We start from the raw sequence: 204348 nt of genomic DNA, 5'->3' as shown, positions 1-204348 counted from the left end.
ATTCAAACAATATTTCTGCCATTGAAACTTATTATTAATGTCCCCATTTTGACCTTGCGATATAATTATTTTGCATAGTATAAAATTCAAATATTATGTAGATTTTCCTGTAGATTTTAAAATATTGTAGAACATATAATAGGGCAATAGAATGCTATTGTTTATAACGTACAAATCTTCTTCAATTAGACTAGGTGATAAATTGTATGGATGTGTTTATTTCTAAAGCTGTGCATCTATACTGCCGGTCTTGGCTTGCTGGATTTCAGTCAGTTACACCGCTCCGTATGCCTGAAGCATTGTTACAATTTAGAGTAACATTGTTCCAATGTCCATTGGCGAATGTCAGTTATCAACACAGTAACGAACTGTCGACTTTGTCAATATTTTAACAATAGATTATCACAGATTTCTTGAATGTATATCAAATGAATATTATGTTACGGTCAAAATACAGCTGCCATAGGAACTATTCTTTAAAATTAATTTTCTGTACCTGAATACAATCAGTTCCTGGACATTATCTGTAAACCGTGAATAAATAATACAATTATTGTGTACACAAAAAAAATGTAATGTAAAAACTAATTCATTACCAAGGTTTGTGATTTCAATTAGTCGTTATGTGTAGTTATTTGTTTCCATTGACCAATATCTGAATTTCATAATATTGTATAGTTAATATATAAACTTTGATAATATTCATAGCATGATATAGAGATATTATGTAATTAGTGAATTAGAAAGACGAGTGGATACTATTTCGAAATTGCTAAGCCAAAAGGTTAGGGGTATTTCCACAAAAAATAGTAATGTATGAGGTTAAATTGCTTAGAATCTAATTTTTAGCATCCCAAAGTCAAATACAGTTATTTTGTGACGAATTTATAACTTTATTTGGTAATGTGTTATTAAAAGATATAACGCCGAAACTTGTTGATTAGAATCCATGTCGGAGAATTCCATATATGAGGCGTCTAATTCCAAAAAGCGATAAGTCCACATTTGGTCAAAATCGAGAAAAAAAATACTCTTTCTTTGTATAATTTTACACATGTATTGATCTATAAATTCCAAAACGCGACATAACCCTATGAAAAAAAATATTTTAAGTCTTGATTTATTACAAAAAGCGCCAAGTCCGTGTTTCCTATTATTTAAAGCTTGGTTTATTTCGCGCGTGTTTAGGTCAACCAATAAGGGAACGTTCAATATTGAAAAGGGCGTCTCCCATGCTGTAGCCTCTGGTAAACTCATGACAGTGCCACGGAAATATGTGCCTTATGCGGAATAAATTAAAAAGTGAGGAACAAGAAGCGCTACGTCCAATTTTATTTTGCCTATATTTATTACATTTAAGAGTTTGTCGGCTGAAACAAATTGCCATTTGGTTCTAATTTCAACATAGAATACAACGGAAAAAATAATCTCACGTTAAAACAAATAATTGAAGCTTGAAACATAAAAACGTTGTTTCCTGAAAATATTGAATTGTGGACTTGTCGCTTTTTGTAATTAGATGCCTCATATATTGTTGAATGAAAGTTGTCAGCCGATTGTGGTATAAAAGCAGGATTGATATTAAAACGGCGGTTTACATTAACTAAATTTACGGTTGGTTTGAGGTACAGTTTGCGCATTTATTTACGTATAATATTAATCTGGAGTACGTACAACTCGGGAATGATACTGTATTAGAATTGAATTACGTGATACTAGATTGACTTTGGAATTTGAAGTGATGTGAAATCTGATAGTGTTTCACTTGTTCTTTTGTCAATACTGTTTGTGCTGGCACCTAACGGTTCGAATTCGTAGCTATGTAAGTGTCAGTGACAACTTCTGTTTCATGTCTACCGATAGATGTCGCCACAAAAGTTGCAAAATTTGTCCCTTACTGTCCCTCTGGCTTAACAATAAATAATTAATAAATAAAAAATACATTATGCAATTTACAGACTATTCCTTCTATGCATTGTTTATACTATAATCATTTGTATATATTATGCCGGGTCCACACTGGCAACATGTCGCCGGCAACCTCGTTAAATTTTACGATAATTATCATACTTATCGTAAAATTTAACGAGGTTGCTGGCGACATGTTGCCAGTGTGGACCCGGCATTATGCCAACTTGTGTGATAACCTCAAAATATTATATTTTTGTCATTCATAGCGCTTTCTTTCGTAAATATTAATAATAGTCTTCACTACTAATTTCTAGTTTCCAAAATGTATCCTACTTGCAATAATATAAAACTCTCACTCTTAAATTGCATTCTCATCTATAATAAAGTACTATGTACGTATGCGTCTACAATTTCTCACAAATAAACTAATGTAATAACCATGTATTTATAAAAATACAGATGTTTTTTTTTTGTTTTTCAGTACAAATTTGTCTTTATTGGAATTCTCAATAAATTACAATCACCTGATTACCTACCTACTATATTGTGTAGCTTATTAATAAATCGCAGGAATGTTTTTTGTTTAAATTGACAAAATGTAGTCATATTAAAAATAATGTGATTGAAATAATATATTGTTTATTTGTGTGGGCAATATTATTTATAAACGAATATATAATTATATTTATAAAAAATCAAATGGAAATATTTCTGTGGATAAGAACCTAATTCACATTAAGATGGAGTGTAATAGTTAATATATGTACCAAATAGTAAATAAGGTCCGGTGGTTTGTTTGGGAGACAATAAAGAGAGCGAAGGTGTTCAAGCACGACAAGCAGATACAACAGAAGCTAACAATGTCGAAGAAGTTAACAATGTCGGCGTTACGAACCACATGTGACTACTTGTGTATGGGAAGAAATGCCATCCTCTTCACTGTCATATTATTTTGAATTGCAAGACTTGCAATTAAATAGAATTATTTATGACACAACATAATTTGAGGAAATGAGGTTTATAAATCCAATTTTTATGGCGTTTTGAGCTTTTTTTCAAGCCCTTTGAGCCAAGCGTAAGGAGATGGAGCATTATTAATTATTTCAGATAATTAAAATTCAAGGCACTATGAATTCGAAACTCAATTAATATTATTAGCTATTCAAAAAAATAATGTTGCTACAATAGTGAAGCTTGATTAGATATAAATATAAAGGGTTTCAAATTAAAAACATTTTTATTACCTAGAGAAGTCAATGTTTTTAAAATTAAATAATACGTTAAAATTAACTGGTGGGAAAGAACACGCTCACTGACTCATAGCAAATTTGTTTCTAGTCAACAAGTGATCCCACGTGTCATCTGTCAATGTCATTTTGATATATTCATATGGATACCTCCTCAAACAATGATTGAACTAGATCTGAAATCGCTCATTTTCTTTTCCAAATCTTTAAAAAGCACATGAAATTCGAAGAAATATATTTCTTTATTGATTTATTTCATGGATCCAATACCTTTTCTTTCTTCGTTCTTTTTATCGTTTTTGGTACAAAATAAAAACAAAACATTTTCATCAAATCTGGTAAATCGTCACCTGGTGACGTTTCATAGCGTCGCGTGTGTATGATGTGCACGATTCGTATCGGGTGTGGACACATCGTGTGGCGTGTTAACAGTGCGTCCCCTCCTTAACGGTGACAACTTATTAAATTGCATGTCATTGATGAAAATAGATAATTATTCAGTTAATACCTATTGTAAAATCATTTTCTGTCTCCTCCATCACTAGATGTGACTATAATCGTTTGGTGATTTAGAACTTAGCTCATCACAGTTAAAAAGTAGGTATTGAATGATATGTCAAATGTTAGCATATTGTGGCACCCTCACTCAGCTGACAACTTTTATTGGTGGATCTAATAGTAACTATTACACTCTACCATAATTTAATAAAATGACATAGTAAGTTTCTTCAAATTAAGATCGGAATGAAATATTTTCTATAAAACAACTCACTACAGTCACTCTCTTGATTTTTGTATGAAAATCAATATTTTAACTCATATTTTGTTGATCTAAGTAATACCCACACTGTATCCTATTTTGTTAAACCAATTATTTTGATAGTCATACTGATTACATGTTCTAAAATATAAATTTGTAGAACCGATTAGTAATTGATTTAAACATTATAGTAGTAAAGATAATCAGTTTATCTTTGAATAATCGGTTTGTTGCATGTTGAAGAACATTATACATGGTCAACTGATACAGAGGTAATTTTTATCACTACAGAAAATATTAATTTGAAGGATCTTATCAAGTGTGTTATTCTATAATTTTTTTCAAAATAGGACATCTTGATAAATGCCTATAAAAAACTATGCGTTTTGCCAACATGTATTGTTAATTTTTGCTGTTATTTTATATGTATTATTATTAAATTTGACAAGTGATGACATTCTGATAATAAAAAAAATGTTAAATAAACTGTTTTTCTTATTTATTTAGTTAGAGCCTCCACACACACAACTACCGAACGCGGCCACAGCTTGGCCACTAGTGGACGCGTTCAGCTGCGGTCTAATATTTCTATGGGTTTCAAAGAACACTAGGCGCTTGAGTGGACGCGTTCGGTCCACTAGCTGTGGCAGACGCCTACATTAGTGGTTGAGCACCTGCGCACACTAGGCAGAATCGCCAGTGATTCTCAGTCTACCTCCGAGAGTTGAAAGGCAAGTGCGTGTGTTGTAGTGTATATGCATTGTGTACTCTACTTAATGTAAAATTTCTTTTCGTCTTCGTAAAATTAGTACAAACGCTAGTGCTAGCAACAGAAAATCCATTTTCACACACGTCCGCCTTTGTCAATCGTTTACGAATGCACTCAGATAGTTGCCGTCACCGGATCCAGGTGTTTCTGGCCGCCACTAGTGGCTCGACCCGACCCTGTGTTCAGTGGCTGTGTGTGCGGAGGCTCTTAAGTACCTATTAGGTTGGGTCATTTTTATCTTTCTATAATAGATAGAACATTAAAAGAAAAAATAGAAATCGAAACTTTTTGGGGTTCAGTGTTGCCATCTTTTTGTCACGTGGTCTAAGAAATTACCTCTAGTAGTTCCGCCAAAAATATAGTAAAACGTATAGGATTTTTGTTTTTCACGTAAGAAAATAACAGAATTTGAGAAATTCCAGGGCCTTACTCTCAAGGTACCTCTTCTGACCAAAAATGCTTATCGGCGAATTCAATAAATTTAGTTTTAAACCAAAGTCAAAAGCTTTTTTTACCTCTTTTTTTTGGTTCGCCAAATTTGCTAATAATCTTGCAAAATTATAGTACCTACTTTGCACGAATTTACAATACAGACATATTGAAATTTTAATAAGTACCTACTTTTTGCGTATTTTTCCTGATATTCAAAATTATAGTATTTTGAGAATACTACACATTTTTAATATCGTACATAGTATGCGGATCAAAATTATAGTACAAATACTATATAATTATGGTATGGTTGGCAAATTGCAATACATTGATCATGATGGATAGTGAGCAGTGTTGTCAACATACCGTTTTTCTTGCCAGATCTAGCATTTTCGGTACTGTTCGGTTATACCGGAGGCAGCGGAAAACGCATTTTGAAAATAGCCGATAAACTGGATTATTTGTTAGGTTAACCTAACCAAACCTAACCTAACCTAACCTAACCTAACCCAACCTAACCGAACCTAAACTAACCCAAACTAACAAATAATCCAGTTTATCGACTATTTACAAAATGCGTTTTCCGCTGCCTCCGGTATAACCGAACAGTACCGCATTTTCAAATAGGCTTATGAAAAAATCGCACTAGGCGTATTAACTTCTCATTTTATAACTAGAATATTATACCAAATTTTATTATAATATTGTCTTATAAATAAAATAAATACTATACAAAATGTTAACAATGCTTCTTACCTGCATTAACTTTATGACTTATTTTATTATTTGTAAAACATGACATTCGTCTTCGAACTTTATTCTTACAAAATCAAAGTTCAGACAGTTTTTGAATTTTGAGAAAATCTAGCATACTTTTGAGAATGACAATTAATAATTGGCCGCACTGAAGTGAGAATGAGGAAAGTCCCCTCACTCTCTTTCCGAAGTGGTGGACAGTTGACCAGAGACAAAGAAAGGTAAAATAATATATTAATTAGTTATTTAAATTGCTTGACAAATAATGCTATTGTAGGTAGCAATTACCTATTTTTAATGTTTACATTATAACGTTTTCTAGAAATGAGTCATTTGATTCAACAGTGAAATGAATAATACCTTATAACCCACTTTAATGCTAAAAGAAGTCTTTTGGCGCTGATTCTATCCACCCAAGTGTATTACCAGTTATTATTAATCTACCATATTAAAAATCTCCATAGTTCAAGCTATGACTGAGCTGCAAATTATACGTAAAATGTCACGCTGACAAGTTGGATGTCAGCGAATTTTTTCGTGGGTCTGTCGTCTGGAGGGTTCGAAATGGACCGGAGCGCAGTTCCGGTTCATAAAATCTCCAAAATTATCGCTCCGTCTCGTGAAAAAATAAGTTGACCATTTGAGTTAGACAGGCCATGTAATAAAAAATCTAACACACTTTTTTTGGAAAATATACATAAAATTAGATAATGATACACCCCTGTTACAGGCGGGCTTCTCCCGGTGTAAAATAATCATTTAGTAGCTTAAGTCGAAACGTAACCCTGACCTCTAGAAACGGCTTCATAAAACATCTAATCTGATTCCTTGCTCAACCACGTAAGTAATTTTTTTAATTTAAAATGTATAAATGATGATGTATGAAAGAGATAATTTTAAGACTAAATATAAGTATTTAAATATATTAAATTTTGCCGCGCATTGTGCATGAAATCCTCGCGCGCCGGCGCCAGGGTCAGGCTCGTGATTCGCCGAATCAAAGATCACGCGATAAAATTTGGCCAATCACGAGTCCTTTTTTTTGCTGGATGGCGTCGGTACGAGGAATTTGAAAGAAAGAAAAAAGTAATTAGTAAGCGTCCCCTTTCCGATAGGTACGGACCTGACGACTACAACTGTAAAAATCCCAAATATAATTTGTAAAACTAAAAATTAAGAAAATATAAGAAGACCACGTTACGAGCACGAAAGACCGAGTTTTATTTATACTCCAACCGAATTAATTTTTTTTTTTGTGAATCCGGGGTTCGATGGACTCCTGAGCTAGCCGCTGGAACCCCGGGGATCTCAATGGCGCCCAACGTGGGGCGTGAAGAATCGCATTAATTCTTCCGAACCCGCGAAATAAAATTTACGCCCGCGAACGCTAAATAAAAGTTGACGATCCAGGAGCCGGAACAACCAAGAAATGGTTAACTAAAAAGCGGACTCCGACGTAACCCTTATCGAAGAAGAAGTGCTGTCTCCAACATCAAACCGGGAGGGCCCTCTGGTGTTCGAAGACAGTCCACATACGGAGCTGACCGCGCCTAGCGTCGTGCTGGAGACCGTAGCACCAGCGCGTCTCCAGTACGACGAATGGCTGCACAAATCCCACCTATGGAGACCAGACACATCATCGACGGTATCCAGCGAGGAGGGCTCGTAGAGGCCACGGCCCACTCACGACGAAAAACGGCGAGCAAAATGCCGATTTTCCTAGGGTATCACTAACATGTGTACCCTAGTCGACCACGGGATGTTCGGTGAGGAGAGAAAAAGGAAACGCGAGGCTAGGGAGCCTCACAAGAGGGCTGAGAAGGCGCGCAAGCTGAGATGAATCGAAGAAGCTGTACGGGCGCAGGCTCGACCACGAGGAGATGAAGCAGGACCAGTCGCCAACCCTCTAGTCAAGGGTGAACGCCGAGTTGCTGTTGGAAGTTTCAGTGTAAACAGTGTAGTTAAAAGTGAAGATAATAATCGTAAATATCCGGAAATTCTTCTAATTACGGATAAAAAGTTAATTAAGGACCCACTTTCTGAGCCCTATAATCTTAAGTTCGTTAGTAAGAAAAATGTACATTCTAGTTTTAAAAATAACGCTTCGCAAAGTGACGCCAATTCTTTCCGTTCAAATAAAGTAAATATGAATGAATTCGAAAACATTAACATTGAAAATCGCAAACAATTTTATAAACGGGAAAGAGGATATTCTACAGTAGCGCGAAACCTGTTTCAAAGTTACGCCGTGTTAATAATTTGAATCCAAAGAGAAACGAAGAAAATAGTATACGACCGTCACTATTATTTCTTTACAAATTACCAATCGTAAATTTAACACAGCGAAAACGGAACGGGAATAATAAGGCATCACTCGACGAAAGTTGTTATGTTAAATTTTAATAATAAGTTAAAATTAGGTATAAAAGGATGAAAGTAGAGATTGTATGCTTGTGATAAAAAAAAAAAAAAAAAATGAGTCAATAAGCCGTAAATTTCTCAACGGGGTTTCAATAATAAAAAAAAAAATAATAATAATAATAAAACGTGAGAGGCACCGTAAATCGGCGCGGCGCGCCTTTGGAATAGGATGTCGGGCGCGTAAAACGAAACAACAATTTTTTTTTAAATAAAATGGGTTTCACTAAAAATAAAGTTAACTACACAGTTTTAAGTGTACTGATTCAGAAATAAATATAATGAGAGGGTGGAATATTTCAATTTTTAATATCAATGTGATTTATACAGTCAATACAATGTTGCAAAATAATTATGGGTATTAGGGTAAAATATTAAATGTGATAGTAAGTACCATAAGTACAATGGGAAGATTTTATATAAAATTAGTAGCTATTTAATGTATGGGGTAGGAGTAATTAATAAAGTAAACTCGAATAAATTTAAAGTACAGGAAGTCTAATGAACGAATAAATTACTAAAGAAAGAGAAAGAATAAATACAGATGAAGACAATTTGGAAGCACAAAGGGAGCCACCTCTCGAAGTAAGCGCATCCAAAGGCAGCGTAGCCGAAAATTCATGATACCAAAGCTTGATGGTGTGGAGAGTGCGCACTCTCCTTTCTCGCGCAGGTTCATGGAGAGACTAGGGACGTGACGCCTGAAAGATCGTGAAACAACAAGAGGTACTTCCGAAGTGTAACCATCTATAAAAAAAAAAAGAAAGGGAAAAGGATACTTATTGTAAACATCCATCCTATTACCTGTGGGAAAGCCGTGCCGCCGTCAACGAGCCTGGCCGTTGTACCGCTATACGATGCCTTGCCCGCAGTCATAGGAACAGATGGAGACACAGTACCTGTCCATCTATGAGGTGATACTCCAGAGACCAGCAGATCAGTGGAAAACTTTCCACAGAAAGATATCCGCTGCTCGGAACGAGCCTGGCTCAATAGTAACGCCACTACCACGCCCTGGTTGCAAAGGCAGACGACGCCAAACGAGGTACGCTCCTATTGCACCAGAAGAAGAAAAACGTAACACGAAATAATAATTCCGAACGAGGGCCAAACGTCTACGAATGTAGCCCCTAGGAATACAAAAGAAAGATTGGAAAGCGCGAGAGTCAAAGACTGCAGCTTCGCGACCCCTCCGCTGACTAATAAAAACGAATAAAATAACAAGAAAACCTAATTAAAACAAAGTAACACAAAATAAATGTACTACACTGAAATTAAATCAAACTCTGACCTATTCAAAAGTATCGCGAAAGCATTGCTTTGAGCTGAAAATAATAATCCCAAAATAAATATAGAAAATAATAAAAATAGAGCTAAAGTATAGAGTTTTATGTTAGAATAGTTAGATTGTAGTTGAATTCTTTTATAAACTGTTTATCATGCCATGTACTTAACGGATGAACAAGGAATTGGATGGGTGGCCGATGAGATCAGGGCGTACCTTTCGACTTTAATCCAGATGGGGCGAATGATACACCCCTGTTACAGGCGGGCTTCTCCCGGTGTAAAATAATCATTTAGTAGCTTAAGTCGAAACGTAACCCTGACCTCTAGAAACGGCTTCATAAAACATCTAATCTGATTCCTTGCTCAACCACGTAAGTAATTTTTTTAATTTAAAATGTATAAATGATGATGTATGAAAGAGATAATTTTAAGACTAAATATAAGTATTTAAATATATTAAATTTTGCCGCGCATTGTGCATGAAATCCTCGCGCGCCGGCGCCAGGGTCAGGCTCGTGATTCGCCGAATCAAAGATCACGCGATAAAATTTGGCCAATCACGAGTCCTTTTTTTTGCTGGATGGCGTCGGTACGAGGAATTTGAAAGAAAGAAAAAAGTAATTAGTAAGCGTCCCCTTTCCGATAGGTACGGACCTGATGACTACAACTGTAAAAATCCCAAATATAATTTGTAAAACTAAAAATTAAGAAAATATAAGAAGACCACGTTACGAGCACGAAAGACCGAGTTTTATTTATACTCCAACCGAATTAATTTTTTTTTTGTGAATCCGGGGTTCGATGGACTCCTGAGCTAGCCGCTGGAACCCCGGGGATCTCAATAACTACCTTTGTTCATATTTTCGTAAAATTATAGAGCGCTCCGGTTCGTAAAATTTTCCATTTCGAGCGCTGGTCGTCTGTTACTGTCGTAAAGATTTAATTTTGGCCTCTGTGATTCTTCCTCTGCCTTTTTTCAGTTTAGGTAGTTTTTTTGCTTTTTTGCGGCAGTAGTCTCGGCATCCCGAACCTGTAAGACAAAATTTTTTATAATGTTGGTTTCAAAATTCGTTAGAATATATTGGGTGATTCACGAAATATTAAAATTTTTGAGTGATTTTTCGATAATTCTTTTTCACCCTGTAAACATATTCATTAGGTACCTTTCAAACGATCTATCGCTCACTTCTATAGTCTCTAGTTCCCAAGGCAGTTGAGCACTGTGAATAAACATAGTTTCACTCACGAGCCCTTATCAACTAAATTTAAAACTTTTTTATATATTACAAAATATCTGTAATTTTACTATTATTTTTAATGTACTGTTTAGTTTGTTTTATTCTGTCTAAGACAGAAAAATCAAAACCAATCAAGACAAAATGCAGGTAGTGTAGGTACCTAAGTATATATATTTATAAAAATTTTAATATTATTTTATTAGTAGAAAAAAAATCGAAACATTCGCAATTTTAAAAAGTGAAAGATTGATTAAACAAATTAGATGCATGTAGGTACAGGGCTCGGAATGAACCGGAGCGCTCCGGAGCGAAAATTATCGCTCCGTCTCGTGGAAAAAATAATTTGACCCTCTGAGCTAGATAGGCCATTTATACCTAATAGAAAATCTAACACACTTATTTTTATGAAATACACATAAAATTTGATAACTGTCTTCTAGCTATGATAAGATGCCTGATGACCTATGTATTGTTCTTCAGAAAACCGTGGAGCGCTCCGGTTCTTTTAAACTAATTAAAGACATTATGTAAACAAGTTTAAAATAATACAATAAAAACAGATGGATATCGATCTTAAAATAAGGGATGGATTCATTGGCGTATCTACTACTCTCCAACAAGAAGATTTAGGCAAAAGGATGGCGCTGTTGTCGACTAAATGGGAGGAGCTTGTTAGCTTATAATGGAATTGCGGTTAAAAATGGGAGGAGCTAATGTCAATATGATTTTTTCATTACAATGCCTATAAAGAATATTTCATAAAAATTTACAAAAAAATGTAAATATTTACCTATCATAAATACGCTGTTAATATCTATCGACTTCTATATAATATAGGTAGGTACAAAAAAATATATCACAGTTTTAACACGTAGCCAAGAAGATATTGTTCGACTATAGTTATAAAATAATATATTAGGCCCTTATGGAAACAACCCTTCCTCCTCGATGTTTTGAAATATGAGGGATCATAATTCGATGAAATCAAAATGGTTTTTTCCTTCACAATAAATAGGTGACTTTGAAACAAAATTATTTCATTCATGGAATTATCAATGCATGAACGAATATATTATTATTAACTAAATCAACGAACTTGAATTTCAAGATTAGTTATGTCTGTACCACTAATAATTATTGCGTTCGGCAGGATATATCATTATGTACAATACGAATTTCATTTCATACCTTAAAAACAAACATCGAAGTGAGATTTAAGTCACTTTGCACACTATTTTAGCCACAAGATAGATAGATACCTACGCTGCTGAATGGATAACATCGCTTTCATAGCCAGTGACGTCCGTAGACAAAATGCCGCCCTAGACAGTGCCAAAATGCCGCCACATTTTTTTATACAGTACTTTATAATCATCCTTTCATGACTCCATTATCTAAGAAATGTGTTGTATGGATACATTACTAACAATACTTATATATACCACTAAATCTAATTTAAATGCCATCTCTGCTTCAATAGACAATATTGCGAGTCTACGGTTTCAGATAGGTAGATACATTTAAAAATACACTAGACTACTTCAACTCGCGAGTGACTGGCAAACATATTTGGATAAATTTTAAATTAGGTATGCACATGTCATTGCTGTTCACCAAGAACGTGACTTTCAAGGACAACGGAAGTAAACTAGATATCGCGAACCCGACAAAAAATCCTGTTAAAACTTTTATAGTACATAATTAATACATTTTGTTCCAACCAGTTGTTGATTTTTTTTAATGGAAAGATACTTCCGTTATTACTAAGTTTAGGTAGCTATTTCTATATATATACCTAGTGATTCTCCTCAATTTGCCGCCCTTTGGGTAACTGCCGCCCCCAAGCGACGCTCAATCTGCCTACCCCCACGGGACGTCACTGTTCATAGCCATCTGCACTTTATTATAATGATAACTATGAGTCTTGAAGTTAAAGTCCCTCCACCAAACCCGCCCCGTACCACCCTCGGTCTTAATCGAGAGCAGTGACGTCCCGTGGGGGTAGGCAGATTGAGCGTCGCTTGGGGGCGGCAGATACTCGAAGGGCGGCAAATCGAGGAGAATCATTTGGTATTATATAGAAATAGCTACCTAAACTTAGTTATATTATAACCAGAGCTTTGGAGATGTTTTGTTCCGGATGCTTTTCTTTATTATTATCCAGTCGGTACTCGCAGCGATTTTAGTATGATGTCACCACGCTCCGCTAGAGATTTTTTTATTTTATTTTTGACTGCTCGGTTTCGTATACAAATGCTAATAAACTTGGCGCCTATACACATTATGAATATTTTTATAAATGTAAAACATCACAAACGAATAATAAATCAGTCATAATAATATAATGTCATTTACTCAGATTAAAGAGTTCCTTTCATAACAGTGGTAGGTATACTGCGCAAAAACCAATAATTATGTCGCGCCATAGTTATTAAAAGAAAATAATATTATATATTATATCAACGTTGGTAACGAAACAAGGAGAATTTATGGTAGAGATTTATAGGTAGGTAGGTACATACCGTATTTTTTAATTTATCCAAATATTTTTGCCAGTCATTCGCGAGATTTAAAAGTTGCCGGATGTACCTATTGCAAATAGATACCTATTCATAATGATTATTAATCCTTATTGACATTTGACATAATCAATTAGTATTCGTGCATATAATAGGTATTTACGTTAAGTACCAGCTAATTGTAATAAAAATGTACACTAGTAGGTATCTACCTAGATTATATCATATTTATCGTGCTGTGAATACAATACTGTGCAATACCTTCTTTTAAGTCGTTTTTTTTGTAAACATATTTTTTGCTGATAATAGTGTGGATTTGTAGTTTATTTCAATCATCAACGGTTGAATGTTGAGACCATTAATTAATAGTGTATTTATGATTAAATTTAGGTTTATATTAAAAAATAATGAGGAAAATTATTTTGTTTACATGTTGTAGGGTACAATAACAGCATAGAAAAAATGGTACAAATACTAAATATAATACAATATACATATATAATACAAATATAATATAATACTAAATGATACAAACCAAATGTGTCAGACATATTAACCAAATGGCATCTCAGACTCTGGTGATTTGGGTAAGTGTCTAACTAATATTATATTTATTCGCTTATTTATTTATTGATATCTAAATTTAATTTTGTATGTTTCAGCTTAGTGGTAGGTGTATATTTTATTAGTAATGTATCCAAACCATGGCCCCCACAAGGGGGGGGCTGTCAGAGCTCTAACCTAGGGCTCGGGCTCGATAAGTGAGATAAACACGCAAAAAATTCGCCTGCGGCGCTATTTTCCTATTATTTAAAATTATGTGGTTACACAATACAATTTATAATTGTGTAGCGATACTCAAAAACTCCACGATTCAAGTGTATGTATTAAAATATACAAAAAAACACTAAATATACACATCAATTTTAACGCGTACACCATTTGGAAAACATTACTGTAGAGCGTCACACTGCTTTTATCCTTAGCGATAGGTAGGTGGGGCAAAGATCCTAACATGGGGCCCGCTTCAGGATGAGGGGGCCATGCTTCATACAACACATTTCATAGATATTGGAGTAATGAAAGGATGATAAAAAAAATGGGGCGGCATTTTGACGCTGCCTAGGGGCGGCATTTTGTCTAGGGACGTCACTGATCGAGAGTATCACGGGACCCGTCAATTGGTGATGTGAAGCATCTAAGAATTGGCCTGGGAGTGTCCTGGGAGAAGATGCCCAAGACTTAGATTGCTACGCTCAAAGTGAGCTCTGACTGAGTTTACTGAGTTTACTCTAATGCAAAGTGCCAGGGAGAGAAAAAGCACATGGAAATTACTAAAAAGAAAATGAAGCTACTTGTTTATTAAATTAAAGAACGAAGCTAATCATACAGGCAGCAAAATTATTAGTCTATTAAACTATGAGTCTATGATATTCCTAAGAGCACGATGGAGAACGATCCTAAGATACGCGTCTATCTTCGAGAGGACAATATCGGCAACTAGATTACGTCGCCTACAATATCCATCCATAACACGCCATGTGGTAAATAAAAGATAGTAAGTAGCCCACAACGAAACCATTTAAATTGCGGCTAAGACACGCCTGACTACGTCGAGCTAAATTGGCAACTCTGGATGGTGTTTATTGCTAAGTTAATCCAGATGGTTCTACATCGCGTTGCGTGTGCAAAGGTTACTAAACTTTTTCGGTCCACGGAGGGTAAAACCAGCCAAGGGTTCTAGTGCCAAAAATGATGATTATTATTATCAAGAAGTACCGAATAAGGTTGTTGATTAAATTTATCAATTCGCTCATAAGCTTCTTAGATAGGCCACCTTCAATCGTTTAGGTATGATCCGTGCTTACTTTGTTCACGCGATTAATAATAAAAGATTGTCTTTGAAAATATTTGGCGTTAAGTCGGGTTTCAAATTCCTATCCAAGTCCGTAGAGGAATATTTTTTTCCACTGAAAATATTTGAACAGTGACATCCCGTGGGGGTAGGCAGATTTAGCGTCGCTTGGGGGCGGTAATTGCTTGAAGGGCGGCAAATCGAAGAGAATCATTTGATATTTAGAAATAACTAAAATTATTTTGTTTACATGTTGTACAATAAATAGCATAGGAAAAGTGGTGTGAGAATAATAAATCTGTGTATTGCTAAATGACACAAATCAAATTTGTCTGAAATATCCACCAAATAGAATCTCACACTTCTGGTGATTTTGTAAGTGTCTAACATAGGTAATTACCTATGTTATATGTATTCGCTTTTTATATCCAAAGTTAATTTTGTATATTTCAGTAGTATATATTTTTTTAGTAAGTAATGCATCCGTACAACACATTTCTTAAATATTGGAGTCATGAAAGGACGATAAAATAATTACAAGATAAAAAGAACTTTTTATATCTTACCACGTTTTTAAATTTTCCATTGAATCATAATATAAACTCGACAATTCTTTCTATGTACCTATCAATAATTTAGGACAAATAAGGCAGTAATTGTCAACAAATCAGTTTTTTGCTATTTTGCAACGAACAAACAAATATAGAATACCTACTGAAATGTCATTTTGATTTCCATAGTAACGCACGTATATATTAGATAATAATTTAGTTGCTAGGACCACTAACTTAGCAACCAATAATAGTGGATTGGATTACGGATTTCTTCCGAAATAACTTTTCATACAAAACAGAATTAACTGAAAATGAATTCAATTCTACTTAAAGATGGCTAAAGGTATTAAAATAATGCTTTGGCATCGTGTTCTGATATATTCTAAAAGTTTCAAATGTCTAGCTAGTCGGGAAGTAAGTTAAAAATCGATTGCAAAATTTGTACTGGATATACAACCACCGGACAAACAAGAATACGAGCTAAGAAAAACGTGATAAAAAATGGGGCGGAAATTTGGCGCTGCCTAGGAGCGGTATTTTGTCTAGGGACGTCACTGAATTTGAATATTTCCCGGCGCCCCTGTTGAACACCCCTTCGACACTTTGGGGCGCCGCGGCACACGGTTTCGTAATCCTTGAAGTAGGTATATGACTAAAGAAAATTAATCACCACACAATAATATACTTACTTTAATATCGATATTTAAAACAATGATAATACGTGTCTCCCGTTTCCCGTATAAGTAATAAATAACATTGCATTATTGCGGTTTGAACAACCCTACTTTTAAACCGCAAAATTTTAACTCTCCACACCTGTCCTTGTCCGCGGTTAGAATCACAATTTATTTATAAATATATTTAATTGCTAATATGAAAATGACACGTGATTTTCCTACGGCGTGCTGCCAACAAAATTCAGAAACAGTCAGATTTCGGTTTCGACGTCGGCAGCACGGCCGCTGCGCTCGAGGAAATCGTACTCGTGCCGCGCGGCGTTCGGCGCGTGTGATTTTAATTGATAAACAAAACATGACATGTGGCTTTGCACGAATTATTTTGACGTAACGAAAATAATTAATTCACTTGCAACACTGTGATATTTTAAAAATATAATTCAAATTTAGAACAATATGATGATAATTATTATTTAAATCTCGCGCTACTTTCACAGTTTGTTATGTGCGTTTAAATTTAAAATAAAGTTGTAAAGTATAATACATTGTAATGTACAATAATAAAATTATTATTTAGAAGTCAGTTAAAGTTTCAACACTTCATATTATTGTGATTATAACGGACCATTACAGATTATTCTAGGTATATAATATTTTACTGTTATTGTACCTAAGACAATGTGAGTGTTTTGAATACATACTGTGTTTAGGTATGTTCTTATAGTGCTATTTTGAAATTTTGGCAAAGTGATAATTAGTACCTACATATGTATATAATAACAAATAACCTTCTACTGTGAAAACGAATGACAGCAATAAAGATAACCAAAAGCAGGGGTTCACAAACTTTTTCGTAAAAGGGACAATTTTGAAATCAAAAATATTTAGCGGGCCGCCGCCCTTTCTTTTGTAGGCAAAACAATATTATTTCATTGTGTAAACTTATATTTTTAACTAAATATACATTATTATTACTCTTATTATTATACTAAAAAATAATATTTACATTTTTCACCATGTGATTTATGCAATTATTGTTTGTTTGAAACTCAATCCTGCAATCTAGGCTCAAATTTTCTGGACCATTCATTCTTGCCAGATGATATTTAATTTGAAATGTAACGACGAATATTGAGTATTTCTTTGTGACGGTAAAAGACAATTTATTAGTGTTCACAGCTTATCTGAAGTTGGTCATGCCTGTTGTATATTATTCTTATTTAAATCGATCGGTATAAAACTCTTCCATTGAAGCTAACAGTGGCAAAACTAACGTTCGCATGACGTCAAAATGTGTGAAGAGAAGTAGAATATAAAACTTTTACCTGAAAGTCATTTTGTCGTTTCCAAAACACTTTCGGAAAAATGTAATTTAAGATTTTTCAGCCGTTCGATATTAATGAATTTTCGACATTTTTATTTTATGAATCGTGGGCCCCAGGTTCGTATGGCAAATATACAATATAACGTTTTTCAATGTATGGACCTAATAGGTTGAGTAAATAAATGGTTAACATATTAAATTTATCCTAAAAACACAAATTTGTTCATACAAACCTCCACTCTATGGAAGCCCATCTTACAATCGAATATGGTTAAAATAATAATAAAAACAACATTATGACACTAATTCAGGGATGGCGAACCAATGGCACATTTGGTTTCATTTTGAAGAGAAAAGAAATATTACTATTTTATATATAGGATTTGAAAAATATTTTTTTTATAAAAAAAGGTTTTACAAATAAAATATAATATCCTTACAACAAACAATGGCGACATAGCCATGCGTATTTTCTTCGGTTTTTCATAATTTATGTTTAGGTACCAATCGATGCGCAAACGGAAACGATGAAATTCAAGCATAAATAATGACAAATTGCATTGTATAAAAAATTGCAGGCAAATCATTACGTTTAATGTAATCATACGATTGCATAGGTCGGTCCTTAGGATTGGATAATTAAACATAAACATATACAATAAACAAACCTTATGAAATTAATTATCGGCAGTCATTCAAATATAATAACTGCTTGTTATTTAACCTCAAACATGAATCTCTAAAAACGGAAAACCGCTCAATGATGGAGAATATAATAATATGAAAGAATAGTGGTTTAAATGCTTCCACGATCACTTTGAGTAATTTGAAAACAAGGAAAAAAATATTCAATGAATAAAAAATATGCCTTCGGCTAGAAATACTATTAGATTAGAAGAAATAATAATTAACTATTTTTTTATAAAACTAAAAACAAAAATCGCCTTAAAAAACTGTTTGGCACGTCGGACAGTTGAAAAATATTATTTGGGAAATTTTGGCACGCGTACGTAAAAAGGTTCGCCATTCCTGCACTAAGCCATCGTTACATGCTGGCTCTGAGGTACAGATTTATTTTTCGCACCAAATTCGCAAGATAGTTAATGAAATTATCTAATTTATAATTTCAAAGTGAATAAAATTAGTCCGAATACGGTTTGGTGAGCCACACGCAGAGTTTAATTGAAATGATGAGAAACTATGTATTAATTCATTAAAGCTGTTGGACCAGGTCCTGTAATTATATGCAGAATTAGAGCTCGGATCCCTCCAATCGCTAGGCAGTGACGTTCCAAGACAAAAAGCCGCCCCTAAGCAGTGCCAAAATGCCGCCTCATTTTTTTTATACCTACCATATTTTTTATCATCTCATGACACCAATATCTAAGAAATGTGTTGTATGGATACATTACTAACAATACCTATACCACTAAATCTAATTTAAATACCATCTCTACTTCAATAGACAAAAAGTCCACGGTTTCAGATACATTAATACACGTAATAACTTCCAAAGCTCGCGAATGACTGGCAAAAATATTTGGATTTTTTTAAAATTAGGGTATGTGAGTATGTAGGTACCTACCTATAATTCAAATGCAATTCGCTAATCTGCGCATGTGCGCAAGGACGTGACGTCCAATGACAACGGAAGTAAACTAGACATCGCGAACCCGGCAAAAAATTACAGTCCTATTAAACCTTTTTAGTAATAATTATGAATACACTTTGTTTCCAACCAGTGAGCTTATTTTTTTAAGGAAAGATATTTCCGTTATAACTAAGTTTAGGTGGCTATTTCTATATATACCTAATGATTCTCCTCGATTTTCCGCCCTTCGGGTAACTGCCGCCCCCAAGCGACGCTCAATCTGCCTACCCCCACGGGACGTTACTGTCGCTAGGCTGTTGCTTTATCCGCTTTATCGACATGACCAATGGTTTAACAATATATTACCCACATGGGCCTCCATTTAGCTGAAACTAATATAACCGACGTAAATACTTCGAGGAACTCAGCTTCCTACATTAAAAAAGTATGTAATAAACAGCATTACTTGCTAAAAGTACCTACAGATTCTCAAGGTATTTGTCGACTTTACCCGTGTATAATCTATAGTTATCTAATACTACTTGTATTGGCAGTTGCCGCCAGACAGCGTCGCTGACGACAAAACAAGTTTTTTCACATCATAACATGCTCAAATTTTTTATACAACTAACAGTCAATGGATTAGATCAGTGTTTCACAAACTGTGGTAGATAGCAGCGCTCGAAATAGAAAAGTTTATGAATCGATAACGTGTGCGGGTATTTTTATTATATACCTTATGTACCTACGTACTTACCAGGGAATACAGAATTAAAGGGAACTGAAATACCTAACGGGTGCAGTGGCGAAGGCTGACTTTTGGAACGAGGTAGGTTGTGGAGATTAGAGAAAAATAGCACACTTTTCAGGTATACTTACGGAAAATACTACTGATGAATAGGTAGGCATTCAATCACATAAATAAATATAGATTGTTTTTAAACATAAAAATAAATTTAATGTAATAATTTTTGATGTGTATAAATGTTTAAGAAAATACATACTTTATACTCTTTGCTCAATTATATATCGACAGTCAGTTATTGAAATTTCATCGATTTAATGTGTCGTTACCTACTCACACATCAGTAATAATATCGTATTACTGACAAGTGTGCTCTTTTTCTCTAATCTTTACAGTCAACCTCTTTCCAAATGTTAGCCTTCGCTACTGCTGTACCATAATAATTATAGTATATGTACTATAATTTTGGTCCGCGTACTATGTACGCCAGTGAGTACACTAAGAAACTAGATTTTCCGTAGTCACCTACTATAAATTTGTCGGAAATACTATAAGTAACTGTAAAAATCGGAAAAGTGTTTAGACTTTGAAGGGAAATGTTTAATTGGCGTGTCAGAAAATCTAAAACAACAGTTGATATTTCATTGTCAAAAATGGGGGTTAATTAATTTAAATCCCTAAAAGGGTAGGTACTAGCTCGATCTATATTCGGGAAACACTGTATTGGAGAAAGTACCAATACGATCTCAGCAGAAATTTGCTAAACACATGGAAACAGGTGAGGATGTCAGATTAGATTCTAAATGGAGTAAACATTTAAATTTTGTCACAAAAAATAAACAGTCTTTTTTATACTTTGGTTGGAAAATTTGCGCTATCTCCTTGATATTGAATGGCGGCATTGTAAAAAAGAAAGCGCTCACGATAGTCCAGTGGTATCGCATTCGCTTGGTCGAATCCTGAGTCTCAAAAAAAAATCATTATTTTTCAATATGACGTGTTTGGACCCAGTAGGTTGAGCAAGTGGCTAACATCCATCTTTCCTAACTGTTATGAAGCCTCGACCTAGGCTAGGTGGCCTAGGGCAGGGATCGCGAACCTTTTTACGTATGCGTGCCAAAATTTCCCAAATAATATTTTTCGACTGTCTGACGTGCCAAGCAGTTTTTTATGGCGACAAAATAAGTTTTCTAAAAAATAGTTTTTAAGAATCCCATTAAAAAAGTTTAAAAATTACAATTGAGTTCTTGATATTCTATCTTTCACCGTATTTCTAGCCGAATGCATATCTTGGTACTGTTCGGTTAAAGCGGATACAGCAGAAAACGCATTTTGAAAATAGCCGATAAACTAGATTATTTGTTAGTTTGGGTTAGTTTAGGTTAGGTTAGATTAGGTTAGGCTTGGTTAGGTTAACCTAACACAATATCTAGTTTATCGGCTATTTTCAAAATGCGTTTTCCGCTGTATCCGCTTTAACCGAACAGTACCCATATCTTTTGTTCTTTGAATTTGTTTCCCTTGTTTATCGTAATGATTATTCTTGAAAAGCAGGGCTCGAAATAGACCGGAACGCACCGGAGCGCCGTTCCTGCTCGTGAAATTCTAAAAGATACCGTTCCGGCTCCAGGCTTCTATGAAAATTGCGTTCCGTTTCATGTTATTGAGGTAATATTGCATGTTGTTTTTAAAGTTGTAAGAACTGATTTGTGGGAAAAAAAATCGCCTGCGGTGCTGACATGGTGCGTATATTATTTATTAATGATTAGTCCTACAAGGTCTATAATATAATATAGGCTGTTTGGTCTTCAGATGTGTTTGCAAAAAGGGCTAAAGGGGCTACAGGTCCAGGACCTTAAATTAGTAGGTCTCCGGAACCTGAAAAATAATTTGAAATCACAAAAGAACCTTGCAGCGAAGTAATACACAAATACACGAGCTTCTAGAATTTTGAAGATAAGAGCCCAATTCAAGAAAATTCACGAAAAATAAGTGATTTTGCAAAAATAAGTAGGTAGGGGAGAGGGGGTCTTTTCACAAGACTATTTTTCACAGCCTGGGAATATAATATTTCTATATGCAAATAAGTTTATCTAGTAGTTTATACATTTACCTAACGAAGGAAATAGTTTAATTTTTTAAGATAAGTTCAACATAAAAATATATGCCCTGGAAAAAAAAGAGAAACTGAAAGTGCCCCGGCTGTAGTGCACTTTCAGCCATTTCATGTTTCAGGGGGGGGGGGGAGGGGGTAGATTCAGCCACTGTAAAATTGTTTGGTTAGTTGAAAAGATAGATAAAATTAATGTCAATTTTTATTTGACAAAACATATAAAACAGGACCTAATATGTATGATATTATTTTATATTAAAATTAGAAAATCATACATAAATGTGCATGATTGCATTGTTCGTGTTGTTCCATTTGTCTGTACAGGTTGCAGCAATTTTGCGACAGCGTCATTGCGATTTATAGATGCGATATCTTCTATTAATGTATATAAGAATTTGTACGTAGTTGGTCCCTTACAGCGTACAAATTTGATCACATAATCAGGATCCATTTTCTCAATCACTTTTTCCACATAGTAAATATTCGTAGACTTCGTCAAAAATTTGATTATCAAAAAATCCTCTTTTTCGATCACTTCATCATCCAATATTCCCCTATCACATAAGAGTACATTGTCCTTTTCAGCACTCGCTAGACACAATGAATCATCTGACTCAAGCATCATGTCAGCTTCAAAATCACTAGATGAGGATGAATATTTAGGTTTTTTATTATTTGAAGAAGTATTTGAAAAGATGTTTTTCATAATGCATTTCTTTTTCTTCCCATTCTAACCATATAAAACAGCATTAAAGTAATGTTAACTGGGAGCGGAATGCACAATCTAAGATTTCGTTCCTAAGGATAAGTCGCCGATAAGCATGACTTAACTATAGACAATCCTGAGTATAGAGTTAAGGAATCCTTAACCATAGACTACTTTTGTTATGAACACGCCCCCTTCTGTATTACTATTTACCACTGACAGCTGCTGTCAAAATAAATTCGCATGTCTATAACACAGTCCATACACTAGAATTATTTTAACAATGTATCTCAATATGGATATTGATAGTGTTAATTCGTTTGGCATGTACTTGCAGAACATTATTTTATTTTTATACGCCAGCCCGCAGAAATACAAAATACCAGATGAAGAATGACACTTGATGCTAGTGTTACCATGTTAAAAAAAAATCTTGTGGTGCCTGTGGAATCACGTATAATGACTTATAACGGAAACATAAGAGTATTATAATTAAATATTAATATGTATTTATAGTTATTGCATTTATAAAATGCAGTTGTCATATTTTTGTCATCGTTTAATAATTATAAAATAATTTACCTAATTTACCTAACGAGAATTTTTAAATATGGTATTATTTTCAATAAAAATGATCTTAACTTAAGGACAGTGTCTCTGCATAGTGTTTTCTGCTAAGGAAATTTTAGTTATGACAAATTTTTCTGCATTCCGCTCTGGGTACTGTATTTTTAAAAAAAGTTGTCTTTATACCAACAGCGAAAGAGTGACGTTAAATTTATGATATAAAAGTATCCGTTTTTAACACACTGTTTAATCTAATAAGTAAAACAAAATATGAAACTTAGGTGCAAAACATTAATCACAATATTAGCTGCAGTGAAAATCTTCTCTTTGAGTATGAAAACACACACTTTATTTTATTATATTTTTTCCAATGTAGAAAAAACTCCAGCGACAATCTCTGATGACAAACGGAAGTATTGTTAGTAATAATATATTTTTTTCCCAATTAATATTCTACAGGGATAGGAAATAACATGCATGGCTGAATGGAAACATATGCTGAAACCGCCTCCCTCTCCCCTACCCATTTAAAAAAAAAACTACATTTTAATGTTGTATTGAGGGGGGGGGGGGTAATGTGTATTAGCGCAGAGCCCCTTCAAGTATAAATGAAACCCGGATTATTAGGCATATCGCCCTTATGATGTCCGAAAAATATTTAACATAATTTCATATTTTTGAATGATTATTCAGCGCTCCGGTTCGTAAGATTTTCTATTTCGAGCTTTTTTTTAATAAATACAGAAATCTCAGATTAATTTTGGTGTAGATTTATGGTAGTTTTCACTTTTTAGTTTGAATGTGGTCAAAATCAGAAATACTCATTTTACCACTAAAACACATTCCTCACGATGACTAACACATTACATTATTACATAACTGAACAACTTGAGTTTTGTATGCTAAGATAAATAATGCTAAGTGTGCAAATATTATTATATTGACAAAAGTAAAAAAATCGTATGGGCTCGTATACTTTATCATAAGTAGTTTTTATGAAATAGGTACTCGAGATAATAGGAACGGATCAATGCGCCCCTATTTACATTGTGTGTGTGTGTGTTAAAAAAAACACCAAATCACATAACACCGAAATCAACAAAAAAGCGATAAATATGATATGTCGTATTCAGACAGTTAGAATAATTATTCCGGTAACCGGTGGAGTAACACAGTTAACACGTCTTACTTGATTCGAAATGCATCCCATTGGAATAAAGTAACACGTGTAAACTGTGCTAACAATTATTGTAGATAGCCGCCTTGTCCGTGAAATTTGCGCTATCCGTGCCGATTTTGGAGCAATATAATTTAAGGAAACGTGTTAGGTACCGTATTAACTATTTCGATAAACCTTGCAATAAGTAGCAGAGCTGTTAGAATCACCATTTTAAAGTTTAGTTCCGAGGTCGATTCCATCAAATAAAAATTAAAATTCCCGGTTTTTCAGAAAACTAATATACTCATCCACATAATTACATACTAGAGTTATGTGTATCTTATGGTTGTTTTATTTTATTTTTAAAACTCAAAAGTACCTAGGTATTTACTTATCTATACTATTTTTTCAAGATATCCTTCCCAGTGGGTCTATTCTATACACAAGGCGGCTATCGGCGCTATCGACGGTAATTGTTAAGGCTATACCTCAGTTGAGGCATGGTCTAAAAAGATCGTGGCTAGGCGATGCGCGGATTGCGGGTCGCGGGTGCAAATGACGCATGCCGAACGAAATATAATTTGTCATATAAATCCAACATGCGTCCATTTAATGTTCTGTTTATTGTTCTATTAGTAACTTTGCGGCCGAACTGCAGGGGTTTGGTTTGGCAGGACATGGGTAGGGTTGCTCATGTGGACACGACCAGCAGGACGCAGAGCACGTCCTGTGGGACTGTCCACTTATGGGCCCCGAACGAGCGGAGTTGTTTGCCCGGGTCCGACCCCATTCGGGCCCAATAGGACACACGGACATGGTGACAACCGAGGCCAATTTTGCGGCCTTTACTAAATTCGCCAGAGCGTACGGGGGGCGGGACACTCTCGACTCCCCTTGCGACTCTTCAAATTAAAGTCACTCTGATAGTTGCCATATAAATTAACATCATGCATTCGCACTTCAGTGCAAGGTTGCATCACCAGTCCCGTGCGGTTCTGCTCGGGACAAAATGAGGGCTTAAATTCTTTGATCTGGCACACGTAAGGGTTATGTTAGCCGGCCGCGTATGACGTGGCTGCATATACATAACGGGAGCGGAGGTGGGAAGTTTACACACCATGTTGTTCTATTAGTAACAATAATAATATATTCATTGACATGTTTTCTTTTTCAAGCAAATGGGTAACGTTTTTAGTCATCTTTACACGATTTAAGAATTAATACCCCCGTCGCCATCACGAAACAAATTGACGTGTTCCCAGTTCGACGTTCTCTCTCCGAATGCCAGCGAGTCCAAAATTTCGTCGCGCCTACAGTTGAAAATTATTTGCCGTTTCACTGAAGTATCGCCTTAATAAGTTAGCCTTCTAAACTCCGAACCCGTCATTTTTTAATGGTTCCGGTTACGATCCAGTGTTTTCGAGTTTCGATTTCAAATTAATTAAGTTGTTTTCAGAATCCAGTTTAGGTTAAATTTTCAGCTGTGATAAGTACCTACAGTAAAAACAAAACAATGATTCGGTTGGTCGCTTGACCGGAAATTTGTACGTATGCAGTTCGCCGTAGCACGCTTCACCGTGAAATGTTGTATCGGAAATATATGGCCGTATATTAAAGATCGTCCAACCTCTTTGAGTCATATAATGGTCATATAGTACTGATATACAATTCATGTCTAAATGAAACACGGTTCTTGTCGTTTTACACTTTACACGAAGCTAGCAGCAAACAAATTTTGAAAATAGCCGATATACTGGATTATTTGTTAGGTTAGGTTAGGTTGGGTTTTTATTCTTGAATTTTGCCAAATTCAGCTATGAAAATTGAATTAATGTTTATATTGAATCTAATAAAATTGGAGACCGTATAGTATACGGATACGGCCATCTCTTTCCGATAAGAACGCTCATGGCGAACTGTGCCACGGTGAAATGTTTTACGTACAATTTACATGTAACCGGTTGGTCGATGGTGTGCGTGAGGATGGGGAGCCGTACGAAATACCTGGCAACAGATGATTGCGTATTAGTAGGTATTCTTACGTATTCGTACGCATACAATCCACGAACCGAATCATTGTTTTGTTTTTACTGTACCCCATATTAAACTCTAGCCATATTCTACTTTTACTTGACCTGAGAAATTTTGATGGAAATCGAAATAAAAAAATAATTTGATACGTATGAAGATAAATCTATTCATAATAAAATAATGTGCTTCTTATATAAAAGTTTTACACGCGATATTAAAATATTAATGTGAAGTGATTTAAACAAACCCGTGCCAAATCTAAATTAAACTAAATTTAATAATAATATTATTATGGTCATGGAGAAAATGACAGACTCGGCTGAGAGTTTGTCCGAGAACAAGGGCAAGATGTCCATGGCGTCCGGAAGCTCTCACTCGAGCAGCTCCTCGTCAAGTCTGGAGACCAAGTTCCTCAGACTTAACATGAAACTGAGAAGCACCATTCGAAAATCGTGGAGCTTCAGGAAGATGGAAGAGTACTCCAAGAGGGGGAGGTCGCAGTCGGATCTAGGATTCTACGAGACGCCTTCGAACCCCGACGATCGTAAGACCATATTTATGTTTTTAATTTTATTTATGATTACATTTTTATTATATTATTTTATTATGACTTTTGTAATTTTACCGATTTATTCAGTACTATCCAACCAAGAAAGAATTGTTAATAATATCTAATAATTCCAAACGTCAGCCGGAACCGGCATTTGGGGGCCAAATAAGCTGTAAGATCTCCAATATTAAGTTATATTTTTGTATGCTTAGATTAGTTTTAAGAATTGTAACAAACAATACCTGCCTATCAGTGACGTCCCTAGACAAAATGCCGCCCCATTTTTATACAGTATTTATTATCATTTTTTCGTGACTCCAATATCTAAGAAATGTGTTGTATGGATACAATACCTACTAACAAAATATATACTTACCACTGAAAACAAAATTAAATCGTGGATGAAGAGCGGTATGTGGGACGCTCCGTAAGAGGGGGTTGTATCTTCAGTTTCGACGGCCAACGCAATTTCCGTGCGTACTGGTTAATAAAACAGATCGTTTCTGGATACCAATGACGTCGAAGGGCAACGGAAGTAAACTAGACATCGCGAACACGACAAAAAAAAATACAATCCTCTTAAAACTTTTTTGTTTCCAACCAGTGATTTTTTAATGGAACGATATTTTCGATATTACTAAATTTAAGCAGCTATGTCTATATATTCCAAATGATTCTCTCGATTTGCCTCCCTTCGAGTAACTGACGCCCCCAAGCGACGCTCAATCTGCCTACTCCCACGGGACGTCATGGGCCCTAGAGCGGAATGCCTAATTCCGATTTCATTTCAACTGTAGTATCTGTAAACATCTTTTTCTTGAATACACAAGGTTCCCCGGATCAACTTCTTGAATATTAATTAAATGTAATAATATCCGCATCAAATTTACATATATCCGGGTAAAAAACCTGGATAACCGTAATTGAGATGATTGGATTTCACCACATGACGTTTTAAGAATGCATTCTCAACACATTATAAACAATTACAAGATAAAAAGAACTTTTTATATACAACGTTTTTAAATTTGCTGTTGAATTATTACACTCAATATGCTCAAACTTGTACTTGATATGAAGTAAATAAAAAACAAACAAATATAGAATACTGAAATGTCATTTTGATTTCCATAGCTGCATTGCTAGGGCCACCCACTTAGCAACCAATAATAGTGGATTGGATTACGGATTTCTTCCGAAATAACTTTTCATACAAAACAGAATTGACTGAAAATGAATTCAATTCTACTAAATATATATTTTTTTTCCGACCATGTCCGATCCTAATAGGATCAAATGGGCCGCCACAGAGTAGAGGTTTGTATTAACAGATTTTGTTTTTTTTTTACGAGAAATGGATGTCAGCCACTTGCTCAACCTATTAGGTCCATACCCTGACTCACACACAAATTGAAAAACAATATGTCTACTTGCCAGACCCAGGATTCGAATCTGTGACCCACGGCGTGATAGTCCAACGCTCAAGCCGCGCGGCCACCTTGGGCCTATATTTTAGTAGCAATATTATATTTATTTAGTAATTAGGCAATTGCCGAATTTCGAACAGGTAAGAATTATCATCAGAATCACTGCCATAAACACAAAGCAAATACATAAGTACCGGATGTCAATAATTTTATCTGTTTTCCTTTACAATTCTAGAAGTAATGTTTAGTTTCGTAACCAATTATTGTCGGTGAGTTAACAATATAATGTATGCAGTAAGCAGGGCCGGTCTTAGCAATCGCGACGCCCGATCGGAGCATGTTCGCGAGGCCCCTAGGTATGGGTCACGATTCTTATGTTCCACTCCAAAAATGGTTAACGCCTAACCCATCCCATCATGACTGTAGGGATTGCAATACCGATATTTCAAAACCGGTATTCAATTCTTTAACGATACCGAAATACCGGTTTAAAAAATCCAATATACCGGTATTAAAGAAGCATATACGTTTATAATTAACTATTTCTTTTATTCAATGAATAATTCACAAGATTTAAGAATATATCATTCTGATTATTGAACATATATAATTTAGAAAAACACTTTCTGAGAGCATACATTATAACCAATAGAAAAAATCTTTTTTGAAAAAAGTAAGCCAACCCGACGGGGATTCGAACTCCGTATCTCCCAGGTATACGCCCTGATCCGCTGCATTACCATTATGCTACGAGGTGACATACTAATAGCGACAAATTTTAACTATTGGTCAATATTAATACCTACTCATCAATGTTATTCCAAATCAAGCTACTTTGGCAAAAGGCTTTTTCAAAAAAGATTTTTTCTATTGGTTATAATGTATGCTCTCAGAAAGTGTTTTTCTAAATTATATATGTTCAATAATCAGAATGATATATTCTTAAATCTTGTGAATTATTCATTGAATAAAAGAAATAGTTAATTATAAATTATTAGCAAGTGCAAGTAGTTACATCTAAAAAATATTGGAGAAATTCCACGACGTCGGTTAGTAATCAAAGTAATAAGTAAATAGTTACCTACTTTGATTTAAGAAACAAAAATCGATTGCCAAAGTAGCTTGATTTGGAATAACATTGATGAGTAGGTATTAATATTGACCAATAGTTAAAATTTGTCGCTATTAGTATGTCACCTCGTAGCATAATGGTAATGCAGCGGATCAGGGCGTATATCTGGGAGATACGGAGTTCGAATCCCCGTCGGGTTGGCTTACTTTTTTCAAAAAAGATTTTTTCTATTGGTTATAATGTATGCTCTCAGAAAGTGTTTTTCTAAATTATATATGTTCAATATACGTTTATGTTTTTCGAAAACGATTTTAATGTCATTTTTTCATTATTTACTACTATATTGATTTAATATATAAGTTTAATGTATAAGAAATTAAATGTATAAGTTTTATGCTGCCAAATAACCAACAAAAGTTAAATAATATTGAAACAAAATCGCTCAAATATACTTATAGAATATTGTCGCGATGAATTAACATATTTTAACATTCGTGGCAAATATTTCGAATTATTCTATAACTATTGATCCAACGTTGATAGTACATCCAACAAACATTGAATTTGAGAGAGATTTTCCTGTACCCAGACTTATAAATAGTAGGTATGTGTAAAAATTATAAGTTTTAAAATATTATGATCTATACATATATGTATATAAAGTTCAACATAGTAAATGTACGTAAGTAGGTTGCTATACAATAGTGTTTGAAATAGATTTTAATAGTTATACTAATTGATAGGTACTTATTCTTTTCTATAATATTAAGTTTTGACAAGGTTCAATTTTCAATAAGGAATACCGAAATATCGGTATTTGTTAATTCATTCGGTATTGCAATCCCAAATCACGAGTTATTGTGATTTGTTTACTTACAAAAACCTATTTTTTAAATCTTCACTAACAACTACATTATAACACATTATCTGGCGGCGCTCGTGGTGTAGTGCGCAAGGCGCTGGCCTTCCACCCGAGAGTTATGGGTTCGATTCCCGGTGAGGACACAATATTTATGTGTTTTTCTCAAAGCCTGAGTGTTTGTGATTGTTCAAAATTACTAACAACCACATTGTACGAAAAAGCAAGGACATGGGTATTACTTATTAATAATTAAAAAAAAAAACAATACATAATTTATGTATGTGAAAATTACTTACCTAAACATTATATTATTTTTCTTGGCTTTTTGTCGGCAAATTAGGCATAATTATTCAAAATTTAGACTTATTAATCAGAAAATTGACAAATAAAATTGCAAACACAGTAAAATACTTGCAGCTTTTATTCGTTAATAACAGTATTATTTTGTACTGTATCTTCATGATGCAGATTGATAATCTTTGACATATTTTGGAAACCTTTTTCTAATTATAATTTATACCCCGGTTATACGTGCATGGATTTAATGTTGACAGTAGGGATTATCACGGATATAACAGAAAATGCCCGCGTAAACACGTATTATCGTGAACGTTGCAAGTTTGCATGCATGGATCAAAAAAGTTCGAAAGCTTCTAAATTTTCACGCGGTTAGAAAGATAGTGGCGAACCTGCTGGAAAAAATACGAACTACACCGCACAGAGCATTTATTACGTTCACCAATTTTCACAACCTATCAAAAATAGTGTGACAATGACAACAACGCGTCTCGCTTATGCATGAAGAATGAGATTGGCTTGACAGTCAGCACTATTACGTATGAACAGTTATTATCGCGTTAGGTTAATTTACACACTATTGGTGCCAGTAAATCCATGAAAGTATACAGGCGCTATTAGTTCCTGAATAATTTTATTAGAAACACGCCGTAGTTACTCGATTTTTCCGGAGAATTCTATGATTCTACTGCACAAATATTTGATAGCAATTTAAAACCAACTTTAGTCTATTGTTTTTTTTATTATTATTTTTTTTATTGCAACGGGAAACCCGATTAGGTCCAATCGTTCGAATCTCTCCAAGACCATGTCTGGTAGTAAGTATATTATATATACTGTAAAGGTTAAGAAAGACACACATAATATATATCATTGTCATCAACCTATTTTAATCGACTGCTGTATGGAGACCTTTCAAGTGCACCCTACTGATCTCGGTTACTAGTTTTTCGCTGCCACGTAATTCCGCTAAACCCTAGGCCCGTTTCAGACGTGACACCGGTGTCGCGCTCGTATATAATATAGGAGGCCTTTGTATTCGAATAAAGGGGCCTTTGTATTATGTTTGTGAACGCCCCAGAGCTAATGAGTCAACGCGTGCCCGGTACACTTTTCCGTCGGCCGCTAGATTCTCAAGCCGATACACTTGTATCTGATAGTCAGAAACTTGATGCGCATGAAATTAAATAAACTAAAAATCTAGGGTTTTTTCAATACATTTAAAGCTGTTGGAGGCATCAGAAACGCTAGTAAAAACGCCACAAGCCAGATGCGTTTTTTGCAGTCTAGATGCCTATCGAAAAATGCTAGATCTGGCAAGAAAAACGCTAAATTGGCGACGCTCGTCATGTGTGCCGCTTTAGAAGAAGGTTGCAAAACACTGTATTATAGAATAGCGCCATTCAAATACACACACGAAAATGTTATCAATGTTATCATCGAAAAAAAACACTGCACCAATATTTCCAAATCAAAAGATACGACACGTGCCCCGTTGTTGATTTAAAAAAATAATACTTAATAACGTGATACTTGAAATATGATGATAAAATGATATTTAGAGTTTATTATTTGTCAATAAATTTTTGTTTAGAAACATTTTTGAGTATAAATTATTAATAGCATGGATAATATAAAAAAAACATTATTTTAATGTTTACAAACCTCAATAATCTCCAAATAAATGTGTATCAAAAGAGGATGGCGGGCAGTGTTTCCATCTTTTCAAAGTGTAATTATAGTACAGAGCCTCCAAAATTATATTATTTGGGGGAAAATATAGTACCTACAGCTGTCATCTGTTGAAAATATATAGGTTTTTTGTTTCTCAAAAAAAAAATACGGAGAATTTGAGAAACTCCGAGACCCCTTTTTATTTAGGTACCTCTTCCGACTTCATAAAAGCTTACCGAAGAATTCAAGAAATTTCATTTTAACCAAAGTCAAGGGATTTTTTTACGTTTTTCGAGCATTTTTTTCCAAGTCCTCCAAATCTTCTTATATTGCGAAATTATGGTACTTTTCACCAATTTATCGAACGAAAATATATAAATTTTAGTACTTTTTAGTTTTTACATATTCAAAATTATAGTATTTTGGGCCTACTATACCTGTTTTATATCGTACATAGAACGCGGAACAAAGGTATAGTACAAATACTATAATTATAGTACGGTTGGCAACACTGATGGAGGGTGACGTTCCAGTTTCCTAGAAGCTTCAAGTGCTTAACCAATGTGTTTGGTGGTGGGGATAATGACGACAAGGTCAGAAGCACTGGTTGATATTGAGGCCCCCTACGATAACAAATAAAAATAAAAACCATTCACCAACTAGTGATGTACCTACTTAGGCAAAGTGCCATCCTTTTTTATTTCTGTTTCAAATTGTATCCAAATTTGTTGGCTAGTTTACCTACCAACGACTATTGCATTTCCACGAAACATCTGTATTTTAGGAACGTGTTGGCAATGTCAGGTTTGGAGGCCCCCTCGTGATTTTTTCCAATGCAACAAACCACCATCGGGTATTACGATGCAAAATAGGAATATGGATGGGTTACCAGGATTTTTAATGCTTCCATTTTTCTAAGATGTCGGCACTTTATAACAAATCGACATCGTCTGCTTCATGAACAACAACCTCTGCTACCATAAGTTGTAATATTCGTGTTCGTTCCTTCATTTACCGCTCCCCTAAGCAACGCATGCCTTGCTGTCCCGGGACTTCAGTGACTGTTTGATTAGTTATCCCCGGGTATAAGTGCTTTTGAGGTTAGTTTGCAGGGATTCTGTTATGCTTTGTATAATATTGTACACATTTTTTTGAGAAATACGCATATTTTTTATATTTCGGTATATAATATAATAATTTTATGATTAGTTAGAACTTTTTCAACGCCCCCTTTTAAATCTATTGCGTCACCTGCGTGAAATAAAATCGCCACTAAATGTGTTGTTCCAGTCCCAATATCAGGTAAGAATTAAACCGCGTGTGTCCTATCTAATTATTACGAAATCAACTAGATTGCGTTGTTTTTGGCAGTCGACTTTTGGAAAAGCACATTGGCGCGACTCCAGTGGATGCGGGTTTGGGTTCCGCCGTGCGTCGTATTTTTTTGAAGATTTTTTGTAGTAGGTATAATAATAATATATCTGTGGGTATATTCTATACACAGGGCGGCTATCGGTAGCTATCGACGGTAGTTTTTCAAATGTATGTATTGATGCGGTCAATTGTAACAAGTTAACCGTCTAAACTGCCAAAAAGTGCTAGGTATGTTGTAACAGCCCCTCTATTGGCTGTTAACTTTTAGAGCGAGATAGACAGTTTTGACAGTTTACACATTTTATACGGCTAACTGTAACAATTATAAGCCTCAATCATAAATATGATAAACTACTGTCGATAGGCGCCTTTTGTATAGAATAGACCCACTGAGGTGTTTTCAATTTACATTGTGTACACTTGGTTTGCTCCTTTACAAATTAGGTAGGTAGGTACCTATGTATTTTACTTTTTTACGTTTTTCTTAGCTCGTATTCTTATTGGTCCGGTGGTTCTTTGTCGGGTACAAATCTTGCAATCGATTTTTAACTAACTTCCCGACTAGCTAGGCACTTGAAACATTTAGAATATATCAGAACACGATGCCAATGCATTTTTTAAATACTTTTAGCCATCTTTCAGTAGAATTGAATTCATTTTCAGTTAATCCTGTTTTGTATGAAAAGTTATTTCGACACCACTATTGGTTGCTAAGCGGATGGTCCTAGCAACTAAATTATTAATATATACGTGCGTTACTATGGAAATCAATATGAATGTCAAAATAACATTTCAGTATTATTTTTATCAAGTACATTTTTTTTCAAGTCAAGTTTATATGATTCAACAGAAAATTTAAAAACGTTGTATACAAAAGTTCTTTTTATCTTGTAATTATTTCAATTTAGTCTTAAATCTTTGGAATTAATTGTTGATCAATAAAAACATTGTTTAAGTATTTATAATTTACAATTACGACCAACTAGAATTGGGTTAGGTCCATATTTCGTAAAAAATATAAAATGAATATTTATTTTCCACCCACTAGGAAGAATGTTATTTTTACCATCACATGTAATTTGAATATGGAACATCTGTTTAAATAATTCACTAAAACAGATTATATTAATTTATGTAAACTCATATTGTATCTAACGTGTTTTTTTTATGATCTTTTGGACCCCGACCTACTAGTTGGAGATAACAGATGACATTTTTATTGTATAGTTAATAATATATTTAATATTTTTTTATCAAGTGAGGGGATAGTGTGTATCAGTGGCGAGCGGTGGAGGTAGGCTATTAAGATTCGACAAAATAGTGAACACAAACTTTGCTAGTTATACATATTTGTTTTCATTCAACTAAGAATACAAATTGCAGAAGGTGCCGTTTTGGGTTTTAAGATTTAATGAATCCCTGCCTAAATCAAACCATAATAGTTTAGGTATGCTATGGGCGATCTGACAAAATATTGCACACTTTTTTCAGTCATACTTATTTGTTTTCGTTGAATAATATTACAGGCGGTTTTGATTAGTTTTTTTTTAATTCATTAAGCCCTGCCTACCCAAACCGTAATCGATAGAAAATATTCTTCTATTTATAAAATATTTATTGATTATTATCCACTATGGCTTGGATTAGGTAAGATTTAATTGAATTTTAAAAACTAACAAATACTAGTATCACTACGCAATGTAGTATTAGTTCAACGAAAACAAATCCGTTTGACTGAAAAAGTTTAGCATCCACTATTTATGTCGGATTTTATGAGCTTACCTCCACCCTTCGCCACTGTATATTATGCGTTACTGGCAGTGACGTCCCATGGGGGTAGGCAGATTGAGCGTCGCTTGGGGGCGGCAGTTACTCGAAGGGCGGCAAATCGAGGAGAATCATTAGATATTATAAGAATAGGTACATACGGAAATATCTTTCCATTAAAATAATCAGCTCGCTGGGTGGAAACAAAATGTATTAATTAACATAAAAGGTTTAACAGGACTGCAATTTTTTGTCGGGTTCGCGATGCCTCGTTTACTTCCGTTGTCTTTGGACGTCACGTCCTTGATGATCGGCAATGACACGTGCAGATTTGCGAATTATATTTGAATAATAGGTAGGTACATACCTACTTACTTAATTAATTTATCCAAATATTTTCTCAAGTGATTCGCGAATTTTGAAAGTTGTCAGGTGTATTTTTAAATGTATCTGAAACCGTGGACTCTCAATATTGTCTATTGAAGTAGAGATGACATTTAAATTAGTATATTTTGTATATTTTGTTAGTAATGAATCTATACAACACATTTCTTAGATATTGGAGTCTTGGTCTGAATCAATCATACATACAAAAATCAACTTGTGATTTATGCTCGTAGACTCGGGGATCACATTTACGATGCCTGTTTCAGAGATGGGTGATCTGTAAATATTCTACCGTAGGGTGTGATTTATAAAAATATAATCCAAAGATAGGCATTGGGCTCATAGGTAATAGTATTCAGAGGGTATACAAGTATGGGTTTTAGAGTAAAAATCAAACTTAGCTTGCTGATATAATGTTTGAGGCTTTCACGGTTGTTTTTTATCGTAGTAGATTTTTGGGTTTCCACCGTGTGTCCTTCTTCCTCCTTTACTCGACGTTTCGGGCTCGTTGCAGAGGCCATTATCAAGACGCATGGCTTCCAGGACTATCAGCAAAATCCAATATTCGAGCCGGTATCTCTGGTCGTAACGATTGACACATTACTCTGAGCAACGTTTGCTCTTAGTTAATCGGATTCCTTTTGACATTCTAATGCCGGGTCCACACTGGCAACATGTCGCGCGACAACCTCGTTAAATTTTACGATAAGTATGATAATTATCGTAAAATTTCTTAAGCAATTATGATAATTATCGTAAAATTTAACGAGGTTGTCGCGCGACATGTTGCCAGTGTGGACCCGGCATTAGAGCAACGTTTACATTCATATACCTTCACTACATTTTCATCATAAAACATATCATTTCTTGATAATGGCCTCTGCAACGAGCCCGAAACGTCGAGTAAAGGAGGAAGACGGTCACACGGTGGAAACCCAAAAATCTACTACGTTAGCTTGCTGAATTTACGAGTGTCATAATTATTAACGGTTATTCGAAAGCAAAGAGAAGACAAACGCAATTAACGAGAACTAAAAAGATTAAAGACAAAGCATTCGTCAGTCATATTTTCGGAAAATTATCGAGCAACGTACCGGTTCGTAAAATTTTCTATTTCGAGCGCTGTATATGTGTGTAATAAATTCTTTGTCGGCATTGAATGTAATAAATATGTCGGTATTCATCAAGATAAAAAGATATTATAAGGCTTACGTATTATTACAGTTTTACGGAAATATATAAGTATTGTAAATATACCAAAAATATAAACAATACATAGAATGTATCGTTTGTCTAAATTGTATTCAGGTCGCAGTACAGTCATCGTCAACATTCTCTGTAAAAGGGTGCGGTCTCACAAAAGTTACGAACTTGTAAAATCGTGAGTTTGTTTGCCTCACACGCGATTGTCTTATTTGGGTCAATTAATAAACTTATTTTGAGATTATGTACCTATGTACTTTTCCGCTGAACTGGGCATGCAATTAAACTATGTTTCGACGCTCTTGTTTCGACTGCAAACAATGACAAACACGACCAACTCTTAGTGTAAATAAAAGAACACGATATAAAAAACACATAGTTGTAACTAGGGATTGCAATACCGAATGAATATATCAATACCGGTATTTCGGTATTTCTTATTGAATACCGGTATTAATACCGGTACTTGTCAAAACTTATAAAATAAAATAATTAAGTTCAAGATAAAAATAACTTTTTATATACAACGTTTTTAAATTTTCTGTTGAATTATTATGCTCAAACTTGTACTTGATAATAAAAAACAAACAAATATAAAATACTGAAATGTCATTTTGACATTTCATTTTGATTTCCATAGTAACGCACGTATATATTAATAATTTAGTTGCTAGGACCACCCATTTAACAACCAATAATAGTGGATTTCCCACGGTGGCCGCGCGGCATAAGCGTTGGACTATAAAGCCGTGGGTCCCAGGTTCGAATCCTGGGTCTGGCAAGTACACATATTGTTTTTCAATTTGTGTGTGTCAGGGTATGGACCTAATAGGTAGAGCAAGTGGCTGACACCCATTTCTCGTAATGATCCTATCAGGATTGGGCATGGTCGAAAAAAAAAAAACGAAAAAAAATAGTGGATTGGATTACGGATTACTTCCGAAATAACTTTTGATACAAAAGAGAATTAACTGAAAATGAATTCATTTCTGCTTAAAGATGGCTAAAAGTATTAAAAGAATGCATTGGCATAGTGTTCTGATATATTATAAAAGTTTCAAATGTCTAGCTAGTCGGGAAGTTAGTTAAAAATAATCGATTGCAAGATTTGTACTGGACAAACAACCACCGGACAAACAAGAATACGAGCTAATAAAAACGTTGTAAAAACGAAGTACCTATCAATAAATATAACTATTCAAATACTATTTTTTTGCAATCTACCTACATTTATTATGTTGATCTTTATACATATATATAGATGATAATATTTTAAAACTGCTAATTTTTACAGAATACTATTCTGGGTACAGGAAAATCTTTCTAAAATACAACGTTTGTTGGATGTACTATCAACGTTGGATCAATAGTAATAATTATAGAATAGTTGGAGATATTTGCCACGAATTTCTTCTTTTTCGAAATATCATAGCGACAATTCTATAAGTAAATTTGAGGGATTTTGTTTTAATATTAAGTAACTTTTGTTGGTTTCAGTCAATATATTTGCGTTTTGGCAGCATACAATTTATACACTATATATTTAAACAATATAGTAGTAAATAATAAAAAAATAACATTAATTTATTTTCGAAAACATAACATTTCTTAATACCGAAAATACCGGTATTTCGCTATCGATAAATAATTGAATACCGGTATTACAATCCCTAGTTGTAACTACAATCACATATGGATTACTTACTAGTTGGTGAAATAATTTAGAAAACATCATCATTTAAATATTTCAAAATTTGAAATTAAATTTAAATTTGCTAAATAAAATTGTGCTGGGTATTTAAGCCTCGCTGTTCTATAAGATAGGTCCTCATATGTGCAGTTTCCCCTTTTCATTCCCTTCCATTCAAACTGCATATTTACGGGAACAGCACTTCGCACATCCGCATACACAAATATCAAAGTTTCTGACCATTCATTCTTACCAGAGGATATTTAATTTTAAATATAATTTTTAATATTCGATACGAAGAATAAAAAATAATACAGATTTAACATAAATCTCGCGGGACACACTTTGTGAACTCCTGCTTTATACATTATAGGGATAGTAGGACAAAATGTGAAACAACGGAATATGTAGCGTATAAAAGGGGCGTTTGGCCATTCTATAAAGCAATGGTTTCCAAACTTTATGTTACTACGCCTCCCTTTTAAAAAAATCTAATCTTGGCGCTTCCCCGCCTTTACTTCATTAAATAATACAGACACCTTATCAAATAGTCAACAATGTACTAATACAAAAATGAAAAAGGTATCACATCAAATTTCAATGCACAACCACATATTTAATAGTCCTGAAACAAAGCAGCGTCGCGGGCGACTTTTTTTTACAATTAAAATAATTTAATAAGTGCATTAGCAAACTGACCAAGGACAAGCACTTAAATAGATTTTTGTTTACTTCAATATATCTGGCGCAGAAATTTAAAAGTGGAACATGGCGAACTTATTTTTTTTTGTAATTTTGATTTCCAAAGCTCTAATTTTTTATGAATGCCTTCACTTAGTCTTTTTAAATCACGAATGAAATTTCAACCAAATAGACAAGTTTAACAACAAAATTATCGTTCCTAAACAAATTTCCCTCAAATTTCAACATTATGATTTGATCCTTTTATTTCATTTGTTACGAGATAGCCAGCGTAAGGTATTATAAAATTAGTCTCCATATTTTCTGACAGGTTTGTAAACAACCTTTTATAGGACTGTTTTTTATGTAGTTTATAACTAGCGGCCGTTTAATAAACTATGCGTTTGCAAACTGCAAACATGTGCTATACCTCAGCTGAGGCATGGTCTAAAAAGATCGTGACTAGGCGATGCGCGGATTACGAGTCGCGGGTGTAAATGACGCAAGCCGAACGAAATATAATTTGTCATAAAAGTTCAACATGCGTCCTTTTTATGTTATGTTTATTATTATATTCGTAATAATAATAGTATATTCATTCACATGTTTTCTTTTTTAAGTACATGCGTAAAGTTTTTTAGTCATCTTTATACAATTCAAGAATTAATACCCCCGTCGACATCACGAAACAAAATGACGTATTGACACCTCGGCGTTCGCTCTCAGACTGCCAGCGAGTCCAAAATTTCGTCGCGCCTATTAGTTGAAAATTATTTGCCGTTTCACTGAAGTATCGCCTTAATAATAATTGTGTTAAACTTTTCGCGCCTCCCTTTGCAACACTCCGCGCCTCCCAGTTTGTAAATCGCTGCTATACAGATACAATATAAGCACACGTTTTCAATGTTATCATGTTATCAATGTTACCATATTCGCCCTTGAAAATCAAATTTCACAGTGGAATAGATAAGCCGGAATGATAATTCGTATCGTTGGATCGCCCATTACCGTCCCGCGCAATAATCCTTCCATGATGATTAGCATTGTCTCCGAAACCGGACATGCTCAATTGAAATGGCTGATTCCGACAGGCGATTTTGTCACCGGCGGTCAGTAGTTATTTACCTCCAAGTGGCGAGCAGTGAAACGATCCACTTTGCGTGGTCTTCGAATAGGTAAAGTACCGTCCAAATTCAATTAGTTATTTCATAAATTAATGCAAATTGATAGCTGCCTCAGAATGTCCGGAGTAACCGCGTTAGCATTTTTATAAAGGTCTGAACAAAAACGAATCATAATTACGTGCGAGTGAGAAATAGAGATGGGAAAACTGGTCGATTTTGAAGACTAAGCTTAGTATACTTACTACCAGTATAAAAAAATACTTAGTATAAACATAGTATGTCCATCAAGATTTACGCGAAACTAAACTTTGTACCATATCAGTCGTAGCGGTTCTAATTATGCACAAAACTCTTTTATTCGGCGCTCTTGTTTAAATTATATGTATTTTTCCACCGTTGATCCTTTTAATAATTCACCTGTTTCATTTAAACGCGCCATCTCCAAAATTTTGTATAAATATATATATATATTTATATATATTTTTTATGTTACTTTTTTTTGTATGTAATTTAATTATCTATTATTCTTCCTCATTTTTCTCATGTAATTTTATGATGTAATTTCTTTATTTGTTATTCTTACTGTCTATCTTGTTAGGCTTAACTATATTATAATGTATAGATGGAAACTTTGCTGGTTGCAATAACTTTTCAATATTATGTTTTAAATTTTTGTAATCAAAATGTAACTGTTTTTTTCCTTAATAAATAAGATAAAGATAAATAGATAAATAAATAAACTTGTTCCAAAATACTTACTAGTATTTGGAATACTATATAGATCGTATGGCGTGCGTATGCGACAAAAGTTTCATACTCAACTGCAATGACATTAATATGGACGAATCATCTGGAAAAAATAATGACACTCACTTTTTTGTCGGGTCTGCCGAATGGCATAATCTGTTCTAACGCCATTACAATAAAGGTGATATTGATATAAATTCCCAATACTTTTTGTCGGGTCTGCCGAATGGTTCGGTTCGAACGGGTTCGCTCAAATGAACATTGACACTGTAAACACTGTTCTAACGCCATTACAATAAAGGTGATATTGCTATAAATTCCCGATGCGTGATATCGCATAATGGAAATTGCGAGACGTGTACTTATACACGTGCGAATATCGCTGTATTGAGTGCGTTGTCCATTAATAATGTCATTGCTCAACTGAAACTAAAACCAACTCCATATTATTAGTATTTTAAAATACGTATCGGCTCAGGGAACTCAGACTGTGTATCGGCTTCAATATAATCGCTAAAAATACCCTGTGCTCCGCTTGTCGAAAAGTCCCATTTATTATAAAATTTTAAATTTATGAGTGGTTTTTCTGTTAGGTTACAATATTACCTATTGTTAACAAAAATGAATAACAGTGATTTTTTTTAAATTTTAAACATGTTTTGAGCGGTATATAACAAGCCTAGCCTGTGCGTCATCTCACCACTGTGCTGGGACACAAAATTAATGTCTTATTATTATTCATACAGTCGAACGCAATAGACTAATGAATTAAAATATACCTATATTCAAGTGCTATTTCGTTCGTGCGCATTTAATGTCAATAGTGTTGAAAGTCTACCAACTGGCGAGTGCACAGAACAGCGACTCGCGATATCATCACAAGTTTTTTAGAATAAGTTTATTGGGTCACAAATACTAAGTATGGGTAGTTTCATCCGAAACTTGAGTACACAAACTGGTGACAGTATTTCCAACTCACCTCTACTGAGAAAGCATTTGGCACGCTTATATATCCACAATATGCGTTAGCGGTTAGAGTAAGATAGAATTTCTACGCCTAAATAAAATATTGTTTGTAAACGTCGCCGGTAAATATTGATTTGTATGACTACATTCATTTAAGAGCGTACATAAGTGAAACGGCAAATAATTTTCAACTGTATGTGTAACGAAATTTCGGCCGCGTTGCCATTCGGAGAGCGATAGTGGACCTGTTTGCACGTCAATTTGTTTTGTGATGGCGTCGGAGGAATATATTCTTAAATCGTGTAAAGATGACTAAAAAACGTTCCGCATGTACTTGAAAAAGAAAATATATCAATGAATATACTATTATTATTACTTATTACGAATATAATAATAAACATAACATACAAAGGACGCATGTTGAACTTTTATGACAAATTATATTGCGTTCGGCTCGCGTCATTTGCACAATCCGCCCATCGCCTCGTTACGATCTTTTTAGACCATGCCTCAGCTGTAGTATAGCCTTACACAACATCGTCTTTCGTTATTTGCCTGTTTTGTCAAAAAAGTGAGATTATATTTATCACTCGACAGTGTTGCCGTATTTCAAATTATTCCAATGTTGCAAATTGTCAATTATAATATTATTTTCATTGGATTTTAAGATGAACGTTTAATAATAAAAAAAAACACCGGAGCATTGGAGCACTAGAAATTTAGGTGCTCCGGGTAAAACCCCATAGCTCCACTGCTCCGGGCTCTTGCTTCGAGCTCCGCTCCATCGCTCTGAGTAATACCAACAACTGTTTTTTTTAACGCATACCGAAATACAATATTATGTATACCGTGGAATGGGATGAGATTAGACCAATTGAATGCTATTTACAACAGTTTTGTATTTAGTGAATAATTAACTTTTTCAGCCTCAAAACTTGTTCAACAGCCATCGCGTAAGACTATTTATATTTAGTAGATACCTCTATTACATTATTATGATTAAGGGTCGTCCACATATGACGCCACACGATTTTAGCGAAAATCTTTTACCCCCCTGCCTATATTACGTCACATTTTTGACACCCACACAGAAATTGTATTTTTTATTATTACAACGTTTTTATTAGCTCGTATTCTTATTTGTGTGGTGGTTGTTTATCCGGTACAAATCTTGCAATCGATTTTTAACTAACTTTCCGACTAGCTAGACATTTGAAACTTTTAGAATATATCGGAACACGATGCCAATGCTTTCTTTTAATACTTTTAGCCATCTTTCAGTAGAATTGAATTCATTTTCAGTTTATTCTGTTTTGTATGAAAAGTTATTTCGGAAGAAATCCGTAATCCAATCCACTATTATTGGTTGCTAAGGGGGTGGTCCTAGCAACTAAATTATTAATATATACGTGCGTTACTATGGAAATCAAAATGACATTTCAGTATTCTATATATTTTTTTGTTTGTTTCTTGTAAAATAGCAAAAAAATGATTTGTTGACAATTGCCTTATTTATCCTAAATTATTAATAAATACAATTGTCAAGTTTATATGATTCAAACGAAAATTTAAAAACGTGGTATATAACAAGTTCTTTTTATCTTGTATTTATTTTGTTTATAGAGCGTGATGTTATATGGATGGCCCCTTATTGCTTTTCACAAAAATATTGCGTTTTTTTTTGTAATATTTTAAATGTTTCAATACTTTCATAATACGAAACCAATACTAAGTATTGATAGGTACATTTTCTTTTGATATTACGACAACCTTTCCCACTCAAATCTACAAATTCTCTGTTATTCTAAGAACTATGTCGAAATTGATGTTGAATGTGTAGAAGAATAGTGATAAGTCTGGTGAAACGAGAGCACCCGTGTTTAGGGAAATGTGTCATCCGAGATTTTGAAGAAAAACCTGACTCGAATAAAAGGGAAAACTGCAGACTGGCTTGGAATTAGGCCACCAACAAAAATAAAATTCTTACAAAACAAAACCGGAGTCACAACTACTGAACTGCCCACACTGTTAATTTGTCAAATACAATTTTTAAACGAAAAACTGTGTCTAATATAACCAATGATGTTATGTTATATTATATTATATCAATGAATATAACACTGTGAAAAAGATCGGGGCGCAATTTAATGGTATGTGAAAATATCCCATAGAAAAAGTATGTAATAACAATCAGTCATATATTTTATTGTTTAGCTCTTCAAAAAAAAAAACTTCCAGCATCAAGATAATTAAATTCAAAGTTACGATTTTAAAAATAAATGACTAAACTGGGTTTTTGGGGTTGGAGCTGCATTACTAGCTAATGTGGTGAAGGGCGGAGGTAGCATATTGTTAAGATCCGCGATAAATAGTACACACTAAACTTTGTCAGTCATTTGTTTTCATTGAAACAAGACTACAATAATTAAATTTATAGATGGTGTTGGTTAGTTTATTAAAATTTAATTAAACCCTTTGATAACCAACCCATAATACATAATAGTCAAAAAATACTAAATTATGCAATTAAAAATCATACATAACTTTCGAAGAATAATATTTTTTATCTATTATAGTTTGGCTTAGGCAGGGCTTAATGAATTAAAAAAATGAATCAAATGTGTAATATGTGTAATATGTATTCTTAATCAAACGTAAACAAATAAGTATGAATGAAAAAGTGTGCACAATTTTGTCGTATCGCCCAAAATATACCAAAACTATTATGGTTTGGTTTAGGCAGGGTTTAAATGCTAGATCTGGCAAGGAAAATGTTAAGTTGGCAACGCTGCGTGGGACCCAAACGGGCCTAATGCCAGCGCTCCATTGGCGAGCCAAAAGTCCGTGGACAATTCATCGTCCGATTTGTCTATGCTCTGCTACTGATCAACGAACGAATAAAAAAACCCAGCTGTCAAAAGTCAAAAGTTGCGATTACCGTAATGTCTTCCGCCTAATTTGGTCTTATTTATATGTAGATTTGCATACAATAATATAGCAGTGAAAACAACACAAGATTTAGGTTTTCTTTTATGAATTTCATTAATGCAAATAAAAAAATAATTTATAAATCTCTCATTTTCTAATGTGTAAATTAACAAAATAATCAATGAATATGTTTAAAAGAATAACAAATTTTTGTCGGTCCGAATAATCGCGTATTAATGTTAAATCGAGTACGCATAGTGATCGACGGACAAAGTCTGGCAACTCAGAGAGGAACATATCAAACATGTTTGAAATCCAACGAGCCTGGTCTGCGGATTAAAAAGTCAGCAGATCTGGGGTGCTCCACGCGAAAAAAAAGTCCGAAGACTGTAAATCGTCTGACTTGCGTGCCAATGGAGCGCCGGCAGAAGAGGCACGTGGAGATTTTCAACAATATTTAATCAACTTAACACCAACGTTGAAATAAAATTTATGTTGGCAAAAAATAATGTATTCGGGATATGAAAGATTTCTCTAATGCAGTTAGCCAAATAATAAGCACAAGTATATTGGCATTGATCTACAAAATGATACGATTCAATATATAAATAAATTGAAATTTTAAATGTATTCGGATGTGTTAATAAATGTTTTTATTAGCGGCCACATAACCCAAGAACTTTTAATAAAATATTCTATAATATATAGATAGCCGAGCCTAAGTATAATATTATGTAAGATAATATTTCATATAATTTGAAAAACTGTTCAAATGATACTGCCCATAGTTTCTGTTCGAAGTAACTGGAAGTCTTAGTAGATATACTTAGCACGGTTCCATGACAAAACAGAACAACGATAAATATAATTATGACCTTTCAGGAAAAATATAAATTTAATATTGAAATATTTGTCCCATCTCTATTATGTTGATAGATTTTTAGCACAGATTTTCTATACGTCATAATAAAACAAATTATATACCTAATTTCTACATTCCTAACGCTAGAAAGCCTCAAATAAACGGGACTTAGCTCGGTGTTGCCGGCAAGCTTAGGATATCTCATTAATATGTGCAAAATGATTAGGTGACTAGGTACAACGAAATAATGACCTAACATAGATTCCACATGACCTGTTTTGTCCGGTTACCACTAAGCACGATACAATTTCAAAAATTACATAATGCATTTTTCTTGATAATAATATGTCTGTCTGTAACGCAGTGCACCGCAGCACACACACACACACTCCACGCATCAGAGCAGTCGCATTGCACTGTATAGTACGTAATGATGGCGCGATCGAGCCCGCGTGGTAGCTCTCTCATGTCTGTCCAAGGCTCGAAATGGACCGGAGCGTACCGGAGCGCCATACCTGTTAATACAATCCTCAAGATTATCGCGTCGTCTCGTGGATATATTCAATTCACCGTCTGAGCTAGATATGCCATATAATAAAAATTCGAACACACTCATGTTTATAAAATCTTGACCATGTCCGATCCTAATCGGATCATATGGGCCTCCACAGAGTAGAGGTTTGTATCAACAGATTTTGTTTTTTTTACGATGGATGTCAGCCACTTGCTCAACCTATTAGGTCCATACCCTGACTCACATACAAATTGAAAAACAATATGCGTACTTGCCAGACCCAGGATTCGAACCTGGGACCCACAACACTGAGACCCACGGCGTGATAGTCCAACGCTTAAGCAGCGCGGCCACCGTGGCCATACAATAATTAGATAAGTAACTATGTTAATATTTTCGTAAAATTATCGAGCGCTCCGGTTTGTGAATTTTTAAATTTCGAGCCCTGACTGTCAAATCAACGCGTTTTTAGCTGTGAGATGAAAGACGTCTTGAAACTGAAATTTACTGATCATACAATTATTAAATTATACTTACTAATTTCTTAAAAGGTTGATATTTCTCACAAATTTTGGTGTTATTTTATGTGTCACCAGTCATCACCGTCATGTTGAAAAATAATTATGTTTAGTTACTGGTTGTGATTCTTGGAAAGAGATATTATATAGGTCCATTGACATTGTTTACTACTTAAATATGGTGGAATTATTTTTATTTTATTTTATTTTTCTATTGTGGGAGGCTTCAAAATCAGTCAGTGCTTCGGGCCATGCCCCCCACGTCCTGAATCGGGCCCCCAGGCCAGGATGTTTGGTTGACCCCTACATACCGCTAAGGGTAAGGGCAATGTGGTGTTCTACAGTAGTGTTACCAAAATGGTATTCCTCGGTAAAATTAAGGACATTCCGTGTATTTTTAACGATTTTTGTATCTTTAAATAAATTTCCTTGGACTATTGAGTTGTCGGCACTAAGCATCATATTATGTAGTAGGTACTGACAGCGACAATTTTGTGGTAACCAAGTAACATACGACCCTTCGCCATATTGGATAAATAGCCACTTTTATTGGTCAAGAAACAACACAATAAAATAGAAGTCTACGCGTGAATTCTCATTCAATTATATCACATCAAATTGCGTCACACACAGTGACGTCCCGTGGGGGTAGGCAGATTGAGTATCGCTGGGAGTGGCAGTTGCTCGAAGGGCGGCAATCCGAGGATAATCATTAGGTATATATACAAATAGGTACCTAAACTTAGTAATAAGAAGTAATAGAATCTCTTTTCATTAAAAAATTGAGCTCACTGGTTGGAAACAAAATGTATTAATTAACATGCAAGGTTTAACAGGAATGTAATTTTGTTGTCGAGTTCGCGATGTCTAGTTTACTTCCGTTGTTCTTGGACGTCACGTCCTTGATGACCAGTAATGACACGTGCAGATTTGCGAATTATATTTTAATTATAGGTAGGGAATCCAATCCCGAGCCAAAATTCTGATCCCGGGATTTCGGGATTACAATTTGACAATCCCGGGATCCCGGGACTGGTCCCGGGATTGGCATTTTTTCCATTGTTAATATAAAATTTTTATATTTACAAATAACATTGATAAAATCGGTCAAAAATAAATCTAGTACCTATAATTTATACAATTTAAGACATTTATTGTTAAAATTTTATACGTTGAATCTTGGAAATACACAAGTTTAACGGAGTAAATAATATTGTAATTTAAATAATAATGTGAATTTAGAGATTGCTGTTTCTGATAGTAAAGACTTGATGAATGGATTAGCGAGATTTAAAATATTAAAGCAAATAATCATGGCGTACTTATGACCTTTCCGCTTCATAAATCTAATTAGTCAGACAAATTTGAAACTGCCGTAAAACGTATGATACATAATATATCATGGTGGAAATACTTTGTTAAAAGTGCGAAGCATTGTTTTTTCCAATCTTTCCATTTTTAATAATTTACGTGAAAAAATAAAATGAATCGGCAACCAAACTAAATCAAACTTCATTCAAACTCAGTTTATTTCTAATGTAGTTATTTTTTATTAAAAGTATTTTTTCTGTTATATTTTCGCTTTTATTTTATTTTCCATAAAAATTGATAAAAAAATCAATCCCGAAATCCCGGGATTATGTTTATCAATCCCGGGATTCATAGGTATCGAAAATAGCTCGGGATCCCGGGATTGGAATCCCTAATTATAGGTGGGTACATACTAAACTAATAAATTTATCCATATATTTTTGCCAGTCACTCGCTGGTGAAAGTTGTGTCCATACAAAAGGTGAAGTATCCATACAGCACATTTCTTAGATATTGGAGTCATGAAAGAATGATAAAAATACTGTGTAAAAATGGGGCAGCATATTGGCGCTGCTTAGGGGCGGCATTTTCTCTAGGGACTTCACTGGTCAGCTACATGTTTACTATTAGAGTAAATTTGAGGTCTGTGTTTATCTCACTTAATAGGTTGACCCACCACGCCGGGCCCCCAGGCGAGAGCCCTGTCAGCCCCCCCTCCATATGAGGGCCATGCCTCGGGCCGAAACCCGCCATTGAATCCAAGCCCTTACTATTACTTTGATATAAGCCTTTTGTTTTCCTGGCTATTGAATTCACATCATATTGTTTTGGTTTCCCTGGTCGTGAAAGTTGTGTCGAGATTTTAAATTGAAATTTATAAATTTAATAACACACAAGCTAGCTACCTACTTGTTTTGATAATGTTCCATAAATATATTTTTTACAGTAATTCCGTTACGCCCACAACATTTACTAAGTTTAGTGTAAGCACGCTTATATTTTCATTCGTCGACGGAATGTTTTTATTGAGGTAGGTCGTCAGGTTATGTTTTTAAATTATATTTTTTTGTGAATTTTATCGATTCATATGACTAGATCTAGACCAGTGACCACCAAACGGTCGCTCGCGAGATACCGGTAGCTCGCGTAGGATATTTTATCATATTTATAAATTTGCCTTTCAAATTTTATTGCTCAAAATGAAGGCATTGTTTTATTCTACCTACTTATGTGAATCAATGTTTCCACTATGAAGGTGGTTAAATGTAAATATAGAAACAGACTCACAGATGCACGTCTTGATAATTGCATTAAGATGGAAGTGACAAGGTACTCACCGAGAATTGAAGAAAATGTGGAGGAAAGTGAATGCCATTCTTTTCACTAATTATTTTTACTTTTACTCACACTAATTTAAAGATATTTTTTATTTATTATTTTGTTTATAAATAAATAAATAATGTACGCATTTTATGTACGAGTATTATTGGAAGTCCGATGTCCTATTCATTTTAAGTAATATAATAATTTTATGTATGGTACAATAAAGAACGATGGTAAAAAATTATAAAGAAGGAATATGTATAAGTAGCTCAACAATTTCAATTTCTGAAAGTAGCTCACATCCTTATTCGAGTTTGGGGACCACTGATCTAGATCATCGGAAAAGATTATGTTTCTTTGACAGTAATTAATGGGTGGATTACAAAAACAACATATACATACCAATACCTATGTCAGTTTTTTTTCATATTTGAGATTTATAATATGTCATTTGGTTTTTTTTTTCATTAAATGTTGTAACTATTCTCTCATTATCGTTCTTTCAAAAGCAGTACACAACACGAGTTAAAAGGTGTTTAAGTTTTTTTAATCTTGGAAAAATAATCATTTGACAAAAGAGTTTCTACAAATACCTACATCACACTAGAGTCAGCGATACTCAACCTGCGGCCCTTTAAGCTTTTATGTGCGGCCCGAAACACATTTATTATCAGGAATTTCGTATATGTTGAGATTCGTTTCGACTTTGACGCACAGATAGTGACACCCGAAGAGGATTGTCATTATGGTCTACATCAGATCTGGTATCAGAGTGTTGCTATTGCACACAATTAATTTAAAAAAACACGCATAATTTTTTAAATCTCATCTAAAAAGGGATTTTTTTCGTCACACCAGTAGTGATGCGGCCCGCGTTACTTTACAAATATATGTATTTGGCCCCAAGAAAAAAAAGGTTGAGTATCATTGTACTAGACTCTAGAGCAGTGTTTCCAAACATTATTTGTGCCATGCCCCACTTCAACGCTTCAAAAATCTCCATGCCCCCTCCCCTTTCAAATTTTCATAGTTAACTAATAAATTCTGAAAAAAATGATTTGCTTCAAATAAAAAATGCACATAGGCAATATTGTTTTTAATTTAACTTTCGTAAGTAAGTACCTATGTGTATTAAGTATGTTAGATGTACAACTCAGAAGAAAATTAGTGCGATTTTTGTGCTTGATGTGAGCTGCAAAGAGTTTTTATGCGAGGTACTAATTATTCGGTCAATTTTAATCGTAAGTCTCCACAGTTTGTGATATCAAAACGATTTCTTTTGAAGCTTTCTTCCTCTGCTGAAACGGAGGGGGAAGGGAAGCCGCAAGCCAGCTTATAATGGGTGTTTTTTAGAGGTATAGAACTTTAAATTGGAATAAAACAAAGATGACTTTTTATATTGACATGAAATTTACTTTATTCGAAAGATGCTCTTCTGACATTATAATTTAAATATGACTTCTGGCATATGACCACCACGGCTGGCTCGGACGTAGTCTAATCGGAGGTCCAATTTTCGATGATTTTTTCCAACATTTGTGGCCGTATATCGGCAATAACGCGGCGAATGTTGTCCTCCAAGTGGTCAAGCGTTTCGGGTTTATCGGCGTAGACTAGCGACTTCACATATCCCCACAGAAAATAGTCAAGCGGCGTTAAATCGCACGATCTTGGAGGCCAATTCACGGGTCCGAAACGTGAAACTATGCGGTTACCAAACGTTTCCTTCAATAAATCAATTGTGGCACGAGCTGTGTGACATGTTGCGCCGTCTTGTTGAAATCACAGCTCCTGCACATCATGGTTGTTCAATTGATGAACGAAAAAGTCAGTAATCATGGCTCTATAGCGGTCACCATTGACTGTAACGTTCTGGTCAGCATCGTTTTTAAAGAAGTACGGACCAATTATTCCACCAGCCCATAAAGCACACCAAACAGTCAATTTTTCTGGATGTAACGGTGTCTCAACATACACTTGAGGATTATCATCACTCCAAATACGGCAGTTTTGTTTATTGACGTATCCATTCAACCAAAAGTGAGCTTCATCGCTAAACAAAATTCGCTTATGAAAATCGGGATCAACGGCAATCTTGTTTTAAAATAAATTTTCACAATTTGGAAGCGTTGTTCAGGCGTCAGTCTATTCATGTTAAAATGCCAAACCAAACTAAACATAAATCACTTAACAGCTGACAAAATGGCCGCCAATTAAAAAAGTGCTGCCAGCTTAAAGTTCTATACCTCTAAAAAACACACCCTTTAGAAGACATATTATTCTAGTTACCGTATCTGCAACGGTCACAGTTACGGCTCGCTAATGACTAATTAGTACCCGCCTTAGGCTTACTTTTGAAGGTATACCGTATAATCGGGTCAGTGTATTTATTTGTTTATTTATTATCCAATTTATTTTCAGCAGCATCAGATCACAAGCTTCAAATACCTTCAGAAAACATCGCCAGGATTTTAGCAGCCCACGCCCTTCGACTAGCGCGCCCCGCAGCCCATATCAGAGAAGACTTATTGTGAGTTTTCTACAATTTCATAGTATATTACAATAACATGGCGTGGATAATTTTACAATCTATCACAATTTATAGTGGATACCCATTATCTTCATATTACAAACACGTTATACACAGGATAGCTCAATTATTCGTCAAATGAGTAGGCAAAACAAAAGTAAATTGCCAATTTCGTAGACGCTCGATAATTTTCCGATTAATACATATTATATTTATGTTATTTTATATAAAAATAGATTAGTGAGGTCTTTGCTAGGTATATACCAATATACCTCAATCGCGAAGGGTGGTAGGCTGTCTATAGGGTCTAAGTGCCAAAAGAAAATCTATAACAATTTTTTACTTGAATACAATCTATATGCCAAGCCTAATGATATTCTGAAGGGTCTTTTAGGGAAGTTCCTAACTCTACCATTTTTGTCACACAAATACTGTTGAAAATGTCCCTCTGAGGCGGTCGAAACCGGTCCTAATTTATTGATTAAAAGTGGAATAAGTGCAAGAAATAATAATTGCGTTTTATTAAATTAAAACAACAATATCACACAAATACACTGAAATATGAGCGGAGTCTATGTGCCCCTACATACCTCTCTACATAGAGCGTTTCAATATTGTCCATGTTTAAATATTTTATTCTTCCTTTGTTTATTTATCTTTAGAATTACGTAAACTTGTCATAATATTATTATACTGATGGTCTTCTGTAACGTTGTATAAATAAAAATGTAAGTTTTCATATAATACTATCTATGGTTTTATTATTTTTTTGTTATATTTATCTCAGTTTCAAATTTTTGGCACTTAGACCCCATAGTCTTTCAACCCTTAAATTGTGAACATCACGCGTATTTGTTTCATTGCAGTAATGCTACAATGTGTAGACAGTGTTTATTAGTTTTAAATTCTATTAAACCCTGCCTAATCCAAGCCATAGTAGATATAACTCAATAAATATTCATTTATCTATAAAATATCTATGCCATTAAACCAAACATAATTTTAGGTATTTTACATATTTTAATATTTTTTTTATCGATTATGGTTTGATTTAGGAAAGGCTCAATGAATATTAAATAAACTAATCAAAGCCATCTGTAATATGTATTTTTAATTGAACAGAAAGCAAATAAGTGTAAGTAAAAAAGTGTGAACTATTTTTGTTGAATCGCCCATAGCATACTTAAACTATTATGGTTAGGTTTAATGGCCCACATGCTCAGCGTAGGTCAAAATTGAGCTTTTATGGTATTTTCAGAGCATAACCCTGCACATTCCTTAAACGTTGTAGATAATCTATTTCTATAATTTTGAAGCCTTATTATCCTTTATATTTATTTTAAACATTTGATGACTGCATAAAGTATTTTTATTACATAACATAGTATTATTTTAAACCTCTCGCTCTAATGTTTTAAAATATAGTCATATTTCAGTACTTCCATGTGAAGTGGTGTTAAGATTTTTTAGATTTATTGATTTTTAAACGCATTTACAAAACCACTAGTAAAATTAATGTTAACATTATATAGTGAAATATTTACGATATAAAATTATATTTTATAATCTTTTTGATCCCAAATTTGACAAGAATTAGGTATTTTATTATTCAAAAATGGGCACGATTAATACATTTGAAGATAATTCTAAAGATACTGATTATAAGCTATATCTGTGACCATTCACATGTGATAAACATCCTACGAATAATATTTGCTTTATAAAAATTATTGACCTAAGAATAATGTAGTATTTTTTTGAAATACGCCATTTCTATTGGCATTTTCCAGTGACTAAGCTACAACACACGGCCGTAGCCATAAATTGACAAACGATAAATGAAGTAAGGAGTAAGATCATGTTATTGCGCGTGTTTGAACATGTACCTAACCGAAAGAAAAAATATTTTTTTAAAAAAGGTACATGTTCAAACACGCGCGTTAGCATGATCTTACTTCCTACTTCATTCATACGAAAATTAACCACGCATTATAGACGTGCAATAGTGTGTGTTGCAATCTTCAATACACCAATATTAAATTCTAATTGATTTAAGTTTAGTAAATTCCAGGTAGGTGATAACGTTTCTACCTACTTTATTATATTAATTTATTATGTATATAAGTTAGAATTAAGTGTATTCGTTGTCTGTGTGTATTTTTTTACCTTTTGGTGAGTGTATTTACTGCCTGAAGATGCCGAAAGGCGAAACCCGGGTCGCAAAAAACGACTCAAATGGACAAAACTTAAATCCATTAGAATTTGAATTCAAATTCTATCAAGTAACTTAGGTCGATTGTAATAATATTAAATGACCATCAGTGCATAAACCGAGAGCAGTTGTCAGAATTCGACGTATGACGTTTTCTTGACACGTGTTCAACTTTATCCCGTATTCTTCCACACTCGTGATCGGTTACCTGCTTCTCCAGTCTCCACACCCGTTATGCCGGGTCCACACTGGCAACATCTCACGCGACAACCTCGTTAAATTTTACGATAATTATCATACTTATCGTAAATATTAACGAGGTTGTCGCGCGACATGTTGCCAGTGTGGACCCGGCATTAGGCATTTCAGTTCCCATTTCTTCTGAGTTGCCTGTATGAAGCATTCTTTGCCAACACCTCATTTTACATATCAGTAGGTACCTAATGCTGGGTCCACACTGGTAACATGTCGCCGCCAACCTCGTTAAATAATATCATAATTAAATAAATAATAAAAAAGTATGATAATTATCGTAAAATTTAACGAGGTTGCCGGCGACATGTTGCCAGTGTGGACCTGGCATTACATATCAACCTACACTAGTAAAAATGCTCAACGCTGCTAAGTGTCTTGAAAGTTGAAGTACGTACCAGAATTGTACCTACATTATTTTGAATAAGTATGTATTAATAATCTGTTCAAACACGCGTGATAGATGAATATTTTTTTTCCTGATTTGTTGGACTAAACTTGTTTTTCGTCAACGTGTGTTTCCAACAATTATTTTTATCACTGGCATTTAATTTATTTCATTTAGCAAAGTAATTTATATTCTTTTCCGCCGAACTTTTGTTTACCTTTAGCCAATAATATGAGGCCGACAGACGTAATCTTTCCAGACCAATGGTGAGTCTTTAAAAACTCGTATGATGTTTTTGACGCGGTAAAAAAAACTACACCGGCATCATTGAAATCGTACAATCGAATTTAATTATTATCAAATTTTAAAATTGAAAAAAAAACTGTTTTGTTATTGAATTGACATTTTCACGACTGTTGCGATTGTAATGTAAAAAATAAACCTTTTTTCCAAACTAAAGTTTACAAAAACCGTGAAATAAGCCATGCAAAATAAAATGTGAATATAAATTATCATATTACGATGAACAAAAAGTAAAACATCTTATGCATTGTTGAGACCAGCGTTGCCAATTTAGTGGTTTTTCTTGCCAGATCTAGCATTTTTTGATAGGCATATAGCTTGAAAAAAAATGCATCTGGCTTGTGGCATTTTTACTAGCGTTTTTTGATACCTTCAACAGCTATAAATGTGTTGAAAAAACACTAGATAATATTTAGTTTATTTATTTTCATACGCATCAAATTTCTGACTAATGCGGGTAGGTCGGTGCCTATTTTAGTGAGAAATGAAACATGATGAAACCATTTCATGTATTATTTCATGTTTTTGTATATTATTCCGAATCTCCGCGTATATAAAATAATAATTTAACATTTGAATACCGTTGAGAAAAAAGGTGATAAGTACCAAAAATACAAAAAAACTATATTTTACGTGGAATGGGTGCCAAGTACTATCATGCGTTAAATTGCAAAAGGGCTATGGCTCCAGAAGTATAGAAAATAGTTTATGATCGATCAACAAATGGCAGTGCCCCGTGTTGTATACCATTTTTAATTTCATTTTTCATTATTTTTTTTCCTATCTATTATTATTATATTGCTTTTTTAAGTATTGTAACCTATGAAGCGTAATATCGGAGCTGCATTGTAGGTTTTTAGGCCACAATTTTTATTTTTGGCACATAGCACCTTTCTACTCAACGGTATTCATTTATTAATCTAAAAGGTATGTTCTTAAATTATCTATGTCTGTCCTACAAAAAAGAAGCTCTCGTCTTCAATGAAACGAAACTTGAACGCCGTAGACATTTGTTGTCAATTTTAAAAAACCTATATTTTTGTTAAAATATGTGGCTTTTATACGTATCGACATTTTTTCGATTTTTGCAATTTTTTCGATAGGTACAAGAAAGCAAAGCGACTTCATTCTTGTGGTAGAGTAAGTAAATTTTCTTGCAATTGTATTTTCACAAAATCTAGCGTTTTTTCCTGCCAAAAAATAGCTTGTTTTCATACCCTGTCTGGCATATTTTTGTCAACGACGGTTGGCAACACTGGTTGAGACAGTTCAGTCGCCTGAAATTATAAACTGGCGGCGGAAGCGTCTATTTATGGCAACTATCTGATGGTAACAATCTCTACTCCAGGTTAAACTGGATATTTCACACAATGCGTTACTTCTTGACGTGACATCCAGAGTTAATATTTGAACAGGAAACGATAGTCAGTTGCATTTTGTACCTACTACTATATATTCATTAAAATCAAAGAGTAAAAACAAAAATAGTAGGTAGCTTCTTTATATTATTATCATCCACATTGTTTTTGATATCTAACGAAAGACACAGTAGAAATTTGCTAACCTGTCAGAAATTGTTATAAAAAAGTTATTTTGAAGCAGGGAGTAGTTATTTACCAATCAAACATACAAGCGCATGCCCATATTTGCAGAATAGATTGGAGGTTCATGTAGAAAAAATAAATGTATTATTTAAAAATTACTCGAAAATCGACATTAAGAATATAAGTACTTATAGTACTTACCTATGTTTTTTTTTATTATAAAATAGAAACTCTTCCGGTTTAGTATTTATTCAGAGTTCACAGAGGTATAATCGATAATAACAGAGAATATTTTAAACAGTTTAAACGGTACACGAAAACAAATGCACAAGATAAATAAGATCGACGAATCGTTCGATCGAAGATTCGACCAAATAACCAGATGAACTTGCCAAAGCATTTGTTCAGTTCAGGTAGGTATCACATTTGACAACTAGAAACGAATCTCGATAGTGTAAGTCATGGCCACCACATCCTGAAGCGGGCCCCATAACTATGATGCTTGGCAGGCCCCCCTACCTATCGCTAAGGGTAAGGGACGCGCCGCAGTCTCGTTTTCCAAATAGTGTACGCGGTAAAATTAAGGTGTATTTGTATTTTTAATATGTAGGTACATCCAGTTGAATTACCTATGGAGTTGTCGATTATCGGCACACAGTTAAAAATGGTATCGTGCCTAGAACCTTACTTTTTACCGCTAGAACTAGAACTTTAACTAGAACTAGAGCTAGAACTAGAACTTTACCATTTGAGCAAATTTGTGATCTGTGTTTATCTCACATATCTGGTCAATTCACCACGCCGGGCCCTTTTTGAGCCCGGGCCCCAAGGCTAGAGCCCTATCAGCCCTCCCCCCCCTTGTGGGGGCCATGGTGTAAGGTACTTGGTTTCAAAATAGAGGACCTGTATGATCAAAAGGGTCAGAGCTAATCAGAATAAACTGACTGGCAGTAAGACTGTGAGAGATAAAAATTACGGAGTTAACATAGAGTTAAATCCTAATCCGTTTACATAGCGCTTGCGGCGTCCAGTCAATGGGCAGCGCCATCTATGGGTCTCTTTTCGAAGTCACGACGCTACAACATTTATTTTCTTGTAAATGTATGTACATTTCTTAAATCGACATAAGTAATCCATATTCTCTGAACAAGTACTAATTAATTTATAATTAGGTACTTATTTAATTTTTCTTAGTCTTATTACATTTAAAATGACATGAAATAATTCCAATATCTATCTATTTAATTGATTATTTTTTCTTTTACAAATATACAATTAGTGTGCCACAAATGGAGTTAAATACCATGTTTTTTTCCGATACAGATAATTTTTGGGTAAGATAAAATACAATTCGTATTGAAAATTTTGAGTTTTTCAGCGTTCCTCCAAAAAAATCTATTCAGAATCCAAGTCTAGATAAAATTAAATTGCTTTTTTAATCTCGTTTTCACAAAACCCCCTAATCAAGTTTTTTAAAATATCCCCCCCCCCAAACCCACATCGGAAAGTATTTCTTTCAGTACCTACGTACGGTTTTCCTACCCGAAATGCAATTTCCTTCGTCGTCTGATTTAGCCAGGGAACTCAGAAATAATGGGAATTGAAATACCTAACGGTTAAGGAATAGCAGGTAACCGATCTTGAGTAGGGAAGAATCCGGGATAAACTTAAACACGTGTCAAGAAAACGTCATACGTCGAATACTGACAACTACTCTCGATTTATGCATTGACGCTTATTTAATATTGGTGTATTACACACACGATTGCACGTGCATAATACGTGTTTCATTTTCGTAGGATACTCACACAATTCAAAACACTGCATCAAATTATAGCGTATTGAATATCGTATCTGTTCTGGCAGAGAACACACTAACTGGAGAATACTAGTTTTGAGTAATTTGACTTTGAAGTTGTTAAAATGTTTGAAATGGTCTATCATGTGAGTTTACTAAGTAATCGTAAAAAGGATGACTCTAAAATAAAGACTGTTTATTTATTAAGAAGGTTTCCAGACGGTAAAGTTTGAAATAAGGAACATTATGGTATAACTAACTCAATATGTCATTTTTTCGAATTAGTGTCTTCTGCCAGAACAGTGCCAATATAGCCTATCGGAGTTCTATTTATTATCTGTTCTGTGGTTTTAGTTTTCTTTTATAATTTTGCCTGGTGTAACGTTTCGTTCTAAACTGTCCAAAAAAAAATATTGTCGCTGGTTTCTAAAAGTTTGTACTGTTTTCGTCCTGGTTGAGTTTCACCCGGAATCCGGGACGATCTTGGTCAAACCGAGACGGTTGGCAACCCTAGTCACAGACGAAGGTCCTCTACAGAGGACATTGTAACTGAATGTGCCAATTGTTTCCACAAATACGTTAAAAATATTTTTTTCCGCATAAGCTCTTTTTGTGAACGCAATAAAAATATTTAAAAAATCAGAACGTCACAAATTGAACAGAATGAAACTAGTAACTAATAATATTATTATATGTCATTCTGGTGAATATATTTTTACATTATCACAAAAGTCTGTAGAGATATTGTGTGTTTTTTCACCCATCGTTCAGGTATAACTTAGGTACGTGATTACTGATTAGTAGGGCCCGGATTTATATGCTAGTGCATGTTTTGTTAGGGTGTATGCACACAGTGACGTCCCTAGATAAAATGCCGCCCCTAGGCAGCGCCAAAATGCCGCCCCATTTTTTATACAGTATTTTTATTATCCTTTCATTAGTCCAATATCTAAGAAATGTGTTGTACTTGTTTGGATACATTACTAACAAAATATCAGGCTGTAATTATTCGCAAATCTGTACGTGTCGTTTCTAGTCACCAAGGACGTCGAAGGGGCAACGGAAGTATACTAGATATCGCGAACCCGACAAAACCAGTGAGCTAATTTTTTTAATGGAAAGGTGTTTTCGTTATTACTAAGTTTAAGTACTTAGCTATTTCTATATTATATTCCAAATGATTCTCCTCGAATTGCCGCCCTTCGAGTAACTGCCGCCCCCAGGCGACACTCAATCCGCCTACCCACACGGGACGTCACTGTATGCACAGCTTTGACGGTTGCACAGAAATCCGTTTTGAAAGACGCAGAATCCAAAAATCAAATTTTAATGTGCATACAAATGCATATTTGAGACATTAGTGCATATTTCGTAAATAAATCCATATTTTAGGGCTTTTGCATTCATAATTTTAGTTTTTTTAAATTATTTTATCGAAATATTACTAAATCAGGTAGGTAGATAGTTTAGATGCACTTGCATTTTTAATGGCATCCCCTAGCTGTGGATTTATCAGAAAAAATGAAGTCAACTCGGGCACTTTTATTTAATTTTTTCACAATCACCTATGTGGACGTTGAGAGGTCGTTTTCCGCATATAAACAAAATACTGACAGATATGCGGAAGATTTTAATACCAGAGCACATTATTGTAACTTTTTTTCGGAGAAAAATAACAGCAAATATGTAATATTTAGGAATAATACCTACCTGGTTAAGTATGTCGTTTTCGTTTTTTTAAGTTGTGTATAGTTTACATTGCATTTCTTATTCAATTATTTGTACTTGTAAACAAACTATTTTAAAAATTTTAATTGATTAACTTTATATTGATTATTTGTATTTTTTGTTATTGTATTATATTAATTGAGATTATTATCATTGTTATCAGTAATATTGAGTGAAGTGGGTTTTTACAATTTTTTTCCATAAAAATGTAAATTTTTAACTGCATATTTCTTTAGTTTTAGTGCATATTTTAATGATTTTAAGTGCATATGTGCATGCATATAATCATGTTTTTGTTGCATATAAATCCGCTACCTACTAATTAGGTTTCTTTGTAATATAACATACAAACATCTATTGCTATATACAACTGTGTTAGATATAGCTCAGAGATTTTAAAGTCCTAAATAACAATAATTATTAATTATTATGCAGAAAATAATTGTACACTAATTCGCTACGATTATCCGATTTGCCGCCCTTCGGCAGTGATCAACATACGTTGGTACTTTATACATTTCACTGTAAAATTCAGTTTATGTGATTGAATATATTAAGTATATTTTTTAATAAAATGATTAAAAAATGCGGACTTTCGCCGCCCCCTGAACACTGCCGCTCCTAACACCACCGCTTGGTGCGCCCCTGTACATAAAATGAAATTTCATGAATTAGGTAGGTAAGTATGTAGTTTTAGTAGGCCAATTTTGTTGCATTTAGAAAATTCGCGACGACATTATTAACATCGTGAAGATCTTTACTTACTTATAAATATTGTTCTGCAGTTTTGTATTAATTAGCTTTTTTGTTACTCACTACCCACAATTTTTGATTTTGCCTCAACATGCTTGTCCCTCATTTGGGCACTCTTAACATAAAGTCATATAAATTCGGTCAAAGCACTTCTGAGTGCACGGCGACCTCAGTCTTGGGTAACTGTTCCCAGTGATGTCCCGTGGGGGTAGGAAGATTGAGCGTCGTTTGGGGTCGGCAGTTACTCGAAGGGCGGCAAATCGAGGAGAATGATTTTATATAATATATAGACATAGCTAAAATTATTTTGTTTACATACTCACAATAATAGCATAGTAAAAATGGTGTGGAAATAATAAATCTGTGTATTGCTAAATTTAATGGGACAACCAAATGTGTGTAAAATATCAAACACATAACCTCAGACTCTGATGATTTGGGTATATTTATTCGCTTTTTATATCTAAATTTAATTTTGTATGTATTAGTGGTACCTATATATTTTGTTAGTAATGTATCCATACATGAGATTTATTAGATATTTGAGTCATGAAATGATGATAAAAAATACTGTATAAAAAATGGGGCGGCATTTTGGCGCTGCCTAGGGGCGACATTTTGTCTAGGGACGTCACTGACTGTTCCAGTGGGTTCATCAATCGACGGTAGCTTATCATATTTAATTTATGTATTGAGGCGGCTAATTATTGTTACAATAAGTTAACCGTCTTAACTCTAAATTGTCAAAAAGTACTATGTTTTAACAGCCCCTCTCTTGGCTGTGTTAACTTTTAGAGCGAAATAGACAGTTTTGACAGTTTAGGCGGCTAACTTATTATAACAATAACAATAATAATAGGAACATCTCGATACATAAATATGATAAACTGCCGTCGATGGCCGCATTGTGTATAGAATAGACCCACTGAGACATTCTCAATCATAAAAAATAGTGATTATTTACATCCCGTGATACACCCGATTAAGACTGGCTGTGGTGCGAGGCGGGTCTATTTTGGTGTGGCCATTAACTTTTAGTTTTACACACTAAAACACACACACATAGAAATTTTTGTTTCCTTTTTTTGTAAAAGATTCCAAGTGTTCGATGTCATTGAATATATTTTGAATATGGTTTGTTCCACGCTTGTCTTTGGAATAATAATATGTAGTACTTATTCGAGATTGTCTATAACTCTGTAAAATATTAATTTTGAGTAGGTAGGTATGTTTTAGTTTATGGGATCAAAACTTCCACCCGCCCAATTACTTACCTACTATCACCCTTTATTATCATTCGTATGCAAGTAATTGGATCGTGAGTGAATATAATGTTATTTTAGTGTTTATGTATTTGCTTCGAGATTAGAATAAATCTTTCTACCTATAACGTTATTACTTTGTCCCGATCACAATCTAATGATCTTTATTTTCAGTGACTCGGTTTACTTTGGACTAGAGACGTGGGCAGACTAGGCAAGACGTTTCAAAGATTAATAAGGATGGGTACATCGAACGGGTATCGTAATATCCGATACTCAATACTGATTCGAATATTGATCGTATTGTGACAAACATAATAATTATATTATTGTAATAATAATTGTATAATATAATAATGATTATTATATTGTGAATTAGTGATACATTCGAATGGATATGAATTAATTTGACAAGTCATTACGATTTGATTTTTACAATTATTCATGTCTCGCGCGATTTGGTGTTGCATAAAGGTTTAATAAAACCCCTAATACGTGTCCGTACACAGGTACGATACATTTTTTAGACACGAAAAACAGGGACGCTAATCGACCTTGCGTGTTCAGTCCAGTGACGTCCTCTTTTATTTGTAATCAATAAGTGCATCTAGAATTTGTCTTCTATAAGCTGGCGTGCCGGTTTCTCCCCCGCTTCAGCATCCATCTCGTTCCCTCCCGTTGAAAACTTGCAACAGTTGAAAGGGATGGCACAATGCTTTCCTTGTGACGTGTACGCCAGTTTATAGAATACAGACTCTACCTATTTTACTATTTTAAACCGACGAATGCCACAATAATTTTGAAAAAAATTACGTACATGTCATCTACTGAGGATTAGAGAATTTCTAGGAAACCTACTCCCAAACAGCAATGCTTTTCGATACGCGAAGGTCTGGGCACTGGGAGCCCCCCTTGTGATTTCTCTAAACCAAGATGTATGTACTCTCTAACGAAGCGGTCGCATCTTCCACTTAATTGAACACTGGCACTACTTTCAAAAGTTGCAATAATAGTACGCATTCCTTAATTTTCCGCCATTAAGCAACGCATTGTCTGCCTATCCCTACGAGACGTCTACTGAGTTAGTCATTTGTGTTAGAAGTATATTATGTAAAGTCATTCCGCTATTGTTTTTGGGGACAGAAGACGCGGATCGTACATACTCCATAACCGCTGTATACATTTAAAATAATATATGTACCTACCCATAACTATTCAAATCGTATGTATTTATATTTTAATAGTCAAATGTAAAACAAATGTTTTTTGTTATTTAAACACACCTATCTCAAATTGAAATCACGTTTGGTTGCTTTATACCACGTGAAAGGTAAAGGGTAGGAGCTAACAATATCCATCGTCATTGGTAAAAGCTCAATTTAGTCGATTTACCCATCTGAAGCTTTTAAATTTATACGGAATAACATAATTTTTAGTGCTAAATTATTTAGAATGGCTATTATGGCATTTAAAAATTGCTAAAAGATGTTTGATAAATTTTTTCTATATCAGTTTTATGTCAATATTTTTGTTATTGTTTGTTTGTTCGGGTAGGAGGATAAATATGAAATTACACAATTATGAAATACATCAGAAAATATATACTTATATAATTTTTAAAAATCGTGAAAAAAAGTGTTGCTAAATATCACATCTTTTTAATGTCCGGTTGGCTGAGTCCCTGAGCTGTTGGTCTGTCTGGGCAGGTTAATATTTATAATTTCTGAGGTAATAATATATCAAAATTATGTATTTCCTATATTAAGGCTATACCTCAGTTGAGACATGGTCTAAAAAGTTCGTGGCTAGGCGATGCGCGGATTGCGGGTGCAAATGACGCATGCCGACCGAAATATAATTTGTCATATAAATCCAACATGCGTCCATTTAATGTTCTGTTTATGATGTTGAACACATCCTCTGGGATTGCCCGCTTATGGAATTCGAACGAGCGGAGCTGTTTGCCAGGGTCCGTCCTCACACGGGCCCAATTGGTCATGGAAATCTGGTAGCAACCGAGGCCAACTTTGCGGCATTTGAGAAATTTGCAGCGTCGTATGGGGAGCGGGATAGTCCCGACTCTTCTGTAGACTCATCCATTTCAATTCGTGACACTCAGTATGCGGGTACACAAAGCGCTTAGCGTCAGCAAACAGCAGAGCCAGTCCAAAAAACAAACATTTTCTTTCTTAACTTTCTTCTTTAAGCACTACGGTGCATGGTTGCAGCATCAGTCCCGTGCGGCTCCGTCTCGGGACGGAATGAGCACGTAAAATCACTTCTTCCAGACACGTTTAAAGCGTCATAGAAAGCGGCCGTGCATATCCACGGTTGTGCATATATGACGGGTGGTGGTGGGCACTTTTTTTTGTTCTATTAGTAACAATAATAATAAATTCATTGACATGTTTTCTTTTTAAAATAAATGTGAAACGTTTTTTAGTCATCTTAACACGATTTAAGAATTAATACCCCCGTCGCCATCACGAAACAAATTTACGTATTCACACCTCAACGTTCGCTCTCAGACTGCCAGCGAGTCCAAAATTTCGTCGCGCCTATAGTTGAAAATTATTTGCCGTTTCACTGAAGTATCGCCTTAAGAATGTAATGTGTACTCAATATTGATTATAAAATAATTTGAAATATTAAAACATATAGGTAGGTACATTTGGCCATCCTTATGCAATGCACATTTCACACGTACAGAAGAAACGGTCTGCGGTTTAGTAACGATTACTCATATTGAATAAATTGGATACCCATCTCGGTATTGATTCAAATATTATCGATAGTTTTTTATGTAACGCCTTCTCTATGCATACGACATCATTTTGTGTAAATGACGCAATTCATGACGTTTGCGTCACAGAAATAATCAGATGGGATCGCGCGATGCGAGGAAAACCGAATAGATCCGAATGCCACCGCGTGGGCGATGTGACGATCTATTTGACAGGCCGCAGGCCAGGGCATTCAACTTATTGTTGATATAAATATTTTGGTAATCCCGACCCGTCTGTAAAAGATATGATTGTTATTCAGGCATCTTTTAAAAACTATGTCCGCTCCTGATTAAATATATTTACTTATACCTATATTATTTCCTATAAATGTGTAAGCCTTATTCGGTGACTGATTTCGTGCCCCCCAACGATGGAAATTAAAGCACTTATTGAAAATACATAATTTGAAAACACTTCTGAGAAATATAATAACCACTAGAAAAAATCCTTTTGACAAAATACGACGCCCAGCAGAATTCAAAAAGATTTAAACAATTATGGAACGGCGTGATCAACTTCATAGGTATAAACACCTTTATATTTAAGTATTTATTTATTTAAGAAAACAAAACATTGTGGACATAACGTATCTAAATTCAAAATGTACACAACATGAGATTTAACAAAAATATTACCCTCCCAAGACAGAAGAAGAAAATATAGAAAATTGTGATAATAATAACAAAAACAATAAATCAAAACATACGTAGTTACTTAAATACAATTCTATACAGAAAAATGATATTTTGAAAACAATAAACATACAATTTTATACAGAAAAATAATATTTCGAATACAAAATACATAGCACATCACCGAAAATATCTACGTCTTTGGAGAGAGAATTGATTAGTCTTGCACCCCTCGCTAATGGTGCCTGATAGGCTTGACACGAGGAAACGTTCCGTTCCAGAATAAATCATGGCTGCGACCACGTAAGTTATTGACAGGCGCATGTAAATTCAAATTCATTAGGACACCAGGATTGGAAATCATCCCTCGCGATAATTTAAACTAGCTTTGTTAGAAGGTAATCACTGTTCTGGCAGAAGACACTAATTCGAAAAGATGACATATTGAGTTAGTTATACCAAAATGTTCCTTATTTCAAATTTTACCGTCTGGAAACCTTCTTAATAAATAAACAGTCTTTATAATAAAGTCATCCTTTTTATGATTACTTAATAAACTCACATAATAGACCATTTCAAACATTTTAACAACTTCAAAGTCAAATTACTCAAAACTAGTATTCTCCAGTTAGTGTGTTCTGCTAGAACAGAGACGATATAATTATAATAGATTATGTTAACAGTCTGATTTGATAAAGTGGTTGAATGAGGTCGATGCGTCCTTCTCCAAGGTTGCTCGTTGAGTTAAAACTGAATTGAAAAGCTATTTCGATTTTGTATAAAAGGAAACATTAAAGAAAATGTGCCAAAGTATGTGGATAGATTTTCACCATAGGGCATCATTAGAAAAGGGGTAATGGAGTAAGTCTATTCTACCATCACCACGAGAGGTGCCATGGTTTGTAGAGTCTTCTTTGACGAGGAATGAGCTTAAGTTAATACTAAGGCTAAGAACAGGGCACACCATGGGCAAAAGATTTGATGTCCTCATGGGAAGAAGCGAATCGCAGCTCTGCGATGAATGTCATGTTTTAGAGGACATTGTACATATAGCACTACAATGCCCTAAATATGAACTTCACAGAGTACAGCTGCGAATTTCGGATATCTATGAGAATGTCGACGAATGGCGGTGGGTAAGACGGAAGAGCTATGCAAAATTGTAAAGCTATTTAACAGAATAGGAGTGAGGACCTGATCGACGGATCCCCTTCTAGAAGAGAAGAGGCGATATGACAGCGAGTCGCAGTCAAAGCCTCGGTAAAATCACAAAAAAAATTAATATTACGTATGGTATTCTCAGTCGACATTATCCGTTAGAAAAAAGTTTGAAACAATGAGCGATAATGATGCATTGCATTACTGATGTTTATAAGATTGGTAAGAACAATGGTGCGATAAAGCAAATCTTTATCAAATACATGTCATACCATTCATTATGCATGCTTATTAATACTTTATAAGAATACAAAGATAGGCTCAAAACTGCGGGGCTATAACAAAACCTGCGCCCCTGTATCTTCGTCCGAATCTTTCTATTAAAAAAATAATCCGACAGTAATAGTCTTTCATTATCTGCCTCTTCTGTAAAAAAGGTGATGCCGTATTTAAAATAATTCCGGTCTGTAAAGTGTCAAATATAATGTTTAATCAATTTTACAAATAAAAAAAAACATCCGGAGCAGTGGTGCACTTAAAATTCTCGGTGGTCCGGATAAAACCCCATTGTTTCACTGCTCCGTGGACCTACTCCGAGCTCCGCTCCAACGCTCTGGTTCTACCCCTCTAGGCGCCTTGCGGCGCCGAATCGTCCTGTACCTAAACTGGAACTGGTGGAAGACGCGCCTATAATATGATTGTCCTACAAGGACTGAGGATGAAAAAAAATTGTGAGAAATATTAAGTTTTCAGTCCGGCGATTATCTTGAAAAGTTTATTATCTCTGGTGAGTAAATAATATATGTTTCAATAGCAATGGTAGGTATTATTACTTTCCATATATAATATTAATAATTAATAATATTGGAAAACTTTTTTCGCATCGGAGGCTCTGAAAGTTTTTTTTTTGATTTATGATACGACAGCTGTATTTATTTATATGTCCTACAGTGCCATTTTCATCGAAGATTGATGACCTAATTTCATTGCGAACGTTGGACCTCTTATTAGTCTAGGTGCTGAGATCTTTACGTATACATAATATGAGAGACACAGTTTATTTTATGATTCATCAACCTGAGACGATATTATACAAGGTACCACTTCCGTAACTTGGTAGTTGACAAGAACCGCGCACGTGCCTCGGGTGTGTACGATGCAATGTTTTTGTAATTCATGTATATTCTATCTAATACGATAGTACACAGCAACGGCATGGTGCCAGCCACATATGGATCCCCCACTATTCGCCTCTTAACGAAGAGGTTCGCCTCTTTTAATGACACCACGTGCTCGCCTCAATTTTGAATACATACATAATAATATGATATACCTACACACGTTGCGAACTCATTACATAACAAACCCGAGATGTAATAGAGTTCGCCAAAATCCTTAAGTAGAAATGGGTTTGACACATAGCTCGAAGAAGGGACAATCGCTGGACAAATCTAGTCATCCAGTGTTGCCCAAGATGTACAAAACGTCCGCAAGAGGCCACTGGATCAATGAAATGGTTTAGTTCAGCCGGAAGTACGTGGCAACGCAACGCACAGGACCGAGAGAAGTGGAATCAGCTTGGATATGCCTTCATCCAGCAGTGGATATGTTCAGGCTAATGGTGATACGCACGTTGACTTCTGATATGTATTAAGTACCTATGCACTTATTAATTCTAAGCGTATTTTTCGTCGGGACGTCATGATTGGGGACCATGGCTCAAGTGATCTGACCGTCGAGCAGAAACCTTCTTCACTAAAGCACAAACTCTAGTCCTGTCGACATCCAGAGGCACTCAGAGAAATATACCATATCGAGAATATAACTTTATTAAATTTTATATTATAGGTAGATACTTTGTATTAGGTTTAACGTACCTATATGAAGTTATTCACTCATTTCATTCATATAATATATCGGTGCCCAGATGTCCGTTACGTATTTGTCCTGTCGTTCAGTTGTCTGGCGTCCAGCCGACGTCGTCGATTCGTCTCATTTAGCGCGGAACCGCTGCATATTTTGGCAATCACATTTAAACGTCACCCATGCTGTGTGTAATGCCATACCCTACTTCATCATCAGCCTGAATCTATCCACTGCTGGATGAAGGCCTCTTCAAGCTGCTTCCACTTCTCTCTGTCCTGTGAATTGCGTTGCCACGTACTTCCACAGAACTTTATCATTTCATCGATCCAGCGGCCTCTAAGTCTACCTTGCGGACGTTTTGTACTTCTTGGATACCACTGGATGACTTGATTTGTCCAACGATTGTCTCTTCTTCGAGCTATGTGTCCAGCCCGTCTCCATTTAAGGCTTTTAATAAACTCTATTACAACACAAACCCTTGTTTGCTTCCTTATCCACTCATTCCTCTTTTTGTCCTTTCGCGTTATGCCCAGCATGCACCTCTCCGTACCACGTTGTGCTACTCTAAGTTTCTGGATCTCTCTTTTACTTAGGGTCCATGTTTCCATACCCTACTTATCCGCCGGAAATACAAGCCGGGCTAATTATTAAACATTGTTGCAGGCTCACCCAGAAGCAAACCGATTTCTCATTATTTTTGTGTTCCTTGTGAATAACGTAGATACGTACACGTTTCTTTTGCTTTTTGTATAGGGTACAAAGAGTATTTAGATTTTTTCATATTTTTTAATATTGTTTATAAATTTTAATTAAGTATTGATAATTAGGAAAACAAAACACATGAAATTAGCATTCATTATTCTAAACTATTAACGGAAATGACGTTCACTTCTAGGATATAATGAATAATACGCAAAATTACTTATTTAAATGTGTACATAGCATTGAATTTAACGTACCTAATTAGGCGTATTTTATTTAAAATAAAACACCAGGATATTATTGGTTTTCATTATATATTATATTATCACTATCATCATTATATAATTTATAGTCCAATGATGGTGAACCTATGGCACGCGTTTGAAGAGAAAAAAATACCTATAATAATAATAAATGACAGATCGCATTGTATAAGAAACAGCAGGCAAATACTTTTCAAGAATAAGCATTAAGTTTAATTTAAATATAAAAATGTATAGGTCGGTCCATAGTAGAGATGGGAAAACTGTTCGATTTTGAAGACTTAGTATACTTACTACCAGTATAAAAAAATACTTAGTATAGAAACTTGTTCCAAAATACTTACTAGTATTTGGAATACTATATAGATAGAGCGTTTGGCGTGCGTATGCGACAAAAGTTTCATACTCAACTGAAACTAAAACCAACTCCATATTAGTTTTTGAAATACGTATCGGCTCAGGGCACTCAGACTGTGTATCGGTTTCAATAGAATCGCTAAAAATATACTGAGCTCCGCTTGTCGAAAAGTCCAATTTATTATAAAATTTTAAACACATTTTAAATTTATGAGCTGTTTTTCTGTTATGTTACAATATTCTTGTTTGTGTTGTGTGTTGAAAGTCTACCAACTGGCGAGTGCACAAAACAGCGACTCGCGATGATACCATCACAAGTTTTTTGGAATAAGTTTATTGGGCCACACATACTGAGTATGGGTAGTTTCATCCTAAACTTGAGTACACAAACTGGTGACAGTATTTCCAACTCACCTCTAGTCCATAGACTTGCTTTAATTAGCTTTCATTTTTATTTGAAACATTTTTTTCTACATGCACCGTTTCCAAAATATAAGCGAAAAACCAAAAAATGCGACCTTTCGACCCCCCTCCTGTCTTTATCTCACCTCCCAGGGGCGGGACTTTTAGTATGTTTACCTACTAACTACTCATAACAAAGTCCTGAAGTCAAAAATTATGACATATTCCATGCACTCTACAATATATTCATTAACTGGACTATATCTTCTCCTGAGACATTATCAGACTTAAAAAAAATGCTGATGCTTCACATCCAAACGTAAAGCCTCGTGATACGCTCGATTAAGACCGAGTATGGTTCGGGGCGTGTCGGCTTGGAGCTTCTTTATTATTTGTGTTCTGTATTTGGATATGACTGTGACCGCGTAGGCGTGGGTATTTATTTTACACGTAGCAATATCCTCATAATAGTCGACCATGTCCGATCCTAATAAGATCATATGGACCTCCACGGAGTGTGAGCACTGCCGTTTAATTAAATTTCGTTTGGATAGTTCACATCATACAAATTTACGTGCTTGAATAGAAACAATATTCCACGAAACCACTGGGAAAAAAACCTCCCTTATAGGTAAATTGTTCATTTCTTTACTGGCAAAATATGTCAGTCAGGACTAGACTTGAGGCATGACCCTAGGGTAACACTAACTTGCTATAATATGTGTTGTTATTTAGATATACCATACATTTATGTAACTACCTATCTACCTTGGAAACTGTCTGCAATTCGTTAAAACTTTTTGCATGGTTATTTTTTTATTTGGTAGTTGGTTTAGTGGCGTGCACATAATTAACAACACATATAAGTACTTAAATATATAAAAAAAAACATATTAAATATTGTTCCCACATGAAATGGTATTATCACTAGTGATGTTCCCAGTCTATATCTGCAATATTAACCGTTTGCTCGTCGCCCATTTTTTTTTTGACACATCATAAAAAAGTTCGCCATCGCTGATGTAAATTGTGCATTGTATCCACAAAACAGATAATAAATAGAATTCCGATATGCTGTATTCAATACGCTACATTTTGATGCAGGGTTTTGAATGTGTGAGTGTCCTACGTAAATGAAACACGCATTATGCACGTGTAATAGTGTGTGTAATATACCAATATTAAATGAGCGTTCATGCATAAACCTAGAGCAGTAGCACCTAGTCAGTATTCGACGTATGACGTTTTCTTGACACGTGTTTAAGTTTATCCCGGTTTCTTCCTTGCTGGAGATCGGTTACCTGCTACTCCTTACCCGTTAGGTATTTCAGTTCCCATTATTTCTGAGTTCCCTGGCTAAATCAGACGACGAAGGAAATTGCATTTCGGGTAGGAAAACAGTACATAGGTACTGAAAGAAAAACTTCCCGATGTGAGTTTTGGGGGGGGGATATTTTAAAAAACTTGATTGTACTGAGGGGTTTGATTTTACCGGTTCCATGAATAAACAGAACATGAAGAAACAGAACGATAAAGAAAATTATGACATTTCAGGAAAATTCGATATTTAAATTATCGTATCTATGTTGGTATAGATCTTTAATAACACAGGTTTTCAATACGCCGTAAAAATCAAATTATATAATTTGTGTATTTCTAATTAATTGCTGGAGAGCCTCAATTAAATGGGACTCAACTCGGTGTTGCCGGCAAGCTAGGTATATCTCGTGTTAATCAATCTAATATGTTCAAATGCTTCGGTAATTAGGCATTTACAACGAAATAGTGAATTTAATAATTCTGTGGAGATAAAAGCAGGAAGATCACATTTCTTTCCAATTAGAACATGGAATCATTTTGCGGCTACTGCTGAGAGATGTCCTAAGACACAAATTGTTGTGAAGGTTTTCACAAAGCCTTAAACATCGACGGTTCTCGTGGTGCATTGTGTAAGGCGCTGGCCTTCCATCCGGGAGGTCTGGGTTCGATTCCCGATGAGGAGACAATATATTTGTGATTGTTCAAAATTACTAACAACCACATTGTATGAAAAGGTAAGGGCATGGTTATTAATAATTAAAATAGTAAAAAAAAAACACTTTAATATCATTGTTTCATCGTAGTCACCCAATAATATGGAACCTATTAGATGAATTAAGACGAGATATAGCTTGCCAGCGATTATTATTAACCAATGCCCATACAGGTCACCTTAAAGTTAAAAAAGATATACGATCCTTAGTAATCGAGTGGCAATAGTCACGCATGATTATAAAAATCAATCAGATAAACTGAGGTTTTTACGCCGAATGGCCAAACATGCAGTGATTATAATTGTATTATATTCAATATTTATATATATTTCTTTTATAAACTTAATTTTTATAAGTATTTTATTAATTCATAGATAAGACAAAAATGAATGTTTTATTTTTCCACTGACTGTTCTGTTTTGTCACGGTTCTGTTTCTTCATGTTCTGTTTTGTCCGGTTAACCATTTTAGTTTTTACCGTATGCGGCATTTTAGTCTTTGTTTTGTTACCTATGCTGTTGATAACATTTTTTTTAATATTAATATTTAAATACGCTTAAGAGAGTTGTAAAAACAAACTAGACATTACCAACATAATCCATAACACGTCATACTCGTGATGTTTAAACTTTGACGATAACCATGTGAGTACTATTCGGAATCACATTTTTTTGTACGCCACTGCATCTAAAGCCATCGGTGGATTGGCTAGCGTCCAAGAATGGCAACCGTCTTGAGAAAGTGCATAATGTGCAATTCTGTCGCGATAAAGTTCAGGGCCGGAAGGGAAAAGTCTGACGATAGGACTTTATGCGTCACATATAATATTATCGCACTAACTTCATTAGGCGGCGAGGGAGGTCGTTCCACTAGCCTCTGATTTTGATCGATTGAGACCACTGTAGCGAGAGAATGCCTGATCTGGTATCTGATCAAACTAAGCATTTTTTTTTTCTACCATGTCCGATCCTGATAGGATCACATGGGCCTCCACAGAGTGGAGGTTTGTATTGACAAATTTTTCTTTTTTACGAGAAATGGATGTCAGCCACTTGCTCAACCTATTAGGTCCATACTCTGACACACACAAATTGAAAAACAATATGTGTACTTGCCAGACCCAGGATTCGAACCTGGGACCCACGGCTTTATAGTCCAGCGCTTAAGCCGCGCGGCCACCGTGTTTGTAAACTAAGCAATACAATAACAAAAAAATCATTTCTAGCCACAAAAATGGCTTTACCAAATAAGAAACAAAAAGGTGATGGAGCTTTTAGTAGTAATTGTGCCCAGTTTCAGGAACAGTTTCAAAATTGGTGTACCGAAACGTGTAGCGTAATTATTGAAAAAAGTGATAAAGCTATAAGTATGCTATATTTTATTAGTAATAGTATCTAGCATATCATATTTTTAATAGAATTCTTAAAAATCATTTTATCTCCATGAAAAACTGCTCGGGACGTCAGACAGTCGAAAAATAATATTTGAGAAATTTTGGCACGCGTACGTAAAAAGGTTCGCCAACCCTGTTATATATTATATAATAGAGGTGTGCTGCAAAGGTTTGTATCAGATTGTGATTTTTTTAAACATATTGACGAATTACGCTTTAAGGGGAACCGCCACTGGGAACATTTAGTTTTAGAGTTTTTAGCCAATGGTCGGCAACCTGCATACAGAAACAAATTTATAAAACATTTCGAAAACAGTGCCGGTGAACTGTGATACGGTGAAATGTAATACGTACAATTTACAAGTATATACTTTCGTCGTAATTAGGTATGGTGTATGCGGCTAAATAATCGATGAAGCATATTGGCTTGACATCCCGCTCGGCCCCTATGTACCTATATTTTCTTTTCTTTCTAATACGTGTTTATGATGTGCTTCCGAATTATGTATGATTATTATTATATATTATTATTATGTTATAAAAATAATGTCGTGTAAATGTAAGTGTTAAAAACTTGAATGTAGGTATAACATGCGTGATTTGAATTTTCTGTTTAATTGAACATGATAACAATATATGATGTTGTTATGTAAAATTGCATTTCCTATTGAGTAAAAACGTGCTAACTCAATTAACACCGTTTTGTATCCACTTTTCCATGCAGTGAATCAAGCTATATCTACTGCGGTATAAATATATTAGTCCATATACTGTGGAAAACGATATTACCTACGTAGCTGAGCGTAGTTGCTAATTTTATAGTGTTGACTGTGTGTCTATGATTAGATGCGTACACAAAGAGGGGATTCTTCGGGTCCGACCCGCCCCCAGATACGACAAAAAATAACAAATTAATTAGGTGAACGGAATATTGCTTATCGCGATAAAATCAAACGAAATGTTTGCTTTTGATATTGCGTAAAAGACAGTAAAGACACAGATCTTTTTGTCACCGAATTATAGTACGCGGTCCAAGAAATTATAGTATTTCGGCAAAAAATATAGTACACGTTGTCATATTTTTGAATTTACATGCGCCTGCCAATTACCTACTTGGTCGCAGCCATGATTTATTCTGAATCGGAACCGTTTCCTCGTGTCAAGCCTATCCGGCACCATTAACTAGGGGTGCAAGATTAGTAAATGCGCTCCCTAAAGACATAGACATTTTCAGTGATGTACTTTGCATTTTGTTTTTGAAATTTTATTTTTCTGTACTTAAATATGTTTTGATTTAATTTGTTACTATATATTACTATTACTATATTCTATATTTGTTATAGCGTAAATCTCATGTTGTGTACGTCTAGAATTTAGATTTGTTACGTTCACAATGTTTTGTATTCTTAAATAAATAAATAAATATTATTTTTCAAAAAATAACGGAGTATAGACAAAATCTGAGATCCTTTTTATTTAGGTACGTACCTCTTCAGCCCAAAAACACTTTATTTTATTTTAAACAATGTCAAGGTTTTTTTTTGCATTTTCGAGTAATTTTTCCCATGTTCTCCAAATTTTCTTATATTGCGAAATTATAGTACTTTGCACCAATTTATAGTACGGAATAATACAAAATACTATAATTATAGTACGGTTGGCAACACTGAAAAAACAACAACATAAACGAAAACTAACCATTCTAATGATTATACGCACGGTAACTACTTGCAGGTGTGACAGATCGCAGCAAATCGTATGTGAGTATCCCACCCTTAGACTATAGATATATCTAGACGCCATCCATTGCATTCTTAGACTATAGATACATCTAGACGCCACCCGTTGCATTGTTAAATGAAGCCGCTTGCCTTGCGTTTGGTTTGTGAGCGAGCAAACGCATTCGTCTACAAATGTTCGAGACCATAGACCATTTCGCTAGTGCTCGCCCAAAGTGCTCGCACTAGACGCTCAGAATTAAAGTATAATTTTCTATTTTTTTACGTTATATAGTATTTTTAAGCGGTCAAAATGCAACCATTAGATAAAGATATCTATAATTTAAGTTATTTCAAAAAAACACTAGGTCACTGATATTAAAATATATAATAAAATACAAATAAATTATCACGAACATGTATCAACTTACCTATGAAACGTTATACCATCTTCTTGCTTATCAGTACGGCTACCACATTTTAAGACAACACACAGAACCATCTTTTCTACTTAATTAACTAAAAATATTTACCACTGACTTTATGTTTAACACAAAAATATCAATTTTAGCAACACGAGCTCGCAAGTTATCGACGCTGTGTGAAGCGTTTTGCCCCGATTTGATGGCGATATTTTTGGAAACTAGCTTACACAAATGTAGACCTTTTATCTTACTCTAGCGCGTGTCAAAGAGATCGTAAGGGTGCCGAATACTTTCTCACTCGCACTCATGCATCGTTTTTGTTCAGGCCTTGATTGCATTGCTAAATGAAGCTGCGTGCCGTGCGTTTGGTTTCTGGGCGAGCGAACGCATTCGTATTCAAATGTTCGAGACCGTATACCATTTCGCTAGTGCTCGCCTAAAGTGCTCGCACTATACGCACATAATTAAAATATATTTTTCTATTTTTTTACGTTATATAGTATTTTTAAGCGGTCAAAATGCAACCATTAGGTAAAAATATCCATAATTTAAGTTATTTTAAAGAAACACGGTCACTTGATATTAAAATATATAATAATAAACAAATAAATTATCACGAACATATATCAACTTACCTATGAAACGTAATACCATCTTCTTGCTTATCAGTACGGCTACCACATTTTAATACAATACACAGAACCATCTTTTCTACTTAATTATCTAAAAATATTTAAGTACCACTGACTTTATGTTTAACACAAAAATAGCAATTTTAGCAACACGGTTATCGACGCTTAGTTAAGCAATAAAGTAAGATTTGGCGGCTACACCGTAGCAAACCATCTCCCACATCTGTAAACCTTTTATCTTACTCTAGCGCGTGTCGCAGAGATTATAAGGGTGCCGAATACTTTCTCACTCGCACTTATGCATCGTTTTTGTTCAAGCTTTGATCCCACCAGTGGTTTAGCTACAGGTTAGGTATTCGCCATTAAAATGAATGGATTATCTTGGCACGAATAATGTATATAGGTACTTAAAGTAGCGGGCGAAGTTGGAGTTTAGATTTCCCGAGAATTCTAGAATTTAAGAATAATTATTCTTTTCTTAAAATTTGAAGAGTCTATTCTCCAGTACCACGTAGGGTGAACGCATCGTGATATCTCATCAGGCGGAAGTCGAAGAGGACACAGAACAGTCAGATGGATGGATAAAATTAAGAATGACACGGGTGTTATAGTGCGAATTTTATATTAAGTCGTCTACGTCACACTTACGTCACGTGCTCTTTGCGTGTTGACTTGTCATAGCAGATACTCTATCTATGGTACTATTGCAATGAATTAAAATCTTTCTTTTTTGGTTTCCTCTTCACAATACTTATACATTCCAAATAACGTTCTTCATCTGCTTCCGTAAATGTACATGCATTTTAATGTTAATACAACTTCACGCGCGATATCAAACACACATTGAATTTGGGCGCGGGGAATGTAGAAGACTTGTATAAAAGACGTACTGTATACTGAAACTGGCTCTGAGTGCCGCTGGATTCCGAGAGGTGTAGAACGGAATCGCGAGTAGGTATTTTGCTCGACGGCTAAATCATTCGGGTCATGACCATGAAGTCTCGACGAAGAAGAAGAATTATGCTAACCAAGAACCTAAGTAAAAGTGCCGAATGATGATGATTATGTATGCGAGTCCCAGTAGCGAAGGGTGTAGGTAGGCTATTAATATCCGCCATAAAAAGTGCACATTATACTTTGTTAGTCAAACGAATTTGTTTTTATTGATCACAGACTTTAATTTACAGATGGTATTAGTTAGTTTTTAATAATAAATTAAACCCTGCCGACTCCAAACCATAATAGTTTTGGTATATTTTGTGGATACGACAAAACTATGCACACTTTTTCATTCATACTTATTGGATTTCATTTGATTAAGGGGGATGCTTATACTATCAGAGGCGAAAAGAGGCACCTAACGGAAAAATACGAAGCTTGCAATTTGAGATTTTTTTTTGATAATTTACAATTTCAACTGTAGTAATTAATAAACATGTATCTGAAAACACTAAAAAGATTTTTTATTTTTTTTTAAATTAAAAGATAAATTGGAAATTGTAAAAAAATGTAATAAAATGTGAATTCGTTGCAGGGTCAAATCTTATTATTACATTATATTTTATGGCCATATTTATAATTAAAATTTAGTTTATTAAGTTCTAGATTTTTTGTCGTTTAGATTTTTGATTAATTCATCGTTTTAATATTTTTTATATATATTTTAAAAAACATCGATTTTTATAAAAATATAAATGTGTATAACTTGAAATCCTTATTATTTATATCAAATTTTATTTTAGGCATGGTCACAATATTGAAGCTCGAGTTGATATACATAAAAAGGATTTCAAGTTATACACATTTATATTTTTATAAAAATCGATGTTTTTAAAAATAAATATAAAAAATATTAAAACGATGAATTAGTCAAAAATCTAAACGACAGAAAATCTAAAACTTAATAAACTAAATTTTAATGATAATTATGACCATAAAATATAATGCAGTAATAAGATTTGACCTTGCGACGAATTCACATTTTATTACATTTTTTTACGATTGTAAGTTTATCTTTAAGTTTAAAAAAAATAAAAAAATCTTTTTAATGTTTTCGGATACATATTTATTAATTAATACAGTTGAAATTGTAAATTATCAAAAAAAAATCTCAAATTGCAAGTTTCGTATATTTCCGCTAGGTTCTCTGCTGGCATGCGTCTCCCCCTTAAGAATACATATTACACATATTGTTGGTTCATTTTTTTTTTAATTTATTAAGCCCTATAATAGATAAAAATAATATTATTCTATCTATAAAATATTCAAAGTTATGTATGATTTAATTGCATAATTTTAGATATTTTTTAGATAGACGAGTATTTTTTTACTATTATCTATTATGGCTTCGTTTTCGCAGGGTTTAATTGAATTTAAAAAAATAACCAACACTATCTGCAATTTGTAGGCTTATTCAATGAAAACAAATAACGTATGTGCACTATTTCAGGTGGATCTTAACAGCCTACCTCCACCCTACGCCACTGGTGAGTATAACAAAGTGTGATTGGATTTGTGTTTGTTATTAAATTTATGTTACGATTGTTATGAATGTTATGTTAAGTTATGCATCTACTTATCACGTTTTTTTAAAACAAATTGAATTCGTCTCGACTCGACTCTATTGACCCCGTGACCCTGAATTATTTAGGCAGCTGTATTGGGGACATGCTTTTGACTTCTCGATTTATCACATTATAAGCGATAAGTTAACTAGAATGAATAATGGCTGGTGCTGAAGTGGTGTTTCCACCTGATTGCTTCCTGCAGTGATGTTAACCAACATAATGATATTAGTCGCTGGTATGTGTTATCATTGCTGTCAAGTATCAAAAACAAGCAAATGCCAGGCACAAGGCAACTTCGTACCCCCTTTTGTAAAGTCCACATATAACACGTTCGCGCTACGCGGGTAGACTGGGTATTAACAGGGAACATACAAATAATGAGAAGTAGTTGTCTTCTGGTTAGATAAGGTTTAATTATCGAGTGTGGAGAAATATGTCGTGATAAACTTAAACAAAATAATATGAATGGTACACGGCAAAAACAGACTTATCGACGAAATGATAATTGTGCAGGAGAGCAAAATGAAGAATGAAATCGTTTTTGGTTGGAAAATGGGTTTAATATTAAGAATTTATATATTTATTTCAAAATATAATAAAAGTGAAAAAAAATGAATAAAAACATATCCCACGTTTTTGTGCAGTTTCATATACAATGAGTTGATTTTCGCCTTGACTACACTTCCTTCTTCCTTCATTTATGAAGCAGTGAAATCGATTTTGGTAGTTTTAATGATACCATTCTTGAACACTTCATCTGTTGAACGAATTAAAAATGAAGCTTGTTTTTGCCGTGTACACTCCATATGTTATTTGAATGGGCATGTCTGTAGTATGGAACGTGCATTCAATATCATTAAAACGGTAAATTCTTGGTTTTATGTAATGACCGTCATTAAGTCATCAACCAAATCTTGATTCACATTATTTTTCTTATTAATCTGTTTTATGGGTGGGTAGTAATGTTCTATTCACTGCTGACGAGTTAATTACCACAACTCAGTCAGTGCTAAAGATAGCATGATAATTAAACGTGGTAAATAACTGGTCAGCAGTGAAAGTATATGTATCTAAAGGCCACACGCCAACACGCGTGTTTTGAGCACTGACTGTGTTAATATAATATAATATTTTTAATTTCTTATTTAAATTTAACTATTAAACATATAGTGAACTTACAAAATACAAATTCAAGACGTTCATAACATGCCACAGGATAAATCAAAGTAAGTAATACGTAGGTAACAATTTGAACAGTACATGGAGCAGTGTACACGGGCTTAGTACTATTCATTAGTACTCGCTAGTCGTTCTACCGCTAATACTCCTCTGCTCGTATTCTTATTTGTCACTAAGCACTAGTTGGGCGCGAGTTGGGCGGTTTACTCGTTGCGACAAGTTGCGAGTGCGAGTGGAGTTATGGTGGGGGTACGCATTTAATTATAATAATACGTATTTAATTATAAATAGATTCCACAAAAATGAATGTTTTATTTTTTCCCTAGCTGTTTTGTTTTGTCATGGTCTGATTTGTCACCGTTCTGTTTTGTCATGTTCTGTTTTGTCACTGTTATGTTTTGTTCTATTTTGTCCGGTTACGAATATATTTATTTACGGCGTGATGTAAGAAAATAATTAATTTAAATAAGTCAATCTTCTTTTCTACTTTTCCCCGAATTTTCTTCGTGTGTTCAAGTTGGTACAGTTGAATGCCCAGACGCCTGTAACGTATTTTACTTTTGATCACAGTAAGAACCCTCTTAGTAAGGAGAATCGATATGCGTGCGCAGACGCTAGACGCGACGCCTCACTCAACGTGGAAACCACGCAATAAAAACGCTTATTTCACTGTCAAATAAAATCCATATTCGCTTGGAAAATATTCCCTCCCCTGGAAAATTACCGCCAACGATTTCAATTCAAATGCAACATGGTAATAGTGACTATTTTCGCGTGGGCGTCCGATGCTCCGAGAGCAAACTAGTACGAATTCGGTCGACAACTTGGAAATTGGAAATCATCTCATACGAATTTTACCAAGGGACCGGAACGGGCTGTCGCTCGGAAAATTCGCTCAGTAATACACAAGAAATTTGTCGATTCTATCAACTGATAATACAGTGGTGTATTGTTTTAAATTTAAATTAATTTCTAATTAGTGAACCGGAGTGCCAAAGTCTATTTCAGTGTTCAAACGACATCAGTAAAAGTGATTTTGTTAGTGTCATATGTGTGAAATACTGAGTGATTAATAATTAAACAGTAAACAAAGTTGGAAAATATAGATTTCATTTTGATAACAACATCAATCCGGACTACTGTAAATTGAAAACTTCAGGTACATACAATTTAATTTTTATATTATTACAAAACATTAGCTATTAATATAGAATAAATAATATGTCTTTTATTATCTTTTTAATAGGTATTTATTTATTAATAACAGACCATTTTTTTTTAAATAAAATAAAAATATCTTTTTAATTTCGTTAAAAGAATAGTTTTATTATATTATTTAATTGTCGTTAATTAAAAATATATTATTTATTGTTAATCAATTGTTTTTGCTTCAGTATATTATAAAAGAAGACTTATTAGCTAATATTCAATGGCGATGTATCACATCGCACAGTTTTACAAAGATGTCTGCAGTCAAACGAAAGAAAAATGTGATTTCTGAATGAAATTTAAATGACAATCTATGAATTATCCTGTAAATATGTTATAGGTATTATAAACTTTGATCAAATTGATCGTAGACATAGAATCGCCCGAAAATATTCAGTCAGGATCAATCCAAAGGCGCAGTAAATAGTCCTTCCAGATATTTTCATGTGCTCGCCCCAAAATTCCCGATAGTATGTATACACGTTTCTTATATTATTATTACAGAGCTATACTGATTTATATTACGGAAATTTTCAAATGTGTATTTGAAACAATCATAATACGTGTGCAATTGTGACTAACAAAGCCATTATTTAGTGTTTTCCTGCCTTAATAATTTAAATGGCCTCCTAATTGACCATTTTTTTTTCTCTACACGACGTACTAACTGTGTAAACGAATTCTCTAATAACAACGATGTTAAGATTACTTTAATAATTAAAAGATAAAAAGAACTTTTTATATACAACATTTATAAATTTTCTGTTGAATCATATGAACTTGACTTGACTAGCTTAAACGGTCCAAAAAATTGTACTTGATAGAAATACTGAATAATGAAATGTCATTCCATATATATTTTTCCATAGTAACGCACGTATATATTATTTATAATAATTTAGTTCCTAGGACCCCGTATCAATCAATAATGGTATCGAAACAACTTTTCATACAAAACAGAATTAACTAAAAATGAATTCAATTCAACGTAAAGATGGCTAAAAGTATTAAAAAATGCATTGGCATCGTGTTCTGATATATTCTAAAAGTTTCAAATGTCTAGCTAGTCGGGAAGTTAGTTAAAAATTGATTGCAAGATTTGTACCGGACAAACAACCACCGGACAAATAAGAATATGACCTAAGAAAAACGTTGTAAAAATGTAAAAATCTCAGAAATTCACATATGTACATGTGTTCTCTAATTTCTATTATTTTTTTATAAAGGTATATATGTAAATATTAAAAATTACTAACGCAATTTTGTTCAATTCAATTGAATACCTACTGCATATACAAACAGTTTAAGAATGTTAAATTCTGCATTTTTTTTCGACCATGTCCGATCCTAATAAGATCATATGGGCCTCCATAGTGTGGAGGTTTGTATTAACATATTTAGTTTTACGAGAAATGGATGTCAGCCACTTGCTCAACCTATTAGGTCCATACTCTGACTCATACACAAATTGAAACACACGATTTGTGTACTTGCCAGACCCAGGATTCAAACCTGTGACCCCACGACGTTCATTCGACGCCGACGCTCAAAATTCTATATTAGATAGGTACTTATAGAAAAAATATAAAATTTAGAAAAATCTCACAAACATGGTATTGCACGTTTTTGATTTTATGTGTCATAATGTTTAGACAGTTAGTAAGGTGGCTTTTGATATAATATAAACTTGTGTATGGTAAAAATCTCTTCCAGTGGCATACTTTTTCGTTGTAATTCAGTTGATAAATTGTATATTTAATCACAATCTACTTGCTTTTGGACCATGAAAATTTATTCGCGCAGAGTCAGCTACTTCGTCTGGGTAAATGTTTTAAAATTTTTGATCTTAGGACGATTGGACCCACAGAACAGATAATAAATAGAATTCCGATAGGCTATATTCAATATACTACATTTTGATGCAGGGTGTTGAATGTGTGAGTGTCCTACGAAAATGAAACACGCATTATGCACGTGCAATACTAATAATAGTAATAATACACCAATATTAAATGAGCGTCAATGCATAAACCGAGAGCAGTTGTCAGTATTCGATGTATGGCGTATTCTTGACACGTGTTTAAACATCAATCAATCCGGTTTAAACTTAAGTTTAAGCCGGATTCTTCCTTACCTGCTACTCCTTCCCCGTTAATTATTTCAGTTCCCATTATTTTTGAGTTCCCTAATTGGATCGTCTGGGGTCAATTATTGAGCCTCGCGCTCCAACTCAAGACATTCGTTATCAAAGATTTGAATAAACATTTTAAACGCAAGGCCCTTGTGCAGTAAAATCATAGAATTCTCGCTTAAAAATAAGTAGCATGACGTGTTTCTAATAAAGCCTTTTGGAAGGAAATTTAAGTATTTTTTTTTTATATAAAAACACATTCAAAATAATCATATCAGCATGATAGAAGACACAGTATAAAAAAATACTATTAAACGATTGAAATCTGTAAATTTTCTTAATTTCTCTGTTACTGAAAAAGCTGGGACTTTTGAATACCTAATTTGCCGATAAATGGTAAGTATAGGCACATCCACGATGGCCACGCGGCTGAAGCGTTGGACTATAACGCCGTGGGTCCCGGGCTCGAATCCTGGGTCTGGTAATTACACATATTGTTGTGGCTGACATCCATTTCTTGTAAAAAACAAAATCTTTTAATACAAACCTCTACTCTGTGGAGGCCCAAATGATCCTATTAGGATCGGACATGGTCGAAAGAAAAAAGAAGAAATAGATATCATTAAAATGGCCTGTAAATTGTTATGTAATCAGCGATTTGTTGTCAGTGGCGAAGGGTGGAGGCAGGCTGTTAAGATCCGACATAAATAGTGTATAATAAATTTTGTCAGTCATATACGTATTTGTTTTCATTGAACTAAGCCTACAATTTACAGATGGTGTTAGTTAGTTGTTTTTTTTAATTCAATTAAATATTGCGAAAAAGAAGCCTTAACAGACATTAGTCAAAAAATAATCATCTATCTATAAAATGACATTAAATCATACATAATTTTGAATATTTTATAGATAAACTAACAGTGGCGAAGGCTCCATAGTAGGCGATTATTTAAAGCCTACCTACTAAGAAAAATAGATCTTCAAGCAAATAATTTAAATAAAAAAAAAAATCACTGAAAAATCCAAGATAATTGATAGTCATCTATCGTCAAAATTCAGAAGTACATAGCTTTATTTTATAAATTAGTATGGTTTAGAGCCATAACTACTGCCGCGTGGATTCAACTATGTTATGAAATATTCGATGGGAATTTAAGATGTGGTTTGTATGCGTTTTTAGTCACGTGACGCCACTGACGCCAGTCTTTGTCTGGCTTTTTATTCCGAAATCATAGGCTGTTTAGTTAGCGCTTACATCCGCACATTTATTCAAAATAATTAATAAGAAGATAATTTAAAAAATAATTTCTATGGGATTCAATCACATATAAATATTGATTGTTGTTAAAAATATAAAATAATTTATCTCGCGATTTTTATTTATCAGTTATTTATACCTAAGTGTGTCTTTTAAATATATACGTATTTTAAAATGTCTAGTTTTACGGGTTAAATTATAAATTGTTATGGAACATATTATGCACAAGAACGGATATTTTCAAAGATGATAGATAATATATTTTGAGCGTATGTTACGTTTATTGGAAAATACATAATTCAATCTAATTGCTTATTTATCAACTTATTATATCAAACTAATTGAGATTTTGAAATTTCATCGATTTAGTGTACCTATTCATCAGTAGTAATATATGGTTATCTTCTTATTTCCCGTAAATATATCTGACAAGCTTGGTTATTCCACAGCCTACCTCTTTCCAAAAGTCACCCTTCGCCACTGTAGACTAATATTTTTTATCTACTATGATTTGGTTTAAGCAGGGTTTAATGGATTTAAAATAACTAACCAAGAAATTGTGTAATATGTATTCTTAATTCATCGAAAACTAATAACTATGAATGAAAAGTGTGTACTACTCGTATTTTGTCGAATCGTCCATAACATACCGACACTATTATGATTTGGTTTAAGCAAGGTTTGATTGATTTTTATTGTAAATTGGGGTCTTAGTTCAATACAAACAATTACGAATGACTGACAATGTTTAATGTGCACTATTTATGTTGGATCTTAACAGCTTACCTCCACTCTTCGCCACTGTTTGTTGATGAAGACTTAAAAAATAGGATTTTCTAGTAAACGAAAAATAATACTACGCGGCCTCGTGCACATGGTCCAATCGGGTCTTGCACTTACTAAGACCTACCCTGCCCGGAGCTCCTGTAAATTGGTGGGCCTTATGCCGGGTCCACATTGGCACCATGTCGCGCGACATCCTCGTTAAATTTTACGATAATTATCATACTTATCGTAAAATTTAACGAGGTTGTCGCGCGACATGTTGCCAGTGTGGACCCGGCATTAGGTTATAGCTCCTTTAGCCTTGCAGTAAAATCTGGCCCTGTATGTAGAGTTGGGTTTCGGGAATTTCCCGACGGGAATTCTCGAGAAATTTTCGGGATTTTCCATCCCGAATCTCGAGAATGGAAATTTTTAACATTTCGGGAAATCCCGGATCTCGAGAATCTTTTCTCGGGATTTCTTTATTATCAAATATTAATTGAAAAAACGATTTTCTATATGGAAAAAGTGGATGGAAACACAAAATTCAAGGACTGATCGGGGCATTTAATACAATTAAGCCAACGTCGAATCAAAATGAGCGCAATTTTTTTCAACATCAGGGAATTTTGTGTCTCAAAAGCGTACGCGATTGTCAGACGCAGCGATTGACAGTATGTGTTTTTTGAAATTCTATTTTATTAAGTAATGTTTTAAATTATTTTTGTTTTCCCACTTCTATTTTGTTTGTCTTCTCACATGAATTAAAAAAATCATATTTTTTTGGAATTTGTCTGTTTTTACACAGATTTTAGGGTTTTTACAAGTTTTTTTGAAATTTCCCCATTTCTCGAGAATTCTTTTCTGGAAATCCCGAATCTCGAGAATTCAAAATTTCATCATTTCGGGAAATACCCAACTCTACCTGTATGTACCTTCACTAATTCTATAGAATAGTAAACTAGATACCAACTGAAAACCCTGACAGCGTATTTCTTTTTTATCGTTAAATGTATTATTCTGTTTATATTTTCGACGCGAAAAACGTTTTATTTGTTTTTTCTCCAATTAATACCTTTTTTATGGGTGCGTTTTTTTAGACCGGCGTGCGATGTTCGCAACATGTTTCTTTTCAAACTTTGACCATCGTTGTAACATAAACTAACATAATATTAGGTATTGTGTCTTATTTTATATTGCGCATTGTATAAAAACTGTCTTGTGATTATCATGACGTATTTCTTGACAATAATGCAACTACGATTATATTAACAAAATGAGTTTATTGCCTGATATTCACCGCGCAATAATTGTTTTACGACATAATAAATGACAATATGGGCTTTTGTCAATTAGCATGCGATCACTGTGATCGGGTATATATCGGAAAAACCCAGCGGGCATCCAATTTTATTTTTTAATGAACTTATTAGATGTTAGACATTTTTTTTTAATAAATCTGCAAAACCTCATAATCGAACTTAACTTTGTTAAAGATAATATGAAAATCTTTCATCACGCGAATAAGATTAACTGCTTTTAATTAATTGCTTGAATTCCTCGTGTCCGGAAAATTTTACGTAAGTATGTAGTTGGCCGTATCACAGTTTGCCGTGAAATGCACTGCAATCAAATGTATTTCTAAATAAAACACTTAAACAAATGAGGTGCGACAAAATTTCGAACTCGCTGGCAATCGGAGAGCGAAAGTTGAGCTGTGAACACGTCAATTTGTTTTTGTGATGGCGACAGGGGAATTAATTCTTAAATCGTGTAAAGATGACTAGAAAACGTTACCCATTTACTTGAAAAAGAAAACATGTCAATGAATATATTATTATTATTACTAATAGAACAATAAACATAACATTAAATGGCGCATGTTGGATTTTTATGACAAATTATGTTTTGTTCTGCACGCGTCGTTTGCACAATCTTCGCGTCGCGTAGTCACGATCGTTTTAGACCGTACCCCAGCTGAAGTATAGCCTTAAGGCTATACCTCAGTTGAGGCATGGTCTAAAAAGATCGTGGCTAGGCGATGCGCGGATTGAAATGACGCATGCCGATTGAAATATAATTTGTCATATAAATCCACCATGCGTCCATTTAATGTTCTGTTTATTGTTCTATTAGTAACAATAATAATATATTATTTGACATGTTTTCTTTTTCAAGTAAATGGGTAACGTTTTTAGTCATCTTTACACGATTTAATTTAATTAATTAATACCCCCGTCGCCATCACGTAACAAATTGACATGTTCCCAGCTCGACGTTCTCTCCGAATGCCAGCGAGTCCAAAATTTCGTCGCGCCTATAGTTGAAAATTATTTGCCGTTTCACTGATGTATCGTCTTAATGGTGCTCTATGGAAGACCAAAGTCTTTCCATTCACACCGATTTGTAGCGATTCACGAAACGAAGGCCTCAATAGGATAAACATTGACATTTACGAGTCATAGTTCTGTAAATGATACACATCACTTTATTGGTTGCTTTCAAATGAACGTACATATTATATTATGTCAGAGGTCGACAGAACTTATTTAAGGGCACAATAAATTAGTCAAAAGTGCAATCGTGCAATATCGTCATATTTTTGTAGATACTCGTACCACATCGAAGATTTGGCACCGGACATCTGGGCGCCACGGAATTCGAAAATAAATAGACGTTAGGTACTTATAGGTACTTTAAAAAAATATTCTATATTATTATTATTTCTATTTCAATGATTATAATATTATGATTCAATAGTTGGTGAGAATGTAAATATGCAGACGTAAACAATGATTTAATCGTGCATATGTTTAAGTTCCAACGAAAAAAGAGTTTTTAATGTTATATAAAGCCTTAAGCGTGGTAATTCTCAATCCGCGATAAAGAATACATTATGTTAAGAGTAAAATGAATTCAAACTACTAAGTAGTAGATAGAAACTGATTAAAATACCTCGTCTACACGTGTCTACGACAGTGCGGCGTCCAATTGTCCGGAGGCCAGTCGTCCCATTCCCACACCTGGACGTCAGCGATAATTTTGGGAATCTTTATCAGTAGCGGGTTTAGGGACTGGTAAATCTGGTGCTATGCCCCCAGCCCACCCCGTTTAGTTAAGGTGATACATAAGCGAAACGGCAAATACTATTCAACTATAGGCACGACGAAATTTTGGACTCGCTCGCATTCTGAGAGAGAACGTCGAGCTGGAAACACGTCACTTTGTTTCGTGATGGCGACGGGCGTATTAATTCTTAAATCGTGTAAAGATGACTAAAAAACGTAACCCATTTACTTGAAAAAGAAAACATGTCAATGAATATATTATTATTGTTACTAATAGAACAATAAACAGAACATAAAATGGACGTATGTTGGATTTATATGACAAATTATATTTCGTTTGGCATGCGTCATTTGCATGCGCAATCCGCGCATCGCCTAGCCACGATCTTTTTAGACCGTGCCTCAACTGAGGTACAACCTTTTAAGGCAACGGGATGTTCTATAGCAGTCAGTGGCGAGGGGTGGAGGCTGTTAAGATTCGACATAAATAGTGCACAATAAACTTTGTCATTCATATTTATTTGTTTTCATTGAAATAAGAATACAATTTGCAGATGGTGCTGGTTAGTTTTTAAAATTCAATTGAACCTTGCCTAAACCAAACCATAATAGGTATGTTATGGGTGATCCGACAAAAATAGTCCACACTTTTTCAGTCATACTTGTTTGTTGTCATTGCATTAAGGTGACGCATCAGTGAAACGCCAAATAATTTCCAACTGTAGGCGCGACGAAATTTTGGACTCGCTGCCATTCACTGAGAGAATCTCGATCCAGAGGCACGTCACTTTGCTGCGTGATGGCGACGGGTCAATTAATTCTAAAATCGTGTAAAGATGACTAAAAACGTTACCTATTTACTTTAAAAAGAAAACATGTCAATGAATATATTATTATTGTTACTAATAGAACAATAAACAGAACATAAAATGAACGTATGTTGGATTTATATGAAAAATAATATTTCGTTTGACAGGTGTCATTTGCACCCGCGACCCGCAGTCCGCGCATCGCCTAGCAACGATCTTTTTAGACCGTGCCTCAACTAATGCATGGCCTTAACAATACATAGATGATGTGTTGATGGTGTTGGTTAGTTTTTTAAAACTCATTAAAACCTGCCGAACCAAACCATAATCGATAAAAAATGTTTTTCTATCTATAAAATATCAAAAAATATATATAGTTTAATGGCATAATTTTAGATATTGTATAGCTATAGATAAACGAATATTTTTGACTATTATCTATTATGGCTTGGATTAGGCAGGGTTTAATTGAATTTTAAAAACTAACAAACACTATCTCCACATTGTAGTCTGAGACTTAGATCAATGAAAACCAGTGACGTCCCGTGGGGATAGGCAGATTGAGCGTCGCTTGGGGGCGGCGGTTACTCGAAGGGCGGCAAATCGAGAAGAATCATTTGTTATATATGGAAATAGCTACCTAAACTGAGTACTTAATAACGAAAATATCTTTTCTTTAAAAATTCCGCTCACTGGTTGGAAACAAAATGTATTAATTTACATATAAGGTTTAACAGGACTGACTTTTTGTCGGGTTCGCGATGTTTAGTTTACTTCCATTGATTTTTGATGTCATTCGTGACCAGAAACGACACGAGCACAGATGATAAAAAATATTGTATAAACAATGGGGCGGCATTTTGTCTAGGGGCGTCACTGATGAAAACATATACGTTTGACTGACAAAGTTTAGTGTGCACTACTTATGTCGAATCTTAATAGCCTACCTCCACCCTTCGCAACTGATAGCAGTGTTCCCTAAATGGTATTCCGAGTAACCCCAGGTTTCCGCGCGTTAAAATTAGGGGTAATTCATGTATTTTTAGCGTTTTTTTTGTATTTTTAAATAAATCCACTTGAATTATTGAGTTATCTGCATTTTTCATCATATTATAATATAACACTGATCGCAACCTTTTGTGACCAAATAACTTGTGACACTTCGCCATATTGGATAAATACCTATTATTATTTGCCAAGATACACACTAAAAATAATTATAGAATATAATTCTGTATGTGAATTATCATTTAATTATATCAACAACCGATAACATTCAATAGTAAAAACAGACAACCCACAAAAACATTGTTTCAATCAATCACCCATCATTTGAACCTCTCTTTAAACTACTAAATCAAAGATACGTGAGGTCATGTGACCCGAAAATGTGTAAATTTTCAAGGAAAGAAAAGTTTTATCACACGTGGGGTGAGCTTAGTGTATTTTTTTCTCATTTTGGTAGATTTTGCTAACTGACACTATTCGTTTACGCCTCAAAATGTGTTGCGTAAAGGGAGCATCTGTCTTATTTATAACATTTTAAATATCAAGTAAAATGACAATGCACACTTTTACTCGTGGCATGAGCTTACGTGACGTGATATTAATGTGTTTCTAGCATTACCCACAAAAATGTTTCCTATGTATCTATTCTCAGTCGACACTTTTAGTAGGTACTTGATCTTGTCAATGCTAACCCTCAGTATTGGCCATTGGGAACAGCGTTGCCAACTTAGCGTTTTTAGATAGGTAGGCATCTAGCTTGTAAAAAAATGTATCTAGCTTATGGCGTTTTTATTAGCATTTTGTGATGCCTTCAACAGCCTTAAATGTGCTGAAAATAAGCTAGATATTTAGTTTATTTATTTTCTCGCACACTAAATCAGATATTTAATGAAGGTGGCTCGTTACTTGAGAAATAAAACAACTCAATGAAACAATATGAGCATTATTGGCGTTATAGTGATATATTCTTTTTCTTCGGCCGTATCCGCCCCTTAATTGGATTATATAGACACCACGCAGCGCCTCCAAGAATCCCTGTCTCTCGCCAGTCTTCTTGCTTCGTTCCAGGCCAAACCAGCATCCCGTAACTCCGCCGTATACACTCTATAGATAGTATTTAGCTGCCTTCCAGGACGCCGGAATCCGGTCGGTTTGAAGAACAGGCAAGCCAGGTTGAGGTTCACTTCTGGCATCCGCAGCACGTGATAGTCATAGTAATATAAATACTGGTATCAAATATTATAATTTAATGTGTGCTTAGGTATGTGGCATCAGATTGACAATTAACGGATATTCCACTCTATAATACGGTATTACGTAATTATTACTTATCGTAGGTTGTAAGATAAATAAATTATTTTTTGTCAATTTTGAAATGAGTTTCTGGGAAAATGTGTTTTTACCCCATATTGGGAATTTTTTCGATAGGCATAAAAGCTAGTGAAATTTTATTTTCACAAAATCTAACGTGTTTTCCTGCCAAATAGCTTGTTTTCGTATCCCGTCTTTTTTGTCAACGAAAGTTGGCAATACTGAGTGGCAATGTTATTTTATTTTATTACCACGTTTTTCTTAGCTCGTATTCTTGTTTGTCGGGTGGTTGTTTATCCAGTACAAATCTTGCAATCGATTTTTAACTAACTTCCCGACTAGCTAGACATTTGAAACTTTTAGAATATATCAGAACACGATGCCAATGCATTATTTTAATAGTTTTAGCCATCTTTAAGTAGAATTGAATTCATTTTCAGTTAAGTAATTCTGTTTTGTATGAAAAGTTATTTCGGAAGAAATCCGTAATCCAATCCACTATTATTGGTTGCTAAGAGGGTGGTCCTAGCAACTAAAATATTAATATATACGTGCGTTACTATGGAAATCAAAATGACATTTCAGTATTCTATAATATTTTGTTTGTTTGCTGCAAAATAGCAAAAAAAATGATTTGTTGACAATTGCCTTATTTGTCCTAAATTATTAATACATAGAATTGTCAAGTTTATATGATTCGACAGAATATTTAAAGACTTGGTATATAAAAAGTACTTTTTATCTTGTAATTATTTTTTATTACAGACCTGTATTCATTTTACAATGGTTGGCAATAAATACGTTGCTCGCTAAATAGGAAACGGCTCGATTTTTCTTCGCATGAGCTCCAATTAGGTATGCTGGAGGTCCCCGCTGAAATGCACTACCATTATTCATTATCTCCCTCTATCAATTTATTATATCTAGCCATTGCCGACTCAAGAAGAAAGCCGATACATTCACAACGACTGGTCCTACTTTTTCCGCCCCTTCCATTGTTATCTAAAGATGATCTGTCATTACCTGTCATTTTTATATAGAGTGGCGAGTGCTCATACTGACGCGTCTGTCGTGTTCACACAGGGAATGGTTTGATTTGAATAGATAAGTTACATGATAAATAATAATACACTAGCATTAACACACCTTCCACAAATGTAATGCATAGATCAATGCTACATATTTTTTGGAAATCGATATTACCAACGGTTTTTGTGTGAAGGACTAGTCTGACTTTGACAGCTGATGAATAACATTAATGTATATTATTTTTAAATAACACTGAAAGTTAAGTAATATATTTGATTTGAGAATTTTTTATAATTCTATTTGAAACGAGAAAGGGCGAATCAATATGTCAAGCAATCTGGGATCTGATTGACAGCTGAACAGTGGACCACTCGTTGCTTGTGCAAAAATATGTGCTCAGGTTTTATTAATCTAAAGATGGCGCTGATCTAGCTCATAAACTAATACTAGTCATGCATAATGCCAATGACTAATGGTAGTTTTTTTCCACGCGGGTGATGCAGTTGATTCAAACATCAAAACAGTTCATTTATAATTGTCATTAATTTATGTATAGGTACTAAGAAATAATTGTATTTCTCACGACTTGAGTATAAAATGTTAACCTCTAAATAATAACAAAATTCCTGTCCTACATCAATTACTGTAATAATATGTAACAAAAATTGTTTGAATTGACAGAACAAATAAATAAACCACTAGGCACTTATATATTATTATAATGTCAACCTCAATATTAATTAATAATAGTTGGTTGGGCTTTTTAAGTGGACTGTACTTATTTTGTGGGAAGATGAGGAGGTCGGATCTAGGGGTGGGGGCGATGGAACAGAATGCCGGACACTGACCTTTGTGATGATGTATGATGGCTCCGTGGTCTAGTTTTGGGTCACCCGGTTCGGAATGATGATGATAGATTCTGAATGAGTCTGTATTTATTGAGTCAATCACTTAAGCGACGGAAAGCTATTAGAGGCCCGCTATCGAGATGCAACTCAATGTTCCTTGTAATACCGTCTCTCATGATCGGCAATTGCTTATTGATTGTCTGGTAACAATAACACTGGGGATTAGGAGGTGGGTGAGGAGATAAGGAGTGGAATGGGAACATAAATGGCCCAACCAGGTTGGTTTAAGGTTTTTATTTTATTTTTTATCGTGGGATGTCAAAATAAGTTATTGAGTCGGGCCTCCACGTTCCTAAACCTGCCACTGCTCTGGACGATGTATCATATTTTATAAGGTTACATGTAAATTGTACGTAAAACATTTCACCGTGGCACAGTTTGCCGTGAGCTTTCTTATCGGAAAGAGATGACCGTATACTATACGGTCTCCAATTATATTGTATTCAATTAGAAAATTAATTCAATTTTCATAGCTGATTTTGGAAAAATTCACGAATTCAAGGATGAAAACTTAATCAACCTAACAAATAATCCTGTATATCGGCTTTTTTCAAAATTTATTTGCTGCTGGCTTCCTGTAGAGTGTAAACCGACAATAACCGTGTTTTTTTAGACATGAATTTTATGTCGGTACTATACGACCCAAAAGAGGTTGGACGGTCTTTAATATACGGCCATATATTTCCGATATAACATTTCACGGTGAAGTGTGATACGGCGAACTGCATACGTACAAGTTTCCGGGCACGATTTTATAATATAAGAGTATTTCCAAATCCCGAATGACGAGCTTCATAGCCAGAGCTAGAAATGGAAAATTTTACAAACCGGAACGCTTGATAATTTTCCGAAGATTATAATATATGTAATATATTTTTTTTTCCGACCATGTCCGATCCTGATAGGATCATATGGGCCTCCACAGAGTGGAAGTTTGTATTGACAGATTTTGTTTTTTTTTTTTATGAGAAATGGATGTCAGCCACTTGCTCAACCTATTAGGTCCATACTCTGACACACACACAAATTGAAAAAAACAATATGTGTACTTGCCAGACCCAGGATTCGAACCTGGGACCCACGGCTTTATAGTCCAACGCTTATGCCGCGCGGCCACCGTGGGCGTTAGGTTAGGTTAGGTTAGGTTAGGTTAGGAAATGTAATATATACCTATGCATTATATAAAAGTAAATATGCGTGCTAGATTTTTTGTTATATGGCCTACCTTGCTCAGATGCTCAAATTATTTTTTCAACAAGACATAGAGAGAATATTTCACGAACTTAGAGCTGTGGGTACTTTTAACTTTACCTTCTTCTTAGTCGTAACCAGTTAATCCAATTCCGAGCCAAAATCTTGATCCCGGGATTGGCATTTTTTCAATAATTAATATAAAATTTCTATATAACGTTGATAAAATCGGTCAAAAATAAATTTGTTAATATTGTGTACGTTCAATCTCGGAAATACATAGGTTTAATGGAGTAAATAATATTGTAATATAATAATAATGTGTACAATAACAGTTTTATTTATTTATGAAAAGATAACAAATACAAGTTCAATTAAAATAAAAAAAGACAAATGCATGTTTTTAACATGGTGGAATTACTTTGTTAAAAGTGCGAAGCATTGTTTTTTCCAATCTTTCTCATTTTTATTAATCTATGTGAAAAAATAAAATGAATTGGCAACACATAGGTAATGAATCAAACTTCATTCAAACTCAGTTTATTTCTAATGTATTTGTATGTTATTAAAAGTATTTTTTCTGTTATATTTTAGTTTTTATTTTATTTTCCATAAAAATTGATAAAAAAACTCAATCCCGAAAGTTTCGGGATTATGTTTATCAATCCCGGGATTCATAGGTATCGAAAATAGTTCGGGATCCCGGGATTGGAATCCCTAGTCGTGACTCGTGACCACCGTAAAATTTTTTAATTTTTTGAGCGACCAAGATTTTCCACCCCTCTCGAGCCTCTGATTTTGTCATGGTAGAGTGAAGACTGCCCCATGTCAGCTTTTTCACTTGGTTACTCCAGCGCGCCGACGCTCTTCCTTCGCGAGCCTTCCCGGGATGTTACCCAAAACCAACAGTCCATCCCTGTCCGCGCCGAACAATATGTCAAAAAATCTGCAGAATGCGTCTCAAACACATTGCCGACAGCCATTTTTTTATCTGTAGTCTCTGGTAGTCTTAAATTAATAGCGTACTTCAGTGAAACGGCAAATAATTTTCAACAGCAGGTGCGACGAAATTTCTCACTAGTCGCCAATCGGAGACAGACAGTCGAGGTGTCCGCACATCGATTTATTTTGTCTTTCTTAAATCGTGTAAAGATGACTAGAAAACTTTACGTATGTACCTACTTAAAAAGAAAACAAGTCAATAAATATACTATTATTATTAGTCTTAATATAATAATAAACATAACATTAAATGGACGCATGTTGGATTGTTATGACAAATTATATTTCGTTCGGCACGCGTCATTTGTACAATTCGCGCATCGCCTAGCCACGATCTTTTTAGACCATGCCTCAACTGAAGTATAGCCTTAAAGTCATGTGAATTAAGCCAAAGCCCACTTGAGTGCCTGGCGACCTTGGTCTTGGGAAACTCCTTCTGAGTCCCAGTTAAAATGATGCTTTACAGGGGTAGTCAACCTTTTTATACCTACCGCCCACTTTTGTATCTCTGTTAGCAGTAAAATTTTCTGACCGCCCATTCCACAGTAATGGTGATTTATAAAGTAGGGAAGTAACTTAACTTTATATAATTTACTACTTAAACTTTACTATTTACTATTTAAACTTTAGAGTTGCAGCAAGTTAAAGCATATCATAATAATTACTTACCAAATACTTTATGTCAGACGTTCACTAAGTTTGGCAGAATAAACCTTCATAAAACAACTTACTGTAGTTAAATCTATCTATGTATTCATCTTCCACCCTGTCACGACCCAACATTGGGGCATAGGGTAAGCACAAGTTCGCGCCACTTCCCAAGATCCATCGCCAACTCTTGCGCCTCCCTTTTATGTATGCTTTGCATTTAATATGTAAGCATGAAGTCTGATGAAATTACATTCAATTAATTAAATTATTAATGAGATCACTGAGGCTGATGCTGAGAAACTAAATACTGGATATCTATCTGGCTCAATTTTTGTGAGGAACAAACGAAAGTCTCCTCTTTCGGAAATATTCAGGCGGTTTCTTTGTTTGGTCATAATATGATTAACAGCACTAAAGCCTGATTCAACAAGATGAAAATACAATGAAAATGTTTTTAAACTCCTACCGCCCACCATGAAGGCTGGAACGCCCTCTAGTGGGCGGTAAGTAACAGGTTGACTACCTCTGCTTTACATCAAGCGTAGGGTCCCGTGATCCGCCCGAAAAGATTGAACGTGATGCGATTTTACAATAAAACATTAATTTTTATTATATTAATCAAAGTCTTTTTAATTCTTGCACGTTCAACATAACTTCAATTTTGCGCCCCTACTCGAGCTGCCTCGCGTTTGCACACCCCTTTTTACGTCACTTGGTATAACATACCTACTGCTTTTACCATTATAGCATTCCCTGCATTCTCAATTCAATTGACTATTTTCCCAATTGAGATTAACAAAAATTTTAAAAGCTCTAAATAGAAAATACTTCGCACACTTTGGTTAATTAAGTTGGTCGATGAAAGCTCAGCTGCTTTGTAAGGTAGGTACTCGTTGCAAAACTTTTAAATTGCTGAACTCTGCCGATCTAGCTATAGAATATTTTCACAAAGGCTTACAGGTCATTTCACTTTGTGACCTAGATTCAATAAAATGCAGGCTGGGTGTAGAATATTTTTTTTATTAACCTTCACTAACTTATAATAGAGAAACACTTTCACTACCTATATTATTACTATGGCGAAGATACCATACTAGGCGATTATTTAAATTGTACCTTCTAGTGCTAAAATCGTGGCAACGGAATGTGGAATTCCACTTTTTCAAAAATCCTGGGACACACTTTAAACGTGATTTTTTTCAATATTGGTCCAAATTTACCGAAAAACTGTATATTTTCCAAAAATATATAATGTAAGCCAGTGGTTCCCAAAGTTGACTGGGCTCCGACCCATCTAACAAAAATTTCCAATCTTGGGACCCACCTCTTAGCTGTCTTAGAGAAAAGAGGGCATACATATTGGCAATGCTCATATTCCCTAGTGGCGAGTCGTGGAACTACTTAATGCTGTCTTATTTGGTCTAATTGAAATAATTTTTTTTTCTTTATAAGTGTTACCAATATGAATGAAATACTGTTGAAATAAGAAACAACTTAAATAAAAAAAAAAATATTACTTAAATACCTACACCTGCAAGGTTTTTTTACAAAGTTATTTCAATGGGAAGGATGTATTTGTTTCTTATTTTTCTTCATTCCAGTTTTAGCATCAACTTCAACTTTAGTTACTTTTAATCGCAGTGAGTTTGATATATCCAATTTATTTCGGTATTTAGTAGCCGAAAATCCGACCTCACATAGATATTAGGTAGTAAAGATGAGGAGGACTTTCATAGCTTCATCGAACATTCATTATTTTATCACGATATTTTCCGTAACTTAAGTTTAATTCAATTTTTAGGAATTATAAATAGCTGAATGAAATATCAAATTTATCACTTCCTATTTTTTAAAATTTATGTATACAGTGGCGAGGGCCCACTCAATATTCGCTCGCGACCCACTGATGGGTCGGGACCCATAGTTTGGGAAACAATGATGTAAGCTATTGAAGACACTAAAAATTGAATTTTACACACTCAAAATTAATGACGAAATCAGACTTTGTTTATTTGAATTTAGGGGTGGGACATGGTAAAAACACACTACCTTTCGATCTAAATAATCAATTAAAAATATATACAGGTCAGACAGTTGTATTTAACTGACCAAATAGTGTAAATTAATAAATTTTCATGTTAAAAATACATAACTTTCCAATATTCAATAATATAATAACTATGAAAAAATCAATCGAAGTCATGGGACATGCCAAAAACGCAATGTACAAACTTTGGCTAAAATGCCCATCTTCATTATTTTATATTCTACAAAAAAAATACATCTGTCTGTAGGTATGTATTTTAAATTAATTATCGACTTGGTCAAGCAGACGGTACGTAGCAATTTCATTAATACGTAAAGAGCTATAACACAAACACAGTATGATAAAGACTTTGGCACATTTAATGCATACTACACGTATTCTTCTTCTTATTGTGCCATCCCCTAGCGAAGGTCGGCCACCATCAAGGCGATCTTAGCTTTGTCGTCTGCTACCCGGAACAGTTCAGTTGAGCTGCACTCGTACCAATTACGGAGGTTCTTAAATCACGAAATGCGGCGCCGTCCTCTGCTACGCTTACCATTGATCTTTCTTTGAATGACAAGTTGGGGAATATTGTACTTTTGTCTTCTCATAATGTGGTCGAGGTACTGTAGTTTCATGGTTTTGATACTACGTAGAACTTCTCGGTCCTTCCTCATTCGATTGAGAACTTCAACATTTGTCACCCGGTCAGTCCAAAGAATTTAGAGGATGCGTCTATACGGCCACACCTCGAAAGCTTCCTACACATACCTACCTAAAATACATACCTTATGAAAAAAATACTAAAAGATATATATTATAATATATATAAAAGCTTGACATGTTTACAGTGGTGTATTTTTGTATATTTCATTATTTTTTTGCGCTGGAGCCAGGTCCAACGTCGCCTCTTCACTCTCTGCTTTATTCGTTCTCTTATCTTCTCGTTATTCCTATAGTCATACCACCCGCATCTGTTCTCGAAGCTCAGTACACGGTTGCTCTAAGTCTTCGTAAGGTGCCATGGTACGCTACCGTAAAACAGCACCGTCAGTATACTAACGTCGAGTAGGCTCTGGTTTTGACTGAGTACAGTCGTAAGTCCCGCATCGAGTTGAATGTTGCACCAATATCAATATTTTTTATTCAATCTTACTGTCTGCGGTGTTCCACGAACAACGAGTCATTTTCTGATCTCAATGGTATACGGTGGACTGTGATACGGCGAAATATAATACGTACAATTTACATGCAACCTAGTTTTTTTACTGGATTATAAATACAGTAACGTCCCGTGGGGGTAGGCAGATTGAACGTCGCTTGGGGGCGGCAGTTACTCGAAGGGCGGCAAATTGAGGAGAATCATTTGGTATATATAGAAATAGCATCCCAGACTGAGTACCTACCTAATAATGAAGATAATATCTTTCCTCAAAAAACTCATCTCACTGGTTGGAACCATAATATGTATTAATTAACATAAAGGGTTTAACATGACTGTATTTTTTATCGGGTTCGCGATGTCTAGTTTACTTCCGTTGCCCTTCGACGTCCTTAGTGACCAGAAACGACACGAGCACGAATGATAAAAAATATTGTATAAAAAAATGGGGCGGCTTTATGGCCCTGCCCAGGGGCGGAGTTTTGTCTAGGGACGTCACTGAATAAATAGATCGCAGCCTACTTAAAGTTGAGCATGCCTGATATAGGTAAATCACCCAACAGTGACACCTAAGTACGGCAAAAACGATTCGCAGTTGTATTGGTAATGATTGCTAGCATTGGAATAAGCATTATAGAATACACATTTATTATAAACATAATTTACGAATCGCCCTTATACCCACTATATTATATGCAACGATTTACCTTTCCTTTATATTGCTTGGAATAGTGAGAGATATTAAATTATTTTTCATTCTTCAATAAGATTCAATAAGTCGATTTATTTAATTTGGTTATCGGTGCATTTCAATTGTCAGCATTTCAATTACATATTATAGTATATCGCGGGATTATCGTAAAAAGTCACCAACTAACATTTTTTATAAAATCCGGGATATACATACCCGGCTCAATCCACTGATGAAGACTTCTCCAAGCTTATTCCATTCCTTTCGATAGTGTGCATTTTTAAATCACTATAAAGACTATTCGACTAATAAACTGAAGTGAAATCAGCAAAATATTTTAGTCGAACTTATGGCTTCGAGAAACATTGCCTCAATAAAATAATTACTTTTGCTAGAAACACATAATTGCCCAAACATATTGCCATCACGTCACGCGATATTGAATCACTATCTTTATCACAAAGTTTCTATTTCTATCTCAGCGTGTCAATACGTGAGATCACAGTAAGTTGCGCCACGGGCAAAAAGTGTGCAGTGTCGTTTTACTTAGTATTCTGCACAGTGTCGCAAATTTGCGACATTTCAATCTTTTTCGATATAGCCAATGCCATCTGTGTAAATTATCAAATAATATCCTTTTTCGATGCCTAGAAAACTGTTTTACCATAAACATCCTACTTTACCGATTTTGTTTGGACATTTCAAGAAATAAAGCATTTCTGCATTATAGTCTCTGCATTTCTGCTTTGACAGTTGACGAATTCGTATGTACGCGAAAATCCGCATTTGTAAATAAATAAAAAAAATGTACTTACAGAAGATTGAAATTGGTCGAATAAAAATATCTACACATCAAATAAGGTGTGTACATTAGTTTTTTATGATTGTTATCATTTGGTTTTGTATGTTGTCATACTGAAATGTAAGATTTCCTAATGTCGTAAATCTGCGACACCACGCAGTAACATACAAAATTTAATGTAATTTTCGAAAAAAAAAAATATTTTTCCTCCATTCACAAGGCATTTTGACAACAAGAAAAATTAAAAATTTTCAAAACAAAAAAATCATGCAGTGAAGGGTTCAGGTTGATGCTTCCATCCCGTAGCACATTTAAACCAAAATCGAATAGTGTCAGTTAGAAAAATCTGCCAAAATATATCAGAACCGGATTAAGGTCACCTAACGTGTATCACTCCACATCACCAATCTGATGCACGATTGAAATTTATTCTATATTACTCGTATGTAAGTTTATACATCGTTGAGTCACGTGCTCTCACATATTTTTTTACATTAGTGGTTTGGGAGGGAGCTATAAATGAGAGGTAATCCACACAATATTTTTTCTAGGTTGCCAGTTTTTATTATTGAATGTTCTAATTGTTATAGTAGGTACGTGCGCACACGTGACACGATGGTAATGTATTTCTAGCATAATGTACTATCCCGCATGGTACCGATAATAATAATATGTCATCTGACCAATCTGTATTGATGTAATCAACAAAAATATAAATATATGACAGCCAAAATTTTCAGCTGATTAAAAGATGTTTTACACTATTAATCAGTGTGGCCATGTAATGTAAACAAAACAAAATTTTAGATAAACAAATTATCAACCTTTGTACCTCTGATTGATGTTTTAATTTAATAATTTGGAATATTGTTCTTTGTTATTTACATTATTTGATAGATCACGTCTGTAAACCTTCTTAATAAATAAACAGTCTTTATTTTAAAGTCATCCTTTTTACGGTTACTTAATAAACTCACATGATAGACCATTTCAAACATTTTAACAACTTCAAAGTCAAATTACTCAAAACTAGTATTCTCCAGTTAGTGTGTTCTGCCATAACAGAGACGACATTATGCCCTTACGTTAGGTTAGGTTACGTCTAGAATTCAATTCTGGGAGTGGTGTAGTAATTTATATACTTATAATACAGTACACTCTCAGAAATCTGCCGCTCGATTATCCGACAACTACTATAATCCGCCGTTATTTTTACTAGTTGAAAGCACAAAATCAAGCTCTATAATTCGCCTTTATTCGATTGTCAAATTCAGTAGTCCGCCGCGTACAAGTATGCAACGCAGATGAGACGGGTTTATTTTGGAAACTTCTCCTTCGTAAAACGTACGTTCATCGCGAAGAAAGTAATGTACCAGGGAGGAAACTTCCCAAGGACCGCGCCGTGCTCCAATGCAACCGTACACACAAAATGAAGCTTTTGGTCAAAGGGAAAGCCAGGAATCCTTCTTCAGAAAGCCATTCAAGAATATCTGCCTCACTGAACAACTGGTTGTGTCAAGTTTAGTGATTTACTATATTTAGTTAATAAACTTAGTTTATAAAAATATGTATAATTTAGTAAATATTTGATTTTAATTATAAATAAAATCGTAATTTGCTAGTACGAATTTCTCAAAAAAACTATTTTTACGAAATACCTGTTTTAATTACAACGTTTTCCTTAGGTCGTATTCTTATTAGTCCGGTACAAATCTTGCAATCGATTTTTAACTAACTTCCCGACTAAAGTTATTTCGATATCATTATTGGTTGTTAGGAGGTCCTAGCAACTAAATTATTAAATAATATATACGTGCGTTACTATGGAAATCAATATGAAATGACATTTCATTATTCAGTATTTCTATCAAGTACAAATTTTTTTGATCGTTTTATCAGTTGCTTTACAAACAAACACAGATATATTTTGATACAAATTTACAAAGCACATTTAGTTCGTATTTTTACACGGTTATGGAATTGTTTTTTTAAAACGTTCTGGAAGGGGCTGTAGAGTACAACTCCACTGCTCAAGTGTTCCACTTGTCCCGAAAAAGAAGAAATCTATAGCATATAGTTGAAATTCTTATGTTTTTATAAACGGTTCTATATAATTATAATGCTTGTCGGGTGACTGTTGACTCTTAATTACCACCTTTAAAATGCACGTTAATGACATCGATCGGCCGCCTGGTCATTACGCGCCAGGTGCGTCTTCAGCGTCCAAAGTATTAATTACTAACCGACGCCCGGCTCTCGCCAAATAGCCTATAATAACGCAATTTGATAAGAGCGTACTTCAGTGAAACGGCAAATAATTTTCAACAGTAGGTGCGACGAAATTTCTCACTCGTCGCCAATCGGAGATAGATAAGAGGTGTGCGCACGTCGATTTGTTTTGTCATGGCGTCGGATGAAAATATTCTTAAATCGTGTAAAGATGACTAAAAAACGTTACCCATTTACTTGAAAAAGAAAACATGTCAATGAAAATACTATTATTATTAGTAATATAACAATAAGCAAAACATTAAATGGACGCATGTTGGATTTTTATGACAAATTATATTTCGTTCGGCACGCGTCATTTGCACAATCCGTGCATCGCCTAGCCACGACTTTTTTAGACCATGCCTCAACCGAAGTATAGCCTTAATTACTAACCGACGCCCGGCTCTCGCCAAATAGCCTATAACAGCGCAATTTGATAAGCATTTCATGTATGACCTACTAGTTTAAATTGTCGTTTGATGTGAATTGGATAGGAGGCTCGTAGCATAATGTATTTATGCACAGTTGGCGCGATACCAGTGGTTATACGGGCTCAAATCCCGTCGAGGATCGTATTTTTTAAAAATGTTTTTTTCTAGTGGGTATATTATATCTGAGGTGCTTTCAAGTTATGTATGTTCAATAATGCATTGGTTCACAAGACGTATTACCTACGCATTATCATGATATTAATGGTATGCAGGACAGGTACACATTATTATGAGGGCTACCCAGTGACGTCCCGTGGGGGTAGGCAAATTGAGCGTCGCTTGAAGCGGCAGTTACTCGAAGGGCGGCAAATTGAGGAGGATCATTAGGTGTAAGTATATAGAAATCGGTATCTAAACTTAGTAATAACGGAAATATCTTACTATTGAAAGATTGACCTCACTGGTTAGAAACAAAATGTACCTGTTAATTAACATAAAAGGCTTAACAGGCCTGATTTTTTTGTCGGGTTCGCGATGTCTAGCTTACTTCCGTTGTCCTTGGACGTCACATCCTCGATGACTAGCAATGACAGGTGCATATTTGTGAATTTTATTTGAATTATAGGCAGTGACCTATATAATTTATCCAAATATTTTTGCCAGTCATTCGCGAGTTTTGAAAGATTCAAGTGTATATTTAAATGTATCTGAAACCGTGAACACGCACTCTTGGAAACTGAAGTATGGCATTTAAATTAGATTTAGTGGTATATATATATTTTTTTTATTGATGCACCTATGCAACACATTTCTTAGATATCGGAGTCATGAAAGGATGATAAAAAAAATTGGTGTATACTTCTTTGGCGTAACAAAACAAAATAAGCCGTTGCCTGAGTCTACGCGATTCATCTGTGTCTCATATAGCACATGATAGTTGTAATTTAATTATTGTATTGGATCAAAACTCATCTTTACCATACAGCGGTTATAATCGATTCAGAAGTGCCCATGATAAATTAATAAAAAATAAATTTTAATATATTTTTTGAATTATTTACCAACTCAACATTCACAAAATGTATTTATTTATATATAACTTTACTCATATACTCATCATACTTACATCTAATCATAATATTTACATAAATGTATCCTCAAATCTTGATACACAATCTTTATAATGAAAAATAAATATACACTCCAATATAAATAAAGTTTTATGAATATAAATTAACAGTGTAGAATGTTATGGTACGTTTACATCTGACACTTATATTGTCATATTTATGTATGACACCATATTCACCAAGTGTAAACAGTAATTATATTTGTACCAGCCACTTATTTTGCGTGTGTCGACACTCACCTGTCACTTATTCAATCTACTTATATACGCAAATGTAAACACCGCGTATTCGACAATTCCGAACTTGCCGCGATATATCACCGAAGTTGGACCACCGTCTACTTTTATATCAAATACCTGACACATTATTCGTAGTTTGACAGGTACCTAGTGAATTGCATAGGTATATTTCTAAAACAATGGACAATCAATTATCATAGGTACACCATGAATGTATGCCCAACGTTTACGTTAAGAAATGTACTGTAGCGATCTGTCAAAAATCATAGACAGTGAGAAATAAATCGGATGTGCCGTGTTCTATGGATTTTCTTCGAAAATAAAATATCGCTTGTTCTCGGCACATACGATTAATTCTGATGCACTCTGTGAAGAAAAAATGCGCTTCAAATGGTTTTACCTAATTCATTTTGGCCCACACCTGCACTAGTAATATGATAATATTATATTGAATATGCAATGACGATCAAGTGCTAGATATCGCAATGTTACTGTTAATCGTTCTTCTACACTTATGGCATTTCTAAATTGTGTGTCTTATTTTTTGGCAAAAGGTCCAATCTTGCAAACTAAAGTTCACAAATTGAGTTAGATCTTCGATTTAAACTCTGACATTAAACGGAAGGCACCTAGTTCTACTCGTCGCTGAATCCATTGCCGCACCCATCTAGACCATTTTTTCTTCCTTTTTGTTGCCAAAAGACTTAAAATAATAACACTCGCTCCTTTCTTTTTTAACATTCCCATATTGACAACTGACATAACGTTTTTGAGAAGTATACAAAATAAGTGTCCGAATAAATTACAATATCATATGTAAACACCGCATATATTTATTCCAATGTTGCCATTGAATAAAGTGTCGAGACTTTATTTCAACGAGAAGTATACCAGAATTTTATGTCAGATCCATGCAGGTGTAAACAGTAAGTGAAATTTTATGTCAGACACATAAAATAAGTATAACGGTATAAGTGTCAGATGTAAACGTACCATAAGTCTCTTGAAATTTGTTTCTTATGACACAATATTGGTTATGTTTACAACACGTGCTGTTTACTTGGTTGTATTGAACGACCAACTAAATGACGCTATGCGCATGCGCATGAGCATGTACCCCTGAGACCGAAATGAATATAATCATAATAATAAATTGTGTTGCATCGGCGCGCGCAACTTCCGTCACACGCCAAACGTGTTATATCGGCGCGCGCAACTTCGTCACACGCCAAAAATACACTCTGATCTGTATTCCCAAACGCGCCAAAAGAAGTATAACTTATAAAATACTATATAAAAAATGGGGCAGCATTTTGGCGCTGTTTAGGGGCGGCATTTTGTCTCGGGACGTCACTGGGGGGGGCTATCTGTTAACAAGGCGCGTATGTATGGTGATTCGCCGATTTGCGCGGGTCGACTGCATATTGCACAATACTCGGAATTTAATTCAAGTTCAACCAGGGTCATGGTCATTGATGCAGTGACATATAAATGCAGGTTTGTAGGGCTTATTCACTTCAATTGGACGCATAAATGTCGTTAGTAATTAGAGTAAATACAACTTTCGGGTAGCAAAAATTTTATTTGAAAAATGATTCTCTCGAATTTGAGCGATATTGACACGTCACGTGACTTCGGCCTGACTTCAAACGTTGGCGTGTATGCTACATTTCAATGGGATCGGCTTTGGTTATATGTAAATTGTACGTAAAACATTTCACCGTGGCACAGTGTGAGCTTTCTTATCGGAAAGAGATGACCGTATATTATACGGTCTCCAATTTTATTATATTCAATATGAACATTAATTTAATTTTTATAGCTAATTTTGGGAAAATTCATGAATTCAAGAATGAAAATATAACCTTACAAAATTTGTTATGGATTATTTAATAATCCAGTATATCGGATATTTTCAAAATTTGTTCGCTGCTCGATTCCTGTAAAGTGTCAACCGATAAGAACCATGTTTTATTTAGACATGAATTTGGATGGACATGATTGGATTTGATGGAAGATGTGTAGCAGTGACGTCCCTAGATAAAATGCCGCCCCATTTTTTACACAGTGTTTTTATCACCCTTGCATGAGTCCAATATCTAAGAAATGTGTTGTATGGATACATTACTAACAAAATATCAGACTGTAATTATTCGCAATTCTGCACGTGTCGTTTTTAGTCAACAAGAGCAACGGAAGTAAACTAGATATCGCGAACCCGATAAAACCAGTGAGCTGAATTTTTTAATGGATAAGTGTTTAAGTTATTACTAAGTTTATGTAGCTATTTCCATATATTCCAAATGATTCTCCTCGATTTGCCGCCCTTCGAATAATTGCCGCCCCCAAGCGACGCTCAATCTGCCTATACCCACGGGACGTCACTGATGTGTAGGGTAGAAGCATGTCCAGGTGGGATAGAAATGGCACGTGCTACAGATTTTCAACTGAAAGGGTATTGGTATAATATACGGAGAAGTGGAAAACAGCTAATCAATTAGTATAATCCTATTGTGTACCCTACCTGCAGCCCCACCTGTGCACCGGGGGGATTAATTAGTTCGTTATCATTTTGTTTAGATTATCGGAAAATTGCGCAAACGAAAAATGTACTTATACAATTTCAGTTATTCATAAATCAGTTTTACTTTTATGTATATCTTCTTCTGAGTCGTTCCCTCGTGGCTGAGGAACGTGACCACCTTGAAATTCTGTCATCTTTTGAGCGACCAAGACTTTCCAGCCTTTTGTAAAAAATTGCCTCTGCGATAATTTGATAGGTTGTCATGATTTTTTATGTTTCTACTATTTTTTAAGCCATGATATCAGCACTTTCTAACGAAGCGACCGCATCGTATGGCTTCATGGAAAACAGCCACTGCTTTCAAAAGTTGTAATGTCTGTATTCGTTCCTTCATTTGACTCCCTTTATAATGTGTAACGTAGGGGTAGTCAACCTTTTTATACCTACAGTCCATTTTGTATCTTAGTAGTAGTAAAATTTTCTAACCACCCACCGGTTTCACAGTAATGATGATTTATGAAGTAGGGAAGTAACTTTATAAAATTTATAAAGCAGAGTTACAGCAGGTTAAAGCATATACTTAATAAAAAAATTTTCCGACCATGTCCGATCCTAATAGGATCATACGGGCCTCCACAGAGTAGAGGTTTGTATTAACAGATTTTGTTTTTACGAGAAATGGATGTCAGCCACTTGCTCAACCTATTAGGTCCATAGGTACTCTGACTCACACACAAATTGAAAAACAATATGTGTACTTGCCAGACCCAGGATTCGAACTTGGGACCCACGGCGTTATAGTCTAACGCTTAAGCCGCGCGGCCACCGTGGGTGTTATATTTACTTACCGAATACTTTATGTCAGACTTTCGCTTTTTTTCTAAGTTTGGCAGAATAAATCTTTATAAAATAACTTACAGCAGTTAAATATATCCTTTTATTTATACTTTGCATACATAGAAGCATGAAGTCTGATGAAATTACATTTAATTAATTAAATTATTAATGAGATCCCTGAGGCTGCGAAACTAAATACCTACTGGATATCTGGTACAATTTTTGTGAGGAAGAAACGAAGGTCTCCTCTTCCGGAAATATTCAGGCGGTTTCTTTCTTTGGTCATAATATTATTCACAGCACTAAAGCCTGATTCCACAAGATATGAGGTAGAGAAGGGTATCAATAAACTGAATATTATTTTCCACATATTTGGATGAGGGCAATAAAAATAGTTTATTTTCTGAAATTTAAATTGTCACGGGGAATTTTATGAAAACATAATGAGTTTTAAAAACCCCTACCACCCACCATGAAAGCTGGAACACCCACTAGTGGGCGGTAAGGACCAGGTTGGCTATCCCTGGTGTAACGCATGATCAACGTATACCCGCGAGAGTCACTGTTCACATGCAACGGTAGGAAGAAAAGTTCAACGATGGATGCATAATAGATCCTGCTCTCATTTCCTCAAAAACAGTCCTAATCGAACACATACCTTCGATCTACTTCACAATCTTGACTAATGAGATTTTGTGTATTTATCTGTTTCTTTCTGCAACGACCCCCTACTGCTGTAATGCTCAAATTACATTGGCAGATGGCGAAGGGTGACTTTTGGAAAGAGGTAGGCTGTGGAGATCTGATAAAAAGAGCACACTTGTCAGGTATACTTACGAGAATAGTACGATATTTACTACTAATGAATAGGTACACACGAATAAATGACAACGACACACTAATTCAATGAAACTTCAAAAACTCATTGACGACATAAAAATGAGCGATGTGTTTAAATTACGTATTTTTCAAAACATGTATACCCATCAAAAATCATTAGATAAAATTTATTTTTATTTATAAAAACAATGCTTACTTATTTATGAATATTCGATTAAACGCCGTTAAAATTATTTTTTTAATTATCCAATTATTAATGATTTTGGACAAAGTGCGCAGTCGTGACAACATTATTATGCGCGAATGTTTTAGGCTCTGCGATAGGAGCTTACATTATTTCGTACAAATCAGCAGACTTGCTGAGGTTACGAGACGTAAAGTACATACGAAAAAAATTCAGAATTATTTCACACATAATCGGCGATTTATTTACGTCGAGACGTCGCGGCGTTTGTTATTTATTTACGGTGCGCTGTGGTATATTTTTTATTACCTTTGCAGTTGTTTTGTAAACTGTGTAATACTGTAATACATTCCTACATATACGACATCTCTCGTTGGTAAATTAAATTATTTTTATTTAACATAAAATAATGAAGTGATTAAGTATATAAATATGTCAATATGCAATTAAAAAATAATTTTCTTAAGAAGGTAGGCTTTAAATAATCGCCTAGTATGGAGTCTTCGCCACTGGCAGATTGCGTCTGGCCCGATCGTCTGCCACGATTGTCAAAATCTATTATCTATGGTTTTTCGGGATCGTGAACGATCGTGAGTAAATTGGAACCAATCATATTTCTGTCTGCCACGATTCACGAAGACTCAAGCGAAGATTGCCGAGAACGTACGAAAATATCCGAAGCTACCGCCCTCTTGCGAGGTTAGGTTTGACAGCTGAGTTTTGACGTAAAATTACAAGGGAAAACTGTTCAGTGTAGCCACCAATGTAACGAAGAAATAGTTTTCGGTCAACCTATATGTTTAATAATTGTAACACTATGTTTATTAAACCAATCAAATGCAAGGACCAACGAGATCGAATCGTTGTGTGCATTGCCGACTCAAGTAGAAAGACGATACATTCACAACGACTGGTCCTATTTTTTCCGCCCATCCCGTTGTTGTATATGGAGGACCTGTCGTTGCCTGTCATTGTTCTATAGATAGAGTGCTCATACTTACGCGTCTGTCGTGTTCACACAGGTAATGGTTTGATTTGGATAAGTATACGAGTTACATGATAAATAATTCACTAGCACTAACACACCTTCTACAAATGTAATGCATAGATCAATGCTACATATTTTTTGGAAATCGATATTACCACCGGTTTTTGTATAAAGGACTGGTCTGACTGACAGCTAATGACTAACAGGAATGTATATTATTTATAAGTAACACTGATAGTTAATATATATTTGATTTGAGATTTTTTTTATAATTCAATTTGAAACGAGAAAGGGCGAATCAATATGTCAAGTAATCTGGGATCTGCTTTTGACAGCTAAACAGTGGACCACTCGTTGCTTGTGCAAAAAGATATGCTCAGGCTTTATTAATCTAAAGATGGCGCTGGTTGCGTGTAATTGCTTAATAGTGTAAAGACATTGATCACGACGGTCGGCGTGGATCGTTGGATCTGGTTGGATCTGCGCGTCTGCCAATGTGATTAAGCCTTGAGAATAAGTAACATGTATTTTTCTATGAATTAATTTAATTTGTTTTGTTCTTAGGTTAAAGGTGACGAGAAGAAAGCCAGTTGGAGATATTTTCTTGCATGCCCTTCCTCTACACCAAAGACATATTCAATTTCTCGTTTACCAATTTCAATATCCACCGGATAAGCGATGCGGAGGTACAATATTGTTTAATCTTGCTTTTATCCGTCCATTTTGTAAATATATCTGCCATAGGCTATTGACATCGATGCAGTGCACAATTAATGTCATTCGAACCACATTATATGTACACACCCCAATAATAAAATTGATGCTATTACTCAAGCTAGATAGAAGAGTTTTTGTCATGTATGTAGTTAATCATTTCATATATAATATATATCAGTAGCGAAGGGTAGAGGTAGGCTGTTAAGATCTGCCATAAATAGTGCACATTAACCTATATTAGTCATACGTATTTGTTTTTATTGAACTAAGACTACAATTTACATATGTTGGTTACTTTTTAAAAAACAATTAAACCCTGCCCAAACCAAACCATAATAGTTTTGACATATATTGAGCGATACGACAAAATTGCGCACATTTTTTCATTCGTAGGTACTTATCCGTTTTCGTTAGATTAAAAATACGTACCTACATATTACACATATTGTTGGTTCAGTTTTTCAGTGATTTAATTGGATAATTTTAGATATTTTATAGATATACGTGTATTTTTTTACTATTATCTATTATGGCTTGGTTTTCGCAGGGGTTAATTTAATTTCGAAAACTAACCAACACTATCTGTAAATTATAGTCTTGTTTCAATGATAACATATACGTATGACTGACAAAATTTAATGTGCACTATTTAGGGCGGATCTTAGCAGCCTACCTCCACCCTTCGCCACTGATATATATATATATATATATATTATATATTAAGACTATTCGGCAATGTAATCATCACCTTTCACTTCGGTAGTGTTTTTCAACTTTATTACTAAAGCGGCACATCCTCTTGACCCCCTTGCCAGAATCCTAGGCGTGTGACACCCATGTAGGACTGATTAAAACTTTATGAGTTCGTTAATCAATCGTACACTACAGTGTTGCCATATTTTAAAAGTGGAATTATAGTACAGTGGCTCCAAAATTATAGTATTTCGGCAAAAAATATAGTACGCGTTGAGTGACCAATAATTTTCTGCATTTTCAAAAAAATAAACGTGGGGTAATTAACGTCTCCTTTTTTTCTAGACAAAATTATGTTAAGTAATTAACGTCACCTTTTTTTAGACATGGGGATTATTTTTTTGCTTCTCACGGATTATTTTGGCGTTGTTTTTCTTCTATTGGCAACTTTTTTTCCGATTTCTCAAAATTATAGTATTTTGGGCGTACAATACCTATTTTATATCGTACATAGTACGCAGACGAAAATTATAGTACAAATACTATAATTATAGTACGATTGGCAACACTGGTACACTATTGTCTACGCGCATGCGTCATGACTGACTCATAACGTCATGGCTAAAAAGCTACAGACCTACAGACTTATCTAAAGAATGGATGGGAGGCACTGTAGAAAACTACCAAATCAACTCTCAACTGGACAGAATCTGAAATTCGAATGACCTTTTCAAAATGGCGTCCATAGGGTACTTCGTAGTTCAATTTTTAACCGTTCTCTAGATAAGTTCGTAGGACTGTACGTTTCCATTCAGAGCACGTCATCGTGAATGCTTTTAAAACAGGAACGAGTCGGAGCGTCCTCCGTGAACGTGCTTTTGTCCGTTCAGTCGATTTGTCAGTTTTGGTCCGTTCAATTTTGAAATAGCGCTATATTTTGAGATTAGACGTCAGTTTATTTGTCGTACATACCTACAGCCTCCAAACTTACCTGTAGAATGGCCAAAAATGGAACTACGAACTACCATAGGATGCCATTTTGAAAAGGTCATTCGAATTTCAGATTCTGTCCAGTTGAGAGTTGATTTGGTAGTTTTCTACAGTGCCTCCCATCCATTCTTTAGATAAGTCTGTAGGTCTGTAGCTTTTTAGCCATGACGTTATGAGTCAGTCATGACGCATTCGCGTAGACAATAGTGTACCAGTGTTGCCAACCGTACTATAATTATAGTAATTGTACTATAATTTTCGTCGGAGCGTCCTCCGTGAACGTGCTTTTGTCCGTTCAGTCGATTTGTCAGTTTTGGTCCGTTCAATTTTGAAATAGCGCTATATTTTGAGATTAGACGTCAGTTTATTTGTCGTACATACCTACAGCCTCCAAACTTACCTGTAGAATGGCCAAAAATGGAACTACGAACTACCATAGGATGCCATTTTGAAAATTTCATTCGACTGTCAAATTTTGTCCAGTTACGAGTCTTGATTGGGTAGTTTTCGACAGTGGCTCCCCATCCCATTTTTCAGATAAGTTTGTAGGTCCGTACTTTCTGAGTTACTAAAAAAGATACTTCCATATTTTAGAATTTGATTTTTTTTTCGTATTCGTATATCGTAGGAAGCTTCTCTTTTATTGACAATGTGGTGATCACTCTTTTATCCACAAGCATAAATCTTAATAAACTCTGTCATTTACACGTCAATTGAATTGGCAATTCTAAAAACGGATATGGTAACTGAAGAAAACCCATCCTGTCTCGTCTCCGTTTCAATTTCAGTCATTTACAGTTTTACTGACAGCTCGACGGAAACGGAGACGGACACAACTGATCGTTTAAAAGCACCTTTATAACTTTATAATGTTCAATAATTATATTATTAATGCATTATAGAGTTAGAAAACATAGAAAAAGAACATGTCATTTCGAACACATTTCAATTACACACCTTGATCATTCAAAAAATCAACACAATATTAATATAGTAACAGCATTGATCCAAAAATTGGAATTTGATTCCAAGACAATAATTCGCATGTTTATTTTTAGACTGAAAACCTACTATATTAGTAGTTATGGGAGACAAGTTAGTTAAATCGATACGTTTAGTTAGATTATACCAATATAAGTTTAATTTTATTCATATATACAAACACTCATACTCTGAACACGCTTACAACATTTCCGCATTTTACATAATGTCTCATACTATTGTCATGACTACCAATAACTTTACATATAATACGGTGTCTAGTAAGTTTCAAATTTCATGTAAATACGTGCACATACTCAGGGGCGAATTAAACCATTCGGGGGCCCTACCTGAAGTACCAATAATTGGGATACAACATATAAACCAGTGGCGATTCTCCCTTGAGAGCGCTGGAGCGGTGCACACCCACCCACTCAATTTATGCGAAAAGACTTTTTTAAATGAGTATTTAATTTATATTTGATTAATTAAAAGTGTTCTGATCTATTACCGTAGTCATTAATTCATATACAAAAACAAATTCTAATATGTGTTTTTAACCGGCTATTTTAAATAATAATATTATATGTTGATGGGAGCGATATTCGCCATCGCACGACCAAAGCGCCCAGTAATCTAATTTCGATTTCTTTGCAATGAGAAAGAGCGTCGTCTGTCGCGTGGAATAGCAATACGTAAATATTTTTTCTACGTGCTCGGGAGCGACAGTTTCAGTCGCTCTCGGCCCGAACGCAGATTCATCGGTTTTAAAACAATACAGCCCGTATCACACATACAATTATTGTTTGACAATTTTTATTTAATATTATTATAAAAATAAATTCTTTTCACAGTACGCATTTAAATTTCCGCACATGTTGACAACATTTCTCAAATTTAGGCGAAGTACAATTTAAAAATAAACTTCAAGTTTTTTTTCAGTTTGATAACTAAATTCACAATGTTTATCAATTATGATATCTCTCCAAACTAGCTCTGTAATACGTCTGACTTTTTAGATAAAAATAAACTCAAAAATGAATTGTCTGTTATTTACAGCTTGGATAATTTTTATAATGCTGACACATTTACGGAAACGGTTTTACTATTAAATTTAATTTTTACTATTCCGATGACATCGGTGGAAAGCGAAAGATGTTTTTTCACACTCAAACGGATCAAGTGTTTTAGTAGAAACACCATCGCGCAATCAAGATTGAACGCATTATGTATACTCAGTATCGAAAAAAGAATGATACAAGAGATTCCTGACTTCAACAAACGCGTAATTGAAAAATTTGTGTCGATGAAAAACAGAAGAATGGATTTCTCATACAAATGAACAATAAATCCCGGTCACTGTCAGATACGAGATATTTCGGTAGTACTAATAATTCGGTCAAAACAAAATAGTTCGTGTCAACCAGTTTGTGTTAAAGTTTAAAATCCATTTTTTCAAGAAAAACTGTTTTAAGAAGTACAACAAATAATAAATAGTGAGTTATTTATGATTTCTTTTAAATGTACTAAATTGAAAAAACCAATAGTTTTTTTTTTTATTTTTTGGTGAAGTTTTGATGAAGGCAAATGCCTTTTTACGGCAGTCAAAAGGTGAAAAAAGTGAACTCCCAGTAAAATAACTCACCGGTCGCCACTGATATAAACAAATATTTTAATTACCTACGACTACTACTAATGTGACGAAAACTTGCATTTTATAATTGTTTAATTTCTTAAATAGACAAAAGCAATAACTTTCAAATAGGTACTCAAAAATTTATATCTGTATTTAGGAACGTCCCTAGACAAAATGCCGCCCCATTTTTTATCATCCTTCCATGACTCCAATATCTAAAAAATATGTTGTATGGATATATTACTAATAAAATAAATACCACTGAAATATATAAAATTAAATTTCGATATAAAAAGCGAATAAATATAATATAATAATAGGTAAATCACCAGAAATCTGAGGTTTTATTTGGTGGATATTTCTGATACATTTGATTTGTACCATTTGGCAATACACAGATAATTATATTTATCATTTTCACTATGCTATTATTGTACCTACAATATGTAAACAAAATAATTTGAGCTATTTCTATATACTCCAAATGATTCTCCTCGATTTGCCGCCCTTCGAGTAACTGCCGCCCCCAAACGACGCTCAATCCGCCTACGCCCACGGGACGTCACTGTCTGTATTAGGTAAAATGTGATTCTACAATTAATTAGTCTTAATTGGTTCCACAGTACCTACATTTATCTTTTTACGTTTTGTGCCATTTTGTCTTTAAAATTGTAATCAAGATTTTCTATAAACTCTGTAAAATATTCGTGCCTACAGTTATTTTGTTATTCATTAATAAATGTTTCGTAGACAGAAGATAATAACTCTACAGCTGTTAATGGGAAACCAGTGGGTTTATTCTATACACAAGGCGGCTACAGGGTCTATCGACTGCAGTTTATATCATATTTATATATTGAGGTATTCTAATTGCAATAAGTTAGCCGTCTAAACTATCAAAACTGTCTTTCTCGATTTAAAAGTTAACACAGTCAAGAGATGGGCTGTTAAAACATAGCACTTTTTGACAGTTTAGACGGTTAATTTATTTGTAACAATTAACCGCCTTAATACAAATATATGATAAACTACAGTCGATAATCGCCTTGTGTAAAATAAACCCACAGAAATACATTTGACAACAATGGTTTCATAAAATTGTAATAAAATTATTTGCCATGTATTTGGCTGTTTTTGGGTTAACGGCCCACATGCTCGTCGTAGGTCAAAATTGAGTTTTTATTGTATTTTAAAACCATGATCCTGGACACTCCTTAAACGTTGTAGATGATCTATTTATATAATTTTGAAGCCTTATTATCCTTTATATTTATTTTAAACATTTGATGACTGCATAAAGTATTTTTGTTACATAAAATAGTATTCTTTTAAACCTCTCGCTCTAATGTTTTAGAATAAAGTCATATTTCGGTACATGAATGTGCAGTGGTGTTAAGATTTTTTACATTTATTAATTTTTAATCGCATTTATAAAACCATTAGTATAATTTATGACGAGATAATTTTAGTAAAATATTTACGATTAAAAATTATATTGATAATCTCTGTGATCCCAAATTTGACAAGAATTAGGCATTTTATTATTCAAAAAATCGGCAAAATATTTTTGACATTTTTAAACTTGGGGCCCCTTCCTGATGCAGGGTCCTACTCCTGCTCATCAGAGTACAGGCAAATCAACCCCCCCCCCCCCACGTACTCAGGGCTAACCAGCGACTCTTTGTGCGCCTTGGGAAAGTTACATTTTGGCGCCCCTGCTTGCTATGCATAATAATACATGGATGTGACAGTTAGACATGTAAATTACTAGCGGTTTGAAAATTGATTGTTTTACTATATTTAATATAATATATGGAAAACATTGTAGAAGTCATTCAATTAGATGTTAGAATATTTGGGTATACGTGCAGGGCAATAAGCATTATCAAATACATTTAATTTTTATAGTCGGTATGCAAAAACGACTGTTAGTATAATAACCCGAGCTATCTTCCTTATAGATTTTATGATTGTATTATTTCGTGCAATATACTTAATATGTAGAAAACTTAATACAGAAATACACAAAAACTCATAATACCATAATTGTCAGAAGCGATACTTCTCCCGTAGTACAAATTTCAATTACTTAAGAGTTATTTGATCGTTAGTCAAATCGATAACTGTGGAATAATGTAATAAAAAAATGTGTGCACGCTATTCTTTGTATTGCACATTATTCAGTGGTATGTAAATAAATGAATAATAAATAAATATTTTCTAAATTTGTATGTATTTTAACATTTTGCTGCTCCGAGGTTAACCCCCTTTAATGTACTAGTATGTACATATTAATTTTCTAATCAACCGCATTCAATGTTTAATATTATTATAATATAGCAGTGGCATCTATGAATAAGAATACTTATAACTATTTTGTCAGTACACTTTGTCCACTACAGAAAACTGCAAGTTTTAAAATAAAATTTCATTCGCACAAATAAATATAAAGAATAATACAGTTTCTAAAAGGAAACACCGTGAAATTAAGGGTAATTTTGATGTACCGTTCGGCCTTCCGACTCGCCTACACACCGGCCGGCTCTGCTTTTTGCATTGGCATTCAAAGATCACTGGTTAATAAAGAAACCCCTATAATATATTATAATGTCTCAATATGCGTGTGTGCCGGGCAATAATTTTGTGTTACCTATCTGGATTTTTAATACAACAACATAATATTATAATATACTTTCATCGTGTCTACTCGTGAAGGATCATAGCTTCCTCTTTGAAGGGTGCCTGAGTGGATGACGTATCAGTAGGTAGTAATATAGATGTGATTTAAAAAAAATCAAATAGGTATAGTAAGCAGGTGCACATATAAGGGAAGAGGGTAGGTTCGAGTCAGGATCCCCCCAGGAATGAACAAAATACAAATCATATATGAGAATGGATTAATAATTCATTGATTGGACCTCATGACTGAGGATCCTGATATGGATGGTTTGGCCGTCGAACTGTCATTTCAAAGAGTTCACCCCACTCCTCTCGGCATTTTATGGTACGCCTGTGCCCCTGGTGTTCATGATTCGGATCAACCATCTGGGGCATCCAATGCTTGCTTTAAAAGCGTACATAAGTGAAACGGCAAATAATTTTCAACAGTATGTGGGATGTAATTACGGCCGCGTTGCCAGTCGGAGAGCGATAGTCGACCTGTGAGCACGTCAATTTGTTTTGTGATGGCGTCGGAGGAATGTATTCTTAAATCGTGTAAAGATGACTAAAAAACGTTCCGCATGTACTTGAAAAAGAAAACATGTCAATGAATATACTATTATTATTACGAATATAATAATAAACATAACATGAAAAGGACGCATGCTAAATTTTTATGACAAATTATATTTCGTTCGGCTCGCGTCATTTGCACAATCTGCGCATCGCCTAGTCACGATCTTTTTAGACCATGCCTCAGCTGAGGTATAGCCTTAAAGTAAAAATCCGAATAATTCATCGCACCCCCAGTAAGATACTGTAGTAAGTCAAAAATTGGCATTTTGCAGGAGAGCCATTTGAAGTTTCAAATATTCTTTGCAAATACAGGAAAAGTCTGCATGTAAAAATTATTACTCATTTTTATGGAAAAACATGATCTATTTTCAGCTGTATTCATCATTTTTCTCTAAAACATATACAAATGGAGATATTTTAATATTTATGAGTTACGACTGTATTTTATTAGGACATTTGAAAATTTCATGGTAAAATTTGAATCAACTCAATACTTTCTATGTAAAATTCCCAACCACCACTATAATAATTTTAACTAATTTCTTGGGCACTGTAAAGGAAGGTTTTCAAAATATTAAGTTATGGTACAATCTTTAAAGATTTATTGAAAAAAACAATAAAAATACAATTATTAGTTCAAAACAACAAAAAATTACTTAATTATTTTATTTAATGGGCAAATAAAATTGTTAGGTACAATTTTTAATTTGTAATCATCACTTGGAAGAGAAGCAAAAAAACATAATAAAATTCATGATGTTTAGCAGTGCAGAAAGAAAGCAAATCCTTATTTTTAATTGTCGTTATTTTTGGTCGTTCTTGATATGCTTTGGATAAATTGAGACCATCCATTGGTAACGGTTTACCTATTTGCCGTTGACGAACATTCAATTTCCTACATTCTTCATGATAACTGGTTTTAAAAAAAATAATGTATGGATAGTCTCAGTCTACTCTTATAACTTTAATCTTCTACCACAAATATTTTTTCTCCATTTTCATCCGTGTTGTAATTTCTACCGATTTCATCTGCTAGTTTTTTCATGTTGTGAAAATTATTGTCGTCATAGGTTTAACTATGTATGGTTGTCCTGTTTTTTTACTTGCTTGTACAATGGTAATCATTTGGCTGGGCACAAATATCAGTCCACTTTTTAAAGCCCTAGTCTTCTGCTGCTCAATTGTAGAATGGACACTATTGCCTTCATTTTGGGTATGCCCGGTGATCAAAAACTTAAGGGAGATCGTTTTGATCTTCTGTGAATTCTTGATGGCATATAAATACATTGCAGCAATGTATTTATTTTTATTCTGCCCGGCACAAAATGTCGCTGTAAAATATAAAACGCTCAATGTGGTGATATTTTTGACATGCAATGTAATCGAGTACACAGCTACCAATTTCATTGGATCCTCGTGCAGCTTGACTCTTGTCCCACATGTAGCAGTTTGCAATATTTTCAGTGATATTATAGACTGTAAGATTGTACATTGCCGACTTTCGTTTATAATAGAAAGTTGACAGATTTCCGCAAGGAAGCGGTAAAACAGCCTGCAAATCATATACATCTATATTAATGACACTATTTTGGCCATTAGTTCGGGACTCTGCTATGTCTTTGGTCTTTTCATCCCTTACCTCTTTTTTCCATGTTGATGTGCCTCATACTTTTCTTGAAATTTTTCTTCTGGTGAAGAATTATTGTATAGGTTGCATTCAACGCACAAATCTTTTTTAGGCTTAAAGAAGCCAATAATAAATTCGTTGTTAAATATGAATGCGTATAAGAGTTCTTTTCCAAATGGCATATTGTTGTCAGCTTGTTGTTTTTTGTGTAACAGATAAATTTCAGCAATTGTTAATTTACCATCTAAATACAATCTAGACGTCTGTGCACGCAAATAATGTGACTCGATCAATGGGGAAAATTAATAATGTGAGCTCTTATATATTTTTTTAAAACATTATCAATTTTTTTTGTGATTGCCATAGTGACCTCTTTGTTCGGGAATTGGCGTTCCGGAAAGGAGATCTCTTGTTTTCTACGCAGTGGAGCAGTACCTTTCACTCACCCCAAATGTGTTGATAAAGTATTTTTTGCATACTTACTTGTATTTTACTTCCATTCAATTGAAGTTAATAACAAAAATTGTTGCCTCTGCTGTTTCCAGTTTTTTTGTTTGAATATTTTGGAACAATAATATCCATGCAACTAGTGAATAGTAACAGAGTTACAACAGTATTTTTTTGAGAAATATTGTTTTAGTTTTTTAGAAAGCTTCTTGTAAAATACTGTCGTAACTTAGTTACAACACTATTTTATTATCGATTTAATAGTTTTCGGAGTGTAATGTACTGTATTAAGTGCTTTCTCTCTGACACTATTTGAGTTTGAGATACGACAGTATTTTATTAAAAAAAGCAAAAAAAAACGAATCCAACCACATCCATAACTCGAAAACGCCCATTTCAGACTTACAACAGTATCTTACTGGGGGTGCGTTATGACTATTCCACCATGCGCATTCGATAATGATTTGTGTATGCGACATGTAAGCAGGCGTTGTTATAGCTGTATTATAGGTGTACATCGCTGTACTCAAAGTTTGGAGCGTCTGGGTATGGAGAATGTACACGGAAAAGTTTGGAGGTTCGCAGTTAAAGCGAAGAAGCAATCGGAGGGGTAAATACGAAAGTCAGTGGCATCTGTTAGATTTCGTTAACCCTGCCCTCTCCCGCTAATTGGAAAAATCGACATTTTTATAAAATGATATTATAAAACACGTTGATTGGACCACGTGTGCAAATTATTATTATATAAGTCCCACGATGGAAACATATTGGTCCAATCAAGGAGCATGTGGTCCAACAAATAAAAATTTGATTTTCCTGTTAAATCTCGAAAATGGTTAATTTTATTGGACTGATAAAACTATATATAAATAATATATTGAAAAGAACTATTTGTTTGATTTTATTTTTAATACTTGATGGGTTATATCATCGCAAAGTTAAGTGGTCCAATCATAGCAACCTTCCCCTAAATTATAATGCATATTTTTTCCCCCAAACCATTTTTCTGTGTGCGATAGTATTAAGTACGTCGGTTGTCCAATAATTAAAGACCTTTATTCATTTTTGGCAACGCGGATGTTATTTCTCAAAAGATGGCAGGATTGGCGTGTAGCGCAGACTTCCCTCTCCAGAATGAGTGGTGAGCCGGCTCGGTAGCTGCTTCGGTATGACCTTTGCGTCCGTTTGAGATAGACGCTCCGCTGTAGAATCCCGCCGCCTGCGAGATGCGTTCAATCATTCGGTTTCTCAACCATTAGGGAGTCCATCTTGTTGAAATCCCACACCCAATTATGGTAATGTGATGAACTAGCGAAATGTCAGGAAGTGGTGTACTGAGTTTTCGAGTGGTAGAACGAGTATTCATGATGAGGAGGGGAGAGGAAGGAGGTCCTCAATTGGTGACGTTTTGCTGAAGAAAATCAATGATAAAGTACGTGCAGATCACCGTCTGACAGTCTGTGAGCTCGCAATTTTGATCCCAGACGTCAGTAAGTCTACCATCTAAACAATTTTGAGGAGAAAATTGGGGAATGCAAAGATGTGCTCGTTGGGTGCCCAAAATGTTGACGGAAGCTCACAAACAAAATCGTGTGAAAAGCGCTTAGGTCTTTTTAGGACTCATTCAAATGGGATGTCCTCCGTCATCCTGCTCCCCGACCTTAATTTGGCGCCAAGTTATTTCTTTCTTTTTCTTCACCTGAAGCAACATTTGGCCGGAAAATGACCGACGAGGACGTGGAGGAAGAGATGAGAACATTTTTGAGATCAGCGGGTTCGGTGTTGTACTAGGGAGTCGAGAACCTAGTACCACGGCTCACCAAGTGCATCGATCGTAACGGGGACTACGTCAAAAAATAGTGGAGATATGTACCTAAAATTTTCCTGATTTTTTAAATAATAAAGGTCTTTTTGAATTTTTGAACAACCCTCGTAGTATGATTAGTAGGTACTGTACTAAGTAAAACCAATACAAGACTAACATTGTATCAGCCAGTAAGCTAGTTTATAATGCATAATAATCGATGTAGTAAAAGACGTATAGATACTGTTGCATTCACGACAAAGTCCATTTATTTATTCACAAGCAAGATAATAATAAAATCGGTAATGTCACATTGTATTCCGACGAGAAACCATTGCCGACTCAAGTAGAAAGCCGATACATTCACAACGACTGGTCCTACTTTTCCGCCCCTCCCGTTGTTGTCTATGTATGAACTGTCATTGCCTGTCATTGTTCTATAGAGTGCTCATGCTGACGCGTCTGTCGTGATCACACAGGGAATGGTTTGATTTGAATAGATAAGTTACATGATAAATACACTAGCATTAACACACCTTCTACAATAATGTAATGCATAGATCAATGCTACATATTTTTTGAAAATCGATATTACCACCGGTTTATGTGTAAAGGACTAGTCTCACTTTGACAGCTGATGAATATCAGGAATGTATATTATTTATTAATAACACTGATAGTTAACATATTTGATTTGAGAGTTTTTTATAATTCAATTTGAAACGAGAAAGGGCGACTCAATATGTCAAGCAATCTGGGATCTGATTTTGACAGCTGAAAAGTGGACCACTCGTTGCTTGTGCAAAAAGTTATGCTCGGGCTTTATTAATCTAAAGATGGCGGTGCGTGAAACCCATCAATTTTCCAACCACTTGCAACGCCCTTTCATATCGACATAATAATATTTCTTTCAATATGTTTCCATTACAGTCCTTAGTAGTGTTTACAATATACATGTACATTAGGCGTTATCTATGCTTACATGTAAATTGTACGTATTACATATCACCGAAGTACATGCAGTTCGCCGTGAGTTTTCTTGTCAGAAAGAGATGACGTATACTATACGATCATCTCTATAGCACCGAGATGAAAAATTACGCGTTGTTCTGTATTTCTAATTTAATTACATACCTATTTTCTACTGTCTTCCCTTGTATTTCGGTAGTTTTTATTACGTATTTTGTAAGTGTTTTAGGTACAAGTCGGTTTATGGGAAGCCAGGCGGGAACCGTGCCAATTTTCATAGCCGATTTTGACAAAATTCACGAATTCAAGAATGAAAGCCTAACCTACGAGTAACTTAACAAATAATCCAGTATATCGGGCAAGAAGGCCTATAAACAGACAAGAACCGTGTTTTATTTAGACATGAATTTCATCTCAGTAGGTACTAGACGACCCAAAGAGGTTGGACGGTCTTTGATATACGTCCATATATGTTCGATACAACATTTCACGGTGAAGTGTGATACGGCGAACTACATACGTACAAATTTCCGGATACGGTTATCTTTGACACACTAGATGATACAATCATAGCAATCGTCAGAAAATTTAAAAGGGACCTCGAAACAATTCAAACAGTTTTGCTTCATTATAGAGGATGGTGATCACTGAAATTATAGGATTTGCCAATAATCTCCTTTCATCTTAAGCGATACTGCACTGATCTTGTAGCTTCGATTGTTGTTAATTAATAAGAGTAACCATCTAGAAAGCGTACGCCTTCGCAACCTCCGCCTTTCGAATCCACCAGCGATCACTCGCCTCTCCAGGCTGCTCGTATCTCTTCCAAAGAACGCGTTTCTTGCTGTTTCTATAATGCCAAGTTCTTCCAGAATATTGATTGAATTTTTCGATTCTTTTTATCCAAATCGCTAAAATTAGATCGCTGGAATCAACGTTCCAGGGTCGTAAAAAACCACCCCTTCCCACAGGGATGAAATCTTTTGTCAATTTTCCGATTCGCAAGTAATTTCTATCAAATTCGTACAAGTCGGTTAAGCACAAATTGTTCTCTGATTCTATGCGAAATTTACCAAGTTTAGTCGTTACACTGTAGGTAAATACAGTGGTTTACGCAATTAAGCGCACTTGTAGAAACCGCGGTTTCTTGTTCCTGGCGCCCCCTCGAGTATCGCACATACTTTCTAAAATATACACTCTACTTATATTTAGAGACTATGTTTAAACAATCCAATAATTTTACATAATATAAAAGAAAAGGTTGTTTAAAACTTGGATTCTCATTTCATTACTACAAAAAACACTGTCATTTTACTTGGCAGGGCAGAATATCAGTTCGTGGCTACAATCCTTATTGATTTTTTACCACGTTTTTCTTAGCTCGTATTCTTGTTTGTCCGGTGGTTATATATCCAGTACAAATCTTGCAATCGATTTTTAACTAACTTCCCGACTAGCTAGACATTTTAAACTTTTAGAATATATCAGAACACGATGCCAATGCATTCTTTTAATACTTTTAGCCATCTTTAAGTAGAATTGAATTCATTTTCAGTTAATTCTGTTTTGTATGAAGAGTTATTTTGACACCATTATTGGTAGCTAGGGGTCTGGGGTCCTAGCAACTAAAATATTAATATATACGTGCGTTACTATGGAAATCAAAATGACATTTCAGTATTCTATATTTGTTTGTTTGTTGCAAAATAACAAAAAAATGATTTGTTGACAATTGCCTTATTTGTCCTAAATTATTAATACATAGCATTGTCAAGTTTATATGATTCAACAGAAAAATTAAAAACGTGTTAAATAAAAAGTTCTTTTGTCGGTAATTAAAATGAAATCAGCCCCTACAATATTTAAACCTTTTTTCGATTCGTTGACAAGAATCTGACATCCGGTCTGGTAGTATAAATATATATACCTACTTAATATATTATTCGAATCTTCCACTTTTAAACAGTTTAAACTGATTGTATATTTACCTGTAAAAATCGATATGATTCATTTAACTAATAAAATTATAATAAAAATAAGTTGACATTTTTCTTCACTGTTGAGGATTGTGACTCAATTCAAAAGTTTCTTAACGAGGAAAACTTGTCCACTTAAACTCATAGGTATAAGTGGAATTTATCAATATTCATAATATTATAAGATCACCGTTTTCATTTACCTACTTATTTCAAAGTTTATTTCTAATGGTTTGGCTTTTTTGAAAAGCATTTGAATTTGAGGAACCCTTGTCAGAGCGCGCCCGTGGTTCTGTGCGGAAACAGAGTACATACTGGTAAATCCGCCCCTAAAGGGCCATTCTAACATATCACGTAACGCCAAAAGTGATAGATATGATAAGTTAGTCGTATTCAGGCAGTTCTCAGAATTTTAGGTAAATTCAGGCAAAAAATCTCCGCCGTATATATGGACCGATCAAGAACGGCACGAATTGGAGGAGAAGATATAATGCTGAGCTCTACGGGCTCTACGAAGATTGCAGCGCAGTTCAATCAATTAAGATTGGGAGACTGCTTGGGAATTTTGCACCGTATGAATGATAATGAACCGGCAAAGAGAGTGATGTCCAGAAATCCAATAGAGCGTAGAAGACGAGGCAGGCCAAAGATTCGCTGGTTGGATGGAGCTGCCAGTGACTGCCGTATTCTGGGGGTACCGAATTGGAAAGTGGCCACACTGGATAGGGACAGGTAGAGGGAGCTGTTGGAGGAGGCCAGGACCTACACCGGGCTGTCGCGCCCCTGATGATGATGATTCAGGCAGTTAATTATCCCGGGAAGTTAACTGTCAGGCGTGATGTTTTTTTTAACACGACCGCTCATAACCGCGAGCTGTCACATGTCGTTGAATAGTAGTTACTGTAACATATTATATATTTTAACTCGTCATACTTGATTCCAAATCTATCCGATTAGAATCCCAATTGTGTCCACGTGTCCGGAAACTTGTACGTATGCAGTTCGCCGTATCACACTTCACCGTGAAATGACCGTCCAACCTCTTTGGGTCGTATAGTACTGACATAAAAATCAAGTCTAAATAAAACACGGTTCTTTTCGGTTAACGCTTTACAGGAAGCCAGCAGTAAACAAATTTTGAAAAAAGCCGATATACTGGATTATTTGTTGGGTTAGGTTTTCATTTTTGAATTCATAAATTTTGCCAAAATCAGCTATGAATATTGAATTAACATTTTACAAGAAATTAAAATATAATTAATATTAAATTCTACAGGTTTTAAAAAGGTTTGTCGATAGCTATTTCGGTTGTAACACCATTATCAAGACTATTCAGATAGGCCGTTTGCCTTTGCTTAAATACTATACGTGTATAGATAGAGACAGAATACATTTTCTTATTCTTAGATATCCATTAATATAAAAAAACATTAATTAATTAATAATAAGTTAAATAATTAAACAATTAATAATAAGTGTACAAATTCACAATATTGCTGGAACGAATAAGAAAATGTATTCTGTCTCTATCTATACACGTATAGTATTTAAGCAAAGGCAAACGGCCTATCTGAATATTCTTGATAATGGTGTTACAACCGAAATAGCTATCGACAAACCTTTTAAAAACCTGTAGAATTTAATATTAATTATATTTTCATTTCCTGTAAAATGGAATTCTACCAAGTAAATGCTAACTCAATTAATGAATTAACATTCTTATTGAATCCAATAAAATTGGTGACGGTCATCTCTTTTCTAAGAAAGCTCACGGCGAACTGTGCCGCGGTGAAATGTTTTACGTACAATTTACATGTAACCGTGTTACCAAGTATTGTGGATGACCGCCTTGTATATTATGGAATTGCCCTGAGTAATATCCGTGTTATTTTGGATTAAGACAAATAATGGAAAAATGTATTACCACGTTAACTAGTTAGAATAGAATAGTCCTGGTGGACTATTCTATTGGGTTCGATTGCGGTTTGGTTTTTATGAAATGCATCGCTGTGGCATTTTTATTATATTCCAAAGTAATATAACGAGAAACAAAAAATGCATGATCAATAAGTATTGTTTATCCTGTAATTAAAAACATATTTCGAAATCAACTTTAATGAGTAATTACTATACACGCAACATATTATTATTTCAGTTCCATACAGAAATTTTTTTGAATGCATGTCACCATTTTTGTTTCCTTATGGCTTGTCCACAGCGAGACACATTGATATAAATTTAAGGTTATATTTCATCGTTTTTAACCTTTCTGAGCCGTGACCGAAATTATAGACAACATTTTATATCAAATCTCTACGTCACGGCGCTGCATGCGCTGAAGCTAGGGTTTCATAAGAAAGCGGTGCCGTTATGTAGCGGCCGTAAAGTATCGGTGGTTGACGTTACAAAAACGTTGTCTATGCAAACAAGGTGGCGTTGGTTTCCTAGAGAGCGTTGGTTGTGAGCGTAACGTCAAATAGCTGTGCCGTCATAGCGAAACAAACAGTCGTGGAACGTTATTTTCCCGTGTGCGGTTACCGTTGTAAAATAAAAAAGGAGTGTAAATACTGCAAACGTAATTTTGACCATCGAAAATGTCGACATATTGATTGATTTTGTAAGAAATAATGAAGCTTTATATAATGTGAATTGCAAAGACTATAGAAAAGCCCAATTAAAACAAAATACATAACCTATACCAAAAAAGTATACATAACTTTTCTTCTGGGAATATTGACTTTTTGGGTCTTTTATAATTATCATGGTTTTAAAGTTAATTCATTTCTTATGTGATTCAGTACATAATCAAATAAAAAGGCCCCCGGCGACGCAGCAACTGAAATCCGCCGGAACTGAAACTCCAATATCTAGCTAATGTATTTCAATGGCGGCTCGTTGATGGTAAGACTGGAGTCTCTCAGTTTCAAAGTATCCGCAACTGAAATTGAGGAAACGCGACATGCTAGGCTCCCAGTCTCTCAGTTGCCAGTCATCCATTAAACAGTGGTACCAATAGCAGTAGATTCGATGAAAAAATCATATTTTATTACCAGAATCGGTAGCACTTCTAACAACGTCATGCCATAAACCATAACAAGATTACAAAGCCAAGACGTCAAACGCGAGCAAAGATGAACACATTTTTAATTTAAATTGTGTGGCAGAAGTCGAAAAACATCCCTGCCTATATAATTACAGACTACCAGATTATTCCCGTAGAGATATTACGGAAAAGGCTTGGAATGAAGTAGGATGTTTGGAATCCGTTTCTCGTAGTTCATGCGCAGCAATGAATAGTCTGCAGTTTATATTTTTGTCTTTATAAGGATGTATCCAAAATTTTCTTTTATTTTGTGTCCTGTATCTGTAATATTGGTATAGAATCAAAGCCTCGTCATCACGTGACCCGCTCGAAGACATTATTAATTAATATTCGATGGACAGGATAATAAACTAAAGAGAGTGATGCATTCTAGTAATTGCGTCAGCGTGCGTGTTGTAATATTTTTGGCACGATTTGCAACACCGGCATCGTGTATAAAACAGCTGATTTTGCCTAGTTTGACAGTTCGAGGTAATGAGATTAGAGTTCCAGTAGCGCTGTGTGCGAAGCACCAGTCACAGGCCAGTTTATGAGTTCCATCACCAGCCAATTTGCGGGATTTCAGTTGCTGCGTCGGCGGAGGGCCTAATTGCCTGGATTTCTCCTCGTTGCAGTGCAGATGGCGAGTGATGGCGACGCACTAAATTTGAAATGCACCCTCTGTAGTACGATTTCTAAATATTTATCTCTCCTCCAAACGACAGTTTTCGTCTTCCGATGACTCCTCGTCTTCCAAAATAATATAGTAATAATGCTATGTTTAGATTCAAGACCGTCCATTCTCCATTTTCCACGCAATACTTTCACTGACCGATGTCTGGCTTTTTTAAGTTTACGGTTACCGTTCTTACGGCCGTTTTCTTGCGTCCGCCGCATCACGTACGTCATGTTACGGCCGCTACATAACGGCACCGCTTTCATAGGAAACCCTAGCTTAACACTTTATGTCACGTGGTTTTTGCGTGTTAACTTGTCATAGCAGATACTCTATCTCTGGCACCGTTGACAGGAATTAAAAGTTTTATTTTCTGTTTGTCCTCGTCACAGTACATCTATATTCAAAATCATACTCTTTGTCAGCTTCCGCAAAGATTTAGACATTTTAATATTACCTAATAAAACTCCACGCTATATCGAACACACACTGAATTATGGGTATGGGGAATGTAGTAGCGGTGATAGTAAATGCGGGGGGACGGTTTTACTTCCAGAAACGACCGTGGTGACGTAGCTTACTCGATATGAAAGTCGCACTGTAAGGTGTTTTGGCACGGAAGTCAGAAATAATGGGAACTGAAATATCTAACGGGTAAGGAGTAGCAGGTAACCGATCTCGAGTAAGGAAGAATCCGGGATTAACTTAAACACGTGTCAAGAATACGTTATACGTAGAATACTGACAACTGCTCTCGGTTTATGAATTGACGCTAATTTAATATTGTTGTATTACACACACGTGCATAATGCGTGTTTCAATTTCGTAGGATACTGACACATTCAAAATCCTGCATCAAACTGTAGCGTATTGAATATTGCCTATTGGAATTCTATTTATTATAATCTGTTCTGTGAGTTTTGGTTTTGACACCCAATACAATATGAATAAAATAACACATACAAATAAAAAATAAATTTATTTTAATAGGTAATACAAAATTTGTGCACTATCGGCAACAACATTAGGCATATTATTATTAATGTGAACCTCGGCTTTGGATAAATTTGGAGATCTTAGACCCCTGCTTTTATTTTGAATATATCTATTATTAAAATGTAACTGACAACAATTTTGAATAATTTGCAATTAGTTATTGATCGTCAATATTTTTAAACCTGAATATATTCAATAACACACACGTAGGCCGCGTGGCTTAAACGCCCTCCTATTGAGTCGAGGATCCCAGGTTCGAATCCTGGGTCTGGCAAGTACACATACTGTTTTTCAATTTGTGTATGAGTCAGAGTATGGACCTAATAGGTTGAGCAAGTGGCTGACATCCATTTCTCGTAAAAATAAAATCTGTTGATAAAAACCTTCACTCTGTGGAAGCCCATATTATGATCCTATTACGATCGGACATGGTCGAAGAAGAAGAAGAAAAATATTTAATAATATTTCAATACATACTAGATTTTTTGCATTGAGAGTATAGAGTAAAATAACAGTTATATTAGATTGGCTGCAACTTAGGTCGTCTTCAGGTCGACAGCGGTCGAATTGGAAAAGTTTACGAACCGGAGCGCTCGACAAGTTTCTGATGATATTAACATAGTTATCAAATTTTATGTGTATTTTATAGAAATAAGTGTGTTGGATATTCTATTATATTATGGTCTATCTAGCTCAGACTGTCAAAATCTGTTTTCTGCGAGACGGATCGATAATTATACCGATGTCATGAACCGGAACGGCGCTCCGGTGCACTCCGGTCCATTTCGAGCCCTGGGCTGCAGTAAGTTCTGAAATTGGTTTTGAAAACCGGATCTGTGGGTCTATTCCATACTTATCGACCGCTAAAGTGATACAGTGATAAATATTATCAAACTTAAGGTAGGTTTGTAACTTAGTATTAGCACGTATTGTAACAATTACAATAAGTTGTTTGTAATTGTTGCAATAAGTGATATATTTTAACAGCACCTCTCTTGCTGCTAATACTGCTAATACTTTGATAAAAACCTACCCTAAGTTTAATAATATCTATCACTTTATCACTTTAGCGGTCGATAAGTATAGAATAGACACACGAACCGATATATTTTTATTTTAACCGGAATTACAACCGAAATGAAAAAAAATAACGATTTAAAGTCCTGCTTTTAAGTCTGCCTAAGGGCGGCACTTTGTCCAGGAACGTCACTGGAAATTTAACTTGGACTCGCAAAATATTGGTCAATAAGACTATCACAAATATTGCAATGTGTCGCCGTGTGAACAATGCTTTATCGTAATGATATGATGTAAACTTAATAGTGAAATAATTACTACATGGGCTTTATCGGCTCACGCTATATTTTGCAGGTAGAATATTTCACTCTTTGATAATAATTTTATAGTTCATGTAACACTATTTAATTAGTTACCTAAATTATAATAAAATTTAATATAATTGTGTTATCACAAGATTTTTATTCGGTAAATAAACTGTGAATTATAAAATTATATTGGAGATAAATATTTAGGTACTATTAATCATTTTTTTAGCGATCGACCATGGGCTTCCAATCATGAGTCGCCACCACCAGATGTTTCTTGCGAGTAGGGATTGCAATACCGAATTAAAATACTAATACCGTTATTTCGATACTTGTTTCCTATTGAATACCGGTATTTATACCGTTATTCGTGAAACATATGGAAAAAAAAAACAAAAGTATCTATCAATAAATATATAGATAAAGTTCTTTAAAATATTAATATTTTATAGCACGTGCCATTGGTGATCTCTAAGGGCATTGAAGGGCAACGAAAGTAATTTTGTAAGTATAAGTACCATCACTTGAATATCGAACCATGCAAATGGTTAATAATTGTTTTATTGAGAGGTTTGATGGAAAGGTTGTTTTTTTGTTGTGAATTAGAACAATGCGGCGAGTGCTTTCGAAAACTTGTGCAAATTGTCTGTACTGATGCATCCTTACGATACAATATAAAAAACATATGCTTAAAACGTGCTAGACTTAAAATATACAGTACATAACATAATAAGCTTAACGTCTGTCAACTTCGGAAAGTTACATGTCGCGCCGTATTGAATAAGTCGAGGATTTATTCTTTCAAAGAAGCCATTTTGTAACAGCTGAATGACACTTACATAGGTACTCTTTAAATATCTTGCAACGCAATTAACGGTGTCATTCGTCTGGTTATGCCAATCCGCTATGCGCCGATTTGTGATACAGATGTTAGCATCGAAAATTAATAACACATTAATGCTTTCCCTCGACCACAGGGCTAACAACTCTAAAAACTAACGAGATATCAATGGCGAAGGGTGACTTTTGGACTTGGGAAGGGAGAAGTAGGCTGTGGAGATCAAAGACTTGTCAGGTATACTCACGGGAAATAAGTCGATAATACGATTTTACTACTGATGATTAGGTTCACACTAATGAAATTTCAATAGCTCACTGACGATATAGAATTGAGCAATCAATATAAATTATGTATTTTCCTATACCTACACGTAACATATGCATAAAAATAATATATCATTGGTAAATATAAGCGGTATCAACAGCTCTATATGACAAACAACTAAACAAAAAAATAATATATATTATATAATATGTTAGGCTATGACATGACTGAATTAACTACTGATAAATAATAATCATGAGATAAAATTATTAAATATTTTTAAAAATATTCTATCTCTATATGACGTAATTGAACCCATAGATTTTTTTTAATTATCGCATTATTATTTATTACGAGTACCTGTTTGAATAAAGCGGCTGTCCTCGACACTAAATATATCCGGAGATAAACTTTGCCTTATAAGCTTATGGATTTGTATGATCAAAACCAGACTACCTCGATGCCCTTGTCACGCAGTTCATACAATAAGCTTGCCAAAATCATCTCATCGATATTCCAATACTAGAGGCGCTGCTTTGTCACTTATTTTTTATTTATTCTAAATTATTCTGACGATAGATAGCTCTCATTTATTTATATTTTTTTAAATATTGATTAATTATTCTGACGATACCTATATTAAACTGGTTCCCGCACATTTTTTTATTTATTTAAATTTAAATACTTTCTATCTATTTTTCGTAGAAGGTAGGCTTCAAATAATCGCCTACTATGGAGCCTTCACCACGGGTCTAGGACGATTTGGCACTGGGACAACTGGACGCCACGGAATTCGAAAATAAATAGACGTTAGGTACTTATAGGTACTTAAAAATATTTAATATTATTATTTATATTTAAATGATTATATTATGATTTAATAGTTGGTGAGAATGTAAATATGCAGACGTAAATAATGATTTAATCGTGCATATGTTTAAGTTCCAACGAAAAAAGAGTTTTTTTATTTTATATAAAGCCTTAGGCATGGTAATTCTCAATCCGCAATAAAGAATACATTATGTTAAGAGTAAAATCAATTGAAACTACTAAGTAGTAGATAGAAACTGATTAAAATACCCCGTCTACGTTCTGTATACGTGTCTACGACAGTGCGGCGTCCGATTGTCCGGAGTCCAGTCGTCCCATTCCCTTCGCCACTGCGAAATATATATTATAATCACAAGGGTTCGCGCCAAAGGCTACTGCGATGTACTGATTTCCGTTAAGTTGTGTAATATATGGGCGACGTTGAAATGAGATCGATGCGATGAAAAGCTACATTGGTGTAGGCGTAGGATTTGTTAAATCGCATCCTGAGAAGGCATTCATGTTGCAGGGCTACATAATTTTTGTGCTCAGTGGCTTAAATCTCACCACAATCGCAAATGGGAGCTTCTTTCAAGACCCTTTTATGTTACGTAATTTAGACATGCTGATAGATTTTGTGACGAAGTGTTACGACGGTGATAGAGGGTGTAAAACATACCGAAAATTACAATATTTTTATAACGACCCCTAAACGTAACCATCGTCGTCGTATTGACATTATTTGTCTTAATAGCGCCTGTACACGTGCATGGAATTACTGTCGGCAATCGTGCTTATTTTAAAATATCGTGACAATAACTGTTTACACGTAAAAGTGTTGACTGCCTCTCCAATTTCATTCTTCAAGAGTAAGCGAGACGCGGTGTTGTCATTTTATAGTACTATTTTGACAGGACGTATTGAAAATCGGTGCACCTCAAAATGAGTAGTTCGTTTTTTTACCGGCAGGTTCGCCATTATCGTTTTACTGCGCAGGCGCAGATCTTACTTGCACATAAAAAAATCAGAACAATTCAGAAGCTTCCAAACGTGTTTGATTCATGCATGCAATCCTGCGAACTGCAGGATAATACATGTTTTCTCTATACATTTTCTTACTGTTGACAGTACGTATATCGCGACCATAACAAGAAAATGTACGTGTAAACACTCATATTATCGTGCAAGTTGCAAGATTACATGCATGGATCAAAAAAAATCAGAAGTTTCTGAATTTTTACGCGATAGTTGGAACTTGCATGACACATGACGCGCAGTAGTGAGTAAAATGATAGTGGCGAACCTGCCGGAAAAAATACGAACTAGGAAATAGAGACGTTTACCAATTTTCACAACCTATCAAATAGCTTTCATAGGCTCTACCCGAATTCAAATTAGCAATACCCGATGCGGGTAGAAGAATAGTTTTCAATAAGGCATATTCTCTCAGCCGGCACAATTTTCATTTGACTAGCATCAAGTAGAGTAGTTTGCGTGCCAAAGTCCTGAAAGAAACCTAGATAGTAAAGGCGAAGTATACATAAAGGCATCTAGAAAAGAAAAAAAAAACCTATCAAATAGCACCATTCAATGACAACGGCCCGTTTCGGATACGTTTGAAGATGAGATTGGCGAGACAGGCAGCACTTTTACGTGTAAACAGTTATTATCGCGATAGTTTAATTTAAACAATATGGATGCCAGTAAATCCATGCACGTGTACAGGCGTTATAACATCATGTAACTTGCAACCTTATATTTACACATAGCTGTTAACAGCAGTATCGACTATCCTGACAAATCGACCACACAAAAAACACTGTGGAAGTGTTGCTATAAAAAAAACTTTATTTAAATCGCCACACAATTGAAAAGGGCAATTAAATCCATTGTACACATCACTGGATCGTAATGAATCTGTCAATATGACAAGTTCGACGAGCAACACGTGTTTTAATTCAATCCTTTGGTCTACAATAATTCATAGCATACGTTGATTTTGCGTTGAAACATTATTACATTAGCGAGATTTACATCAATTAACAATATTAATACTATCGATTGATCATATTCTTCTTCTTCGGCCATATCCGACCCTTAGTTAGAGCATATGGACACCACGCGGCGCTTCCAAGAATGTCTGTCGGTCGCCAGCCTTCTTGCATCGTTCCAGGTCAAACCAGCATCCCGTAGCTCCGCCGCATACACTATATAGATATTATTTAGCGACCTTCAAGGACGCCGGAATCCGGTTGGCTTGAAGAACCGGCATCCGAAGCACGTGGCCGAGCCAGGTCCAACGTCGCTTCTTCACTCTCAACGTGATGAGAGGTTGCTAGGCTGCGTTCTCTTATCTCCTCGTTACTCCTAAAGACATACCACCCCACCGCACACCCAGTATCCGTCGCAAACATCTTTTTTCGAAGCTCAGTATACGGTTGCTCTGAGCCTTCGTAGGGTGCCATGATTCGCTACCGTAAATCAGCACCATCAGAATACAAGCATAGGCTGCATTTGGATTTGACCGAGTACCCAGATACTCCATTCCCATTCGGATAGCGAGCTCTCCTTGCAAAATTTACGTTAAACGCTTTTTGTTGAGCGAGCATAAGAATCTCGCTGGAGTGGGGGAAGAACAAACGTTCGCTCGCTTGGTCTAAATGCGGCTTTAAATGTTGTGAATTATTCGTTGAATAAAAAAAAATAGTTTAATAAAAGTAATTACTTAGTAATACCGGAATTCGGAATCCCGGCATTGCAAACCCTAATAGAGTGTATTTATGTACATGGCTACTAATAAGCCGTTTCCCGTCAAAATTTGACGTGAAAATTTCGGTAATTTATCAAGTTTAATAGTGATAATGTGGTCCAATTTTTTCCGTAAGGGAGGTTATTAGGTTGATGGTATATTTTGCACGGCATTGCCGTCCGGAAAAACCTTGTTTTAGGGGTGAAGGTTACGCGCTTGCTATTTCGGTATACTCTGATTCGTATCACGATGGCTTGCCACGCCACTCCTTACGTGTGCTAACGTAATACAATAATAAAAATACAGTGGCTTACTTTAATTGCGTCTTTTCAACTTGTGTCGTTGTCGAATTGCATCGCTAAAATATTTTGTACTCGAATTGCGTCGTTTTTGGAACTAAAAAAATGGTGTACCTATCTTAAATTATATTAGATTCCATTTATGTAAATATGTATATGTGAGGCGCCCAGTATCAAAGTGGCTCAAATGCACTTTTCAGCGTTATTTAAATGTTAATGCCAAAAAAATCTTTATACCAATATCTACCATTCTTACATATTTTGGGCATCAAAAACAGCCAGAACCTATTCTAAATAATCGACTTTTAAGATGTAAATGAATATCAAAAACAGCCAAAGTCAATATGGCCGCCATAACACATCTTTCGTCTGCAAGACCTGAAAGATCATCACTTATTACGGCCAAACTAGTATAGAGCTAAAATAGTAAGTATCAAAAGTGGCCAAGAGTATATTTTAGATGTCAAATTGAGCTTTGTTGATAAAGTTATACTTAAATTTACTATTTAAAAGTATTCAGGAAAGGTTAGAGTTTATTAAGAAAAATATACTTAATACTTAAATATACGTTGTTAAAAGTATAACGATAGCCTTCCTGTAAAAAACATCAAGGTCCCTTTGGCCCACTTTGACACTGAGAGCGTCATGTACTACTGATATATTTAAAAAAAAAATGGTATTTTTACTAATGTTCTCTAAAGAAAAAGACAAAGTATTTGTTTGTTTTTTAAGAAATACATATGAATTACATATTTATGCAAATAAATTACTAATCTTTTTGAACCACTGGATTCGCGCCAATGTGATTTATCAATTAAGGTGCAGGCATCATATCTAATTACGACGAGATTAACAAGGTAGTAATTTGTATATGAAATGCTTATTAAATTATTTTTTAAATCGAGGTATCGGTTAATTATTACAAATTTGATGCTGGAATATACAATTTACAAACATGCCTCATGTAAAATAACAAAAAGAGATTGCCTAAATCCCCCCAATATAAAGTTGATACCTAATTCTAAAATTATTTTTTCCTACTCTACTAAGAAGGTTGCGTTTATGGAAGTATTGTTTTTCCACAAGTATTACCACAAAATGTTCCCTATTATTATAAGGAACCACCATACAATATAATATTCACATATAATTTAATTAATACTTAACTGTTTTTTCAGCGCGTAATGCGAATGACAGCGACGCTATTTTGATTTGTTTTGTTCATCTGTCACTTGAAAATAATATATATTCAAGACATCTTCAAGTCTTGAAAATTGTGACAGGGAGTTAACATCCTGCTTTTGAGATTGGTAAAGCATGGCTGACGCCTTCTATTCATACGAGGGAATACTTTTAATTTAAATAGTAATTAATTTTAAGTGGACCAATATATATGTATTTATATGAAGTTTTCTTTTTTTTTTGAGAACGTAAAATATAAGTTGGTACTTCTCTTTCATTCAAATTAGGTGTAATGTTTTGTAGATACGTTTGTGTTGATAACAGACATGGTAAAGTAAAATACGGGCTGCCACTGGTAGTAATAAAAAAGTTCTAATAAATTATGAAATCTGCACACAGGTGGTGAATATAGCAAAAGTTGAAGGCAACATCGAATGAAAGGTCAATCTTTATAAATTGCGGTTAAAGGAATCTTAAAAAATAATCTATTCCTTTGGTTCAATTACTTACTAGGTGAATACTTATTTAACCATAAATGCATTGTTTTCATTACTATGTTTATTATACTAATTAGGTTTTATTATGTTTATTTATGTCGTTAGTTGGGTGGAAAAAACCTAATTTCATATTTTGTGATAATGATCAAAAATGATTTCCGGATTTTGATATTATGCTCTGGAACTGGTACTTATTTCAATTTATATGTTTACATATTGTAATGCGTTACCGTACGTTTCGATAGTTTGTGCAACGAACGGGAAAGAGTGAGACAAGCCGATACAACAGGCGCGACTTTGATACAATCAGCAATCCAGTCTGCCCCCCTTGTAAAGTACTAACTACACTACTGGTTCACTACGCTGCTGTCCACGAGATTCTCAGCACCCGCCTTCAGCACCATATTTCAATCATAACTTCTGCCTTTCTCCACCCAATTTTCAGTCTTCAGAGGAATACAATAATAAACAGATCAGGAAGACACGAGTTATACGTAGAGGTTGTGATAGAAAATATCTTCTTGAGAATTGTCGAGAAATAGTCAGAAACAACCAATCTCAAATCTCGAGAAATTAATTTTCAGAAATTTCGTGTATTCCGTTTCTCGATAAATCATCAATAAGATTCTCGAAAAATCGAGAAATTGTCACTGGGATAAAATAAAGAACATTTTTGTGAACGGAATTTTTGAAATTCCCCATTAAAAAAAATATTTATCGGAAGAACGAAAAAAAATTCTCTTCTTTCATTGTGAACGGAATTTGTTAAATTTCTCTCAAAATGTAAAAATTCTCTCTCTCTCTCTCTCTCTCAAAAATTCTTGGCCGGAAGAGTTAAAAAAAGGTCTCAAATTTCATTGTGAATGGAATTTGTTCAATTTCTCGAGAAAATAAAATATATTCTTGATTTCGTGAATTCTTGAATCTCTAGCTAGGAGCTAGGAGAATGGAGAAATTACAAGCTCTAGTCACATGAGATCTACTTTAGTCGCTTTGAAAACTATTGTGTTCTCCCAAATCGGTTGCAGTTTCGACCTAGCAAGCAGCATTAAAGCACAATGCAACTCGACGCATGTGGCAGCAATATATTTTTTTCAAGCGTCGCAGTTGCATCGACCAATCTGCGAATCTCCCTTTAATAACGTTTGTTTCTTGGTTTACGATTACGTCACATCGACGAATTCGACATGCGACGCATGGGGCGAGTTCTGATGTGCGAGCCCACTAATGTTTAAATTATATGCGTCAGTACTTCCCCTCTGCAACGTATATTTGACTTAGGTTAATCTTAAACAAAAATAAAAATAATAATTATTGTTTGAATTTACAATAGTAGTGAAAAAAAATAATCCCACAATTGAAATAATAAAACGTAAAAATACAGAGCTTATTTTATTGTATTAGAAAGACACCGTATATTTCAGTGGCGAAGGATGGAGGTAGGCCGTTAAGGTCCACCATAAATAGTGCACATTAAACTTTGTCAGTCATACGTATTTGTTTTCATTGAAATAATACTACAATAATTTTCAGATGGTGTTGGTTATTTTTCCATGCAAAAACCATGCCATAATAGATAATAGTCAAAAAATACTCGCCTATCTATAAAATATCGGAAATTGTGCAATTAAATCATCCACAACTTTGCCTATTTTATAGATAGAATAATATTTTTTATCTATTATAGTTTGGTTTAAACATGGCTTAATGAATTAAAAAAAAATGAACCATCAATATGTGTAATATGTATTTTTAATCCAACGAAAACAAATAAGTATTAATGAAAAAGTGTGCACAATTTTGTCGTATCGCCCAAAATATACCAAAACTATAATGGTTTGGTTTAGGCAGGGTTTAATTGATTTTTAAAAATTTACCAACACCATCTATGTATGACTTGACTAACAAAGTTTAATGCGCACCATTTATCTTCCCACCCTTCGCTACTGGACTATGGTCACTACACACTTGTGTATTGCGGACACTTGCTAGATGAGTTGCGTAAGACCTCTTTTCCTATCCCCTCCACTATTATTTTTTTGGTTTATTATTTTTGTACCTAATGAAAACCAAATCAATTATTGTAACCGATTAGTAAATTATTTTTATGTTTTTTTTTTCATTCGCAGGCCACGAGGCAGTCCACTACTAGTTGAAGATCCGCCCACTGACAGCGATGACAGCAGTGACGATGCAGACATCCACGATCACAACTTATTAATAGGGTGAGTAATTTTAAATATACCAAAACCTAAGGTCTTCTCGCAATCGACTGCAATCTATGGTGGTTTTGGCCAGGGTCTGATAGATTAATACATAATATTATTAGGGGCCCCAGAAAAACAAAAAATGCATTTCACAATAATTTTGTTATATTGTTGTTAGGATGGAAAGTCTTGGTCGCTCAAAGGAAGGCAATATTAAAAAGTAATCACGATCCTTGGCAATGAGTGTATGACCAAGAAGAAGAAGTAGTTGTAGAATACATAAGTAGTTCCTTCACGAATATTTGACATACTACAATATCTTTGGTTTGTCTTGTAAAGCTCATAAATTCATAATAACCTTTTTAACAAGTCTAGAAACATAATAGATTCTTTCCTCGACGTTTCGGGCTCGTTGCAGAGGCCATTATCTCCACCATACCATATCTCTTAATAATGGCCTCTGCAACGAGCCCGAAACGTAGAGGTAAGAAGGAAGAAGTACACGCGGTGGAAATCCAAGAATCTATTACTATAAAAAAACAACCGTGAAAGTCATGTAATCTAGAAACAGGTTTAGTTATTTTCGTTATGGTTTCGGATGTTCGAAATTTAAAAAAATCAAATCAAAAAGGTAACAAAAAACAAAAATAAGGACACGATTTTGGAGCTTTTAGTGAATTGATTAGACGTCTTATGAATGCAATAATCTAAAGGCGTGTACTCATTACCATTCCACATACTATAACTCTAGATGCAAAATAATTATTTTTTAGGCTCGTGAACTAATTATTTGGCGTCCACACTGGTTACTCTATCTCTAACTGTCACAGTTACGGCTCGCTAATGAGTACCCGGCATTACAGCGAGGTGGGTAGATATTCGATAATACTAGCGTTTTCAATACAAATTGGAGTTGATAAGTTTTACATGACGGACTGACGATATTCGATAAAAGTGACTTATTTCCCGAAGAGTACCTATACGAAAAAATTAAAAACTACACATTTAAAATTAAAATACGATTTACTCTTATTTTGTGCTATAATAAACGGTTTACCTACAATATAAACACTTATTTATGAATGTGAGATGATTTACTACGAGAATGCCGAGTTAAAATTTCGGAGATTTTGGAAAAAATAAGTTATTTACGTGGTTAGATTAATAACTTCTAATGTCAGCTTAGGAGTTTCAAAAGTGAGTTATTCCGTGAAGAAGTAACAGCTATTTTTGGGTAGGGTAGTTAGTAAAAATTAATAAAAAAAATCTATTTTAAAATCATATTGTAAAGTTGAATGTTGACACGTACGAAGAAACTCGAATTAATGAATTAAGTAGTATTTTTTAACATAGTGAAAATACAAAATTAAAATTATTTTATTTTAGACTTAGAGAATTAGTTCATTGCGGCTTAATCTGCTATAAAATTCTGGAGAGGTCTTCATTTAGTAGCCTCAGTATTGTAGATACAGTTATATGCGGATCATAGTCGTAAAATCACAGGAGACCTGGAATAAAAAATAAGCTTTTATTAGTCACACGTGTTGAATACATTCGCAAAATAAAAAATTAACATTTTTGTCATTGACTCTATGGCATAAAGCCCATTGACGCAGCGAGTGCGGCGCTCGCGCAAAATTTCTACAAGTGGCGCGTAAATCATCGAAAATACAACGTAATCAAATACGCCAGCGCACATTGGACTTGACGATGCCTTGTGCCCCGCCTGCCGCATGAGTCACCGTTTTTCGCTTCTCGGCGATACGATTTAATGAAAATACAAAGAAGTCCATTCATTGAACACGGCTACCAAAATCACGCTGCTCGAGGCGTCGTCGATCGACGGGCGAGAAGCAATTATTTAATAACAGAGAACTCTTTGTTTAATTTTATTCCGTGTCCTATATTTCGCTGGTTGAATAATGTCGTCGTAAATATTAATTACAAGCCCCGAAATAATATAATATTTTTATTGCTTTTTATTGCTTTGTTATGCTGCTTGGGCCGCTTATTACATAGGTGAAGGGTAATGCGCGGCAAGAGACGTGTGATTATGGTTATGAATAAACACTTCATACGCCGACTTCGCCCGCTCGACGCGTTCTATGGGCACTATCGCTATAACCTGTGGGTCTATTCTATATACTTATCGGCGGCTAAAGTGATAAAGTGATAAATATTATCAAACTAAGGGTAGTTTTGTATGAAAGTATTAGCACTTATTGTAACAATTACAATAAGATGTTTGTAATTGTTGCAATAAATGCTATATTTTAACAGCAGCAAGAGAGGTGCAGATGTTTAGATTTTGGACATTTGGACATCTCGCGGAGAAATTTTTTTTTCATTCAAGAATAATGCTGAATGCAATTTAAAACATCAATTTATATTATAAAAATGGATTTGAAAATGGAACGAGGTTTTACGTGTTTTCAATTGCTGACAGATAACCTATATTATGTGCTATTATAAAGTCATATTTTTATCTCTACTTATTTTACCATATTCTTCACTCTTGAATGAATTAAACTATTTTTATGGCAATTGTGCCGCAGAGGTGGACACGAGCTTTTATATATATATTTTTTTTACGAAAACAGTTTATTCCATGTAGACAATTATAATAAATACCTTTTTCTGTCGGACCATCGGCTTTCCGATAATTTTCATACATTTTTTCAAGATTATATGAGGTAATATTAAGTTGGGGTAGGTTAGGTTTGGTTTGGTCTAAAAAGAAAGTTGTAAAATCTCATGTCCACCTCTGCGGCACATTTACCATTTTATATATAATATATATATATTTATGGTGGTAATTCAGTTGCGGTAGGCTGTTACGATCTGCCATAATTTTATTTTCACAAAATCTAGCATTTTGTCATGTCAAATAGCTTGTTTTCATACCCCGCCTTGTTTGTTTTTGTCAGCCACAGTTATCAAGTTAAGTTCTCTTTCGGTTGACAGTCCGCGCAGTCTATTCCCTAAAACAAAACAAAAAAAACAAAGTTTTAACTAATTGAACAGAGGGGTGGGAAATTTTTAATGGTAAAATCGTTAATAGTGGGGTTTGAATTGTTGTCAATTAGTCTGTTGTTGATCTTAATAATATTAGGTATCTTAAAACAATCTTTATATTATATTGAATACAATGAAACCCCGATTCTACGATTTTCAAGGGACCCTAGAAAAAAAACGATCAATGCGGGATATTATACAAAAAAATAATTCAAGAAAACTCGTTTTTCTCCTGGATATTTCGACGTCTTGAATTATTTTCAGTTTCTCAGCTAGTATTCTTGTTTTCTTCATGGGGGGGGATGTTAGTTGCAACTTCGTGATACGAAATGCGAGGCAAGCCTGAACGTCGACCGACCTGTGCAAACAAAGCGACGCAACTGGAGTTGGGTTTCGGGAATTCTCGAGAAATTTTCGAGATTTTCCATCCCGAATCTCGAGTATTGAAATTTTTAACATTTAGGGAAATCCCGGATCTCGAGAATCTTTTCTCGGATTCGGGATTTCTTTATTATCAAATATTAATTGAAAAAACGATTTTCTATATGAAAAAAGAGGACAGAAACACAAAACGTTCAGACTGATCGGGGCTTTTAACACAGTTAACCAACGTCGACTCAAAATGAGCGCAATTTTTGCAACATCAGGGAATTTTGTGTCTCAAAAGTATACGCGATTATCAGACGCAGTGACAGTCTGTGTTTTTTTAAATTCTGTTTTAATAAGCAATGTTTTGAATTATTTTTGTTTTCCTACTTCTATTTTGTTTGTCTTCTTACATAATTAAAAAAAAAACATATTTTTTTTGGATTTTTTTTTAAATTTCCCGATATCTCGAGAATTCTTTTCTGGAAATCCCGAATCTCGAGATTGTGATTTTCTCGGGAAATACCTAACTCTAGACGCAACTGAAAGGTCTGTAATAGTATGTATCATAAATAATTCTACGAAAACGAAATGAAAAATATTCAACAAAAACGGACAATCAATAATATCTGTGACGGGACCATAATATTTAGACGATAGATCGAGGAAAACGATTATTGAACATTGTGCTTATGGGTGGTTTGGCGGGACTTTAAAAAATGAACGATCCTTGCAGGAAAACGATTTATGCGAGAACGGGAGATCGGGGTTCCACTGTACCAGTTTTATAATCAATTAGCAGGTATACCCGGTGTCGTCCAAGTAAAAAATAAGTGAATATATAATAATATTTTGTTGTGTTGGTTGGAATAGTTATATATACCTTCATGCTATTATATATTAATTAATAATAATATATACATAATTATTAGTTCCGTATACCTATGTGATTTTTATCAAATATAATAGATACGATAGAAGTTATCTTGAATAAATATTTAAGTGGGATACCAGAAAGTTTATCCGTGATAAATCCTATGAATTTTGACATACTATTTTTTATTTGTACACAAATAAATAGTGTGATATTAGAACGCTCTTATTATCATGACTCGATGACCCAGTATTAAACAGTAACAACTCAAAAAAATGTAGTTTTGAGATAATCGTGTTTTAATATTTTGAATATTTTACAATACACAAGATTTGACAAGTTTCAAAAGGATACTTGTCAGAATTTATGTATTCTAAATTGAAACGTATGGTCAATCGCCAGTTTTAAATGGAAACAATTCGAAATGGATCTGTACAAAACCGGTTTTGTTTGAAAGTTTGTAAAATTTCTTATGGGTTTTTTGGCTCTCAAGGTATCTAAATATTTTTTTTCAGTTGTTTCTGTACAAAATCAACAAGAGCTCATTTTTACGAGTATTTTGATACCAATATCGCGAAATGTCGAATTTTTGACTTGTTAGCGTTCAATACTGGGTCATCGAATGTATGAGCAGACTTCAGTGTAATTGGAAAGTTAATGTTTCATAACAAATACCCAATATTTAATAACATACATTCGATCCTGGTAATCCTTGGACACCTGGAATTCCAGGGGGTCCTTGTAATCCTGGGATACCCCTGTCACCTTTGACTGATGGACCAGGGGGGCCTCCTAGACCCATCGGTCCTTTCTCACCCTGCATATAAAATCATATACAAAAAAATAGTTTATGGACATATAACAAGATAATACTTAATGCTTTTTATTAAATTTGTTTTATTCAATAAAAAAAAGAATGGTTTACAAATTAAAATATAATTAGTTACAAAATGGCTGCCATAACGCAGTTATCGAGGCCGATTACCACCTAAAACATGTTTTTGACATTATTAGCTTCGTCGTAGACTTTGTTGCTTTGGGTCTTACAGACTGCTTAAAATTGACAACAGTCTTAACCTCGACAAGCTTCAGTAGAGTACTGATCGAACTTCTGTTCACAATATATATCTAATAATTATTAAAGTGTAATATATGTATTGTTTAAAAATACAATCATCTCACAATTAAAGTGATCTACATGATGGTGATGATGCTTCTATTTTTTCTAAACCCTTTTTAAATTAAATGATACATAGCACAAACAATCGACGTACTCTCAAGCCTGTTTTGAACTAATTAAATATCATCATCAGCCGGGGTCAATCCACTGCTGGATGAAGGCCTCCCCAAGCTTTCTCCAACTCTCTCGGTCCTGTGTCGTTCGCTGCCACGTATTTCCGCCGAACTTTACCAGTTCGTCAATCCAGCGGCTTTTAGGGCGACCCTGTGGCCGTTTCGTACCCCTTGGGTACCATTGGATGACGGCATTTGTCCAGCGGCCGTCCTTTCGGCGAGCAATGTGCCCCGCCCATCTCCATTTCAGCTGTTTGGCAACGTCTATTACATCGCGTACTCTTGTCTGCTTCCTAACCCATTCGTTTCTCTTACGGTCCTTTTGCGTGATGCCCAACATGCACCTCTCCATTCCTCGCTGTGTGACTCTTAGCTTTTGGACATCTCTCGTGTTGAGGGTCCACGTCTCGCAGCCATACGTGAGCACGGGTAGCACACATTGGTTGAACACCCTACGCTTAAGAAATAATGGTAGGTCACTCTTGAAGATACTATTCAGACGTCCGAAAGCATTCCATCCCAGCTTTGTTCTTTGAGCAATTTCATCGTGCATGCTTCCGTCTATGGACACCTGCTGTCCGAGATAGATGTAGCTGCTGACTTGCTCGAGTTGGGTGCCAAAAATACAGATAATCGCAGGGTCCGAAAAACAGTTCCTCATCACTTTTGTCTTTGAGACATTTATCTTTAGACCGACCGTTTGACTGACATCCGCGAGTTCTTGCATTCTACCTTGGAGGTCTTTCGGGTCTTGTGAGAGTATAACAATATCATCTGCAAAGCGCAGGTGACTGAGGTGCTCTCCGTTAATTGGAACACCCTTTTCCTCCCAATCAAGTTTCCTAAATAAGTCCTCAAGAGTAGCGGTGAATAGTTTAGGTGAAATGGTATCACCTTGCCGGACACCTTTGTTAATGGGGAATTTACACGACCGTTTGTGGAGTTTCACGCATGCTGTGGCATCACTGTATATACTGTTCAATATGTTTATGTTGTAATGGGACTAAGACCGGACGCACAAGCGGTGTCGGATTTTTAATCCACAGACTCTGGAAAGATTGCATAGTTCAATTTGATATCTCCTCAGATAGAGTAGCAAGTTTAACACTTCAGCTCAGCAAAAGATACCATATTCTGCTTTTGCAAGTTTATGCGCCCACTCAAAACTCACCTGATGAAGAAGTGGAGGAGGTATATGAAGAAATCAGTACGTTGAAAAATAAACGGAAATGTCACTTCACTATCATCATGGGGGACTTTAATACACGAATCGGATCTCAACACCAGGATGATGTAGCGGTCGGGCACTTCGGACATGGCACCATGGATGGCCGAGGAGACATGTTAGTGGAGTTTGCGGAAAACCACAATCTCTACATCATGAACTCATTCTTCAAAAAGAAGCCTTCCCGAAAATGGACATGGCGAAGCCCAGCAAAACGAACCAGCGAAATCGACTACATCCTCACCGACAAGAAGGATATTTTTCTAGACTGCACAGTCATTAACAGATTTAATACTGGCAGCGACCACCGAATGGTTAGGTGTAAAGTACGATTTAACATCAAACGTGAGAGATCCAAACTGATGCAGAAGCTCAGAGTCCGCAGAGGTTTGATAAGCAGAGTCGAATTCCAACAAGAGCTGGAGAACAGGCTAGCGGCTTTCCAGGCTGAAAATGACCCCATCTCCCTACAAAACACCGAAGCAATAACAAAAATTATTATAGAATCTTCGGAAGAGACAGTTGCTGCTGTGGTTGAACGAGTAAGCAAACTTTCAAAGGAAACGTTGGATCTTATGAAGCTGCGTAGGAATGCGAAAAGCGAGCAACAAGTTGCAAATGATCTCGAGTACTCCACGCTGTGCAAAACTCTACGTAAAAAAGTACGAGAAGATCTTTGTAAGTTCAATATGAACCTTGTAAAATCAATTGTTGCGTCAGGAAGGAGCTTACATAAGAACAAGCAGGGTATAGGGAGACGGCAGATCACGACACTAAAAGCGCAAGATGGAAGTATCGTGCGTAACTGGGATCATCTACTGGACACTGTTGTAGAGTTTTACAGCGCTCTATACAAAGATGACACTGTCATCAATTCAGATCTTCCGGTGAACGGAGAATATGGAGATCCTCTTCCCAAGGTTACAACCACAGAGGTGGAATATGCTATTATGTGCATGAAGAGTGGGAAAGCCCCGGGAGAAGATGGGCTGACTATCGATGTTCTCAAACGGGCCGGGAGGACGGTGAGCGAAGTGCTCGCACGTCTGTTCACGTCTTGTCTGCACGAAGAGAACATCCCAGAGTCATGGAAAAATGCCTCCATTATTATTCTCCATAAGAAAGAAGACACTGAAGATCTGAAAAACTATCGACCAATTAGTCTACTGCCAATTCTGTATAAGGTTTTCACGAAAATACTCTCAAACCGTCTCGAAACAATTCTAGACGAGAACCAATCAAGAGGGCAAGCCGGATTCAGAAGAGGTTACAGTACTATTGATCATATACAGGTCGTCAGGGAAATCATAGAGCGCTACCAGCAATACAAACTGCCATTATATCTTGGTTTTATAGACTATGAAAAGGCGTTTGATTCCATCAAAAAATTCTCAATTATAGACGCCCTTAGCAACCAAGGAAAATTAAATATAAAGAAGTTTTATTACCAGTATCAAACGTCTGAAAGACCAGTAGCGTAGTGCAAAATGAAATAGTGCCGGGGGTAACTGTTTTCAAAAATCTTACACCACCCCTTCGCTTAAAACGATTATGTACGTACCTTAATCATTATAAGAGTTTGCGCTGATATGTTGAGACCAGCCGCTGCCAAGCCCTGAAATCGATATCAATTTTATTACGTAGCTATAACATGGAAAAACTTTAAGAACATACATATTAGAAAAACAATTTAAAAGAAGTTGGGCTATCAATGAAAGTTTGTCATTTTTTATAGCGTTTCTTTTAACCAGTTATATGCCTTCAGCTCTACAGCCTTCAGTTAGGTATCTCTTCCGACTTTAAACGTAAATTACTAGCCACTGTCGATTGATTTGCAGAATCTAAAAAATAAACACACAGCGACATCTGTCTGAATAATTATGAAGACAAAAATTATCGGTATTACAGTTTTAGTACGAGCATCGCTCTACATTCAACGTGTGTCGTTAAAAATCTGCGACCTGTCAGATACTGCCATAGTAATATCGTGATTAGTGAGCCATAGAAGAGGTTAACCTTTTCATTCGTAGCATTCGAGCGTTCGTATATTATATATTTTTTAAATAAGAGGGTATATTATTATAATTATTATTACACTGCATACAATACTGCATACAAGTTAATTAAAAAAAAAACTAAGAAACAACGAATCTATTGTGTCTTGTAAATACGTTTGTGTTTTTAGTATTTTATTTAAGTATATGTTTGTAATTGCGTGGGCGATTATAATAATATTTCATATTTTCGTGATCAATTTTATTATTTTGTTGTTTAAATCTTGCCGTCTTCCATTTTGAATTTTGTATTGAGCTGTCAAAACAAAGTTGCCATGTTTAATAATAACACCAACTCGATACCCTAGTTCAATAGGGAAACAACTCAAGAAACCTGGTTCTATGTTGGTGTTTGAAATTTTTGCACAAATTCTCATTTCAATTTTAAAACCTTGATTTTTTAGGTAAAATTCCTTGTTTTTAAACACAAAAACTGAGTCAATAATAACGCAATGTGATAAGCATTCTATATAGGACCTACTAGTTTAAATTATCGCAATTAGGTAGGAGGCTCGTAGCCTGGGAACTAAATCTGTTCTGTGCTCGTATAGCTGTAATGTACTATTTTTATATACTGTTTCTAAAATTTAGGTTATGTTGGGTTAGGTTAGGTTTTGCTTTGCATGTGCGCTTCTGTTATTTTACATGAGAGACATTTCTAAATTATAGAGACAACTTAAGATTCCTAATTATATTTTATTAACAAGTGAACGCACCTTTACTATTTACTGCAAAATCAAACTGATTTATGAGGTATTGCTATTTAACAGGGCTCGAAATGGACGGAGCGCCGTTCCGGTTCATAAAATCCCCAAAATTATCGCTCCGTCTCGTGGAAAAAATAACTTGGCCATCTGAGCAAGATAGGCCATATAATGAAAAAATCAAACATTTACTTTTATAAAATTGATAACTATGTTAATATTTTCGTAAAATTATTGACCGCTCGGGTTCGTAACATATTCCATTTTGAGCGTTGCTATGAAAGTTATTTTTCCAACAAACTTAATTTTAGACCAACCTAGTTGTATTAATGCTATGATAAATTTTTTATTATTTACTATAATATGTATCATTGAAATACCTTTATTATTTTATGGACATCCTTAGCGACGTTTGAAGAGGCACCGGGAGGTCCTTTATCTCCTTTTATCCCCTAAAACAATAATTGATATGGTGTTTTAATAAATATTAGTAAACTCATCTTCTTCTCGGTCGTTCCCTCGTGGCCGAGGATTGTGACCATCGTGAATTGCAGTCAACCTCTGAACGAAACCCCTATGCCGTGTTCCAACGTGGCGGATTTTGTCGTTCAACTGTATGTTGAATATTAAACAAGGAATCGAAAAGAATGTTTGTACGTATTGATTTAATTTTAACCGATAGTCGTAATCAAGATGGCATCATGTCAAACAAAAAAGTTTGACGTACCGTGTTATTACCTTGGTTACTAAGGACAACTTGCTAGGCAACCAATTAACTTGTATGAGTAGCTAATCACTATTGAATAGACAAAGTAACAAGTAACTCAACTTCGTTCAATTTATCTTGCAAGTTGATAAGCATTGTTGAAATATGGTTCGCACTTATCAATTGACTTTCAACTGTCATTCAACATACAGTTGGACGACTAAAATCGCCACGTGAGAACGCGGCAATAGGTTCTTTTAAATTACGCGATTAAGAGGGATTTTAAAAGATCTCTAAAGCCTAGTTCAGATTATGTTACTATTATAGTTGAGTGGCGAGTAATTTATTAAAATCATTTAGTCGACTCAATTATTAGCTCGTATTCTTATTTGTCCGGTGGTTGTTTGTCCAGTACAAATCTTGCAATCGATTTTTAACTAACTTCCCGACTAGCTAGACATTTGAAACTTTTAGAATATATCAGAACACGACGCCAATGCATTCTTTTAATTTCTTTAATTCTTTTAGCCATCTTGATGCAGAATTGAATTCATTTTCAGTTAATTCTGTTTTGTGTGAAAAAAAATTTCGACACCATTATTGGTTGCTAAGCGGATGGTCCTAGCAACTAAATTATTAATATATACGTGCGTTACTATGGAAATCAAAATGAAATGTCAATATAACATTTCAGTATTCTATGATCTTTTAAGCTAGTCAAGTCAAGTTTATATGATTCAACAGAAAATTTAAAAACGTTTATATAAAAAGTTCTTTTTATCTTGTAATTATTTCTTTTTAAGTTTTAATAACACCCTCCACCACTCTTCACTAATTTCAACATTATTAGTATTATAATAAAGATATCGTTCGTTGGAGCGACTTTAAAATTTGAGTCGGAATATTTAAATCATGATTGCTTTAGGATATTTAAATATCCACTCCATAAAAAATAAACAAGCTTTCAGTGCTCTCCATTGATCCATTTTTTTTCTCGCGCTAATTTCTTCATCCAATGTAGCCATTACAAATTTATTTATATATTTTTACTTTATTTTATGTTGTACTCATCTTGACTGGACAATTTTCAAATCTCTCAAGTCTCTAATGGACAATTTTCAAAAAAATATTAAAACGTTTAGTGGTGAGTAAATCACTCGCCTTTCGAAATACTAGTATAATCTGAACCAGGTTTTAGTGATATCTAGTAACGGAATTACGAAAAATTCGATCAAATACAATAAATTTATAAATAATAATAAATAAATAGACGTTAGGTACTTATAGGTACTTTAAAAAAATATATGTAATATTATTATTTATATTTAAATGATTATATTATGATTTAATAGTTGGTGAGCATGTAAATATGCAGACTTAAATAATGATTTAATCGTGCATATGTTTAAGTTCCAACGAAAAAAGAGTTTTTTATTTTATATAAAGCCTTAGGCATGGTAATTCTCAATCCGCAATAAAGAATACATTAGTAAAATGAATTAAAACTACTAAGTAGTAGATAAAAACTGATTAAAATACCTCGTCTACGTTCTGTATACGTGTCTACGACAGTGCGGCGTCCAATTGTCCGGAGTCCAGTCGTCCCATTCCAAAAATGATCGTTATTATTAATTAATGATTAATAAATTCACAAACCATTTAACTCCATGATAATATCATGTACAACAGAGTTTCCCAAATATACCGGGTGCACGTGGTACACCAATGTGCCTCAAGATATTGTGGCGTACAGTCAAATTCGTGCGTTTTATCATCTTCGTGTGATTCGTCTTTTGTTGTTAATTAATTTAAATACTTAATATTATATTATGGTGCAACATTCCCTGTAATTTTCAATTGTGTGTGTGAATCATAAATTCATCTGCAGTAAAGTTTGTACAAAAAATATGTGCGTATTTACCTTTTTTGCGTCGATAAATAAACTCGTCAATTCATTATGCAACGAAAAAAACTATATACGAACACCAATTGGATTAACCACATAATGATTGATGCATGCCCCCCACAAGGGGGGACTGACAGGGCTCTAGCCTGGGGCCCGGCGTTGCAAGTCGATAGACACTCACCACAAATTTCTTCTAAGCCCGCTCTCACATCAGAACTCGCCTTGTTTGCAACATGTCGAATACGACGATGTGACGTCATTATTGTTATTCAAAAAACACACGTTGCCAAATGGAGCTCCGCAGATTGGTCGAATGCGACTGTTTGTTTGAAAAAAAACATCTGCTGTTGTAAATCGACATGTTGTATGCGACTCAACCTACTTGTCGAAACTGACTGAAGAGTCGAAGTCGCATACAAACACCTACGAATCGGATATTCCTATACCGGCTCGCCGATCGCCGCATTCAAATACCTATACGTTTTTAAGGCTATGCGCGACTGTCGCTAGGCAGATGCGGTCTTCACAAGCAACACTGGATCGCCGCTCTCGCAAGGTTTGATTTATGGCTGTGCGGCACACGAGGCGAGTTTAGATGTGAGACGCGACTAATAGTAAAAAAATTCGCTTGCGGCGCTATTTTGCTTGCAAAATATTAACATTTTAAAATAGGTTGTTATGCGATGCAACTTGATGTGCTGTGATTATTAATATTCACGTATAGAATTTGATGTTATTAATTGTTTTTAATGTATTTCCTGACTAATAAAAATAGCTACTTATCCAATATGGCAAAGTGTCGCATGTTACTTGACTACCACAAAAGGGGGTCGCAATCAGTGCTTCATAATAATAATTATGATCACTAGTGCCGACCACTCAATAATTGAAATGATTTTATTTCGTGGAACTTCATGGAACCGTCGGGAACCACGGAATACCATTTGGGGAACACTATTGTAGATCATCACACTGGCCTCAACATTAAAAATGGGTAGGGGGGCCGCCAAACACCCTAGCCTAGGGGCTCGCTTCAGAATATGGGGGCCATGGATGGATGTATACACTTACTGTAATACTCAGTTGAAGTATGATATTATTGTACCTACTATAAACGTTTAATTCGGAACCTTAAATATATTTTGCCTCATGGAACCACATAGTTCCGCGAAGCTTATTTGGGAAACGTTAAATTAGGGTCACCAGATGAACACATGTGAGAAAATTGCGACTTTTTTCCACTGTACATAGAACAAAATTATCAGAAAACTTATTTTGGTACAAGTTGGTTGTGGGGAAGCCATCGGCAAACACATTTTGAAACTAGCCGATATACTGGATTATTTGTTAGGTTGGGTTAGTTTAGGTTAGGTTGGGTTAGGTTAGGTTTTAATTCTTGAATTCATGAATTTTGCCAGCGCTCGAAATGGAAAAGTTTACGAACCGGAGCGCTCGACAATTTTTCTGAAGATATTTACATAGTCATCAAATCGTATATGTATTTTATTTCTATTCTATGGCCAGTCTAGCTCAGACGGTCAACATATTTTTTCCACGAGACGGAGCGTATAATTTTACAAATTTCACGAGTTGGAACGGCGCTCCGGTGCGTTCCGTTCCATTTCGAGCCCTGAATTTTGCCCAAAATCGGCAATGACAATTAGCGTGGTTCCCGCCTGGCTTCCCTATAACCGACTTGTACCAATATCTTTTTAAATCTCATAACTTTATGACTACAATTATTTTTCGCTAAGCATATTAAGAAGGTTCCATTAGTTTATGAAAAAATTCCGTGGCTAAGTTAAAATTGGGAAACGCTGTATTAATGTAGGTATTGCTAGAGAACATGAAATTTCTACTGTATGTAAACATTTTTATATCTTACTGTGAGTCCTGATTCACCGGGTAGTCCTGGCAGACCTGCAATTAATTAAAAAACATTATTATCGTATATAGCAGTGGCGATGGGTGGAAGTAGGCTGTTAAGATCTGCCATAAATAGTGCACATTAAACTTTGTCAGTCATACGTGTTTTTTGCGTATAACGCATAGTAGAATTTCAATTTTATTATTATTAACTTACTATGAAATGTTATACCGTGATGTTGCTTCTCAGTACGGCTACCAAATTTTAACACAATATAGGGTACTGTTCGATTATACGGAATACAGCGGAAAACGCATTTTGAAAATAGCCGATAAACTGGATTATTTGTTAGGTTAACCTAACCAAACCTAACATAACCTAACCTAACCCAACCTAAACTAAACTAACCCAAACTAACAAATAATCCAGTTTATCGGCTATTTTCAAAATGCGTTTTCCGCTGTATTCCGTATAACCTAACAGTACCCAATATAGTTAGCCATATTTTATACTAAATTAACTAAAAAAATTACTACTAACGTTATAACACGTGCTCGCAGTTTTTAAATGAATGTAGTCATTTAAATCAACATTTACCGACGACGTTTACAAAAATATTTAATTCAGCCGTAGAAATTCTACTTTACTCTAACGCAGTGGTCTCCAAGCCCAATAGGGATTTGAGCTACTTTCAGATATTGAAATCGTTTAGTGAGCTAAGTATACATAATATTCCTTCTTTATATTGTTTTATCATCGTCCTTTATCGTAGGTACCTACCATACATAATATTATTATATTACTTAAAATACATTAGGACATTGGACTTCCAATAAAACATAAAATGCGTACTTTAATTATTTATTTATAAACAAAATAATAATTAAAAAATATCTTGAAATAAGTGTGATTAAAAGTAAAAATAATTAGTGAATAATTACAAGATAAAAAGAACTTTTTATATACCACGTTTTTAAATTTTCTGTTGAATCATATAAACTTGACAATTCTATGTTTTAATAATTTAGGACAAATAAAGCAATTGTCAACTAATTATTTTTTTGCTACTCGTATTTTGCAACAAACAAATATAGAATACTGAAATGTAATTTTGATTTCCATAGTAACGCACGTATATATTAATAATTTAGTTGCTAGGACCACCCCCTTAGCAACCAATAATAGTGGATTGGATTACGGATTTCTTCCGAAATAACTTTTCATACAAAACAGAATTAACTGAAAATGAATTCAATTCTACTTAAAGGTGGCTAAAAGTATTAAAAAGAATGCATTGGCATCGTGTTCTGATATATTCTAAAGGTTTCAAATGTCTAGCTAGTCGGGAAGTTAGTTAAAAATCGATTGCAAGATTTGTACTGGATATACAACCACCGGACAAACAAGAATACGAGCTAAGAAAAACGTGGTAAAATGGCATTCACTTTCCTCCACATTTTTTTAATAATCATTATTCATAATTCATAATTAAATAATCTTGTCACTCCCATCCGAATGCAATAATTATCAAGATGTACATCTGTGAGTCTGTTTCTATATTTACTTTTAACCACCATCATAGTGGAAAACGTTGATTCACATAAGCAGGTACTTAGTACAAAACAATGCCTTCATTTTGAGCGCAATAATTCGAAATTAATAAAAGAAGCTGAAATAAATTGTCCAAGCAGCTCAACTTTTTTATAAATATGTATGATAAAATAAACTACGCGAGCTACCGAAAATGCCGTCGCGAGCTACTGGTAGCTCACGAGAGACCGTTTGGCGATCACTGCTCTAACGCAAATTGAGGAGATATAAGCGTGCCGAATACTTTCTCACTCGCATTTATGGTTCCTTTTTGTTCAGGCCTCGTTGCCTGCCATTGGTGGAGGTATCCCACTTTCGCTGTCAAGTGAAATTGATATAGTACAAAACTTAAATCAATTAGAATTAGGGAATCCAATCCCGAGCCAAAATTCTGATCCCGGAATTTCGGGATTACAATTTGACAATCCCTTGATCCCGGGACTGGTACCGGGATTGGCATTTTTTCCATTGTTAATATAAAATTTTTATATTTACAAATAACATTGATAAAATTGGTCAAAAATAAATCTAGTATAATTTATACTATTTAAGACATTTATTGTTAATATTGTATACGTTCGTAAATAACAGTGGCGAAGACTCCATACTAGGCGATTATTTAAAGCCTACCTTCTTAAGAAAAATATTTTTTAATTGCATATTGACATATTTATATACTTAATCACTTCATTATTTTATGTTATATAAACATAATTTATTTTGCCAACGAGAGATGTCGTATATGTAGGAATGTATTACAGTATTACACAGTTTACAAAACAACTGCAAAGGTATTAAAAAATATACCACAGCGCGCCGTAAATAAATAATAAACGCCGCGACGTCTCGATGTAAATAAATCTCCGATTATGTGTGAAGTAATTCTGAATTTTTTTCGTATGGACTTTACGTCTCGTAACCTCAGCAAGTCTGCTGATTTGTACGAAATAACGTAAGCTCCTATCGCAGAGCCTAAAAAATTCGCGCATAATAATATTGTCACGACTGCGCACTTTGTCCAAAATCATTAATAATGAGATATTAAAAAAATAATTTCATCGGCGTTTAATCGAATATTAATAAATAAGTAAGTATAGATTGTTTTTATAAATACAAATAAATTTTATCTAATGATTTTTGATGGGTATACTACATGTTTTGAAAAATACGAAATTTAAACACATCGCTCATTTTTATGTCGTCAATGAGTTTTTGAAGTTTCATTGAATTAGTGTGACGTTGTCATTAAACTAGTGTGTACCTATTCATTAGTAGTAAATATCGTACTATTCTCGTAAGTATACCTGACAAGTGTGCTCTTTTTATCAGATCTCCACAGCCTACCTCTTTCCAAAAGTCACCCTTCGCCACTGGTAAATAATATTGTAATATAAATAGTAATGTGAATTTAATATGAGATTGCTGTTTCTGATAGTAAAGACCTAATGAATGGGTTAGCGAGATTTAAAATAGTAAAGCAAATCATGGTATACGTACGGCCTTTCCGCTTCATAAATCTAATTAGTCAGCCAAATATGAAACTGCCGTAAAACGTATGAGATCATGGTGGAATTACTTTGTAGTGCGAAGCATTGTTTTTTTCCAATCTTTCTCATTTTTATTAATTTATGTGAAAAAATAAAATGAATCGGCAACTTACACATGGGTATAAATCAAACTTCATTCAAACTCAGTTTATTTCAAATGTAGTTATTTGTTATTAAATGTATTTTTTCTGCTAAGTATATTTTATTTTTCATAAAAATTGATAAAAAAAATCAATCCCGAAAGTTTCGGAATTATGTTTATCAATCCCGGGATACATAGGTATCGAAAATAGCTCGGGATCCCGGGATTGGAATCCCTAATTAGAATGTATCATTATAATTTGAACGTACCTGGTGGGCAATCGCAAGTACTGTTGTACACTTGGCGCTTCTTTCTCGATTTTACTGCATCATAACTAGAATCTTCATCGTCATATAACATAGCTCCGTTTTGCTTAAATTTTTCCAATACCTTGATGTATACCTTCTCAATAAAATCATCCTGCAACTCCAATGGATGCGGATCCAAAGACGGCGCACTTTCAAAACGGTTTACTCGCAAAGTCGCTTCAAATAGATTCTCCTCCAAAGTATTGCAGTTGTATAAAGAAAATATACTCATAGACATGCTTATTATAAACATGCCACATATTAACAATTTGTAAACAAACGAAAAATTGTTTCCGTGATCAATTTTATGCATCTCTGAAGTATTTTTATAATAAGTATTTACGTCTTCGTTCAGTATGAGTGGATTTGAATCCATTTGTTATATCTATTCACAAAACAACTCGAATTTAATGTATTGTGCACACTTGTGAGATTGAATTGTAACTATTTTACTTCGATCGCATTAATAATGTAATTAATATTTTTATCGCTCTAAATAATATGATAAATGCTATCGGCGGTTCAAACTACCTACGCCTCTGTACGTTTTAAAATTTTGACAGACCTGAACTGGAATAAAAACAATACTACTGGCTAACCATAAGAACAGTCAATATTAAATATTTTATTAAATAATTGTAGACCCGTTAGTGGTAGCCGGTGACGTCCCATGGGGAGGACATACCAGATAGGATAATAAAATAAGCTATATGGCAGAAAAATGCTTGATTTTCTCAAAAGTATGTTTAAAAAAGAGTCTAGAAACTAGCATTTCAAAAAAATATGTAAGAATTTCATGTTTTTCGTGCCCAATATGGCCGAGCAGCTACCGCTTGGCTTATAATGTCTTGGGTCCCGGGATTGGTAAACATAATCCCGAAACTTTCGGGATTGAGTTTTTTTATCAATTTTTATGGAAAATAAAATAAAAACGAAAATATGACAGAAAAAATACTTTTAATAACATACAAATACATTAGAAATAAATTGAGTTTGTATGAAGTTTGATTTATTACCCATGTATTGCCAATTCATTGTATTTTTTCACATAAATTAATAAAAATGAGAACGATTGGAAAAAAGTGATTCCACCATGTTTTTTAATGCATTTGTCATTTTTTTTATTTTAATTGAACTTGTATTTATTATCTTTTCATAAATAAATAAAACTCTTTTACTTTCACATTATTATTAATACATATTACAATATTATTTACCAGTAACGTCCCGTGGGGGTAGGCAGATCGAGCGTCGCTTGGGGGCGGCAGTTACCCAAAGGGCGGCAAATCGGGGAGAATCACTAGGTATATAATAAATAGAAAAAATCATTAAAAAATTCAGCTCACTGGTTGGAAACAAAATGTATTAATTAGGTACTATAACAGTTATAACAGGATTTTTTGTCGGGTTCGCGATGTCTAGTTTACTTCCGTTGTCCTTGGACATCCGTTCTTGGTGAACAGCATTGACAAGTGCATACCTAATTTAAAATGTATCCAAATATGTTTACCAGTCACTCGCGAGTTTTGGAATTTGTCAAGTATATTTTTAAATGTACCTATCTGAAATCGTAGACACGCAATATTGTCTATTGAAGGAGATATGGCATTTAAATTAGATTTAGTCAAAGACATATTGTTGGTAATGTATCCATACAATACATTTCTTATATATTGAAATCATGAATGGATGATAAATTACCTACTGTATAAAAAAATTGGCGGCATTTTGGCACTGCCTAGGGGCGGCATTTTGACTAGGGACGTCACTGTTATTTACTCCATTAAACCTATGTGTTTCCAAGATTGAATGTAGGTACACAGTATTAACAATAAATGTTTTAAATATTATAAATTATACAAAATTTATTTTTGACCGATTTTATCAACGTTATTTGTATATATAGAAATTTTATATTGACTATTGAAAAAAATGCCAATCCCGGGACCAGTCACGGGATCCCGGGATCGTCAAATCGTAATCCCGAAATCCCGGGATCAAGTTTTTGGCTCGGGATTGGATTCACTAATCCACAGTCGATTGAAGTGTATTGTGCACAATATATTGTACTTCACATCCAATGCTGACGATTTTAACACCAAGTATTTGTTTGAGTCGGCTGTAAACGTAATTTTGCCATCTTCTATCTACGCCATGGCCCCCATATCCTAAAGCGGGCCCTTAGGCTAGGATCTTTGGCGGCCCCCCTTCCTACCTATCGATTAAGCTAAAAACAGTGTCACGCACTATATTAACGTTTTTCAAATTGTGTTTTAGGTCAAATTAAAGGTACTTATACAGTGTATTATACTTTAATCATGGAATAGTCGAGTATCAACACACAATAATTAAAAATTACATCGCACAATCATATAAATTAAAATGTTAATGTCCATGAAGGATAATAGCGCCGCAGTCGACTTTTTTTAAAACTTTTAACGCTAATTTATGATGTGTGTTTATCTCACTTATCTGATCAACCCGCCACGCCGGGCCCTTGGGCTAGAGCCCTGTCAGTCCCCCCCTTATGGGGGCCATGATCTACGCCTCCAAAATTCGTGTATTAATTACAAAATGCAATCTTTTTATCAATCTCATGACGATGCACTGTTCAAATTATGTTTTCAGTCAACATTTCCGATGTCTTGCCGTGAACAGACTCAAAATCCAGCAGTTTTACCGAATACTACAAGGTTCTAAGTGTTCGTCCTTGAAAAAACAAACCCAACAATGAAGTAGTATTCTAAGCTGCCTCATTGTTACTTTTGTTTCTCCAAGGACAAACACTTAGAACCTTGTAGTTCTCCACTCGTCTTTCCAATGGTAAAAAGTATATAACAGGCGCTAGTTTTACTTCTTTTTATTTGAAGTGTTGTTAGTAACACTTACAAAATGCGTGTTATGTCTACGGCCAATCATAATAATGTATTATTGCCAATTAGGGAATCCAATCCCGAGCCAAAATTCTGATCCCGGGATTGGCATTTTTTTCCATTGTTAATATATTTTTTTTATATTTACAAATAACATTGATAAAATCGGTCAAAAATAAATCTAGTATAATTTATACTATGTAAGACATTTATTGTTAATATTGTATACGTTCAATCTTGGAAATACATAAGTTTAATGGAGTAAATAATATTGTAATAAAAATAATAATGTGAATTGAATATGAGATTGCTGTTTCTGATAGTAAAGACTTAATAAATGGGTTAGCGAGATTTAAAATAGTAATGCAAATTTAATCATGGTGTACTTATGGCCTTTCCAGTTGGTTGTTTAAAGCCAGGGCATGCACCTAATAGGTTACCTAGTGGTTAACATTTCTCGAAAAAAATCGGGGTGCATTATGATGGAACATAGTTGAAAAAGTCATAAAATTAAAAAATAATTTTAATAAATATAATCATCATTTCGTATGTAACATTTGTTTTATTTTGACGTAAGGTACAAGAAATCAGCATCTTGGTTATCAAACAAATCTGGTATAATATTCTAGCTTTATTATGTGAAATTTTAAACATTTTGCGGTGTCAAAAAACGCTAGATTTAACGTCGTACGCCAGATGCAAAATTTGCCTATTTAAAAATGATAGATCTGGCAAGAAATACGCTAAATTGTCAACGCATCTGCGCATCTATTCTATACACAAGACTGCTATCGGCCGCTTTCGGCAGCTATCGAGGGTAGTTTTTCATTTATTTTTGTATTGAAGTATTAGCACTTTTTGTAACAATTACAATAAGTACTATGGTTTACCATCACCTCTCTTGGGTGTGCTAAATTATAAAGCGAGATAGACAGTTTTTACTGTTTAGACGGCTAATGTATTGTAACAATTATAATACTTCGATACAAACATATGAAAAACTACCCTCGATAGCTGCCGATAGAAGTTTAGTGAAGAGGCGACGTTGAACCTACCTGGCTCGGCCACATGCTGCGGATGCCAGAAGAGAACCTCAACCTGGCTTACCTGTTCTTCCAGCCGACCGGATTCCGGCGTCCTGGAAGACTGCTAAATACTATCTATAGGGCAGCGATTTCCAAACTGGGAGGCGCGAACAGTTTCACACAATTAATGTAGCCACAGGTTTGCAGTTTGCAAATTAAGAACGATAATTTTGTTGTTAAACTTGTGTATTTGGTTGAAATTAAAAAAAAAATGTGTGAATAAATCAATGCAAAGACCCACTAATGCATTCACTGATTTAAAAAGACAAAGTGAAGGCATTCATAAAAAATTGGAGCTTTGGAAATCAAAATTACAAAAAAAATAAGTTCGCCATATTTCCACTTTTAAATGATTTCTGCGCCAGATATATTGGAGCAAACAAAAATCTATTTACTGAGTTCTTGGTTGGTTTGCTAATGTACTTTTCACATTATTTTATTAATAGTAAAAAAAGTCACGGTTGAAAAAGGTTGCGCGTTGCAAGTTGATGTGATATCTATATGATGATTGATATACTTAAATGATAACTCCCGTGTATAATTGCCACACTGCCTTTAACCTCAGCGATAGGTAGGTGGGCCTGCCAAAGATCCCGGCCTCGGGGCCCACTTCAGGATGTGGGGCCCATGATAGAATCCATTTGTAAATGAACGATGATGAATTTAGATTGACTACTTTTAAAATTTATTGTGCTAATAAATAAGCACATTCATCGCATGAAAAACAAATTAATTTAAAAATGAATATAATGGAAGTAGTAAATTTATTTATATAATTTATTAAATATTTTTATATAATTTTTTTAATTTTTGTATTATTAGTACATTTTTGACTATATTTTAATGGGGGGAGGGAGGCGGCAAGATTAGATTTTTTTAAAGGGAGGCATAGTAACATAAAGTTTGGAAACCACTGCTATAGAGTGTATATGACGGAGCTACGGAATGCTGGTTTGACCTGGAACGAAGCAAGAAGACTGGCGAGCGACAGGGATTCTTGGAGGCGCCGCGTGGTGTCCATATGCTCCAACTAAGGGGCGGATATGGCCGAAGAAGAAGAAGAAGTATAGAATAGATCAGCTGGTCCTCAAAACGAAAGCTCGAAAATCCACTATATAGGAATCAGTGACGTCCCTAGACAAAATGCCGCCCCTAGGCAGTGCCAAAATGCCGCCACATTTTTTATGCAGTACTTTATATCAAGATATACCTACATATACCACCATTATACCACTAAATCTAATTTAAATACCATCTCTGCTTCAATAGACAATATTGCAAGTCTACGGTTTCAGAAATGTACATTTAAAAATGCACATGACAACTTCCACAACTCGCGAGTGACTGGCAAACATATTTGGATAATTTTTAAATTAGGTATGCGCGTATCATTGCTGTTCACCAAAAACGTGACGTCCAAGGACAACGGAAGTAAACTAGACATCGCGAACCCGAAAAAAATAAAGTCCTCTTAAAACTTGTATAGTACCTACCTAATTAATATATTTTCTTTCCAACCAGTGAGCTGAATTTTTTAATGGAAAGATATTCCCGTCATTACTAAGTTTAGGTAGCTTTCTATGTATACTTAATGATTATCCTCGATTTGCCGCCCTTTGGGTAACTGCCGCCTCCAAGCGACGCTCAATCTGCCTACCCCCACGGGACGTCACTGATAGGAATACTTAATAGGTATAATTTTATTAGGACGTATCCCAGGGAATTCTGTTCTGTGATGTCTACTAATTGATTAAGGATATTTTTGTTTTGTTTATGTCCTAATTAGGACTCTGGTGTAGTAGGTAACACGATTCATTAAAAAACAAACATGCTTATCTATCCTGGAAACGGAATGTTTTATAATTGTTTTTAATGATTGTGATAGGAGTACAAAACAGCGGTAAATATGATTCTTAACTAACAATCAATTTTCACTGTAATTAAAATAATGTTAGCTATTATTAAAATACCTTCACTTAGAAAAATAACAAACACTTAATTATGTTGGTTACTGTATTTTGTTTTTCTACCAATTCTACGAATGAAAATATCAATATTATTAAGCGTGTAATAAGCTCGCCCACTCACCGATACATCCAATGTCCAATAGTATTATCATACACCGCGGTAAGTACTTGATTTTGCACAGTACCGATTTCAATAGAATATTCTCGAGTGGCCGAAGGAGGGACGCGGGCAGCGGTGCTCGCAGCTGGAAGCCTAATCGGTACTGCCGGTCAAACAGTCCGATTTCAGTATTTCTCCGTTTCTGCATCGTACGTGAGCACGCGCGCCACAGCGAGGAAAGAAATATAGCTATTGTAATGATTTATTAAAATTGTTAAAATTTATTTCTGCAAGCAATTTATTCAAAGTTCTTTATTTTAATTATTAATATAATTAATTATTTATATTTAATTTTGATGTTAATAGTAAAATATAATCCAAATAAACATTTATTTTTATTTTTAATCAACCGCAGCATCCCCAAATATCTTATCCGCGAGCCGCCACTGGGTATAAGGTATAAGTATATTTAAAAATTTAAATTATTACCGCCAAAAAAGTACCTACTACTATGACACAATTAATATGTATGTTTGCTTAACATTATTTGATAACACTAGATTTTAATGTTAGAATGACAACAATGCTCCGTAAAGAGAAAAGAGCACGTGAAATCCGCCCCCTGCGTCATTTTTGATAGCGTTAAATAACAAATAAAAAATATAGGCCCGTTTCAGACGGGACACCGTTGTCGCGTTCGGTATAATATAGGAGGCCTTTGTATTCGAATAAAGGGAAAATTGTATTATGTTTATGAACTAAGCTATGCTAATGAGCCAACGCACAATTTCGCGTTATAAATTAGAAGATAAAACTGGCTGCGGTAATAAAAGCAAGTGTATCGGCGGCTTGAGAATGTAGCGGCCGACGGAAAAGTGTACCGGACACGCGTTGACTCATTAGCTCTGGGGCGTTTATTAACATTATACAAAGTCCCCTTTATTCGAATACAAAGGCCTCCTTTATTAATCGTGCGCGACACCGGTGTCCCATCTGAAACGGGCCTTAATGTTTTTTTGTTCTCTTTCGAATTAAATTCTCAAACTGTCTCTCTGAGATAAAATTAATTGAGAAAAAAAATCTCGATACAAACATATTATGAAAAACTACCCTCGATAGCTGCTGATAGCAGTCTTGTGTATAGAATAAATGCGCTGATAGTATTTACCGAGAATGTGTTTGTTCCCATAATTAAACCAAGATATTTCCCTATAGTTTCAATTCTAGATTTCTCTTGCCTTCGCAATAACAATAAATAATATGGTAAACCCACAGAACAAATAATAAACTCTATCCCCAATTCACTATACTTTGAAACAGGGTTTTGAATATATAGACGTGCAATAGTGTGTGTTGCAACTTTCAAATACACCAATATAAATGAGCCTCAGTGCATAAACCGAGAGTAGTTATCAGAACGAAGTACAAGCCTAGAATGACATATTCTTGATACGTGTTTAAGTTTATCGTATATTCTTCCACGCTCAAGGTCGGGTGCCCGTTACTCCACACCCGTTAGGTATTTCAGTTCCCGATGGTACCCATACTGAGAAGCAACACGATGGTATAACGTTTCATGGCTAAGTTGATAATAATAAAATCAAGGTTCTACTGTGCGTTATACCCAAGAAACACGGCTTCATTTTAGTAACACAATAGTGCGCTCTCTATATATTATCATTACTCTGATGTATGTACCCACAGGAAACTATGAAATGATTTTTTTTATTTTGTAATTTTTGAGAAGCAATTTAAAAATGTAGATATTATAACGTAAGTCAAGGTTTAGAAACATGGTAAACTTGAAAACCCCGATTTCGTAAAACAATGATATCTATTATTATGTTTGTAAATATAATTACATGCCTACTAATGTAGCACCAAGACTCGCTATCTTAACGAGCTGTCAACTAGGATAGTAGTGGCGGTCAACATTTTCAGGCGGTACACAAAAAAACGACCGTCAAAGTTACCTACATATTTAGTTGGATGCGGAAGAAAAAAACGGTACTGTTCGGTTATCAGGAATACAGCGGATTAACAACTGGATTATTTGTTAGGTTAACCTAACCAAACCTTACCTAACCTAACCCAAACTAACAAATAATCCAGTATATTGGGTATTTTCAAAATGTGTTTTCCGCTGTATTACTGATAACCGAACTGTACCAAAAAACTCCTCTTTATGAGAGCATCACACTTGCCGTACATATTTTCCGCGCCAGAGCTGGGAATGGAACCTGAACCGAAAACTTGAACACTAAGAATCCCTTAACTATTTCTGCTCCAGGACAGGAACCGGAACCCTGCATTAAAAATGATTCTGTAGGTTCCATTGTTATATTATTTTTGGTCATTATTCACCCATACGCATCTATTCTATACACAAGACTGCTACCGGCCGCCATCGATAGTAGTTTGTCATATTTTTGTATTGAGATATTATAATTGTTACAATAAGTTAGCCATCTAAACTGTCAAAACTTTCTATCTCGCTCTAAAAGTTACCATAGCCAAGAGAGGTGCTGTTAAAACATAGCACTTATTGTAACAATTACATCGAACTTATTGTAAAAAATATAATACCTCAATACAAAAATATGAAAAACTACCCTCGATAGCTGCCGATAGCGGCCCATAGCAGTATCTAGTAGCATATAATATATGCGATGATGCCGTCATTGAAAACAATGTTTCAATTTACCAATAAATGCCTTTAAATAATTATGGTATCCAATTATCCATTAACACATACTTTAAAAAATTTCAAATTTAATTAAAATAGCCATAATGTACCTATAGGTAGGTAAGTATATATTGTTTTAAAGAAACCCTTAAACCGGAGTTCTAATTTTTGATGCTAATGAACCGAACCCCGCAACTGAACCACAAGCGATTTCCCGCTGTAACTGACCCTTTAAAAAATTGAGGTTCTAGCTCTGGGCCACGCTCATTGTCAATGTTTATAAAGAGGAGCCCCTCGTGTCATGTTTCTCAAATTCACCGTCATACAATTTAAGTTACTCTAATTATTTTAATATAATGTCGAACAAGAACTTCTTGTCAACGTGTTAAAACTGTATACTAGCAAGCCCCTCCTGTGCCGTTAATCGCATTTCCGTTTTCAAATAAGGAACGCCCCCAAATTTATCATATCATGTTACGTTTCCGTGGCGTAAAGATCTATCAATCTACGTAATTTGATGTTTTTTTATAATAAAAATATGTATAAAACGATCAGGAGTGATGTTAGAATTATTATTAGTAAAATTTTGGTTTATTGCGAAATAGAAAAGAGTCTCATCTAAAAAGAGAGACAATACACTATTTAACACAATCACTGAATACCTTTTAATTAATTTTTAATTACCACATTAAAATAACATGCTAATTGCATCTAATAGCCGTTTAACGGGGACACGGGAGCCGTGTCGTCCGCGTCGAACGAGTTAAACACGCGTTGCCGCCATTACAGGTACGTTACTGAGAAGTCTTCTATATGCGACTACAGCGACTTCTTGTTATCGACGAGATCTTGTCGTCGGACAGGAACATGTTTAATTATAATCTGTTTGTAGAGATTCTGAATTTTTAAAAGGTTCTTAATATTTCTGAAAGTCCATATGACGAGATATCCAACCTGGTGATTAAAATGCCCGGCAATAATTATATTGTATTAGTCAACTTTAATAAAGCTGTTGTAGTCCCTGTTTAGCAAAGGTTCAACATAACTGGTGGTTTATTTACTTAATACTTTAAAAAACATTGAGAGAAGGTGATCTTGTTCAATTAAGCACGTACACACTGCGTAATTAATTAATCAGTGCCGCCTCTCGCTTTCAGATAAAAACTTGTCATCCTGTCGCAGTTACTATTCACGGTTCCATAATTTGCTATGAAAAAACGTCAAAAGTGACATTTCTGAGAGAAAAAATAACAGTGTTGCTTACATAACAAATCTATATTTCCTGACAAAAACAATCTATCTAATGTTAATAGGTAATTTTATATAAACCAAGGAGACGCGTAAACATTTTAAATATTGTTTGCTTAACATATTATTATATCCAATCCAAACTAAGCAAAAAAACAAAAATATTTTGTTGTAGAAAAAAAGTGTTAAGTTAATTTGAAGTGTTGTGTTATTTTATCGACTCGCTAAAATGATTAATTATTTTTCCAAACTAATTACTAAGCGGCTATGTTCCAGTGTATGTATACGATCGTAATCAATAGACTAAAATACTATTGTCGCTTATTTTCCGCTTTTGTGGAAATAATATAAGTGAAATGAAACACATTGCATGGTTTCAAAACTCTTTTTCGCATAATGAGTTTAGCAGGAGGGTGAATGATGGTGTGATGAGGACGTGGTGAGTGAAGAACTGAAGTATTATTGTTGAGAATTTTTTATTTGACGGATTGACAAGTGCAGTTTACATAGGTACAAGGATAAAAGATAACAGCGAGGTAGATATGTTTAACCCGAGGTACGATGATACTGAGTGACAGTTTTCTACCAATATAAATTGAATGTTCTGTTGGAACGATGGAATACTTGGTCATGATGCCTCCGGGAGTGAACACCGTGAGAAGATCAAGCCTTCCGATCCACAATTCAATGTGGCACCGAGGGCACAACGTCTTTGTGAGCCTTAGAAAGAGGATCGTCAGCGAGCCAACTGAGGATATTAACTCCTACAATGAACTTATCGGGTGAGATGCACTTTTTTCGTACTATTTCTCTTGTTAATGTTCTATCTATTCACTATACTGACTATAGTTTTCATCCAACACCAAAATCAAGGTGCCAAGCTGATGGCATTCAACTTCAGTTAATCTTCGTCTGCCATTCGTTCGCCATGAGGCCCTGACGATGAAGAAGAAGAATAATAATACTCCATTCACCTAAATATTTTGATATGCTGTCGTAACTGGAGGGTGTCCGGGACCAAACCTTATGTGTGCGCCCGACTTAATGTAATTCGCACATGCTCTCGGTGCGACATTTAGGTAGAAAAAAAAAACTGCTCGTCGCATGTAACAAATTTCACTCGACATGGGCCGCAGGTAGAATCGGAAAATATTGCATCGGCCCAAGTTGTTTTATTCATTTCGGTTTGCGGCGTGACGTCACTGTCCCGACATAATCCGGCCTGTGTCCGCGGAAGAGAGTTGCAACATTGCCGACCGTTTTGATTTATGATCGTGTCCCATTCGAGACGATTTTGTAATGTTTGACTACTTCAAACGTGAAGCATGTTGGGTTGCTATATACGAGAAAAATACTCGATTCAGATTATTAGACATATACCTACGATAGTTAAAAAAAATTAAAACCGTTATACATGCATGTTTACCTCATTTTATTGGTAAAATAAAAAACGTATTCTACGCATGATATTTTCATGGGAACTGTACATATTTTTGGCACTATATTTTTTTACTCGATATGTGTAAAACGGTGTTATTTTTACATTTTAAGGTCAAGAATCAAGGTCATATTTATATATAAAACACGAGGTCTTTTATCACGAAGTATTTTATGCCATGTCGGTAGCTGAAACATATTAGCAAGCATTGACTAATAATATTTCACTTAATTTCGCGCACTAGACCATTCAGTTTCATAGCCAACTGGAAACCATTATCCAGAATCTTTATCACAGTTCACCGTGAGATATTGTATCGGAAACCGATGGCCGTATAGCGGTTAGATCAAATAAATGTCTAAATAAAACACTTAAGAACAACCGAAAGCAAGGGAAATGCAGAAGAAAATTTGGGTAAGTATGTAAGTAAATTAGGAATAGGTACAATCATAACATAGGTATACTTATATTTATATAGATTTCCGAATGATTCAAAAGTGGGTTTATAAGTAGGTACTCTTAAGTATCCAGTCGTATTCAGTAGCGCGCTCAGGATTTAATATTGGGGGGGGGGCAATGAGGATAAAGTAAATTAGTCCCATAGGCTCTTTTTCTTCTTCATATAATTATTTTTACACGGCTGCTAATTTGTACAGTTTCGCTTAGTTTTTACTAAATTGGAGGTATAGTGGCGGTAACTGTTGAATGTGTCATCAGCGACTGGCGGATTGGAAGACACTAACAGCGACCATGCTGGACATGTGTGCCTAGTATGCTAAAACATTACTCAAATAATATCGGCTGTGCTACCCGCTTGGTCTAGAGTATATAATATGTCATAATTTGTATTACTATATCGACTTTGTAAAGGAAATAGGGCGTAATCCACACAAATCAAATTTTACAGGAGGCACAAAAACTTTTTTGTTATGGTTTTAAATACAAAATAGTCATAACCTTGAAGTGCATGATAATTATTGATAATTTGGTTTTTATATTCCTAATCTGATATTAATTATTGAGTTAATTTAAAAAAAAAACACAAGAAAAATGATGGTTAAGTCGTTTATCCTACGTCACTTTCTTTTAAATTTGTTAACTAAATTTAGATAATAAATCGGCATTTGCAGCCCACATCCTTTGGACACAACGTGTATTTAGTCGTGTACAACGTTATTATGCAATAAAACCTATTTTGAAAAACCTTAGGGTTACGCTCTTTTTCCTTTCTACTGTCGATACAATATATTTTGATGACAATAAAACAATTGTTAATTATACATATCTTTGACTGCTGTTGTCACATTATTTTTTTTAATTTGAGGGGGCGGCAATGTCGGGCAGCCACCCATGGTGCATCTCTGTTTTGATGAATACCATGTCTTCTTCATTTTTTTATACTTTTTGGTCATATATTACATATTGATGTACTACTCTCTCAGTAATTCGCCGCTCGATTATCCGACAACTACTATAATTCGCCGTTTTTTTACTAGTTAAAATCACAAAACCAAGCTCTATAATTCGACGGTAATGGTATGTAAAATTTAGTAGTCCGCCGCGTGTGTATTTAACGTAGCTGAGGCATGGAACAACCTACCGAGACGAGCAATAATTTAATCGTGAAAAAACCTGTGGCCCTCCATGAACCAAGATGATGAAAACTGGGAACCGGAAGACTTAGTTAGAAGAATTGATTCAGAAGGCGACTGAAAACTCAAAGCTAAAGCGAAATATTTTAGAAGAATGGATAGCAGAAAGTTATGAGGAGTATGCGCTGCTTTCGACTGAATACGAGCTTATAAAAACATCAAGAGGCTTGGATTCTGAGGATGAAGGCAATAATTGTCTACCAACTGCAGGTCATACAGTCAAATCAGAAGATGCACTGGCTATGTCTGATGCGTTACCATTAATTAATGGGCAGTGGAAAATAATGCAACCGTCAACACATTCATCATGTTGCATAAATTACGAGAAGACACCACCTTCCAACAATATTTAGAAAAAAACAAACAACACTGAACAAGTAATTGTGTTAAGTGATTTACTGTTTAATATGTTTTCAGTTCCTAATAAACTTAGTTTATATTAATATGTATAACTTAATACATAATCAATTTTGATCATAAAAAACCGTAAGTTGCTAGGTAGTACAAATTTCTCAATAAAAACTATTTTTACGACATATCTGTCTTAATTTTTATAATATTTTGTATTTATGCACTATAACCCGCCGTTTTCACTAATTGTACAGTTGTCTGGGTTTTTAATGTGGCGGATTACTGAGAGAGTACTGTATTGAATTTACGATTATTTTATAGGTTATTCATTTTAAAATGCGTATAAAACGAAATGCAGGTGGCCTTCTAAGTAGTGTAATTGAACAACACCTGCATCTCACCTTCAGCGCTTTAACGCGATCATAGATAATAACTAGTGATTGTGAGAATAATGCGAAGATAGATAATAATATTATTACTGATAAGAAATGTTTATCGATGTATCTGTACTTATGCTTTCTTTCAAGTATTGGTCGATAACTATTCTTATAGATTTCCGTGCTATTTGGGTCTTCAAATCAATAAGAAATCAGATTCACCTGGGATTTATATTTTACTCAGTTGTGGCAATACTGCCCTTCTAAGGAAGAAGGCAGTAACTGACTCTCACACACTTTCGAGATAAATGACACAATGTGTTTTTTTTCCAAACTTTAGTACTGTGAATTAATAAAAAACGGAGATAATTTTTATTAGTAGGATGATAAAATACAAACAAAGTAATAATAAACGAACAGTAACTGCAATGAATAGGTGCAATTACTGCCTTTTGCTAAAAAAATTGTATTATTTTAGAAGATGTCTATTTTTTCACTAATGAATTTAACGGTAATTTAGTGATTATACTGATTTTAAAGTGAACAGAATATATAGCTTTCAAAATTACCTAACGGATGACATTCATAACTCAATTTCACAAATTTTGCGAGTTGCTGCCTTCTTCCTTGAAAGGGCAGAATAGCAACAGCAAGCAAAGGCAGTCGTGTAGTCATGGGAAACGGTCATTTATATTTGAACATAAGTCTTTGCGTCAATTACATGTCTCGTTCATACTGATTAGGTCATTCGTATCACGAATAACAAAAATCTTTATCGAACACACGGGGAACACTAGGATTTGATTCTGTCTTCAGGGCGTTCACTATATACCATCGGACTCGCATCCTGCTTTTACAGCGTTCAAGAAGTACCCTATAACTCGCTCCTATCTTCAGAGCATTCACGAAAGACGTTGGCCAGATTGAAACGTAGTTTTTAGCTATGGCATCGGAATCAGTCATGACTACAGAACAGATTAATAAATATATGAAGGCCTCCGACTTCCTGACTAGCTCAGGCACTTGGAAGTGGAGGTTCATTAATGTGGAGGAACAGGCAGGAACCTCATGGACGTGGAGTAACCAAGAAGTCACGGAGCACAAAGTCAATTAAACACCAGATGAAATCTTCAGAACTCGTATTTTATTGTTATTAGAATATGTTTGGCCTTATGGCATTCCTTCATCAAGGATTATAGTCCAAAGGTATCATTCACATTGGTATCGAAAGTCCCAAAGTTTATAATAATTAAAAGAAACTCGATTTATTGTTATTATCCATACACCACAATTAGTAAGGGGAAAAAAAAAAGTCAAATCAATTAATATTCGAAGTTCACAGTTCGAAGTCTCAATAAACAAGAGTCAACTAATATCCGAAGTCACAAAAATAACCACATTTAATACTGATTAATTAAAAATCAATTCGAATATTATTATTTAATTATTTTAAAATTAACTTGATTATTATTAACTAATTATTTAACATTAACTTAATTATTTCTAATTAGTTATGCAGACGAGATCGTGAGGGTCCCGGGGATACAAGCCGTCGCAGAAGCGACTCCCGGAACCACAAGTGACAAAACAGACTGCTTTTGGATTTAATAATCTTGCCTTTTTATCCGTTAGGGGTGGTTGTATTTCTTACAAATTCACACCGATCACCGATACCGCCATATGCTACACATTTATATAAGGTTGACGGATGTCAGACTATCAACCAAACATATAGCGATATCGATGTACATAATATGATAATTATTACTTTAATTACATTAATTCCTTAATTATCTTAATTATTTTAACTACTACATATTACTAACGCCCGTCCATACGTCCTACTTTATTATTTCTCTAACCCATTGCCTATTACATTTTATTAACCATTATATTACAATTTACATTACATATTATCTTACATCCAAATCATATTTTATATCTAATTTAATTTAATTACCCTTTACCTAAGCATATTATATTTGATCAAAATTTTAACCCTATTACCTTATTACCTATATGTACATGGTCTGCGACCGACTTATCTCCTCCACAGTTCACCCTGGGAAGTGGTGGGACCTGCCAGAGCAAACTGCGGGACTTCTACATATATGAAATATTGTTAATTTTGTTCAGCTTTGTCGAGGGTCGTAATCATTCCACCGGTGGCACATTGACTACCAGGGTCAGACCGAGCGGCTGGGGGGCACTACTCCTTATGGGACATATACTTAATTCAGATAGGCTATAGAAACAGGATTTTGAATGTGTGAGTGTTCTTCGAAAATGCAACACATATTATGACGTGCAATAGTGTGTGTTGCAACCTTAAAATACACTAATATTGAATGAGCATCTGCAGCGACGTCCCGTGGGGATAGGCAGATTGATCGTCGCTTGGGGGCGGCAGTTACTCGAAGGGCGGTAAATCGAGAAGAGTCATTTGGTATATATAGAAATGGCTACCTAAATTTAGTAATAACGAAAATATCTTTCCATTAAAAAAATCAGCTCTCTTGCTGGAAACTAAATTTATTATTTAACATAAAAGGTTTACCAGGACTGTTGTCGGGCTCGCAATGTCTAGTTTTCTTCCGTTACCCTTCTACGTTCATGGTGACCAGAAACGAGACGTGCACGGATGATAAAAATATTGTAAAATACTGTATACTGTGGCGACATTTTGGCGCTGTCCAGGGGTGGTATTTTGTCTAGGGACATCACTGAGCGTCTATGGATAAACCGTGAGTAGTTGTCAGAAAGAAGGACAAGCTTAGAATGACAAGCTTAGAATGACGTATTCTTGACACTAATTTAAGTTTATCCCATATTCTTCCACAGTCGAAATCGGTTGCCTGTTACTCCACACCCATAAGGTATTTCAGTTTACATTACTTCTGTGTTCCCTGGTCATGACGCATGTGCATAAAACCAGGTGTACGATTGTCTCACGTCAGTCGTACATAGAGTTGGATTTCGGGAATTTCCCGACGGGAATTCGCGAGAAATTTTCGAGATTTTCATTCCCGAATCTCGAGAATTTAAATTTTTAACATTTTGGGAAATCCCGGATCTCGAGAATCTTTTCTCGGGTTCGGGATTTCTTTATTATCAAATATTAATTGAAAAAACGATTTTCTATATGAAAAAAGTGGACAGAAAACACAAAACGTTCAAAGACTGATTGGGGTGGGGTATTTAACACAATTAAGCCAACGTCGACTCAAAATGAGCGCAATTTTTGCAACATCAGGAAATTTTGTATCTCAAAAATGTATGCGATTGTCAGACGCAGCGATTGACAGTCTGTGTTTTTTGAAAATCTATTTGTTTTTCGACTTCTATTTTGTATGTTTTCTTACATTGTTTTTACAATTATTTTAGGATTTTTACAGGTTTTTTTTAAAACTTCCCGATATCTCGAGAATTCTTTTCTGGAAATCCCGAATCTTGAGACTCTAGACCTAGACGTACATGAACGACGCGTGTCTACGAGTTGGGCGTTGTCCCTTACAGAGTCGCTTCATCTTAGTTCTCGAAAATTAATTAGTAGGTATAACCTGTACGCTGTCTGTTTTGATCCGTAAATTATAAACCGTTCGCCACAAAATTTTGATTATTGGATAAGTCGTTCTTCTATATTAAATGAACTAATCTGACAACGGTAATGCTATTTGGGAGGGTGATGACTGTGTTCAACTTGCGAGGGTGAGTTTAGGTAGACGTTGTTTTATAAATCCTTAAGCCCACCCAGTGACTTTCCGTGGGGGTAGGGCGTAGGCAGACCTGAGGGCGGCACTTTGACTGAGGACGTCACTGAGCCCACTCGGTGTCCTACATTTTCTTTTAATGTCTGTATGTATTTTAATTATTATGCTGTTTTTGTATTAAAATATCATTTATTTTCTTTGTTTTTTCTTGACACATTTTGGAATTCTTAAATATATAAATAGTATTTTTAGCTTCATTCCATTGAATTCAGTTTAATTCCTCTTCGTCGTCTTTTTAGGAACCAGTGTAATCGTAAATCAGTGATTTAATATGAGATACAAAAAATGAGAATCGCTGGGATTATTTGAGTAAAATACGTGGTCACGAATACAGGTTTGAGAAACGCTGGATTATTCGCAAAGCATTAACTTTGTAAAATGCCTTGTTCGCCGCATATAACTTTACAGTCATCAAAATACATGGTCGATTAATGATTTTATCATTGGAGTGGTTACTGATTAGTGATTATACTAAAATGAAGCTGCGTGTACAGAGTTTTTAATGCTGCCCGGCTCGTGAGCAGATAGGATAGGCATACTATATGGCAGGGGTAGCCAACTTGATTGTTGTTGAGATCGATTGTTTACTTAAAGAAAAAATAATGTCGCGAGCTACCTGCCTATAGACATGGATTTTTTTTTTGAATTACATATTTCATTTTAATTATATTGATTGCGATTATCACAGTTTAAATTAAAATCACCAAAATAATGGATGTAATAGTAATTTACACTGTCCCTACCAATGGTCAGCTATGCCAGCCAAAAAATAAGTTGTATAGCCATAACTCATAATATTATGTTCACAGGAGATAAAATGAAACATCCGCATTACCATGCTCAAAGCACACACAGCGACTGACGATGACAAGAAGCACAGCGTAGGATCGATGTTTAAAAATAATACAAGGTATATCTTCTATCGATTTCAAAAATTATTGTCAACAATTTGTTCGTTGATCAGAAAAAATGCCGGCCTTTTATAATTTAGGGAATAGGTACTTTATGTTTAAAAAAAAATAATTAAAAAACGACCAAATTTATTGTGGACCTAAAAAATGTCCCCCTTTCGATCCCGAAAAACAATGATATTAATTAGTGTGTTGGGACCATATACATCTTTTTCTTCTTCGATGGCGCTACAGCTCAAGTCGAGCCCTGGCCTCCTCCACCGCCGTCCTCCAGCCGGAACGGTCCTCCGCACGTCTTTTCCAGTTCATGATTTTTAGCAGCTGGTTGGCATCTTTTGTAATGTTACCACCCCATCGTGTGCGTGGCTTTCCCACTGGCCTTTCCCCCCTTATCCGGTATCCGTGACTCAGGCATGCGCTGGATATTGCCAGCCCAGTTCAGCCTCTGGAGTTTTATGAAGGTGGAGAGTTTTGAGTCTTGGGATAAGCGGTATAGTTCCATGTTGTACCTAATTCTCCACTCCCCACCATCATTCATGGGTCCGTATATCCGCCTCAGGATCTTTCTCTCAAAGTAATCCACCATTTCAGCTGCTTTCACATTTAGCGTCCATGACTCGCACCCGTATGCAACGACTGTGCGTATGACGGTTTTATAGAGCCGAGTCTTAGTTTTTCTGTGGAATTTTCTGGATTTGAATATGGGCAGCAATGAAAAGTACGATTTATTTGCAGCGATTATACGGGCTTTTATTTCTTTCAGTTCCTCGTTCTCTTTTGTAATATTGGAACCCAAGTATGTGAACCGGTTGACAACCTCAAATTGATGGTTTCCAAAACTGGAACTTTGGCCCAGCCTACTCTGATTTTGTCGGCTTTGTAGCACTTTGGACACTTTTTGCAGAATAGACCAAAAAAATTAGAAGAAATTTAGAGAAGTTATTCAAACGTATACTAAATAAGATATTTAAAGATTCTGGTATTTTCTCCGAAGCGACCGCCTCTTCTTTCGTGGAAAACTACCCCCGCGTCAATCTGAATGATCGCATCTAGAAAATAAGGTTTTCCGATACTGAGAAATAATTTCCCACCAATGTCCCCCTTTTCATCCGGTAACAGTGGTAACCCTGTGCGCAGAAGCGAGCAGCTGACTATCTGTCAAAACTCAAAACGATGGGTAACGGTAATTCGTTTGTTCCGTCCAGTTGGCGTGCCTGTCTACGCGGCGGCGGTTGTGTGTCGTGTTTATAGCGAGGTTCATACTTTGTAATAATATTATCGCATCTCATATTTTATTGTGTTACAAAGTTTTTTCGAATATCGTATATACATCGTACAAACATAATTACTTACCGTTTGTTTTTAATTTAACAACTCTGTCGGACATAATTGACAGTGATTTTGTGTGTGGTATCACCGTTTTGAAATTATAACAACATTGTCAATAAAAGTAAATTTAGAACGCCATAAAAAATAACAGAGAACTGACATGTATTTTTTTAAACATTATAAAGAACGAGTGATACAATGTTAAATTTATAATCCATCGATACTTATTAACAAAAGTGAATCAAGTTTGTGTTTGAAGAAGTTTCATTGTGTGTTTCTGTAATCTATAATCGTGTAAAGTTTTTTAAACATTCAACAGTAATTTAATGGTTTTGTGATTGTTATAATTATAAATCATTTATTAATAACAGGAACAGGTACCCTTTAACTTTAACACTTCCCACATTATATTTTCTTTCGCTCATTCGCACTTAGTAAATACATAGTACCTTTTTACAGTATTTACTAAAATACAAGTAAAAGTTATCACCTATCTTTATAAATTTGGCTCAGTATTACTATCATAGCATCTTAGATTATAGAAAAATACATAACATGTACCTATTATTATAGGTCAGTGGCGAAGGGTGGAGGTTGGCAGTTAAGATCCGCCATAAATAGTGCACATTAAACTTTGTCAGTCATACGTATTTGTTTTCATTGAAATAAGACTATGTATATATTTACAGATGGTGTTGGTTAGTTTTAAAAATTTAATTGAACTTGCAAAACCAAAACATAATAGATATGTAATAGTGAAAACATACTCGTCTATTTATAAAATATCTAAAATTATGCAATTAAATCATACATAACTTTGGATATTTTATAATTAGAATAAGTAATATGTGTAATATGGATTCTTAATCCAACGAAAACGAAAAAGTGTTTTGTCTTATCGTAAAATATACGAAAACTATTATGGTTTGGTTGAGGCAGGGTTTAATAGTTGACTTTTAAAAACTAACCAACACTATCTGTAAATAATTATTGTAGTCTTAGTTCAATAAAAACAAATTCGTATCACAAACAAAGTTTTATATGCACTATTTATATCCACTCTTCGCTACTGCTGTTGAGAGTTGCAAGTTCCACTTGCCGGAACGACTTCTCCTTTCGAAAATCCTCCGCAAATCTGAATCACATTTGGATTTCAACTCTACATACGTCGACATTTATTTCCTACGTATAGTTAATATTAAATTAAACCATTGTATTGATCGCGTCGTGGCTTGGTTACCGAATAAACAATTTTACATACATGCAAGAAAGCCAGCTAGTAAGTCAATTCCAAAGATATGATTATACAATGAGTAAATGAGTGTTACCTATCTACCGTATAAATTTTGACTCATGGAAAAGTTGTTTCTATTCAACAACTGACAAAGCTTAATGTGCACTATTTATAGCGGATCTTAACAGCCTACCTCTACCCTTCGCCATTGACAAACGAAATCGAAGATGAAGTTAATTAGTAAAACCGTATTATGCATATTATATGTATAGTTGGGTATTTCCCGAGAAAATCTCAATCTCGAGATTCGGGATTTCCAGAAAAGAATTCTCGAGATATCGAGAAAATTAAAAAAAAACCTGTAAAAATCCTAAAATCAGTGAAAAAACAGACAAATTCCAAAAAAATATGATTTTTTTATATAAGTAAGAAGACAAACAAAACAGAAGTAGGAAAACAAAAATTATTCAAAACATTAGATACTTATTAAAATATAATTTCAAAAAACACAGACTGTCAATGTCTGCGTCTGACAATCGCGTACGCTTTTGAATCGTTTTTTCAATTAATATTTGATAATAAAGAAATCCCGAATCCCGAGAAAAGATTCTCGAGATCCGGGATTTCCCGAAACGTTAAACATTTCAATTCTCGAGATTCGGGGTGAAGAATCTTCCCGAAACCCAACTCTAATTATATGCACAACTGTATTCAAATTTCGTAATTAATAGATATCTCTACTTTTAACCTGATATCGAAACATGCGTTTTTGAATGCGTGCCAAAGTTTTCTTTACCGAGATAACTGGTAGATTATAAATATGCATAAAAAAGGAAGATAAACTCGTGTTATTTTAAACCGTCATTTATTGTCAGAACTTGCTTGGAGTGCCATGCTGTGGTGTGAGTCCCGGTAACAACTTCCCAATACCTTGGTTGGCGTTCAGTAGAGTGTGTGTAATTCCTATTTTAGAATATATTACGGTCAATCTTCGATGAGAAGAGGGTTACAATGTATATTATAATGTAATGTATATTGTACGTAAAACATTTCACCGTGGCACAGTTCGCCGTGAGGTTTCTTATCGGAAAGAGATCCAACAAAAACTAATAAGTATGAATGGAAAAAGTGTGCATAATTTTGACATAACTCCTAAAGTATAATCAGAGCTATTAAGGTTTGGTTTTCGAAGGGTTTAATTGAATTTGAAAAAATAACCAACACCATCTGTAAATTGTAGTATTATTTCAATGAAAACTAATCCATATTATGACTGACAAAGTTTAGTGTGCACTATTTATGGCGGATCTTAACAGCCTACCTCCACCCTTCGCCACTGTCATATACTATATGGCAGGGATGGCGAACCTATGTCACGCGTGCCACTAGTGGCACTCGAGATGATTTTGCATGGCACGAGAATGTTTCATTTTAAAAAGAAAGAAAAATACTATTTTATATATTAACTTATACGTATTTAAAACATGTTTTTTTATAAAAAAAAGTTTTACAAATACATAAATATATAAGTAAGTAGTTATATAATATTAAAAAATAATGACGACATAGCCATGCGTATTTTCTTCGGTTTTTCATATTATAGTATTTACCAATCGATGCGCAAACGGAAACGACGAAATTCATGCATAAAATGACAAATCGCATTGTATAACAAATAGCAGGCAAATCCTTTTCAAGATAATCATTACGTTTAATGTAAATACACAATTATTATTGCATTGGTCGGTCCTTAGGATCGGGCAATTAAAAATATATAATCAACAAACCTTATGAAATTAATTATCGGCAGTCATTCAAATAATACAGTAACTGCTTGTTATTTTGACTTAAACATAATCTCTAAAAATGGAAAACCGTTCAGTGATGCAGAATATAATATGAAAGAAGAGTGGTTCAAATGCTTCCACGATCTCTTTGAGAATTTTGAAAACAAGACAAAAATATTCAAAGAATAAAAGATATGCCTTCGGCTAGAAATACGCTGAAAGATAGAATATCAAGAACTCAATTGTAATTTTGACATTTTTTTAATTTCTTCAAAACTTTTTTTCGCCATGAAAAACTGCTTGGCACGTCAGACAGTCGAAAAATATTACTTGGGAAATTTTGGCACGCGTTCATAAAAAGGTTCGCTATCCCTGCTATACGGTGTCCAATTTTATTAAGAATCAATATGAATATTAATTCAATGTTCACAGTTAATTTTGACAAAATTCATGAATTCAAGAATGAAAACCTAACCTAACCTAACAAATAATCCAGTATAACAGCTATTTTCAAAAACCGACAAGAAGCGTGTTTTATTTAGACATGAATTTTATGTCAGTACTATACGACCCAAAGAGGTTGGACGGTCTTTGATATAAGTACGGCCATATATTTCCGATACAACATTTCACGGTGAAATACGTACAAGTTTCCGGACACGTGAGAAAATATCTTCTCGCACGCCGTAAAATGTCGCAAACTTTTTCAACATTGGGAAATTTTGCAAATCATGCGTTGCTTAGTGGCGGAAAATAAGAAATAAACTACTAGTTGAAAAACGCTAGATATTTAGTTTATTTATTTTCATGCGCATCAAATTTATGACTATCAGATACTTAAGAGCGTACATAAGTGAAACGGCAAATAATTTTCAACAGTATGTGGGACGTAATTTTGGCCGCGTTGCCAGTCGGAGAGCGTTAGTCGACCTGTTCGCACGTCAATTTGTTTTGTGATCGCGTCGGAGGAATATATTCTTAAATCGTGTAAAGATAACTTAAAAACGTTCGGCGTGTACTTGAAAAAAAAATCATATCAATGAATATACTATTATTATTTCGAATATAACAATATACATAATATTAAAAGGACGCATGTTGAATTTTTATGACAAATTATATTTCGTTCGGCTCGCGTCATTTGTACAATCCGCGCATCGCCTAGTCACGATCTTTTTAGACCATGCCTCAGCCGAAGTATAGCCTTAATGCAGGTAGGTTGGTAGGTACCTTATTCAGAATCTTCGCGTATATAAAATAATATTTGAACAATTACAAGAAAGAAGCTCTCGTATTCAAACATGAAACGAAACTTGAACGCCGTTGACACAATTTAGGTATTTGTTGTCAATTTTGAAATATATTTCTCTTTTTTTGTGATTTTACCGAGGCTTTGACTGCGACTCGCTGTCATATCGCCTCTTCTCTTCTAGAAGGGGATCCGTCGATCAGGTCCTCACTCCTATTCTGTTAAATAGCTTTACAATTTTGTCTAGCTCTTCCTTCTTACCCACCGCCAGGACACCTTTCAATTCGTCGACATTCTCATAGATATCCGCAATTCGCAGCTGTACTCTGTGACATTTATAATGTGACTATAATGCATATTTAGGGCATTATAGTGCTATATGTACAATGTCCTCTAAAACATGACATTCATCGCAGAGTTGCGATTCGCTTCTTCCCATGAGGACATCAAATCTTTTGCCCATTGTGTGCCCCGTTCTTAGCCTCAGTATTAACTTAAGCTCATTCCTTGTCAAAGGAGACTCTACAAACCAGGGCACCTCTCGTGGTGATGGTAGAATAGACTTACTCCATTTCCCCCTTTCTAATGATGCCCTATGGTGAAAATCTATCCAAATACTTTGGCCCATTTTCTTTATAGCCTCATTCCAGTCCAGGTTTTCTGGTATCCACTGATATGGTACCCCTGAATGGCCAGCTTCCTTTGCCAGATCATCCACCCTTTCATTGCCCTCAATACCCATGTGCGATGGGATCCATTGAAGGCATAGATCTCCTTCTCTATTTTTCTTGGCGTCGATCTGGTCAAGGATGTGGTATGCTATGGCTTTACTAAGCGTCATAGAAAGCGGCCGTTCATATCCACGGCTGTGCATATATGACGGGTGGTGGTGGGCACTTTAACGTATGTTATGTGAGCGAGATATTTATCTTAAAATGTGTGGTTTTTACACATATCGATGTTTTTTCGATACGCGAAAGTGAAGTTATTGACTTTGTTCTTGGTAGAATAAGTAAATCTACTTGCAATTTTATTTTCACAAAACCTAGCGTTCCTGCCAAATAGCTTGTTTTCATATCCCGTCTGGCATGTTTTTGTCAACGATAGCTGGCAACACTGGTTAGTATGACAGTATGTAATATTTTTATTTAAATTACAACGTTGCTATCTTCTCGGTAACTATGTACTTTAACTTAAGAGCATACCTCAGTGAAACGGCAAATAATTTTCAACTATAGGTGCGACGAAATTTTGGACTCGCTGGCCATCGGAGAGCGAAAGTCGAGCTGTGAACACGTCAATTTGTGTCGTGATGGCGACGGGGGTATTAATTCTTAAATCGCGTAAAGATGACTAAAAAACGTTACCCATTTACTTGAAAAAGAAAACATGTCAAAGAATATATTATTATTGTTACTAATAGAACAATAAACAGAACATTAAATGGACGCATGTTGAATTTTTATGACAAATTATGTTTTGTTCTGCACCCGTTGTTTGCACAATCTCCGCGTCTTGTAGTCTTAATCGTTTTAGACCGTGTCCCAGCTGAATCGTGAGATCGCATCCATTTTTTTTTATCAAGATTTTTTCTAATAGAATCTGAGAGATTTCAAAATGAGGTACTTACCAGGTATTTTCAATAACAATAATCGTATGTACATTTTAAAACCTCGTGTACCTACATATTATATTATTTAGTAGGTATTTAATAAAAAAAACAACATCGCATTATAGTCGCCGTTTAGACATTTATTAGTCACCATCACCAGACATTTCAGTTTCGACTCAAATGTCATTGGATTTAGAAAAATTACCATTTACTAGCCAAGGTCACTAATTTTATTGTGACAAAATAGTGATCCTGATCAATCAGAGAGAGATCGTGCTAAGCAGGGGCGTAGCAATGTATTTTAACAAGGGGCAGTAACGAAAAATGCCGCATTACATAATATAAAACTTGTAGGCACCTATCCATTGTGATTGTAATACCGAATGAAAATACCAAATGTACCGGAATTAGGTATTTATTATTGAATATTGAAAAATTATCTACCAATAAATATAATAGGTACCTATAAGTAAAAATCTTGTTAACATATCAATATTTTATAGCATGTGTCATTGCTGGTCAACAAAGACGATGAAGGGCCACGGAAGTAAACCAGACATCACATAACCTGACAAAAAATACAGTCCTGTTAAGCTTTTTTTCGTTAATTAATACATTTTGTTTCAAATGTCGATACCGAATATATCGGTATTGTCTGATTTTTAAAACCAGCATTTCAGTATCAAAAAATACTGGGATACCGGTTTTGAAATACCGGTATTTCAATCCCTACATATGCATACCAGTGGTGAAGGGTGGCGGTAGGCTGTTAACATTCGCCATAAATAATGCACACTAATACGTATTTGTTTTCATTGAAATAAGACTACCATTTACAGATGGTGTTGGTTAGTTTTTTAAATTCAATTAAACCTTGCGAAAACTAAGCCATAATAGATAATAGTCAAAAAATACTCGTCTATCTATAAACCATCTAAAAATATGCAATAAAATCATGGATAACTTTGGACATTTTATAGATATAATGATATTTTTTTATCTATTATAGTTAGGTTTATCAGCTAATCTAACGAAAATAAATAAATATGAATGAAAAGTGTGCCCAAAATATACCAAAATCATTATGGTTTGGTTTGGGCAGGGTTTAATTGATTGAAAACTAACCAACACCATTTGTAAATTGTAGTCTTAATAAAAACAAATACGCATGACTAATAAAGTTTAATGTGCACTATTTATGGCGGATCTTAACAGCCTACCTCCACCCTTCGCTGCTGATGCATACTTAGTACTTACTACCAACCTATAAATGCTAAGCTATTAATGGTATTAGCAATATTTTCAAAAACAATTTAAATCCCCGATTTTTTAATAGTATAAAAATCATTCAATTCAATTCAATTCATTTATTTTACATATTGTGGACATTACAAATTATAAGTTTAAGACGTTCACAACATGACATTTAGAAACAATGAGATATTATTAAAACAATATTAAGTACATAACAAAAGAGATAGAAGATCAGTATTAAGTTATTCTACAGTATAAATGTGTAAATACAAAAAAAAATATATAGGTACAAGGTACAAGGAAGTACACCGGATGAGTTAAGGGGGGACATGCTCGTCGAAGGTCAAAATTGAGTTTTTATTGTATTTTCAAACCATGATTCTGGACACTCCTTAAACGTTGTAGATAATCTATTTATATAATTTTGAAGCCTTATTATCCTTTATAGTTATTTTAAACATTTGATGACTGCATAAAGTATTTTTGTTACATAAAATAGTATTCTTTTAAACCTCTCGCTCTAATGTTTTAGAATATAGTCATATTTCGGTACATAACTGTGCAGTGGTGTTAAGATTTTTTACATTTATTAATTTTTAAACGCATTTATAAAACCATTAGCATAATTTATTACGAGATAATTTTTGTAAAATATTCACGATAAAAAATTATATTGATAATCTCTGTGATCCCAAATTTGACAAGAATTAGGCATTTTATTATTCAAAAAATCGGCAAGATTAACACATTTGAAGATGATTCTAAAGATATTTATTATAAGCTATGTCTTTGATCATTCAAATGTGATAAACATCTTATGAATAATGATTGTTTTATAATAATTATTGACCTAAGAATAAGGTAGTGTTTTTTTGAAATACGTCATTTCTTTTGTCATTCCCCAGTGGTTAAGCTACAACATACGACCGTAGCCATAAATTGACAAACTATAATTGAAGTAAAGAGTAAAATGATATTGACGCGCGTGTTTGAACATGTACCGTTTAAAAAAAAATAAAAAAAAAATCGGTTAGGTACATGTTCAAAAACGCGCGTTAACATAATTTTACTCCCTACTTTAATTATAGTTTGTCAATTTATGGCTACGGCCGTATGTTGTAGCTTAACCACTGGGGAATGGCAAAAGAAATGGCGTATTTCAAAAAAACACTACCTTATTCTTAGGTCAATAATTATTATAAAACAATCATTATTCATAAGATGTTTATCACACTTGAATGATCAAAGACATAGCTTATAATAAATATCTTTAGAATCATCTTCAAATGTGTTAATCTTGCCGATTTTTTGAATAATAAAATGCCTAATTCTTGTCAAATTTGGGATCACAGAGATTATCAATATAATTTTTTATCGTGAATATTTTACAAAAATTATCTCGTAATAAATTATGCTAATGGTTTTATAAATGCGTTTAAAAATTAATAAATGTAAAAAATCTTAACACCACTGCACAGTTATGTACCGAAATATGACTATATTCTAAAACATTAGAGCGAGAGGTTTAAAAGAATACTATTTTATGTAACAAAAATACTTTATGCAGTCATCAAATGTTTAAAATAACTATAAAGGATAATAAGGCTTCAAAATTATATAAATAGATTATCTACAACGTTTAAGGAGTGTCCAGGATCATGGTTTGAAAATACAATAAAAACTCAATTTTGACCTTCGACGAGCATGTCCCCCCTTAAGCAGACCCTATTTGAATAATTTATAAAATAACGTCCACCTATACTCATCCTCACGTAGATGGAATATATCAACATCCGAAGCGATTTGGTTGAACAGAGTTATTGCCCTCCCAATCGGCATCACCAATGGCAGATTAGTTCTGCTCCTCGGGAGAACAAACAACTGATGCTCCCGATTTCTAAGATAGTTATCAGGGACACACAAGTCAATACTACCAAGAATGGCAGAGTTCTCATTCACACCACGTATAAGTCGAAAAAAATACGTGGCCAAATATTGATATCTTCTAGCACTTAAACTACAGTATGTAAGCATACCTAAGAGAAAGTCAGTTAGATAAAGCAACGGATAGTATCCATATAACCTCAAATAAAGGAGTCTCAAAAATTTCTTTTGAACTCGCTCGAACATAAGGTCATATTTCAACTGATGCGGGGCCCAAACAATCGACCCACTCTCAAGTCGGCTTCTCACTAAGGAATTATAAAGAATTTTTAATACAGTAACATCTGAAAAGACCCGGGAAGTACGCAAGACGAAGCCCAACATTTGTAGCGCTTTTTTACAAATGATAGCAATATGACCACTAAATGACAGCCTACTGTCAAACGTAATGCCAAGATCCCTTACAGATGGTATTCGCGAAAGAACTCTGCCATGCATCGAATATTGGAAAAATAATACTCGCGAGGCTCTGGTAAACGGTAGAATATTGCATTTTTCAATATTGAAGTCCACTTTGTTACGCCTGCCCCAATCTAATATATTATCTATATCAAGTTATACTCTTCATATAGGTAATCGATAATGAAAGAAAGAATGAAATTTTAACATTATCCGAAAGACTAAACAATCGATAACCAATAATTGACAACATGGTATTACTGTAACATTAACACATATTTAAAAATTACAAGACAAAAAGAACTTTTTATATACAACTTTTTAAATTTTCTGTTGAATCATATAAACTTGACTTGACTAGCTTAAACGATCAAAAAAGTTTGTACTTGATAGAAATACTGAATAATAAAATTTCATTTCATATTGATTTCCATAGTAACGCACGTATATATTATTTAATAATTTAGTTACTAATACCCCCTAGCAACCAATAATGGTATCGAAATAACTTTTTATACAAAACAGAATTAACTGAAAATGAATTCAATTCTACTTAAAGATGGCTAAAAATATTAAAAAATGCATTGGCATCGTGTTCTGATATATTCTAAAAGTTTCAAATGTCTAGTCAGGAAGTTAGTTAAAAATCGATTGCAAGATTTGTACCGGACAAATATGAACACGACCTCAGGATGGATGAGATATTTACAAATTATGTGTGTTCAATGTACATATTATAGAATGTTATATTCTCACATCTTGTGTATTTATTATTCGTTGGATAAAAGAAATAGTTCATTTTAATAATTATTATTGAAGATGGCACATACTATTACTCAATAATGGTAGTGATTTATTTATTATTATTATTACAATGTTTTTCTTAGCTTGTATTCTTATTTGTCCGGTGGTTGTTTGTCCGGTACAAATCTTGCAATCGATTTTTAGCTAACTTCCCGACTAGTTAGACATATTTGAAACTTTTAGAATATATCAGAACACGATGCCAATGCATTTTTTAAATACTTTTAGCCATCTTTAAGTAGAATTGATTTCATTTTCAGTTAATTCTGTTTTGTATGAAATGTTATTTCGGAATAAATCCGCAAAAAGTAAAACTGTTATTGGTTGCTAAGTGGGTCCTAGCAACTAAATTATTAATATTAATATATACGTGCGTTACTATGGAAATCAATATGAAGTGTCAAAATGACATTTCAGTATATTTATTCAGTATTTCTATCAAGTAAATTTTTTTTTGATCGTTTAAGTCAAGTTTATATGATTCAACAGAAAATTTAAAAACGTTGTATATAAAAAGTTCTTTTTATCTTGTAATTATTTTTGTTTAAGAACATAGTTCTGTTTGCTGGTTTAGTTATGCTTTGGGTATTATTATGTACTCAACTTGTAAGAGATACGCATCTTTATAAGATTTTTGTATAATTTAAATTTAATTGGTCTATGGTCTGAATTATTTCGAAGACCCCTTTTGAATCTTATGACGAATCGGTTGCGTCTTCAGCGTCAAAGAGAATCGCCCATGTTATCATTATTATTATTGTCTCGAAACTACATTTCTGCCGATCGACTGTCGATAATACCTTTTGCATAATATACGGCGACAATAAATAAATTATTATTGTACTCGTAGTAGATAATTCGCATAATTTATTAAAGGTCAGAACCGGTGTCTACCACTCAAATGGACCAGAGTTGGAATGGATTTACTTTCAAGGCCCACTATAAATAGTATAATGTTCTTCCAGAATATTTTACTTAAAAAAATATATAAGTTTATATTTTGTAGGTTTTGTGACGCCAAATTTTATATAATTCATCTCACCCCAAATACATTTATATCAAATCATCACATTACACGAGAGTCATGGCACGAAATGACCGGAGCGCCGTTACGATTCATGAAATCCCCAAAATTATCACTCGTCTTATGGAAAAAATAATTTGACCATTTGAGTAAAATATGCCATATAAAAAAAATCTATTTTATAACAGATTAAATAACTATGTTAATATTTATAGATAATAATACTTTGGACGCTGAAGACGCACCTGGCGCGTAATGACCAGGCGGCCGATTGATGTAATTAACGTGCATTTTAATGGTGGTAATTAAAAAATCATTATCTAGTCAGCAGCGAATGAGTTTTAATACATCGGAAAATTATGGAGAGCTCTGGTTCGTAAAATTTTCCATTTCGACCGCTGCAGAAAATGACGCCATACATAGACGACCCCTTAATTACACTAATATGTATTAATAATTTCACTTCACTTTCGTATATTTACTTACTCTACCTACATATTATTATATAGAAATTGTTTTCTTCCACGTTATTTAGTTCTGATAATAAACAAATTCCGGACAATCATTGCTGTTGAAACTTATTCTATTCTATAAATCGGAAAAATATCAATATATGGATATTGAAATATTAATTAATATTTCATGAAACTATTTTTATGAATCCACCTAAGTAATTGTCTACCTATATGTACCTATAGACAGTACAGTGACTCGTTTACCTTGAATTTTTATTTTTTACTGTATCCGGTACATTTTGCCGCGTGTAGTGATAGGAATCCAGTGGCGGCTTGACGACTTTCTAAGTGGTGGGGTTTAATCATTTATACACACCTTTATCAAATCGAACGCCTTCTCATAGTCTATAAAACCCATGCATAGTGGTAGTTTGTATTCCTGGCACCGCTCTATGATTTCTCTGACGACGGTCCATAGTGCTGTATCCTCCTCTAAATCCGGCTTGTTCTCAAAAAGTCCGCAAGGTAGACCTAGAGGCCGCTGGATCGATGAAATTGCAAAGTTCTGCGGAAGTACGTGGCAACGCAATGCACAGGACCGAGAGAAGTGGAAGCAGCTTGAAGAGGCCTTCATCCAGCAGTGAATAGATTCAGGCTGATGATGATGATGATACACACCTACCTACTTTATCATATTATACATTATGTATCAAGCTACTTATAATATGATTTTATTAATGGGAAATAAGTAATTTTTCAAAATAAATAATATGTATTATGATTATTTGAGCCGTTACTTAATCACACCACACAAAAACGTGTTTAAAATTATTTAATTAATTAAAAATAATAATTAGTATAGATTTACCATTATCGATTTTGTAGAACGACATACAGGGAGCTTTTTTTACTCACCTAGTGGTTATTTGAATCGCTCCCCAGTATGCGTATACTAACGCTAATGCGTTCGCATCCATTGTGAGACGAGATTTGTACGGCGGCGACGGGATGGGACCGACTACCCAATCAGCGAAAAATAGACGCAATATCTTTCTTAATTTGTACATCAGTGTAACCGTAAAATATTATTATTATTATTATTAAACTGGCGCTAGGGGCCGTTCAGGTCCATGGCCGACTGCACAACGTTTCTCCAGGCATCTCTGTCCAGCGCTCTCTCTTCCCAGTTGACTATCCCCTGCCTTTCCGCATCCCTTTGAATGTTGTCCGCCCATCTCCGTCGAGGGCGGCCAAGAGGTCGAGTGCCAGCTGGTGTGCCTTTGTAAATCCTATAGAGAGTTCTAGATCTTTCAGATCGTACAACGTGGCCCGCCCATCTAAGCCTTCTTGACCTCAGAATATTAGTGATTCTAGGTTGGTATCGGTCGAAGAGCTCAGCGTTTGTGCGGATGCGCCACCGGTGGTTCTCATTGACGGGTCCAAGTATTCTCCGGAGGATTCTGTTTTAAAACACTTGGAGCGCCTTTTCTTGTTTATCTGTTAAACCCCACGTTTCACATCCATACATGACGATTGGCTTGATGACTACGTTATACACCCGGAATTTCGTTTTGATGGACAGCATTTTGGACCTGAACAGACGACTCAGCGCGAAGTACGCTGCATTTCCACTTCTCAGTCGGTCAGAGAGCTTTAGGGACATTTCATTTTTAGAGGTAATGTTGGAGCCCAAGTACTTGAAGAGAGAGGTTCTCTCGAACGAAGAGTTTCTTATTCCAATGTTTCCAGAGGGTTCAATGCCTCTTGTCATTTTCAAATACTTGGTCTTTCCCACATTTACTCGTAGGTTCAACCATTTCGCTGTGTCCTCCAGAGGAGTGAAAATATCTCTGACTTCTTCTTCAGATTCTCCGAGCACCACCAAATCATCTGCGTAGCCCAATATTTTATGGGACCCATTCAGGGTAACTCCACCTTCTGCTTTCAGAGCTTCTCTAACGGCTTTCTCTAAAGCTAAGTTGAACAGCATTGGTGATAAGGAGTCGCCTTGTTTTAGTCCTACTGTCACCTCAAAAGATTCTGATATACTACCTTGCATATGAATTCTACTTATGGATCCGTCCATGCATTCTTTTATTATATTTATAAGTTTTGACGGTATTTCAAATTCTTTCAATATATTCCAGAGAGCTTCTATATCAATATAGTCATATGCGGTTTTAAAATCTACAAAGAGACAGTGTACATCTTGGGCGTATTCCCATTTCTTTTCAAAGATTTGGCGCAGTGTAAAGATTTGATCGGTAGTACTGCGGTTCCGTGAAATCACCAAAGGTTACTAATACAACCGTAAAATATAGTGCAGTTAATTTATTTAATTATTTTAATACCGCGTAATCATCATTGCTCTATTTATTTGTATAATAATAATACATATCTCTAAGTATAAAATAGCGAAGGGTTTAGAAGTAAGAAGTTGGTATATTATGTCCATTGTCCAGTAATAAAAATATCTGACGTGCATTTTTGGCATGCTAATATGGATGTGGGGGTACTCCCTACGAACCCTTACGGTAGAGCCGCCCCTGCTTCAATCATATGAATATTTTAATACATAGTTCTAAAATAACAATTTACTTATATATTATTTACACATAGGCCCAAAACTAAATACTTATTTGAATATATTGATTATTAATTCAACTGTTTTATTTCTAGTACCTATTCAAAAAATAAAATGTTTGATTTGAGATTAAACATTAAAAAATGACAAAACGACAGACACAATTCGATTCGTTACACGTAAATTATTTCGCCGTAGCACAGTTCACCGTGAGTTGTCTTACCAGAAATCAGATTGCAGTAACAGTAATGTTTCAATTTTCTTAGCATAAGAACATTCATTATTTGATATTGATTGGTATTCACTATAATACGATGTTATTATTATCAGATATAGAAAGATTCGACTTGATACTTACGATTTTCTACTTGCTAACCTACTTTTGAATCACTTAAAATTTTATATAAATATAGACGATATGATTGTATTTCTGGTGGTTTTTATTAAGTTTTTTTTTAAATATTTTATTTAGACATGAATTTGATCTCATTGCTATTCGGCCACCAGTTTCCGATAGGTGCAATATCTCACGGTGAATTGTGATACTATCCACTTGAATTCGTAAAATTTTTCGGACATGTCAGGGATGATGTACCTGTTCCAACCACCGCGTCTAGTTCAATGTCTTTCGACTCCCATTTCTCGTTCTTGTTTATTGAAGACAGTGTTGCCATATTTTCAAAGTGGAATTATAGTACATAGCCTCAAAAATTATAGTATTTGGGGGAAAAATATAGTACGCGTTGTAATCTGTTGAAAATGTATAGGTTTTTTGTTTCTCAGAAAAAAATAACGGAGAATTTGAGAAACTCCGAGAACCCATTTTATTTAGGTACCTTTCCGACCAAAAATGCTTACCAAAGAATTCAAGAATTTTTTTTTAAGCCAAAGTCAAGGGATTTTTTCACGTTTTTCGAGCAATTTTTTTCCCAAGTTCTTCAAATCTTCTTATATTGCGAAATTATTGTACTTCGCACCAATTTATCGAACGGAAATATTGAACTTTTAGTACTTTTTACATATTTTTCCGATATTCAAAATTATAATATTTTGGGCGTACTATACCTGTTTTATATCGTACATAGTACGCGGACCAAAATTATAGTACAAATACTATAATTATAGTACGGTTGGCAACACTGATTGAAGAGGAGACTCTTGGATGGTTGGGTTAAAAAATGGGCTCCTGGAGACGTCTAAGCCTTGTCGCCCTTTGAAAATCATCTCGATTGGGATACCTATAGTCATAAATCAAAACTGTGCGCAATGTTCCAACGCTCTTCTGTATAACATAGACGAGGCCATGCCGGGACAGTGACAGCACGCGACTAGCCTCATGTCGAATGAAATTTGTTGCTTGTGACACCAGCTGTCAAACTAAAATATCGCATTCGAGCTGTGTGTACCTCCATTCAATTATTTTGTTGAAATATTCGACGTGGTTTTGAGATTTTAGTGCCAATGATTACCATTATTACAACCAACAACTATTTCTCTTTTTGTATATCCGTTAAAAACCTTTTTTGAAGGCGGCCAAGATCCACACCGGAGCCTAGATCCCCTGATTGATGACCAAAGTATTCACACACCAATACCACTAGGGATTGCAATACCGGTATTCCATTATTTATCTAAACCGAAATACCGGTTTTAAAAATCCAAAATACCGGGATTTTCGGTATTAAGAAAGCACACTCGTTTACGTTTTTGAAAATGAATTATAAGTTATGTGCCGCTAAAATGCAAATAATATATTGAGTGAATTCAACAGAGATGAAAAAATAATAAAACAAATTGCATCAAATATATTTATATAAGTAATTGTCGCGATGAATTATCATAATTTTATTTCGAAATAGAAAACATCCGTGACAAAAATATTCAATTATTCTATAATTATTGATGACTGTACAAGCGTTGAATTTAAGAAGCTTTTCCTGCAGCCGGACTTATTTGCACTTGATGAACTTTTGAGGGCTTTTGTTAAAATTATCAATGTATTCGAATTATTTGTAAAAATAACTACATAGTTCTAGAATAATTATGATTAATACATATTTTTAAATGTCATCATAATAAATGTAGGTATGTAGGTTTTTGCTATAATATCATCATCCGGGGTCAATCCACTGCCGGATGAAGGCCTCCTCAAGCTTCTTCCAACTCTCTCGGTCCTGTGTCGTTCGCTGCCACGTATTTCCGCGCAACTTCATCAGTTCGTCAATCCAGCGGCTTTTAGGGCGACCCTGTGGCCGTTTCGTGCCCCTTGGGAACCATTGGATGAGGGCATTTGTCCAGCGGCCGTCCTTTCGGCGAGCAATGTGCCCCGCTCATCTCCATTTCAGCTGTTTGGCAACGTCTATTACATCTTACGGTCCGTTCGCGTGATGCCCAACATACACCTCTCCATGCCTCGCTGTGCGACTCTTACCCTTTGGACATCTCTCGTGTTGAGGGTCCACGTCTCGCAGTCATACGTGATCACGGGCAGCACACATTGGTTGAACACCCTATATATATTTGCTATAATATAATATTTTTTAAAGATTTTAATAGCTATTAATAATACTAATAATAGTTAATAATACTAATAACTAATAGCTTTAATAGCTAAATATTTTTATTGATAAAGCACCTACTTCTGTTTTTAATACCGGTATTCAATAAGAAATACCGAAAAACCAGTATTGACATTTTCGTTCGGTATTGCAATAGCTAAATACCACGTTTTAAAATAGTTTTAAATCTACATAGGTACGTCCGTAACTTTGTAGTCCATAAATAAACAACGATAAGTTATTGCCAAAATGTCGGAGCGTTTCGCTGAGTGCCGAACAAAACTACACTATTCAGTGTTTTCTACATAGTTTCTAATTTTCAAGATTAGATGAAGGTTGTTTCACACTGTACAATATCCGCCGCCCACTATTTTCCGAGCGATTCTATCTGTTTTTTTTGAATAAATTTCAATGCTTAATACTTTGATAGGAAAAAAAACGATTTTTAGCTTCATAAATTGAATGTTTACTAAAAATAGCTACTACATATAGGAAATAAAACGGTGAAAATGTCATTTTACAACGTTTTTCTTAGCTCGTATTCTTATTTGTCCGGTACAAATCTTGCAATCGATTTTTAATTAACTTCCCGGCTAGCTAGACATTTGAAACTTTTAGAATATATCAGAACACGATGCCAATGCATTCTTTTAATACTTTTAGCCATCTTAGTGCCAGCGCTCCATTGGCAAGCCAAAAGTCCGAGGACAATAAATCGTCCGATTTGTCTATGCTCTGCTACTTATCAACGAACGAATAAAAAAGTCGAGCTGTCAAAAGTCAAAAGTTGCGATTATCGTAATGTCTTCCGATAATCCTAAGAAAACAACATACGTTTTACGTTTTATTTTATGAATTTAATAAATACAAATAAAAAAAATAATTGTAATGTGTAAATTAACAAATTAATCAATGAAAATGTTTAAAACAATTACAGATTATTTCGGTCCGAATGATCGCGTATTAATGTCAAATCGAATTTGCATTGTGATCGACGGACGAAGTCTGGCAACTCGGAGAGTAAAATATCAAACATGTTTGAAATCCAACGAGCCTAGTCTACGGATTAAAAAGATCTGGGGTGCTCCACGCGAAAAAAAAGTCCGACGACCGTAAATCGTCTGACTTGCGTGTCAATGGAGCGCCGGCATAAAGTAGAATTAAATTCATTTTCAGTTAATTCTGTTTTGTATGAAAAGTTATTTCGCAAGAAATCCGTAATCCAATCCACTATTATCCAATAATACCAACCAATAATAGTGAGTAGTAAATATTACTTTTAACGACTTTTTTCCGAAACATATAAAACAGAATTAACCGAAAATGAATTCAATTCTGCTTAAAGATGGCCAAAAGTATTAAAAAAATGCATTCCCCTCGTGTTATATTCTAAAAGTTTCAAATGTCTAGCTAGTCGGAAATTAGTTAAAAATCTTGGACAAACAAGAAAAAATCTGTACGAGACAAACAAGAATACGAGCTTATAAAAACGTTGTAAAATATGATGTTTTGCTTATTGCTAACCGGAGCATATGCGCATTTTAATGGAGGTTATTTTAACATAATATTTTTTAACGAGGAATGATTGTTAGCCATTTTCACAACCAAACGTGCAATAAGGGGAGGGGAGGGGGTTCGGCTCTGGAAGAAAAAGGACCTCTCCATTTTGAAATGCACAACGTTTTAATTTTAAATAATTTTTCGATACCGAAATACCGGTTTTAAAAATCAGACAATACCGATATGTTCGCTAGGTGCTGAACGTGGAAACAAAATGTAGTAACTAACATAAAAGATTTAACAGGACTGTACATTTTTGTCGGATTACGCGATGTCTAGTTTACTTCCGTTGTCATTGCACGTGTAAGTGTAAAAAGTACAATAAATCAATAACACATTAGGCGGAATTATCAGTGGGGCATATACAGATCTAAGATCACTTCATAATATAAGTTTATTGAAAGATCATTCGAAGAAGAAAGTGCCAATCATTCAACTAATAAGTATTTTGTAATCGTCAAAATCTCTACCATATCTTACCTTTACCTATTTTCAACGGTTTAGGTACTCACATGTTATACCTAATTATGTTTTCAATGCAATATTAATATTTTAAAAAGATTTTTATATCTATACTTATTTATTGCATTTTTCATGTATTTCATGAATATCGGTATTAATACTGGTATTCAATAGTATATACCGAAATACCGTAATTGGTATTTTCATTCAGTATTGCAATCACTACGTGTATCTCAACAATGTAAGTTATACAGAGAAGCCCCTTTGCTTTTGACCTACTGATTTAATGTTAATGTATCTACTGACGGCACTATTGTTTTAAGAATTTCAGGCTTCTGCTGTGAATATAATATGTACTATGTACAAATGAATGTTTGTTTGTTTGTCCCCTATGCGTTCCTATACCATTCATCCGATTGCGATGAAACTTTCGTCAATTGTTGTGCGCATACCCGCGAAGGTTTCTGAATTAGTACAACCATCTTCTTCTTCTTCATTCTATCTTCTTTTATTCGTATGGTTCCTATACCATTCATCCGATTGCGATGAAACTTTGGTCACTTGTTGTCTGCCCACCCGCGAAAGTTTATGAATTAGTACAACTATCTCCTTCTTCTACTTGTATTCTATCTTCTTCTATTCGTATGTGTTCCAATACCAAATTTGGAAAATCCATGCTTGTGCATGTATGTGGCCAGCTCACGCGTTGGAAAACCTTCTGATTTATTCGTGTACGCACCAGACGGAAAAACAAAAAATATTGTGTAAGTATCCGAAAGCACTTCAATAAACAGATTTAAAACACAGACACTTTCTTTCTTTGAGTGACATTGCAACGCATGCCGGGTACTCACTAGTAGATAAGAAAATAAAGTGTGAATTTGGTTTATATGACCGATAACTATTACAATTTATGTAGATACCTACATGCAAAATCTTTACTTTTTACTAATTTTTGACATTTTTCTGAAGACAGTGACAGACTCCTTGTGAGTGGTGACACCTCTGAGGTGCGGATGTAATAAATAGCAACATAATATTGATAAAATGTTATAGAATGTCATGGGATTTTTTGCGTTTGGCAACACTTCAAGAGTCCACGTCGTCCAATCTTTTGCATAATAACGTATTAAAATTAACTACATCAGCGTCACCAATTTCGTTTATCGACATTATAAATTTATAATAGCGTGTTTTGTCATAAATCTGCTGCCAAAGTTTTGTTTATACTTAATGCAAAAAGCATGTAAAATATTTTTGTTAATAATTAATTGTATTGGAATGTGCAGATGAATCGATATTTATCAGCGTAATGTGATACCTATATGATATTATATTTTAATTTATCTATGTTCCTATAGTCACGCGCATGTTTTCTGTTTATCACACACATTGTCTTAATTAGTCATTGTGATTATTAATTATTGTAGCATAGTAAAACATCTGACAAAACAATATTTTAAATCTGGGCGGCGTATTGCCAACGTTTACTTAATCGCGGCTGAACCAATGCATATTTTGGCGAGTGTATTTCAATGTCATTCTCGTCGGTTGTAATGCCAAACCCTACGTAACCGCCAAAAAAAGCGAAGACGGATATTTTTGATTCACTCGCGGTTTGCGCAAAAATTGTGTTTCGAGTTTGGACCAAGATATGTTGAGCAAGTGGCTAACATCCATTTTCCGTAAAAACAAAAATCTGATAATATAAACCTCCACTCTACGGAGGCCTATATGGTCCTACCAGGATCGGACATGGTAAGAAAAAAGTAAATAGAATTTAACATCTTTGAAAACTCCGCTGTCTATATTTTTTAGCTCAATTCTGTATGCGATATGTTTAATTACATGCAAGACAGACAGACATATGCAATAAAATTAATCTTCAGGTTATTGGTTATTTATCATAAGATTGTCAAATTAATATATACATACCTCTGTTAGATCAGCATGGTCGTATTTATTAAGTACTATCATTTCCCTCCATTTTGGTAAGAGAATTTCAACTGTCACTTTGTGTTTTGTTATGGTTTTTTCGTCTGGATTCGGGATGGAAGGTGGATATTTAAGACACCGGAATTGTGAATAGAAGCGGCGACTTTATTTACGTTAATATTATAATCGTTACATTTTTATAATTTAATTTTTCGGAGGACGAAATCGGCGTGTTCGCGATTTAGCTGCTTACAGCGTTCTGTCTGAGCGCCATCTTCCGTTTTTTTCCAACGAAAGCCGTCGTCAAAAAAAAAGCGACGTTGCAAATCTTCAACGGTTATATTATAATCTACTCTACGGCATTGCCGGCTCGGCTCTGTTATTATTATTTAATTATTTTCGCAATCAGCCGTTATTATTTGTTGGCTTCGATACCGATTCGGGCCTCTTCAGATACACAAAGACACCCCCAAATGGGGACCATACGGGGGTGTCACAGTACATATACCAAAATGGGCCCACATCCTGAAGCGGGCCCCCTGGCAACGATGTTCAGCGGGCCCCCCAGCCTATTGCAAAGGTTAAGGACAGTGTAATGTTCTACAATAGTATTTCCCAAATGATTTTCCGCGGAACTCCAGGTTCCGTGTAAAATAAAAGGTATTCAGTGTATTTTTGGTATTTTAAAATAAATCCGCTTGAATTGTCGGCACTCAGCATCATATTACGAGTATTATGAAGTACTGATCGTGACCCACTTTTGTGATAGCCAAATAACATGTGACCCTTCGTCATGTTGGATAAATAATCATTTTTATTAGTCAGGAAGACTTTTTTTTACTATTAGAGCAAATTTATGGTGTGTGTTTATCGCACTTAACTGGTTGACCTGCCACGCCGGGTCTCTCCTAACCCCGAGCCACCAGTCCAAAGCCCTGTCACCCACCCCCTTGCGGGGACCATGTATATCACATTGCATACTTGCGGAGTTTTATAACTATTGCATACACCAATTTAAAATATAATCACTCTCTAATGACAAAATAATTACAACGATACGTCATCTGCAAATCGTTCAATACGATTAAATATTTTCTGAAAGACTTTTGCATATTTTATGACATTTATCAATTCTGAAAGAAAATTGCTTTTGACTCGCATACATATAAATGTTGAAACAAACTGTGATAATATGAATGATCGAGTAATGTCGCTAAATTTCACTTGTTTTAGTTTTAAAATATTAATGTAAATATTTGAACTGAACGCCATTTTGTTTGTGCTATGACGTCTAGTCTTGTTTACTTTTCACTAGGTATCTCGTAGCCTTGATACAATTTTTTTTGTTGTTGTTTGATACAATTTAAAGAAATATCTTCTAGAGAAACTGTCTTACTTTTTAGAGTAATAAATCACTTCTTAGGGAGACAGAATACAGGAAAGTGATATGGGAATAAGACGGGGGAAACGGGGCCAAAAAGGAGTGATGATTGACGGGAAAGTTATCGTGTTTTTTAAAAATATATAATAGCATTGAAAATACTTGTTAACTTTTCGTTTAGTGTGAATAGTGCTCACACTTATACAGATATAAGCTAAAACTAACATCGTTGATCCACGCGTGTCCTAATTTCGAATTTGAGCGTTAAGGCGAAGTCTTTACCTACCAGAGGCACCTAGCGGAAACATACGAAGCTTGCAATTAGAGATTTTTTTCAATTGTATTAATTAATAAATATGTAGGTATCTGAAAACATTGAAAAGAAAAATATATTTTATTTTACATTATTTGTACAATTAATTATACAAAATGTGAATTTGTTAAAGGGTCCAATCTTATTATGACGTATCATTTTATGTTCATATTTATTATTTAATTTAGTTTATTAAGTTTTCTATGTTGTACCTGCTTAAGATATTTTTGACTAATTCAATGTTTTAATATTTTTTATATTTATTAAAACATCGATTTTTATACTGTCCATCTAAGGAAGAAGGCTGTAACTGACTCTCACACACTTTAGAGATAAATGACATAATGTGTTTTTTCTCAAACTTTAGTACTGTGAATTAACAAAAAACGGTGGTAATTTTTATTAGTAGGATATTAAAATACAAACAAAGTGATAATAAACAAGCAGTAACTGCAATTAATAGGTGCAATTACTGCCTTTTTGCTAAAAAAATGTATTATTTTTAGAAGACTAAGGATTTTAACGGTAGTTTAGTGATAATACTGATTTTAAAGTGAACAGAATATATAGCTTTCAAAATTACCTAACGGATGGCATTCATAACTCAATTTCGCAAATTTTGCGAGTTACTGTCTTCTTCCTTGGAAAGGCAGTAAGTATAAAAATATATATGTGTATTACTTGAAATCCTTGAAGCCAAGGGACACTAAACGACCATAGAGATGCCCTAAAACCGGCTGTATAGACAAACTCATAAAGTTCGGTGGATTTACATAGTAGCGAAGAACTAGAGACCCTACATCAAATTTGGCGAACCTTTTTACGTACGCGTGGTGCCAAAATTTTGGCCACGCAAAACGATGGCCGCGTGGGTTTGTAGGTTTGAAGATCCGCGTAGGTTCGAACCCTGGGTATGGCAAGTATGTACGTACACATAGTTTTTCAATTTGTGTATGAGTCAGAGTATGGACCCGATAGGTTGAGCAAGAGGCTAACATCCATTTCTCGTAAAAAAAAAACAAAATATGTTAATACAAAAACTCCACTCTGTGAGGCCTATATCGTCTCTGTTCTGGCAGAACACACTAACTGGAGAATACTAGTTTTGAGTAATTTGACTTTGAAGTTGTTAAAATGTTTGAAATGGTCTATCATGTGAGTTTATTTAGTAATCGTAAAAAGGATGACTTTAATATAAAGACTGTTTATTTATTAAGAAGGTTTCCAGACGGTAAAGTTTGAAATAAGAAACATTTTGGTATAACTAACTCAATATATCATTTTTTCGAATTAGTGTTCTTCTGTCAGAACAGTGACGATATGATCTTATTAGGATCGGACATGGTAAATAAAATTTATTTTCTACCATGCCTAGTATACTTCTTTTCAATGACAGTTGGTAACATTGATATCCACAGTTGGATAGTTAGTTATATGTCTACCGAGGTTACGTTGTATTGTATTCTCGTGCTCTGTTCCACATCATTACGAATTGAAAAAGAGATTGTACAATTCGGTGTGTACCTGACTGGCTGGAGCTGCGAAACGCCTCTGAATCTAATGGTTAATCAGTATGCATTGCGTAATGTGCACCGGAAGCATGGACATTAACAGTTAGATGGCGAACAATACAATTTAATAAATTTTCACCAAAAAACCAAACTTACATACCTACTGTCTACAAAGAAAAATTTATATACATTGTATAAAAACTGTTTCGAAACATTTAAACCATTTAAAAAAAATTATATTATGTAAATGAAAAAATAGATACAAATAATTACAAGATAAAAAAAACTTTTTATATACCACGTTTTTAAATTTTCTGTTGAATCATATAAACTTGACAATTCTATGTATTAATAATTTAGGACAATTAAGGCAATTGTCAACAAATCATATTTTTGCTATTTTGCAATAAACAAATAAAAAATACTGAAATGTCATTTTGATTTCCATAGTAACGCACGTATATATTAATAATTTAGTTGCTAGATTGGATTACGGATTTCTTCCGAAATAACTTTTCATACAAAACAGAATTAAATTATATATATAATTAATTCAATTCTACTTAAAGATGGCTAAAAGTATTAAAAGAATGCATTGGCATCGTGTTCTGATATATTCTAAAAGTTTAAAATGTCTAGCTAGTCGGGAAGTTAGTTAAAAATCTATTGCAAGATTTGTACTGGACAAACAACCACCGGACAAACAAGAATACGAGCTAATAAAAACGTTGTAAAATAATACACAACGCATCGTCAAGGACTTAAGTCTAAGGAATTAAAGATGCAATAACTTAGTATGACAAAATATTTTTTCAATTTTGTTAGAATGTCAGTAGGATCATTCGACGAAATGTTGAATGCATTTAGGCCATCAATCAAAGGCCAGGATACGAATATGCGACTAGATCATGCCAGAAGAAAAATTATTGGTTATTTTGAGGTAAGTTCATTGATGGTTGCTCGTAGTCGGTAGTGCGGAACGCTTGATAAGAAACAAGCTATCCCATTGGTTGCTCTTCAGTCTTCACTCTGGTCGCCGAGTTGCTCTTGTTTTCTCAGTCTCCGGCAACCAGAACGTTGCCTGAACCACGTGCGTATACGCTAATTTCCTTTCTTCTGCTTCGTGGTTGCCGGAGACCAGTCGACAGTGCGTAAAACGTTATTAGACGGCTCTGACATCTAAACTCGTCCGCCTGCCGCACAGCCATAAATCAAACCTTCTAGGAATGTCACTCCGATGTTGCATATGAACATATCTAGCGACAGCCGCACGTAACCTCTCGAAACGTATAGATATTTGGATGCGGCGACCGGTATCGGGTATAGGAATGGCCAATTCGTAAGTGTGTGTATTCTGGCGTCTTCGACTCACAGCATGCAGACAAGACGCATGCGATTTGTTGATAGCAGCACTAGATTTTTTTTAAAACTAAAAAGTAGCATTCGACACAATCTGCGGAGCTCCATTTGGCTACGTGTATTTTGTGAATAACGATGACGTCAAATCGACGTATTCGACACGTTGTAGGTACTCGAAACTTAGGTACAGTTAGTCTTTTTCTTATTTCACTTAAATACAATATTAATAAAAACTTTAAACCAATCATCCAAACTGAGCGACATCCCGACATTTTAAACCCTACTTTGGATACAAATAATGGTCAAC

General features: G+C 34.7%; 2 protein-coding genes across 4 annotated transcripts; one reads left to right on the top strand and one right to left on the bottom strand.

Annotated features, from left to right (window-relative positions):
• The first annotated feature begins 26670 nt into the window (after window positions 1–26670).
• LOC147072726 (uncharacterized) lies at window positions 26671–141903 on the top strand. Of its 2 annotated transcripts, none has more exons than XM_085946164.1 (3): window positions 26671–27203; window positions 52361–52466; window positions 141215–141415. In XM_085946164.1, the coding sequence occupies exons 1-3, from the start codon at window positions 26951–26953 to the stop codon at window positions 141312–141314; spliced, it is 459 nt and encodes a 152-aa protein (XP_085802290.1). In that variant the 5' UTR covers window positions 26671–26950; the 3' UTR covers window positions 141315–141415. The 2 variants fall into 2 exon arrangements, with proteins under 2 accessions (XP_085802290.1, XP_085802291.1); XM_085946165.1 differs by having other exon boundaries at window positions 26742–27203; window positions 52358–52466; window positions 141215–141903.
• Window positions 141904–142562: 659 nt separating this feature from the next.
• Window positions 142563–159275, bottom strand: LOC147072725 (uncharacterized). 2 transcript variants are annotated; one of them, XM_085946162.1, is made up of 7 exons: window positions 158791–159275; window positions 155321–155355; window positions 151204–151275; window positions 149627–149680; window positions 146242–146364; window positions 144197–144273; window positions 142563–142800 (listed from the first exon to the last, which is right to left on the bottom strand). In XM_085946162.1, exons 1-6 carry the CDS (start codon window positions 159203–159205, stop codon window positions 144229–144231), a joined length of 744 nt encoding a protein of 247 aa, XP_085802288.1. In that variant the 5' UTR covers window positions 159206–159275; the 3' UTR covers window positions 142563–142800; window positions 144197–144228. The 2 variants fall into 2 exon arrangements, with proteins under 2 accessions (XP_085802288.1, XP_085802289.1); XM_085946163.1 differs by having other exon boundaries at window positions 144224–144273.
• Window positions 159276–204348: the final 45073 nt, after the last annotated feature.

This window comes from Rhyacophila brunnea, unplaced genomic scaffold (genome assembly GCF_057557595.1).
Source record: "Rhyacophila brunnea isolate RB1 unplaced genomic scaffold, BYU_Rbru_1.0 scaffold_19, whole genome shotgun sequence".
NCBI lineage: Eukaryota > Metazoa > Arthropoda > Insecta > Trichoptera > Rhyacophilidae > Rhyacophila > Rhyacophila brunnea.
This window is presented reverse-complemented; position numbering and strand designations above follow the sequence as displayed.

Coding starts and splice junctions, on each gene's coding strand:
- LOC147072726 (XM_085946165.1), top strand. CDS start 26,951: ATGGTCATGGAGAAAATGACAGACTCGGCTGAGAGTTTGTCCGAGAAC. Junction 27,204..52,357: donor GCCTTCGAACCCCGACGATC/GTAAGACCATAT, acceptor ATTTATTTTCAG/CAGCATCAGATCACAAGCTT. Junction 52,467..141,214: donor CATATCAGAGAAGACTTATT/GTGAGTTTTCTA, acceptor TTTCATTCGCAG/GCCACGAGGCAGTCCACTAC.
- LOC147072725 (XM_085946162.1), bottom strand. CDS start 159,205: ATGGATTCAAATCCACTCATACTGAACGAAGACGTAAATACTTATTAT. Junction 155,356..158,790: donor TACTTGCGATTGCCCACCAG/GTACGTTCAAAT, acceptor AATTAATTGCAG/GTCTGCCAGGACTACCCGGT. Junction 151,276..155,320: donor CCGGTGAATCAGGACTCACA/GTAAGATATAAA, acceptor TTATTGTTTTAG/GGGATAAAAGGAGATAAAGG.